Here is a 266,008-nt window from a genome sequence, read left to right on the forward strand (position 1 = left end):
AATCTTTTCTTTGTAAGTAGAAGCTAGATGTTTAACATCCTTGAGAAAATCCTTTTCAGTTTCTTACTGCAGATTCTTACTGCAGAGATTTTCCGAAGAAAACACATATTAAAAGAATGAGTTGCCAAAACATCGGCGTCTTGTGCTCATTTGGATCCTTAAGGATGTCCTGTTTAGCCTGTATGTGAATAAGGATCTTCTACAGGTACTGACACCCCCAAGTGACTGTTTTACAGCACCCTAGACAGCACTATGCCTTTTTTTAGTCAAGTGAGGCTGCTCACTGAATCTGTGTTTGACTTGCTGGGTTATAGCTTCTGCAAGCAGTGGTCAAAGAAGGCAATCCACCAGAGAGTCCAGTAACTCTTGCACAGCACTGGCAGCCAGGTCATACTAGCTATGTTTGGAAAAGCCAAGGTATTTAGGAAGAACCACAAATAGACCATGAATGGTGAAAAACATAGGTAAACTCAAGAATGTGACCATGAATACTGAATGCTGCCTCTTAAATTTGAGTGTAGGGAAAAAAACCCGCATTATTTATGAAAACAACAAGTAGCGTCAAAAGTAAAGGCCTCTGACCTCTGCTTTCATTTCTTCTTCTTGACTTTTTCTGGAAAGCACACTAATCAATCCTACTATACAGTTCTCCAACTTCATGGAGGTATCCCTCTCATAGTGCTTCATAAACATAACCACTGCCCATCAAAATCCTGCAGCTCACTGTTTCTGAAGTGGGACCCAGTCTCTGGAAAGAAAATACTAAGAGGCTAAAATGGATCCTGTGGATCCAAAAGAAGGATCCATGACTAACACTCAGCAAACACAAAAATTGCATGTCTTTAATTTGAGAAAAAAATCCTACTTGCTTCCAATTTTATACTACTTTTGACATGCTAGCAAGTACTTGAATAAATGTAGCATTTTACATTTCAAAATTGCAACACAAAGGGAGGCAGCAATAATTTAGCACACAAAAACCATAGGGCTATTTCTCATTGAATTGCCAGAGAAGCCTTCCCATATCCTCAGAAGAAATGAAAACAGATGAAGTCCTGCATAGTCCATTCTCTAGTAGGAAGCAGATAATATTTCTCCCATCTGTTACCAGCATGGCTGATCTGCTCTGCTCCTATCAGAGGGATGGTCAGGATCAATAATTTGAGATTTTGCCTTTTGAGGAGTTCTACTTCTCACCTTGTTATATTCTTTGTTAATTTTACAGCACTTTGATGCTATGAAGGAGCTCCTACTATTCTGTCAATAGTACAAGGTCACTCTACCAGTGTAAGATAATACATCCCCAGCTTGTGTGCTTCAGGCATTTGAGTAGATTCATTTTGTTCTAGTAAAATGCAGTGATGCATCTTTCCTTCCTTCTTTTCTGTGGACAGTAAGTCCAATGCTAATGTCAAAAGTAACTTCATGTTGTGGTAATATATTACATTTAAAAACCTCAGATAATGTAAAGATCAGAATGTAAAATGTAATATTACTTCTGGGAAAGTATTTTTTCCTCCTTTTAAGAACTATACAAATGTTGGATGATGGAAACCACTTAAACATTTTATCTACTTGCCAGCTTGCCAATATGCAGCAAGAGAGAGTGTACAAACAGGTTGACAGGCATTCATGCTTGGAAGCCATGGAGAAAAAACCTCGGGGATAAAATTGAAAGACTATAGATCACCTAAAGTTTTCTAAATTATTTTAGACTCTAGAAAATGCAGCCTGAAACACTTCTGAAAAAGTCTTTCTCAAATTCAAAGAGCTAGCCATTTATGGTGAAAGCTTTGGATGCATTAAGTATTTATAGTCTCACATATTTTAGAGATGGAAATTGCCAGAGTAAGTCTTATGTTCTTGTGAATCTCATACACTAATAAAATCTCATTTTTTTGCTCCTACTTTTTGGAAAGGTTTATAGGGCAGAATAATATTTAATCATAGATAGGTAGCAATTACAGAAAACCTTTTCAGGCTTTTATAATGAAGTAGCCAATAGTGAAATCTATTAGTTTATAGAAATTCAGAAAAGAATGAGCTTACATAAAATACATACAGGGAAACTGGGAGGTAACTAAAGACTAGATACAACCATACTTTTTGCTTGTATTTTACATGGATGAAGACTGAGAGAATTACCAGCAGGGCAAGCTCAGAATGTTGATCATCAGCCATCATTTAAATAAATGCTGAAATATTTATGATGCACATCTAAGAGAAGAATATACAGGGATAAAGATTCACAGGTGGCTTTGCCCTGATGATTTTACATTCACCTGAGAAATTGCAAATGATAAGATGGATCAAACACACAGGAGTTTAAAGGGAAAAAATCTGCCACTTTCTGCTCTGTATAAAACTTGCTAAATATTTCAGAGTGAACTGTCAGAAAGGGACTAAATTGGCCATGGAGTATCTCAGGGACCAAAGATTGGAAAGCACGGGTCTGGTGGATCACTTGAAAAAAACAATCTCTGAGAATGGCAGAAGCATCTATTCCTACTCAAATATGTGTCACAAAAATTCATGCCATTAAATGATACACATAGAGGCAGCAATCTGGACAGTTGGTAAGAAAATTACTCCTTGTATGTGAAAGCTACACAGGCAAAAAAGAAAGTGGGAGCAACTGCCACTGCACAATGAGTTTCATTTAATTTATTAGGTAATACACACAACTAATTTCTCCTTTTATTGGAAAAAAGAGTGTGTGTCCATGTCAAGGTAAAGAATTATATGGACTTTTGGTTTTGAATCAGAACATCATGTAAGGGTTAAAATGCTTTTTTCTTCCAAGTGATTAAAAAAACTTCAGAATCTGAATTTGAGTTTTAACTTTTGGATGTCAAATGCATTTTTAATTAGGATGTTCTTTCTACTATGACTAGTATTCTTAGCAGATGCTTTTGCTCAAAAATCAAGACCATTGGAAGCCAATATGTTTCTTAAACTAGCTATGTTTTTTCTCAGTTCTCTCAGAGAATTTTGATCTAATTGGCATGTGTAACAAAGGGATTTCCTGTTCTAAATATACTGATTTCCTCAACTGTTGTGACTATGTGTAACATATGTCTCCAAACCGAATATCCTCAATTACCAGCGCTCCAGAGTTTAACTTGTGAAAGCTCAAAGATCTTATACAGTTTCAACAGTTTCAAAGTTTAATATTAAAGCTCTGAGTTCAGTGGGATTTCAGGGTATTTATGACCTTTCATGACATGCTCAATATGTTGCAGGATCAGGCCCTTAAATAATGCCACAAGGAAGTATTCAGAATATGAATTTCTGGATTTTGTCATTTGGTATGTCATAGAATTGGCTCAACAATCACAAAAACATTCAGAACATCTGGAAGACATCACATTTCATACTGATGGTACCTACTAGATTTAGGCAGAAAAGACCAGCGTAACTTTTTTTTTTTAATGCTAGCCCTTTTTGAAAGAAGTTGATACACACATAGCTAAGTTCTTAAAAATGCAGAAAATCTCACCAGATCTGAATAAAGGTTCAACAGGAGGATTTAGAACAGACTATTATGACAGCCTTGAGCATGTCATAAACTGGCCAGATTTGATAAAGCAGAACAGATAGAAGGCGAAAGAACCAAGATTTGCAGAAGAACTGGAGTTTTAACAAGAAGTATGGAGTGGAATATGAAATATTACATCCATATGCTAGAAAAACCACATGTCGAACAGAAGGAATGGTAGGCTATCAAAGCAGTGACTTAAAATTTGTTGAGTTTGGCAAAACAAGTCATAATCAGTACAATAAACAGAACACTCAAATACTTAAATAACCTTGAAGAAAAGTTTTAACTGCAAACAATATTTCCCTCTTGATTATAAAAAAAAAGGCAGCACCAATTCTGTTAGGCAGTGTTATACTTTAGGTTCTTCAAAATTTGAGGGTATGCAGCATTACTACATTTTGTTTTTACAGTAAGTACAACTCTCTTGTGAAAACACCACCACTTGTTTAATATTGCATGAAAAATATCTACACCTTCATGGGCAGTAAGGAAAAACAAGTACAGTATATGCAGCAGCAAACTGCAGGTGACTGGAAGGATCATGGGTTCTACATTACAGTATTATTTCATGAAAAATCTCACATGTTATTTATGGATTTGCCTCATTCAGTGCAACACTGGAAGCTTTATCCATTCTTTTAGAACTCCTGAGGACACTGCATCATATCCAAAACTCTGTTTTCTTTCAGCTATTACAATATGTCACACTAACCAAGATGCTACCTGCAGTGAGCAGTTTAAATTGATCCTCTTCTTTTTGCTGTAATGTGAACTAAAGCTAACATAGTTCATAGATTTCAACAGATGTTACAAAACAACAGAGCTTACTTTAAAAGTCTCTACAATGTGTGATGATTTACACTAGCTGCATATGACTCTAGGAATTATTACTAGTACTTACAAGCAGGTATTACCTGAGCCATAGGATGGTAGTCCTGCAAGCTGCAGCATACAGGATGTATCTTTCATCTCAGAAGCTAACAACTTACTAATAATATTTCTTTTTTCCTTTTGAGGAGTCTAATGCTCAGGTTAACAGCAATTTATGTTTGCTGAATTTTATGTTTGTTTCAGCTACCTTTCTATGTGCTAAAATAAAAAATCACACAAATCAGTCACACACCTGTAAACACAAAATGTCGAAAACCAGGTTTTCAGTAATCTTTCCAAGTAAACTACAGTGATAGTCTGAAAAAAAAAAGGAAATGTTGGTGGGATTGTAAGATTTCTTCCACTTTTACAGAGAAAAAAAGCACTGGGTCTTAACTCCAAAGATCCAAAATACCTCTGTTCTACCTTGTCAGACAACAGGGTGTACCAAACAAGAAAGTGCTGATTGTGATCCAGCCATTGTTTCTAGATAGAATCTACACAAACACAATTATGAATTATTTTATTTGGAATGTCCAGAATACATGGATTTCCTCGTTCACATTGAAGAGGTATGGCCCTCAGGGAAAGGGCATGTGATCTCTGCTGTAGGATCCTCACAAGAATCCTGATTCGTGTCTGAACATTGGGGTTCATGGTAGACTGAAGGTGAAGTGCCTGAAACACATTTGATGTGATTTATAAGAAACTTGGGCATTAAAAAATATAATTTCTGTTTGGCAGACACAGTTTCAAGGCATTTTATTCTGAAGTAGTCCCATCACACACAGCAGCCTTCTGCAGCATGGGAGAACTCCTATGCACTTGTGTGCTTGTTCTTATGGGCAGGTTATCAGTGAGTGAAGCAGCAGAGTTATCCCTGAGTTTACACCATATTTGAAAGGAGAAGGGGCAGGATTCTCAAGACAAGAGAAGTGCAAGAACAGGGCTCCATAGAAGTGTTAGTCACTCAGTTGTGATCTGCAGGACCAGCTGTACTTACAGGGAGAGTGGGTATGTCAGAGGTTGCTTGCAGCTCCCTCTTGAGCTGAGCAGCCCATAACTCTAACACCTTTTGTGATGGCTGCCCTGGTCACATTGAATTAAAGGGTGTAATTAAAGGGTGACATTATTCAGCAATTTTCTACTACAGTAGTCATGCAATCCTTTCAGCAAATCTAGGTATTTTACTCTTCTATTTTCCCATGGAATTACAGAAGGAAACTGCAGTGGCATCCTGTGCTAGGCTTTCATCTCTATTTCCAATTCCCATGGGTGCATCAGCAAAAGCTCTGCCCTGCCCATTACTCAGAGGGCATCCCTCCTGAGTAAAAGGCTGAGAAAGAGGACATGGCTCCATTTAAATAAAGAAATTAGGAAGGAAGTCAAGAGGTAGAAGAAAGAGTTTAATCTCTAAGGCTAGAGCATTTCAAATGAGATTAAAGTTTCAGTTCAGTAACTGGAGCACAGATTTTTCTTTTTAAATTAAAATTGACAAGTGTGTAATTAATGCATTGTAAATATTAAAAGTATTAAGTTTTGCTTATATCTTACATTCAAGATTTTTTTGATCCCAGTCTGGGGATATTTAAAAGTGATGCCTGTTTACTAGAGGTGATTTTCAATGGATGCAAAGCACCCATCAATGTCTGTAAAGCAATTTTCTCAGCCTCTTTGGGTAATTTTTTTTCCTTTTTACAACAGTATAATAATCTTGGCTTACTTCAGCTATCATTAACGATAGTACCATTGCTAGCAGAGGGCAATTAAGAATTCCTTAAAGGAAAAAAGCAACTTCTTCAATCCTATTGCTTACTATAATTTACATTACCAGAAAGTTTAAGCCTGTAAATCTAGTTTAAAACATATCAAATTGGTTTAGTGGGGGTTATACATCCCAAAAGCTAGATAATTTTTTATCCATTCTGCCCTGAAAATCTCCTGTGTTTCTTGATCCCTTGACCACAGGCCAAATCACGGCACAACTTGGAGCAGGCAGTGAAGGCAGAAGCTCATTTCTGCCTCCTGCTTCATTGTGGAATGGCCCATTTTTAGGACCCAAAGGAGCTAATGGCACTGATGGCATAACAAATACATTTTATGGTATTCAGTATCTTTTCCACTGATGTGCTGGGAAATTTTCAGCTCTCCATCACCTTTCCACTTTTTATCAGTTCAAGGAACACTGACTCAAAAGCCAAAAATCATTCCATCAAAATTGAAATGTCTGATCAATTTTTGCTGGGTTGTAAAGACCCACAAAATAGGTCTGGTTATTCATCTGCAAGTCTGAGCCAGGCAACAAAGCCAAAGACTAAAGGAACATTAAGCATAGTGAACTGCTAAGGAAAGCTCTTCCTCAGTTTATCCATTCTGGGGTCACTTATGCTTTCTGTAGGGCTTTAAATGCTAAGTCTGTTGCTGGCTTTCAGCCAGGCCCATTGCTGGCGCCAGAGAGACTCATCATTTTATCAGTCTTGCCTCTGTTTCACGAACATTTAATTGTTTGTGGGATATTCTTAGAACACAGAAATGATAGATCTTTCTGGCATTCAAATCAATTCATTAATTTGATTTATTTGTTTTCCCTAATAGCACAAGACGTTTCAGCTGAGTATTTATTTGGAAGGACTTGGTACATAGAGAAATGTGAGGAAAAACAAATGTTTTTGTTCCATTCAGATTAGCTGGCTGTAATGCACATGGAGAATACAGGCCATGTAGATGCAAAAGAAAAGCCAGTATAAATGTTTACTTTACAGTATTCAATAAGAACTGCTAGAGGCGTAACTTGTTCCTGGGGAAAACTGCTTGAGCTCTGTCTTCAGTCACACATCTTTCTGTGTTTCTGGCTGGGCGTCTTCCTTTGACAATAATCTCTAAGAACAGGGTACCACTCCAGCACATGCAGAATATAGACAGAGCAAATGTACTCATGCATGTCCACTCTTAAGAAAGGATAGGAGTATTATTTCCACCTTTTTTGAGAGAATGAAGGCTTAGCAGGGTGTATGTAGATGGTCCCCATGCCTGACTTACCACATACCTTACCTTACATGGATTTTGCATTAAAGAGAAAACTGTAACTCAAACTTTCCACTCTCCAGGGCATCACATTTGGATCCTTGTGCAAGTGGGGAGTGGGAGATGAGAGAGGTAACACAGCAAGGCAAGACAATCTAGGCCGTTATAACTCCTCTAGTTCAGTCCTTCTAATTAGATGTAGATGTTTCTCTCCATTGGCTCCATAGGCAAGCACTGACTCACAGTGTTGATGAGAAGTTTCACAAATTTGCTGCTGTTCTGAAAGAAGTCATCCCAGGAGCTTTGAAAACTAAAGGACGACTCATTAAGGTGGCTGACTGTTGCAGAGGCAGTGTGGAAAATTGCCCAGTATCATGTAGTTGAGCCAGTGACCTGACAGAAAACTGCACTGTGATCTCCTAAATCTGGCTGCATAGTTCTCCCAACAAGAACCAGCACAGACCTGAATGACAGGTTCTGCACAGCCTGTGGTCATATCCTATGATGTGGTAGACAGTGCCTATCAATAGTGTAAACGATGGCAATGGGAAGGGAAAGAGGACAATTTATTGCTCTTCTCCATTTCATATCTACACCCAACCCCATGGCAATTGTTCTTTCAGAGCAATATTGAAGTGCAGTAATGGAGCGTTATAAGAAGGTTCAGAAATGCTGTGGATCTCACTGATATGGAAAATTCTTCTGATTTACACAGACTGTTATCATGAAAGTGAAAATGTCAGTTTTACTTTTAAAAATCAATTTCAAAATCTCATGCACATAGATAGGAAAATATTTACCCATATGGCTTGCTCCTGGAAAATATATCATCATCATCATCATTATTATTATCATAATGCATTAATGATTATTGCACAGAGAAAATAATTTCCACTTTCCTACTTTAATAAATTTGAAAAGTTCATCTGGAATTCAAATTATTTAAGTATTTCAACATTTTCAGAATGAAATATTCCTATGTTTTCATACCTACTTTTATTTTTCTTTAGATATTATATTCCCAAACACTTTTTAATAATTTAATGGTTTTGTGTTTAATGGGGTTTTTTTGTGTGTTGAGGATAGAAATTCCATTTATGAATAGCTCTAGTTGTTGAGGAAAGATGGAAAAAAAAGATCATGTCAGGCTCAAAAACCAGAAGACCAATAAAAAGAAACAAAAAATGTAGTATTTCTTAATATTTGGATTTTATACCAATGTCATGAATGTTGGTGGTCTGACACTGTGGTTTGGCAGTCCTACATTCATTCAAATGCTAAATATTTTTCAGCTCAGTTGTGCTCTCAGACATTTGTGCATATGAACAATTTGCTTACGAACAAGGCATCTGTGCAGAGATGAGCCCATTTGTTCTTAGCCATAGTTATTCACATCTGATTATTTATTATTCAGTCACATATGAATAGCAACACGTTCTGGAAATGGTATTGTTCCAGAAATGCTATATAAACAGGACTTCACCAGTCCCCAAACTAAACCTCAAATATTTGTTGTGATAAAAACTATAACTCAGGTCTTGAAGACTATCACAGTGAAAAGACATGATAGTTACAAAAAAAGGGAACTGAGGCACAGAGCAGTGAAATGACTTCTGAAGCACTGAAATAGGTCAGTGAGAGAGTCCTTTATGCATTCAGTCAGACATCTCAACCTTGGCTTCTCAGGATACTCTGTTCTTGTGGTAGTGTTAAAGCACTGAAATGATTCAATGGACATTTTCTTGGACAAATTGTTCTGTGTGTACTTGTCCAAAGTGGGTAACTCTTGACTTATATTGCTGCACTCATATGTGATAGATTAATTTTTAAGCTGCAATTTTTCACAACCAAAATGTTCTTTGAGTAATAGAGGAGTAGATATAACTGTTAATACAGTTATAACAGCACATATAATTAGAGGAATATTTTAATTTATCTAAGACTTTCTTGCAATACATCCAGAACTCTTTTTATTCTGCCCTACATACTGTAATATACTATAGTTTTCCCATTTTGATTCCTGTATTTTTCTATTTTTTGTATGTTGTCCTGGTTGATACCACAAGTATTGTGCTATGCCAAGATTTCATTTAATTCAAAATTTGAGATTATCTCTCAATGGACCAATGACAATCAAAATAGTTACTATTTATAATCTAGAATTATGCATATGTGGGATTCAGGGTAAAAAGGATATGTCCCATCACTGATTTTGAATGTTATATATATATATATACAGTTAGTTTCTAAGACAGCACAGTCAAGACATCTCTTATTAAATAATGTGGAAGGAACTATTATTGTAACAGGTTTTCTTACATATTTATTTCAAAAGTTCTTATGTAAATTTCTAGGCAAGTTTTGGAATAAAGCAATGTGAAATTAAGACTAATTTTTGCTGATCTTTAACTAAATAGAAAGTGAAATTGTCTCTTCACATCAGGCCGGCTACACCAATGCACTTTTGATGAAACAACAGCTGAAAGAGGTTTCAGAAGGGTTCTGCATGCTGTCACTTACACATTAGGGATAATCTTTTCAGACTATTGGCAATATGAGTTGGCCACAATCAGGTTGAGGTTTAAAATTTACATAATTCATTATGCAGTTGTCTTCTGGTTTGGATTTGGCTTTGAAGAGCAAGTAGCCACCATTTAAAAAAATATTCATACCTTTTGGGCTGCCAGGGGACCCTTACGATCAAAATTTGGCTTTCCAAGTGATACAATTCATATGAAATCTGGTGAGGGTGTACAATTTTCACATTAGTAACAGTCAGTTTGTTTCCATCAGAGAGATTAGAAGCTGTCATTTTAGGTTTTTTTCTGCCTGTTGGTATGTTACAGCATTCACACCTGCCAGAAAATGTCAGAATGTTTATTCCAAGAATAAAAATGTGGGCACACATCCGCCTCCCAAAATAAATAGCACAGCAGATATATTCTGTAGCACCTCCAATACTCACAGGTCGGAGTTAGTCATTCTTCCTGTGAGAGGGTGGCCATCAATCACTGTCAAAGGAAGCCTTCAGTCTGGAGTCAAGAGCAGGGGTACTTAGATCAATGGATGAGGAGCACAAGGAGCCTGTAGGGAGAGAATATGCCTTTTCATATTTGTGAGACAGCACTGTAAAGTCTTAAAAGCATCTGGGCTTGAAGAAGGAAAAATTACAGTATGGAGAGTCTGCTCATTTGCCAAGAAAATCATCTTTCAGTCACAACCTTCTCCTCCCAAAAAACCAAAGTATGAATAATTTTATAAAAAAATGGAAATGCCAACGGAACGTATTCAGCAATCATCTGCATTGATTCACTGGGAAAAAGGGAAATCTTTGTTCTATTGTGAAGTAGTACCACGATTTTAAAATGGTAAATGCATAAGAAACACCAAAACTGATATTCAGAAACTAATTTATTCTGTCAAACTTATTCTTTTCAGATGAGTTCTAATAAATGAGTCTACTCTCAAAATCTTCCATTTAAGTGACATAAAAATAGAACAGATCAAGAAAGCTTTACAGGGAAAGGTAAGATTGGTTCATATTAAAAGTGCTGAAATAGACCTTGCATTGCCTAAATATCTGTCTCAGTCACAGACTCCTTGGGTGACCCTGGATGAGTTATTAAATCTTACTTTGCTTCAATACATACAGAGAAGAACTGAACTTGTTGTCTTACAAGTATTGAGGGGCAGCTAATGTGATGTAGGTTCTCATTTGACAGAGAATCCAAGTGAGGAAAGTGGTTGTTTCAACTCTCTCTATAGTAACAGCAGGAGAATAAGAGGCTCCTTTGACATTTAATGTAGTTCAGCTATGGCCAGAAGTGTTGTTTAGCAGTACCTGTTTTCATGCATTCATAGCAGAGGAAACTTAGGACGACCAAACTCTGTATATACCATTTGACTTGCCTGGTTGGCCAACTATTATCTCTCTTCCCCCTCGCCCCCCATGCTGATATGACCTCCTCCAGAAGAGCTGGTAACTTCTTTCTTTGTATTTCATGGGTCAAACTCCATAGCTAGACTGTTTTCCAAGAAATACTGTAGGAAAAAACACCTCTTATGCATGACATCATCTGAATACAAGAAGACCACAAAGCCTTAAAGGCCCTGTATCTACAGTTCTCACAAATTCAGTGCTCTCCATATTTTTTCTAAAATGTTTTTTATGAGATGTCTGAAGCAATATTTTTGTCAAGGTTCTGCCAGTAACAACCTCTCAAGTTTCTGAACCGGACCTTAGATGACTAGCTGAAAACAAGCAGGAACTCTTTGGCTGCTAAACAGCTACTTATTCACACAGCAACTAAGTCCTCAGCTTTTCTTTAAAAAAAAGGTTTGAAACAGCAAGGTCTACAAATGTCTGACTAAAGGCAGTCTAAGAACAGACAGGAAACTCTGGTAAGGAACATAATTGCAATACTCACACCATTTATATATTTTATTATGTTGAACTGCAAAGAATTTTAAAAAAACCCATCAAATATTCTGTTTGCAGATGAGGGCCTAGAGAGGTGCACTCATGAAAAGTGCAGTATTTTTACAGAAAGAACCTAAAAGAGAGGAAAGATATCCTTGGTCAGGGCACTGTCTGGAGAAATTGAAGAATTTGGACCAAATCCCTGATGGGAATGAAACCAATGGGATTTAGATCATGACCTTCACATCTCGACTGACATTTCAAGACCACCCTGCTTTCTGTCTTACTTCCTTTTCTCCAGATTCTCTGTTCCAGTCCTATGAACTCTGGCAAATCCTGACACAATTTTACATTTCTATCAATTTCCTGCACTCTCCAGCCCCCTGAATATGAGAAAGTTTCCAGCACTCTAAGAATAAATAAGAGTAGGATAATAAAGAAAGACCATCCATTTCCTTTAAATGTGAGCCACAGTCAGAAACTATATTGTCTTCCACCTTTCCTTATGCCTATTTATTGAGTGCCTTCCAGTTCATTAGATGTAGTTTTATATGAATGCAGTGATATCAGAGCAGGGAAACCAGAAATGGCTTACTTGGAAAAAAACCCCCAGAATTTATTTGATTTTTAGCCTTCTTAAATGCAGGCAAGGATAAATACCTCCATCACAGACCACAGAGTTATAAGTCTCTGGCAAATGCTTGGGCGCCTTCAAAACCTCTGAATTTGGCATTTATTTCTCAGCAATGAAGGGTAACCAAGGAGACATACAATCCTAGACTGAATATCTTTAAGTAGCATAGGCTCCCAGACATGGATAAGAAGAGTAGAGAATTGTTTGTTTTGTAGCCTATCAATTAATGCTACTGTGAATATGTGATCTTAGAAACCAGCATCTTGCAGACAAAACCTAGAGGTGGTTGGTGAAGGCACCCACAAATGCAAATCTGACAGCTACCAGTTTATTTAAAGATGGCTGTATTAGCTTCATCCTAAGGAATTTCAATGAAATCTCTGAATTTTTTTGAGAAATTCCACATGACAAGAATTTCAATTCATGTAAGACTCTTGATGCTATGGGTTGAAAGGCTTTGATTTCTGTCCTTTTCCTAGCTGCTTCTATGGAAGTAAAGAATCAATCTCCCATAGTACTTGACACTTTGTAGTGCAAAAGACCATCCATGAAATGTTCTGATAGGATGTCAAGACTGACACGAATTTTGTGGATAAAATGAGAGCAGATGACAAGCTGAGGTAAGTAATAATGACTCCAGAATTTAGTTGATATATACACTTCACAGTCACATACAAGTTTGAAGAGGTTTTTTGTTTGGGTTTTTGTTTTTTACTTTTGTCATCTAACAAGGAAACAGTTTGATCTTTGGAAACTGAATTAGACAAGCTGTTAATGAAGACTAATTGCTTTGCATAATTCAAAATATGTAGAGAGAGGTCCCTTGATCTGCACAAGCTGTACTTGGTTAGTGCTGGTGCTTAAAAAAGGAAGATAACTCCAAGCCATTTGCAATCTTCCCAGTTTGTAAGCAAAGTGGGAGCCAAGATGGCCCTGAGGAAGCCGTAGCGACTCAGAAAAATGCATCACTGCTCTTTTACTCTTCCCTGCCATACAGCTTAGTTGTGCTTTAATGTTTTGCTCACAAGGGAATATGATTGTCCGTTCCACCCTCTCCCACCCTCTCTCCATTGACAGAAACCCTTCCCACACTGTGCTGAAAAAAGACTTGTTACCTCATTAGAGCCAGGAGCCAGAATCTGCGCCGGAAGCTTTACTTTTCAGGAGGTGTGTTTGGGACAAGGACTGCAAGGAGAGGAGTCTGCAAGGCCAGGTTGGATGGGGCTTTAAGCAACCCAAAGGCAAGGTCAAGGGCAAGGTATCCCTGCCCACGGCAGGGGGGCTGGACCTGGATGATCTTTAAGGTCCCTGTCTATGTGAACTATTCCATGATTCTGTGAGGGAGAGTGGAGCTCCCATTGCCTGGCACAGACCGATTCAGGCATCTCCTTAAGGGGGAGGGACCCCAGCAGCGTGAGCAAACCCAAGCCACAATGACTTGGGTCTTCTTCTGTCATCCTGGTGGCACATCATCAGGTTACCCCTTCACTAGCAATGTGGTCAAACATCACATCTCTTCAGGGAGCTTATTCAAGGTAGAAAACTACTCTGATTTTTTCTTCTGGATTGATTTCTTTAGAGAGCCAAATCACCACCTACCAGACACGAGGGAGAAAGAGCAGGAATGTACAGCTGGAGGTGGAGGTGGGATTTGCCACACCACTGATTTAGATCAGCTTAAAATGCTGTTGAACTGCACTCTTGAGGACGATTCACAGCCTAGTTTCTCTATATAAAAAATAAAGGAGTCACTAGAGAGCAGTAGGCTCTGCATGAGGCAGTTGGAGCACCTAAGCTAACTGCTTCAAGTCAGCAGCCTGGCCCCCCACGTTGAAACATGCTGTTATGCAGTAATGATGTTCTGGACACACTTGGGTGACTCGTGGGTTGGGCTTTTTTTTTCTGAAATGTTTATTGATTTAGCAAATGTGAAAAAAGGAGTGCCAAATCTGGCAATTATTAGTTACTCCATGTTGCAGCCTGATTGCATACAGTGTTCTGAAATATTTTCCAAAGACCCTAGCTTAACACAGAGTGATTCACCACATTATCCTCTTCACAGATTATTACCTCTCTAGTAACTCATCTGTCTCTTCTTCCTACCTGTTTTCTTGCTCATGGCATAATTTCTAATTTAAAATACACAGATATAACACACTCTAGTATATCTGGGGGCACTCACACTGGCAAATTTTAATCATGTAACTTTATGTCCTCAGGTAAAGAAAACCAGCTTCCTCTGAGCTGCAGATGTACTCACAGGAAAAAGAAAAGGGCCTTTCAGAAAGATGTGAATTGTGCTTCCTTTCTGAACCACAGCAGGTGACACAGCTACTCTCTAATCATCATATAAGCAGCCTAAGAAAATTAACTTAAAATTTAGACATAGGAAATTGAGAGCCCAGAATTAAGTACTTGGAGAAAAGTGTCATCAAAAATATTTTCCTTACCTTCAGAATGAATAAATGTTAAGAACACAAGCAGCCAGGCAGTGTAAAAGGCTGCATTGTTAATTTTGAGATCACTCCATTTCTAAAGTCATAAAGTACGGTTAGGTATTATAAAGACTGAAAAATGTCAGGATCCCTCTATTCAAATGTAAGAGAAGTTGTTCTCTGTTTACTCTGAGATTGGTGAGTGGAAAATCAGACAGTGCAAGTGAAGTAAGGACTTTGGAGAACCTTTTGCTGTACCATGGAAGTTTTTTAGATGAGTTCGGTTTCTGAAAATATGAATTGCTGCGCATGGCTAAAGACCCAGCACACTCGCAGGCAGAAAAAAAGTGCTCACACGTTTATTTCTGGAGAACAGTGACACCTAGCGAGCATCCTGACTGAAACTGAGCATTCCCTGGGGTCTTTAAGACTGAGCCTTCTACTTGGATTTATCTTCTTTTTCTACTATTAGAACTTCACAGTTCCTGGAGTCAGAACTGCATGTGCTGTTCATCTCTGGCAAGGTCTAATGAACATGAAGAGCAAACTAGCTGTGACACAGTATGGTGAGGGAGTGGGGTGACTTTGAAGAGCATGGCAAGGAATGCGTATGTGGCCTGGGACAGATTTGCTGCGGCAGAGGAATTATGGTGGTAGCAGAGTTGCCTATGCAACAAGTATCAAGCTGTCAGTCAAAGGTCAGGAGCTGTATCAGCCAGAAACCACAAAGTGCAAGTGGTTCGTTAGTTCAGCACTTTCCTGGTAGGTTTTCTGTTTCTGGACTCCTGGAAAACTCCCAGCAGAGTTCATAGCTGCCTTCTTATCCTGGAGATCCCAGGGCAAATAGCCGTATTCACTTCCACTTGTAGCCAGATGGACTTCCCCAGACACTAGTCTGAATTTCTCCATGATTTAAAGCCTGTACTCCTATCCTGGGGTTCAGCCCAGGACTATGATAGTGTGTGGACACATCCACAAAGGAGCAAAGATTTTAGAGCTTTGAAGTAAAATTCTTTTGGAACTGAAAGTTCCATTCCTGTTACACTGTAGCACTATGAATAAGTGAGGAGCAGGATGATACTCCGGGGACCTGTGGACAGAGGAAAGGGAGTCAAAAGGAACTAGAAATGTCACTATGAAGAAAAAAATCTCAAAGATTGCAGTAAATCACACCATGAACTTGGGGTTTACAAATTGTTTTGAGGTGCGCATACACCAAACTCGAAGTTTTCAGCGCTTCATTAGCATCAAGAGAGGTGACCTTTCACCTGTGTGATAAATGATCATTATACCAAATCCTACCTGCCCAGTCTGTAAAAATCCATTTTATTACATAAATTACATATATTTTATTAGTATTATGAAGAATACTGGGTCAGATTCTGCAGTTTTTCTTAAAGCAATCTAAGAAGCAGGTTTTCTGTAACTATGCTACTTTAAAAAGGCACAACCCTTTCACACCTAAATTATTATATCCCATATATATGCCAACATTTGAAGAAACTCAGAAATTATGATAAGGCCTAGACTAGTGGAAAACTAAAGGTAATTAAATCTTTACCTTATGTGCTATGTAGTTTCTAAAGCTGGAGGATGAGAAGTTTATTTTACACAAATGTCTTATTATATGCTACTTGAATAGAATAAATTCCCACTGCAACGTGATTTTTTGACCATTTTCTGTGTCATGGCATTTACAGTACTGTTTTTTTTTCTTTTCTTTTTTCTTTTTTTCCCTCACTGCAAATGCTGAAAGTGTGCACACATCTGAGGAAAACTTGTGCAAATATCTCAAATGTCAAGAAAGGAATCTGAACACTACTCCATTGTGTTACAGCTCTTCTTGTTTTATCTCAAAGAAAAGCACAGTATCTGGACATCTCAAGGAATCTGCATCTTATTGGATAGGCACAACTGGACTTAGAAGAGGACTGCTGACTGTCATAACCACACTGTCACCAACACAGACACTGGCTCTCAAGTTTTGCCTGGCTCCTCTTGGAACAAGGGCTTTCTGCAGAGATCTGAAGAAGTTTGCTATAAGGAGGGAATGAACTGTTACACATCACTGGAAACATGACACAGGAGTCAGACTGTGTGGCAGCCAGGAAATGGGGGCCAACTGTGTGGCAGCCAGGAAATGGGGGGCCAACCAGTCAGTTTTTGGAGGACAGAGCAAGCAAAATTGATTTTTTAACATAAGATCCATTTGCTACAATCCTGCTGCCATGGACAGGGACACCTTCGACTAGACCAGGTTGCTCAGAGCCTCATCCAAACTGGCCTAGAACATCTCCAGGGATGGAACCACCACAGATTCTCTGGGCAACCTATTCCAGTGCCTCACTATACAGACAGCAAACAATTTCTTCATGTCTAACCTAAACCTATTTTTTTTCAGTCTGAAGCCATTGCCCCTTGCTCTATCACCCCTTGCCCTAGTTAAAAGTCTCTCTTTGGCTCTGTTAGGTCCTCTTAGCCCTAAAGGGTACTAAAAGGCTGCTCTAAAGTCTCCTTCGACCCTTCTGTTCTTGAGGGTGAGCAACCTCAGGTCTCTCAACATGTGCTCACAGAAGTGCTCCAGGGCCGTGATCATCTTTGTAGCCGTCCTCTGGACTTGCTCCTACTGATCCATATTCTCCTGAGCAGGATACAGTACTCCAGCTGGGGGTCTCACAATATGGAGTCTCACCAGAGCAGAGTAGAGGGGAAGAATCACCTCCCCCTACCTGATGACCACACTTCTTTTGATGCAGCCCAGGATATGGCTGGCTTCCTGGGCTGCACTGGGCTTCTTGTCAACAGCACCTTCAAGTCATTTGCCTCAGGGTCACTGTCAATCCATCTTCTACCCAGTCCATATTTATGCTTGGAATTGCCCTGATCGAGGTGCAGTGCTTTGCACTTGGCCTTGTTGAACTTCACAAGGTTTGCACAGTCCCACAGGCTCTCAAGCCTGGCAAGATCCCTCTGGGTGGCATCCCATCCCTCCAGCATGGTGACCACATCACGCAGCTCAGTGTTGCCAGCAACCTTGCTGAAGGTGCACTCAATCCCACTGTCCATGTCACCACTGATGATGTTAAACAGCACTAAGTCCGATTCCAAACCACCAGGAATGCCACTGGTCACTGATCTCCATTTGGACATTGAACCATTGACACAGCTCCTTGAGTTGACAATCCAGACAATTTCTTATCCACTGATATACCTATTTTAAATTACCTACCAGGATATTGATTTACTATTTAAATTTCAATAGTAAGAGTAACTGAGAACATTAGAGAGACTAATTTTTTTATATTCATAGGACTAGTGAGATATATCTATGTGATTATTATTTGTGACAAGGTCATGTTTTAGGAATGGCACTCTCCAATTTCATACTCCCACTAAAAATAAAACCACAAGCCGGTCCCCTCCCCTCCCTCCAGTGGGAGACAAAAGGCAGAGATTATGTGTTGAGATAAGACAATTTAATGGAAACAGCCATGAGATAGGAAAACAAACAGCAACAATACTAACAACAAAAGTGTACAAATAAAGGGTGATTTCCATGCACATATGCTCACCAGGCCCAGAACAATGAAACACAATGGCAGACAGAGCCTCCATACACCACACTTTTCCCCAACTGCAAGCCACACTCACTTCTCAGAAGCTGGAGTCCGTAATTTCTGCTCGCCAGCAATGACATGAGGTGGTATAGAATAACTGCCTAGACATGCCCACACAGCTCCAGGTTTGCTTCTTCAGAGCAACTGTGGACAAATTAACTCTGGCTGAAACCAAGACAGACAACTACCCAAGTAACTTGTTTTTACAGAACCACTTTTCAGATTTTGCAAGACTTAAAGTTTCTATCCATTGATCATCTATAACCCTACAGGTTAGGTTGTCTATGATACATTAAACAAATCTGATCAATCCTTAGCTGGAATTGCTGATCCATAAGCTATGAACTATCTTTGTTACTTATGTTAAGAAAAGAGTTGTTCCCACTCGGAAGAAGTAGATATTCTCCATATGGTTAGACCACACACATTGATGCAGTCTTCACTAAATCCCTTCCAAAAAATTATAAATAAAAACAATTAAAATGAAATAGCCATTCCTTTTGTTTTTCCCCTTTTAAAAATTTGTCTTTTCCTCTTTTTATCAATTAAAAAATCATGGTTAATAAGCACAATTATTTTCGTTGCCTTTAATCATTGTGTCCCCTAGGTGCTGGTGAGGGAGCCCACATGACTGGGAGATTAGGACTGGAGTCCCAGAAGTAGCATTAAAAGAAATCTTTACTAAATGTTGGTCTCTCATTTTTATTTCTCCAGATTATAAATTGCAGAGGGGAGTTTCATTTACTTCTTGGTTTGAATTAAATTATTTGCTGCTCAGCAAATTGGAACAGGTTTCTTTCAACCCACAAAGTATTTGGCATTCTTTTCCAAACGAGAATGTTTACTTTACTGTCCACAGACCCTCATTCTTCTATTGCCATCTCCTCCTGTTTCCCTGACCACTTTTTGTCTAGTCTCATGTTCTCCTCCTTTGACTGCTGTACTTCAGTTGGTTTTTTTTGCAGTCAGACTGAATCAGGGTATTAATGCCTGTTCTGTCTCATGTTACTAATATTTTCCTTTTCACTCATACCTGTTTCAGTATTTCCTTTTGAGCTTCCCTTTTAAACAGGGAAGAGGAAGTTCCCTGTATTCCACCCTGACACATTATGAGTCCCTGCTTCTAAGAATAGAAGTTCTAAGGAAGCCCTCCTACTTTTGCAATAAATCATACACTTTTGATCTGATGGAATGGCCCATGAGCATTCCTGCCAGAAACTAGAATGGAAGAGTATTCAGGGCAGATTAAATTTTGAGAGAATTTTGCTTCCAACTCTAAACAAACCGCAGTCACTGCCTCCAGAAACCCTCAAGATCACACAGCCAAAATTTCAGTTCTTACAACTTTGTCAAATTTGGATCAACATTTTACAGTAACAACAATAGATACATGGTGACATCCAAATGGTTCTTACATTCCATTGAAAACTTGGATATATTAGAGACAGTATCAGTTCAGTGGGTAACACTTGGCATTACTAGGTAGAGTCAAGTGTGTCACAATAAAATTAGACAAACTCTTTAAAAGAAACATGGGAAATTTAATATAAAATTTAAAAAAAATATAGGCTTTAGGAGAAGCTGAAGAAGAAAAGCACTCTCTAGTGGAGGATGCCAGGAAATCTTAGACACTTAGAAATTGCAGATGTTCTGAAATTTTTATTTATGCTCTCTTACTTAAAGAAGAAATTGTGTTTTATTTCTGAATCATAACACTTCCAACTCTCAACAAAACTATGTGCACTTGGGTATCTAGGGTTGCTATGAAATTGTCATATAGTCCTCATAATTCATAAAAATACTTCCAAAACCGTAGATTAAAACTTGAATTATGTTTTGCTATAAATAATATTTTTTTTAAAATGCGCACAGTAGACTTTTATCTCTTTGATGATTCCTTTATTGCTCTCTTTAAAAGCACATTTAGCTGTAAACATTATTTAAATATTATATTATACATATTTTATATGTATTATCGAAGTGAGATATTGATTTACTACAGCCTGCTGCTTTCCAGTTTATACTTCTAAAAAAATGAGGTAAACCCCTCCCTGAACACCCAAATCCCCAAGAACCTAAACCAGCAAACCACTACCCAAGAAAGAGTATTTTTAATAAGAAAATATGTGACTTCATTAAAGATTAAGGAGTATGCTGCAGGTTCATAAACCTGCAGCATACTGTTCAGCTTATACCAATTCACTGACATGAGACTGGTCTTTCTTCCAGAATCATATTAAGCAACCTAGCTAGCATCTTCCTGATATTATTCATTTACCCATCTTCTGTCCCAGAGGGAAATTCTTTAAATGAGATTTTAGAACAAATATTATGTGCATTATTCTGTGGGCTCATCCTGGATAAAGGAAGGTTGAAAAAATATGCCTTAGACTTGGAATGAAAGTAAATTAGCTTTTGCTCTAAAATGGCTCTTAATCCCTGTGGAATTTCATTCCATGATTTTGACTGACCAATGAAAAAGATTGTTTTTAGGGCACCCATGAACTTCAGGGTGTTGTCTGTGTATAAGGAACTGTGTGAGTTGAAAGGTGAAGATCTGATACTTCAAAACAACTATAAACCTTTTAAAAAAAATCCAGAGATGGACAGAATTTATCCAGAGATTTAATCAGGCCCAACTTGAGATGTCTTGGGGTTATCATGTACCTTCTCCCTTAGCAAAGGCATGTATAACTTCACTGGACATGAACAGATAACAGAGTCCTCCCAATTATCTCAACTTTTCAGCTAGAGCAATTACTTTCATCTTACAATTATGGTATGTCATGTGCCTAATAAAAAATTAATCAAATGATACCCTAAAGAAAAATAATTAATGAAAAAATTCTTCTACCCACTGAATCTCTGAACAGTGTTAGGCTGAATATTAATTATACAAGATGTTTACTTGTTATTTGCTGAGGACAACTGCTATGACTCCTGTCCCTTAATGTTACGTGAATGTCAATTAGATACTGACAGATGACAGTCTCCTGTTCATGTTCTTGTCTTCCAGCTGGAGGTGCTGCAGTTTCTGATGCACTGAAACTTCTTCTCCTGTTGCAAAAATATTCTAGCAACATTTTGTGAAAAGCCAACTGGCAACCAAGTCAGGTTAATAAAAAAACAATAAAAACTTTATAATTTAACTGAATGTTAAATCAGTCTGAGAGAGATGACTAGCAGTTTGGTCTTGAGCTAGGATGAGAAAGACAACTTTGCACAAAATTGCATATTCAATTAATAAGATTTTGACTGATTTCTTTTTTATTACCTATTTCAAGGAAAGCTACTCTTCTTGAAATAGAACATCAAAGTAAACCATCTGAGGCTAATATTGAAAACAGTCAAATGCCCAGATTCCCTCATCTTATCTAAAGATGACTTTAACCTAAACCTGACATCCATGGGTTTGATCAGAGTTGCCCAAATTTTGATTCATTTATCTTTACACGTATTTAGTTACTTCTGTGTTGAGAAGTTTACATTTAGCATATAAATAGTCCTGTGCAATTTACTTTAGTTACTGCATCATTTAGAGACGTACTGCACAGTTATTAGTAACCAAGGGTGACTTGCCTTCCATATTTAAATGTGTATTAGTGCACACATAGGCACATATGTGGGTATTTTACCAGTATTTAATGAGAAAGCCATATCATTTCAAATGACTTTGACATTAAATAACTGACTATACAAATAAGTATATTTCAAGAGTATATTTGACTAAAGGTCTTTTAAGGATAGTGCGAAACTTCTTTTTATCTTTTTTTGGCTGTGTTGTAATTTAAAGCACCTGACTTTATAAATCCTAATGCCCCTTGTAGAATATTGGAGGATGATAATTTCACTACCCTGTGGTAGGAAAAGCATAAAAGAGAGAAAAACTTGAAATCTGAGAAAATGATGACCTGTTACCTGGCCTGTTCCACATACTTGCTTTGAATGGACCTGGACATTGAGCGATGGCTAAATCCATTTGCAAGTACTCATGTATTTGTTAGATACTCAGTACTGGTTAGGACTATACCAGCCCCTTAATGGTCTCATTTAGTACTTAGCTGCTCATGCTGCAGATTAAGAGTTGTCTGCCTTGTGTCTTTAACAGGCAGATTTTAGTCAGGTATGGCTGAATCCATTTGATTCTTTCCCAACAGCCCCACCAAACAGGACTGAATTGTTTCCATCTGAGCTATAGTCAACATCTTAAGTAAAAATTTTTAAGAATTTATATAAAAATTATTATATGGTCTTGCAAAATTCTGAATAGTGGTCTTGAAGTTTCAGTTCTACACACATAGTCACAAACTAGTGGCTCAGAGACTAAAATATCCTTGCATCCTCTCTTTCCCCCTCCTCCTTGCTATCCAAGTTTTTCTACTCGCAGCTGAGACAGTGTCAATTTTGCATGTCTATATTAGAGATTATGCCAAAAATACACTGGAGGGTCTCAGACCACTTTAGAAGGCTGTAATCCTATATTGTCAGTACTCATTAGGGAATATGATACATTTGCATCAGTGCAATTAGGACTTTGCCCACTGGCAATCTCCCAGGACACATGCTATTCCCTGACACATTTCCTGTAGCAGTTACCTTCTTGCACTGTGTAAAAGAAGCCTTCTTTCCATCCTGGCAACATCATTTAGTGTGAGACCTAATTGTACACGCCATGAGCTTTCCTCTGCTGAGACTGCTGTATATTCACACATGCACTCACCAAAAAGTACTTATTTTTCTGATTTGAATTAATATCTCAAAAGAATGCTTTGATCTACATATATAACCTCCTCTTCACCCCTCCTCCTCCTTCTACAACCTGTTTTCATTTATTAAAAAACACTGCTTCAGTTTTTTTGCTGGAGCTTGTCAAGGGACAAGAGATATGAGGATCCTTATTATTCACGTCAGACAAATTATTCTTTCTCCTTCAGATATATTCCCTGCTTGATAATCTGTGTATTGCTGCTTCTTAAACTAAAGATCAGTTTTGAATTTGGCTTTCACTGTTTCAGCTTCCTCTTAAAGCAATTTGTCAATGAAAACCTAGTGCAAAATGACTCCCGGACAAGGAAGATGGTCTAGTCAATGTGACAGGAGGAAATCAGCAAGAATTCTAACACTTAGACCAGTCTCTTTTAATTGTAACCAACACCAAGTGTGACTTCTCAGCAGCATGTTCAACGTGTCATATCAGAGATGAAGGTACTATGGAAAAAATATTGGAAAGAATTGGCCATATCCCACAGCATTTATCTCATTTAGAATTATTGGTAATATTCAGCTGAACATTTAATTCAGCTCTACACTTAATACACTTTAACTAAGCCATTCACTAATGATCTCCACTCTGTTAATATAGTGTTCTACATGTGGAAATAAATTTAAAAACCAGTGAAGCTAGAGAATTCAAACTGATGCAACATGTTTTAGTTTGCTTTCTGTGTAACAACTTCCCACTCCATAGCAATGCTTCCATTTTGCATTGACAAGACTGTCTTTTAAAAAGGATGCATTGATACAAAATTCAGAAAATTATTTAGTCTAATCTTAGCTTCCCACTGAATTCAGCTTATGCATGGGTTGGATGTTTTATGTTTATGGAGTTTAAATGTTTTCTTGGATGTGGGCTCAAAACAGTATCTTAAGACATTTCCCCAGTGGAAAATAATTTCCTTAACAGGGTAGTGGTGAGTCATCTGGTCTTTGTGCCTTAGGGCTCTGCAAGTGAGGTGAGTAGATATTGCTACAGCACTCAATCACATGAAACCACAGCTGCCTCATCTGTAACCACATGGGGACAAATCAATACCATTAGCTTCAGTGAAGTTATCCTCTTGACATATTTGACCCTAAATCCTTACCTGGAACACACAAGGGTGAGGAGTTGTGGACAAAAAAAATCAAAACATCAGAGGGCTGAAAGTAAATTTTTCTTTAATCTCTTCCTGGGAGTTGGCTAAATTGTATTTGGTATTGTACAAGGTGTAACTCTGAGGCTGGGGCATGTAGGAACTGGAGTTGTAGGGGCACAAGTGTGATGCACCATACAGACAAGACTTACTTCTTTCACTTCTTTTAGCTTTCACTTCAACTAGTCAGGACTAAAAGGATTAAAGTGGAACAGGATGTGCCGTAATTTGTATATACCCACAGCAAATTATCATCACAGCAGAGGAAGCAGCAGAAATCTCATGGCTTAGCAGGACATCTGAGGCACAACACTTACAAAAGATATGACTGAAATGACAGGGCTAAAATACCACTCCTTGTTCAAAAATCCCCTTGATCATATTAATTCCCCGTTTCTGGCTCATGGCTGAGTGCTGTCTTCCAACCCAAGCCTTTTCTCACTTACATTGCTGTCAAGCCAACGACCTGACTGCCTATACGTTCGTGAACAGCCGTGCGGGGGTTGGCAAAGGAAGCTCGTTTGCATATGTACAGTCACACTTGCAATTCCATCTAGATATCAGGGCCTGCACAGCTCTTCCCATCTCTGTATGAAGAAAATTTCTGCAGAAAGGCTCATTCAAAGCCAGTTAGAGCCAAGCAAGCTCTGTCAATTTCCTTTGCTATTTTTCACTCGGGGCACATCACTTCAGTTGCAGACCTGACCATGCCTGTACATTGCCTGCCATGCCCAGTAACAGGCTCCTGGAGATGGATCACTTTGCTGGGTGACACATCTGCCACTAGCTCTCATGGTTGCTCTCTAGAAAATCTTTTTGACCAATTAACTCAACTTTAGAAAATTACCTTGTTACAGGACTGCTTCATATTTGGCCTCTTTGCATTGTGCTCTGATACCCGTGTAATCAAATTCACTAAGTGCCTCTTGAGGAGGTGTTGCATCAGCCTGGTCTGAACCACTGCCTGGAGTTCAGTGGTTCTTCCTTTATTTATGTATCAGCCGTGATTTTTCACAATGCAGTTTTTGCAAACTGCTTATTTTACAACACGTGTTTCACAACACACTGAAGAGGAGGATTACCTGTACCTCAAGCATAAACCTACACATCGTCGAAGTCCTCCCAGACATGCCCAAATTCCTGAGATCGCCTCCTCGGCGCTGCAAGATTGGGGAGATGCAATCTCCACCGTGCCGCCGCAGCAGGAGCCCCGAATGCTGCTCCAGCTGGAAATCCAAGAGGAAACCACCCCCCACCCCCCATTCTCGCCTCCTCCCCGAACATGCCACTGGAACGGAGATCTCTCTTTTTGCCTTTCCTATTGCGGTTCCCCGCGGCTACTGCGCGCCCCGATCTCCCGCTGTCAGCCGCCGCCGGGGCTGCCCCCCGCCTCACCCCGCAGCAAGAGGGGAGGCAGGTGAGGGCGGCCGCCCGCCCGCGCGCCCGCGCGGCGTTGCGCATGCGCAGCGCGCTCCCAGGCATGCTCACTGCCGGGGGCGGGGGGAGCGGGACGCGGTGTGGCGGCGCTGCCCGGCTGCCCTCGGCTCCCCTCGGCTCCCCGCGGCTCCCCGCGGCTCCACCCGCTCGGCTGCCCTCGGCTCGCACCATGCCGCGGCGGGCGGCAGCCTGCCTCCGGGCGCTCTGCCTCCTGCTCCACCTCCGCGCCGCAGGTGAGCGGGGGCGGCCGCGGCCGGACGGCGGGGCGGGCGGGACGGCGGTGGGGACCCGCTTGCGCCCGGCGGCGCACCTGTTGGGCGGGAGGCGGGAGGCGGGAGGCGGTGGCTGCCCGGGTCCGGCGGCGGCCGCTCGGGTCCGGAGCCCGCCAGCCCCGGAGGCGGCGGGAGCGCCCGTCAGCACCACGGACAGCGGCGGCCCCGGGCGGGCGGGCGAGCGCCGCGCTGCGCGCCCCGCGGAGTGGCCGCGCTTCGGCCCCGGATCGCGACGACCTGGCCGGGGGCTACGGCAGCGAGGGAAAATCGGGACTCCCTGTATTCCGCCTTCTTATTTTATTTATTTATTTATTTTTAGATACTGGTGAGGAGGCGTCGCTACTTGTATGTGCTCGTGGCAGCAGTGGTTTTAGAAAGGGAAATTTCAGCTGCGACAGCAGCAGGCGTTTCGGCTGTTAGCGATGCTAATAAATCCTCTCTCTGCTTTGCTGGCAAAACGTGTGTCTCATTCAGAAATGCAGTGAGCGATGAGCGCCCTAGTATGTACGTGAAGTTCCACTGCCAGTTTCGTTCCAGTAGTCAGAGCTTATATTTCTGGCGTAAATCTCAGGCTTCCTTTAAGCTGTGAAAAACTGCTCATCATTCAGAGCCTCCGTTTATACTGTGCAGACTTCAGCATGTATTGTATTATCTAAGGAAGGAAATAAAATCTGGGGTAACTGTATAATTGAATTAAGTTCTCAATTAGTAAAGTTGAAGAGTTTCTTTGTTTTGTCATTTATGACAAGCTTAGCCACTTCTGAAGTAGTAAATACTTGCAAGTTCCATTAAGTTTAATTAGGAACTACAGTTAAACGTGCAGGTGCTGATTCTTTCGGTCCTGGGAATGTTGTTTTTATGTTGTTTTTAGGAAAGATTTTTAAGCTGCAACAAATTTGTGTTGTCTTACTGCAGAATCATTGAAAGGAACAATTGAACTTCGTGTCTCTTAATATAGAAGAGCTGTATGAACATCCCAAATAAGATCTATTATGAAAATAACTGCTTTACTGCTTTTTTTTTTACAGTTGTCAGGAGAAATAATTTTATCTCAGTTATTGGTATTTTATTACCCTGTAATATTAGGCTACACTTCATAAAATTTATGGAGCCTCTTTCCTGTAAATCTATAGTTAGGATGCTCATGCTGTTTTGGCTTATATTCATATGTGCAAGAGATTATTGACTGAAAGATGGGAGCATTTCATGAGCTGTTTTAATAAAAGCCTTAAGCTGCTTTTAAATTGTTCTTTTACTACATGTATTAAATTTACCATCTGTACAAAATTAGAGTACAGCCTCTATTTGACATAACATGCCATCTAATCTCAGTATATCCTCTACTAACAGTGGAATTTACATTAGTTTTGTTGTGCTTCATTTTTCTATCCTGCTAATGGAAACTGGGTATATATTCTGCCAGTAAGCTGTTCACTTTCCTTACTAAGTTCTGCTTGTTCTATTAAGTTACTGGGAATTCTTGCAAAGAGATCTTGTCTTTATTATGCAAACGTCTCTAATCATAAAAAAAAGAGAGGAAAATAGATGTTTATATGGTGCTACTGTTTTGCCTGAATAATCATGGAAAACAATCATTTCAGAGAAGACAAGGGGGAGAATGTACAGGAGCTGAATTCAACCTTTGCGTGGTTGGGCATGGTTCGCGCTGAGCACAAGAGCCGTGCTTCCTCTGAGGCAGGGCTGCATACAACTTGCTCTTGTTGGAAGTCATTGAAGATGTCACAACAGTAAAATAACAAAGGAAGCTTAACATCCTAAGATATCTCTGTTTCATCTGATACAAGTAGAAAATTTGGTCTTACACAGGCTACTACTATGGACATCTTTTATGTATAGCCTAGACCTTTGAATTATTTACGGTGATTTTGAAGCTTTGGTTCATGTGAAATCACAAGATGCATTCTGCTTGCTATGTCACAAATTATATCCCAAATGTCAATTTTTCTGTAATGTGTTGGAAACTGCTTGGCTTTTTGTTCTGAAGCTGAATTTCTATGAGACATATTTCTGCAGAATGCTTAAGACACCATCAGTAGGTATTAGGAAAATCTCTCTTGATATCAGTTGGTGGTAATAGATTTTAGAGAAAACATAAGTCTACATTTATTTCAGCTAATATACAGCAAAAAGAGTTAATGTCTTTAAGTAGAGCTCATATAGCGAATCCAGTTTCCTTTTGTAGAAAGTAGAAACTACAATTCTACTACTGTTGTAGTAAAATTTTCTACAATAAAATGGAATGTTCTTGTCAAAAATGTGATCAGAGATTTTCATGTGCTCAGTAAGGTACCATTTTACTGCGCTGACTTAGATACTGATTCCAATATAGCATGACAGTCATGTTATCAGAAAATGAAATATGATTGTGTTGTTGGTATATGCATACATTGCTACCTAAAAGAACACACTTGTGTGTGCATCTCTGAAAACAGAATTAGGCCCTTCTGCTGAGTGCAGCAGGTGAAGTAATCAACCTATATAGAGCTTGCTGTTGCAGGAAGACCTAAATTTGTAGTGAGTGATTACAGGTCAGCATGAACTTTCCACTTACATTATGCATTGCATGAAAGAATGCACAGCAGCGTAGGTTATACTCTCTTTTAGTATGTATGATCTAATACACATGTTCTTGCAATAAAAACCTAGTGTATCCCCAGGTGACTAGGAGGCACTGTCTCCTTGTTAAAGAATGGCAGATAGTAGGAAAAACACAAAGTGATGCATTAGACTAACTTGTAATTAGAGAGCCATTTGAGTCATGCACATTACTTAATTAATTACCTCTTTCACCTAATTTTCTTTTTTAGCAAATTTTAAAAATGAAATTAAAATATATGTATTCAGTTACTGGAGATTTGTGATTCTGTGAAATAGAGTAGGAAAACCAACCTGACTGGTTGGTACTCCAAAACTTAACAATCATGGTCTCAACGCATCGCCTGCCTTGCATTAAAAACTTCTCTTGAAGAAAGCATTTTTGCAGAATTTTTACTTTTAGGATAAACAAATCCTGGTGCCGCAAAAGCAAAACGTTAACAACTGATTATTTGCTCAGGTCATCTATGTCATGGTTTTTTGAGAAAGGCCTTACACTGTCTTGCTAAGAGCTTCTATTACCTCATTTTATTATTCTCTCCATCCGTGAAGACATGCATTGACAGCCTTTAATCAATATGAACCAATACTTTCCTGCTGGCCTTGTTAGACAGGAAGTGTGTAGATCCTTGTCTCCACCTCTTGATGGATCCGTTCTTCCAGCCCCTCAGAGGAATCACAGTTTATCTTTTTGGGGCAATGCTGTAGTAACAGGAAGATTGCTTATATCAAAACTGAAGTTTTTGATCACAAACTAACGCTCCTTTGGGTAGAATTTGCTAGGTAGAAATGTATGTTATAAATATGCTAGACTGGTTCTCACACAGCTCACAGGGTGTCCTTACTTAAGTTTTGCTGAGTTCAGCTTTCCTGGTCGAACATGCACTGTATGATATTGTCATGGTTGGAAATTGATTGAGTGCACTGCAGTTTCTACTTAGGTGTTGGGCAAGCCTATTTTCTATAAAATGCACAAGCTCTGAACAAAAGTAAAAGAATCTGGAGACTGTACTTTTAGGGTTGAGGTGAGATCTGCGCAAAATGCATTTGCCATCAGATCCATTTCAGTAATCTCATACTAATGAATGAATAATTCTAGGTTCCAAATACATTTACAGTGAAAGTGAAGGAGCTATTGATTTAAAAAATGAATAAGGGTGCTGCTTCATTACACTAACATAATCTAAATTAAGCTGGTTCTTATAATTGCCTTCTTTAAAAACACATTGCTGGCCATGAGTGGGTGTTTTTACTAGAAGAGTCTTTTCTGTCTTTTATTAGTAGGACTCATGGATAATCAGAGGGTAGTCATCTGTCTCTTCAAAGATTCTGTTGGGGGAAAAACAGTTTTATAATTCATTATCCGACTTCATATTTTTGAGGAAGTATTTAGTTGGAAAAGAGGCTCATCATATTTTTACATGTGGAAATTCTTGCTATTCATAATTTTAAAAGGCATCATCTTCCATGAGAGATTTATGTTCAGTACATCCATTAGGAAATTATCGAAGTTTGTGGTCTTGGAATCTGACTAATTCCATTTGTTGTATTATAAAGACTAAAACATCTTAGACAGTGAAGGCTGGTTTGAGCTTCTCTGGAGAGCAAAGTAGGAGAGTTGCTGAAAGTCCATGAATTAGGCTCTTGGGGGACTGTCTCTCTAGAAGGAGGCTAATGATGTAACTTTGTGGCTCTATTTGGTGGCAGGCCCCCCATTGTAATACCCACAGGGGTATTACAATGATTGCTGTGGGGAATTATGGAATGGAAGCATACGGCTCTTACTCCATAAAGCACTGTCATTGTGCTGTAGGATTTTCAGCATGGCTTCAGAATAAATACTTGGAGAAGTTAATAAGATCTGCTCAGAAACCCTCAGTGGGATTTTTTAGAACAATACTGCTATAAAAGAAAGCCAAAACTTTAAGACTGGAGTTGACTTTTCTTCACAACAGCTATAGATTTCCATGGAAATACAATTTATTTTCTTGAAATACTATGTATTTACATCCATCTTATGCAGAGCACAATTTATCTGCAACCTTCATTGGAAAAATGACAGAAATCACAAAATTAGAAAATTATTGCATCAGTTTCTTGCACCTTCTGGAAAAAAAGAATCTGACAAGAGCCTATGTGGTACATTAGTGCCAAGGCATAAGTATGGTAGAATACTTAAGTGCCTTTGGGACCACTAGCTCATCTCTTAATTCACATGAGTAGACCTAGTGAAATCAATGCTCTATGGTATCTAGTTTCAGTATTAATGTATCAGGCAACAGGCCCATGAAATGAGATGCAAAGTGTCTTTTTGAAAAAAGATACCGCTCATATGCTTAATCCTGATTCACTGGAGCTGTGGATATTTTTGGCCAGGGCATTTTTTTTCCTACAGAAAAGAACAAATTTAGCAAAAATAAATTTCCAGTTGTTTCTATTTTCAGCAGATTGCTTATTAGAAAGGGAAAAAAATCCTTGCAATCATCTCTCTCCCTCCCTCCCTCTCTTTCTTGCGTGTACTCCCACCCTCATCACACATGCATGTGTGAGTGCCCTTCCTTGCTCTCACAGCTACAAACAAACACATAATAATTTATATTTCTCCTCACATGGATTCATGCATTTTGTACTACTTGATTTTGTCTGAAATTTTTGGTCAAAAGTTCTGAACATTGTTTTTACGGGCAAACCAAAGTATTTTTCGGAATGTTTACAATTGTCCTATCCTGTTCTTGCTTAGCTCTGGTGTACTTTATTTGCTCTGAATTTTGACTTATCATGGGTACTGTTCCTCTGCTGGAAAAGGCCTGGCCTTTGGTTACTGGACCTAGCTAGGAAAGCACAGAGCCCTTCCTATGTAGGCATGTGACCTAGTAGTTCTGTAATGGGATGTAGCCATTGCTAGTAGCAAATCTGTAAGTTTTGTCCTGATTTTGCAAGGCCTCATGATTAGGATTTGATATATTTAATATTAAATCTGACTTTTGCTCATACCTTTGCTGGTGATTTTTTGATCAATCTCAAGCATGCTCGTTTGGGACACCTGCCTGTCCAACTTTCCTTGACCTGCCTGTTTTGCTTGGGTTAGCTCTGGCAGCAGGTTTTCTACTTAAGCAAGCATTTATATCTGTTCTAATCTATTTTTTTTGTGTGTGTGGTACAATTATATTATACACAGGAGCAGTAACAAAGGCTTGGTAGAACAGCAGAAGCTTGAAGAGTGGAGGCACAGGTTGTTTCATTAGAGGAGTGTGGGTCTGGGATGATAAGAGATGGGGCACAATCTTGGCACTGAAGACTCCATGCTAGAAAAAGCTCAGTAAAAGGTAAAAATGCAGACCTGGAGCTTGAGAAACTGTTTTTAGGCATTAATGAAGAGAACAAAGAGATTGTATCTAACATACATATGTGGCGCCGTTTATAGTAAGTTCAAATATAACCTGGAGCTGCAGACCAACTGAAGACGAACTGAAGAAAGAGGAAGCATAAATGCATATCAGAAAACACAGGTATATGTAGCTTCCTAAGAGGAAGGAAGAAGAGAGAAGGAAGAAAAATCCATCAGCATTAACATCATATCACTCCTGATGAAGGACTCCAGGTGCTGACAACTCCTCATAACAGTGCCCATCACTAACGCCGGTGGGAAACAATTGATCTGAGGACCCAGAGAAGCATGGAGTTAGAGTAATACCAGGGAAAGGGATAGACAATTTAATTATAGTGTTCCTGTAATTATAACTTTTTCTCTATTCCTTATTTTTCTATAAAAGTTAGATCTAGACTAACAACGGTTCTTGAATTAGTTTGTTAAGATTTTCACTTTGCTAACTATAAACTCTTGGCTTCACTTACGTTTATAAGGTGTGCTTCATCTTTGTTTATGAACAAGACTTTGAAAGTAATGGAGGAATTAATCTACCCAAAGGAGGCTGTGAGAAGCCAAACAGCAGCATGCCTGATCATTAGGTCTAGCAGCCTACTTTAACTAAAGAATAGCTTCATTTGTATTGCACTAACAGGTTTTGGCTAAAGACAAAGCAGTGGTGTGAAGGCTTGTGTTTTGGCATGAGTCTCTGAATGATGGCAACAGTCACAGCCTGCAAGTCCTTCTGTTATTTATGGAAAGTACTTTCCTAAGAGAATTCTTTTGTCAATTCAAAACTTCATGTATTACCAAAGCAGCAAGTGGATTTGTATTTTTCCCTTTTCAGGTTTCCCTGGTGTACCTCACAAAAGCGCTTATGAAAGTATGTTCTGTTGCCCAGCTAATGTACAAGTAGTATTTCAGCTACTGTTTTTAACTGCATTTTATTGGCAATAATTTTTGGTGCACCATGCTAAAGCTCAACAGCATGAGCTTTATGTTTGGCTAAAAGTGCATGACTTTATCCAGATGAGATTTAGATTTGATTGATGTGCTATTTTGCTGACAGTAAGATATATTGTTAGCTAGACAGTACAGATGCAAAGCATATTGCCTCCAGACAGCTTTTGTTTTCATTTTTGCTTTCAACATCATTTAAAACCTTTATGTTTTCCTCCAGATATGTTGACTCCTTTTAGTATGTTTGTTGGTTTGTTTGCATTTTTCCTTTTCTCTTGGTGATGTAGATGAAACAGGGATAAAGCAATAGATTTTGTGTCTTTTGAAGGCAAAGCCAAAGGAAGGTCCTGTTGCACGCACCAGAAGAGGCAACTTTCACAGTCCAGAGCAGACAGAAGTCTTCTAGACCTGCAGAAGTGTTTGTGCTATGTCTAGAATTACCAAATTACCAAAAGTTGGCATTTCCCTTAGGATCATTGCTGTTGTAACTCCTGAGGGTTAGAGCCATGCTCATAAATGGTCAGCATGTTAATAAGCATTTTGGCATTTAAGCATTTTTTTCTCCTTTCTGTGGGACAAGACCTCCTTGGCCCTTGTATAGACAAGAGAGAACTGCAAACTCTGCTCTGAATGGAAGTCCATTTCCATTTTGATGTTCTAAAAAGAGGCAGGGAATGAATCTCCCTGCTGTGAGAACTTTGGTGTTATTGGAGAGGATTGCTCATTGGTCTGCATAAGTACATTAACCTGCATCTCACAGTGACTAGGATAGCTGCTCAACAGGTAATAAACCATGGTGCAAGAGATGATAAAGCCAAGCCTGTCCAGTCTGGGGCCAATTAATAGGTTTGAAGGAAGTTTGTATGGGACAAAGAGCTTCTTTCACAGTGGTGAGCCAAACAGAAAGGAAAAAAGCATGGGGAGCTCAGGGTACAAAATTTAATTACCAAAATTTGGTAAGTATTTTTGTTACTGAAAATGAGAAATTACTTGGCAACAGCCTTAAGTACTGTAACTCAAATTGCATTTGAATTAAATTTATCTTCGAAAGCAATCCATCAAGTTTCAGCATGTTGTTCCCTTATGAAATGAGTCTGCATTTTATGCTTTTTTCTATTCAATTTCCAGCTTTTAGCATAGAAACCTCAAGCTGTGTAATATACCAAGTTTTTTTTACTATAAAAAGACTTCAGTGTTATTATAGTGCTAGTGTGTTAAGTGTGAGTATTAGGTACTATTGTGCATTTAAAATATATGCACTAGGTATGTATATACATTTGTGCATTTTATTTACTAGTCAGATACAGCACAGCACTTTTGTCAGTGGGTTTGGGGTAGCTGCACTGCTTACAAGTAGCAAATATAGAGTATGTATCTCATTATAGAAAAATGTGTTTTTTCAGGAGCATAACTTAACCAAATTTGTTCGGATTAAGATAAATAACAAGATTTAAGAAATTACCTTGAGTTGTTTTTCCAGACACACATCATTACTTTAGACACCATTATTGTGGCCCTATCAGGTTTATGTTATGTCCCACTGGGACTTTTGCAGTCAAATAAATTTCTGATTTCTGGCTGTAGTGGATGTTAAGGGGGAGGCACCCAGCTTGAGTGGCTTTTGTGTTGTTGTATCAAGGTAAAATTATTTAAAGGACCCAGAGGTCTGAGACTCTGCTATGGGAAACCTGGGGCTGAGCTGGCAAGGAAAACTTGTCTGACTGAGAGTGGGGTGAGTAGGGAGTCAAGTCATCATTTCCTTAACAAGGATGTGAGATAAAATATCTGTAAAGCTCTGATATTTTTTTTATTTTAAGAAGATAAAAACCATGCTGCTGTGTTACTGGCTGATTAATGGATCTTGACTATCTTGAAGTTTTTTATCTATCTATTCTAGCAAAAGTGAAGATATTTGGGAATTGGGAGTCTAATAATTTTCTGACAGCTTGCTTTGAGATAAAATGTCAATTGTCTTAAACTATTTAGAGAGTCAAGACAGTCTAAAGAAATCTTAGGTTTTCCTCTATCAGGCAGAGGCCAACTGGAACAGTCAAAAGTGTCCACAGCATTCAGCAGATCAGATTTACTATTTATTATAGGCTTTCCTTTCTGCATATATAATGCAACTTTGTAGAGTGAGACAGGCTCATAAGCATGTGCTATCTAGCATTCCTGTGATTTACCCATCTGTTTTCATGAGGAAATTTTGTGCTGTCCATATACTGTAATGATGTATATATTTGATATGGAATTCTACTGTTCCATTCTCCATCAGTCTTCTGTGGATTAGATTTATTTTTCTCTTTTTAGTTTATGACAGAAATAGTTTTATCTTGTATTTTTCTGCAGACAACTAAAGAGATCAAGTGAACACATATTTTGAACTATTAAGCAGAGCAGCTGGATTCTGCAGAGCAGGGAATTTCATAGGGATCTGTCCAATTCAGGAGGATGGCAAATGGTGGCAATGATAGAAATACTGGAACTAGTACAAGTAGTGAAGATGTTCAGATTTAGAAAGTATGCATTCTACATCACCCTGGAGCTTCTTGTTGCACTTTAATAGATGTACTGTTATACTTGGTAGAGGTTCTAGAAGCACAGCTCCAGGGACTGGAAGTGCAACTAAATCTGAGAATATCTGGAAAGAGAATACTGTTGTACAAGAGCAGCTAAATTAAAGAAGGGACTTACAGTGGATAAACATGGAAGCAAGATCAAGACAGGCTTTCTTGTTAAAAAAAAATCTAGAGGGAAAGCAACGGCATTGAGGAGCTGCAAGGAAGGAAAAGTTAACCTATAGGTAAAGAGCAGAGAAAGAAATAGCAATATTCATCAGGAGCTGAAATCTAGTAAAGAGTGGTGACCAGTCACTACATTGTACAGACAGAAGAACTGGAGGGTGGAGTGAGCAGTTCAGATCACTAGAGAATCACAGTGCAGCTTCTGTTACTAAAGGAAGCTGGAATGGTTATTGCTTGACGTGATCTGCATGAAGAAAGGACTGGTTGTTTTCTAGGAGCAAAACAGACCTGCTGCTCAGAGAAGTTCTGATGTGGGTTTGAAATTAACCATTGATTATTTTTCACTTTGGAAGAAATAGAATTTCCTTTGACATGAAGATAGCTACATTTAGCTGAGAGATAGGTGAACACTCAGCATTTTTTTGGATAGAAGAAATAGCATGGAATCACAATCTAACATCTAGTCTGTTCTCAGTGCTGAGGCAGAATAAACCATAATTCTTTGTAAAAACACTTGAGGGGAGACAATTTTAGGAGAAGGAATAAAATTATTATAGTTAATAGATAATAGCAGCACTATATTTCAAGTGAGTCATAAATAACTCTACATCCTGAAGTAGAGTTCAAACAGGGTAGTGTGAAGAGAATATCAGAACATAATTGTGGATAAAGTTTGCTGAGCTTATTGAAGAGAAAGCTCTAGGAATTATATTTTTTGAACCTTTTCCTAAACCATATTTACTGAATTTTTGTGTGTGTTGGAATATCTGAAGCTTAAAAGGCACGAAAATCAGTTCTTCATAGTTTCCGACAGTTTCCCTGGTGGCTGCAGAGAAGCATATTCTTTTTTTGTAGAAGTGCATAGTTTGATATAGGAATCCCAGTCTTCTCTCCCTCGAGGGTTGGAGGGTGGAAATATTTGAAGGTGTTATGTAGCAGAAGTACTGGTATTTCTAGCTACTTAATTCTCCAAGTGTCTGGTTGGTGCCTAATTGTTTGTGTTTGGAGCTGAAGTCTGGAGGGTTGAGAAGGAATATATTATCACTTCATCAAATTGAGAGGAAGTTTAGGGGTTTAGGTTCCCCTGTGGTATCAAGGGTGGCCATTTCTGAGGGTCACCTGAGGCATCCATGGCAATCTGGGAGCCAAAGTCTGGTAGTAGTTAGGGCCTTATATGCAGTCATCTAAGTTCAGTGAAGATTTTCACATGGGGCACTGTGGATGCTTGTAACCTACCTAAGATACTGGGGCTATGTGGACTTCTCAGATAAACAAATTCAGTGTGGTAATTTTTTTGGAACATATTTGAACATCTGAATGCTTAGCTGATGAAAAAAATATTGTGTGGGTATAAAGTGTACTGTTATGTAATTAGACTTTAATTTTTCATTACTACAGGTTAAAAAATGTATTTTATTGTCCATCTTGAAAATCTACTACAATGGACTTTGTTTGGCACCAGGGACTGGTGCTACTGATGTGGTATTTAGCATTCGAATGGAAGCAAGTCTGGGATTTAGAAGCAAATGGTGATTCTGCTGTTAAAAAGTATTGAGATTCAAGGACAAATGTGCTTTTTCAGTAGTTCCTTTAACTATTTTTTCAGTCAAAAATATTCAGGGGAGAATTTAAGCTGGTAGTTAATTGTATTTTTTTCTGCTTCATTCAGTGTAAATAATGAAATAAGAGGGAAAGTTGGAATGCTGAAGTGGGTAGAAAATGCCATACGAAGAATTCAAGGAGAATCACAGTTGGTTTGATACCCTCAGAAACAAAACAGCAGGACTGAAGGAATCAAAGAAGACTCACCAAATGTGTTGGTGGTTACATTCTTTTGTCTTATCTATGATCAGTTTTGAAATACTGATTTTCTGTGAAGGAGACATGAAAATAAATACCGCAAAGAGATGACTGTGAGAAGTAGGTGACAATAAGAAGTGCTGATGCTTCCTTTTTTTTCCTTTTTATTTTGTCACTGACACAACTCTCTGAATTGCTAGTTAAGACCAGCCCTTAGGATTTTATCAATGAAGCCAACACCCACAAAGCTTAATGAGAACCCAGCAAGTTTAACAAGTTTTGAAGCTCAGCTGTCTTTAAGACTATACTCTGCAGCTTCTCTTTTTTTTGTCCTGCTTTCAGATGTCTTCGTAATCAAAACCTGACAAGAGCTGAAAACATGTGACCTCAGTGGTTATCTAGGAGATTGTGTTTGTTTCAGCCATTTGAAAGAGTAGACTTAGATTTAGCATTTTACTTTATAATGGAGGATCTGTGTTCTGCCTTTTTACTATTGATTTTCTGTTCATGTATAGTATAAATTGCTTCACTGCCTACTGACAGGCACCCACTTATTCCAGCGAATGCATTTCTCAATGATGCAAAGCAATACTATAGCACAGATAAGGTATTGTCCTTGATTTCCCTGACTGAAATTTCATGAGGAAATTAGGTCAACAGAATGTAATTACCTACACTGAAACCTCCTAAGGGCACTGGGTAGAGCTGTGCAAATGACTGGTTATTTTGATTTGCTTACAGGAGCAAAAAAAATCAGAGGAAAAAATCAGTTTGAATAGAACAAATTGATTTCTTATTCACCCTGAATTGAAATGTTGTTGGTGCTAAGCTGGTCTTCATAGCTCATTATGAGAATTTAAATAAGATTGATTTTATATTTTTTTAACTAAAAATCAGCTTTCAAATTTAACATTGCCATTAAGTCCAGCAGCATCTGAAGAAGAAATTCCAGGCTGATCAGAGTGAGCTCTCTGGGTGCACTTCTCTCAGAACACAAAGTCCCTTTTCTACCACGCTGGGTTTCTTAGAGTTTTTTTTCTGGAGGTGACTAATGCAGCTTCAGTTACTTTTTATCTGTGAGGCGGCTGAACCTTGCCTGTTTTTCTGGTCAGAGAGACTGCCTTCCAGACTGGGAGCTCAACTGTAGCTTTTCTGTTCCGCATAAAGGCACTGAAGATTCACTATTTTTCATCCATGAAAAAGGAAAACAAAAGAGAAAACCAAATAAAAATTTAGTCTTAGTTCCTCTTATAAAGGCATCATCAGGAAGTATTTTGTCCTTCAAAAGATAGCTTTTTTTTACTAACACATAATTAGTTAAACCCATGTAATGACAGAATCACAGAATGGATATGGTTGGAAGGGACCAGTGGGATCATATGGTCCAGCCTCCCTGCTCAGGCAGGGTTGTCTGAGAGCACTTTGCACAGGATTTCATCCAGACTGTTCTTGAGTATCTCCAGTGAGGGACACTTCACGACCTCTCTGGGCAATCTCTTCCAGTGCTCAGTCACTCACACAGTAAAGTTCTTCCTCATATTCAGGTGGAACTTCCTGTCCTTCAGTTTCTACCCATTGCCTCTTCTCCTATTGCTGGGCACCACTGAGAAGAGTCTGGAAACCTCCTCTTGACACCCTGCCTTCAGATACTGATAGACATTGATGAGGTCTCCTCTCAGCCATCTCTTCTTAAGGCTGAACAGGCCCAACTCTCTCTAACTCCTCGTTAGCAATGCTTAAGTCCCCTGTCTCCAGTTCCCTAATCTAAGAGAGTTCTTTGTGCCCAGCACCAAGGTATGCAAGGTATGGCCACGCACCAGTATCTCCTCTGCAGACAGCCAGATGCTCCATTGGCTGGCCAGGCAATCCTTGAGTGAAGTTTGGGTCATAACAAGAGTTGGCATAAGGGGCTAAAAGGTCTCCTGATAAAAGCAGATGAGCAAGGAATGTAGAATTGGGATTATGGACTCATCCAAATTTTAAATCTGATTTTTTGATCAGGTTCTTTAGCTTTTCTCCTCAAGTTCCCATTTATAACAGATGATCACTGCTATTCTCATCTTTGATATTACTGTGGGATAAAATGCATCAGTAGGTTGACTGCATAAGTTTTGTGATTGAAGTTGGTATCAATACAGAAGTTGAACTTGGCTCAGCATGTGTTCTGCTATGTATATAATTTTTTAAACTGTACCCATGGCTGGAAATATAAATAACATTTTTAAAGCCCTGTGAGAATGAGCTTAAGAATGTGGTTCACTTCACATACTTAATAGACTCTGTAGTCCTGTTAATCTATTGCTATAGAAAACACACTGTAAGATGTTAAGTGAATTCTTGTATTCCAAAAATATTTTTCCAAATTTTTCAGAACGCAAAGATCTCATTGAATTTCCAGTGTCATGTACAGAATAGCCAAGAGAGACATTCTAAACTTACTCTTCTCTTTCCACAGGCTGCTTTTCCGGAGACAATGATCATTTTTTGGCAATTCATCAGCGAAAGAGTGGAAAACCTGTGTTTATTTATCACCATGTGGAGAGTGTGGAGAAAAGTTTGGATACAGACAGCTATAAGGATTCCAAACAAAATTTCCGTTCTGCTTCCCACACTAAAATAAGCAAGTTGCACCCTGCAATAATTGTTAAATCAGCCTTCCCCAGGTCTGTTTATGACCCGTCCCTCAATCTCTTAGCAATGACTGGTCAAGATTTGGAGGTGGAGAATCTTCCCATTCCTACAACGAATGTGATTATTGTGGTAAGTGACTTTTTATGGGTTTTGGAGGGGTTTTTTAGAATAAATATGCCTGTATTTAAGTAAAGACAGATTGCAGCTTTGGGTAGCCTGACTGATCATCTAAATCTAAATAATGACCTCTTGTCTTGAATTTCTTCACTTTGGTGGAATTTGCGTTCGTATAATCGCACTCTGATTAACAAACAATCTGGTGGACCAGTGCAGAATATAGCCTCTCTGTAGGTAAAGACCTTACCTTTGCCTCAAATGCTGTTGATCCTCTTGTCTTGACTGATGTTTGCACTGTTTTATCCAGTTTTTACTGGATAGGCTTTAAACTTACTCTGCATAGGTCACAAGAAAATGTACTTCAGGGAACAATTCTACAGAAGCACTGAGGTTTTAAAAGGGCGACATAAAGTTTTCATTCACTTCTGTTCCTCAAAAAAAAATCCTGTTTCTCGCAAAGAGTAAGAACTTTGTTTCTGTTGGTGTATGCACTTCTTCTGGCACATATGGATTGGGGACCCTCCAGTGTCAGTTAACTCTGTGTGTGACCTTTCCCATTCTCAAGATGGTGATGGCAGTGCTCTCTCCTGCAGTGAAGGGCATGTCAGTTTAACCATATCCTGGTGCTGCCCTGCTGCATCCTCACCCTTCGGGCCAGTGGAGCAGCCTGCTGTCAGGAGAGCTGTCCTTAGTGGGGTGCACGGTACAGTCTGTATGTGTTCTGCACAGACACTGCTTTCCTCAACCCCTGCGTGGGCAGCTCTCCTTGATTCCTGGAGGGAAGAGGAGTCACTTATAATGGCTTGTGCACTCATTAGAATGAACTAAAAAAGATTAAAGTGAAATCTGTAAATTGCTCGTTTCAGAGGGGGATTAGAGATTAAAAGAAAATGGACTTTACAAACAAGGAAAAAAGAGCACAGAACACACGAGCATGTTAGCACAGCAAGTGTTTCAGAATCCCATGTGAGTTCCCTGTATAATACTCTGGAGATCTGCCCTCATGAATGCTCCAAGTGCAATAGAGTAGTGACAATGAAAAGAATAATCAGGGTAAAAGAAAAAGATGGTAGTAGTTTTATTTGCCCATTATTAGTTGTAGCAGATAAAAAGTACTGTCAGGGAACTAGGCTCAAAAAGCTGTGCTCTGGACTTGTTGCATTCCACACAAAGAAGACCTCCTCATCTGAGTTTATATGGCTAGCACTGTTAGTGGACTAGCTGTGTGGAAGTATCCATATCAGAGCAAAATAAGGGACTGTCAGTCTTGCTTTACTGGGGACAGGCCAACTGCAGAGTCCCAATACTGAATGGTATTGATCAAGGGAAGGAGATGCCAAGCAACTGGATATATCTATCCTCAAAGCTAGCCTAAGCCAGCAGGTCCGACTCTGTAGTGAAGGTACCTGCTCCCTTCTTTCCAGTGCAAGCATTATTTCACTTCTACTCAAGGTGAAATCTTTCTATTAGATGCAAGGAACTCAGAATAGGCACGGCCCTGCTTTTTTTTTTTTCATTAGATGACACTGTTACCTATGAATTGTTGTTTTACTAGTGTTTTGCACAGTTTTGGAGACCCATGGTCCTCAAGTAGTAATGGAAGTATCCTGCAAAATATTCTAGGGCTACCCTGATTTTAGCTGACTGGCTCTGTGCCTGCATTAAAAGCTAAATGAGGCAGATTTTCTATTGGCAGATAAATTCACATTAAAAAAAGGTCCATTAAGTCTGTATTAAGTTCTCATTAAGTGACTTTGGTCTGAGGCTTTGCTACGGCATTTCTAGGATGGAACTGCTGCTCTGAAGCCTTCTGTTCTGGCTGAGAACCATATGTGCTTTAAGGGGAGGTATAACAGCATGAGCTAATCATGACATGAAAGCTGTTTATTGCTTGGGTTCTTCAGCTGTCTCTGGATGTGCTGAAGGACAGTGGTTTTGGTTTGTTTCTAATGTCATCCTTTCAGAAAAAGCCTTTGGGGAAGCATATGTTTGAAGCCAAAGTGCTGTGAGTCAGACAGTGCATTGGACTAATCCCACCGTCAGAATTTTGAAGGTGCCTTCTTTAAAAGGGCAGCTGTCCCACAGCAGAGTGGTTGCCATCATCCAAGCACAGCCCTGCTCATTCCAGATTTCTGTATTTCAACATTCTGTTTCTCCCTCTTGAATGTCACCTGAAGTGGACTGTAATGTTAATGTAATTACCAAGGGAAGCTGGTTTGTTTTGAATTGCATGTGTATCGCTCCCTCTTTGTTTTGAATTAGCACTTACTGCCTGTTGCTACTTTCTGGTTTTTAATATATAGGGCAAGTGTCAGTGTTTGTTATTTTGCCCTGGCTGACCCTTTTTGTTCCAGCCTTTAGCAATGTTGCTGGCTGCTCAACTTGAAAGAGCAGTTGCTACTGTTAGTGCTTCCTGTAATCCAGTTACATGATTGGTGCTCATTGTGATTTAGTATGAAAGCCAGCAACGTTTTTTTTTTAATAAATCTATGCTCTGTTAGCTCTACAGAGGAGAGGAAACTGAATTCAAGCTAATTTCAGTGACTTAAAGTCCATTTTCTTCATGATTAAGGTGGAAAGGTAGGGTGAATGGATGCGTAATGCAGAACTATTACAAGGTTGCATTTTGTGCTAAGGATTAAACCATCTGACAAGGAAAATGTTGCCAATGCCCAGCAGAGTGCTATGAAGCCAAGAATTCTGCAGGTATTTTGTCAAAAAGTGATGTTTTGTGACTCTAACAATAAAGAACATGTTAAGTAATTTTACTGAAACTGGGGATAGTGAAGTGCTTGTTTGCCTAAGTGAGAAAGATGAGGTATTTATTTTCTGGGAGGGAGTTTTATATAATTAAAGGCAATCACATTACCTGATATTAAGTTCCTTTGTTTGTGTGTGTGTTTATGTTGGTGTTCAGTTCACCTTGTTTATTGAAGGAAGTGAGGACAATTCAGAGCTCTTAGAGGCATTTTGACTGTTCTATAAATGCTTTAGTGCTTACCCATATGTTCTGTTTAGCTGTCTCTCTAGATGATGTGAGACTAAGTCATCTGAAAATTGCCTGGATAACATACAGAGTTACATAATTTTTTGTAATACTTGAGTTTTCTATTTGTAAGCTTTTATTTTGCAGTTCAGAAACCATATACTCATTGAAGGTATTAGAGAATTATTAGTGCAGTGAACAAGTTCTCATAATGTTTATCTGTGTTTATTCCAAGTCTTTCCAATTCTGAATATGAGAACCACGAAGGTCAAGACAGTACATGAAAAGTTGGAACAGAATGTGGATAATCACTTATGATAGAAAATATCATCTAACATACTTATTAAAAAAAAACCCAAATACATACAAACATATGTAGAGTTAGATCTGAACTTGAGAGGAAAGCAGAAGGACTTGCAGTAAAGGTTACAGCTCAGACTAGGTCTAAATTATCACCTCATGGATAGGCTAAATAATCATCCCTTGTAACCTGATGTAGTTTGATCTGTCCAAAGCCTCTCTCAGGCACACAAGTGTATTGCACCAAGATTGGACCAAGCTACTCAGATGCTTTTTTCACTTGCATCCTGTGACGTGTTTCAGAAATGTAAAGGTAATACACTTGCCCAGTATATCAGAATTTTCCCTTTCACACCTCATTCTTACTATACACCTTCTTATATAAACATGAAATCTGTTTCTTTTTCTGTTGCTTAGAAATTCCACAGTGCTGTACTGTAGCTAAAATTCAGCTCATCTCTTAATTTTCATTTGATTTACATGAGTGTTACTGAACTGAATTGATTTAATTAGTTTCTTTCAGTTAATGTCAATGGGACACATGATTCACAGACAGCCACATAAAGCTTTTCTTTGCCTTTTCCACGGCATTTTGTGTAGGGCTGTATACCTCAGAGCTATAGCTTTCCCATATCGTCACATCTATTTTGTCTTCAATATTTGAACTATTTACTTTCAAGCATGCTGAAAAGCACTGGTAAGAACTTCAGGTGCTACTACTTTGAGAGAGGATTCAGTGGAAGAATAAAGCACAACATATGTATTTATAATAGATATTCATGTGGAAACCTGGTATTTGGGCTGGTATCTATTAAGATATCTAGCATGTTTCTAAACACTTTCTGGATTACTAGGGAGTTAATATAGGTTGGAGACCATATCCAGTAGGCAGACTAGAGGTGATCATTCTGATCTGGAGATTAGTACCAGATGCATTTAATCTCCTAGTATAATACAGCCTTGATATCTGCTTCAGGGTGAGTTCCCTAATTCCAAATGGCTGTAGTGACAAGATTCATATTGATGATAATGGGTGCTTAGGCACCAGCTGCACACTGACTACCTGTTTATATATACTCATACACACACGCAGACATTTAGTGACATCTTAATCTGGAATTGATCCCAGCTTAAACAACACATTTTATGTTGAAATAATGTGGAAATCCTTTCCAAATCTGGGCACAGTTCAAGTAGGTGGGCTTCTTCTGGGTGGTTTGGGTATCTGAAAACCATGTTGCTGTGAAACCAGCAGAACTGCTTTTACACTTATGTCACATCCATCCCACAAGCACTGCTGTATTTCTCTTATATAACTTTCTTCATACTACATACTCAGAAAAGATGCATCTTTTGCTCACTTGATGACTTGGCCTTAGATGTATAAGTTTATTTCTCCTTTAATTCCCCATATCCTGATGTGTCAGGTTTAATTTCCAGTGTCAAAGCCCAAAATTTGTCTATATTATTTGTTACTAAATTTTATTTCATCTTCCCACACCTCTTTTCTGCTGGGAATGTCTATTTTTCTAATTCTTTGTACTCTTTATGTATGGCTTCCATGTGAAATGTCATCTCTAAGTTCCTCTAGGAGCACACAAGACATCCACTTGCTTCTTCCTTGAAAAGACCAGTGAAACAATGGGAGCCACACTACTGTAGACCCTTTCTGCTGAGCATTGCAATTCTCTGCACTGACTGGTTTTGTTTGGGGGCCATAAGAAGAACTCTATGAAAAGATTCGGATAAAAAGGTGGGGGCATCCAATGCTTGCAATTAATTTCAGTTCAAAAAATGTTTTCCCTAGAACTGCCTCTTTTGTGAAGACATTTAATGTAGATTTCTTTTCATGAACAAAGAGCACTATGGAATTTCCATAATTTTGTGGAATTTATTTTTTACTTTTCTTTAAATGAAAAATGGATGTTTCTTCTCACTGGCAGTTTGGTAATACAAGACGCGTTCTTTTTCAAGGCTATGTCACTGAGTCTTACTGAATGAGAGGAGTAGGATAAAGAGAGCCCTCTGCATCAGAGCACTAAGTTGCCTGTGATCTTTCTGCATGCCAGGAGCTAAATGACCTTCTGAGAATCCCTTGCAAGACAATAAGATGCTCTGATAATGTTTTTTCACTTATAGCCTTTTTCACTTTTTCCCCAGCTGTCCACTTTACTGACTGTTTTTCCAGAATCTCTTTTTTATTCTTTTTCCTGAATACCATGCCTTGACATAAGATGAAGTCTCTTCCCTTCTTCAGTTCTCTTTGTTAGGAACTCTTCCATCTCTCAAACCCTTGTGTCAGCCTCTGCTGGCTCAGCATCCACCCAGTTAAGTGGCCCAGTAAGGCCATGCTGAACAATCAGTAAAAATGTCACAGTCTTAGTCTGATAAATATGCATAGAAGTCTGTGAGAAGTGTTGATAGCTAAGCATGATCCATTAGACAGAAATTTAGGATTACTTTTAGGAGACCACAGAATAAAAGTCATTTTCTTTGGGACCTAGAGAAGGGAAGAGGATTGGGGGTGTTCTTAAAAAAGAAGAGGCACAGTTTCTGAACCAAATGATTTGATGTTTTGCATCATGTGTTGCACGATATGTTATACTGCAGTCAATTTGAAAGTTATTCAAAATGGCAGGTTTATCATCCCATCACACCCTGTACAGTAATGCCCTTATTTTCACTGGGATAGATGTAAACATATGTATATGTAGTTCTATGCATTTCTAGATGTAATTATGCTATATTGCAATAATAGAAGTTACTAAGGAGCTGCTTTTTTGAATACTGTGCCTGACCCTGGGGTCTCAGCCTCGAGTCTGTCAAATTCTGACTCAAAATAACCCATTTACCTGTGTGTGTGGACAGATTATGCAGAGTTTGGTGTTGCAACTCAGAGGGCTCTCTGCATCCTACTCCTCCTGGCTGGTGAGAGTACCCAAAGCTCACTCCCTCTGTAGACCTTGTGAAGAGATGGTGAAAATACTTTTGAAAGTACATTAAGCTAAAACAATGGATTGAAAATAAGGCAAAAAATATGAGTGAGGAGAACAAGTAGTCCATAAGTGACAGGTCAATCAAACAGTGCTGGGGCAAACAGTCAAGCTAACTATCTAAGAAATATAACGAAAAGTCAAATGTCGTGTTTTGTCACTGAACATCTGTTATTGCTGGCCTAAGAAAGGGGCACTAGCCCAGGCCAAGGAGGCATAAATAGAAAATCATGTCTCTGCAGTAACTTCTCAAAGGAGCTTTCTGAGGTGTAAGGTCTTAGAATCTAGTGGAGTATCAACTGTATCCATCTCCATTTCCAGGTCATGTATTTGTGCAATGCTTGGAATAGCAGAGGACAAGTGCCATGCTGTTAGTGAAATTTTAAGATCTTATTATATTTACAGTGCTGAATTGTTAACAAGATCTAATTGTTAGTCACACATTTCAAGAGTGGGCAGTATCAGTCAATACACTTAGTGTTATTGTTCTAATCACTGTTGTGTCTTTTTACATTTTACATTGTGACCCCAAATATCAGGTCTTCACAGTATTTGGCTTCTAGACTCAAGTCCACCTTCTTGTAAGAGATTGATGCTCACCATTACTCCTTAAGTTATTATACTCGACATAACATATCTGCAGCAAGCCCCGCAAATAGACCTAGTAGCCTGCAGCTCTGTCATTCTGGATTTTGTTTGCACAAAGAAATCTAGAGAGTCTGCATTAGTTGGCCTCATTTGCTTTCTGCTTCCCTCTGTGCACTTCAGCAGGGATAATTGCATACTGAACCATTAGCATGGTATTGTGTTTGCTGTCAGTCTTTGTGGAAAACAGGAATGATTGCATTAGGTTGGTTGTAACATGCACTAAAACCTCCTTAAGGCACTTTTTTCATCTGATTTGCAAAATGTTAAAAGAATGTTAGTAGGATATTCAGCAACCTAGTGCTTTGATTGATTATCTTACTGAAGGCAACTTTGGGGGTGCTTTTGTAACATTCGGTGGGATGTTACACTTGCACAAAAGCTGGTCATATCTTTCACAAATTGCCCATATCCTCTTTAGTCACATTGTTCATTTTCCTGCATTTTTAGTGAAGGGAAGATGTTTCTTGAAGTAATTTAATTTTTTTTCAAAAGCTGCACTGTTTAAATCACAACAGGATTTCAGGAGCAGGCATGTTATATGTTTTTAAGCTAAAGCCTAAAGTGTCATTGACAGTTAGCCTTGGGCAGTTTCTCTAAAGGAAGTGTCAGCTGTTCCATATTTCTTTCAACTGTGTATTCATGTTACTGGCCAATCCCAGCTATAAATTTAATACCTGTGTGTAGCAGAACAGAATCTGCTTGTGTTATCCCATTCTTCAAATATGTGAATTTTGTCCTCTAGGAAAAAATCTTTATTAATTGATAATTTTAAATGTTTTAAAGCATTTCTATGAAATTAAATTCAGATACAGTTGCAGCCAAAGCAAAGATTTTCAGTGTTACTTAAGCTGTTTACCCAGGTGTAGGAGAGCTGCCTTGAAGACTTGCTCTAAAGGAGGTAGGGGAGAAAACTGAATTTGAGCTTTTTCTCATTTCACATGATCTAGTTGCTGCGTTAAGGGGTAGAGAGCATCCCTTTTCTCATACTCTCAGATGAAATTATTTGTTTATCCAAATCACATTGTTTCAAGTAACTGAAAATTCAGGAAATGTTGTTCTTGGGCTGATTCAGTACAAATATCTCATAAGTGTTTTGATTTGGTCTCCAAAAGAGGCAACCCCCCAAACAAACAAAGCCCCCCAAGATTCCCCCCCAGCCTTGTTTCTTACATGATCCCATTTATTCCTCTGATTGAAAAAGGCTTCTAAACTGTTTCTGTGCCATGCTGTACTGGATTCCAGAAGAAGACACAGAGATTTAGACAATAAGACAATAATGGAAAGTCTTTGGCTTTTTTATGACAGTGTCCAAACTGCACTTTGGTTGTTTTGGCATTTGAGTTCAGAGGACTCCTCAGTGGTTGGAATTGCACTGACTTCATTACCTAGAACTGTACAGACAGGCTTGTACTTCAGAAGTTCAGGAGGTTGCCCTACCTCTATCAATGTTCTCTTTTCCTCTTACAAGTGAGTGGAAACCTATTACTGCCTAAATTGGACTAAGGAAAGGGAAAGTTTCCTGGTGTGCAGAGTTACAGGTGCCATCACTAGAATCACACATGCTTTATGTTCAAAATCATAAATAAGCTAGATGGCCCTATTGGGATCATGAGACCCACCAATAGAAAATTGGTGACTACTACCCACAATAAATCTATGCATCGTGTTGATAATGTTCAGGAATTAAGAATCCAGAAGCATTTAAAAATTCTTTTAGCATCCTCAGAGAACTATTTTTGTGAAAACTCAAGTACCCTACAGAAACATTTAAAAGGCAGATAAAGGGCACTCAGATAAAAGACAGCAAGACAGCATGTGTTTCCTTATCAGTCAATGTTTTGTTGGATCTGGCAGTTCAGCCTCTGGAATAATCCTTCTGGTTCTTCACTTCTGACTTTGTTGTTAGGAAAAGTGACAGCTTCTATAAAGTTCCTTAATAGATGGTTCATAATGTGCTCCTATGTGTAACTCATTAAATATCAAGCCTTCTAAAAACTGCTTTTGAAAAACAATTTAAAAACACATTATTTTTCTATTATCATGACATTAATATGTGATATTTTAAAACACAGTTTTAAAATTTTGAATGAGCCAAAAAATACCAAACAATATTTTGGAGCAGAAGATGATCATCTGAATTTACTTTTTAAAATGCTTCCTACGTCTAGCATTTCTGCACTTTGGCATCTCTTCTGGAAAGAATAAATATTGGATTCTGAAATTAAATGCACAGGCTCAGATGATACTAGGGTTTAAATGTGATAGCATATGATGTTTTTTCAGTCACCTCAATATCAAACTGGTACATGGAAAGGGGAATAGCCCAGGGAAGTAAGCAGAGAGGTACAAATTCTTCTTCTGTCTTTTGTCTTGTTGCTGAAAGCATTAAAGTGGTGTTCACTGTCCTTCCTTTGAAGGTCAGCCATGACAGAGGATTTGTAATGGAGCTAATTCTTACTTGTCTCTGCACCACAATAAACTGGTGGACAATACTTTTAGTGATTACGGTTCTTTAAATTGAGTATAGGATAGATGCATCATGAAGAGTATTGGGATATATATCAAGATTGCTAAAATAATAATGTTTCATAGTGTAGAAAGGTGGTTGGCTGCATATGTTATGTCAATGCTTATTTAAACATGAATTGTAACAGATTTACAGTTAAACATTTTTTAGCTGTTGGAGAATAATAGTGGAACATCTGCTTTGTACAAATTTGGCTGGGATCACATGTTCTCCTTGAGAATAGTAATTGTTAATAAACAATGCATAGAAATCAATGACAATGTAAATGAATTTTTTTCATTTACAATATGCTAAACTAAATTTATACAATGTCACTGATGGAATTGAATTTCATTTTTTTTCCCATTTTTCAGCTGGTACTTTCAAAAGTACCTTGAGCATGCCCAGAGGAGGGCAACAAGGCTGGTGAGGGGCTTGGAACACAAGCCCTGAGAGAAACAACTGAGGGACCTGGGGGTGTTTAGCCTGGAGAAAAGGAGACTCAGGAGTGACCGTATCACTCTCTGCAACTTCCTGAAAGGTGGGTGTAGTCAGAGAGGTTGGTCTCTTTCTCCAGGCAGCAACTGACAGAAACAGAGGATGCAGTCTTAGGCTGCACCAAGGAAAATATAGGTTGGATATTAGGAAAAAGTTTTTTACAGAAAGAGTGAACTGTCTGCCTGAGGAGATGGTGGAGTCACCATCCCTGGGTGTGTTTAAAAAAAGACTAGATGTGGCACTCAGTGCCATGATCCAGTTGAGGTGTTAGGGCTGGGTTGGACTTGAGGATCTTGAAGTTCTCTTCCAGCCTAGTCATTCTGTGTGTGAATAAAGGTTATCTTTTTGCTGGTACTACTTGTACCAGTAATCTTGTTTTCTTTTCAAAAACACACTCAGGGAAGTAAGGATCACTTCTTGTATGGTCCTGTGGTGTTCTGGCAATGCTTACAGCTTTCTGCTTTGTTTAGCCAAATTGTTGCTGATATGCATTGTGCAACACATGGTATGTTGTCTAATTAAGAACACAGGTCTGGAGGATACTCTTTACAAATGTGTGTGATATTTCAATTTCATGTTTTAACAGTTTACTTTCAGGTGCTGTAACACATAGTCAAAGTGGTTTTCTGAGCTGTCAGTCCTTTAAAACATAAATGTTTTGAGTGAGTGGAAGAATGACCTTAAATACTGCACTCTTAGAGCCTTTCTGTTCTTTAGGCAAAGTAAAGCTGCAGCAGTGTAGAAATTATAGTCATTGTTTTAGGCTGAAGATGAAAAACAAGCAGACATTGTCCCTAAAACCTTTCTCACAGACTTTCTCTGAAATGGGGTTACAGGGTACTGTGGCTCTGAATTAGCTACAGTAAAAGTGTGTACATGCAATAGAAATTAACTTGAAAATTTAAAGTACTCCCCTTCCCCCAGCTCCTTTCTGTTTAAACTGTAGCTCCATTAATTAAAGACCTCTCCCCTTTCTCCCTTGGCTACTCTGATATTATGCTTAATTTTAAGGGTGTCTGGACTAACCCTGGTAGAATCCCTGTTAAAGGAAGGCTGTGGTGGGAGAAGGGATGGTGGTTAATAGCTGTAGGAACATCCCTCTGGCATGCTGTATACATTTGTGGTTGGGCACAAATGGCTGGAGTTGGGCAAAAAGGGAAAGATAAACTGCATCTGTAGAAGACCACACAAATAATGATATAGCAAGAAATCTCTAGAATGCTGATCAATATATTAATTGAAAAAAAAACCCCAAAACAGCAACTGACTCTTCTAGAAACAGGTGATAGGGCAATAATTGAATAGATAGATATATGATTTGAAATCCATAGACTAAATAAAACATCTGATTTAAATATACTTTGTAAGAATCTGCCTGAAAATGGATATACACTTTAATGAAATAACTGTAATGTGAGGCTTTTGGTAATGAATGAGTTAGAAAACCATATGGATGCGTTAAGTAGAATAATTAATGTACCATACACAAAAGTAGGACATCCATAAATCATTTATGATGTCCTCTTCATCAGTTCTTGTCTCTTTGAGTCTTAATTGAAATCCAGGGTAGCTGGATATTAGAAAAACTGGATTTGCCAGTCAGATAACAGACAACTTTCATTAAAGCATTAATTAATTTTAGAAGGCTGAGGGCCTGATCCATTAAAAATACTTGCAGAACAGTGGTACTTTAGTAATGTTTGGGGGTTTTATTCTATTTTAATTACTCTCCTCCTCTGGTCAATGCAAGTTGTGTTCTACTTTAACTTGTTCAGCAAGCTTGATGGAATACTACTGTGTTTATGGAATTAACTATTGAATTTCCCAGACAATTCCAGATGCTTCTACTGGCTATATGGTACAGTTACAAAAGTAAGGTATTCTCTTATTTACAGTGACTGTCAATGAGCCTGCTCTTTCAAAGGCAGAGATTCTGAGGACCTTTTTTAGGCAGTTCATTCTATGCCCACTCCTTCATGTCAGTAGGAACAAGGGAACACTGAAGAAAATACCTCTTTGTGGGTTTTTTTTCACTTTTCTTGTATTTAAACATAAAAATTTAAACTCTCATAATCTTTAATAGTGATCTAATTTCATTACTAAAATGGCCAAAATAAATATTTGCATTACAAAATGAGAGCATTTTATAAATGCTGAAATTAAAGTGAGACTTGAGCTAAGAGCCTATTCTGCCAAAGATGTATGCCTACAGCAAAGTGATCAGGGTTGTTTTAATAAAATACTTAAGGAAAAATTTTAACCAGGAAATGGATTTACACTATTGGTTCTAAAAATATAAAAGATTCACTCTGACAATAATATTATATAGTTAGAATAGTACATCTTTGTTGTGGTGATAAGTGTGCTAAGAAAAAGTAGAGATAGGCAGTTTATTTTCAAGTGCCGTATTTATTTCTGTTCAGATGCTATGAGTAGGCTGTTTTTATATTCAATTTTTCTTTATTCAAAGTAAGGGACTAAAGAATGTTGTAGATAATGAAAAAAACTCTTATAATGTCATGTAAAACTATGATAGAATATATTAAGACTATCACAGAATCACAGAATTACCTAGGTTGGAAAAGAGCTCTGAGATCATCGAGTCCAACCTATGATATAACACCATCTTGTCAACCAGGCTATGGCACTGAGTGCCACATCCAATCTTTTCTTAAATACCTCTAGGGACAGTGAGTCCACCAACCTCCCTGGACAGCACATTCCAGTGCCCAGTCACTCTTTCTGTGAAGAACTTTTTCCTAATGTCCAGCCTAACCTTTCCCTGGTACAGCTTAAGACTGTGTCCTCTTGTCCTGTTTCTTGTTGCCTGGAAGAAGAGACCGACCCCCAGCTGCTACAGCCTCCTTTCAGGTGGGTGTAGAGAGTGAGGAACTTGAAGTAGATGCCCTGGGCACAGAGTTAGGTCACATCTTTCAGGGCTTGCTATCTAAGGCGTAGCACAAATGCACAGAGCTGGCCGTCTCTAACAAAAAAATCCCTTGAAGTTCCAGTGCTGGGGAAAGTATTGCAGAGCGTGAGGAGCATCAATATCAATACTGAGTTATGGTATCCCTCTCACTATGAGCTACTAATGCCTAAGGCAACTTTGGTATCTCCATATTCATGTGCTATTAAACTGATGACCAAGGACCACTTGAACAAATGAGCAAGGACAGCTTGAACACTGACTGTATTTCCAAGCCAGACTTGAATGTTCCCAACTGTCAATGCCGCAGTCAAGCCCTTTCTCTTGTTCTCATGTAATTGATCTTTCTTCTTCTGCAATGCCACCAGTTTATTTGGCTGACCAGCCAAGTTTGTTCAATGTCTCTCAAGGCTTTCTCTTGGCCAACATCAAATTCACTTTTGCTTTCTATCATTATCTTTCAGGGAGTTGTAAAGTAGGCTTAGCATAAAGCTGCAGGATGTTCCAGGGGCTAGTCAGAATTTCCTTGCATGCCCTGTTTGACTCATGGGGTGCTACTTGTCCAGTCCTCTGTTATGAGCACAGCCCTATAAATTAATTTCATTAAAAGTAAGAGACTAAACAAAAAATCCAGTGCTTTTGGTATGCTGCATATTCATATTTTCTGATCAATCACTGAAGAAATTAAATGCTTCAGAAAGACATATCTGGTGGTTAAAAGGAAGGTTCAATCAATATGGCCTCATTAATGTCCCATATGTTGCCAGTCCCAGTGATCCTAGCCTTTGTCAAGCAAAGTTTGGCAAATGCTGCTAGCTTTTCTTTGCCATAATGTTGTTATAACCCTTGCCATCCAATGGTCTTCTGCTATTGATCTTTCCTCTTTTGGCCATGTTCCTACAATTGTAGTTTCTTGAATTGTAATAGAAAGGAATTTGCTATAATCTTTGGCTCCAATAAATAGCAATTTATTTTTTTGGCATGTCTACAATGTTAAGTCTCTAACATAGACACTGCATCTTTGCTTTCCTGAATGTTATTCTGCCTGGAGGCTGGCTCTGGAGGCTGGCTGACTCTTTCTTTTTCTTGCCCTTTTCTTTAATTGTGAATTTCTTTCAAAATTACTTTGATGGTGATGCAATGCAAAAATACCTTCACTTTCATATCACATCAACTGTGAAAGAGCTCTCTAACAGCTCATTAGTAATAGAGTGGATCACACATTCCTTGTAGCAATTGAGCTGTATGAGCTGCTGATCAAGAACCACTGAAATGAATGAAGTCTTCTGAGTCAAAAAACTCAAGGCAGAAGTGAAAATTAATTCCCTTTTTAGAGAATTTTGAGAAAAAAACAACCTCACTGGGATAAAATGAAACTATTTGAATCCTTTAACTGGGAGGTAAGGAGGGAATGAAAGTCATATATCACAAAAATCCCAAAGATCAAGGCTACAATGAGTGCTCAGGTTCCAGCACCTCTTTTGTCACATCCTGGTAGGAGCTGAGAGTCACAGGGGAAATTGGTTAAATCATCCCAGTCAGGTTATTTGGTGTCTTTTATTTACATTGTAGAATGGAGGTGAGATAGGCTGATGGAGATGGAATTTTCAGTGCATTTGAGATTGGTCTTGCCTTCAATATGTGGGGGCTGCAAGGCCAAGTCTCTTTTAGATGCTGAAATGTTTTGCTCTTCTTTCCAGATTGGATTTTATTTAATTAGTTCAGCTGAGTGGAATCTGTAGTGTTGTTGGAAAAAGGTTTGTCTGGAAGTCTAGTCATTCAATTTATCATGTGGCGTATGAGGACAAAGCAATAACTCTTCATCCTGAAGCATATACAGATCAGGGACCTGAGCTGGGGCCTCCCACATGCAATATAAAGCTCTACCACATATCTGTTGTTTATTCTGAAATAAATCAATCTTCTTAAGATCTTCAGAATATTGTCCCTTAGTGAGATTATCAGCAATATATTATTTTTCAGCAGTATAAAACTAAAAACCTGTCAAGAAATTCTGGGGACAGGAACAGGAGAAAGAAGCTATTCTTAGCTGTTCTTTTGCTAACAGTCTGTACAAAATCAGGAGGCAGTGTATCAGCATGAGTCTCAACACAGATTATCCTGATAAGTTTATACTGAGTTGCTCATGCAAGATATCGATAGTAAGGAGTTTCTGCACCCTTGCTAGAGAAAAAAAAACCCCAAAATTAAGGAAACAGTATAAAGTAACCATTCTTGACACGTGTTTTTGTACAGGGAGGCAAGACCACATGCAGCCCATCTGCTTTCTCTGGTGAAATGGAAAGGCAGAAGTTGTTTTTCAGAGGCAATACCAGATAAATTACATAAACAGAAAGGAATGAATAAAACTTTACTGTTTGAATTTTGTACACTCTGTTATTTTCTATCTTTTAAAAATTGAATGTATATTCAGAAGTAATTTAGTTAAAATAATTGTCAACTAGACTATCATTTCAGCCAAACTTGCATTACATTACTTCTGCATTGTTCATTCTTTCCTGAATGATATTTTCTACTGGGACTTACAACTTAATACTGCTGATGTGAATTGATGTGAAACTTATGAAAATAAGAGTCCTAACTGCTTGAAACTGCTTTGTGTTGCCCAGCATAAAACTTGTATTTTTCTCCAGTTAATCAAGCATGTAATGTATTCAAAAGCAATGGTTCAGAACATTGCTGCATTTTTCATACATCCTTTTTTATTTTGTTCTTTTCTGTTTTAGCCAACCGTTTGGTGCTTCCCATGGAGTATTCTCTACCCTTTTTTACCCTTCTCTTTCATTCCTGTGATAAGTTTGCTGGAGTTCTTGTCCCCAAACTATCTAGTCTGTAGTGCCTACTCAAAACATTTGTCTCACCATCCATTCACCTAGTCCCCAGTGATTCTGTTCCTTCATCTACTCTCTCTCTCACTGCTGTGTGCAAGTCATATCCTTTCCTCAGCCAACACTTCTATTGTCTTTTTTTTTTTTTAACAGGTGTTTGGGTTTCAGGCTATGATAAGGGAAATATCTAATCTTATCCAAAATCTTTCATAATAGATTCAAACTTGGAAAAATGCCTTAAATAGCACATTTCCTTGGTCATGCCCCCATATAACCATTTGAATTTTAGCTCTTCTTTCCTCCTTGGAATGCCTTATAGGTCTTCTGCACACTTCTGCCTGTGAACTCATCCCTTTTTCTCACACATTCTCATTCTTCTCATGCTCTACTCTTTTAACTTCTGTAAGTGTGGTCCCTTTCCTCAGGCTGTTACCAGGGTCTTGGCTTGCCTTTGCTTCTTAATCACCCTCTACTTCTGTCTTTCTTTTCACCTTTGTCTTTTCGTCCTTCCTTTAGTCTTGTAGTCTCAAACCACTTTACTGTTTTCCTCTCAATTTTCACATATTTTGTAGCCTACACTTCTCTCTCTTCTCCCAGTAATACATGTCAAAAAACTATTTTAAAAAGCTATTTAAATTATTTCTCTTAAAACCTACTCTTTGTTTAAAAAAACACCCTTTCAACACAGTTCCTCCTAAATTTATCCTAAACCAATACAGTTCCCTTGGTAGTCTTCCCCTTTACTGGGAATGCTCCTTTTTGCCCAGAGCTGTTCTGTTACTGGATCTTTGACAATGCTGTGGATATTGGAAATTTTCTTGAACTGTAATGTCCGTTTTCTCACCCTATACTAAGGCAATATGGCAGGTGTTCTCAACTCTGATATGAATTAGGTTTTTTTTGGTCTGGTGGGGTTTTGGTTTTCTTGTTGGTTTGTTTGTTTGTGGTTTTGAAGTTGCGATTTTTTGGTTTTTTTTATTTGTCTTGTTTATGGCAAATAACTGCTTTGGTTCATTGTGAGTGTACCTGTTTTCTTATTTGTTTGTGTTAAGCTGGAATAAACAACTACAGAATATTCCTGCTTTTGGTATAGGGTTGCTTTGCTTTTGCAGTGTTGCATGGACTTCTGGATTCCAGTTGTTGAAGGGATTATTGCAAAGCACTTATACCCATGTACTTACAGAAGTGGAATTAAATTATGGTATAACTAATTTCTGAAAAATCCAATTTAAACTCATGACCAAAATATACTTTGAAGTCCAAGATAAAATTTTGCTGGTCTTGACAAATTTTTATGGAAAAAAATATATTTTCACTTTGAAAAGGATAATGTTTGCCACATGAATTGTGACTAACCAAAGCTAGCTTGATGCTTGCTCAAAGACAATAAAAAAGTTATCTCAGCTAAACGAAATATTAGTTTAAGATTAATTTGTTGTAAGGTGTACATGTCAAAGGTTACTTAGCAACATAAAAGTATGCAGTATTTCTTAAGTCTAGGCATTGAATGGGTTGAATTTGTACTCAGTAGAGTTTTGGAGGAAAAATGTCTAGTGAAAATACATCAAGTAGCAATATTGTCCACCAGATGTCCCTATACTCATAGGTGGTAATGGACAATATTCATTCAACTGGCTAATTGCTTTTATTAAAGGCAATTTACGCATAGTGTATGCATTTCCCAAGTCTCTGTTAACCTTGTATAATAAGACCGTGAATAACTGGCAATTTTATTAGCAGTAATTGAGAACTGTAGTTATGAAAATAAATTACAGGAATTCACTGTGAAGTTTCTACTTGCCACTCAATTTTGTGTGCTTTTTCTTCTCTTGGAAAACAGTCTACCTTTATCATGAGTTGCATGATAAAAATAATAACTATTGATCTCTTATATTTGTCATTTATATAAATTTATACATTTAAATACATTAGTCATATAATTATTGCCAAGCAATATGTTTTCATCTATCTGCCTATCAATAAAAGACTTTAAGTAACTAGAACTGAAGAACTAATGAGTTGAAGTGTTGTGGCTGTTGTGGAGATTTCTTTTAACTTTGGTAGCTATTGGAGCAGACTTTGGTCATGGCACCTGTATTCATGCAGTGTGTTTCATTTCTGTCAGCTGCTCTCTTGGCTTGCTGTGCAGTGTGTTCCAGCCAAATGCTTGGCTACCAGCTGTCCATGCATGTTTAGTGGCTATAGCAGGACTGTGAGGTATCCCTTCACTAGTGGGGTCTTAGGCTGCTGCCCTCAAATTTGTAAATAACCATGTATACCTGACCATACCCACGGTGGGACCTGGGTGGGTCTGCCAATGCCTGTGTGCTTTAAGCATCGTGGCCGATTTGAAGACACAGCTTGAATTTTTAGTGAAACCACAGCACAGAAAGGTCACCTTGTCCTCTTTCTCCCTGGCATAACTAAGCTGCCAGAAGGGCATCTGAATCCATGCTGGGAGCAGGGACCTGGCATGACTGAGAGATCCCATCCCAGACATTCACTCTGTCAGGTCTACATGGGGAGACATCCTCGGACAGAGAGGCATCAAACACTGGTGGCAGAACCTATGTCCAAGTCTTCCTTTTGTTTTCTCTGTTTTAAGTTAAATTATAGAGATTAATTTTTACAAAATTATTATTTTATAGTTGTAATTGTGACCCACCAGATGTTTCTGTGTTTGGCAATGTATTACTTAATTAGAATGTTTAATTGTAATGATGGTCCTATAACCAATCTTCTGCCTTTCAGTTGTAGTTAGAAAGTTTTGCAAGATGCGGAGCCTTTAAGATTTCTGTTGAATGTGCATAAATGTGTTTATGGGTATTTCTGTTTGCTTCTTTTAAAAAAATGGTACCTAAAAATTCCTTATAAACTGGGTGAATTTGTATTGCCTCTTAATAGTGCCTTCTGATAATGATTATAGAGTAAATGATACAGTTTCTGTGTTTTTCAATGTGTTTGTGGTTCCTTCTTTTATTATATGCATGTAACTTTCCTGATCAGTGAGCAGTTATGTGAGTTGTCATACAAGATACATAGATTGATGTTATGGTCCTTAAAATTATGACAGATGGCTCTGCTCAAATTAAGGTATAAATGAGACCATATGCCAAGTAAGGGTTTTATTTAACAGTAAATGTGAGAGAGACAGAGAGAGAGAGAGAGATAGAATGAAAGAGAAATGAGGTGGGGGGGGCACAAAGAGAGTGATAAAGACAGATAAAAGAAAATATCACCACTCCGTGGATCCCACCAGCATCCTGATGATCCTCTCTGTCTGGTCTTCTTGGGGATGAGGGTCTTCTTGAAAAACATAGAATCCAATGGATTAATGTATGTCCAGGCCAGGTGGGAATGCCCAGGTACCTCTCTCAGGTGGATCTTTGATGGATTCTGACCCCCCCAGCTGCCTCTCACGTGAATGTTCTGTGGATGTGGCCTTCCCAGGGTTGGGGGTTTCACTGCTGGGTGGGTCTGTGTAAGGGAGGATGGGTGTTCACTGCCTCTGACCAGAGGTTACACCACACACCCCAAACTCTCCTTCTCCCTGCTTTGGTGGGGCTTGGGGGGAAGTCTGTGCAAACCTGGCCTCTGTGGGCTATGGCCTCCCCACCCCAAACCCAGCCAGGGACAATTTTCTGCTGGGTTTGTCTTTCTTGTTTAGTTCTCCCTAGACCTGAGATGATTGAACAATAGTGTCTCCTTTATCTTATCTAGGCAGCTCAACTCACAGTCCAAAGGCATCTTCAGGGAGGGGTGGGTTATAGTTTTTTGCTATTATGAGCAAAACTCCTTCATAGCAATCTTTAAAGCATCAACCATGTCAGTCTCTGACAATTGATTAATCACTAGGAATTCTGTCTTAAGAGTTCTGCTGTCTGGTGCCTAAGCACTGTAAACTTTACAAAGTAAAAGCAAAATCAGTAGGAGCCAAGGAGGCAGGAAGGGAGTGTCACAGAACAAAATTCTAACAAATTTGGAGAAAACAAGACACTTCTGAAAGAAGCATGCATCCTTATCTTGGTGGATGTGCCAAGAGTTTGCCTTTCCTGTATGAAGACATCAACTAACACTTCATATTTATTACTTGAAAATATATCTTATATTTATGTATATTTGTGTGTATGTATGTCAAAATGGTGTATTGCAAGGAAATTAAAGTATTTTCTTTTGACTTCCTGGTTGCAAAGTTTTCTGTTTCTGTGAGGCATTATTGTCTCTGATGAACTGCTATCAAACAAAAGAAGTGTATACTGCAATAGCCTGGTAAACAAGTCCTGAAAGATTATCTCAAGTCTGAGTAATAGAAAATACTACTCTGATTCCCAAGTCCATAGACCGATTGAAATGTAATTTATTTTTAAAATCCATTTTTTCCATTCTAGATATATTTATTTTTTTTAACATAATTTCAGTTTGTGATATACTATGATAATAATGTAAAGAAGCTTTCAGAAATAAGGTTTAGTGAAAGTAAAAGCTTTTACATGCATTTCAGCCCAATAGAGTGAGCTAAATTCTCTTCCACTGGGCTAACTATAACTTAATCTTGTTGAGGGTTTTTTTGGCAGTTTTCTGGATTACCTCTAGCTCTTTAATCTCATGAAATATTGTACTTACTAAACTGCTTGCATGTGTTCAGGAAAACATTGGCTGAAAAAGAAATAAAGATGATTTCTTGCACAACTTTATGAATTTGAACGTAGGAATGTATACCCCCTACTGTAAAGGCAGTAATGAAGTCTGATTATTTAAGTACTTGTAATTGTTAAATAGATTTTGTGCTTGAAACCAGAATGAATGGTATAAAATAGGCAAAGGCATAATAACCAAGTTGTGGCTTAGCTCTATTTTAGAAATATGTTGTTAATGCTGCAATAGAATGACTCTTGACTGCTCATTACATCTTGATCTTTTGATCACCTAAACTGCAGTTTACAGACAATATAGTGCTGATTATTTCTACAGTGATAGTCAAGAAATATTACAATACTTGTGCTGAACTTCTATAAAGTTATTTCATACAAATATGAATAAGTTTTGTTCAGCAATGGCCATTTTAAATAAAATTTCTTCCTTAACAATCTTTTTAGAGAAGTCAAAATCCTCCTAGTGTGATGTCTATGAATTGTGTTTACTGACAGTAACACCTGTATATATATATATATGTGTGTGTGTATGTATGTGTATATATGTACATATATATGCATTGGCTCAACGCTATTTTATATATTATTTTAATGTCAAACCATGGCTAGAAGAAATGTGAAAATTTCAGCAGCTCTGAAGTGTTATCTGTAAGATATTTGTAAAATGGAAGAAAGATCTTAGATAATATTTAAACTATTACTTATTTTTTTCATGCTTAGTGTACTTCCATGACTGTATGTTTTTCTATTTCTTTGGTGTGGATGATATTTTTCTATTTCCTTAGTGTGGGGTGATGTTTCCTTGGCAGGTGTGTGAAAAATACCTGTGTGTTCTTTGGGCTTGTAGTGTTTCTGTTCTAGGTTGTACCCAGACCTGCTCTGTGTCTGTGGGGATCTGTTGAAATGTTTGGCATCTATTTGCCTGTCTCACTGAAAGAAGGGAACCAAAGATCCCTATGGACAAAGGAACCTATGGTCACTTGCTCAAACTGAACAGACCTTAGATAAATTGCTTTACAGGGTATGGCACTGTCTTCATTTCTACTTTGGTGGGAAATGGGTCAAGTTTAGTGTAAATTTCTGCCTGGAGAGGATGGAGATGTCAGGATGTAGGAAAATGACAGCTCCCATCCAGTTGTGTACTATTGCAGCACAGCAAATGCATGAGGAATGTAGAAGGGACTGAATGAGTCCTGTCTGCTTATACCTTGTCATCTTGAGTCTTATTGATATGACCATGAGTATGTCATCTTGAAGCTTTCAGATATCAGTGAGCATGGACAGCTACATTTTTGTTTTGAATAGCTGTCGAGTTTACATCTGTGGTTCCAGAATACTTTTCTGATAGTTACAGTACTTGCTGTTAGGCAGCGTGACACTGAGCTCTGCCTGAGACCTCCCTGACTGAGATTTCAGACCACTAGAGCTGCCCAGAATGCAACTATGCTTTGTTTCACGTCCTGTCCTTTGTTTCTTCCCATGAGGGCTTATAGCACTCATGATATACTTTTTTTTTTTTTTTTAAGGACAAACCTAACTCCTGAGTGATTTTCAGAGAACTAATCTGTTTACATTTGGCTTGGCTTCATCAATGACAAACAGTGTTAGGTCTATTAAATTGTACTTTGGTATTTTAGAGCATTTGTACACAAGTTCTACAAAACAGTGCTTGAAGGTTGTTTATACAATGAAAAAGGCAATTCTCCTAACTTAGCATAGTAGTTATTTCTCTAAGCATTTGGATTGCAGTCCAGGATAGATGTAATATATTCACAAAGGCAAAGATCCAGGAAAAAGCTTTCCTTCAGCAGAGTAGCATAAATGAACAAAATGTTCCTGATTCTTTAATTGCTTTTCTTTCTATGACTCGCCATATCACATAATAACGTTAAATACAACAAAAGTGCATCTGTCTGATCTTGTAACACTCATTCAAGCTTAACTCCCACGTACTTCAGTTTTAACCTTTTCTTTTTGATTGTGCTTCTCTTGCTAGAATAGTAGAGGAATACCTGTGACAGAGGTGATACCAGAGAGGGTAGCGTGTAAGAGAGGAAGAACAGTAGTTTACCTGGATAAACATGGCCATGTCAAACTGCTTGTTTGATTCAGCCTGGGGAGTAGGCTGGGAGAAGAATGATCTTTGGAGAGGGTCAAAGCTCTGTGCTGGAATCTTCTGCCTTTGGAGCAAGGCAGCTTCCCAACACACATTTTTTTCTGACTACAACCACAAATATGCCAAGGTGCACTCATCTTTAAGAAACTATCACACTCTTAGACATTTCCATGTTTTCAGCCTCTATAAAGAGCATTCTCATGAGCATCTGATTTCTGTCTTGATCACATAGCCCTCTTGAAAACCAGAGATGCAAATAAGGACATATCTATGGTACATATCATGAAGAACTGGCTGTAAATGAACCAGATCAGATATTGGAAACAGTGTGCCATCATCACATACTAGCCATAACTGTGGTCAGTTTGTAAGCTTCAGGAAGCTCTTTGGGTTTCTCTACACTGCACCTCAGAATGCCATGACTTAGGAGGCGGCATCTGTAGACATTTGATGAACAGGAAGGGACCACGTGGCCATAAAACTCTTTTCTTCTGGCTCCTTAGACCAAGTGTGAATGGTGCCCACCAAATGACCTCTGAAATGCAAGATCATAAAATAGTTGACAAAATAAGGCCTCTATCAAAACAGTATGTCAAATTTGGTGCATTATATATATGCTAAGTGATATATGTTTATTAATAATCATGAACAAAAGTAAAATTAATTCTTAATTCCCTGAAATTAAAAGATGGAATGAAATTCTTTTTTAGGAGCTTCAGCATAAAATGAGATTAGGTACTCAGTGGGAGATTATTTTTTGCTTTTAAATGAATGTGAGTAGTTTTTTAATCTGTTTGGTTATAATTTTCTAAAAGAATTACTAATTGTTGGTAGCTAAGTAAAAAATACCAAATACTGGTATGATTAAATATTTGCTAGATTAAAATCAGGGAAAAGAGGATAGGACTTGCCTCCTCCTGTGCCTAAAGCAGTCACTAAATTGCAGAGTCACAGTCACTTTTGTTCTTTATCTCTTCCCTTAAAAGTCTGAGCTTCTCTACACTTAACTGGCTTCAATAGGGTAGATGGAGAATGCTGGAATACCTAGAATAACCTCAGGCTTGCTAACAACACTCATTCCTGGGAAATCTTGTTTGAAGTCTCCTTTTAAAATGGAGAATATTTGACCCACATCTTTTTTACTTTGAATGACCTCCCTAATCTCCAAATTACTGGAAGGGGGGAGTAAGGGTGTGATAAGTCTTGTATTGTCTTGGTATGGAAGTGGGCTAACTGTAAGTAAACAGAGCTCTGCCCCAGACCTCTGGACTAGGAGTAAGACCAGTCAGTGCCCACAGTGATCTTGGTTTAGTCATCAGCTCCAATATGGGTTTTGTGCATGTCTGTGCTTTGGTTTCCCCTCCTTTTAGGTAGGGTATGATTTGATTTTGACACATACTGAGAAGGCTGCAAATATACATGCATTATACACAGGATATCTCCTTAAAGCTGTAACATTGTAAACACAAAAAATCAAAATACAGGCTTGTTGGTATTATGTCATAGGTAACACATTCACTAGTTTTGATCTGGCTTTATCTACTAAACATGGATCATTTCTTACTAATTTCTTACTAATCCATCTCTTACAAAAACTCCCATGGCATTTATATAATCGTAAAGAATCTGACACAATGTGATAGGGGGATATGTATCTAGTAGAAACAAATCTACGTTTACTTCTATGACAATGCAAATAAATTGTTTTAGTGAAACTATCAGTGAAACTGTGAATCAGTCTATAAATATGTTGGGGTTTTTTTTGAGTGAAAGGCTTAATTTGCAGATGAGGTGCTGCATGCAGATGTGGCAGGTAAGGTAAAAGCAGTGCAAGAAATTACAGGTTTCCATCTGTTTCAACAAATTTTTTAGTTCTGAAAATCAAAACTTAAAAGTCAGGATTAATGTGTGGTGCTCAGTGTGAACTGTCAAATGACAAACTGTTCAGCACTGAATTCTACTTCAGCAAACAAGGCAGATCAGGTAGGTCAAAGTTTATTTTTTGTAGCCCTACACAGGCAGGGAAATCCTTCTCCTCATTCTTAGTACCTTGATTTCAGAAAGCTTGCATCATCTCCAGTATGTTTTCTTTGGAAAGAGAAGGCTGTGAGGAAGGGATGATTGGTAAGACTCTATTTGTGTTATTACATGTCTTTCAGTATTTTGCAGAGGTTGGTGGTTAACACTGCAGGTAATCATCCTAAACTGGAGAAACTCTGTAAGCCATAGTGGTAGTAAATTGTGACAATTCTCTTGCAAATCATATTAGTTCTAAAGGTAATGGGGCATGCCTTTAAATTTCTGTACCTATTTCCATTTTTCTTTTTAAATTTTTTTCCTATTTAAAGGAAAAAAAGAGGAAATTTCTTCCTTGTGTTATTCTCCAACACCGCATATTCTATAGAAAATAATATAAATTCAGTAGATCAAAATTAATTTTTCTTGGTTTTCAAGACTCCTTCCAGTTTTACATATCTTCTTGTTTTGTCTTTTGCTGTTTTATTTTTCATTAAGTTAATTGTACCTTTGCTTTTTTTCATGGTTGTTCTTTATTCATCTATTTTTCATTTTGCATTCTGTAATTTTTAAAAACTTGATGTGATTTGGGTAAGATAAATAAGCAGTGACAAAAAAATAGCACACACACACACGAAATAGGAAAACTGGAAAGGAAATGAAAGTAAATAGCAAAGCTGGAAATAGTTTATTCTATTCCAGTAGATGGCAAAAACTTGGATCAGGGATGAAAACTTAGAGGGGAAAAAAGGTGTATCATACTTTTTGTTTTCCAAAATGGAATTGGTGTGGGAATTCCAAGGGGAATAATGTCAAATTTGCCAATGTGTTTGTTGGGTGGTGTTACTTATAAATTTAAGAACATTGCAGTGTTGCTTTCTTTGATAAAAAATAAGACAATGTTATTTTCCAGTGGGTAAACTTTCAGACAGAATATGTCATTCAGTCCTTCTGGGGCTGATAGCTCTTTTGCTCCTGTGGATTACAATCATGATTTGGAAAAGTTTAGGAGCTGTTCTCTTTGCAGTGATCTCAGAAGCATCCCCAAACTGCCAAGGATCAAGTTGCAGTTCTGAGAGGTTACAAATGCCAATGCCAACAGTCTATTGATCATCTGCTGAATCAGCTGGGCAAAAGGAATTTCTGGGTTTCATTTCACCAGAGGACACAGACTTAAGATGCACCAAGGGAAATGTAGGTTGGATATTAGTTTTTTATGGAAAGAGTGATAAAGTACTGGAATGGTCTGCCCAAGGAGCTGGTGGAGTCACCATCCCTGGATGTGTTTAAAAAAAGACTGGATGTGGCACTCGGTGCCATGGTTATTTAAGGTGTTAGGGCATGGGTTAGGTTTGATGATCTTGAAGGTCTCTTCCAGCATTGTGATGCTGTGAATTCTGTATGTGATTTACATTGCTGTGCATTTCCCCCTGATTGTATGTAGATGATGCATTGTTCAGGACTAAAAATTAAATCTCTGTTAGTAAGAAAATATTCTCATCTATATCAAACTTTGAAATATTAGACTTTGCATGCTGTCTTATATGAAAGAAAGAAGCATCCTACAAGAAAACACACTTTAAAGTGTAGCTTATCTTGCTGAGTCTGTTGTGGAGAAACCAGTGAAGTTTTAAGTCTCCCAGCAGCTCTTTCTACCTTTCCCAAGAACTATTAATTGTATCTACCATGTTGTCAACCCTACATCCTTGCAGTAGCAATATGATGGTGAAGAAGGGCGGTGCTAGGGTGAGGCTTTACAAGTGAAAGGGCCCTGTGAAGTTACAGACTGGCGCATGGCCACTGAGGAATGTGCACTGTCAGATTGTGTACTTGGGGTATTGCTCTGCAGGTTGTCTTCACATGAATGATTCAGGTCAATATCCTTGAGCAAAAAGTTTGTAGTGAAAAGGCAGTTCTGATTTTTTTTTTTATATGCGCATATTTATGTTTTAGAGTAGCAGACGTTCTCATTGATATTTTTGATTTTGTTGTTGTTGTTAATAGCCTTGTTATCCTATTTCTAATTCTCTAACAGAATGGTAAGAAATTAAAAGTGGATTAAATTAAATGTACATCTTTCAGAGAAAAGAATTCTCTCAGAAACAGAGGAAGTCACATTATCTTGTTTAACCCCTGACCTTGCCTTCGTAACTGGATGAAAGAATTTGAATCAAAGCTAGTCTCCCCACAGGGTATTTTCTACTTTAGAGTTTCTCTATCTTATAAATTATACCAAATGTATTTAATACTTTCAAAGCATGCAGTTGCTTTCTAGTTTTACCTGTGCATGTGTGTGTATCTGATTTACAACGTAGTCACGTCAAGCTGGAAGAGCATAATTAGAAAAGGTCAGTGTGCCTGAAAAACAGGCATGCTGGAATAATAAAAGTACAGTTTCCAGTGTTCTAGGAGAAAGAGTTCATCATTCAAAGCAATTCAGACAATATTTAATATGTTCTGTCTCTAGTATGCATACATACATGCACATGGTATCATTCAGTGGTATCACCCATTTTGAAACCATTCTCCAAAGTTTCCAATATGTATGGTTTGACAGTTTGTTTTCTTCAAAGTAGCACAAAGTCTCCATGCAGAAAATAGCACCTAATTGTCCTGCCCCATGTAGCTCCCCAGATACACATGTATGTATATATAGCTATGCACATTATATATATATATATATATATATATATGTGTGTGTATATATGTGTAAAATCTCATATGTAGATGTTTTTATACAGTCAATAATATATATCATAGCTAGGTATGGTTGCTGTGGTAGAAATCTCTGAAATAATAAATAATAAATGATTAATAAACTTAATTTTCATAAAACAAGTCTGTCAAATCAGATTTCAAACTGCCTAATTATTTAGGGGTAGAGAATTTTACAGCCATAATTCTCAATGAGTAGTGATCGTTTTAAAAACCTATTGCTGTGTATGTGCTTCAAATATACACTGCAGAATTGCACTGAAGTAAAAACTGAGTTATTTCTAGGTTACTCCTTGTTTATCATATTAAAAACCATGGTGTATTCTTCCCTGGGTGCACACATGTAGCTCCCATTACCATTACAGCAAGTATCACACAAGCACCAAGGAGATAGGAGAGTTCCCCAAGGCCTTTATGTTATCCTTCATGCATTAAATCATGTGGAGTGAAACAGAATAATCTGAAAATATGAATGCTTTTGATCTAGGGCTATTGAATTGTGTTATCCATGCTGCAGTAATTTCAGAGGACGGCGGCAGCAGCAGCAGAGCTGATCTAGACAAAGCCCCCCTCTCAAAAGCATACAGATATTTTTCTAGCCTTCTTGAGGGCAGTGAGGGACAATAGAATGCTCTGCTCTTGTAGATATAATTGGTAAGTTGCAGAAAAACTGGAAACAAGGCCTTTTATCTATGCATAGATAAAAGGTATTGATAAGTGAGGTCTCCAAATAGGTCATGAAAAATAAAATTATTAGGCTTCTTCAACCTTAAAGCTGGTGGAAGCATGAATAAAGAATTATGTCTCTATAATATTAAGAGTTTTAAGTAATTGTGGTTGTGGGAAAGGGGGGAATCTACTAAAGCAATGTATTTTACAGAAATAGCCTTTTATAATAGTGACTTATTGTGTCAGAGAATTTTGACAAAAATTTTAGGTTGCTTTTTGACCAAAACTAGGACAAAAATGTAGCAAAATCTTTTGGCCAGCAGCTAAACTAGCTCTAAATCTTCTACTGTTGGCATGCAGTTTCTATCCTCCAAGATGAGTCAAACTATTCTTCCACAAGTTCTTTGCAGAAAATGTAAAGAAAACTAAAAATTCTAGTGAAAATCTTTCTGAGGAGACCTAATTTCTTTGAATTTTTAAAAAACATTTGTATATGTATTGCAAATATCTTTATGGAAGACATGCTTAGAACTTTCCTAGCCTATTCTGAATGAAATTAACAGCCTCGTGGGTAATTTAGTTCTATTAATATATAATCTCCATTGCCATGCCTTTATGTGTTTAAAGTTCACGTCTTCATGGTTGTGATCGTGAACTCTTATGTAGTTACCATAAGAGTCTCAGCAAATATTTGTTCACTTGTTGCTGGTTGTTTTTTACCTGTAATAAAGCTAAATAAACAGCTACAGGCAGTATATGCTTATCTCATTGGTAGGTTGATGAATCAGAGTGAATAATTATTTGGAAAACAGACTGCTTCAGAACAAAGAAAACCACCCAGCTTGTGTCATCATAGAAACTTTAAATATATTACAAGAATATCGGCTAGGAAGGCCAGACTGATCCAAATTAGTAGGATGTTAACATTTATTTGTAATGTAAAGAGACATAGTAAAAGGTCATGGAAAAATTTCATTACTGTAAGTCTGCCAAAGATTTAGCTTCTCCCTGATATGGGACAAACTGTTCTGTAAAAAGTGCATTTACAAATCTTATTTTTATAGGCTTTGTTTCATTACTCTCTGAATTCAGTGGGAAATGTCCTGATGGCATTAGTGGCATACAATTACTGTCCTGCAAGGTGTGCTTATCTCTTGCACCTTTGGGATTTTATTTAGCAATTCACCACTCCACTGATGTTTGAGGAGGTCATACCCACATTAGTTTAGTTGGTTTTGTGTTACTCATTGTTGATTAAAGATCACTTCTTTCTAGTCCTTTTCTATCATCTCCTTCCCATGTCGCATTTCATCTTATGAGGTTTTTTGCCGCCTCATTTCATTCATCTTTTCTACTCATTTCATAGGGCATGGAGGAGGGGAAAAGGAATAGTGGCTATTTCTATTAGTATTTCTCCTTGACTTTAGATTTATTCATGTGACTCATTTATTCTGCTTCCCTAATGATTAATACTAAATTTCTACATCTTTCACTTTACCACAGAGATTAACAGCTGAGAGCAAATGAGTGGAGGTAGTCAGTCATCCTCCTTTTCCAAAAGTCATTAATTGTGTCCCTTCTTTCTTCTGTCCAGAAGACCTTTTCTGAGGAAACTTACTTCTTCCTTTGCTGGCATCACAGGAGGACATATTTGGGAAATCTAGTCTTCAGTCTTCCCTATTTGCCCCTGTGAAAAAAGCTTCCATTATCATTCCAAATTGTGTCATGATTGGACTGTCTGTTTTTTCCATCAAATATTGTGTGTCATACTATTGAAAAGTGTAGTCCTGCACTCACCACTGTGTTCTCTTCATACTTTTTTTGTAAAAATTTCGTAAGAACTTGTCAGATGAATTACTTTAGTGCTTCCATGTATGTATATATCTTAAAGGTATGTGAAGGCAGACAGTCAAGGAGATCACATGAAGAATCATCTTCAAACAGGGTTTTTCTCTACTCTTCTTCCTACTCAGGTCTCCAATGAGCTGGGGAAAATATTTCTTCAAAATGGTTTAATTTTTTATGAAGCTTTAGAAAGATGCAATAGCTATATTAACTGCTAGGAGAAGAAAGCCCAACTGGGCATGTAACACTATTATTTGAACCTATTTTAGCAGGAAAAAATTGTCTTTAAAATTTGTCTTTAAAAGTTGTCTTAGTCTCCCAGCTCAGGCTGAGCTGTTCTCACTTGTTACTGGATTTAGCATGACTGCACAGAAGTGGAAATGAAAAGAGTAAATAAACCTTGCATCTTCTCTTCCACTAATAGTTAATTGTTAACTGAATAGTGTCTTACTTAGAAGACATTACATATAGAGGACAGATAATCTTTATTGCATGTGCTGGATACTATTGGAGAAAAAGGAAAAAATCCTGGCGGAAAATGTGCCAATAATTGTGGTCCTCTGTGAAATAAAACCTTCTGAATTTTTTCTTCTTACTGTAAAACAATAAAGATGGCCATAAGACTCTGACAAAGGGTACATCTAGGAAATTAAATCAATTATAATGTTTCTTTAAAAGAAAAAAGGAGCTCAGATGCTTTTAATGAGTTTTTGGTTGTGTATTGGTTGTGTTAAGGAAGTTCATTCTCTATAGATGATATAATGCCACATGCAAATGCTTCCTGCATTAGTGAATGAATTCTCTTTTCTCTTGTGGCAGAGCAATTCTCTGGTGAGAAACCAAATTCACTATGAGATATAGGTCAGTATCTCCCATCTGACTGGTGCAATCCTCCCACCAGCCTTCAGACAGTGTGGGTGGTAATAAGAAGGGCACAGGTATTATCAGAGAACTAAGTAAATGAAATGAGCTCTACTTGTTAGCAAATTATCAGTTATTCTAGTGTTGCAAACCTGATAAATAAATAATAGGAACATCTCTGATGATACTGTATAAAATGGAAAGTGAAGAAGTCGTCAGCTTTTCTGCTTTGGCACATAGTTCATGCTGTGCCTGAGAGTGCTTTTCAACAGAAAGAAAGAAAAAATCCTTTAAGGGCAGATGCCCATTTCCTGACTTGCTTGTGGCCTTCTGGCTCTTGCAGAGCTGACAGCTTCAAAAATCAGAGGATTATACAAATGAACTAATCTGAACTTGTCTGGAAGTTGCTGGTTAGGCTGCTGTCAGTAGTGGAAAAGGTGATCCCATGCAGAAGAAAACATCAGGCACTCAGCTGTAATTATATCGTGTTTGAGATGATTATGATGAGCAAAAAAGACATGTTGATGAGAAACAGAGATTCTGATTACCCTTCACAACATCTTCCAGCTTTGAGGCAGTAGCCTTGAACTGCCTGTCCTTCAACAGCTTATTTGATTTATACTATAACCATTTCTAAACCTGGTTTCTTCTGAGATTATAAGGGATTTAAGCCTTTCCAAGAACTTTCCAAATTTGCAGAAGTCAAGAGTTGTAAGGAAACATTTTTAAGACAAGGAACTGCTATCAGTGATCCTTTCCTAGCGGTGGAAAGATTATTTCTATGTGAATACTTTATTTTCTAGGGTTCTTTATTAAAATAAATAATATGGACAAACATTCTAACACACATTTCCATTTCTAGCAAAAAATAGTTATTTCACCAAACTATGAAGAGCTGTGATGAGATGCTGCATAGGGATACTATTAGATTATTAGAGTGCCTCTCTGCCTATTCAGTAAGGATTGATCTGTTACCTCATACTCTTCTGAGTGTTGACATTACTGGCTGCAACCCAACTGTCAGAGTGTATTTCAATTAGCCTTGATTCCCTTACCAAAAAAGGCCTGCAAAACTAATTGGCACAGAGGCGCTTTTGTCTCCCTGTTTCGAGGAAAAAATACAATTAAGCAGCAGATGGGAGAGGGAATGCACAGGGCAAAGATGTCATTAAAATATTGGATAAATCTGGAAGAGTAGGGATCATCATAGCTGGAGATAAGGAGAGGAAATAGTTAAATTTCTCTCTGACAGGAATGGGGTTTTATGGTTCATAAGACAACCTCAAAAATTTAAAACACCCTGATTTATGCAGAAAATCAGTGCTATGATACACTCTGGTTTATTGGAACCTTTTTTTGCCAGTCAGTAGCTGGCAATTGTATGCTTATTTAATTGTCATGTTAGAAGAATTTTTATATTATCCTTCTTAAATACAAAAATTTTAAAAGATACATGAAGGATGCATGGAAAGCTTTTTTTTTTCTGACACATTTCAATAGTTAATTAGTTGGGATACTTTACTGCTTTATTCTAGAAAGGGCTTAAAAAATCTACTGTTCTATTATTTGCCAGTGGTAAGTAAGAGCTAGATGACTGTCCCTGCTCATTTGCCAGTCTTGTGTTTTCCTATTGAGGACAATAGGTAGAACCATTTCTTATGAACTGCCACTACCATCTAGTGTCACGACAAATGCTAAACAGGATTTTTAGTGTGTGTACTGAATTAATATTCCTGGCTACTTCAGCATAACTGCTGCAGCAGTAGACATAGCCTTTCAGTGGAGTATTTATTGTTACAGATTTCTGATTTTGTGACAGGAAATAAGAAAATAACCAAAAATAGTTTCAGGGCAGATCTTCTGGTTTGCAACTACACCATATGCCCACCACGCACAATATGTCTGATCATTCCAAAAAATGAAGTGTAGATGGTAAAATATGATGAATGAATTACGTGTCTGTATAGCACCATTGACTGCAGAGACGTTGCAGTAGCAACAAAACAAACCCAGTGGCCTAACAGGTACATCTATTTTCAGACACCTATTTGTACTTGTTTATCATTTCAGTATGGTTCACTGTTATATCAGTGCTGTTGAGGAGTTCTTTTCTGCTCCTAGACAGCTTCCAACTGATTCTGAAACTAATTGAAATATCACTCCCCTGTTTTTTTCCTCTCAGTTTATGAAGAAGTTGAGCTCAGCTGGTATATAACTCTTTCATAATAGCATCCTCTGTGGGATTTTAATTTAATCTAGCAAAATGTTCTGAGTTTCTGCTTGCTGTCTTTTAAGTAAAACTGTCCTTTTATTCTCAGGGACACTGCTTTTATTAAGTCACTGTTAAGGGTATTAGAGAAAAGCCTCTGCTCATTCCTCTAAAATCTATATTTAGATACTATTTTTACATTATATGTATCACCCCTGCACAGATTCTGCCCCATCAGGCTACATGAGGACATGGAGCATAACATCATCCACCAGCAGCCTTATTCCAACTTATTCCTTAGCTCATGAACCAATACACTTCAGGAGGCCTACGCAAAAGTGATTTAAATTCTAAATTAGTAGTGCTGTCACCAAACAACCCCACACATTGCCCACATAACAGCCCACAGAAGTGGCAGCTTGAGACAGGCACTTGCAGCTGAAAAAGAAGGGATATCTAAAGTTATGGGGTAAGACCAGAGAGGAAATGCACAGTGAAGAACGTTGAAATAAATAAATCAGTTACTCAGGGACCCATGTTTGAGCTTACCATACTTGACAAATCTTTCACATTTTCCCTTAGAACACTCTCTGATCTTCATTCTAATACCTTTTATTAAATTAACACTGATAGATTTAATTATGAAGCTGTCTAGAATGAAGGAAGAAAGTGCTTTGCACACTGACCTAGAACTAGCTTTTGGAGTCTAGATGAGGCAGAGAAGCCATGTGGGGCACTGAGATGGTCTGTGCTTTAGCATGACTGAAAAAAAGATAATTTCCCAGTGTAAATCATCAAGCTCTGATCAATGGTTCCATGTCCATTTTCATTATCCAACGATCAGGCCAAATGATCTGAGCAGATTTAATAAGTCATGGAGGAAAGGATGGTTTGGTTCTTTTTTTCAATCTCATCTTTCAAGCTCAGTGTAGCCAAAGTGGCAGATAATGTGTAGAAAGCCAGTGGCAAGGCCAGATTCTGCATCACATTATGAAAGCAAGCAGACAGCTCTGGAACTGTACCCTCAGATTTTTTAAGATTCATTTTTCTTCAGTAAGGGTAAAATGATCATCACTACATCATCTCTGTTGTTTTCATTTGAGATTTCTTTCTGTTTAAGTCATTCTCATTTTTTATACGGAGAAGTTTAAGAATGTTGTGTAGACTTGTCTCAGAGTTTATGGAACAGCTAGAGATAAGAGTGGGTTTTGGCATCTAAAATACATGCAGGAACATGGGCATGTTGATTTCAATGTATTAGCAAGAAAGTAAAATTTTAGCAGTACTTAATGATATTGATAAATGACTATTCAGTTCTAGAAAAGATAAATATAGCAGTTAATGTTTCCCAAAGAAATAGTAGTATTTGCAAGACTCAGGAATACAACTCTGAAAGATTTGAAGTTCATTCATGTTTGAGGGGGATTATTTTTCACCTTGTAAGTCCAAAAAGTATATTTTTAAAAACAAAGTCAAAAGGGATGAAATAATTGCAGGAAGTGCTTTTAATGAACTGACAGCTAAGGAAACCTTGTTTTTTTTAGCACGCGTACTGTTTTAAGAGACTTTTCTTCAATATCACCAGAATTTCCCAGGCTAATAATTTAAATGAGCCAGGCAATTAAAGAAAATAGATAAAAGTAGCATGCAAATGTAAAGGGACATTTCTTGCTGAGATAATAATGTAGGAGCTAAGTAACAACAGAGAAGTCAATATATTCTATATTAAGATTTTATTCAGAGACCTTTTATAATTCACCTGAAGGGAGTATTTAAGTTAGCAGCACCCTCTTGAAATGAAATAAAAGTTTTGTAGCAAAAGCTAGTTTTTTAAATGCAGATCTTTCCTTTTTTTTTCTTTCATGCAAGTTCAATCCTTCTAATATGAAACTGATTTGTGTTCTAGAATTGAATATTTAAGTTAGTGCCTGTTTTTCTGGGTTTCTGCATTGGATGTTTTCATTGCCTTACCTTGACAATTTTTTCCCCAATCTGAGCTAATAGGCAATTTGCTAGAATAGCATCTGCAGCATTCAGGCATGGGTAGTGTTCTAACCACCGGGCTAGACTGCATTTCTCTACCATTTACTGGCTGAATGTGCTTTATATAAAATGGAAGTGTTTCTGAAAATCAGGATTTCCTTTGCTAAGAGTGCCAGCTGACCCTGTGGGGGTCCCTTCCTCCTGCAGGCCTGGAGATGACAATTAGTTCCCCCAGCCACCAGGGTGGCAGAGTGGCAGACCTTACGTCCTGTAATTCCCATGGAGACTTCTGACTGCCGTGCTCTTTCTGCAGAGGTGGAAACATTGACCAAATCTACTCTTTTCATTGTCTTTGTTTTTTTTCTGTATGTGCCCAAATGTGAAATGCCAAGTGAAAAATGTCAGTTAGTAGCAATTGATTTGTTGTTTTTTGGGTGTTTTTTGGATCTTCATTTCATTTCAATGGGAAGTCAAAATTTCTAGCTTGGCTTCATTGATGCAGTTTGTCAGAGAGATGAAAACACTGAGTATTTCTGCAGCCCTACAGTCAGTAAGGGCTGGAAAAGAAATACTGACCTCCAAAATGTACATCTCTTCCAGCTGAGCAGGAAGGATAACTGCTGTCATGATACCAATAACAGCAGACATCCATTATTTGGTGGCAGAAAGCAAACTGGGTGGATGTGGCAAACAGTTTGTCATTTTTACTTGTAACGTGTCAGAAAAGAGGGCAGCTCGTATGCCTGCTGAGCTCTGTTTTGCAGAACTTAAACATCCTGCCTTTATTACAGGTCATTATTCACCATGACCATTAGAAAAAGAGAAAGGTTCACTGGAAAACCTAGAGGGTGGGTTTGTGACAACGGAGGTGAGAGAACATGTACTTTGAATTTCCTGCCTTCATTACTTGTTCTGTTTCTCCCCCTGATAACTGAATTTCTGTGTAAAATGGCAGAATTTTGTATAATTAATGCTGTGTATAGTTTGTGAATCAGTTTGTAATGTACTTAAACATCCTTTTAGATGAAAGGTACTCACCATTATCTCTGTGAATCACAGGCTTCTGTCACAGTGAGGCAGAAACTTTTTGCCATAAATCACTTTCCTCCCATGCCTTGCAGTTTTAGAAAAACAAGGTATCTCAGGAGTTCTATTTAATTTTTATATCATTAAATCAAAACTTTGTATCATTAAACCTCTCACTATTTTAATAATTTTCCTTGTCTTTCTTTTCCTCACCCTGCATCTGTCATGTTAATTTAAATGGTGGAAGGTCTGTACCACTGCTAAAAAAAGAATGTCTGAGCTCTTCTCCCTGTTCATATTTTATGATTTGATCAACTAATTTCTGAAGATTGTCTCCCTCAAACCTTGTGGTTTTCCCACCAAGATACTGACAGAAGGAAAAAAAACCCCATTTGTTATGGAGACTAATTTGTTGGTATGTATTCCATATACCTCATACAGAGAGACAGCTGAGCAGTAGGAGTTAAGTGATAATAAGTCCATAACAAAGGTACATGCTAATGATGGAGTGCTGTTATCAAACACCATCAAACCAAAAAAATTTTTGTCATTACTTCAGCTTATGTAGAGGAGGATAATACACATCTTATCCAGTCCATGTTATGATTTTTACAAAGATATTGCTATAGTTGTGAATATGTTTCTATGCATTTAAAGCACAAGTGATTTCCCACAGCAAACAGCATTACCCTAATAAATTCCTGTTGCAAAGGCTCTATGTACCATGCCAAGCAAATTACTCTGCAGCCCTCAGCCTGAGTGAATGAAGTAATTTAATGGTCTTATATTTTATTTTATGTCATTTAAAGTTTATTTTATTCAGTACTGAATGGCTGACAAAACTTTTATCAGGCCCTGATGCTGCAAAGACACTGTGATGTAGTGGACATAATGTAGTTGTCGCCTTTATTTCTCTGAAATAGCTTGCAGTTACGTGAAAATATGGATGACTAAATTGTACATAAAATTATTGTATCCTTTTCTAAGGACTTTGAACATGCAAAGTTAGTGCATGAGTAATTTTTAAATTATTCTAAAGATACAGAAACATTCTTTTGAAATATGTCTCTTATGTCATTAGAGGCTGTGAAGGATATGGAGGGTGAGGATAGACAACATCAGACACTACAGCTCTGTTATCATCTCCCAGCCAAGATTTTCCACTCCATTGTGCCATTTGTCAATCTCTGCAATGGCTGCTAATTAAATTCTAACAATGTGGTATTGGACTTATCAGTTGAATGACTAAAGTGACTGGTTTTTTGGATGTCATGTTGTCATATGTTTGAATTACTCTATTCTTAACATGATTTAGGGTTGGAGATATTTTTGATTTTCTATGTGTGAAATGGTTTGGATGCGTTTCACATACAGAAAAATAACAGCTGGTGAGGGGGCAAGGAAGAGTAAGATGAAGCTACCAAAATAAAGGGATAGCTTGTATCATATATGGAGAATTCTTGTCTTCAAACCACATCCTGTATGACTCTTCATCCTTTGTCTAAAAGTTCTGTGTGCCTAAATCTGTCCTTTCCAGAAGGAAAAAATACATTTGTGTTCTGCCTTGCAATGATAGTAACTTTGCCGCAACAAAGCAGACTTAGTGTAATGATTGAATTAGAACAAGCATCAGCATAGGCAATTGTCTTTAGCATCCTGGGTCTAGGTTCAATTTCATATTTCATGAACTATAAAGGGACTTGGTCAGAAAGAATGAAGCAGGAAAACTCTGAAAACATGTACTTGCATGGCACCTTTATGGCCCTGCCATAAAGAAACACTAGGCAGGTGAGAAGACACCCAGAAACACTGGGTAAAGTTTAAATTATATTTAGACTCAGAAACTTATCCAAATCTGACAGCTTCTGCAAGAGTGCTTTGATCTCTCACAAGTTCTATGAGGTGAAAAAAGGGATTTTCTTTAATATCTAAGGAGGTAGCCTTCCTGCATCTTCATGTGCTCTCTTGCTATTCCTAATGAATGAAGCAAGATTTAGGGTTGAACCCTGTACTACAGAAGCTGCTGGGGACGCTGCTATTGAGGTCAGCATCTGCAAACTCACATAATTTGCATATTGCCTCCCTGTCCTGTCACTGGGCAGCACTGAGAGGAGCCTGGAGCTGTCTTTCTTCTCTGCTCCCTCCCATCAGATATTTATGCACCTGTACCTTCTCTTCTCCAGTCTAAGCAATCCCACATCAGGTTCCAGTAACTGCTTCGGAGCCATTGTCTCCACGGTGGTGATGTTTTGGTGCTTGTATGAGCAGCAGTGGGTCCCTGATCAGAGGTCTCCATCTCTTTTAAGTTCATTGGGAATGCCAATCCCTTTCACTCACCATCACAGTCTTCTCAGTTCAGCAGGAGCCTTGAGCTTTTGCCCAAATCAAACCTCTGCCACTTCCAAAGGCATCTGCGCTTCTTCCCCTGGTCTGGCTTATTTCAGGCTCAACAGAAACGCAGAGCAGTTGCTGATTTACAGTGTCTAGCCTCTAGGGTGTAAGGGCAAGAGCTAACCTGAGAAACCTAGTTCATCTTGGTGACACAGAAGGCAGTATAGTCCTGTAGGCATAGACCTGGTTCCCAGGCTTCCCATGTTATATAACCATAGGATTGAAAGTAGAGCTTTTCCTGGCACAGATACTCACTTCAGTATTCAGGGTATGCACGGATGGACTATGCCTAACAGCTCTGGATCAAGAACTATGACGTGCTCATTAGCTGCAGGTGGGTGAAACAGGATCCAAAGTAAAACAGACATTGAAACTCTGAGTAGCCACTGTGCACTTCAGCCTCTTCAGTGTACATCTATGTACAGCAGCAAAAGGTACCTGGTACTCCAGGGCTGAACTCACTTCTTAGCACACTCTGCATCTTTACATTGTTCTCTAGGAAAACACGTTCTGAGACTTCTGCAGAGCAGAACAATTTTTATATCATTGTATCCTGGGTCCACTGATACTAGACAGAAGTAGGAATAATCATGTAATATGAGGAACTATTAAGCTTATCTAGCAGAGACACAGCATAAAAAATGTTTTGGTTACATTATATTTTGAAATCATTCATCCTTGGCATGTAATTTAGAAAATAGGGTTTAATGGCTGTTGGTAATTGCCTGTATGTTCTGAGATCAGTATGTGTGGTGTTCAAAATTGATGTTACTAATTAAATAACAGAAACAGGAACCAAGAGTTAATTGCAGTCTGTGCAGGTTGCCTCTCAGGTGTTTTGTGTCACTGGGTAAGTCTCAGCTCATTAGTAGAAACAAAGTCAATAAGTGTTTACAGAACTGGAAGCAGCTGGAGAATTACAAAATCATTACATCCCATAGAAGCTGTGTGCTGTGAATGTGTGCAGTCATGGTCATGATCCTGCTCCTGATCATCACCATGAGCAAGACACTAATGAATTGAAAAGTGGTAGAAAATGACAGCATGCATGTAACTCTTTCTGTTGATTACCAAGATAAAAGATACAATAAATGAATTTTACCACCTCCCTGATGTGGCTGTACATCATTCAATCAGTTCAGAGGTTAAATAGGGATTGTATTCACATAACCTCTACATGTTTTCCTGGAAGTATCTGTTTGTTTGTTTATTGGATATGAACCCTGACTCACTTCATGAATCACTCCTTTTAAAAATACATGTCTTTGAAGGTTAACTACATATGTTGTCCCAAAATTTTTATTATCATGAGCTTAGTCATATTAAGTACATGCTATTCAGGTGAACTTCAGCTGAATTACCCTGTGTGTCTGACCTACCCAATTACCCCCTGATCCCTGATTCTGAGTTATCTCCAAGCTTCTGCAATATCATCACATTTCTGTATGACTTTGTGTGACTCAATGGACCTCTAATAAGCATGTTGACTGGCACAAAGTTGCTACAAACAGTTTTCTGAAAGAGATCATCTGTTCCAGCATATTTGCAGGTTTACCCTTCTATTTGATCTTCCAACATCCAGTATGATTACTTCTGGAATAGAATACATACATCAAATTACTATCACCCATAATTTCTTATCCCTCAAATGATACCTAGAATCTCCTTCTTTCTTTTCTCTATAAGTATGAAAATTTTGCAATCTCGATGTGTATCCCTGTTTGATATTTATACAAAAATACCTTACATATACTTAAGTCTGCTGGCCCTAGATACTCATTGATAGTTTTTCTTCCTTTAGGCATTGCCAGCCATTCATGTTGCTTTATTTTTTTATATGGACTTTACAGGACATCATGTATTTATACAGTATTTACATGGTTATCTAAAGTAATAAGAATTATCCTTCTTCGCAGCAGCATAATTTCTATTATTCTGTTTCTAGTCTTTTCACAAACTTCACAGTTTTCTGCACGAGCAAGCGCTTTGGGTTTTCATGAATGGGGAATGTCTAGATGTCAGCACTCTCTGGATTTGAAAGGAGGGCAACAGGCTTCCTGGAGGGCCAGACTGTATTTGTAGCTCACAAAGTATTTCTCTGTTTCTCCTAAAGGTTTTTTTTTCTTTCATTTGTGGCCATACTCAGCAGAACCTCTTACAAGGTGGAGCTGTCATGGGCAGACTGCCTTTTCCAGATCTGCAGAATATGTAAGACAAGAGCCTTAGGCTGGGGTAGCACTGCCACTGCCATGGTCACTGTTGTTGGAGTTCCAAGCAGCCTGCAAATGGGTTTGCACTGCAGAGAGATGTGCAGCCCTAGTTTAGGGTCATATTCATCATAAGGCTCTTTAGGAAACACTGATTTACAACCTTTTTATGCAAGTAAACTCATGTCCAAAAAACCCCAAATTAAAGGCACTACAGAAGTGCAATATCACTGTGAAATTATGCCTTTCATCAAGTTTACCTAATGGAATTTGAATGTTTGAGTGTAAAATTCCCATGGGGGATGCAAACTGATTGATAACATTAAGTCTGTATTCCCAATTCTCTTTCTGCTTTTCCAAGTTTCTAAGGCTGTCTGTTACTGCTTGTTAGTAACAGCTCTCATCACATATCTTTGTTTCATCTTTGGACCAAGAATGGCACTGCAGCTTCTCTTTACTACCAGATGTAATACTTCTTCAGTCTAAACAGCTACATCCCCTACTAACAATTAAAGCTCTACTTGTGTTCAATTGTACTTGAAGTTTGAATACACAGGTGTGCATAAATATCTTAAGGATATGACCTTAAAAGTCTCGTATATACAAAGATTCGTCTTCCTTAAGCATAAGCTGTCAGCTAGCAGCTTCTTCCTTGCATGAAAGATTTGTGAAAAAGGTCTTTAAATAACAAAAATTGTCGGTTTTTCCATGTAGCTGTCTATTCTACTTTCTTTTACTAAACCATCTTAAAAATATTAAAATTAAAAGGTTTGAGTCACTGAATGAAGATTTGGCATTTTTACTTACATAAATGGTAGAATGGCTGTTCAAGTTAAAGGTTAAATGTATTTGGACTCCGACAAAATGGGAAGATATTATTTATTCATTGACTTTGGAAAAATATTTTTGAAATTTTTTTTTTCTCATTTGTGAGCTGGTCTATGATCTATATAATCTCTATATGAATTGCTAGTGCAGAAGACAGAGAAAAAACAGAATACAGAATTTAAATAAAATTTAAGAACTTCACAGTTAGATGCAAAGTTAGAGCTTAGAATCTCTAATTACAGTCTAATTTTAAAAGACTCATGAATCATAAATATGTTTTCATTATGTTCAGTTAAAAGAAACACCATTCAACTGACACGATGAAGCTACCGTCTCATTCAGGTTATGCAAATAATTTAAATGCTTGTCTTGTGTTTTGTATATTAGCTATATAATATATTATTATGTCAATTAACTGTAAAAGTAGTTCTTGATAAAACAGAAGAATCTTTATACAATACATGCTGCAGACAGAGAGTAACACACATGGCTAATTACAAAGTAACAGCTTTGGAGTTCCCAACACAGGAAGGACACCAATCTGTTGAAGTGAGTCTAGCATAGAGAGTCACCAAATTGATCAGAGGGATGGAGCACCTCTCCTGTGAGGGAAGGCTGGGAGAATTGGGATTGTTCAGGCTGAAAAAGAGAAGATTTCAGGGTGAGGTGACCTTTCAGTACCTGAAGGGAGCCCACAAAAAGGATGGAGAGAAACTTTTTTTACAAGGCCATGTAGTAAAAGGATAAGGGGGAATGGCTCCAAGCTGAAAGAGAGGAGGTCTAATTAGATACCAAAATAAAAACTCTTTTCTGTGTGGCACAGGAACAGGTTGCTCAGAGAAATTGTGGATACCCCCTCCTTGGAAATGTTCAGGGAAAGGTTGGATGAGACTCTGAGCAACCTAGGGGGAAGTGTCCCTGCCTATGGCAGGGGGTTGATTCTGTATTAATTGATTCTGTGATCCCTTCCAACTCAAGCTATTCTATGACTCCATGAACTCAGGAGGTATTACATAAAAATATCTTAGATAACCCAAACTTTGTGAGGGTTAGAACACTAAGATTTTCTGACTTAAAATATAAAGAATATCTCCAAAAATCCAGAAAAAGAGATAGTGAGGCATGTTGGCCAGAATTGTGTGTTGGGTGCCCAAATCTACTTACAGCATTGACATTACATACTTTTTTATGTTTCTAAGATAGGCAGCACTTGGCCTTGGTGTACTTTTGGTTATTAGTTAGACCTAATGGACCTAATATATAGGTCCTATATATTGTACACCTAATAACTATAGGTTATTCATTAGACCTAATAAATATTTGTAGTCCTCTGTTAGTAGAACCATGAAAATAACTACATGTCCACATGAAAAGAACTACAAATGTAAACTGAGAATTACTGTTTTTGCTAAAGTTTTCCTTCTTCATGCATTCTTGCTCTCTCTGTCACCCAGCATGACATAAACCTGCAGAGTGTTGTTGAAATTATTTAGAAAAAATAGAAGCAGCTCTGCCCTTAACAGATGAGACAGCAGCATCCTGGACCGTGTTGTACTTGCATGACATAGAAGACTCAACAAAAGAAATAACATCACCATATGGATGACCAAGAGATGATTCTACAAATAACAACAATTCTGTCTTTTAGAAACCCCTGTTACTGGTTATGTCAGTATAGCAGCTGTCCAAAATACCTCTGAAGAAATACATTCTAAGGAATTCAGCAGGAGCTTCATCAGTCCTTGTGAGGCTAAGTGAGCTCTTGCTGAACACAGAATCTTTCCCCTTCACACATTTAATTAGGCAATTTCTGGAAGTTTTTCTGGGAATTTTATATTTAATGGGGGAAAGATTGTAGAAATGAGAAGCTGAATAGCCATTTAGTTAATCTTTGGTTTCTTTGTTCATCCCAATGAATGAACAAAGTGGAGTTATGGAGTTAATTCCTTTGATGGTCCATTATTTTTGTTCAGTATTGTTTTGGGTAGTGAAATGAACATTCCTCCACTACTACAGACACAATATAATGATGAGGCTGGTAAGGCAGGTTTGTTTGTTTTAGTTCTAACTCAAAGAAAAGGTGAAAGAGGGATTAGTTGGCAGGCTGAGGATGAGCCCTGCCAACCCTAATGACGTTGGCAATCAGGTACTCCATTTGCAGTAACCTACCCCATTTTTCATTGAGGTAACATGATACCCTGCTGCTTTGTAGTGTAATGGTGGTTTCTGGATATAGGGCAATTTGCTGTATGCAAAGCCAGGATAGTAAAATTATGGCAGAGATAGGGCTGAGCCCATTGCTGTATGTACACTTCTGGTACTCTGTCTTGCCATCCTGTTGGGTGGTGAAGTGGGACTGCACCCTCATATTGAGTTGTATGAGAAGGGCTCTGCTATGCAGGGCTGACAAGAGAGGGGATGAATGGATATAATATACACATTTAGACTGCTGCACAACACTGTGATATCTCTGTCTTTTGGAGGAGTAAAGATGGGACACGTAAACTGTACAAAATACATGATTTGCCAGCATGGTGTGAGGAGAAGATAAAACACAGCAGGGAAGTGGGAAGTGAGGATAATGCAGGAAATAAAGCTCTTTAAAGCTCTCCAGGAAATTCACATCTACATCTTTGAAAATACAGTGCATGTTTAATCCAACATGGATTGGATCCATTGAGTTTGTGCCTGTGCACTGACCAGAAGGCTGTGCAGACCTGGCACATCTGTGTTCTGCTGTGTGCAGCCAGTGTCTCTCTGGAAGTCATGAGTTTCAGTGAGATAATGTCAGTGGATTTTCTTCCCAGAAACTTTTGCTGATTAGGGACCATTTGCAAAATAAATTTCTGCCTTATCATAGCAAATGGGAACAAGATCTTTAAAGGATAAATCATTGAGATATTTTTTCAAAACAAGCTAAAGATCAGTTAGATATTATGTATAAAACATAGACAAAATAATCATAGTCTCCAATGAAATTCCTGTCTTTGTCTGCCTGATACAGTGAAAAAAAGGGTAGCATGAATATACAAATTTAAGTAATGCTCTTCCACGTTTCCTGAAGCTTTGTAGCTTTTGGTTTCATTTTATTTTTCCAGTTAATTTCTGGACTTGTTGAGGTAACACAACTCCCTGATAGGTTAGGCTATAAATTTTATCTGTATACCAACAGAGATAGAAGCCATACAGCCTTTTATTAACAAGCATAGATGCTATTGTTGTCTCCTTCCTTGGATATACGGTAGATGTCCTGTTTGTTGGGTTTTTTAATGAAGTATAGAAGTCCTCTTGCCATCATTTGCAGGACTTTTGTTTTGAGATGACAGGTAGAAAACAGATATTGCTCTGGATCAGATCCATGCACTCAGTATCTGAGAGGTTGAGTGTTTGTTCACAGGCATCTCTTTCTGCCCACATGGAACAGCAGCCACAAAACCACTGGGAATCTCCTGGGTTTCCAGAGTGCAGGAAAGAGGCAGGAAGTGCGCACAAAGGTACACTTGTGGCATTCATAGAGGGGAGCAGAACCTCTCAAACACAAATGGCATTGGTTGTGGTCACTTGGGGGAATCTGGGAGATTGCTTCTAGTATGTTTAAAGAATATTAGAAAGAAAGAATGTAGAAAAGGAAAAGGAAAAGGAAAAGGAAAAGGAAAAGGAAAAGGAAAAGGAAAAGGAAAAGGAAAAGGAAAAGGAAAAGGAAAGGAAAGAAAAGAAAAGAAAAGAAAAGAAAAGAAAAGAAAAGAAAAGAAAAGAAAAGAAAAGAAAAGAAAAGAAAAGAAAAGAAAAGAAAAGAGAAAAGCTCCAAATCTGTAACTGCTATTTCTCACTGAAAGAATTACAAATTGTTTTGCTTTTGTTTGTGTGAGAATGAGAGGACTATATGCAAATACTTTTCAATATTCTCTTTTAAGGGTGATCAATTCTTGGAATAAAAGGAAAAAGCACATTTTTCTCATTCTAAACATCTGAGCTTGGCTTTGACAGATGTGTTGCCTGTTAAAAAAAATGAACACGGAATGGTCTTCTGATCTGAATATAAAGGAGAGAGATTAAAGAACCATGAATTAGGCCCTGTCTCCTGTTCATTTTAGAGACATAAAATCCAATAGCACAGAGCAGCACAGCTTCTTCATATTTGACCTAATTTCTTCATTTTGACCTCACAAGTGGAGTCCCCTCTAAAGAAAAGTCCCCCAAATTAGCCTTAAAGCCATTTTAGAAAACTTTTTCTCTAATAGGTGAGTCAGAAATCTTGTCCTGTATTAGGATATTTGGGTCACAGTGTGTGCATAGTATTATCAAAGCCAGAAACCTGCTAGTCAAAAATGCAATATTGTTATTAACAGTAATAGGAATTGTTGAGGTAAAACTTTCCTTAAATCTTTGAAAATTTGGTGTTAATGCTTTCCCTTCACCTGTGCCTCCTCTCTTTAGTACTAGACAGAAGAAGAAAATCCAGTCTGCTCAGCTGATCATGGGAAAGCAAATTTTTGCCTAAAAGCTTCTGAAATACATTCAGTATTAGCATCTTCAGAAGGTCAAAGTTCCTGAGATAGTTGCCAAAATTGTGAGACTGTCTTTTCATCAGCTTTCTTGTTTCTGAACTTAAAATGATAGTTTTGCTAAAACTTGGGACAAAGGGACGTGTTCAGTCCTCTGATTCCATCAGTCATGTGATTCCATGACAGAATAAAACCCAAAGTAATTCAGGTTTTATCTAAGAAAAAATAGCAGGCCTCCAAGGATTTTGCTTCATTTTGCTTAACTTCTTTAAAGTGCAAAATGGTAAAAGGAACATAAGTCCAGAATTACACGGTTGTCTTGTATTGTCTGTCCTTGGTTCGTGTTGGTTTGGAGTGCTAAAGTAGGAAGGGTAAAATCAATAATACAAGCTTCATTTCAACAATTTGTGATTATGGTGATGATAATGTCTATAGACAGACTTCTTTGGGCTAAAAGGCTGAAAGCTGATAAGCATCCAAAACATACCAATGAATTGCATCATGCTAAACAGCCCTTGTTATCCCTTGTTATTGGACATTTTTTTCCTGAAAATGGGGTTCTGATCTCTCGAGAGTTGAAGGCTAAGGAATCACTTCTTTCTTTCAAAGTCTTGGCTGTGCTGGACTATTAATCCAGACTGCCCTGGGACATGAGCCTTATTCAGGAATCTCACAAGAACAGCCATTATGTAAATACCTCAATTCCAGTTGAGTCAAATGAATTTTGAGACTATTTTGTTTTTTTTTCTTCCAGATGTATTTCAAATTTTCCTCTTCCCGTGCCCAGGAGCTGCAGAGAGATAATTATGAGAAAAAAAGGGAAAGCATTTGCCTCTTTTTATAATATTCCCATTGTGTCTTTCAGGTAGATTTTGTTCATCTGAAACTAGCAATAAAAATTGTCTCTGAAAATAAATGCATGAGAAAGCTAGGATGTCAGCAGTACTGAAATCTTACTTTGATTTTTGAAGCAGAGAGAAAGATTATGAACAAGAGAGGTCAGTGGGAGTCTTTTGGCCACATCAGTTCCTGAAAGATGTGAAAGTTGCTGTTTATGTTTCTACTTTTGTTCTTCATTAGTTTGTAAGCTTATATATATGTTTATATCCATGCCTGCTACAAATGAAATTTAAAATCTGAAGATAAAAAAGAAAAGGATGGTTCTGGGGTGGAGTTAATGTCTGCCATTTTTTTAGAAGGCATTTTGATTGTCTTTTGTGTTAAGGATCATTATACAAAGTTGTAATGGGAATTCAAACTTCAGTAACTGAAAATCATTTAGAAAAAAAACCTGAAACGATGGTTTTACAAAAAGAGCAAGAAGAAACAATACTGGCTTTCTGGCATTTAGAACTTTACACTGGCTCTACCTAGAGATTTAATAATTGGACAGAATTAATATCTGAAATGAGGGTTTTACAAAAAGAGCAAGAAGAAACAATACTGGGTTTCTGGCATTTAGAACTTTACACTGGCTTTACCTAGAAGTTTAATAATTGGCAGAAAAACCAAACATATTCTGAAGTGCTGTGCTGAACAGACTCAAAAGATTTGTTTGCTCTGAAGATTACAGCTGGCTTTGGGATGATGAAATAGAATGTGACTGGTACAGTCATGCTGTGCATAAAAGTTGTACTGGACATAATAGCATCATGAATTTCTTTTGCAATGCAGGGAATAAATTTTTTGCCAATATTGAATAAGAACAGAAAGGACAATTTTATGGAGCTCATTATACATGCCTCTCAAAGAACAAAAAGGTTGAAATAGTGCTCAGCTGAGCTCTCCCAGCTCTCTTTATGTTTCCAAATCTCTGCATTGTCTTGTGCTTTTCCATCATCTTGTCCTTTGCAAATGTCTGCCATAAGGGAGGAGGGCAGGGAGAGGTGGAAGGATGCATGAAAAAGCCTAGAAAACTATCAGAGCTTTGAAATGAACTTCAGCTGTTATTTTAAGAAAATTCCAGTCCTTGAAGGTACGCAGATCCTAATTAAAAAAAGACAGGAAGTAACTTTTGGGAGTAACATTAAAATTGTCTGTGAAAGAAGCTGAAAAGTTGTATTCTACATATCTGACCTTTATCTTTTTCAAATATAAAAAATCCTGAGAAGACTCAAATTCTCTTATTCCCATTTATAGGCATAGAACTGAAGCAGTACAACTGAGGCAGACTTGCTAAGGCCAGAGGCATAGCAACATTTCAGCCTCTCATCCATACTAGTAATCAATTGGCAGTAACTGCAAGCACTCCCAGTTTAATATTTTTAAAAATAGTTGTCAAACTTTTAAAAATAGCCATGAAGAACAAGAGAACTACTGCAGCCTCCTTCTCCTCTCCCTTTCCCTTCCCAAGGGCTCCCACAGTACAGAGACCTGCTGGTATTGGTATTATTTAATGGTGAGGCTGCATCGAACTGGTGTCCCATGGACAGCAGATGACTTTTCCTTCTCCTCTCCTACAGCCCCTCAACAATGACAAACATGCATCCCCTGGGCATTTAGGATATGGGATTCTGCAACATTCTTACTCAGGACAGGTTCTATTAACTTTACTGGGCTTTGAATAAGGTTATTCCTCTGCTGAGTTGTAGGGGCTATGGAACAGTAGTTTCTCAAAATCTGCAGTGCATTCAGTGTTTGGAACCTGTACATGCTTTTTGACTTCCAAATATGTGGTTAATGATTGATGCATTAATGACACCATAGGAAAGGTATATGAGCATTGTGAGGACAGTGTAACACATGGTTTCAGACTCTCCCCACTAACTACCTCATGTTGTGGTACAGGAATGACCCACACAACTCAGAAGCCAGGAGAATGAAATAATAAACCTTTTGAGGTTTCCTTTGGACTAAAGAAAACTATTCTGTGTCTTCTCATTAGATGAGATCAGTCAATCCACATTACCTTGTGGCACCACACTGGAAGAGCTGGCTCTTATCTTTTCTTAGAGACTGCAAGCCGAGAGGTTAATGCAAAACAGGACTGATAAAAATCAAAGTGCACCTCTTGAAGACACTAGCCTTATCCTTAGTGGGCTGAATTTCATTCTTGTACACTTCAATCATCAGTGAAGGTCATAAAGTCTTCCTATAGCTGCCTGACTCACTGCCCAAGTGCAAGTAAGCTCAGTAAGGGAATTGAGGGAATTGTGGCCAAGAGCCAGACCTCACAGATGCAACATTTCTCACTCTTATGTTGATGCTTCCTACAGAATTGATCAAATCAGCCCCAAATCAGCTGATTTCATTTGAGAAATTAGTTCTTCTCCCTGGAAAAAGAAATGTAAATCTGTCACACAGCTGAGGCAAACTAGTTTGGTCATATCATGCACCCACCTCCAGGAAAGTTTTGCCAGTCTGAGCAGCAGATGCTAGTGGAGTGCCCGAGCATCACAACAGCTGGTATGGTGTCTTCAACCTCTGTGATGCAGCAGTCTCTAGGATTGTCTTCAGCTGGTACCTGCCTGTGCAAACTAGAATGGACTAGAATGGAACCCAGTTTCTAGCCCAGGATGGTGGGCAGCACTCAAACCTCACAACAGCAGACTGAGAACTTCTTCTGTTGTAGCACTAGTATTCATCTTAGTTTCTGACAGTCAGAGTATGATAGCCAACTGCATGACAGGGCTTGTAGTATGCCTTCTGTACAGTTTCCAGGGACATTTGTGACTTTCAATGTCCATGTAGGCATTCAGACCTATTGCTACCTCATATTCAGTCTTTGGCCTCTGCAACTTCCTGTGGTGGAGTCTGTGGATTAATTGCAGTGTGGAAAAGACTGCTTTGATCCATGCATTTTCACTTTCTCATATTTTAATTAACATTCACTTGCAAATCACTTTGAGGGGAGACCATACAGCTATCTGGACTAATTGGATTAACCCTATATTTCTCATCAGTGTTACTTCTGTCTTATTCCATAGAGCTCATAACATGCATAAATATTTAAATGTATATGCTTTCATGAAAAATTGATCAAGAGCCAAAATTGCTATTTAATACTATATGAGAAATGCATAATTCCAGGAAATAGTATGCTTACTTCAAACAAAGATTTTTCATAACAGATGTGGGTTGGGTTTTTTTCCTAGCAAAAATATGAGTGAAATTTTACATTGTCACATCTTGAAAAGAAACAAACCAATATACTAAACTTCCCTGAACTAATCAGGACTTGAAGCAATCAAAGTAACCTGTTCCTATCATTTTTTCCCTAATACTTATACAGAACCAACTTAGAGCTCTATTTTCTTATCACCCAAATACTACTTGGACAAGCACATATATGTTTGCAGTCTACATATGATATTTGGGATTGGTTGGCAGATTTCCATATTCTGCAGCCTCAGTGTCTCCTCAGTAGAAAATGGATGACTTAAACAGAAGCATGTTCCTGGTCGAGAATGTTTCTCATTGCTTTTCACTGATTCTTATAAACTCAAGTGTATGCCTGTAATTTTTCTACTATTCTTGGTGATTTTCACTACACTTTATTCAATAATTGTTCTCTGACATTGGAAGTATTTAAATGTCCCAAGACTGATTTTTCTAGTCATATTGTGTTTTAGAAGAAATATATTATGTGTGAAAGTTTGAGTAGGTCACTGCAGACAACTGCTGATACACAGAAATATGAAACTACTTTAATTAACCACTAAGAATAATTGATTTTATACTCATGAGAATTTTATCTTAGTTTACAGACATAATTCAAAGTTTAATGTAGACCTCATAAAAGGGCAGGTCTTTCCTCTTGCAGAAGATTATATGGCAGTGGGAGAGGTAAATGGGAGAGGAGTGAATACACCTCAGATAGCAGTTTGGCTTAGGGCAAAGTTCCTTTGGAGTGGCACTTGGCAGAATGCATTGTTGTAGTTTCATAATTCTGTCTGGGGATGTACTGCCTTCCAGGTGGTTCATGGACTACCTGAGACACTAAAGTTGCTGTGACACATGACTCTCATAAGTTTAGAAAGCCAAAATCTTCTGTGAGTGTGTATCAGGCACCTGAGCCAGCCAAAGGGACTCACCTGATGCCCAGTGCAGCTGCAATCTCAAATATTGAACAGTGACAGGAAGGAAAATCTAATGTGTTTAGGGGGAGAAAAAGACAGAAAATACAGGTATTTTCACAATTTTTTATATATTTGTTGTAGTCCTGCACCAAAGCTGTACAAATAAATCTGCAACACTTTCAGGTTCCCTCCTGATATATACATCCTTATTTTGGTTGTACAGCTGAGGCTGTCTGATTAGGGTGACAGGATGAAACACTGTGGCACTGATGAACTGTGCAGGCAGCAGGTTGGGGTGCTCAGATAGAGGGACCCACAGCTTGGCCATAGTGCAATATTTGCTTTAGTGCAGAAAACCCTCCCATTTTATAGCATTTTTGTTGAATTTTTAAAACGATGTATAAATAACTGGAGAACAGTCAGGTAAGAAAACTCTTCTCTGAGCTCTCTCACTTGTTTGGCTTAACTAAAGAAGTGTGTTTATTTTTATTTTTGTTTTAGCACAAAATAGAACTCATTACCCAGTTGCCCTTAAGTATGTAAAATTCCTAGCATGTATAATTTGTTGATTTAGTTTTCATCTTTTTTCATAAAAGTGTTGTTAAGATGTATACTTTCACCTTTAATCTTCTTTATCTTTGATTAGTTTTGGTCTGTATAATCAATTTAGCTGGAGGTTTGAGAAAACATCTGTGGTGCTAGGACCAGAAGAAGTTTTGGGAGGAGCAACAATGCATAGAAATGGAATTGTATATTTGTAGCTCATTGCAGAAAGGATATAATTGATGATAAGGAAAATGTAAGAAGGAGGTTCTTCTCTGATTTTTTCTTAAGAAGCCGAACATGACCTGGCAAATTAAGGTTTATTGTAATATCCTAAAAGTATTATTTCAGACTCTGTGTCACATGTTCTCTTTCATGTTAGAGATTTTCTTTGTCCCTTTAACATGAGGATCTTTATTAAAAAGCCACTGTAGGATGTCAGTTCTGAATGATCTTTGTTGGGCTTCTGTGCTGAGTTTCCCTTTCTGGAACTCTGTCTTCCCAAGTTTTCCACTACAAGCAGAAAACTCCTTCAGTTCAAACTGCCTTTTTTCCTTGGATCAGAGGAACCTAGAAACCATCGCCACAGTTGCAATATCCAGGTGGGTAATTGCTCAGGAAAATGAGCCATCCAGGGGGTTCGCCTCTGGGCTCAACAAGTCGCTATTGCCAATAGAGGCAGCTGATTCAAAATCATAACCTCCTTGGGGAGATGGTTGCAGTCCATGATAAACACTGCAGATGAGCAAAGGTAAAGGATTTGTGCTGTCTTACTGGGATGTTTCAGCCCTTTCTTTTCCAAAGCAAAAGGAGCAGCTAGAGGAAGACAGTAAGACATAACTTGTGTATCTATGTTAATGCTTTGTTTTATTTATTTAGATGGATTACTTTACAGAGGTTAATTTCACTTTTTTTTGCAGGTGGTATTAGCACTCATGGATTTAATTTTTGTAATTATAACCTGTAAATGGCTTGTCAGGTTTCCATTGTACGAGTGATTCTCTTAATAATGACATGTCCACGTCATATTGTTTGTCTGAGTACAGGTATTATTGCATTTGTACTTCATCCATTAGCAGTTTCCTATCCTCATCTCTTACCTTTGTGGACTATAGTCAAAATGGTATCCAGGCATGCCATCAGAATGGCACAATAATATTAAAATATTTAAATATTAATAACATTTTGAAAATTTTCTGATAGTAGCATTTAACTCTTTTTCCTTTTCTCTCTTCTATATTCTTTCTTTTCTTTTTTTTTTTTTCTCTTACTAACTTTTCTCAACAAAAAGTTGTTATACTTAAGAATTTGCAGAAAGGCAATTTTACACCAGACCCTCAGGTCAGACTTAAATTTCAGTCACCTTCAGGAGGCACCTGCCAGAGCCAAGAATATAATGCCCCCAAGTGTTGCCTTCATCCCAGACCAGTCTGATGACGTTGTTGTTATTGAGGAGACCTGATGTCTGTGCTGAATAGACATAAATTAGCTGTGATCTTGTCAGAAGGAACTTGGGAAAAGACTTTAATCTTGCCCTGTTCCTGTCATTTACTGTAAGCACCCAGAGTTCGCCACAGTGTAATGAATTGATACATCTCCGATCTAGTCCACTGCTGCTTTATGGTTTTATGAATACAATACCAAAAAAGGGATAGTAGAGAGCACAGCGCACATTTGTGATCTTCTCCTCACTCTAAAGTAGGTGCTCTTGGGATTCCGTCAAGCATTTATGTAAATTGCCTTTCCCTGACTGAGTTAGAAATTCCATTCCTAAAGTGACAGATTCTGGATTGCTTACTTTCCTTTTGACAGGAAGAGTCAAATGCACTCCCTTGTGCTGTCTGAAGTAGGAAAAGGTGACCTGTAATTCTCTTACTTAATTTTTGCTATAATTGCAAAGGAGCTAAGATTCACACTGATAGCAGAAAAGCAGAAGCAGATGCTTCAGTGAACAGCAAAGCAAGGTTCTTATAATCAGTGTGAGATGCTTCTTCCTTAGATATTTTTGGACTTCTTTGGGATGAAAAGTCAAAAAAAAAAGAAAAGAAGAAAATATTTATAGCTGCAGAAGATGCATCCTGAGATAAGGCATAAGGGCAAATTTCTGAGGAAGTTTTCTAAAAGGGTGCTGTAATCTCTATGTGCAAGGCCAGGTGAGATTTTTAAGCAGGCTGATGCCAGGCTGACAGAGACTGGGGTATTCAGGCTTCCCCCAGGACCACAAAGGACAATGTAGCTGTTACAGACACACACACACTGCAGCCATGGATGAATATTTGTTAAAGGACACAGTGGACTGAATTCAGCCCTGGTAGGCAGAAATGTGACTCTCCTGAAGATAATGGACTTTCACCACATTTTACTGTGCCTGGATATGATGAACCACAATCCCAGCATACTAAGTCTATGAGAATTTATTACCTTTTTATAGACTCTTTAAGGTCTTCTATTTCTTCTGAAGCTAGATATTTTTTTCTGGCTGTTTCATTTCTGTGTCTTTATCAGTGAGATTTTAACATACTATTTAATAATATCTCTATAATGTGTTATGATACCAGGATCAAGTATGTTTAAATGAATGTATTTTGATTTTATGCCTGCTAATTTTGCTCAGTAAAACAGTTATTATTAACCCCATAACTCAGGGTCACCAGATTGGACACTCTTTATGCCATCCTCATGTATCTCCAGGGACCCTCATGACAGTCTTTCTATTTCAGGAGCAACTCCCTTTCTCATTTACTCAAGACCTCCAGACCAGGCTGTCTCAGTGTAGTCACAGCTTCAAAGCTCCAAACCAATTCTTGTCAGGTGGTCCATGAGTCAGCCTGAGGTACAGAAGAAAAGGTGCTCACATCTGTTGGACCTCCACATGTCCCCTCTCAAGACATCTATTTCAGTGATAAAGTTGGAGCTGTTTTGTAACCATTGAGGATGCCTGTCAAATTCAAGAAGAAGCTAAGAGAAGAAGATTTAGTATTTTGAAAATGCCAGGGTAGAAACGGTATTTTAAGTGGAAGAATCTTGTAATACTTACGATGGAATTAAAGCTCAGTTGTGTGGTAAGATCAGATCTCATGCATCAAGACCTGACAATCCCAGTAGTGTAAAACAATGAGAAAAAGGGAGGAAAAGAAAGAAAACCACTCACTACTGACAGAAAAATCAAATCGATGGTGGAAAAGGAAAGCAAATATTTTATGGTTTTATGTTGCAGCTTATAAACACTGATAAAGAACAACAGTCAAAATGTGTGATGTTGCTGTTCTTTGAGATAAATGTTTCCTTTCTTTCTGAACCATAACCATATTCCCAGTGATATCTGACCCACGGATATTTAATTCTCTTTATGTAGCTCTGGTTAGGAAGGAAGAATACCTGCTTGGTTCCCCAGAGCAGGAAGCTGGCCCATGGCTCTAAATAGGAAATTAAAAAAAAAAATCTTTTTTATCTTGAGTCAACTGGCTCAGGCAGAACTTAGTAACTTCCTAAGTCAGAAGTTGCCAGAAGCATTGGAATCCTGTGGCCGTCTGACATAGTCATCTTTCCTCTCTTCTTCACTACATATTGTCTGCAAAAGGGATATGAAAACAAAGAAGCAGACTCTAAAGTACTACAGGGAAGTACTGTCTATCAGGCATCATGTGAAGACCCAATATCTGGCGCTTCTTGGACACAGAAGATTTGAGCCTAAATTATTTCTTGGGTAAAATTCCACTGACTTCACAAAAAAGATCTGAACTTGAGGAAACTTCTAAATTTCACTATAATTCTAACACAGGGAAAGAAAATGTTTCAATGGTATAGTTTGTCTCATCCTGTGACATGGATGAGGAAGCTTTAGGAAATTCAAACATGGGGAATGTATCCAGAATGTTTCATTTCTGATCTCAGAAACTGCTAATCAAAATTAAAATTGTATGATTTCACTATGTGTGACTCATTCTTCACCTTCAGGGAGATATGCTAAGACAATATTTCAAAGGAATCTTCATTGTGCAAACTCAACATCTCATTCTTTAAGGATGCAATTGATGTTTAATGCTTAACTTTCATTTCTAAAGTAGTAATTGTGTTATCTTTAACACTGTGACTTGTCCAAGGAATTAAGCCAAAACCATCTGGAACCCATTCTGAGTGTACTTGGGCAAAGGTGGTACTTTGCTAATGAATAGCATTTAAGGTACTGAAATGTACCTTTAGACCTATTATAGATTGTGTTGTACGTAGATTACACAGATTATTGTTACAGGGAAAAAACACAACAACAATTAGTGAAAAGCCCCAGAGATCAGTCATCTTGAGAATTAAATGTCTTGGACAAAGAGTTCATTTGAACTGATTTCTGTTTTTCAGACACTGCAAATGGATGTAAACAAGCTGAATACCACATTGCTTCGGATATTTCGCCAAGGAGTGGCAGCAGCACTGGGACTCTTACCTCAACAAGTTCATATCAACAGACTCATTGTAAGTACCAAAAGTCTGTGTGTATTAAAGTGTACCTGTTTTTCTAAATTCTCTTGTATTGATTTTCCTGCCACTATGGAAGAGTACAATTAAATAGGACAGAAAAATACTTATTATTCCATTTCTTCAACTGCACTACAGCAAAATAGATCCTGATTACAAAATTATTTAAATTCTCCTTTGAAAATACACCATTCTCAGCTAAGCCAGATAAATCTCTTTTTTGTCCTATTCATAAGCAGATTGCTTATCCCTTAGTTTTCATTCCAATGCAGTTCTTTTTCATGTTCACACCTTATCCATGTTTTGTTTCTCAAAGGTTGAATATTGCTCAAAAAATACATGTGATTCATCCTTTCAAAGGCATCTTCACAATTTATCCTCAGACTTTCCATTAGTAAATTAAATGTCATGTACAATATTAATATTCATGCTTTGTTATTCTGCTATCATAATCTGTCCTCAGAAATGATCTTGTAGACTATGGTATCCTACTGGTAAAAGATGGCGATAAATTTGCTTCCAGTAAAAAAGACTTTTTTAAAACAACTGTCATTGTGTGTTTTTTTGTGTATGCATACTTAATAACACTGTTGTCTTTTTATAACAATTTTACCGTGAAGGAAGAAAATCCAACATCATGTGTGTACTGCTAGCCTTCAATTCACTTTGCAGAGGGAAGAAGAGGTTTTTAATTCTACGTGCAGGTTGAATATTAGGGAAGAAAACTGACAGGTTAATCATAAAAGTATTTTCTGCCTTGAAAGCTTGATAGGATTGTATACATCAAAAAGGATTATAAAACTCCTTCAAGAAATGTCTCTGTGAGAGAAGATCTCACAAAAAGTACAGCAAGAAAAATCAATAGGAATGCACTGCAGCCCTTTCTATGTTCTTCAGGAATATCACTCATTCGTGACAAGCGATGCTAAATTTCATTGTCCTCCGCATTGACCAGAATGAAACGTTTAAAGATATATTCAGAGAAAAGTACAATTAAATGAGAAATATTTTGGAGTCTGAGATGTGTATTTCAATATACTGAATCACCTAGTAGTTTTCTTACTATGCTCCTTAGAAATTATGTAAATAAACAGAAGAAATATGCTGATTATTTTTCTACTGGCTTCATTGCTTTTTGCTTTCTCCTCTCATTTATGATTTAAGGGAAGAGATAATGTAATTTTTTACCTGCATATAGACCAGAGTACACTAAGCAGTATTATTTAATTAGTCTTTTCAACACCTGTAAAAGTTCTTCTATGAGTCAATATTTCAGCTATATAAGAAAGCAAGCAAACTTTTCCTCTATTTGCTCTAAAAATCACACACAGTCAAAATCCACAAGGAAGATGAATGCATCTTAGGAGACATTATTCCCACTTTTCATCCTTTTAGCATGAGACAGTTCCTCTCACACAGAGTGCTGGCAAGCAAGCAGAGCACATCAAAATTCATCTTGCCTTGTTTCAGTGTGTTGTTTCTAAACTACTAATCTAGGCTCCCTGTAAAAGCAGTAGAGGATGGTAACTGCAGGAGAAGAGGCACTGAGATCCATCCTGATTATATTAGGATGGATTAAGAGATGCCAGTCCCTCTCTGCTGGCTTTCAAAGGTAGGTGACTGACGTGAGGTGAGGTGACTCAGTCCCAGGTGAGCAGCTCAGAAGTGATCAGGAGTCTGGAAGCCAGGATGTGGATGGGCACAGAGGGAGCAGACAGCCTGCTAACCTCTTACATGTTACACAGATGCCAGGAAATATTAACTCACTATTTCCAGTGTCTCCTTAGCCTTTCCAGTACATCCTCCTCCCATAAAGTTACTTTAATGGGATAGAGAAACTCATAGACAGAGGAGGCACAAAACACTGGGAATGCTGCATACCCACCAAGCCTTGCCTGGTGCCTGTGACCTGCACACAGCAGCGGTCCCCTTCCCATGTCAGAGACTGAGTACAACCCCAGGTTCAAATCAGTTTCTTCAGGTCCCACTGGTAGCCAGTGTCCTTACCATTGTTATTGAGCAGATGGACCAGCAGCACATGTGAGAGCACAGAGGACAGATTTAGGGCAAACATGTTTGAAAGAGTCCCTTTCTGTGCAGCTCTGTTTTGAATGCAAGGAGTATTTTATGCAAAGAGAATTTCATGGAAAAGTATTTTAAGAATAGCAAAAGTTGTCTTTTTCTTCACTTCAGCAGAGATAATATACACATTCAAGGTGATGGGAAAGAGGCAGGGGAAATGAGGATTATCCCTGTTTGAACTGATCTCTCCCATCCCATCATGATCAATAGCAAATAACCAGATTGGTGAGGTTCTTGCCTGCCCACGCAGCAATGCAGGGAGCAGCTCCATGCCTACCTCATGTGTGTGGGATCCCTCAGATCTGGAATCTGCTCCACACTGTCAGCTACACTGGCCATAGCCCTGGGGAGACCGGGTTCCCACATCCTGTTTGGACATCAGAGCTGTCTCGCATGCTTTTCAAGTCTATCACAACATAGAAAATCTCTTTCCTCTTGCTACCTTGGAACAGAGTGGGCATCACTGACCTTTCTAACACAGAACCTCTTAGGCTGTGAGGACTGCATCAAAGACACCAGGGTAAGAATTAATAGATAAGGGAGCAGACATTCTCAGGTCACTCATTTAGTGCTAAAAAAATGTCCTTGGTCCTTTAATTTTGTTGGACGATATTAAATTGCACTGCAGTCAACTAATAGGACTTTATTGTGGTATGTGTCTGCCATATGTTGAGAAGGGACCAGAAAATAATGTCAAAATATCACAGCATTATGCTAAGCATTCCTATTTCAGCTCAGCTCAGCTCAGATGAACTATCTGCTAAAATCCCTGCTGGCACATTGCCATTGACCCCATCCCATGGCTCCTCCTATCACTATGTTACATTGATTGTTTAATGATACTAGACTCAGGAAAAGTCTACCTTGTCAATATTGATTGAGACAAAGCACTCATGCCCACATATAGGATTTGCATTTTCTTCCACAATCTGCTGGGATTTACAGAGACAGGCAAAAGGTATGCTCTGCTCACAGAGCAGGTTGCAACCTTTATACTCCATGCTTTGGAATTATAGTTGCAATCTACAGAGAGTAGAGATTAATGCGAGACCCCTCCTATGATTTTGCTTCTTTTTGTTTTTTGTTTTTTTTTTTTTTCCCTAGGGGAAGAAGAACTGTGTGGAACTGTTTGTGTCCCCACTGAACACGAAGCCAGGAATTTCTGAGGCGCTCCCATCTGAAGAAGTACTACGTTCCCTTAATATCAACATTTTGCATCAGAGTTTATCCCAGTTTGGAATAACAGAGGTCTCCCCTGAGGTTGGTTATCAATCTTCTAACCTGTATTATTTTGATATAGATTAGGCACTTACATCCTTGGTAGTATTCCAGCTGAGGTTCTCAGGCATGAGGCAAAAAATGTATGGGCTTAGAGAGCATCACTAGTGTAAGGCAATTATCATAGAATCCTCAAATAGTCTGGCTTGGAAAGGATTTTAAAGATCACCTAGTTCCAACCCCTCTGCCATGGACTGTTGTACCTTTCACTAGACCAGATTGCTCAGAGCCCCATCCAACTATCTCTGTTAAATTACTTTTGTAGTGCTTTATTAGGCTATTTACTCTTTAACATCCACGTCCTCCTCGCACAGATGAGCTACCATTGAAATCAGAGTCTAGATCCTAAGCATGCACTAATTGCCTTAAAGGAAATGGACATAAGGAATTCCAATCTATTAATGGGGGGTAGGAAGATATAACAATTTCAATAGAGAGATAAATGGAATGCAGATATTGGGTGTCACCATTACTACCCATGTAACTTTTGTCTGACATGATTTTGAAAAACTGAATCTGTACATTTCACCTGTGCTTCTTGCTATTTTTAGCATTGGCAAGAGATTTATTTTATTTATGTGCTCCAAAAAGAGGGTAAAAATAAATCTTGTAGCTATTATTTGTATGACTTCATCCATTTTTTTGGAAGAAAAAAAATCCATTTCCAAGTAGAGATAACATTGTCATCTCCACAGCTTATCTGAGACATTATCAGTGAGATGGACATCTAATTCTGGGTCAACCATTTAAAATGTGCCCAGAAAATGAAAGAAAGTAAAAGCCTTAAGGGTAAAAAGCCAGTGAGCTCATGGACATGACTGCATTTTATTTAGGGTCTTACCTGAAGCCCTTATATCATGCTGCATTTTATTTAGGGTCTTACCTGAAGCCCTTATATCCATATAAAGACCCTCAGAATACAGTTTGGGGCCAAACCCCTTCAATCATATTGTCAAGAATCAATATTTTCAGTGGAAACTCCCAATTTGGCAGAGGAAGTGTCGGTGTCCAAAAAAAACAGGAAAAAAATTTAAATCCTCTGATAAGCTGTGTTTCCCTCTATGGGTAAAAAGTTCCTGAGGTTTTTTATACCTAAAGCTGTGTTTGAGACACTGCTGTTTGAGCCATTGCGATGTTATGCCTATCTGTATTTCTACTGATTAGAAATTGTTTTGTTCACTTTAAGTATTCTCAGAATCTAGATGTCTTTGTTACCAAAAAAATGAAATAGAAAACAAGGCCAGTTCATGTTCTACTACAGCAACCTGCCACTATCAAAATTCAGATTCTCAAGTTTAACTGTTCTAATACAAAGCATAGCAAAGCAGTGGTTTCCAAATAAATCAAGTCTTTATATCACCCATCAGCAAACTGAGTGAAGCTTCCTTTAGGTCAAAATTTCCTTTGTATCTGAAGCACATGAGTCTTGACAGCTGGGATAGAGGCAATTATCTATTCCTAGTACTACAAATAGCACTTCAGGTAGACATGGTGCAAGAACGTATATGAATAATATATGAACGGAGAAATGTCATCAAGCTATGAAGAGATGCTGGAAGAAAACCAAGCCTTGAACTCAAGAGCTCATCTTGAGTTAGATACATTTCAATAATCTGGAGTGTTCAGATATTTGTATTTTCCTTCTGGAAAAAAATGTAGGTAATCATTTAGAACAGGATTATTAGAATGAAAGCTGTGCAGTCTCTAGCTCCTAATACTGTTGGAGACACAAGAGATTATTTTAATATTTCAATTCATAGCAGATTATACAGCTAAGGCATTGATCCTGAAAAATAATGCAGCTTTGCACTAATATGCAATACACTAATTACATATTCCTTGTGGATCTCAATAAATAGTTTACATGTATAAGACTACAGAGAAAAGAACATCAAAAAAACAACATACAATCTTTACTTGGTCAGCTGCCAACCACTTATATGCCCTCAACTTGCTCTAAGAACAAATTACTCCAAAATAACAGCAAACCGAAATAAAACAGGCAAACCTTTGAAGGAAGGTATAATTATACAAAGTCTTACATAGCTGTGATACATGATTTTACCCATTGTAGAATGTTTTGTGTGTGTGTACTACTGAGCTATCAATCCTGATTAAAGCATGAGCTAAAATTGTACGCTCTTCTACCGAAAGTATGAATGCTTCACAAGCAGTATTGTATGTGCGTTATCAGTGTATCTGTGCGCAAAGGAAACATTACTCTCATCTTTCTAGGTGGGTGGCAGACACAGAGGTGTTAGGGCTGGAATTTGTCTCCTTTTTCAGCTGTATTTCAGTAAGAGAGCTGCCTAAGGCTTGAAAGTCTTCTGGCTCTCTCTCTGTGGCAGACAAAAAGAGATGTGTTTGACAGGCAGTTCATCCCATCTGTGAGACACCTCTCCTGAGATTGCTTGGTTGACCCTTTTTAACAAGGTTTAGTGTAAACTAGACCCCCAGAGGGTTAATGCTGTGGGAGATTTGCCTGTCCAAAGAAATTTTGCCAAGATTATGTAGGAAAACCCACCTGGAAAACTGCTTTGTTCAAAGTTTCAGCCCATACTGTACCATAAACAGCAAAAATCCCAGTGGATGTCAGTACCTGGAACTACATTTCCATTCATTACAGAAATAATTTGCTTGTTCACATCTGCTGATGCATTGATCACTGCTTGATCTATTTTTGAGTAAATTGCCTGTCTCAAAATTATATCCCAGTTTCTTATTCTGCAGTTGCTGAAAGAGCAGTTTCCCTATATGTCTTTGCTGTAGGAGCCACGAGAGTACTTGACTGCCTGGTGTAAAATGAGATATGTACCAGTGGAAATGTGTAAATTTAAAGGTGTCCTTGCCATTTCAGGGGTCCAGGACAACACCTATGCCTTTCCTTGATTTTCCAATGGCTCATTGTAGTTGTAGCATTTGTTCTTTTATTGTGGTCTAAAGTTTGTGTCTGAAGTGGGATTTCAGACTGAGTTCTTCTCCATGGGATGTACCACATCCCATGGAGCAGAATTCTCCAGAACAAAGTACCAAATTGTGCTTGATGGTAGGACTATATTCAATGACTTAGGCAGCCTGTTATTATGGTGTGGGAATCCTGGCTTCCTAAAGTCTTCAAATTGCTTGGATTTCAGAATTTACTAGATTTCAGAATTTACTAGAAGAGAACTTGAAATGGTTTTGAATGACAAAAATAACTGAAGTTACAGTACATAAGATAAGGGTTACTATGTTTTGAGAGCTAAGCTAACTGCCAGCTGGAAATGTGTCACTGAAGAAGAAATTTCCAGAGTTCATACCAATATTATGCAATCCCAGAATGAAGCATTACAGCCTCCTTGCACAAAGAGGTTGCCTTTGAAGTATGTGATATTAACATATTAGAGAAGAAATCAAAGGAAGCAATCATGCACCTAAAGTATACAGAAACTGTGAGTCGCTGTAAGGACAAGTGATCAAAACCAATTATCTTAGAAATTACAACAGCCTGGACTGATAGAGGCACCTGGGAACAAAGCAGAGCACAAGGACATGCTCCTGTGATCAGGCAAGGCAGCTGTAGTGTGAAACCTGCACGGTGCACCCAGAGCACCCAACAGAAACAGGAGCCCTGCAGGCTGCCAGTGTGGATGTGGAATCACAGCACTTCATCACGCATGTACCTGAAGTAGAGCTTTTGGGGTGACTTTGTCATGGGAGACGTGCTTAAGTGGTTATTATCCAATGTCCTGTGAGCCTGAGAGGTCACACACATTCCTACATGTTTTCACTGGGGGTGGAAATGATTTTTGGCAGCCTTTCCTAATGTTCCTCAGCTAACATAGTTACAATAGCAAAAAAAAAAAGCTATTCAGTGTGAACTTCCATGAACCCTTTTTGATCTTGAGCTCTACCCCCAGCTCCCTGTAAGCTTTCCTCTGAGCTCAGAACTACAGCTTGCTATGCTCTCATTAGGTTCCAGCCCAAGGGACTAATTGGGGTTAACTGACCCAATTTGCAAATTCACCTGTTTTCCACTGAAAGTTTACCTTTTCTGGCAGGTCCTGATACTGCAGCAGAATCCTTCCATAACAGATTTTACACTGACTACTTCAGGTTAATGTCTATTTTGTTATTATCAAAAGCTGGCTGCTCATTTTACTTGCTTGTAGAAATACTCCACTATTTTTCCCATAATAAGACCATAAAAGCCAGAATGGATTTTTAGTATCTTAAAAAAAAAAAGTTTAAAAAATTATTTAGAAAAAACACATTTGTTCCATTCAGCAGATACCCTTGTGTGCAGGCACTCTTCAGTAAGGTTAGTGATTGAATGGCATTGTAAGACTACGTTTGGTTCTTCCACACATTGAATTATGCTGAATTCAAATAGCTTAAATTAACCTGGCTCATTCTGCCTGAAAAACTCACCTTATTGGAGACTCATTAGGGAATGGAAATACTAGGAAATTATTCCTTCCTCCCTGTTTGCTCTAGGATCTGGTGCTCCCGGAGCTAGTGAAATTCCCTTGCCACTCCATCTGCTCTGATATTCCCCCCTTATATTAGCTGCGGATCTTTGCAAATTATTCTGAGTATATCCTCAAGCCTATTCCTCAGAAACTATCTGAAGGACAAGAATCCTCTCGTTTCTGCCTTGCATTTGGACATCCTATTAGCTTTTTTCCTGGATGTCAGCAATTTGTAGTGGAGCGTAGCAGTGGCAGTTGCTACCCTCTTATCAGTTTTCCCAGACAAAGGAACAAAGTTCTGAATGATCTGCATTGACGTTTCAAAAAGCAATTCCTTATCATGGGTGTGAGATTACTCAGTTACTGGAAGTCACAGCTTCTTCTGTCATTAGGAGCAGCTTAAGCAATGATTTTGCTCTCCATCAACTAGATCTGGGAGAGAGATTTGTCTGAGTAGGTGAAGGTACTACTAAAGTGTTTCAAAATGGGGTGTCAAGTAAGTTTAAATTGTGGTATACTTTTTTACCCTTTTTACAGCATTTGTTAATATTCTTTGAACATTATTGTTAGAAAGACAAGTCAGGCAAAGACATGTCCTGAACACACATAGCACTAGACAGACATCATAGAGATTCATTCTCTTAAAATCTTCTTTTATTCTCTTCAGTCTGTTATATGTATGAAGTCTATTATAAAATATTTTAAGAGTTTTGTAACATCATTGAATTAAAGTTTATATAAGTCTCTCATCCACTGTGACTAAAAATCCCATTAACTTTTTCATTTACTTTCAGTAAAGAGGTATTAAACCATCCCATTTACTCACTTACAAAAGGTCAGCTCAGCCAATTCCCCTTTGGCTCCTGCTTTTTATCTAAATTTCCTCCTGAGAGATATGAAACACCGGAAAGCCATCAGGTAACCCACTCAGGGTCAAACATTGAGTTCATAGCTAACAGGCCGCAGCTGCAGCTGAAGCTGTCACCATGGGATTCCCATGGAGCTCAACAGGAGCAGTCTTGGATATGGAGCAGCTGCAGGTTTGGGCTCTGAGCCAGTATTGGGACCCAAGTCCTGTGCCATGAGCACAGCAGAATGACCTTGCTGTGCTGAGGTAGCAGATTGCACAGAGAGCTGTACCCCGCTACAGTAGCCACAGTGTTTAAATATGTCTAGGAACAATTTTTGCAGAAATATTTGGTAAGGTTTCCAGCTTCTCTTTGAAAGCCCTGAGTTTTAAGTTGCTCATTAGACATCAGACTGACACTTTATAAGCCTTTTTAAACTGTCAATACATGCAACATTTTAAAGCTGAGACCATGATGCATGATTACACTTACACACAAATATACTAATTTTACAAGATTGGTTTCTATAGTTGTGCTGAAGGATTTCCATTCTGGCTCCCAGGACTATTACTTCCAAAGAAAACTCTTCTTTATTACACTTTCAGTTCTAAAGCTGTCAACTCCCAGTTAAACACAAGCATTTCTTCAAGCAAGCAAGTCTCTGTAAATTAGCCATGCTACCCAATTTCTCTCAAAATGTTTGCATTTTGTGGCAATTATGTCTGTGAATTGTCTTGCATTGTCCTATTTTCAAAACAAGCAGTGCCTAATTCTGTGCTGAAAGGAGGACCATGAAAACTACATCAGGATCCAGCATCCAGCATTCTTTGTCAGCTTGTTCTCTTCCTCAGGCCATGAGCTCCCACTCCTCAGGAAGCTTTCCCACATGAATTCATCATCATCCAGACTTTCTGTGTGTGGGAGGCTAAAGAGGCTTGGTTTTGGGAGGCTTTGCCTTTCTGGAAGACAAAGTTGTCTTGATACGTTAGCTGTGCAAAAGAGCAGGCTAATGGGTGGCTAAACAAAAATGTTGGAGCATCCCTGCAGTTCTACAGGCCCATTGAGCAGCCACTCATCTTTGTATGGAGGAACTCTTTCCCCTATGATACACTCTGTGATAAACACAACATCCTCAGAGAGGAGAAAAGGCCACATTGGGATGGGAAGACAGCTCAGTATTTAAACTAAAGGTTTATTTTAAGCCATTAGAGAATTTCAGTGAGAGGGAAACACAAAGACCGTGACCGTTTACAATGGAAACCAGAATTTTAGAAAGTTGGTTTTACTCAGTCTGAGAACTTTACTGAAAAGACACAATTAAGAAAATAAAAGCAAGTAGCTGAAAATGGGAAGGGCAATGTCTACTGAACTGTGGTCCCAGAAACATCAGACAACATACTTTATTCTAAATAATATATTGCAGTTAGACCAAGGGTGCATGTACTTTGTTTCTGCTACAAAATCTATATTTGAAAACATAGTGAAATTCTGGTAATTTAATAGTCCAACCAAGTCCCACTGCTGCAATAAAGACAAAAATAAATGCTTTTACAATCATTATTATTTCATAATTCCCAGGAGTTCCCTAGGAGTTCTGGAAATTTTAGTGTGCACAGCTGTTACAGAAATGTTCTATCAGCAGGAAGCCAAAGATAATGAGATTAAGCATAATCAGAATTATAGATAAACAGATAATGAGATTATTTTCAGCAAAATCAATATTTTTTACGTATTTGTGTGTGTTATCCAGAGGTGACAGTGTGAGGGCTTCCTGGCTCATGAAGGCAAACAGGCAAGTCACCTGCTCTGCTCCGTGTCAGGTGTAAACACTGGGAAGGCCGGTGTGTGCGTGCTGGGGCTGGAGATAAGCCCCGGGAAGAAAGGCAGGGCAAGAACTTCCCAAAGGCCATGTGGGAGCACAGCCCTCTGACCTGAGCAGCCAGGTGGCTTCCAAGAATGGTGCTGGGCCTTGTTTGCTTTACCTTCAGGCAGCCTGTGCTGGCTGGTGAGAGTTCCCTGGGCCGCAGATCCTGGCGTGGTGCTGGGAGCACGGGGTGGCCCTGCTCCATGGACTGGGCGTGGGCAGGGGTGCCAATAACAGCGCTCCAAGTCAAGCCATGTGCTGTGCAATTTCAGCGCTGACAAAGCTGAGGAGAGTGATTAATGCCCAATGAGAGCTATTTAATCTGCACATGCCACTCTATAACTTTTTTTCTCTTTCTGTTTCTGTTTCATTGCTTAAAAAAGAAAAATGTTTTGCAAGGCCAGCACGAAGCAGACAAAATCTGGAGCAAGGAAGGATTTTATGCAGTTGTCATATTTCTCAGCATCTTTGTCATTCTAGTGACTTGTTTAATGGTAAGTTTCCCTTTTACCTTTACTTTGTTTTTTATTTCATGCTTTTCTTAATCTGAAGGATAGGGTCACGCATTCTTTATATGGTGGGTGTTTTCTCAAGGCTAATAGAAACTTAACTCCAAGGTAAGAATTGGTCACTCTCATAATGCTGGGAAACCAAAGTTTGAAGAATCACTTTTCTTGATGTATTTTGAGTTGAATGAGGAATGTAACTAGAAGGAAGCTGAAGAAATAAATAAAAGGTTTATAGATCTACAGGATAACTCTGTAGGGACATGAGTGATGATTTCTCAACCTTCTTAAGTCCCAGGATCCCTGAAGTCCTCTTACCTGCCTTTATTTCAGTGTTACTAGATAGTAAAAGCAACACCATATTGATAGAATGTTGTCAGTGCACAGTTGTTAGAGTGTGTGTTGGTATTTGTGTATCAAATGGATAAATATTAAACTGAAATAACTAATAAGTACATGAAGGAATAATCATTTTTGAGCAACTTTGCCATTCACATTGTGTGAGCTCAGTGGCTAGGTTTCTGAGCATTAGGCACAATTCTAATATAATGAATATGAGATGTGCATTGCTCACACAGAAGATGAAGAACCTAGCTATAGTAGCTATACTGCTACTGACTTTTGTAGGGTAATTTTTGCAATGTTGTATCTTATACATTTTCCTTCTTTAAATTGTGTGATTCTTCTGCAGTGCACACATACAAGTGTTAACTGAATTCTCTGACAATTGTCAGCATTTATGAACACACAGTATCTTGGGGTCTTTTGAGATATTTTGCTCTCAAGCACATTTAATTTTCTTTAACCACTTACAACCTTAAGATGGAAAGCATGTTTAATCTGAAGTTATTAAAAATGGTCACAGTTATACAAATGTTCAGAAAAATTTATGATAAAATGTTATTTAATCTTTTAAGGTCTCCCTAAGATTTGAAAAGCACTTGTTTTATCACAGGAAGTTGTTGCTTTATTTAATTTCTACTTTCTTGTTGTCTCCATCTCTCCATGCCATTTCACTCAAAAAGAGGAGGATAACTCTAGAAATCTCATCTTCTCTACTCTCTATTTTGGAGAAGAGATATTTTGGTCATTACTGACTCTTTAACTGGAAGAGTATAGAAAATGCTGGCTGTCCTTGTCCTGGTACCACACAATATTTTCATTAATGACCTGGAATGCATCAACAATATTGGAAATTGAAACCATTCTGTATGACAGTATCAGAACTTCAAATATTCTTAGGGTGCCAGAGAAAAGATGGGAAAGAACAACAATGCTGCTTGGCAGGGACAAGAGCTGTAATCATGTGCATCAATACAATGTAGGAAATATGTGGTAAAACAACAGCTCTGTAGGAAAGGTTCCAGCAGTATCACAGAACAGTATCAGAGAAATAGATAAGGAGATAAGCAACATCAATGTTGCAAAAATACACTTCTTATCCTGGGATATATAAATGAGGATATGATCTCTAAGATCTGAATTCACCTCTACTATGGTAATTTGGTTGTCATGTCTTACTCATTTTCTATTGTCTCCCTCCACCACATTTGTGAAAAATTTCAGGCAATTATAGGAGGAAGGAGATGCAAGAGTGATCAGAGACACAGAGGACGTGAAATAATTTGGTTTATTTATGACAGGGAAAAGGAGCAAGCAGAAACATGATAGTTCTCAAACATGGAAAGATTTCAAAGGCTGTTGTAAGGAAGAAGATAATACTTTCTCCATTGGGGACTGGAAAAGAAGAAAAATTTTTACAAGGTGATTTGGCTGACTTATTAGAAAGATCTTTGCTATCACATGTGTTACCAGACCCTGAATTGCTTTGCCTGGGGAAGCTTGGGAGTTTTCCCTCATTAAGATTTTAGTCAAACATCTGATTTTAGGCAAACATCAGAAATAGTTTGGGTGTAGCTGATCTGAAGTTAGGGCAGAGGTCAATACCAGTAGACTCCTTGAATTCCTTCCAGATGGAATTGCTGCTATGCTGTGGTCTTTTCCGCAGTGATTCCCCTTTCTGTTCCTCCCAGGTCCAACCTGTATCTTTACATGTGCTACTGTTTAAACTGCAAATGGACACTGTCTCAGATTTTGCCAGGATCTGATAATATATAGGTATGTGCAACCTGAAAAGCTAACAGACAGCTCATGTTGGTTTTTATCCCATTTAATGTGTGTCAGAGTGGCAGATTGGGTTGGTCACTATATTTTTGGCCATTTCTGGTTTTTTTTACTTTACCTTCATTAAAACTTTTATAGCCTTGTAACACTTTCTGAGGAAAAGCATTAGTGTTTAGATCAAAAGTCGTTGGTTAGATTTTTTTTTCAGTTTCTGCTAGGGTCAAGCTATCTTTTTTTCCTAGGGTCTTAATAATAGATTATTAAGTAGTATATTAAATAATACTTCTCCACATTTTGGAAGTAAAAACCATAATTCCTTGGGTCCTCAAGAAGTGAAACTATGTCAAAACATATTAGTGACAAGAAGGTATGGTGAGCATTGTCATGGCCATGAGTCTGTGAGCTGCTTATCTGCTGGTTATTAGAAACAAATTAGCTGAAAGCACTCACTAGAGAAAAAGACAGTAAAAATATTTCAAGTCCCCCTTTACTGGTACCAGTGCCCTTGCGTCACAGGTACCCCTGAGAGGACTTTTTTTTCTGCAAAATTATGGGAAAGAAATCTTATCCTAGTAATTCTAAACCCTTCAGAATGAACAGATGGTTTACCTATCCAAGTCTTGTTTAACATGTGTATTGCTAATGACATTAGGTCAGTTCCCAGCTAAACCTCTAATAATAATCCTTGAACAAACAAACCCATCAGATATATCTTGCCATCACTGGAAAGCTAGGGAGTGTTAGATCTTTATGTGGTGCTAGCAGGGGCAACAGCTGTCAAAGAATTAACTTGCAGAGAAAAAAAGGTTCTGGTCTAGGTTTTCTCTTACTCAAGCATCCAAATCGAATGCTTTACAGGAACAGATAAAGCAAAGTGGAAAGTACAAGGGCATCTGCAGACACCTTCAAAAAACTGTGTAAGTGCCTTCCATCTCCACACGCAATTTTACAATTCTTATAAATTTCATAGCTGGTAAGGCATGTTTTGAAAATGGAACAGCTATGGCTCAGAAATTGTTTTTTGCATTGCCCTCCAAAGAAATAAGATGTGTTAAACAGGTGTAACATGGGTACCTCTGGAGTGACATTACTGAGCACAAGCTACCTGCCTGCCCTCACCAAGCCAGGGTTCAGCAACATCAGTGTAGAGTTTGATGGAAGAAGATCAGTACAACTTCTGCTTTTGTTGCACATACCAGATGTTCACATTCATAAGCAATATGTGGACAGATAATCCTGGTATTACAGTGTATTCAGAAATCAATTTCTTGGTGATTGTAAAGCACACTTTTCTGAACAGATGGTTAAATAACTTCATAGGCCACTCATCGCTTCAGCTTTATTTCAGAATAGTTAATGTTTCTCTCAGGATATTGGAGCCTATCCCTGCCTGGAGGAGTATTTCAGAGCAATAGCAGTCTACTGTTACCAAAGTGACCTAGTAAAGTTACCCTGTTCAACCATCAGCTCCATGCCAGATCAGTGAGGACTACTAAAACAAATTGAGGCTGCTCTAAAAAAAATTTAGGCTGCTGTAATTAGAGACTTGTATCTGGCTAAGTCATAAACATCTATTTTATTTTGTGTCATTGTCTCTCTTGTGTTAAAATGCTTAAAATTTCTTCTACAGTTACTCTATTTATCAGTATTTCCATCTTCATAATGTCCTCTGTAACTAATTTCCATTCTGTGTTATTTGCTCTTTAAATAATACTACTGCAGGTATTACAAATAAGTACTGAACTCACAGTGAGAACTGTTAAAATCCCTACTGTCAATGTGTACACTCTGCAGTTTATGTAATGGAAACGCTTATCTTGTTGTGGGAAATACTGTGTAACATAACTTGTGACTTGCCTTCTAGGAATGAAAGTCACCTATGGCAATCTTCTCCAGCATTTGTGGTACCTTCCTTGCCTTGTTTACCAGGCAATTGAGATTGAGCTGTCCTTTTTATTTTTGTAGGTTCTGTACAGATTAAAGGAGAAGATCCAGTTGTCACTAAGGCAAGAGAAGGAAAAGAAGCAGGAGATCCACCTCTCACCCCTTCCCCTGCAGACATCTCAGACTGAGTACAAGACCACCAACAGCATGGTCCAGCCTCAACAGGCTCCAAAGGTTATCAATGTTGTAGTGGATCCTCAAGGCCAATGTGTTCCTGAGCTCAAACCTCCCCTGTGTGCCAGTCCATCTCCTTTCAGAATGAAACCTGTGGGACTCCAGGAAAGGTAGGATGGTGCCTGGTGTACTCGGGATTAATTCTGCTTTTTTATACTTATCCTTCATGATTTCATATGTTCCTCTTCTGTCGATGAATGGGAGACTTTGCCATATGGACATCTGAGAGGTGTTAACATCTGTGTTAACATCTATCTCACAGATATTATCTCCTTTCCTTTTCTTTACATATGACCAAAGATTCAGGTCATATGAAAATGTTCAGGTTTAGGCTGAGATTGACTGCATTAGTGGCATTCTTTTTGCTGATTATATTTTTCCCATACTCCAAAGAAATATTTTTTTCATTTTTCATTGGTTTTTGCCTGTTTTGATCCTGGAGATCCTGGAAGAGAGTTCAAGGGCTGGTTACGTATTGTCAGCAAAGGACATTCACATTCTCAGGGAGTCCCTAGCACCTGGAAAACTTAGAAGGAAAAGTATTTACACCAACTGAGTGCATTTAGCCATCTCATAGAGTGTTTCCATTATCACCTTTAGATAAATTTTTTCCTTAAATGCAGCTTTCTGTGATGGTCAGGATACAGTGAAAAGTCTACAGGCTTTACAAAAGGAAGAAGTGATGAGTAATGAAACAACTCTTGTGTCCAGGTCCTCAGAAATACTTGGGCACCAAACCCTGCCACTCACTGTACCTTTCAAAAACTGGGCCAGTGCTCTTTTTATAAAACTAGTTATTCTTCCCATAAGAGAATGCACACTGACATCTGTCTCTCCTCTGTTAGAAACCTGTATAATTTCTTGTCTGATGGCTGCAGGCTGCTTTCATAAAGCATCAGTGCTCTGAATAGCTCACATAGCATGCAGCTGTGCAACTGAACTCTGCTGCCCCGGCACAGATGATAAATGAAAGAACAGATGCGATGCAGAGACCAAGCAGAGCCTCATCTGTGAGGGCTCTCAGCTGAGCTGTAACCCTGATTCAGCTTCAGCCATGGGTATTTCAATGGCAGAGATTTTATCAATGGATTTATGACAGACAGAGCTCAGGGAGGTGGATTTATTCCTCTGTGAGTAAAAGAGGCCTAAAGGCAAAGCTGTCATGAAATATGCTGTGATATCGCTGCAAAAAAAAAAGGAAAGGAGGAAGCAAGTAAATACATTTTGATAGTTTCTCTCATTCCACAAGAGCCTAAAAATAAACACAAAAGCATAAGAATCACATAGCTAATTTATAATACTTAATATATAACATAGCATATGCAATAGTTGAGAGGGATTGAGAGAAAGCAATTTGTAGAGGGATTTCTTACCTAAGGACAAGAAGCTTTTTGTACATAAGGAGAAGAAACTTTTCCATTTCTCAAACAAAGAAAGTAAAAACAATTGATTTAGGATATTAATTTCCACTATAGATAGGAATTTTACATTTAATTCTCCTAAACCTAATTGCATCCTTTGGAAGGACAAAGTTCTGAGTCAGATATGACAAAATGAACAGCTGAGATACAAAGAGAAAACTAAACCTGATGTTTGACCAAATAAACCAGACATTTAGGTTATTACTAAGGAAAAAGAAGTTGAAGGAATTGAGCACTTCAGTTTCTACTGTAAAAGAGCACTAACAGACTGTTGTGAAAAAGCAAAATCCATTGTGATAATATCCCATTGTGCAGCTCTTTTTTGCCATGTTTAACACAGACTCTATCAGCCCAAGTCCACTCCTAAGAAATGGTTGCTTATTTCAAGCTCAGTGTACAAAGGTCTGGGCATATGAGGGAGAGAACTTTAGGGAATAGTTTATCTTCTGTTCCTCTGACATAAGCAGCTATTATTATGTCTATTTCTTATTTATTTACTATAACCTTTACTACGAACAAATTTGTATGCATTCTAACACTCAGCAGTGTTGGAAGCAAAAAGTAATAATGCACTGACACATTCTGCCTCATTTTATCTAGTGACTTGGTGACTGGTCAGTTGAAAACTCCTCTCCACCTTTCTGCTCCAAAAAACCCTTGCACTAGGGAGCCTCGGACCATCCTCATTACCTTTGGGAGGAGTGGACCTTACAGTATGGATCTGCCCACTGCAAGGAGCAGCAAACCATGTTCAAAACAGTCTGCTAACTGCCCTTCTTCTGTTAGTATGGAGTGAATCAAGCCTGGCGGTCCCATCCTGCTCATGGCACAGCTTTAGGGCACCCTTTCAATAATTTTTGCTATTCTGATTTTGGTTTCTGCCAAGGGAAGAAGCTCTTGGCAGGCTAGAGTGGATATGGGGGCTCCTTGACAAACTTAGCATGGAGATTCCTTTGGTCACATGGTTTGACAGTGGTTCCTGAGCTGTATTTTCTAACCATCCAGACTACTCCCTGGCTTGATTCCCTAAGAGCAATCCGTAGTCCTGAAATGTCTTGTGTGATCCAGACCAAACTGCCCCTGGTTTGGGCCATGGTTCATTGATTTCTCTTTGAGCACATAGTGAGCTGTGCATAGCCATCTAGGTGGGAAGTTTGTGACAATCTCTCTGAAGGATGGGACAGAAAAGTCGGATAATGCAACATGATCTAATTGAAGATGTCTCTACTCATTGCAGGGAGGTTTGATTAGATGACCTTTAAAGATCCCTTCTAGACCAAACTATTCCATGAATCTGTGCCTGCCTCTCAAGTTCTCTTTGCTTTGCACACTAGGTGCTGCTTTGAGGAACATACCCTTGACAGGACAAGGGGTGATGATTTTAAACTAAAGGAGGGTAGATTTAGATTAGATATAAGGAAGATTTTTTTGCAATGAGCATGAAACACTGTCACCGTGCGCCCAGGGAGGTAGCTGATGCCCCATCCCTGGAAACATTCATGGTCAGATTGGACAGGGCTCTGAGCAACATGATATAATTGAAGCTGTCTCTGCCCATGGCAGGGGAATGGGACTATGTGACCTTTAAAGGTCCCTTCCGTCCCAAACTATTCTATGATTCTATGATCTAAATGCAAAAATATAGTGGAACTGATTTTTCACAAAGCACCGCATCAGCCTCTGGCTCTCTGAACTTTTCCATTTTTATTTGTAACAGCATTGGCCAGTACAGAGGCAAAAAAAATGTTAATGGACTACTGTGCATGGATAAAAATATTTGTGGGAGTTTGTCCAGCTTCTTAAAACATGTTGGGCTTCTGAATACTAGAGCTAAGTCCATGAACATATTTTTCTGTGTATCTGGAAATGCTCTTACTCAGCTATTTCTATAAGACACAGCTCCCCGGCAGATTATTTGCACTATCAAATGTGTGGGATGCTGCAGTTTTTCTGCCACCTACGCGGGGCCGGTGCCTTGCAGGATGTGGCTGTGGCAGAGCGCGGGGACAGTGACACCTAGAGCCGGCAGGCAGCGCGGTCATCCCGCAGCTGAGCTCCTGCAGCAGGGCAGGCGCTCACACAGCCGGGATGAACCGGCCCAGTGGCCGCAGGAGGCGATGCTGCTCCCCTGCTCCTGTCTCATGGGACTCCACCCGGAGTGCTGCATCCAGCCCCAGTGCCCCCAGCATGAGAAGAATGCTGACTTGTTGGAGCAAAGAAGGCCAGGAAATGATCAGATGGCTGCAGCACCTCTCCCATGAGGACAGGATGAGGGAGTTGGGGCTGTTCAGGTTGGAGAAGAGAAGGCTCCAGGGAGACCTTATTGCAGCCTCTTGATACTTGAAGAGGGCCTATAAAAAAGATGGGGGCCAACTTTCTGTTAGGGTGTGTTGCAATAGGATAAGGGCTAATGGCTTCAAAGTGAAGGAGGCTAGGTTTAGACTAGATACAAGGAAGTAGTTTTTGAATATTTGAGGTCAGGTTGAACAGGACTCTAAACAACCTATTCTAACTGAAGTTTTCCTTACCCATGGAAAGTGGACTAGATAACTTTCAAGGGTCTTTTCGACTCAAACTATTCTCTTATTCTATGATTTTCCTAGATGCTGCTCATGGATGTGTGCTCACATGTAGTTTGGGAAGGGGGGGAACAGTGGTGGCCAAGAGTAGAGAGTGGACTCAAGGTGTGGAGGTGACAGGGCTGTCACAACAGAGGCACTGTCCCCTTTCTATTACAATTACTGAGGCAGGCCAGTGAAGGACTATTTCTTCACAGCCTCTGTGCATCCCCTGGATCATTCAGTGCAAAATGCTTTGGAGTTGTTCTCTTTTTGTGTTCTCTTTTTTGTCTGAACTGCTGCTCCTTTGCAGCAAAGACCTTCTCCCCTGGCAGCCCACATTGTTCTGTTGCAGACCAAAAGAGCAGGAGAGCTGCTGTTCTCCTGTGGGCGTCTTTGATGATGAGCTGTCACAATATCACAGTGTCGATGCCTGACTTTTGGATGCAAATAATTGTTTTCTCTTCTGTGAGCACATCTATGAATACTGCATCAGTGTTTACTTTTCTACTTAGGCTTTTATAGGCTTATATGAATAATACATACTCTTCCTTCAGCAGAATAATGTTTCCTTTTATTCTGTTTCTTGGGCCAAAATTCATGTTGATATGAATGGTCCCAGTCAAAAGCAGAATCTGGTGAAGTCGAATGTGGTATTTTAGATTTCATTCTGACATATCAAGCATTGAAAATTCTTAGTACAAGCAGTGAGTTGTTAAATCACAATCGTGGTAGATAAAAATACAAATGTTACCACACCAGCATAGTATTACAACAGGGTTTACATTTTTTGTGGCCACTGCAGCTGTGAGTTTTAGTTCCAGTGTTGTTTGTGACTAAGACAACTGCATTTCAACTAACTAGTGGACAATATGATGTTTTGTTCAAATTAGTTAGTGGGCAAAGATACATGGAAGAAAAGAAAATGTGGAAAATGTCTTCTCTACTGTGTGTTGAAAACAAACAGTGCTTTGGAAAAATTTCTCAAGCATTTGTATTTCATTCTAACCACAAAATCCTAAAACTGGCTATTATATTTTAGTAATCAGAGGGAAAAATCACAGCTCTGTGTTTTCTCAGTTTTTTACATATTCATCAGAAACTTATTCTGTCTAAAAGGAAGAGCTCCTCATGATCACTATCAGGATGCCAGGGGTTTGCAGGGCTCTTATTCAGAACAGGTAGTATTTTACATGTGCCTTGTACTGATTTTTTTTTCTCTGCAAATATACACAAGAGAGTGAAGATGATGATAGAAAACAGTTTGGCAAATAAAGCAAAAAGCCGGCAGATAAGTGAAATAATAAACCATTTTAAAATGTGAAATAAAATAATTATGCAATGGTATGGAGGAACAGCTGTGACACAGGAAAATAGAAGATACTCTGTGAAAGGGCAGAGCCAGCAGGAGCAAAACTTGGAGGGGAGAGGGCTGCTTACAGGCATCATTCAGCAGAATGTGCCACCAATTCTGCAACCTCTATGGAAAATCAGTAGGCATCAGCATAGAGAACAGTATGGAGACAATCACCTGAATCAATCAATTATTGCTCTCTACAAACATAACAGATGAGTGAAATTTGTCTTGAACTCTGACTGTGAGAACTCTGTGTGATGTTACTTTTCCCCACAAAGCAGAGCAATACTATGCCACAGTTGATAGACTCTCCCCAGTGAGATTTCTCTCACTGTCCTGAAGATCCCTGTAAACTGGCAGCAGAATTCTTTCACCAGTTCTAAGTGTTCAGTAGACATGCAGTGAGTACAGCTCCCTGTAAGTATAAGGAAACAAAAGTTAATATAACATGCATTACAATGCTAAGTGCTCATCTGTCCACTTCCTTGTAACATGAGAAAGAGAGATATTCTAGTGGGAAAGAAAGGCAATATATTTCTTTATAATATGAAAAAAAAAGGATTCGGATAACCCATAGGAGTCTGTGGAACTCAGTGCCAAAAGGTAAATTTTTTAACAGGAAGGTATTAGCAAAAGGTGCACGTACAAATAATGAGAGCAATTATTATTCTTTTTCTGTCTTCAGCATCCTTCCTCAGAAACATCTTGTATTTTACATCTTTACAAAGAAAATATTGTATAATTTAGGCTTCAGGTTTGGAGGTGGAAAAAATTGCTTTTAATATTGAAAAGTATTCTCTTTTATTAGTCATTCTGCATAGACACACAAATTATTAAACTATAGCTTCAGCCTCTTAGGCAATTTCTGTACACTGTAAATTGCCATCTGGATGACAAATACCACGGATGACAAATACCACAAAAACTAACTCTAATACCTGTTTTCCTTATTTTAGAAAGGCAGCATTCATTAAAATGAATCATTATCTTAACAATACAATATACTGAATAAAACCTCATAAGAAACATTGGAGCCAGGGTAAAGAACCTGATGTGCTCTTTTCTTTTTTAATATAACCTCAGCTGCACCTCAGGATATCACTGTTCAACCACAGTTCTGCTCTAATAAATGAGAAAAATTTCCAACAATTCTCTCTGTCTCTGTTCTGATTTTTAGATCACAGAGCACAGTTGCTGCAAATACAGTTATGGTGTTGCTGATCCATTATGATTTTACAAAACTATCCATTGTGAGTAATAATTTCAAGTAATGCTCAGAGGGTTGCACCTTGCTCTTGTACTACTGTAAACCTGCCAGATTTTCTAGTTTATCGCACAAACATGGGATCTTAATATATTTACAGGAAGGGGCCTTGGATTTCCTGACTAAAATAAAGTAGCTTTGCATAGATTTGGAGGATAAATTTTCCCTATTGTGTGGCACTGAATATGCTTTCTGCATTCTTCATTTAAGTAATAGGGATTGTTTTAGGAAAATGTCAGTGTAATTGTTTGAAGCAAAGCTATGTGCCAACATGAAAGTACAAGCTGCAGAATGGTTTCATGGTGATATCCTATCAGAAGGAATTTGCAAAGAACCAGGCACCAGTAAAATGAGTTTGAGGTGGGAGGCAGGAATTTCTGTGCTCTGATCTGTCTCTTCTACCAACTGCTTAGAGCACTTTGGGCATGGCACATAAATCTCCAGACATATTCCTAACCACTGGATTGAGGATGGCTGGATATTGTGTCCATCTGAAGAGATGTAACAAAGACAAGAACCTTAACCTGAGGTGTAGTAAAAGCCCTACTTGCTACTATTTGTTCGCATCATTTAAGAAGAGTGAGAGAATACAATTACAACCCCCTCATACACACACTTTCTGAAAGACCTAAAAATACATTTCTCTCATTTGGCACCTATAATTCCATTCTGGTTTGTAAGATCATAGAATCATAAAATGGCTTGTGTTGGAAGGGACTTTGAAAGAGATCTAGTTCCAGCTCCACTGCCAAGAGCAGGGTCACCTTCCACTTGGTCAGGTTGCTCAAAACACCATCCAACCTGACCATGAACACCTCCAGGAGTGGGGCATCCACATATAAATTCGATGTACCCAGATACACTTAGAGCACTAAGGCTGTGTAGTAGAGATTGGTTTGTGTCCATACTGCTAAGCTCTTTTGCCTCCAGAGAAGCAGGGCCTAGATGCAGACTTCCTCCTGGGAATGGTTTGTGCATGTGCTCATTCCCAAACCGTAAATTGCTTTGGAGTGCTCTTGTTGTCAAGGTTTAAAAACAAACCAGGGCTGCAATGACTGATATGTAGCACTGTCATTCAGTGCCTGGTATTGTTTTCCTGGCACTGTGATTTATTTTTTTCAAGATGTAGCGTGCACATGTAGTGTGCAGTGGGTGTGCAAGGGGACCAATCCTGACTGAAGCAGTTGCTTATTGCCTTTTAGGTTATTGTCTTTTCAGTGCAGGGTCTCCCTGAAGCCCTGCATTGTGGCTTCCCTCCTTCTCAGGCCCTCTCAACTAGCTGAAAGCCATGCTGATTTCTGGCATCTGAAGTCTGGGTGAAGAGTAAAAGCAAGGACCTTGGGCTACCTGGGCTACTGAGGTGGGAGAAACTGCTCTAAGTAATGGGGAGTGTGAGATGGGATCCAGCTTCCAGGGTCTCCTGCTGCATGCCCAAGAGGTCTGTGCTGGCACATGGATTCATCACTAGAGAGAGAATAAAGCTGTGCCCCCAGCCTGCATTTGTGAAACATTTCTGTGAGTGCACAGAAACTCTAAAAACTTTCTGCAAGTGCCAGATCTTTGAGCTGCATGAATGTCTGTTCTGTCCAACCCATTACAGACATCTCTGCTTATCTGCAGTGTAGGAAGAGGGCAGGAATGTGAATTGTCCCCTTTCTCTGGAGAGGAAGTGAACTCAGTCACCAGCCTAACAAAGACCCTCTAAAACCTGTATTTTAACTATTTGACTCCTGGCTGGTTGAGAAGCTGTTTTGGTTGTGTTTAGAGCTCTTTGAAGCAAAACTCTGTGGGAGTTGTAATCTCAATAAATAAACACAGATAACTCTGTACCATTGCCCAAACTTACACCCACAGTTCATTTCCTCGTGTCTGTGGCACATCTTAAAATTACTTTAGATTAGTGTGGGTGGATGGTAGGTTTCCACTCCTATTTCCATCTCTGTTTTCCATTGTCCCACATCCCTTTTTTCTTCCCTTGTGAAAAATAAGCTTTCCAAGGCACATGACTCTCACTTTTGGGAGTGGTTAATTTAGGCAAATTAGCTTACCCTTGTTTAGAGAAATTCTTGTGATGCAGCTTCATGGCCCTCTGCTCTCATGTACAGGGGAATGCTCCATTTAGCATATGCAGTCTGTGCTTACCCTTGGTTTTGCCTTTACTATCCTCTGGGGTTTAGTCAAGAATTTTATAATAATTTTATTGTATTCCCAGGTCTCTCATCTGGCGTTTATTCTTGTTACTCCAGTTGCTACTGGTTTTAGCTTGTACACAGGAAACCACAGTGCCAATCAGTGTCGTTCCCAAGGTGACAGGAAACCCTATTTGGTCGGATGTTGATTGTGCTTGTCTTCACGGCTCCACCCATCACATTTTCTTCCTTTTTGGCTTAAGTTAAGACAAATTAATCAGTGGCTGCCATCTGGTAGACAGTTTTGGTGGGTTTGCAGGGATTTGTCCAGCTGATCTTTTCAAAAGTCACACAAGGGAAAATATCTATGTTAATATTTAAGTGCTTCTTGAGCCTGGAATTTACAGGGACTGCTGTTGCCCTGAGCACATGAGTAATTTGAGTTGTGTGAGTGATCCCCTTTTCTTTTTCAGCAGCAGTTTTGGGTCTTTAAGTGCTGTTTGGAAATCAGACAGTTAAACTCTGATGCAGCTTTCCAGTGACTGATTTCCTCAGCTCCTCTCTGCCTCTAATTTGTTTCTGTGCTTGACCATCCAGGCATGGTTTCTGTGACTGCTTCACCAGCTGTCCTAATGTGCAAGCAGAGTGGGACATCTGGGAAAGTGAGGAGATGCACATTAGCTGGACTTGAATGCTCTGAGCACCTCGTCTCAGCCCTTAGCAGGATGTGTCCATCTGTGACATTTGCAACCTAATATATCACCTTTTCACAATGGTAGGTTGGAAGTGCTGTGCTAAGGGACAAAGGCACCAGCTTCTTTATGAGATTGGTTTGTAAGCAGGAAGTATCTCCTGAGCCCCTGACTAGTACCCACAAGTACTGGTTTCAGCCAAACAACGTAGAAGGAAGCATTTATATCAGATATACAGAATTCTGATATTTAGAAGGAAGGTTGATTTTTCACATTTGGGGTTTGTATAAAAAAGTTTCCTTGAGTGTCCCCATTAATGTCGGAAAAAGACTAATGCTTTAAGTTAAAACAAAAATATTCCCCTCTCCTCTTGTTTTGGAATGCATTTATCTTTGTTCATGGTATTTCTTTTACAGGGCAGCCTAAAGCTGGAAAAAATTCATTAATTTTAAATGTTGGAAACAGACAGAGAAAACACTTAAAGAAAGAAAAGAAAAAAATCAAAGTGCCTCCAAAACTGCAGTGTAAGATATCCAAGTATTTATTTGAATTGCAAGAATCCATGTGCTGGGCAGTGCTTACATCCAGCTTATCTTGTAGCCATCAGTTAACAGTCAAGGCCATGAATCTCTTCTGTGAGTGCAATCATAATTAATTTTACTTCTATGCTGTGCTAGGAGAACTCTTCATAATTATGAGAGTTGACTAATTATACTACTTCTTTTTTGAAAAATCTAGTTCTGGATATTCAGCAGAGATGTCTTGCATAGTCAGAGCTACTCTGTACAGAAAGCTTAACATTGGTAGCTAGCAGAAATGTCTGCTGTCTGCACATACACCTTTGCTCAAGGAATACAGCATTTAAATCTCTGGGCTGGGGTATTTCTCAGCTCTTGCTGGAAATTCTCTTTAGCATTCTCTCTGAGAGCCTTGGTCACAGATCAGGATCCCTCTGTGCAAGACTCCATATGTACACAAAATTGCAATGTTCCTCTATCCAAGAGACTTACATTCTAGACATCAGACAAAGTAGTAAATGCATACAGGCAATCAGATGTGCCGCAGCAAACAGAGAAGCAACAGCATCATGGCAGAGATGAGGATGCCCAAAGTATACCATGAGAATGGCTCAGCCTAAGAAATACTGCCCAGATTCCATGCAACACTGACATTTCAGCCAGACTCTTGCTGGAGTTGTCTGCTTTGATACCATCACATCCAAGCTGATGCACCTATTTGGTTAGGCTTTGAACCTTAGCTGAGTTTCCAAGACATTTCAGGAACTCTTTTTGTGATTTTCCTACTAAGACAAGTGGGACATTTATTGGTTAAGTGATGCATTATGGTGTTGCAAATCAGTGCCTATCTTCATGAAATACCTTACCTTTGAACTCTCCATTAATTTCTCTAACCAGGGGAGTCTGTAAGAAGCTACAAAAGTGATATTTCTTTCTGGGACTTTTCCTTATGTTCTCTATCAAAGAATATACTTTGATGCTTAACAAACAGAGAGTTTTGTAGTTAATTTATGGTATCTATAATTATCCTTTTTGTGTTAATATTGTGATTTGATAACAGGAGCAAAACAGAACACAGCAACTTCAAATGTCCGCTCAAATATGCGATAGGCATCAGAAAGGGAAGTAGTGTATATAATTCCCACACAGAAAAATGTCATTAAGTACAATGTTTCTCTAGGGAATTCAGTCCCAGTGCTTCAGGATGACCAATGGCAGCCTCCTGGAAAACTGCTGCCAGAAAGAGATGGGGCTGGTGCTGGCCAGGAGGCAGCTGAGTTTTCCCCTCTGCCAGGGCTGAGAGACTCTTCTGCTTCCCACCATCCCCTGACAGCAGCATCTCCTGTTTTTGAGATGTCTCAAATCCTTCCTGAGTCATAAAAAATTCCCCTGGGAGACTGCTGCATAGTCCAGAGGCTTTCAGTTCCTTTCCCTGGATTTGGTAGTGGATATTAAAGCATGGTCTTACAAGAAGAGAAGGAAAACAATCAGAATGGCAGAAAAGTACACAACAGTTAAAAAATGCAATTTGCATGGGCTTGTTTCACTCCAGACTCTGTTTAGCTTATTTGGTCTCAGTGGATTTATAGACGTATCTGGGAAGAGAGTTTGGCCCACCGAACACAATACTGAATGGGTTTGCAAAAGAAGGCAGCATTGTGAAAAGCAGAAAGCTGGTATTGTAATTAATGCTCAAGTTAATCCTGTAGCTACAAAGAATGCATTTGCAATTTACTGATAAGATTATAATGAAATATTTTTTTTTCCTTCATCACAAGGATTTTCACAAAGGTAGATGGTTTAAATAACCCTCTAGTCCCCATGTATAATGCTTACTATTGCCTGGCTCCCAGCTACAGAGCTCATCATCCAGGGTCAGTGCAGAGGTCATAAGGTGGGCTAAGGATACTGTCTGAAGGAAAAACTACAGAAAGGAAACACTAGGCACAAAGATGGAAAAGCACCCTTTGGTTCTGAACATTCTAAAGTACAGATTGGCAGAAGACAGAGAGCATACTGAAAATAATTAACAGTATTAATGAAGTAATCAATAATTCCTGCTTGCTTTGTTCTTGCATTCTTTCCCCAAACCTCCTCTTTCTATTGAAAACAGGATACTGGTCTACCTTTAGCTTTACAGAGTACACCAAATTTATGTTTCTACATGACTTCAATGTAAGTTAGCCTGACCTATATTACATCATCAGCCATATGAAGCCCTGTGTGTTGGAAGTGTTTGTGCTGAGATAGATAAAGAGGAGGTCAGGTTGGCAGTGATTTCAGTTTATCTTTCAGATATGACTTCTTTCTCTTTATTTCGTAAGGCAGTGTACATTTAGAGGAATACTACTTTTGTCAGGATCCTCACTTTTCCCTCCTTTATTCAAATTCATAGAAGTAAATTTAAATCAAGCTGTTTAAGTTTCTAAATGCTATGAATCCTTTGCTAATAGAGGACTGACTGTGAATCTGAAGCAATTGTTATAAGTCACTCCAAAGTTTTTAGTCTGCTCGGACTCATTGATGGCGCATATGAGAAAGAGCAGATCAGAAAGCCTTTGCTCTGGCCTTCATCTCTGGGCACAGGTACAGATGCATTTCCCTGTTCTAGAGTCCTGCCTCTGCAGCCCCCTATAGGAATGTCTCTGATGAAGGCAGGCGGTCCAAGGCCATGGACTTCAAGGGATCTGCTGAGCTCTGTAGAAAAGAGCTCCAGATCACTTACCTGTCAGTTTCTCATCAGCTTTTCAGCCCTAAATGGGACTGCACAGCTTGGCAATATCTCTTTTAAAGGTCTACCTAACCTCTGAAGTGCCAGATAACGTACACCTTGGCATGCAGACATTTGCAGCTCTCTTAAAAGCATTTAAATGTTGCTCTGTTTCAAATCGCAAGCCTAAGTGGATTTGCTTAACTTTATTTTCAAAGGGAATGCAGGCACTTTTCACATTAATACGCTTGTTTGAGCAAGCCTTCCCATAGAAATCAAGGCCAGAAAGCCAGACTAGGCCAGTGGATCAAGAAAAAAAAAAGCTGGAAAGAGGAAGGTTTATATATAAAGCGTAGGTGTCAGGTCTGGCGACTTCAGAAGCAGCTAAAGAAAGGGCAGATCTAAGAGCACATGTATGGGTCCTGTCTCTAGGAGCTTGAATCCCATCAGTTCATTGTGCAGCTTAGGTTCATTAGTCACCCTGGGAATGGAGCTGTGTTCCAAAGTGGATGTGCTCCAAGGATTTGGGCTCTGTACAGGCAGGCTCAGGTGCGTTGTCCGCTGTGTGACCCAGCGGAGCCGTTCTGCCGGCTCCCTTTGGAAACGCCCGTAGGTGGCGCAGCTCCGCTGAGCAACGTTGCGGGTCTGGAGGCTTTGCATTCCTCAGAAACTGCCGCTGTTCAGTAATTTCTTCAAAGTGCACTAACAATTCATTTGTCTGCTTAGAAATCTTCCGTGTGACACTTGCAATAGTTTAAAGATAATGAGGACCAAGTCAAATAAACAAGGAATGTGCTTTTTTATTATCTTAAGGTTGACAGGGTGTAGTAAACGCCTCTTTTCCCAGATGTTCCTTCCTGTCTTTCCCAAATGGCGAACTCACCAGGAAAGAACTCATTGTACTGATTAGCCTTCAAGTCACAATAAAAAATAATTTTCTCCTACTGATACTGTCTGAAGATACTGCCCATTTACATGTAGAATATTCCTGCCTATGTCTTTTTCCAGGTCAGCTGGTTTTGGTTGAAGTCTCAAAAGAGTATTGAAGGACATCAATATGCAAATTTATTATGTATTTGCCTGTTTGGATTTAAGGGTTGTAGATTATATTCCTTAAATGAGCAGCAGTTGCAGGATGGAAGTAGAATTTGTGCTTAAGAGATTAATTATTATGGAATACATGAAGCTAAATTGACTTACCTAAGGCTCCTCCTATGAAAAAAAACAAACCAACTTTTTTTAAAATCTAAAATATGAAAAATCTAAGCTCCATTTTTCATTTATTTAATTATAGACTAACTGAATAACAGAAAATGTCAGTTAAGTAGTCTTAAAAAAACACTTCCTTGAAGCTATTTGCTGTAGTGTTGCACCTTTCCATCCTCACTGATTAGTTCAGTTTTCCTAGATAGGCTGTTCTCTGTATAATGCAGACAAGCACCCTCTGGGCATCATGTAGTGCTCAGGAAGAAGTGAGCCTTGCATGTTCTGGGAAAAGTAATCTGGCTTTGCACCTGGATAAGAGATCCAAATTGGCAATGGTGGTACATAGCTACAGCTTCTCCAAGGTCTCCCAGAGGTACTTATGAACTGGAAGCATAGAGGGGAAACTTATACAAGTATGACAAAAATATTTTGCAAATTACTTTTTTTCTTTATTTTCAAACGAAACATACAACAGACAAAATATGTGGGGTTTTTTTAACAGTCCTTGCTGGCTTACCCTAAATAAATGCATTATCTCAGCTCCTTAAGTTGTGCATTTATTTAATATCTGCAGAACCTAGCAGTCAATTTTTATTACTCCCTGTTCTCTTTTCATTTTTCCTATTGTTTTAACTCCTTTTGCCTATATTCATTGTAGCTTGGTTTAAATTAGCATGTGCATTAATCAGAGAGAGAACAGGTCATCCAGTAAGTTTGTGCAATGAGGCCTCCCGTACGAAACAGAGCAATGCTGCAATGCAAGCGGATAAGGATAGTAATAAACAATACTGCATTCAATTAAAGATCTAACATGTAAAGATAATTAACCACTAATTGATAAACATTTGTTCAGCTCTTGGAATAAACAGCTCAAATAAGCACAACAAATTAGCATCTTCATTTATTTTTGCTTCTGAACATTGAACACAATTTTCACTCATGCTGCAGACACATATATGTGACTATGAAGCAGAAACAGAGCTTTATGTTGCTATTCAAATTTTATTGAAGATGTAAGTTTGCGTGACAAAATGCAATTTGACTGTAGAAATAATCTACAGGAAAAGATGGGAGGCTGTTTAAGCTTTGCATTTTTGAACAGTCAGTTCCCGTGGCTGAGCAGCATTGCCTTATCGAGGGCAGAACAGGAGTGAATTGGCAGAACATTAGAAAGTCTGATTAAAAGAGGGAAAGTTGAAACTACACTCATGTCAGCTGTTTTCCTCTACAGGATATTGAGCCATTCCTGTCCTAACCAGATACTGATTGCTTAAAACTTAATCCAGAAGTACTTGTCAAAACCGTTTCCTCAGCTCATTTTGACCTGCTGAGCTGTGAGTAGATCCTGAGAATTGTTTGCAATTTTAGTGCTAGATGTATTGGTCTCCTCTCACTCATGGCTGTGGGAACAAGATCAGACCCTCTGGAGAGAACATGAACTGCCTCCAGGTCTCGAAAAAACTATTTAAACTTCATAGCTGAGGCTCTAGATCTGTTTCTGTGGAGTCAGAGATGGAATATGCTGCCAGGAGATTTCTTCTAGGTGGGAGGCCACAGAGGGTTGGAAGTCTTGCCTCACAGCAGCCATATATCCCTCGTCTTCTTCCAGTAGGTACACAGCTTACTGTCATCATTTCCAGACCCCTTCTTCAGAATCAGAAAACATCAGGGTTATGAGTGACAAACAGAGAAAAATAAAAATACAGCACTGGAGTACTCTGAGGATAGCTGTGTGACAGAGCAAACACGAACAGAAATAGCAGACATTCTTCTCAAGAAGATGCATACTTCATATTATTGCCTTTCTTAGAGACCTGAGCTTAAATATATTCCATCTCTGGCTTTCAGGTGGTAGGTATTAACTTCAGTGTTATATCCAATTAGCCTCTGTAAATTAGGTCCTTGGTTTCGTGAGATGGGGCTGCTCACACCAATGGCTACAGGATTTTTCTCAGGTACAGGTATCTGCAAGGCAGAGTAGAAATAATATAAATATCAATGATATTAACAATTTAATTGTTAAGTATTTTTGTGGAAAACTGGGCTAATACCTGTCTGTCCAGGATCTCCTCTTGGGCAGGAAAAATCAGAGCCAGAGGAATGTTTATCTGTAAGAGGAATAAGAGTTTTGGAAATGAGGCCAGGAACCCCTAGAAAAAGAGAGGTTTACTATTCCCATGCATGGTAAGAAGTCAATAGGTAATTTCTGGTGGTTTAAGTAGCACTGCTATGTCAGAGGATAGCAGGAGAGTAGGGAAGGTCAAGTTTAGACCTACTGTACACCCAAGTGCTGAAGGTGGAATTAAGGTCCTGAACTATTTATTTTTGTGCATAATAAAGTAACTGTAAAATAACCAGACATGAGCTGAGCAGAATAGATCCTTCAAGGTATCAGATTCTATAAATTTAGTCTAATTGGTCATAATGCAAAGTAAATTTTTGTTTGGTCTCGTTAGTTGGTTGATCTCAACTTCTGATTTTTGAGTACTTCAGTTTGGGGTGTTATACAGGTTTGGTTTGTTGAAAATGTCAATAACCTCAGGTCAGAGTGGTTCCTAAAAGTCGCAGCTCTTGTTCAAGTAAAACCCAGAATTGTTAGCAGGTAAAGCAGAGAGCATTTGGGAAGCTGAGTTTTCGTTGTTGGTCTGCCAAGCACCTGTATATCAGTGCTTCATAGGGCACCTGGGAGTGTAAAAATTAAAAGTACAGTATGGGCAATAAATACTAAGTGCAAATATTTATGTGTTAGGATGACATTCACATACTTACCTAAATATTTTAGTTCATTATTTTCTCAAACGAATACTCATGATATTGATTAACCTTTGTGAAAAGGAAAAGTAAATAGGAGGATAATTACATTAATGGGTATTGTATATTATCAGAACTCATGGGGTTTTGTATTAGAATATTCTTTAATATGTGCTGCAGCACAACAAAAAATTGAAAGTTATGAGCTCTACATTTCAAGGAAAGAATGTAGATGTAAGAAAAATGAATGTTCATATTTCAAATTGGGATGTTCAAGAATGGAATTTTATTGTATTCTTAGAAGACTTGTTTGAGGTAGATTGCTGATGCTCAGAAGAAAATCAAGAGATTATCATACCCATTAATGTAACCATACTCTCATTCACTCCTGCTTTCCCAAGATATCCAGTAATATCAGCAGCACATGGTGGATATATATTTCAGGCTAGCAAGTACAGAGCAAGAATCATATATATGGATTTTGGAAAAATATAGAAATTGTTCTTATGCATTAGAAGCAACTACTTAATAGTACTGTGAATGTTACTTTAAAACTTATCAAATTACTGCATAAAATGAGAGTCATCTCTTAACCTTCTCAGGACTGTCTGTAATGGATATTATAAATCTTCATTTGTGAAGAAACATCTCAGTTGTTTATTAGATTATCCATATTACTACTTGCCCAAGGCAGGAAGAAAACAGCAATAACTTCAATCATTTTAAAAAATTATTTTAACCTCTTTGTACTTCTGCTTTTCTACTTTTCCTTTTTTCAATGCTGATTTTTCTTGATGAAGTCAGAGTTTCCTATTTTTATTTATTTTGTATTGGTATAGAGGATTAATAACAATCCTTTTCTAATTTACTGTACTTTTCACACTTCACTGGCATTTTACATATCACATTAGTTCATCTACATGACCGTGTTTCCTTTTAGCTATTTTGCTAAAAGCAGAAAGAAATCCGAGAACTGTATTTTTTCCATTGTTCTTTTTTCCAAATAAACTTTTTTTTCCCTTTGAATTGCTCTGCTGAAACATGAAACTAGGTATGCATGTGGAGCCTGGCAGCAGTAAGTGCTGGAAAGGCTGTACCTAGTTAGCTGTGCTCCCCCAGTGCAATTCCAGCAGAGCAAACCCCACCTGCAGGCAGTGCGTTTGCTGATGAGATGGACTGACAGACTCAGCATCTATGTCTAGGCCTAATCCCTGAGCACCAGTAGAGAAACAAAAGGCACGGGGGAAATGTGTTGCTTTTCCCTTCAGTAAAACCCAGGGAGAGCAGCCCTGTGGATCCCTGGTACAAGCGGGATCTGAGGACCCAGAGCAAACTCTCCCCAGCAGCTGCATCCAGCTGTGCTCCCCATGCTAATTGATGGCTTTATTCACCCACCCGGTGACCCAGCTCCTTCTGGGCTGCAGGGCAGCTCGGCCGGGGGTGGCACAGGAGGAGGCACCTCCCGTGTGTGTCCCTAGGGCTGGGTCAGAGGGCAATGACTCCTAGAGGGCAGCAGCCATCGCCGCTGCTTCCAGAACCGCTAGGGACACAATGGGAGGCCGAGGGTCAGGAATCTGGGTGTTGCATTTTTCACGAGTGCTGAATAAACATGTGTATTTAAAGAAATTATTCAGCTCAAATAAACAACTGGGAAAACGTGTAGGGCAATTGGATTTCTGTAATCAAATCTATGGCTTAATTTTAGGGTCAGGGAAGACTGGAAATTACCTCACTGATGTTTAATAGGGCTTTAGTAACCTGGTGTCCCTCCAAAGAGGACAGGTGGAGCTTCCTTTCAAGAATTTTCAAACAAACAATTGCTTTTTAAAATTTTTATTTTATCATACCTTGTAATAAAATCTGCTTCTACAAATGTATTCTTTAAAATACTCTGGTGAATTCTCATCAGTGAACTTGTTCCTATTATGCAAGTGAAAAGAGATCTGTGGGTATGTAGTAAGACTCCCCTCTGGGATTCCAGACAATACACAGACACAAGTGGTTTCCTGATTGCACTTATTCACGTACCCAGTGATGAGGTGGCTGTCCCAGCTGGTGGAACTTCAGAAGAATTAGTCTCCTGACAATTTTAATATAATGTTGTCACAAATGTTTACAATTCCTCAGATTCCTCACATGGTACTCTTCTCCATTAATACACAACCTCGAGAGGATGCTGGGGTAGGTGTATCATAACAAAACCTCTTATTTGGCCTAGACTATTCACATGGGGAACATAAAGAATATAAAGTTATTTAAAAGGGAAAAAAAAGCTTGGCCCAGAGAAATAAGGGAAAACCGACGTGTATGGGTCCCTTATTCTAATTTGAAGTGGAAAATACCAGTCAGGAGATACATATACATACATATATGTATATATAATGTATCTATGTATGTGTGTATCTCCAAGTAAAATGACCTGTCTGATTTGAAGTGTCACTGGTCAGATTGTGATTTCCTTATTCAAAACTTAATGTAGGCAAGCGCTAATTACCAAAAATGGGCTTTGTTTTAGGTGGTACCTCCTTGTTGCTGACCTTGTGCAGTCCCTCCTAGTGAGGTGGAAAAAGGGGAGCTCAATAGGTAACCTCCTTCCATCCAGGTAGTAAAAGCGAAGAGAATTCTTTCTTTCTATTCTTTAACAAGGAGTGAGGAATTTAACTATTAGAGGAACATTGAGAATCCAAAGAGTCTAGAGGAGGACTGAGACTATAAGCATCTTCTATTAGAACATGAAAACACATGATGGTTCAGACCCTCCCCCATCTTTCAAGACAATGGAAAAGGTTCTGTTTTCAGCCCAGTTTCTCAGCATAAAGAATGCAATAAAGAAGTCTGTGTGATCAATCTAATATTAGTTATAACATTTCTAATGTATGTAAACATTATTTAAAGAATTTTATTAATTGAAGAATAATTCTTCAAAAAGGTTCTTTGAGATACCCATATCTATGGAAGCATTACCTCTAGAATTGTGATCTATTGTTTGTCTTCTTATGAACTACTAAGATTGCTTTGTATTCAGTTTTTAGTCAATGTGTACCTTTTAATGCATTAAATACACACCTAAAAACTGGTTCTTCTTTCCAGATTAAGTAAGATCCTCAGGACCAGTGTTCACCAATAATCCCCATAAATGGTAAAAGCTGTAAAGGCATAGTTATAATTAGATCAGGTATATTTTTTGTTGTTGTTTAAAAGGAAATAGCCCTGTTGCCAAGACTGTCAGTTATAACAATGTAAAAGCCAAAGAAAATATTAACATTTTCACTGTACTTTGTTACTGGACAATGGGAATACTTTTCCTCTATATTAGGAAATCCCAGTAGGCTCTCCCAGAAGTATGTCTGAATCTAAATTGCTACCTGTTTCTCAAGCAAAGGTACCCTAAACAGATTTGGAGGGATTAATTGTACAGGTCTTCTGTGGATTACTGGATGGTTTTCAAAAGATTGGGTTTGCAATATATGCACTCAGAGCCACCTGTTTTAGGGACTGCCTTTTTCCGTGGAATAAATTGCTAGTCGTGGTCAGAAGAGGTGCTTGTGTGGAGGGGTTTTGTGACAGGTCTAACAGGATGTTTTCCTTGAGAAGTGGTGTGGAGCTGGGAACTGATTTTCTCCCACAGTCTGGCGCAGGCCCTAGGGAAATTGGGATAGGCATATGAGCCAGAACCCTCCTGCAGGGTCAAGCTGAGAGCAGCCACGATGGTGTGCCCACTTCCCAGACTATCACAGCTCTGGATTTGGGTGTGAGTGCTGGTATTGCTGACTGGGACCCCAGAACCATGCAGGCTGTGCCACGAGGCACAGAGCACTACTGGTAGTCTGTGCATGTACCACTTACCCATCAGTTTTTGCTTAGGATGCTACTTCACTTCTGCCTACCTTCTAGCACAACTAGCAGAATCACACCACACCCACTTCCCTGTGCCAACAGAAATTGTCCCCATCTACCTCTGGAGGAGGCCAGACACCCACTGCTGACTCACTGTTACCATCTGCAGGTCTGGGCAGCAAAGCTCTTGCTGCCACCCACCCATCACCTAAGCTGAAATAGGCTTGTGAACAAATGACACAATGTGAGATTCCACTGGGTGGTCTTGTCTCTTGGACATTATTTCTTTATGCTTTGCTAAGTGACAGGGGAGTGACTGGAGTAATTTCTATTCATGTAAACTGACATGATTGAAATCACTTAATTTAAAATAAAATTACTGAAGCATCTGCTGACGTGTATGAGGTTCAACAAGGTGAAATGCCAGGTCCTGCCCTTGGGTCACAAAACCCTCTTGCAGCTCCACAGGCTGGGGCAAAGTGGCTAGGAATCTGCCCAGTGGAAAAGGATGTGGAGGTGTTGGTCAATGGGAGCTGCGCATGGCCCAGCTGGCCAAGAAGGCCAATGGCATGCTGCTCTGTGTCAGGAATAATGTGGTCAGCAGGATCAGGGCAGTGACTGTCCCCCTTCACTCAGCACTGGTGAGGCCACACCTCAAGTCCTGTGTCCAGTTCTAGGTCCCTCACTACAAAAAGGACATTGAGGTGCTGGAGCGTGTCCAGAGAAGGGAAACTGGGGAAGGAGCTCAAGTCCTTTGAAAGGGTGATGAGGAAGCTGGGGATCTACAGCCTGGAGGAAAGGAGACCTTATTGCTTTCTGCAATAACCTGAGAGGCGGTCAACCTCTTCTCCCAAGCCATAAGGAACAGACAAGGGAAAATGGCTTCAAGCTGCACCAGGGGAGATTCAGGGTGGAAGTTAGGGAGAATTGTTTCACTGAAAAGGTTGTCAAGAATGGAATGGGCTTTCCAGGGACATGGTGGAGTCACCATCCCTATAAGTGTTCAAGAAACAATTGGACATGGCACTTAATGCTCTGGTTTACTTGGCATGGTGGTGCTCAAGCAAAGGTTGGACTCACCAGTCTTGGAGGTATTTTCCAACCTTAATGATTCTGTGATTCTATAGAGGAAAGCATTCCCCCTACATTAGTAGCATTTGCCTCACAGATACTATCAGATGATATCTGTATTATAATAATATGTGGTATTACTGTAAAAGGGACAGTTGTATCTTAACATCCAGTGTTCAGAGAGGTGTGTAGTCACACTCTCTCAACAGTTCTGCAGATGAGAAATGCACACAACCAAACAGAGTTTCAGCAGAAAAACTGGAATCACTAGATAATAGATTATCCAGTAAATAGTAAATCATTGGCATATGGGCTTTTACAAATGGGCAAGGTGTAGAGTTGCATACTGATCTGGCAGGATCAGTATGGATCTGGCTGTTAGGAGAGACTTGAGACAATCTTATGTTATGTTTGTGTATATCCAAGCATGATAAAGTAACGAAGAATTCAAAGAACTTCCTTGTAAGCACACCTTAATGGAGAGCCAATAATGTGCAGAGGTAGGAGTCAAACTGGTGTTCTCATATCTCTATACGTGCATAGCTGGGCATCTGTAGTCCAGCTCAACCAGCTGAATCTGTCAGTCTAATAGGACTGATTGCTGCTTAGTAAACACAAAAGCTTTGATAAATGCCTATAAATTTGTGTTTAGTCATCACAGTTTGCAGACCATGGATCTTTTGCAATCAATATGCCTAAAGTTAAGGGTCAAGTAGATAATATCTGATGGATGGGTTGAAAATACAAAAAAAGCCAGATGTCTTAAGTATTGTTTTAAGAAAGCCCCAAAAGAATAGGGCTCATACCAAGCCCCATACAAGTGTGGTCTATTTTTATTTTCATGGCTCTAAGTTGTAATTGAATCCAACTTTGTTTTCCTGTAGAAATGGAAATGTTATGAATTTTATTGTCCTGCAAGAGATGTATGGCATTTCCAAATAGCCCCTTTTAAGTCCATGACCATTCCTTCTCCTCAGACACAGATAATTTATTGTGATTTACTGCCTCTCCCTTCCCTTCTACCTAGCATGAGACATTGTCTTCTGTCTTTATACTGCCTTTCACTTATTTCTGCTGTTTTTATAAAATTTTCCTGCTCCATTATGTATATTTATAGGTATCTTTAATTTCAGTAAATTCTTAAACACGCACCTGATATAACTCTGCATTTATTTCACACGGTTATGTGCATCAGTTAGAAATATATGCCCTGTACTTTCTTCTGTGAAATATTTCTTCCTTACCAAGACACCACTTTCACGTTTGACATTCGTACCAATAAAGTAGCATACAGGGAGTTGTTTCTGCTTCTAAGAATAATTCAAATAGTTGCCCCCATCACACATTTTTGCAGCATAGGTTGTTAGATTGAAGAAGTAGGATGTCTTTGGTTTTCCATCTGCTCAGTGGTACTAGTGAAACTAGTCTTGCAGTCTTTGCATGCCCAAATCCATCAGTGTCTATAGAGAAAGTCAGGGTGCATGAATAATTCAGGATCAGCCTCATGAGTATGGGATTTATAGTAACACAGATCTAGTATAACCATTGAATTATTTTCTAATGCAGACGAGGATCCAATGTCTCACTGACTTTGGATATGAGCAGCTTGGGAAGTGTTGAACCTTTCATCGCTGTGCCAACCCCACGAGAAAAAGTAGCAATGGAATACCTGCAGTCAGCTGGGCGCGTCCTGACACGGCAGCAGCTTCGAGAGGCAGTGGCATGTTCTCATTTGCTTCAGACAGAATTCATGGTGAGTTTAACAACATGCTTGAAATGAGGATTTTTGACATAAATGGCACAACAGGTGCTGTGAGGAAAACACCTTAATGTCAAGGTACAAATCGTTTCCAAAGGGCAGATTAGATAGTTTCAAGGTGGTGTTTTATGTTTGTGCACTAAAGACAGAGAAGTCAGTCGGTTATATCCATGGACAATACAGATTCGTCTTGGTCTGAAGTCCCATCATAGATGGGCTAAATATTATAATAGAGCTACAGTGCAAACAGAACTGTAACACTCATGTGACAGTTTCAAAGAGATCATAAAGACTATGATGAAAACACAGTCATAGTTGAAGGTTTTGTTTATTCCCATGTAAACACCATGTATGTTTGCTATTTGAGCACTAAATTTTTAGTCACCGTAAATTATTTTTTGGAGCAGATAGGACACCCACAGTCCTTGTCCAAAAGGGACTTTTTTCCCAAGGTTCAAAATACCTTTAACAAGCATGCCATACAGCAGCCTAATATACTCAAGACAAAAAGCCCTGAAGTGTTTCACAATTGTATTTATTAGTAAAAAGGGTAAGAATCTAAAACTAAGAAAGTGGCCAGGTGGAAAAAAGTCAGAGCAGAAAAATTCAGTCAGGGAAAACACATTACAATACATTACTTAAAGAAGACCTGAAAAAGTCTGGTATTGCCAAGCACTCAGATGAAAGAAGTTGTCAGAAAAAAAGGAGACCTTTTTTACAAGGGAAATAGAAAAGAGCTTTAACTGAAGCCACTTGAATGTGAAAGTTGAGTAAGACAGGACAAAAAAGGTTTTGAATTTAAAAAAAGTCATAACTTCATGTTTAAACAGATCAAAGCATGAAGCTTACTAAAGAATACAAAGATCAATTGATGATCAAAATGGTATAAAAGTGATTTGGGGAAGCTGAACCAGTAGGTGAGGTGTGACTCCATTATTTGTATCTGCATTGACCTGAGAAGAACTTAGGAAATTTCCTGCATCTGTGACAGGGATAGGTTCAAGCAGATCACTAGAAGTTCTGTCTGATATTGAAGCATTAGTGGAAGGGATTCTACAACAAGTCAACAAAATTAATAAAAGTAAGTTAATAGTCACCCAGGAATCCTAAAGGAGTCCATATATGCACTTACTTATGTAATAACTGGAGAGGTGTTATGTAGCAGTTGTGCTTCAGCAGCTGAGGAATCAGAGGGCCAAAGGTTGCAGTTTTTCAGAAGGGTTCCAGAATTGATCCAGAGAACTGTATGTCTAGAAATCTGATGTGTAAATCAGAGAAACAGGAAAAAATTAAACATGCCGCCGCATGTGACCCCTTAGGTTTCATTTTGTTTCAAATTTGTGCATGTGAATCAACAGATGAGTGCCATTTTACTCTAAAAATAGCCTTTCTTTATGAATAATTGCATACTATGGACAGCCCTTTCAATTACCTTTAAAATCTGAGGTTTTTATTAGAAGTCATTTGCTTAAGAAAAGTAAATCCCTCAGTTCTTCTACCAAAACATGGACAGACAGTGTACACAGAAAAATTACAATCATCCAACATACTTTTATCACCAGTTTCCATAGGTTTTCTGCCATTCTGTTGCTTAGGCAGGAAAGACAGAAGAAATAACTTCATCATGCCTAAGCCCCCCATGTTAGGAGACAGTTTGTACAGACAAATTGGCACTTTATAGAATCCTGTTTACCCAAATTGGCCCACACAGCAGTTGTGTACAGCTTTGGGGAGACAGAGTCACATTTTATTTGTCCCTCAAGGGGGCACAACATGGCTTTGGCCATTCAGTGTTTCCACAGAATTTTATTTAAGAGGTCATGACTCGTCTATTCTGTTTCTAAACCTTTTTTTTAAAATGTGTTTTAAGATGAAGCTGTTGAACAGTGTCTGTTTACTATGTTCCTTGCTACAGATAATAGCTCAGTACGAACTTGAGGCATGCAAAGAACGCAGTATATAACCCTCAGCCATTCTGCTCACACAGCTCATTTTAACTAGCTAAAGAAATACAGTAAGGCAGTCTTCTGGAGACTAGAATTATTGAAGAACTTCCAAATGTGAAAGAAGTGGAGAACTGTTTTGAAGTTTTCAGTGGAAAATTAAAACATGAGCAGTTTCAGGTTATTTTTTAGTTCTTCAATTTTTTTTCATTAACAATTAAGGGGGCATTACTTAATTAAAGGGTATATTTGGTTGGGAGAATATACCTGTTTTGCAAGGAGAAAGAAACATAATTTGCCCAGCATATATGTTTTCTTTAGTAGCCTGGGTTGCTACTCTTCAAAGGATAGAATATCTGAAGTTGGTAACAGAAGATAAAATTTATTTCTAAAACACCCAAATGTCAAAAAATACAGTCCTGCATGGGAAAGTGCTGGATCATTAAATCTAAAAAATTACATCCTCAAAAATAAGAGGGATGAGTATAATGACTACCTGCCTGAATTTTCCTAAATTTTGCCAAATTTTCTTGAATGCTTTCAGAGATCCAAATCATACCTCTTCAAGTGTATGAATAGCATATGAAACTTATTGTGAGCCAGAATAGCTGCTATTGGAAGGCATCACTCAGAGAGGGAAACCAGCCCATGAACAATATGCATATGCATCTATAATTGCATGCAAGTGGCTGAGCATGTGTATCTGTGCAGTTTATGCATTATCTACAATTTTTAAATTAAATATATATGTTTAATAAAATAATTTTATATATATATATATATATATATATATATATATATATATATATATATATATATATATATATAGCCTATACAGCTACTGAGTTTGTATAGTAGTTTGCACATGTTCCTGCTATTTGCAGTCTGATGGGCTTATTTGCTCCCTTGTTAGCAGGAATGTTATCACCATATTATCCTGATCTTTTTTTTTTCTGGAATAATCTCTTTTTTCTCACAGCCAGTTTCAGAATAAGTGACTTGTCTGTGGCTGTGATCCACGGTGTATTGTCAGATTTCTGTCTGTGCCCTTGGACTCACAAGTACTTACTACTGGGAGGAGACCACTGATTAGAAAGTGTTTACAGGATGTAAGTGATTAATGTTATTAATGGTCCCGGTTGGCCCAAAGAAATGTGTTTCTGTTTTCAACTTGGTGGCATTTTTGCATCTGTCAGTAACTCGCCAAATGATGAGCTATTAAAAAGTTTCAGCAGGCATAGTAAGGGAGACAGCCACACATCTGGAAGACTCTCACCGACCACCATCACTGGGACAGGCAGAGGACTCTTCCTCACGCATTTTTTCCAGTCTCTGTCGATGACAGACAGAGATCCCATTAAGCACAAGCTCAGTGTCTTGCTCTCTCTCACTTGGTGCATAGTTTAGCACGGAAACCTTTCAGAGGCCATGTACTGGTGGTGTTTGTACTAAGCCAGAACTGAGCTAGGGAAGCTCCAGGTCAGCCAGTTGGAACAAGACCCAAGGGCCAAGGGTAAGTCTTAGACAGAGGTCACCATTGGGAAGCAGTAGAAGTCAGAGGTGAATATGAGGAGGGTATGGGAGCTCATTTTGTAGTTTTGTGGTTAAGGAAGCAGCATTAGACACAGGACAGAGGCGAGATGGTCTGACCTGAGCAGTGGGGATGACGTTTATGCAAGAATGAAGTCTTAGAAGTGAGAAGATCCTGAACTTAGGATCGCCATCATATGGATGGCAGTACAGCGATCTGAAAAAGGATTGGGTGAAGTGCCTGCAAGGAAGGTGTGTCTTAGCAGTAACACTTTGGCTGGCCTGGCACACCAAGTCATTCTTTTGAGGAGCCAGCTAAAGACCAAGAAGAGATCAAGGAAGAAAGTGAATGAGGGAAAGGGGAAGAGTAAAGAAGGTCCATGAAATGCCTGGGCATAAAGCAGAGAAGGTAGAAAAATAAAAATCGACACAGATGCAACCTCACATAGGAAGATGTTCAGAAGCCAAGTTGGGAAGTGGAGATGAATCACAGCATTTCAATATGAACCATCTAAATTTTACTTAACTTTGCCATCTCTTCAAGCAGTAAAGTGAGAGTGTAGCTTCCCCTGCTTGGTGAACCCATGTAAAAGTCTGCTGTTGGGTGCCTGTTTAACAAGCTGTTAGAGGCCTCATCCTTGTTCCTTTAAAAAAAATCCCTGCAGAGGTCCTCTCATGCTGGGCAGGACCAGAGCTTGTGTTGAAGGACAGGGACCAGGAATGTCTGCTGTACCCAAGTACTGGTAGGCCTGCACCTTTGAAGTAGAAACAAACTCATTTTGGAGGAAAATTCTTAAGTAAATTTTCCAGTGATGCAAGCCAACAGATCCTACTCAGGTTCCTATGTGTCTCTAAGAGGCAATTACATAATATGCCACTGTCTCTTAGCCTAAATGTCCCAGGCCAGCATGATGTTTCCAGGTCTCTAGTTATGATTGTTATTTTAAGTAGAAGTATGAATTTACTGAAGATCAAATTCCAGCTTACTCTAAGACAATTTAAATAATGGTGGTCCAAAAAAAATCAGCATAAAAATGAAGATTTTAGTTAACTGAAGCATTTTTAATGTGATTTTGCCAGACTATTTTAGTTGGTAAAACATCCCCCACAATCATGAAATAAAAAAAAACCCTGAATGTTTCATCCTGCCATTTTAAAGGGTTGGTTTTATTCAACTGTAGAAACATTGTGTCAGGACCTCAAAATCAAAATTGTTCTTACTCTCCCTTTAAGCAAGTTAATCATTTTGTTCAATGCAAATTTTGATTTTTACTTCTCATGCTGACAAACAGTTTGAAAAACAGGAATTTTAAGTTTATGAGGAGTTTATAATTTGTGTATTTTTGAAACTTAAAGGAAACTGTCACATTAGTTACCTACACATCTGCAATGTAAGTCAGTCACTAAAAGATGAAAATGAGAAGGAAAAGAAATAGCTTCAGATTTTTATTATTTTTGAGTCTGAATGCAAAAGACTAAGGCACCTCATTCTAGTAGTTTAAATAAAAGGCAAGTGAGGTCTTTGAATTTCATTGATAAGGGCTTAGCACAAAATTTTTTAAACATTTGCCATATATTAATATTTAATTATTTATGAAGTTCCTGCCCTTATTATGTAAAGTATTGCTCTTTTTTTGACACAGCACTATACTTTTGAACTCCAATTTTCTAGAACTATAGTGCATTTTAACCTTGGTCTTAATCCCATAAAAACTTTTTTTTTTAATAATTCATCAGAAGTGTTCCTTGGGAGTCACCCCTTCAATATGCAACTCCCTGTGTTTATTAAAGGAAGGGTGTTGACAGGCTTGAGGTGGGAACCACTTTTTTTCTTAATAACTTTGATGTTAAGAGACAGTTGTGTAACAGCAGATGGCCTTCTGGTGATAATTTCCTGCATGGCTCCTTTGGAAAAATCAGTCTGATTTAATTTATTTTTTATAGGAAATACCAATGAATTTTGTGGATCCCAAAGAAATTGACATCCCGAGTCATGGAACCAAAAACCGCTATAAAACAATTTTGCCAAGTAAGTGAGCTAGCCTGTGGTTTCCTACTATGACATTTAGTCCTGCTTTGAGAATGTTTTGCTGTGAAAATCTAACTGTCTTTATACTTGCTTGTTGTGTACGCATTCATACTTGTATTTATAATCCATGTAGAAAGATAACAGAAGCCCAGTGCTGTAGGACTGGCAAATGCAGAACTCTCACTGGATGCCTTAGTAGATACACAGGTCAGCAGCATCCCAGCCACGTGCTGAAGGACAAGCCTGGCTTATGCTGGTTTTCTCTGAAAGGCAGCTCAGGCAGATGGGACAGTGAGGTCTGCCATGCTTTGCAGTAGCTCCTCATCATAGCCCAAACCATCCTGATGCAGTCGCTGAGTTCTTTCTGGCTGGGTCAAGATACTTGGGACTGAAAAAACCCAGACTACAAAAAGCAAGTGCAACCTATCTTGTCTTTTAGTGGGCTTCCATCTTTAAATGTCCTCTGGTAATTGCTTTTTTCCTTCTCTATGTACTAAACTCCTTTGCAGAAATCTGTTTACATTCCTGATGCAGTGCTGCCTCTTCATTTCTCTTAACTTGTTACTGCCTAGCTATACTGCTTCTGTATTTTCATTGTATATATTTTCATATACAATTGCTTTGTTATAATTGGAGGTGATTGAAAACTTTTCAGTGGAATAGTTTTCCTTCAGAATACATGTTTCTCTGAAATGCAGCTATTTTCATAACATTTGTTGGTGGATAATGAGATATTCCATTTCACTTTTATTAAACATTTTGTTTTGTGTTCTGTTTCAAAATAGGTTGCAGAAGTTTTAGCATAACACTAAATATAGACATGAATAGTTGAGTTTTTATTTTTGGCATCACCAAAGTGAAGAAGTTCAGCAAGTGAAAATATTACAGAACATTCCCACATAAAAATGTAAATCCCTTGCTTAGGTTTGGAATGAAGAATATTTTTAAAATGATAAATTTCAGCATATCCTATCAACTAGAAATTTGCTTTTTAAACCTCTCTAGAATATCCTTGCAGGCCTATGTTATATGTTAGTCATTCAAATTCACACATCTTCAATTATGAGGTTTCTGTCACCAAAACTGAAAACATTGTAATTTGTTCATATCACACCAAGGCCTTGCAGTCAGACTAATGAAAATTGATGGCCTTCAGCCTCTAGATTAATCTCAGAAATGTGATATGTAGCTGGGAAAGAAGCTTGTATGGAGTCCTTGCTTCTCTTCAGTTTGCAGTAATATTTTCACTGTGCTCAAGGTTAGTTTATCTATTTCAACCAAAAGCTGTGTGTATTCTAGTTCAGTCTAGAAATATTGAAGGCAATTAAAGTCAGAAGGTAACAATGCAAGTTAGATACCAACAATCAGACAATTCAGCATCCCTTAGAGTCTGGCCCAGTGTCAACAGGATGTACGCAGAGGGTGAAATTCTGACCCCTTTGATGACAGCAGGACTTTTGCCATCAGCTGCAGCAGAGGCAAGTTATCACCAGCCCCCCTCTGCCTGATTGGCAGATTTTTGGAAGGAGTTCTCCCTTCCCATAGCATCTCATGTCCAGGCTGCCCCAGCCACCATCAGGTTCCACCTCCAGCAATGCCTTGCAAGTGCAATGAGTCCAATTTCACTGTAGAATGTGTTTTGAAGTGCTCCATGCTGATGAGCTTTGAGAACCAGCATGCCTGTGTGTCCCCACCTCCACTTAGCTGGGATGTGCCACTAGTTCCATGGCACGTTTTCAATCCAAGCACACTGCTGGTGTGCACCACAGCTGCCCATGGACATGCACTTTGTAACCATCCTTGACAGAAATCAGGTTTGTTGTGTGTTAGCACCAAGTTTTTTCAAAGATGTTGCAGACATCTTTTCATTAAAATCTTGTTTAGGATTTTTTCTTCCTGAGAAGCTGAGATAATTCAGGACCAAAATGTAAACAATGGTTATCTGCTGCTGTGGAATGCATCAGATGGATTTTTGATTGGCCCATCTTGGATGTCTATAATTAATGGCCAATCAAGGCTGAGCTATCTCGGACAGAGTCCGAGACAGCTCCTTTTGTTATCATTCTTTTCTATTCTATTCTTAGCTTAGCTAGCCTTCTGAGATGAAACTTTTCCTTCTACTCTTTCTAGTATAGTTATAATGTAATATATATAATAAAATAATAAATCAAGCCTTCTGAACATGGAGTCGACATTTTCGTCTCTTGCCTCACCTGAGAACCCCTGTGAACACCGTCACACAAAGATATTTTGAGGATTGAGGCACATGCTCATAATAAATATTCGTGCACCCCACACCCAGTCTGAGAGGGTTTGGAAATTATTTGAGTGATTAAATAGAGCAGCTTTCCTGGTTTCCTGCTCAGATGATATCAACCCGCTGCTTTGTACACCCGCATCAGCTTTTCCATTCCCAGCACTGGGTGCGTCTCCTGAATTGGGGCACCTGTGATGACAAGTGACGTCCTAAAAAGGCCCAGCCCTGCCAGCTCCACCCTCTATGCTGCAGTGGATATTCTCATTTTCTAAGAGATAATTCTGTGACAGGGTGCATGAGGGCAGTTTTTTGTTAGCAGATACCACCCAGCCAGACATACTCATGTGAAATACAACTAATGCCTATTGAAAATTATTCTATATAGAAAACTGCAAAGTACAGGAGATGTTACATTTCTATGACAGATGTTTCAGTTGCAGTGTAACATAGCCAGCACTCTTATGCAAACACCAGGCTGCCGCTTTAAGTTCTCTAATGTTAATTGCATTACAATAATATTCTAATTCAACTACTGAGGGGCCAGTGTGGGATCAGAGTCGAGAGGCTAAGCAGTTCCCTAAGATCAGTATTTCTCCATCCTTCCTCCTGACTGTGACCCCACCCATAGCTTCCGTTAAACCCTGCCCTGTATCTTTAGCTGCATTCCCTCTGCCACCAATCTACAGTATTTCTCACACCCTTTGAGCAGGTTTCCAGTCCTGCACACAGATTTCCCAGTCTCTCACCACCGCCACATTCCTGTGGCAGAATAGCAGCCCTGCTGCTCATTCCTTATCCTCTTACTCCACATCTTCATCTTTGCCTACTTGTTGCCTGCAGTCCGCACTACATGTCCCTGCAGCAGGACCTCAGCTTCCTACTATCTTCTCCTATATCTTCTTCCTATGGCTTCTTCAACCCTACATATTTCCTACTTCCTGGCTCACTTGTCCATCTCAAACCAGAAGCAGAATTCCTGTGGTATTTGAGAGTATGCATGGACTTTTGCTTACAAAGGAGCGAGTGGTTTAACACTATTCTGTGGGTATCTTTGTATGTGCAACACATCCATTAGTTTACCCTACCCTGTCCCTCTCTGAAGATTAACCTTAAGTCAAAAGCGTGTATGAAGACACCCTGGGCAGAACAGCAGATTCACACTAACATGAAGATAGAAACCACTTAGGGGGTCAGACCCAGAAGTCCACAATCTGTGGCTTGTGCTAACACTCACTCTGACATTCCACTAACGACAAGGAGAAGGTTAAATCATATGGTCAAAGCACTTTAATGTGAAAGCATATAAACAGATGCTGGAAAACTATTCTCTTGATGCTGAAAATTGTGAGCTCCCTTTCACTCCCCAGTCCTGACTACAAACAGTCATATTTGCTCCAGTTCTGCTCCCTAATGAAAGCACCAATGGAGTTCACGGAGTGAATGATCCTCCAGTATCCATGGCATGGCAGGATATATGGCACTGCTGCCATATAACCCTGCTTGTTCCCTGCACCAGGCACTCTCATGGAGGCAAGTTACATTCCCTTTAACACCCTCCTATTCCTCCAACATTATAAATTCAGGACAACATTAGTTAGTTAAAGGTGGAGTTAGAAGAAGCACCTTCCAGTCTACTGAGAGAACTGTTGCAGACTTCCTAGATACATGGGGAAAAAACAGCAGTAATTTTGCCTCAGTTAAAACTATAGAAGACATATTTTATTAGTAATTATAAGTGTTTAGTGACACCAGTGTATTTTCAGATACTTTATAGACATTGATGAATTCAACCTTGCAGTCAACATCTGTCTTTCTGCTGTAGCTTCAGACTCCAAGACTTTGCCATCCTTAAGGTTAAGATTATTATGTCCAAAGTATTTGTCATTCAGGAGGAAGCTAATGACTTCAGTTTGTGTCTGATGATTGCCTAGGGGTCTGGATCTTTAGCATTGCTCAGGCTTTCCTCTTCTCAGAGCTCAGTTTACGGCACTTGCCTATTTCATAACTGATCATGACTGTTAATTTATAAAAGATTCCTGTTCGGAAGCAGTGTTTGTTTCATTGATTGGAGTTGGAAGGAGGTCTCAGAAATTGTGAAGCTGATTTAGCTGCCCCCTAGTAACAGAGGGATTTATCTCAAGACATGGCAATTAAACTGGATGTTGGGTCTGCTTGGAAGAGGTTTTTTAAGGTAGGGGTCAAGCAACACCAGAATCAGAGGCATTGTGTGAGCTAGAGGAAGTGGGTGTTTTTTCAAGGCCACGTAGCCTGAGGCATTTGTGGAAATGGCTAATAACCACTCTGTGCTGAAAAGAAATGAGAGGTTTCCTGTCCTCATATTGTTAAAGGAAAAAAAAAGCTCTAAGTGAAAAAAGTTAGGACAACTAGTGCAAAGATATTTTAACACAAGTTAATTAGGGTTCACATAGTGCTGTTAACCACAGAAGATAAGACTTCCATATGCAGATTTTGAAGCCATGCAGTCATTTGCATATTTTAAGAAACATACTTTCAAAACATTATCCTGGTTCTACAAAGCCTCCACTCCTGTCCAAGGTACACCCATGACCTCCAGTGGAAAAAGGACATAAAGTATGTTTGGGATCATCCCTCCTCTTCCTTTGATTTGCAAAGGTTTTATCGTGTTCTTAGGAAGAGGATGAAAAGTCACAAAAGAAATCCAGAAGCAACTCTGAAAATACTAGGTTTTCCTGCAGCATATGTGTATATATCAGTTCTATATTTTTTGTGTAAACAGCAGGCCACACACTAAACAGTGTTTTTCATCTCTTTCCAGCTCAGTGCCCACAAATGTATCTTTAAATGCATTGCCTAGATTGCACTCAGCAGAGGAGCTATCCAGAGGCTATTTCCAAACTGTTGTGTCTGTATACTGTCAAAAAACCGTGCTGATTATAACTAAGTATTTAAGCAAATTGCCAGAAGAAAAGATTTTTTTTAGCATGGAAATATTTCTGTATAATTTTTTTAGTGGTAGAATATTTTTTTCAGAAAAAGTGTGAAGAAAGTCAAGTGTGTCCCTAGAAAGCCCCAACATAGGCATCTTGCTCTCTGCCAGCTTCCCCCTTTCTGTTACATTGTATACTTGAGAATATGCTGCTTTAATTCCAAAATAGTGTTGCATTGGGTGGGGTCACATCATCAAGAAGCGAAACCTTCCTTTCCAGGAGGGATTTAATAACCCCCAGCTCTTTACTCAATAGAACCATTCTAGAGTATCCAAGACTGAAGGAAAGAAGAGTGTGACGAAAAATGTTCCTCTATTTTGGCATTGTGTCTCGAGTCCAGTACACATGAATGGTCACAAATTGTATCAGATGAGGACACAGGACTGAAGGGAAAAATATGGATTACCTAGTCAAGCTCCTTACAGTCGACTTAAAGTGGTATAAAAGACGTATATCTTATTTCATCCCAGGCAGAAGAATCTTTTCTTAATTTAAATCCAACTGTCCAGTGCAGTCACTGAACACTACAGCTTCCGACCGAAGTACCAAAGTCAAGTTCAAAGGGCTTGGTGTAATTATGAGCCGCTGTCCAATGATAGGACACAGGTTTCAGAGACAGTCTGGGCAGGTCAGCTCAAGGGCAGCACGGGCAGACCCAACCTCAACAAGCATTTACTGGGCCTGACAGTGCCCACAGCTCACTGAGATGGTTCTGCACAGCCCAGCACTGTGCAGTACAGGGCTGCCTTAGTTACATGGGATGATCCTTTGCAGAGGGAAATATTTGGTGTGTAATTCTTTACTGGTTGACAGCCCCAAATAACAGCAGGTTTTTCCTTCAGAAAGTCTTTAAATATCTTTAGAAATCTTCTAACTATGGGTTTTTTAATTAATTTCCATCTTCCTTGTGCTCTTAGATCCTCTAAGCAGAGTGTATTTGAAACCAAAAAATCCATCTGACTCCTTGAGTACCTACATAAATGCTAACTACATTAGGGTAAGTAAATGTACACTCTTCATGTACTTTTGAGAAAATATTTTATTTGCTGTGTGAATAGCTGGGTTTGCCAAGGTGCCACTTATTTTATTCTTTCCATCTTCATTGATAATTCCAGATCTTTTTGTCTGCATATGTGTGATAGAAGTAGTTTCATAAGCCATTTCTAACAAAGAGTACAAAGTCATGAATGTACAGAAATGGTTTTAATAAAAAAAAAAACCAAATAGTTTATAAAAAACATTAAGAAACACATGCATTACTGTTTACTTTTGTATTTACTGTTTCATATTGACCTACTGCCTTATAGTAAAGAGGGCTACCTTTTAACGGTGACAGATACCAGTACTTTCAAGATACCGACTGATAGTCCTGACATCAACAGTTAAGTAATTAAATAAATACTGTAACAAGTTTGTGAAAAGGAACATAAACAGACATGTTAAATATTCATATGTGCCCACAACACAGCCATTCACATTTTATTCCCTGTGCTGGTCACATGACACAATGACATAACCAGCATGCACCCTGATGGAAAGCAGTAGTTCTAGGTGTCAGGTGTGCTAGAGTCCTTGATAACACACACAGACACACACATCTGCACACAGGGCTTTCTTGAACTCATGACAGAATATATGCTAAATAGACTACAAAGAAACTAATTCAGTCATATTTTAGGAGTGTAGTCCTCTACCTGCAAAATTAAATGTTTTCTTTAGAGTTATTATCCAGACCCTCAGCTGGAATAAGGGTAATACTGCAATGAAAATTTGGCCACAGAGCTCTATAGTGATGTTGTTTCTTTAATTAACAGTACATAATATGTAGGTACACAGCACCATGCCCCTTACCCTGCCTCACTTTGCATCCTGTACTTCCAGCATTTCTTATGAAGACATCATCATGTAAGTAAGCAGAGTGGTTCTATTTGGACAGCAGTGACATCATATCCAAGAGCCAGGCTATATATTGAGTCCTCTGAGGTCTCCCTTTTCCTTGTGCCACCACCCTTGTGCCATCACTCTCACATATGGTGATTCCTCCTGCTACTAACACCAGTTGAACTGTCAGCAACTGTGAAAAAAAATGCAACCCAGCAATGAAATAAAATTTCACATCTATGTATACAAAATCATTGAGCTTGCTGGGATCCTGACAGATCTGGCTTGGACAAAGTATGTCAGGCAGATTGGTGAGTGGCTAGAGGACAGTTTGTGCCAGCTCAGGATTATCCCACTGGTTCATGCAATGAGTAGCAGCTGTCATGAAGAAAGGCTCCCAAAAGGAAGACCCAAGGCTAGAGGCTCCCACACCACCTCATGCTGTTTTCCATTCACTCATTCACTTCAGACATTGCCACGCTCTCTCCTGCATTACTGCTGGGCACCCTGTCACTGCACAAAACCATAACTTCCTCTTTTCACACAAAAAATAAGAAGATATGTCTTGTTTTTCCCTTTTCTTCTTGTCTTTCCCTCTCTTCTGCTTCCTCATTGTTTGTCTGACCTTTCTTTGACTTCCTGAATGCTCATGTGTGTCTTGGAACTCCCTATACTCCCTATATATGTTGTCCTTCCTATAAAGTTTCATAAAGGCTCTTATTCCTTAGAAAACATGTATAGCAGAGTCTTTGTAGATATGAGTTTTATAGTTCTTCTTTTCTTTCCTGTGGCTTATTGACTATAAACTAGCTTGAAAACACTGCTGCAATTTAAATTATAGATTAAAGTACCACTGGATGAGGAAAGTCCCAATAACTTGAAGAAGGGAGTAATCTAAAAGAAGCCAAATAAGCAGGGAAATTTGAGAGGAATTGTTGTATTCTCAGGAGTTCATCAGATTGGTTTTCAGAGAAAAAACTGTTCTACTGAAAAATTTCTGATCTGCTCTACTTTTAGTTGTAACTTCTTTTGGTTAATTTTTTTTTTTTCAGGTTAATTTTTCTGCCCCTTCTGCTCTTTTATTCGCCTGCAATATTGATTATCACATGAACTTCAAGTAAATGCTTTTGTGTCTGTTTCTAAACTAGGGATATGGAGGTAAAGAGAAGGCTTTCATTGCAACTCAGGGACCCATGATTAATACCGTGAATGATTTCTGGCAGATGGTTTGGCAAGAAGACAGCCCTGTCATTGTTATGATCACAAAGCTGAAAGAAAAAAATGAGGTATGACAACTGGCAAAACTGAGAAATTGTTCCTGTGGCTGCATACTATAGAAGGGACTTCAGAAGATACAGAGGGAAGCTAGGAGATAACTGGTTCTTAAATAATCTGTTAATAAGATACGTGAAAAATAATGAGGGTAGCCAAGTACATCAAGTGTAATAGCATAGCCATTGCAAGACATTATGTATTACAAAAAAGAATTCCATTTTCTAGGTCTGTGCTGTCGGGTTCCTAACTTTTTAAGAAACACCTCATTTATCTGTTGGTCACCTCTGTACTTTGTTTTTACTTTCTGGTACATAAAGACTAGATGGTTAATGTTATGATTAGATGTAATGTTATGTTAGCAGGCTTTTTTGACATGGCTGAAGTTTCCACTTTGCTATAGTGTCAGGCATTTAATCCATTCCCAATGTTACAAATCTTCTGGACTATCCCAGAAATACATTTTAGGCTCCCAGATGCCAACACCACAGAGGAACTTACACAGAATTGAAATAATACTCTTTACCTTGACAATTGTATTTTAGTGGCTAATGGCCAACTAACTGCCTGTTATGCCTTCCATGACTTTTGCATCAATTCAAAACTATATCTTCAATATCTTTATTTAGTAATCATGTAGATTTTTGTCAGGCTTTCTTTGATAGTGCCAGCGTCCATATTTCTGACTAGCAAAAATTACAAACAAAAATCACTCTCCCATGCAGAAGGCCAATAAAAAGCCTGTTCTGGAAGACTGATGCTAAAGAGGTGGTTTACAGGGCTTGTGGACAAGAGAGAGTCAGAAAAAAAGGAGATGGACTTTTTCTTGAGTCCAGACTTAGTAATGATTCCCAGCTCCAGGTGAGTGCCTCGATCACTTCTCAGTACACAGCCACCTAAGCACCACGGCTGTATATCCCCTGCTACACTCACACCCCTACTATTCAAACTCAGGTGCATGATGGCAGAGCAACAGAGTTTATTCAGGCAAAGTTTCTAGTTTGACTGATCAAGGACCAAGAGTCTGAGTGCATTCCCAGGGCTCAAACTCACTGCTCCATTTAAATGTGCACTCAGGAGACATACTCTTCTTTCTTCTGCCCTTGATTGTTGCTTCCTTTTTTCTCAGCATGAGTTTGGACTTCTAACATGACCTTAAAATCCAGTGGATTTTAAGAAACTGTACATGAAAAGTAGGTGGGTCCTGTAAAATGTCCCAAGACCTATTCCCAAACCAGGTGCCATTTTGCACTAGACTGTTCAGAGGTGTTCAGAATCCCACATTTAGGATTAATCATGAAAGCATAGCAATCGACCAAGCTAATAGACCACAAGAGTAAGTATTTCTCTGAGGAAATGCTGACTGTTTAAACACTCACATCTGACACTGTGTAAGAAGAATGACTTGAAAGAAGTGCCCAGTGGTTTTCATCATGTCAGGAAGCTCTGTGTTTACCTGAGTTACGCAGGCTCTAGGCACTGGTGTTTATAGGCATTGTTGTGCCTGGCAGTGGTAATTTCCTCCACATAGAAAGGGTGAGGAATCTCAAGTTGTTCCCAGGCTATATAGAGAGGCTGTGTTTGTGCAAGCTGTCCTGTCTAGAAATCTTAGGAGCTCTCCCACTGTCAGCAGGTTCCTCTTGATACCTTGCTTGCCATTGAAAAGAAAGCAAACTCTTACTGGCCATGCTCAGCATATCATCTTCACTGCTAAAATACTTACCCTCTATAAAGAAGGCAAAAGCAGATCTTATTTACCATAGTAACACTTGGTATTTTTTCCTTTCTGGGGTCTGCTTTATTTCCATCATTTTCAGGAAGGTACATCTGCAGTATACAGACATATAAGTACCTTCATATCTGCAAGCATATTTATCCACTCATCCACATTCACCCCTGAGCAAATAAGCCTCCATACCTGACTCTTGTGTATAGGCTGTATTCCTCAGTTGGTGTAACACCACTCAGCCTTTATTTGAACTATGATGTACTGTAATGTATGAAGTAATGTATAATGAAGGAGCTTTCAAATGAGAGACACGTGAAAAACCTTAATCTCAACAATAAGTTAATTTATTTTGCATAAAAAAATTATTTGGGACATTAGTGCTCCTAGTTCAAGATACTGATGTAACAAATTTGCATTAGCAATAGGAATTGTGCGAAATTATGATGTTTAAAGGTTACTATAGGGTTACTTCCATGTATCAGATGAAAAAATGGTTTAGACTTGCTGTGGTAAGTATGAGTTTTTGCAAGATTGATTAAGAGATGAGTGTAGAGTGCTGAGAAAAATATTTCAGCTCTACAAAGGAAACATGCAGAATTTGTAAAACCTGCCCTCAAAACTGCAGAATGTCTGAACAAATTGAAAAGCTACCTGTGCAAGGAGAGTCCAGAGCGAAGGAGCTTCTGCCTGAATAACTGGTGAGAAACTTGGAAACTAGGCCATGATTTTGGAGTTAGTGTGAGGAAAAACACATCTCATCTAGTGACTGAGGTACCCTGTGTGGTCACTGAAGACCAGTAGTCACCTCCAGAGGGTGATCAATCCCATTTTGAGAGAATGAGATAAATCACTAAGTGAAGGTGACCATCTCTAATACTGTACTAATATTCTAGGACAAAATCCTCCAAAGCTTTACACACAAGGCAAATACAATTTTCATATATTACTGAGTTTAGTCAGAACAACTGAGCAGTGGAATTTAGATAAATACATGGGATGTAAGAATGTCACAGACAAATATATATATATATGTATATATATATATAAAAAATTTCATAGAGAAATTTATAGACTTCTGTTGTATCAGCTGAGTTTTGTCATTGACCTATGTACTACATCAATAATAAGCATTTATTCTGCCTTCAAAACTTACTAGCAACATTACCTGTTAAACAGGAAACATATTTTGGAAAGTGTAGGTAAAGAATCTTGTACAGCATTCTGCAAGAATTGAGAACTAATACTGCCTGATGCATCAGATTACTCTGATAATGCAAATCTTGTTAGTAATTAGATAATCTAGTAATTATCTAGGACAATCTTGTTAACTCACTGTTTAAAGCTCATGCCATATTTCATGTAACATTTTTTCCCGGTTGGTCTATATGTGGTCTACCGTTATATACGTACAGCCAAGTAGATTTTGGAATTCAGAAATTCTACCTTTTACAGACTTCGCATAAACCTCTTTGAAGATTACTTATTAGTTAAGTTGGGTTTTGGAAGAACTTAGGAAGATTTGGTGCTAACTGTGAGGATTTCAGTATATGAAGGCAAATCCTGCAAGCCGTGTTCAAGTGTATCTCTCATGCTTGAGTTAGTAGTGACAGTAAGTAGAGGGCAGGAGTAAAAAGGGATTCTGGAATTGAAGCTTTGCTGTTATTATTCTTTAATGTTGTGTTATTGGTACCTTTAATGTATAAATTTATAGGCATAGCTATATGGAGAAATACCCCAGAAGCAGAGTTGAAGTTAAGCAACTGCACAAATATTTGAGAATTTTTTAACTAATTTTGTTCAGGGTCCAAATGCAGAGAATGTAAAGGCAGAGTCACCTGGGGCAGCCTCCCTCCATTTGGCAGAGCTGGGGACCAGGCTGCAGTAGGCACAGTTCTGGCAAGTTGAAAACATTGACTGTGATAAATCACAGGTGCCAGCCCCAGACCATGGCAGGGCCAGATCCCACTCAGAGATCCACCTCAGGAGCAGTCCCATGAAGCTTGGCACCGAGTGGGCATGGAATAGGGCATGCCAGGAGACAGGAGAGGGAATGGAAGGAAGCCCAAGCCTGCTGCCTTGTCGCAGGGGGGAAGGGCAAAGGCTGAAATCAATTAAAAGTCATGTGAGAGAGTGTTTCTTGTATAAACTTCCTGTTTGTCAGGGAATGTTTAGTTGGGGGTGGGGAGGGGCCATGTTTGGTTATTTCTGATAAATTCTGTGTGCAGTGAGTTTTTACTGCTTGCACACATGGGGCTGGACACCAGACTCTTCATCCACTATATCAGATATTTGAACATGTTTAAAATGTACCTACCAGAGAAGAATTTTCTTTTATGTACAAGTAACAGCTTTTTTATTACGGTCCTGAGATTTTGTATATTCTTTTCTATGTATCTGATAATTTATCACTCCTACCACCATCTTTTTCCCCTTTTTTCAGTTAGCTTTCAAAAACATGTTCATTCCCCACTTCTTAGAAGTGCTTGCATCAGCTTATCCCACCTGTATTTTCAAGGCTATTTTTAAAGCAGCAACAAGCAGTATTTTTAAAGGATGCACAGCAACAGTGTTAAAAATAATCCATTGTATCTGACTAAATGTAGACAGACTGTTAAATGAAAGTTATTTTAATGAACAGCCACATTTCATTGTCCACCCAGCACAGGTTGCCAATTCCAGTTCTGGGAAAGAGTCAAGAAAAACACTCCTCTGGAGTGCCTGAAGGTTTTGTAGTGAGCATTGCATGCTCACATTTATCAAGAAGTCTCAGGAGTTTACTCAACTATTGTTGATTGTCAGGGCACAATTGTGTATTTAGACTTTTCTTTTTCCCATATTAGCACTGAAAACTACACTCCCAGGGAGGGGCATGAGCTGCAGATCTGGCAGATGATAGTAACTCTATGTGTCACATGGGTAGACTGTGGAACTTGTGAACACTCTTTTTCATACAAATTTCTGAGTATTTTATTGCCATTCTTGATCTCTTCGGGGAGACAGCAAATTTAGGATGTTCGAGTAGTTCTGCAAAAGACAGGATTTGAATGAAGCCAGTCAGAATGGCCAGCATTATTTCAGGAAATGTGGCTTTCACACACCTTACACTATTAAGGTAATGAGCATCTATTTTTAGAAAAGCATTTATACAACTGAGGTGATTCAGTTCAATCCACTATTGGGTTATCAAGTAGTAACTTAAATATCACACCTGGTGGTAAAGCCTTGCATTCCACTGATTGTTTTTCTGGATAATTTTTAGCAATATTTACTGAAAGTTATGCTTTATGGCAATTAATTATATTAAAGGCATTGTTTCGTTTTGCTGCATAATGTAGGCTACTATCTATCTACATGTATACCAGTTGCTTCAGCAAGAGGTTATGAGGAAATACAAACGAGGTCTTTCTGGTATTCCTATTATTGCAGAACTGTTCTCTTGGGGTTTGGGGGTTTTTTTTTTGTTTATTTGTTTGCTTGCTTATGTGGTTGATTGGTTGGGTTTTTATACCTGTGTATTGGATATTAAAATAGAAGGTTTCCTTTAAATGTTGGGGAGTCTTTTTATTTAATGAATGAGTTGGACTGGGCAGCATTATTTCAGAAAATGTGAAATATTTTCTTAAGGGAATAAGCATCCTTTTCCAGAGAAGTATTTATACAACAGAGATATTTGCTTTCATATAGCCTGTGGAGATACTCTAATTTAAATGAATAGTGAAGAATATAAGCAAACTATTGCAAGGAGAAAGTAAAATTATTTGCCTTGTAAATACTATTTCTTCATCTCCTTTTTAGTAGAAGTTTGTCAGATAAATTGCTGAAATAGTGTAAAACTATTGATTCATTGAGAATTCTGCATAAAATTTTGTGTAGCTCTAGCAAGACTGAAGAATTTTTTTAACACTAATTTCCAGAAAGTTATATAGTAAAACAACTCAAGTTCTTCAAAATACTTTAACATGCACATTAAGTCAAATTGAATTTAGTAAGATCTAAAGACACATTTACATGCTTTCTTGTATCAGGGCCCAGGAGAGTAAATAGGATAAAAAGTCTTGTGAGCAGAGGACAAATTCTAAATCTCTTGCTCAGAAGGAAATCCCATTTGGAAAGACAAAACTTCAAAAGTTGAATTTTAGAGTTTTCCAGGAAAAAAAAAAAAACTCTTTAATTTTGAATGTGGAAAACAATTCCTATAACTGAACTTCACTGAGCTTTTGAGAATAAAAACAGCTGTGCAAATTGTTCTGTGGAAGAGATCTATGCTGTAAAACTCAGATCCTGAAAACCAGGCCTAAGTCATTCAGTAAAAACTCTGCAAAATCTTATCTAGGAATACTCTTGACATGAATAACACTTCAGTTGAATTCATCTGAATTTTGCAGAAAAATACATTCTGTGTAAAACTTAGATATGAATATGGCTCCAGGATTCAGTTTGTTGATGACACTGATGCTTGCTTTCCAGAAATGTGTGCTTTATTGGCCAGAAAAAAGAGGAATCTATGGGAAGGTTGAAGTCCTTGTTAACAGTGTGCAAGAATGCAAAAACTACACTGTCCGTCAGCTTACAATAAAGGTAATAATCTGCAGCTCAGAAGCCTCATTCACAATGCTCTCTTTTCTTTATTATTAAATGAAGTTAAAGTGTTGGCTTTTTTAAAGGGTGTAAATTTTTGCTGGAGGAGCTATGAAGCTGCAAGGTAGGGTTGAGGCCAAAGTACTGGAATACTTATAGTATTGCCACTTTGTATGACTCTGGCAATAAAAAAGGCTTCAAAAAAGAGTGCAAGAGTGCATTTTCTTGAATTGCATTTGTTTTGAGGCCCTTCTAGCATTGCCAAGGCAAAGTAAAGGGATTTTACTTAATGACAGAACTAGCATAACATTATTCTAAAAAAGAGATATGCCGCTCATGTTGTGTGCTGAGTGCAACTACAACCTATCTGAGAAGCTAAAAAGTATATAAAGAAATCTTCTTGCTTTCCTGGTTCTCACTAAACATTAATTGTGCAAAATAAAACAGATGCTCCTCTTCTGAGTTAACTCCCCTATTACACTCTCATGCTATCAGATTGACCCACTGCTCCTGATAGAGCATTACAATAAATAATGTATTGGGAAAATTTATTTAGTGTTTCAGCTCCAGCATTGAGAAGTGAGCAGAAATTATATCATCCAATACAAACTACCCTAGCCCATACTTAGCCCCATGTTGAAGTAACTGGTAGCAGACTCTCTTGGAAAGAATAACTGAACAAACTGGGATATCTTGTTAATCTAGAAGGGCAGTTCTTCTGCATGTTTAATATCAATACCCTTGTAATTTTAGTATCAGAACCTTATAATGACCTTAAAAGGTAGAAATACATGATAATTTAGAAATTCAGAAGCCCACATCAAGCTATTCTCTCTAAATGTTGTTGCTGATATAACACAGACGTCTGACAATTCTTAATTGACAATACAGTCATGAAGTCAGTAGCCAGATGAACAGAACACACAGCTGGAAAAGTCAGTAGTCATGAAACAGAATTTACACAGCTGGAAAAACAGCCAAGTTTTCAGGTGCACAAACCCTTCTTATAATTGTGTGTCTGGAAGCACATCAGTTCTATCCACAGTTACATCCTCCAAGTCTAATATAAAAAATTGTTTAATCTCTCTTAACATTTTTACTGTCTTTTTACCGTAACAGTAAGAAATAAAAAGAGTATAATTGTTCATATAAAGTCTTGATGTTCTTTCCAGCAAGGGAGTCAGTCCCGCAGCGTGAAGCACTACTGGTACACGTCCTGGCCAGACCACAAAACCCCTGACAGCGCCCAGCCTCTGCTGCAGCTCATGCTGGACGTGGAACAGGACAGGCTGGAATCACTGGGCAGAGGGCCTGTCGTTGTGCACTGCAGGTAATTAGCCAGCCCTTCTCTTAAGTGACTGCCTAAAGCAAGGCTGCAGCAAATTGCATCAAATAGCCCTCCTAAAGAATGTGTTTGGGGAAAAGCAAACATCTCCAGTTCCTCTTCATGTTAATTGACTTTTTTAGTGACCAGTAGGCAAAGCATATTGCAAAGCAAGTCACTTTTGAGGAGCAAGAATCGGGTACAAATTTGGAGACCAAAACACATCAGTACTGCAATTGGTGAATATTTTCACAAAAGCAGTTGGTTGGATATTCAAGAGCAAAGTGTTATTCAGTACTCAAGAATAGAGCTTTACTCACACAAATTATAATGCACCAGAGGATGACCTTCTAATAATTCTAGTTTAATTCTATTTTATTGCTTTATATTGATTCATTACCCCATATTGCAATTTAAGTAATAGGAAGTAGCACTGGATTTGTTATATTGGTGGAAAGAAGTAGATGAAGCAAAACAGAAAGTAAAAAAAAAATCAGTGTTTTCTTACTTGGTTTGTCTCATAACAGTGATGACACATCTCTTACAGTCAGGATAATACTTCTTTTTTTGCCTGGAAGTACATTAAATCAGAACTTTTCATCTTCAACAACTTTCCAGTTCCATATTTAGGAGATTTAGAGAAATGGAAGACAGATTTGAACCACCCATAATTTTTGAAAACTAGAATGTGATGAATAAGCAACTTTCCCAAATTTTATGCAGCTGTATTTAGCAGGGATTGTAGTTTCCCTAACAATGCAAAAATCTGTGGATAGCTATTGAGATTGCCCTTTTCATAGTACAGATCTTCAGTAATGAAGGTCTTTAGAAGAAAGAGATGTCTGTCTGAGATGAGTGATATGACAGTAAGGTCTGTAAGCATGGGCAGCAATTTTTTAATGATTAAAGAGAGATATCTCAATTGTGATTAAGATATCATCCCAGTTGTGATTAAAATTCATGGTTCTTCAGTCACAATTCAGCTATCTATACGTTCACTATGGTCTACAAATCTCACACTCCATTTTCCAGTCAGACAGTTTCTTCCCTTTTTGTCTGGGTGAAGACCTGGACCCCAAATTAATTTTTTAACATGTTCCGCCAATTTTCCTGCCATTCAGCATGAAAGCCATGAGGTGCACTGCATTCTACATTACTTAAGCAAGAAACAGAGTGGGGCAGAGATTCTCAAAATTGTTGAGGCCTCAGAGATAAAAAAAATGCCAAAATGGCTGTTTCCCAGCAGGCATCAAGAAAACCTGGGGAGCTATGGCACCAAGTCCTTCGCCATCCTGAAGAATCACAGGAGAGAGAGTTAACTTCATTAGCATGGGTCTAGGTCCTTTTTGCCTTCATGGTTAGAGGTATGGTTAGCAGAACCTCTGTATACTTTGAGGACTTTAAACATAAAGCCCTACTGAATTTTGGATTTAGGTTGGTTTCTCCTCCTTTTCAGTACATATCTCCATCATTTGCTTGGACTGGGCCTGAGAATACTCAGATTTTGTGGTGCTAATGAAACTTGGTTTTCTTACCATACACTTGTGTGCAATATGAAAAAATGTGAGCCTCACAATACCCACAGCTGGACTGCTGGAACAGTGCACACTTTCATTTCTCTGTATGAAAGTGAGCAGAGAAGCCATCCTTGCTGGACGTGCACCCAGGAACTGTGGGTTGTAGCAATTCCACGTTTCTTTTTTTTTTTTTCTATTTTCATAGCTATTTAGTGTTTTCCATGTAGTTCCTGGATCTGTGAACTTCATTCTTCTTTTAAATTTTGCCTTTTTTTCAGTGCTGGTATAGGAAGAACTGGATGTTTTATTGCCACAGCCATTGGTTGTCAGCAGTTAAAGGAAGAGGGAGTTGTAGATGCATTGAGCATTGTCTGCCAGCTACGAATGGATCGGTGAGTTCCAGAAGAACCACAAATCAGTCAATGATTCTGAAATAATTACCAAAATGATTTGGTAATGATCAGTAATGATTCAATAATGATTCTGAAAACATTTTCACAGTTGAATGTTACTGGCTGCCCTTGCTTTTCCTGACTTTTTTGACCACATTAACTGAATAATCAAGGTAACATATTTAGGTCCTGAATAAGGAATCATATTGTTTTCTGGGTGAAACTTTCATTGAATGAAATCACAACCCTGTAGTTGCCAGGCACTTGCCACTTCTCTTTTCCCCCACTAAAATTTTCCGCTTGCTGTCTGCATCATCCCATTGGGACACAAGAGAGGTGAGGCAATCTGGAGACAAGGGATTTTCTTTGAGCCTGGGTTGACAAAGAAATCCAGGCTCACTGAATGTGTAGCTTCTTTGAGCACTGGAGAAAGACGAATCTGGTCCTGTTGCTATTTCCTCAGCTGTGCTGGGGGTCCTTTTGTATTGAGTTGGCAAATTTACCCAGCCTAAGAAAATACCAAGGCATTTGTTCCAGACTTTTCTGAAGTCAGATCAATTCCCTGACTGAATTCACAGCCTGGGAGCAGGAACGGTGTAAGCCAGCATTGTTGCAGAGTGCTTTGTTTTGTGAAACCATGGCTGAAGAGGGATTTGTGTTTTGAAGGAGGATGTGGGTATTGTGCACAGTGGAAACTGTTGGTTTGCTTGTACTTTTCTTTCTTATTCTGCTTGGAGAAACAGGACTTTGTATAAAGTAAATAAACAGGATTGCACCAAGAATAGAGGAGTCTCCTCTTCTGCTGTAGGTACAGTTCATATAATCTCCTTGCAAGGATTTCAACTGCTTCTGACATGCGTGTCTTCTTTAAATGAAAAAAATACATAGGGTGCAAATGCTAAAAAATAGTTTAGGTCAAAGGGTTAATACAGAATTTTTCATGTTGTGAAGAGCTCTGAAAGGTACTGGAACCATGAAGTGCAGAAGGACCAGAATCCATAGAGTTGACTGTATTTATGGATTATCTCCTCTGCCTTCCCCTCCCGTACAGCTTCATCATACTAGACATTTAATATGAGCTTTACAGGGTGACATGAACTGCTCGGAGTGCAAAATTCTCCAAGGGGAGTTACTGACCTAAAAATCTCAGCGACAAAATAAGAAGGAATAGCTGAGAGAAAAATGCTTACTCTGTTTTAAATTGCCAACTGCAAATTTCCAAACCTCTTTTTCTGAATATCTGTCTTATTGAGAAAGGTTTGAAGAGTTATTCCCCATTTTAGTATTTCTATTATGAAAAAATCTTTTTCTCATTGCTTTTACAATCCCGGATAGAGAAGTGAAAGCAAACTCTGGTCTCAGCTGCCTCTTTTAATATCCTATTTCAGACATTAAAAAAACCCCCAGATTTTCTGCATTATTAACTGACAACACAATTATATTGAGTGGATCTGCCTAATGAACTTTCTTTTACATATTAGTATCCTAGATAAACTTGGAAATAGAATGGAAATCTGACCCAAATATAACATTCATAACAGCAATTTCCATGACACAAAGCTTGTTATAAGAATTCTTAAATATTGTGATTTGTACATTTCTGTATTTTTTCAAGTTTCAGGTTGTATAAACTATAGAGATCTTGCTTCATATTCGCAGGCATTGCCTGAGTCAAAGAGTATGTCTCTGTTTTAATTTTTAAACACATTTTTCTGGATAAAACTCAGTAACCAAAACCTGTCTTTTATTTTCTTGTATTTTTTTTTCCAATTGGGCATATTGCAGAATGAATCTCACTGACCAGACAGTCAGTTTATAGTCATGATTATTGAGGCAAAGCTTAGCAGGCCCTAGGACTACAGTAGCCGCTGCCAGCCCTATCAGATCATGGGTCCATAAAGTGGCCAAGAGCCACTGTTACATGGACATAGCTCAATGACACAGGCCTCCCCTGCTGTCACAGTCCTGAAATAGTGGTCATTGGCAGGTGATGTGTGAGAGAGGGTCATTACACATGTCATGAAGCTGACAAAATGAACTTAAAGCCCATTAGACCTGGCTGCAAGAGCTGGCTGTGGTTGTCGTGGTGTTGCACTGCAGTTACCAGCAAGGTCAGCGTTAGCAGTGGGGTACAGTCATGAGCAGAGCAGGATCAGTGCTGAGGCTGTCTTCCTCATTTATGGCGGCCAGCAGTTTTTTCTTCTTGCATCACATTGCACTCAAAATAAAAAAAAAAAGAAAAAACAAACAAACAAACAAAAAAAGCACCAAAACAAAAAAAAAAAAACAAACAAGGAGAGTAGGATGGTTTTATCTGACCACCAGGGATCCAGGAACTTGGCTAGGATGTACACTGAGTATTTTATCCCTGGTATCCTATCTCCACTAGGTTCCTGGCCACTCAGAGCTGCATCTTCCAAACACAAGTAGTTACTACTGGAATGAACACACTCAGGGATGTGGAGTTTTTATCACATGGGTCCATGACCACATTTCTACCAAAGTGAATCAAGCAATAGGAAAAAGAAAAGAGCTGACTTAAAGGACTCACAAGTAGTGTTGTAGTGACTTACCAAAGTAGTCCTATTGCCCAGCATGTTCAATGAAAACCAAACAAGCATCCAGACAAATTGCATATGGTGGCAAAAAGTTATGCTGGAAAATAGTTCAATTAATGGGCCATGTAACTCTGCCTGGAAACAGAGTTTTAAATAAGTACTCCAGCAGGGATTGAGACAGGACAGAGCTGTTCCTACGTAGGGTATGTCAAGGTACCACTTCCTTCTTAGCTGTTTAGTGTAAGTTAAGGGGTGAAAAGGTCTGAAAGTAATATGAGAAAATGGACAATCCACTCAAAATATTGGCCCAGGATGTAAATACAACCATGGTCTGTGTGAATTTGTAAAAAGACAGACCCACTGGTCTGCTCAGCTTGCTTTTTTTTCCCAGTTCATTTTTTATATTTTGCAAGAGAAACAGGAAATGTTTGATGTGAGGCATCTTCAAGACTTACTGTGACATCGAGAAACTTTGCACATTCTTAACCTTAAAGGCACATTCTTGGAATGACATCCGATAACTTTGCTCTTGGCTCCTCAGACAGGATGAAAAGAGTTTCCAGTGTGCGTCAATTCATTGTTTAAGTGTTTTGACTAATGGCCTCAGGTTAAAAAAAAAAAATCCCAAACCCTGCATCACATTAATTCTGGAGCAGACTGCATGCAGCTGCACTAGCAGCAAGCCAGAGGGCAGGGTAAAGGTCCTTTTATGCACTCATTGCTACCCGAGCAAAGATGGTCACAGTCCCTGAGCCCTCAGGATACCAGGGTCTGTTTCTTCCAAGCAACAACCAGAAAAGTCTCAAAGAAGCAGAGAGCCCAGCAGCTCACAGAGTAGCTGGCAGTGCAAGCTAGCAAACAGACAAAGGCTGCACACCCACAGGTGCTGTAGCTGTGGCTACATCCCTTCTGGGCGCTAGGGACACAGGAGAGGAAACCTCCCTCCTTGAGCAAATTTCCTCCTGAAATGCTCTTCCACACAGACATTTCCACAAACCAGTGTCTTGGGATCACAGATAATTCCCTGCTATTAAATGTGAGCCATGCATAAGAATGAAGGTGAGAAGGACATGGGATATTGATAGATGAAAAATTGGACAAAAGCTGGCAGTGTGCACTTAGAGCCCAGAAAAGCAAGTGTATCTTGGGCTGCATCTAAAGCAGTGTGGCCAGCAGGTCCAGGGACGGAGTTCTGCCCCTCTGCTCTGTTCTGCTCTGGTGAGACCCCAGCTGGAGTACTGCATCCAGCTCTGGGCTCCCCAGGACAAAAAAGGCATGGGCCTACTACAGTGGATCCAGAGAAGGGACATGAAAATGATCAGAGGGACAGAACACCTCTCCTATGAAGAAAGTCTGAGAGAGGTGGGGCTGTTTATCCTGAAGGAGGATCTGGGGACATGTTTTTGCTGCATTTCAAAATGAAAGGGGGCTTATAAGAAAGACAGAGAAAGCTTTTCTACCAGGGTCTGTAATGACAGAACAAGAGATAATTACTTTAAACTTAGAGAGAGAGTAAATTCAGATTAGATATTAGGAAGAAATTCTTTACCTTTCAATCCCTAGAAGTGTTTAAAGCCAGGTTGGATGGGGCTCTGAGCAGCCTCATCTTAGGGGCAGGTATCCCTGCCCATGGCAGGGAGTTTGGAACTAGGTACTCTTTAAGGTCCCTACCAATCCAAACCATTTTGTGGTACTGTGGCTCAATAAATCCCATGTATAGTGGCACTGACAAGGCTAAGTAGTCTAAACTTCTGAGTAAGACTCATATGCCCTTAAGCTGACAGAGATATGGACTGTTTGCCCATACAAGGTTCAGAAGCATCATAACCTCCAAATTGTGCTTGCTAACACAGGGCAGACACCATGGTGCTGGGCTCAGCCCCCACAGTCTTACACACACTTTCCTGGGGTTTTTAGCACTGAAGAGGAAGGAGCGAGGATCACCACCACAAACAGCCTAGTGCAGCCAAAATTGTTTAACCTGCCCTTTCTGCTAAGTCCTTCTCCCTGGATGTGTTCCCTTCCCCCACCCCTTCTACATGGCAGATCTAACCTGGGAAGTGCACTCCCTTAGAGAACATCTTGAGGGAACATTGATGAGGAAGGCAGGGAGGGAAGCTGTTTGGGAAGGGGCTGCATGGGCAGAGCAGGATGCAGCAGCAAGGAGGAAGGAAGGAGACTAGGCAGCACAGAGGATCAGAGCAAAGCCCTCCCATCACCTTTAGTATCTCGCTGCATCTCCAGGCAGGGACAAGCACAGAGGAAAGCAGCTGAAGGCAAAAGGCAGCCAAGAGTTATGAATTTGTGGATGTCTTTGTTGGCAAAACTACTAGTGCTTCATTTTGGGCTGGATGGGACCATTTAAGGGCCTGTGATTTTCTTCCTAGGAATAGCATATCGTAATAGCCATGTGGCTCACTAAAAGGTGTTCTACATTTGCCTGAGCTCATTGGAGGAACACAGACCGCTGGTCACTTGCTTACAGAAGTACATACTATTTTAATTATGATTTTCCTGCCATAGCCATTTAGCCATCCAGAAGCACTGAAGAAAATAAAAGGACCTTTTGGTTGTAGATAACCTTCTCTAATACTGAAGGACAATACTTGCTGAGGAAGTTTTACCATTTTTCAAATAGCTTGGTATATCAGTACTACATTTGTTGTTAGGGATCTCATGAGATTTTCAGACCTGTTCCTGCAAGATATCTGGTTCCAACAGTGCTCTGGATCCAAATACCTCACAAATTTAAATGTTTCAATGAACTGAAGCCAGATGTGACAAGTATCTTAATGTCTTCATTCTCACTAAGGCCATTTGGTCTTTCATCATCCCAAAGGTAACTAGCTGCTCCAGGGTACACTGAGGATGAACCAAGGGCTTGTTCTAGAAGCAGAGTAGATAGCTTTGAATATCCTGGCAGATGAGATAACAGAAGTGGTATAAAGTAAACCTGAGGCCTTGCTCCATGAGAAGGGAGACCTTGAGAACCTCAGTATTGACAGAAAGAGGCTCAGTTTAATTTCAGAGCTAAATGGTAACACTCCTATCACGGCTACCTCCTGTAGGACATCCCCTTTCTATCATACTGTAACCAGTACTGGAGATGTGGGACTTGATCCTCATAGTTTGACCTGAAGAATTAATTGTTACCTGGTGAATGTATAAGAAGTAGGCATTTAATCCAAGCTGGCTGCAACTAGTTCTTTTTATGGTTAAGTTCAACTCTTTTGCATTGTTGGTGGTGAAATGATTCACCGCTGTAAAATTTTGTAGGTGGTGGCTGTTCAGACAGGATGCATTGTAGGCGTTAGAAAGAGGACAGGAAGAGCTGTTCTCTGCACAGGCCATCTGCAGGTTACAGAAGGTTACATTTTTAGTGAAGGACAAAAATGAAAGGCCAGATTCTGTATACTTCCTTGCTCCATCAGTGGTAATGCTGCATCCATGTATGTGGCCTCCCTTGCCCAAGTGATTGAGCAAAATTCTCTTTGAATATACTGAATTTGAAATGTAGGTTTTAACACTGTAGGTTCCACATGTTTTCTTCTCTAATTTTTACTCTGATGGAACCAGGCAGGAATTCTTCATGTTGGCCATGTGCTGGATGCCATAAGCTGTGAAGAAAGTAATTCTGCTCTGACAAATATCTCCCACTTAAGAAAATTGTAAATAAAAAACTGAGAAAAGGGCTTGTGTCATTGGGTGGTCATGGGGCTGATAGGAGCTGGAGGGTGTTGCAGTCTTAAGAAATAAGATTTCAGTGCAATTTGTTTCCTTTCCAGGGGTGGAATGGTTCAGACCAGCGAGCAGTATGAATTTGTGCACCATGCACTGAGTCTGTATGAAAGCAGACTTTCTGCAGAAGCTGTCCAGTGAAGCCAAGGAGGGTAAAACCAAATGTCAGTCTCTTGAGGTAATTTGTTTCATTACCTACCAGCAGCTTCTTCAAGGAGTTTACTGCAGTGGGAAAGACGGCTTTGAGGCCAACTTCTGATAGGATTATGGACGGTTTGGCAAAAGCACAGAGATTGCTGGACCCTTACTATGTATGAATGTATTGCAAGCTTCCCAAAAATGATTTATAAAGAAGGTACTGTACTGAAATTACACATGGATTCTGTGTATGTATCTAAAGGTGGGTTTAATTCTGTAATGCTGATATCTGCCATATGGAATGTATGTATGTGTTACTGCTGCAGTCAGATGGACATTGGGACTTCTACAGAAGAAATGTTTAACAAGTGTATAAAAGCTTTGACGTTTGCAAACTGTCTTGTGAATGGACTGTCAACTGTACTGTAAAGTGCTATTACTGATTATGTGGTGAGCTTGTTTCTTGGCCACATAATATTCTTGCTGCTAAAATTGCAAGTGTTCAACTATGGATTAAAAAAAGGAGATAATAAAAAAATTTTAAAATCTTGTTTTTGAAAATATTCAAAAGCAGTTAATATTTTATATGGAAATATATGTTCTTCATCCTATAAACTATTAAATGTGTACTTACTGTAGGTCTTACAGAGCAGTTGCAGAGCACAATGTCTGTTATTCAGTGTGTATGTATTTACCCTAAACTGTTGATTGTCTTAGAACATGCTTCTGCTACAGACCTGAATCCAGTGTATTTGTAAATTGTGTAAGTCATTCTACTTTTAAAAGAAACTTTGTAGCATATATTAAATGGTAAGGATTTTAAATATTTGTCTGTCTTTTATTAACACAGAAATTTTTGCATATGTTGTTTATCTGCTCTATTTCTTTCAGTAAGAGATAGATGCCTTTAGTGATACGGACTCTTCCATGACAGGTTATACAAGAAAGAAAATGCTGCTATGACTGTTTCCTTTATTGCTCAGTAAAAGTTTGTTTTAAGAGATATGCGAAGTTGGCATTATGGCTTACAGCACTGGGAGGTCTGTTTACAGGGTGTAATGAGTTTTTAATGCAGTGATGTTGACTTTGCTTCATACTGCTAATAAATTACCCTTAATATAAAATATTAACTGAAGTCTCTGTTCTTGCTTAGAGTAGATTTGTAATAGTTCACATGCAACAAATTACACAAAAGTATGATTCCCTTTCTTTTAGTCTAAAGAGATTCAATAAAATCTCTTTTAATTTCCCAGGTGCTTGAAAATGTCTCTTTTGCTTGTATTTTTCCAAAATAAACCAACTAGTAAACTGAAGAATCATATTAAAAGGACAAAGTACTGTAAAACCCCCCAAAACAATTGAATAGAAGGAAGTGCTCGTCACTGACTTTTTCCCCCGTGAAGGCACATTTCCTTCCTAGCCTTCGCTTCACTTATCTGAGGTGGGTTTTTTTAAGAGAAGCATGGGGAGTTGCTAGAGCGAAAATGGATTCTTTATTTCACGTCCTGGTTTCTACCTGTCTTGCGTTGACATTCTCAGGTAAGTGTCTCTCCCCACTTCCCCTCTGCTGAATTGCTCTTTCTGCCACTGAGCAGAGCCCTCCGGCACAGCCGGTGACTTAAAAAACTGAGTCACCTCTTCTCTGGGCTTCATACCAGAGGAATGAGGGCAGGGCCAACATAGCCCATTCTGTTTAGATTCCTTTCCAAAGGAAAATAAACTGCCTTCTTCTTTGCTGGAAATACATCTTTTTTTTAAGAAGATCTCCTGATAGACAATCCAGGAGCTGAGTTTTTGGGACAAATGCTTCAGACAGGAGATGCCTGTCTTTTATTCATACTTTATGAAACTTCAGAGACAAGAACTTTCTGTAATCCTTAGTTAGAAAATTCCCAGGTCTGTAAAAACAGGGGAATGACAACATCAATTGAGGGAAATAAATACACATTTGGTTTAGCACTTGGTAACTAATGGGGCTGGAAATGTTTGAATAACTGAGATTAAAAACAAAGAACAACCTAAACACGATATGGCAGGGACGCTGCATTTGAAATAACCAGCTCTGTGTTCTGTAACAAGTATATGTTTTGCATTTGTAGCTTTTGGGGTTTTGATTAATGCACTGTAATTTTCTTCATTTGAGTAGCTGATGTTGATCTTTAAATGTGGCGACACAGAGAGCTAATCTTACGTGAATTGGAATGGTCACAAAGCTAACAGCTAGAGACTTTGGAATAAATCCAGTAAAACAGATGTGCTTCCTACCAGTAAAGAACCTCCATTCCTGTAACACAGGCATTGAGAGACACACCAATTTGTGAATATCCTCCTACATGTTTCCCTCAGAAACATTATGAATTTTACTAAAACAACTTTTAGGCAGTAAATTATATTTTTAAAAGTCTCTGTTGTAAAACTGAAACAGAGACTGAGAATTCATGCAGATCTGTTTGCTTTCCAGCAGGGGAAATGAGGGACTGGTATTTGAATTTAATAGTTCTTGGATTTATTTTTTATCCAGTTCAATTTATAATGAAGGTCAAGATAACCCTGCCACAATAGCTTGGGGTTTTGCATTTTCATTATTTATGTTACCAGCACATGCATCACGTGGGTGTTGTGTTTGGAGGGGTTTTTTTAAATAAGTTAAACTTATGGGAAGTTTCATTAAAAGTTCAACACACAGAAAGTGAGAAGAGAGATTTATTTGCTGATGTATTTTAAATAATTGATAATTTGCTTTTTGTCAAGTAAATGTGTAATCAATCGTATTTTTCTGGAATTTTCCTTTTCCAGAAGGGTTTCTGATTATCCATGTCCAGAAACAGCAGTGTCTTTCAGAAAAGAGAGGAGTCATTATGGAAAAGTGCAATATGACTGACCTGAACCAGAAGTGGCAGTGGATGGCAGATGACAGGCTCCTCCATGTGAAGTCTGCCCAGTGCCTGAGCATCTCCACACGCTCTGCTCTGTCGTCTCGCAGCATCACCGTTGATTGTCCCCAGGCAGTCAGGTGGAATTGCCACGAGGATGGGCTCCTGAAGGTGGCCAACAGCTCCCTTTTCCTCACAAAACAAGGTCAGAAGGTCATGGCCAAGTGGAGTAAAAAATACCTTCATACATGGATGCAGCTAAAAGCCAGCGAGACAGGAAAACCTGTTTATGTAAATCTGTGCTCAAAGCAAGGTGAGTTATTCATTCAAGAAAAAATCCTGGGAGTTTTGGTAACAAAAATGTCTCTGTTATGCTAACTCAAGTATGAAAAATTATGATATTTTATTCATACAGAAGAATGTTTTTCACAGTTAAAAAGCATTTTGAGAACTATTAAAGAACAGCTGGGATGAGTGCTGTCTTTCTCACAACTGGTGGAGTTTTTAATCCACTTCATATTTTCAGGATGTCTCTCCTTTTGTCTATTCCCAATCTTTGGATCAATAAGCATATGTAACCTCAGCTCACTATTATTGTGTCATTTCCTTTTTCCATTTCTAAACTATGGGTACTGATTCCTAGTACTCTTCAAAAATGTGAATGCAAAGAAGTTCTCCTCCCCATTCATTTTATCATACAAATACAGATTCAATCTGTCAAGAGCAAGAAAATATCTGAAAATCAAACACATGCACAATTATTTCTCTGATTAACCTAAATGTATTATTAGAACAGTCATGGCTTACACATTTTTGTGCTTACTCAGTGTAATTTTGCTCTTAGATGCCATATACGTGACAGCACTCAAAATCCTGAGAATAATGAACTGAATCAAAAGTCTCAGAAATTCTTGGAATGGTTCCTTGAAATGCAAAGGTCTGTGCACATACCTACAGACATGTAGCAGTATATCTGTGTAGTTGTGGGTTTCCATATCCATGACAAAATGGAAGGTACAGTGATTGGAATACTGCTTGATAAAGCTTTATTCAATGTCCCTTTTGTCAATCCTTCCTGGCAAATATGTTGATATTGTTCTTGTGCAGTATTAAGCAATTCTTCACAGTAGATAAGAACAAACTACAGACATCTTTTTACTGTTAATTCTTGTCTTTACAGGGTTAAAAAAAAAGTTTTATAACTCAAAACTGTTGCATATGTCCAAGTTTTCAGAATGTTTAAACCAAATCCTCATTCTTTCTAAACTCCTAGTTGTTGTAAGGCAGGGTACCATTTTTTTCAGGAAAATTTTCACTTGCAGAACTGGTCATAGGACCAGGACTACTCACCTGAGTGGAGGCATGAAAGGATAGCTTGCAGAACCAGAGAATAGAAAAGTAGCCATGATGCCACCCCAGCCCTCCCATATATGTTAGAGATTGAAAAGACAAAATCATTTGAAGTCCTGTGGGGTGCATATGGCTTGCACCATATGCAAAGACACTATGAATAGTTCAGATGAGGCGCAGAGGTAGTGTTATTTCCTTTGGATGGAGTGTGGCCTAACAAAGTTAAAGTAACCTTACATGCTTTTCTTAATCATCCCCAGAGGAGAAGCAATTTAAGACCAATAAGTACTAAGACAATTGTCATGAGATGTTAAAGCACCTTCTCATTTGTTTACTGTGTTCAGTCCTTAAATGAATTTACCTTGATTTTCCTGAAATTCTCTCCATGGACAGGCCTGTAAATCCTTTCTAAGGGTATTACATACCTTATTTTTGACAGCTCTGGAAAGCTCTGCTGAAAAACCAACAAAATATTGTAATCCTCAATACCTAACTAAGAATTTTAGGAATATAAAAGCTCATAAAGTGGAAGTACTGTTAAGAGATTAATTTTCCAAGTAGTAGTAAGTACTGTGATAACAATATCTAATGCCCCCAATTCTGGTCATGGCATCCATATGCATGTGAAGATCTTCAATGCTAAGTGTGCAAAATTAGTCTTCCGAGAACATCTATCTGCTTTCAGTACAAGCAGAAGTGGATCCGCCTAAAATAACATATTTGGTCTATATTTAGCTAAGGTAGTAAAAATTGAGCAAAATCTTTGGAGCTGAAATGGCTGTAAGTTTGTCTCCTCCTGACTAAGAATACATTTTGCTATAATTTACCCTCTATTTTCACAGTACTCATAAAAAGAGTTCTATTTTGGCATAGGACTAGTTCACTGAATTGCATCCCAAACATGACCCCAGATAGAGTACAAGCTCCAAACCTAATAACTGCAACTACCTTTTATTCTGGACCTTACTCAAATATCAAACATTTTTCTAAGCCCAGGGAAAGTCTGAGCTTGGATTTGGATTTCCAATCTAAGATGTGTTTGGATTTACAGGTTTTGTAGCAGTCCTGACCTAAATGACTGTTTGTGGAAACCAGGATCAATTTGGGAATGTAATCTCTGCTCACTCAGAGGTAATTCCAAATCTAGCAGCAAACAGTCTTTCTTGCACTAACTCTTGTTTGGATCTCGCCTCCAGCTGAAACAGCTACCATAAAGAATGGTCATAAGGCATCAGTATCCCTTGAGAAAGTGAGACTTCATTTCCCATCAAATTCATGAGGACATTCTGGGCAGAGAGAGAAAAAATCTCTGTAATGCTAAAGCCTTCTTTTCACCACCCCACTGTTGGGTTCAGAGCTTCTCTAAGCTCAGAAACCAGGAGAAGGAGCAGGAATGGAAACAGGCAAGAGGAAAAGATGGGGCAGTTGAAGAGGTAGAAGACAGGATGACTGAAAAAGAACAAAGAATGTTGCATGTAAATAACACTTGTGGAACAAATGTCCACCATTAATGCTGACAGAGTCACACTGATGTCACTCCTGAGCTGCATAAGCAATTCTTCCAAGCTTCTTTTGTTTTGGGTAGGTTAATTTCAATAAAATATCCAATTAAGAACAGATGCAATGCTATGTGGCACCTTGACTATTACCAGCAAACCTCAAACCACTACTGACCAAAAATTATTCACTAAGTAGGGAAATACTTCAAATGAGTAGACACAAGGCCAAGCTGTATGCTGCAGTTATGCACTGAGCTCTAGAGACTGTCACACAGGCTGTAGAGCAGTCTGGATACAGAAGGTGGCATGAACTGTTTTGTGATATGATGCTCTTCATTGTATTTCTCTTCTGTCACATCATACATGGTAGGGACAGCCCTAGAGCTGTGGATATCAAGACATTCAAAAAGAGTAGCTGATTTTGTGGAGGGTTTACTTACAGCTGTGTGCCAAGCACTGAAGAACCATAGTGGGATCTACAAAGATATAAAACATGCTGGATAAGGAATTCAAATAACAACTAGATCATCTTTCTATCTCTTGTTTGTTTCCAGCCTGAAATAGACAAAATACCAGATAGCAGGTATGAGCTGAAGTCTGATGTGCCATCTGACATTCATGCTGTTCCTTGCCCCTTTTCTAGCCTTGGTTCTTGTCTGGGATCATTTCTTTCACATAACCTTTTCTCTTCCCCTTATCCCCCTTTCAGTTTAGCTGCTTCATAATCAGAACTTCAGCTAATTAAGTTCACATCCCACTGCTGATGCTTCAGTGGCTGAGATGTAGTGCAGAAGGGACCAGAGAATGCACACTCCAAGCGCGCTCTGAACCATTGGAGCAGCAGTAGCAACTGCTGAACATGGGAAGGGAAGACAGGCATCTTCTTGGGACTCTTAGGAAGGTGGAAAAGCACCAAAGAAAGGTGGCAGAAGCACAGAAAAGGCAGAAACTCTTACCTATTTTTGAAACAATGTAAATTAAATATCTTTAGACTTTAAGCTTTGCACACTTTCAGTGTTTGTAGATACTGCAATAATCCATACATAAATTCACTACCAGTTGTAATTTTTTGTGTGTGGAACTTCTACAAATTTCTTCAGGATAGATTAGAACAGTGATAAACAATATTTTCATTCTGCCTTTAAGTTGACCCAAAATATTTTTTCCTAAAATACATTCACTGAAATTCATTTTAATCTCTCCAAGTTATTTTACAGGGTTTTCTAAGTATAAGACTTTGTTAACATCTATGTGAACCCATGAAAAATCAAAAATTACTTGAATCTTCTTTCTTGGGTCAAAGAAACACATGGCTGACCACTTCTGCTCAGCTTCACCTAGTTAAGGAGAGGCATCAATGTCAGATCCTTGGACATAATTACAAGACTTTGTACAAAATCCAATAGCATACCCATAGAAGCTCAGAGATAAATGTGGGTTTAGATTTTCTAAAAAGAAAGGGAGAAATCTGCAGTGCAGCCTAGGTCCTTGGGTTTTGTAAATTTTCAAAGCCTCAATGAGCCACAGCACAAAGAATATTGAACAAAACCAGCTCAGCTACTTTCATAGGGAAAAAAAAATGGAACAGTTGGCACAGCTTCCCAGAGCAATCAGGCATGTCCTGCTTTATGATTTCATTTTCTGCTAGTGCTAACAACTTTACTGGTATTTTTCATTATTACATTCTCTTTCTTTATTTTGTGTGGAACTTCATGTAGAAGCTGGAGTGAGCTTGAACTTTCAGGTGTCTAAATGTAGTTGTCTGAAAGAAGGGATTTACCTCAACAAGGTGCTTTTTGTCATTTGAGATGCTCCACAATATTCCACCTGATCTCTGGCTGCCAGCCCAGAAAGACACAGATCTCCCATAAGTGTTATGAGAGCCTGGGCAGACGCCTCAGATGCCCTAGGGCAGTTCAGATTCCACTAGGTTTAGGCAACTGAACCAAGACCTAGGTGTCTATATAATTCCTGCATATCTGAGCTCTCTTCAGTAGAGGTGTAATCCATGGAGTTAGTGGAATCTAGATGCCCCTTCCAGTGACCAAAAATCCACTTCAGGGTGAGTTGGAACTACCCATAGCGTCAGAAATAAGGCTGGTGCAGCAATGGTGTTATCATCATAGTTATATGGATGTTCTGCTACCACTGATGCTGAAAGAACCTTTCAGTGGCTACTTCAGCATTTCAAAAACAAGCAAGTACAACAGCAGCTCAGGATTAGACTGGAGTTTGGAGATATTCAACCTCTCTGATAAGATACAACCGATACTAACTTGTACAACATCCAAATAAAGGAAGAAAAAATTTTAAGCAGCACAGATTTTGCAGGTTTTAAAAGTCACGTTGAATGGGAAAGAAAGGACATTCAGAGGATTTTGTTTTTCTTTCATACCCCAACATACAACAGAAATCTGAATTATGCTTTTTTTATTTACAAGTAGTTAGGTAAAAAGATAATTCATTTTGTCCCACACATAAAGAGATCTTAAAGCAGCCCCTTCTTGTTTCAAGTCTTGCAGAGAGTTAGATGCAGTTTTATGGAGTATTTGATATCTCATGCACTAAATATCTGATTCAATTATGTTTCACTAGCAGTTCAGCCTTAGTTTTCTGAAACTGTGCTCTAATAGAGTAGGCAGATCAGTACAATGTGAGCTGTTTCAGAAAGCTGCACTGTGCCAGCTCAGGTAAGGCTGAAAGCACCACTGTAGGGTTCCCAGCTCTTGACAACTAACCAGCACTTTTGCTGTTCATACATGGAAATGTATGGCACTCCCTTCCTTGTCAGCAGCCTGTGCTGTGTGGGTGGATGGGGTTTGCAGTACACCCTGTGGATGAAATATGCACTTAGAACATCATCATTTCTCCTGGGTGTGCTACTGATTATTACAATATTATGTTCACACACTGTATATCATGCAGCCACTAGTGATCAACATCATTGTCAGTGCTGCTGTCCTGTTCCCAAGAACAGTTTTATGACTGATTTCCAAAGAGGCTGCTGGAACAATGCTAAACACATCTGAAAAATACCACTGTTGAGATTTCTGTGTACTTCACAAATATCTAGAGAGGAGGTGAGTTTTTTCTGGTTAAAAAATTTGGAACTCAAGTTATGTAGAAATCTGCTACATGGGCCTTATAATATGCAGTTTTCTTTTTTAAGCGCCTGCTGCTGAAGAAGGGCTGAGAGGGTCCTTATGTTAGGATCACAATAGTAGCTTTACTTAGAATATAAATGTGGATTCTTACTTTCTCAAAGTGGGTAACAGATATGAATCCCATTAGTCAGTCCACTGTAGGATATATGGAAAACACTGGTACATATATCTGAAGTTCCAGTATGGCATAGTTCTGTACACAAGTCACTTCTATCCACAGGTTACAGGCAACAGACTGTAACCAGTATTTTATGGGAAAGATCCTTTAGCTGGAAACCCAGAATAACCTGAAGCTTATTAACATGAAAAATTGGGTCATGCAGTGACCAAATTCCTGTTCATGGGATCTCTGTGGGATGGTGGAACTTTTCTGAGGACCAAGTGTTTTGCTTCCAGGACTGTTGAGCTCTCCCCTCAGCTCCTGCACCAAGAATGCCAGTTATTCCCTGGCTGCTGAGTCCCATAAATGTCACTGGCAGCACCAGCTTCCTTTTATGGAGGAGCAGCTTTCCTAAACCACAACTGCACTGGAATGCAAACGCCTTCCTGCTGGAATCACTGCTATTTTTCTGTAAATTAAGCTAAGATTTTTTTTTTAGTGTGTTTTCATGTTGGGTGTGTAAATATATATTTAGAAACCCAAATGTGTGGCGTTTTTTTCTAAGAGATTGCTGACTGCAGATATACCCTCTTTTTGCTGTCTTTCTATCAGTAAGTTCTACTTCCTGCTGAAGTAGGAGAGAGATATCTCGGAGACATCTGACAGGCATAGAGCTCTTTCCAAGTCCTCGGGGCTAGGATTTCTAGTTGCCTAATGTAGACTTTCAGAGACCCACAACAAATAGGATATCTCCAGGAACAATGACTGTCATGGAATCTAGACTAAGTCTGGACTTTTGTCAGCTAATGGGTTTGTTGCAGCCCCTAATGTCAGCTTGAGCACAAGGTTCCGGTCCTTTTGGTGGGAACCATGAAAGTATGTGACATGGGACCACAGCAGACTCTGCACCTCAGGCTGTCTACAGGGGGTTATGCAAAGGTACCAGCATGAAGATGATCATGCAGAGTTGGATGAGACCTGAGGTTTCAATGAAACCCTTACCCTCTCTTACAAGTGTCAGAGAGAAGAATTAGATCTGTAGTATTGTTTTCACTGCCTTGATTTGGAAAAATTATTTCATCAACATTTTTTGTAATTTAATGGAGACTTGGATTTTTAATTTTTTTTAATTTATTTATTTCCAGAGAAGCACAATTAGATAAAAGCAAAGGAAATATCTACTCTGGATACCAACCCATTCCAGTCAACTCCTACTTTTCAAAAAGTTCCAGAACCATGTACCACATGAACACATTGTGCTGTCAAGCACAGCAAACACTTGCATGGAAATGTCTCCTACTAGGGTTTACAGTCTCACTTTTCTAAGCAAATCAGAGTGCTGCAAATTTCTTTACATAAACATGTTAACATATATATTTACACATATACAAAAAAACTTGATAATGTTGATTTTGTGGAAGCTCCTTTGGGTAAGAGGTAATTACACCTTGCCCAGCTAAGACATCATAATTGCACACCAAGTAATTGCATTTGAAAGCTTCTACTGCAATTTAACCCACTCACTACTTTGTTTTTAAAGGATTTGTGAGCTAAAATTGTTATAAATGGCAACAAGCCCAGTGGCTCAGCAGCAAAACAAGGTTCTGTGATGCTGGAGACCCCAGTTCAAGGACAGACAAAGTGTCTTGGGCATTAAGCCAATACACACTAGCTGCGTTACAGCAATGGCTGGGCAGCTTTTTGTGAGAAGGGGCCAGTGAGTAATTCCAATAGTTTAGCTGAAATGTGATGCTACCAGATGTAGAGGCCACCACAGCTTGAACCCTGCCCTCACTGCCACAAAGAAAGGATATTAAATACATACCAATGGGGAGGAAGAGCCATGAAAATGTGGAGGAAAAATGTGTAGTAAAATCTTTCCTGAGCTCTAATTGCAACTTTGGCTTTCTCTGAAGGATACGTGACTAAAAAAGCGAACCCACTGCCATATTTACAGATACTTCAGTTAAGTGATAGATCATTAGCTGAGCCTTGGGAAGGCAGCAGTCAGGGACTAGCATGGGGTCAGCATAGGACTGATTTTAGAAAGCAAGAGAAATGTTCATGTGGGCACAAGGAACTTGAACACATACGTTGAGAAAAAAAAATTACCTTGAAAAAATCATCTTGAAAAATTATACTGAACAAAGCTATGTTTTAAACTTACACCAATAAAAGGCAGATGTGAATCTGGCCCATGCACTTAGAAAGGAGGGGAGAAGGTTGACAATCTAAAGCTGGTACTGTGTGCCATTTGATAGATACAAGTAAGTGGAAAAGTTGCAAATGAAAAAATTGTGCCGTTAATGGCAAAGTACATCCTTTCTCTTCCCTTCAGAATCACTGACAGACTATATTTAAAATGAATGGTATGAGTGTTCAGGGACATTATTTTTTTCTGGTTGTGTTTTTCAGGCTTTGGTATTGATGCAAAAACATGTTTGCACTGAAAACAAAAAACCGGTAGAACTAACAGGTGTACTTGAACTACTTGGAAGTTGTATCAGCCACATTTATTGAATCTAATTAATTGTTTATAAAAATTTTGAGGTGATTTTAATAATTTTCCTTTGTTTGTTTTAGATCTCCAAGATGCAGACACTTCTGTGTGGAGTACTAGAACCACATCCTCCTCTTCAAGTGCTGCTACTTCTAGGCCTGAAAATGTGTTAAAGAGTAGCACAGAGATGCTCATCAGAAATGTGACTGAACACTTCAGTAAAAATCCCATTGAAAACCTCTACTTTGACTTGAAATCTGCAGTAACAGAGAAAGCCTGGATTCCAACAACCACACTTCAATACTCTAGCACTACAGAAGAGGTAAGACAGAAGAATTACTGATTTTTATAAAGCCTGCTCCACTCTGTGGAGCCTGATAGCAATTACAAGTGGGCTTAAAAAAAACAACAAACCAAAACCTGAAACTAACTAACTAAAGGACTAAGCTTTGTTCTTTTTCTGGTGGGATGCTTTGTTTTGATGTTTATGCTGACAGTGTCCTTTGCTAGAAGCATAGCTGCAGAAAAATTCTGCCTCTTCTGTACAGCCCAGTCCTGGTGCAAATGTTGCACTGGGAGAAGTACAAGGGAAATTATCAGGATATGTGAGAAGCAGTGGAAAACTCCTGGATGTGGCAGGACCCACAGGAGCTTGGGTATCTGCTCTCAGTGACTCAGGCTCTGGTATTGTTTGTTGCATGATGTGAGGGTCTAGCTCTAATTGCATGCTAAGAATTACAGCATATAATGCCCATATTTACACATAATTACATACATTGTTTACAGATCAAAGCAAGAGAAATCCAAATACTTTAACTGGCCTCAAAAAGAACCCTGGCCTTGGCCATGGTCAGCTTATCTACTGGCTGATAGGCAGAGTGGAAACACACAGACACTTCTTGGTCTCTGCTCTGCCCAGCCACAAACTGCCCTAGCAGAGAAGGTGAATGGGGCTGCCAGCCCAGCTGTAGAAGGAGCACATGGTAGGCCATTGGCTCCAAATCCTTTTCCAGTCTTCCTTTTCTGCAAGACTCAGTTCAGTAATGTGAGAACAAATCTGGAATCATCACTGACAAAATGTGTACAGGCAGTTAGAACTAAAGCATGCAGGACATTATTGATCCCTGTATCACTATTATCACATAGTGGTTTAGAACTGAAAATCCCTTAATTCCCTGTGGTTTATCTTCCAGAGGACCACTCTACACTCAATGTATTGGGGCAGGCAAACATGCTTCAGTTACTATTGTGTGTTGAAGTGGATAAGACTAAGAAATGTGTTTTGTGTTTGGGAAGGCTGTGGACAGAGTGTCAGGGTCCACAAACTTAATGGTTTATGGACCCCAACACTGCTGTTCTGATGCTGACGAGGGGAAGGGACTGAGCCAAGGATGGGCGCACTGCACCCCATTCCACAGCTGATGCAGTTCTTTCTGAATATCATCTTTCTGGCTTAGTGCATGCAGGCTGAGCTTGTTTCCTCATGCCCTGTGTTCATTTGCATACCTCCTGCACAGAATACTTGTTCCTTCCAAATGGAAATGTCCTATAAAAACAAGTATTACCCAAATTGCCTCCAACACTACTGCCAAATAATAATCCAGCCAAAGCAAGAGAAATGGCACCATTTTAACAGAAACTATTGCCTCTTGTGTTTCTACCCCACTCCACCTCCTGAATCACATCATTTGCACTGAACAAGCTGCTTAGGTCAAAACTTTCTAACCAATTTCTGATAAGCTGTCTAAGCATATTTATGAAAAAAAATCAGCAGTAGCTTTCTCTTGTAGCCTCCAACTGGCTCTGGACATTTGAATCTAGATATACCAATTTAGACACACAAAATCTTTGGCCTCCACCTCTGTTTCCCAGTCTTTAGAGTGGAGTTAAAAACATTTTTTGTCAAACTTCAGGGATGTTTAAAGGATTAACTGGATTTAACACAATACTTTGAAAACACATAGACTAAGTGCTGAGTATTGTTGTGAGGAAGACAATACCTTCTATGAACTGCATTTGCCCAGGCTGGGGCCTCTTGTTTGCAGAAGTAAAGCCATGTTGTTATTTGGCTGTGCACATACCCGTTTTGGGGGGGACAATAGTGACATTTCAATTGAACAAGATGTTTGGTTTAGAGCTGCCTTGGATTTCAAGTAAAACTGCAGCTTGCACTTTGAATCCATGACAAAAGCTATGCAAAGCCCATTTCCTCTTGATTAGAAAGACAGAGAGGTTGGTGTTAAAAAAAAAAGAGTCAGGAAACCTTGGGAAAGTGTCTGAAAGGGACTTTGGAGCCTGCTATTAGAGACACGTCCGGCAACTCCCAAAACTCACTTCCAGTTCTTTTTTCAGTTTAATTAGTTTCTTGGCTTGCCACACAGGTCAGTAAGTGTTAAAGGCTGTGTGACTGCTGATTTACTAAAAGCCCTGCTGATTTACTGAAGTACTAGTCTGGAAATAATTACTTGCATTATGTTGGCTATCCTATATAAATATATTGCCACCAGTGAATGATGGACCCCTCATGTTTTATTCCAGTGCTGGCATAGACATCTGTGTCAGACCTTACCCATGTAGCAACTTTTGCTGGATAACATACAGAAGGAGTAAAAACCTATCATAAACCAATACTTTCTATTTAGTGCAATACAACACTTTCCTACTAATACAGAAAAGTAAATATTTTATGATAGCAAGAATAAGAGTAATAAAGTAGGAACTTCTGAATTATGAGCACTTCTGAGAAACAGTAATATAATTTTTTTCTTCCACAATTTATCTTATGCTAGCTAGAAGAGACAAGCAGGTATTTATGTCCAAAATCTTTACATTTTACTTGTGGTAGGTTCCACTTTTTTTCCTGAATTTTATGTTCACAGTGTTGATTATGCTTCATTTTCCTTTTACTTATTACATCTACTTAAAACAACTTATATCTAAATATCCAAATTATATCTTCCCTGGAAGTTCAGGTCATGGATGTCTTCAAAAATCCCTAGAATAACGTGATCTTTCAAGAAAAGGCAGGTTACTCTGAATGTTTTAATTTTCAGAGAGGGTTTTGAAGTAATCCAAACATCCCAATAAGCCTTCAGATTTGCATTTCTCCAGTGCTGGAAAAGTATTGGTGTGGTTTATGCTGTAAAGCCCAAAAATCACAATCACCTAAAGAAGAAATCACACTGTAAAACTCTCACCTTAAATGATTACAAAACATCTATGTCATTTTAGTCCTAGTTTAGGTCTAAGAAACACATCTTATGTTTCCTATCAATGGTATGATTATCCCTGTGCTAGCTCATTGGGGTTTGGTTCCTCCTTCTGTCTGAAGTATGTAAAACATCTCTTCCAAAGGAGATCGTCTTCTGTGGCATAACAACCAACACAGATTTATGTTGTCACTTAAGGCAATGATCATAAAGTTATTAACTACCCTCAGAAAGTTATTAACTACCCTCAGCTTTGCAAAGTTATTAACTACCCTCAGCACTACACTTCCAGTACCAGGACCAGCACTACACTTCCAGTACACTTCCACTTCCCCAGGACCAGGCACAGAGCTCCACTGGGACAGATGAAGTTTTCTGTAGGTGCAGGTAACACCCTTGAGTCCTCAGACCTTTGATTTCAAAACAGAAGGACAGATAAGGTTTTTCAGATATTTGTATCTTGTTTGACAGGCTAGTGCCCAGAAAAATCCTAGAGCAGCAGCTGCCCTAAAAGGCAGACTAATGTTTGTAGAACCTAGAACCTCTCTCAAAGAGGGCAAAAGTGATTCAGAGATGGTGTTGAATTTGCTTGAGGTACTGCTTTTAAAAGTTAAAATCCCGCACACATAATGCAATACAGAAAGATACAGAAAAATACTATTCCCATTGAAGAAAGTAAATGTCCATTTCCTTCTCTTTTGTGCACCCCCAAATTCACCCCATGGCTGCTATTGTGTATTTGAATATCTGAAGGTGCAAAAATGCCTCTGTCTACACTTCTTCTCTGGCTGCCCGTGTACACACTGACATGCGAGTTCTCAGAGGCTGAAATGTAAGCAAGAAGGAAACGGGTATGCATGACAGAAATGGAAAGTTTTCATTTTGGCAGTAGCCAACTCAGAGTTGCACACAGCTTTATTGGTGCAGTCTGAAAACAGGGAGACTTTTTTGCTTTCCATGGTGCGTGTAATTTTAGCTTGGGAGTTATTCGGGGGATGTGGGAAGGAATTGTTTCGAGGACAAGTTGAAACAGAAAACGGAGATGACTTGGCCGCTCCCACAGACTCTGCAGCTGCAGGCAGGAGCTCAGCTGGGCTCTGCTGGGCTCTCCTGGATGCAAGGCCTCTGGCTGCAATGCCACATGGCCAGCAAGAGAATGGAGCCCTTGGTGCTGCTCTAAGGTTAACCCTTAAAAACATCCGAGTTTGGGACACGGGAGCTGGAGTGGTGGGTTACTGATAGCTGAGGCCAAGAGGAGGGTGGGCCAGGAGGAGGGATGGCTGTGAAGGGTGGCAGGTAAGAGGAGAACAGGCATGCAGGGTGAGGTGGCCATGGAATGAAGCAAGTGTGAGGCGAGGTGGCCAAGAGGAGTGGCAGGCAGGAGAAGGCAGAGCCACAGGAGGCAAGGTGGCCTTGAGGTAAGGCAGGCAAGAGGCAAGGGGGGGATGAGGCAAGGTCAGCATGAGACAAGGCAGCTGCGAGGTGGGGCAGAGGCATTGTGAGGCGATGCTGCCATGAGACAAGGCAAGGCAGCGCCGGGTGAGGCGCAGCCAGCGTGCGACGGGAGTGCCGCTCCCAACAACGGCACCGCTGAAGGGCCCCGTGCGCCGGGGGAACGCTTGGGAAGACAAGACACAGGGGGAAACCGACATGAGGAGGAAGCAGCGAGGAAGGAAGAGAGGTGCGGTGGGAGAGGAGCCGGGAGGAAGGTGGGACCCTTAAGGAGAGAGGGGCGGCACCCCGGGGCCGGTCGCCTGCCCGGTGGGCGGCAGGTCCCGAGTTGCCGAGCTTCGCCCCCCGCAGCGAGACGCAAGGAAATCGCCTCTTGATTGCGGAAGTCGGCGGGAAGGGCTCCGGGACAGTCAGCCCGGGTCAGAATGGCAGCGTGGGAAGCGGCGGCCGCCTCCCCCGCCTCCTCCGCTCCTCCTCAGCCGCGGGCGGGCAGCCCCCCCACCCCACGCCGGTGTCAGGGAGGCGGCTCGGCGGCCGGGGCAGCCCCGAGCGCATGCAGCAAGCGGGCGGCCCGGCACAGGGCTCGGAGCCCGGCGGGGAGCGGGGGCCCCCGGGGCCCGCCGCCGCCACTTCGCTTCTTCCGATACCCCCACCCCAACCCCGCCGTCCCTTCCCCTTTTCCCCTCCCCGCGAGGGTTTTTGGCGTTAAAAACTGTCGGCGATGCTGAGCTATGGAGCAGGATTTACCCTGTGGACGGCGCTGGCCCTGACCAAGGTGAGCGGCCGGGAGGAGGGGGGCGGTGTAGGGCCGTCCCCTCGCAGGTCGCAGGCGAGCCTGGGGGACACGGGCAGGTTCGCCCCGCAGCAGCACAGCGCGGGGACGGGGCTGGGGGCTGAGCGCGGGGGTACTGGCGGGTCTCTCAGAGCTCTCCCCGCTCTCCGCAGGCCGCGCCGGAGCAGGCGGCGGGATGCAGCGCCAACCTGACGGAGCGGAGCGTCACCGGGCAGAGCGTTCGGCTGCGCTGGGGCACCGCGGGCCGCGCCTGCAACTTCAGCCTGAGCGGGCACTCCGAGGATGGGGAGGCAGCCGGCTGCCAGCCCGCCCCCGCGGGCAACGGCACCTACGGCTGCACCCTGCGGGGCCTGGAGGCCGGGACCTGGTACCACCTGCGCATCGAGCCGCTCGCCGGCGGCGAGGCTCTCAACATCTCCCTGCAGACAGGTAGGGGCGCGGGCGCGGCAGGTGCACGGGGAGGGACGCCGGGCTTTTCCTTTTCCTCCCCTTGCTTCGGCCGGCTCCAAGAGGAGGAGGAGAGCGATGCATTTACAGCTACTGCAAATGGACAGTGTTTGCTGAACATAGCAGCCCTGTGCTTGAGTTCTCTTTAGCCCACTGCCAGAAGTGTCTCCTGCCGACAGTTAACCCAGCAGGCTTGAAAGAAGGTACTGTGAGGATATTAAGTTTAAAAAAATTGTTTTTGTCGTAGTAGCCCATAACATCCTTCGTGCTCATGCAAATACATTGTTGTCATAGTTCCTCAGCTGACAGTTTATTTACTGTGTTTAAAATACAATCTATTTCATAGCAGGTAAGTCTTCTTTAAGGGTACTGAAACGTACTGTTTCAGTCCATTTCCATACTTTGGTCCTGTCTAACCAGAGACTAAAAGTCAGAAAGTAAGGCTGAAACTTCCTTCTTGTATGTTTTCCTTGGATATCACCAGTGAGGAGGTGTTATGATATGCAGTTGTGTACAGAGCACTTCCAGTGACACATCCATGACTGGCTGTAAAAATGGTCCAGCAGCCTGACAGAGGGGTGGCAAGGAAAGCCCTCCTTCTGCATTCTTGTTTGTGTGGGCATGTGAACAATTCAGCTGTGAAGCAGTGGACAACCTTGAATGACAACAGCTGCAGTGGCACAACTGGCCTCTTTCTACCTGTATTTGTGCTTTGTGAAGATGATAAAATATAATACTGTTCGACCTCTTAAAGGTAGTAGTTCAAGACCAAAACAAAGATGTGTTAAATAAAGTCTATCATTAAACACCTCTCTGATTTGCTCCTAAGGTTAGTTTTAGAGAGGTACTTAATATTAGTATTGAAGGTTACAGCAGCCAAGTACTTCACAATTACCTGTTCAGAGGTGTTGCTTTCTGTGAGGACCTTTTTCCTGCATTAACCATACAAATGCACTAAATATTCTCCGTTAATTTGCTGTGGTAACTCAAGTTTCAAAAAAAACATTTACAAGTCTGATGGTGTCATAGCTGTACACTAAGCACAAGTCATGTCAGTTGGTAAAAATGAATAATAGTTTCTATGCAGACAGTGGTTTAAATTTGTTGTGCATCATGCTGATTGTTTTTAATATAAATATTGATGAGTTGTAATGTGAAAATTGAAATATAGATCAACCATTATCAGAGAGGCAGGTATAAATCACCATCATTTCTGTATAGTAAAGTTCTATTATTGAACACTTGCATAGAAGGTGAGAAGATACCACTTTAGAGCACATTTTGATTGATGCATAACCATTAACACAGAAGTTTGTATATGCCATTTATGACTTTTTTATCACTAAATAGATTTTTCAAGGCTGTATGATGAAAGTGATTGGAAACAGCTGATCATTAGAGTCATATTATGTAGCTGACATCACAGTGAAAAGTCTGATTAAAGTTTAAATTGAAATACTGATAATTGGTATACCATAGTTGAAGTGAGGTTTACATTTGGATTTTGGATAGCAGAGATCAGTCAAAAGCATGAAATAAGAATCAAGAAGCCATGAATGTTTCCTGCGGAGAGCTGCTGAGATTGCTCTGTGGTTCCTTGCTTTCCTTGAGTCGAATTCCTTGATGGTGTTCAAAATACGCAATTAGCCCCAAAATTTATTTTTCCAAAAGAATTTTTCTAAATTATGCCTGTGAACAACCCATGTTGTATTGTCCATACTGAGCTTTCCAATGCAGAATGAGGAGGGATTATTCCTCTTATGCTTCCACTGGGGGCAGCATTTTAAGCCCAATTTCATGGAAGCTCTTTTTCACCTGTTCTTTGTAACTTGATGACAGTAGTTTTAGTTTACTATCTACTGAGCCTGAATGTCCACAGGCGTGCATTCCTGGAAATTGTCCTGTGAATATGGAAGTATAAACAGTCTTTCCAGCCATATTGTAAACAAAATTTCCACCAATTTCACTAGCAGTGGAACTGAGTTATCATGGGCCATCTAAAACCACAATGTCTGACCTTGGACAGTGAGGTTCCCTTCCTGAGCTTTTTTTCTAAAGAAGATGGGCTAAGCTGTCCATTGAAGGTGCTTTCTCCACTGCCTATCAGAGGAGGCTAGGTTAAACCAGAAAGCTGAAGTGTAGTTCGTTGAAAGGAAAGGAATCCCATCTCATGTGTTTTATTTTTGCAAAGTGATGTTTGAACATCTGTATTGTCTTGATACAATAAATACACCTGAGAAAGTGTGAGAAAGTTACAGGTTTGTTTGTATACCTAGTTCGGAAACTACCTTTTTGCTCATATTCAATCCTGTAAAAATCTTTGTGTGCCAGTTCTGAATTTAGTTTTCAAGTTTTCTTATACAAAGTTTCTTATACAAAGTACTTGAGTAGCTAAGCACATAAAATCCAAAACATTTGGTTAAATTTTGAGTGTGATCTTTTCTGACTGGGAACTCATGGTGAAAGCAATGAATAATGCATGCCACAGTTGCAGTGGTAATGTAGAAGGTTGGAGAGGACCATATTGGCCTTTTGAATATATAATGTCACAAATCATGGTCTATGTTGTTTGCAAGTTTCATATTCTGATAGAATAATTGTGCAGCTTGAGAAGATTCCATAAACTCTCGAGTAACACCAGATTTGCCCTTATGAATCTTTTCTTGGAGAAGCAGCTTCTATTTCACTTGTGGATACATGGATCTTAAGTCTAATGATGTATGAAATAGTGGTACAAGAATCCACACTAATCCTCTAAAGTGCCTCTCTTTACTCAAGACATTTTGGTCTGTGGATTGTAAATTTAAAACAGCAAGTATTTAATCCTGTAGAGCAGAACTAAAATATGTCATCCAAAATGATGGAAAATACAGTCACATATGCACTTCATAAGCCATGTATACATAGGCGTGGAAACACACACAGTGGTAACATTTGTGCTATATTGGTAGAATAGGAAAGAAAGAAAAAGCTGATAACACAATTATCAGCTCTGAAAATCAGATAAATTTTCCACTGCAAAACTGAGACCATAGATGTTAGCAGGCACAAGTACACATATTTGCTTCATATTAATATTTACAATTTGTATATATACACACATTAAACAGCACATAAAACCATACAACTAGTCAGCATGCTGCTGACATTGTAAAGCTGGGATATGCACCTGTCAGTCTTTTCATGTTATAGTCTTCGTTTTCTCAGTAAAACTATTTCTGTGATTAAGAACTGATGTATGGAAAAAGATGGTAGGATTTTGTCTTTCCAAATTATAAGTAAGATACATTTTAAGTTCTCAAATCTCCAAATGTCTGTGCACCAGTATAACTATATTTCAGTGAATGATTAGGTCTAGATAAAAATAGTAGTATATGAATAGATCCTAAATTACAGTTAAATTTATAAATTTCAATTCAGAATTGAAATGCAGATTTGAGATACTGGTCTAGAGAGCTATGGAAAACAATTTGCAATTACCCCACTTTCAACTATGTCTTCTAAAATGGACTTATAAATGCCATTTTCAGAATCTTTGTGTACAAAAATATTGCAGTGCTGTATTATGTTACTATCCAATTCAAGCCTCCTGTACTGAGAGAACTATAAATAATTTTTTGTTAGAAAATCCATTAAATATTTGAATGAAAAGAAGATAGAATTTTATCTTCCAAGACACAGCTGTTAGAGTGGTTTTTCATTGTAATATGTAACTTTCTAAATGCCAGAAGCATACCCAGGCCATGTGTTCACTCCTGTAAATTTCAAGTTATCTGGGACAAATTTGACTTATTAGCCGTCTGTAGGAACAACATGTGGCATGGCTCTGACTATAGGCTGTATAATCCTATCATGTGTAATCATGTAATGGTTATGATCATCATTTCAAAGACAGAGTACAAGAACAAAATAAATAACTATATTTTAAAGATTCTCTAAGTTGCGTATAATCCCGAAGAAATGGATATTTGTGCTTAGTGAAGACAATGAAATCAACCCTCTTTACTTAATCTTCAGAAAAGTCCTTATGAAGTAGGTTACTGTTTTATGAAGAGGGAAAGGTAGGAAAAAATATGGTAGGAAGATAACTGAGACTGGCAAGAATTCCTCCTTACTAAGTCCTGGGCTCATTCCTCCCAGCTGTTTTTGTTTTCTCCTCAATAAGGCAGGTGTGTTACTGTGCTTACAGGCTGTATCTGGGAGTCATGTCACTGGAGTTTGACATAGCCATATCTATAAATTGGATCCGCAGCAGCTGTGCAGAGAAAGCATATCCTCTTCCCCAGAAGTGAAAATGGAGTTGCAATATAAGTCAAAGACCATTAAGTCTCTGGAAGATGCCTTTGTAGACCAGGGGACGTTAATTTGTATAGTGTCAAATAGTATAAAAATATCTTGATGAAAATATTTTATTTCTGTGATTTATCGGCGTTGTATCGTTGCCAACAGAGACTTGTCTAACAATGTAAATGGTTTTTTAAGTGTTTGTTTCCATCCAGGGCTCTTTCAGCCCAGGCACTTCCCAGTCTCATTGTTCCTTTGTTCTAGCGGATGTACAAAGCACTGAGTGTTTTGTTTTCTGGACCAGATAGATTAGATAAAGTCTGAATTTCTGAACTTCACTTTCTAGGCACGCAACTTTCTTCTTTGCTCATGCACCTTAGAAGGCAGATTACCCAGGACAGTAAAAGTGCTTCTGAAAATGCAGATATCTTTTTTGTCAAATTTGGCAATTAATACAGATGACAATGGTGGTTACTTTTGCAGGACTAAAGAACAGTCGACCTTGTCCTAACTTAGTCGGAAAGAGGGTTAAACTTCTTGATAGTTATCATGACTGTTCTCTCAATGTTGGTCAAATTAAAACTTTTTCAGCTGGCTGTGCGTCAGACCATATATAGTGCTGGAATTTATTTCTGACTTCCAAAGTCTGACCTTTCGGATTAGAACAATTGCCTTCAAGGAACGAGATTATACCCCCACTATTCACTTTTGCCAACATAATAGTCTTTAGTGGCTTAGTATATATTGTAGGTGGAGCTGGTAGTCAAGCCTATTGTTAAGATTTCCTGACACTTTTCATTAAAACCTCATGTTTCAGTTGCTGTAACTGGGTGAAGTTTTAACTGTTTGGCCTGAAGTTTGATGTGCTTGGTCTTTAATATTACTTTCTTCTTTTTCAGATTTAGGCAGACTTAGTTTGGCCTTTAAGAAAGCGGTCAAGAAAAGATAGTTAATTTTATTGATTGATTTTGGAAATCAATTTGTTTAATTTTCATCTCTTTTTCAGAAGAGCACTAACATCTCTGTGGTCCAAAGGATGAATTTGAATTTAAGCAGAGACATAGGTTCAAAGGGACACAGTACTTTCAGAGCCACAGAAAGGTTGAGGTTGGAGGGGACCTCTGGAGGTCATGTGGTCCAAGCACCCGGCTCAAGCAGGGCCACCTGGATCTGGTTGCCCAAGACCATGTCCAGTCAGTTTTTGAACATTTCCAAGAAAGGAGATGCTTCCTTGACATTCCTAATGTATTTGATCGACAAAGTATACCACCAAAACTTGGCACTGCTCTGTTCTCAGCAGAGCTTTGTAGGAAGTGATTAAACCTTCCACATCATCCAGAATTTGAAGAAAAAGCAGCTTAAAGGCTGCTAAGGCCCTCCTACTTATGTATTTGTAGGTGGGAGGTAGGTTCAGCTTCATCCTTGCAGCCTTTACATTGCATTTTTAACTTATGTGATTGAGATTTTTTTGTCTTCTTTGTTCAGGGAACCAAGCAGCAATGACTGTATTGGAAAAATAGTCTTGTTCTTCTGTGTTTGAGGTGCTGTTCATACAGAGACCACAGTTCTCATCCTGGAGGCACCTTACACTCCTGGTCTGATGCTAGGAAAGAGTATACTCTTGTGGTAGGCAAATTATTCCTAAATTGTTGGGAAACTTTACCCTCCCAACTTATGAAGGTTTGATTTCACTGCTTTGGGTTGTTTCATGATATCTTCTTAAAAAGCATTTGCTTAACCTTACTGGAAGACATAAACGTCAATACCTTAGTACATCAACATGTAATACATTTTGTGTGGTTTGCAGTCTTGTGAGTGATGAAGTGCACCTGGAGGATAAAATCAACCAGATTCTTTAGGCTTGGTCAGTTTATCTTTGCTTTAGAGTGTATCTTATTTCACAGATGATTTTACTGGAGAGCTTCTTAATAAACAACATAATGAATGTTGAGAGTTTCAGAGAAGTAATCCCAATATTAGTTCCTTAAGGTATATCCCATGTACTGTTTGGGCTTTTTTAAATTTTTATGAGCTGAACTAAAACAGAGCAGAAGCATGTTCTATCAGAATCTGTTTGAAATTATTGAAGCTAATACTAAAAACAAAATATCATTGCCCTTAAAATTGTATAAATGCTCATACCCTTAACTGATAAAGTGTTTAGGGTGAGTGCTAGGGAATGAAAGCTGTTGCTGCCATCTATAAAGCTACATTACACTGGGGTTTACATGTTTGCTGTTTCTTACTAAGGTTGTTACAGCTTTACTATCAGCAGATTTCCAAGCTTGCAATATACTTCCGCAGTGGAAGTGTTTTGCTATGTGCATGTCTGTGTGAGTGAGTGTGTACAGATACATAAAAGTAATATTTCTGAATTCTTCAAGATTCTCTTGTACACTGGCTTCAATGCATTGTGTTTATAAATAGAAGGAAGAAACTTTTCGAAAAGTATTGGCAGCATGATGACGATAAAGGGAGAGTTTTATAAGATTTCTTGTGCTGCTGTATAAAATTTCAGACAATCCCAAAGCAAGAAATGGTTTATGTTTTGTGATTTTTTTTCCTAACTGCAGATCCCTTGCCACCATCTCATTTGGAAATTAATAAGGAAAAAACTACACTCACAAGCTTGCAGGTTCAATGGGATCCTTCCTCAGGAAAGGTGGACATGTATAACCTAGTATTACTTGATCGTGATTATAAAAAGATACAAGAAGTCTCCATACCAGGAAGAATATCAAAAACAGAAAATACATTTTCCAGTCTCATTCCTGGGAATAAATACAACATTGTCCTCAGTGCTGTTGCTGGAAATAAGACTACCCCAGAACTTCACATTAGTGGATCCACTGGTAGGACTTCTTTTCCTGTAGTTCATCTAAGTAAAACTACTTACAATATTCTGTACTTCTGCATTTTGAAATTAGCAAATTGGTATAATTCTTCTACATGGCTATATATATATGTGTATACTTATAAAGTATCTATTATTTCTACTTATTTATAAGTAGAAATAAAATATGAATCTCTGTCTGGCATAAAGAATTGTTTGCTAAGAATAGAGTCTCATTTTTATTGTATATTTGGGGTTGGGTTTTCAGTAACCCTGAAGAAACCCAACATATTCCAAGATTAAATCTGTTTAAAATTGCTGAAATGATGGAGATAACCATTAGGCCTTAAGCATGTGTCCTTTTTATACCAACAGTGCCATCTCCTGTGAAAAATATTCAGGCCAGTGTCAAGACAGACACTATCCACGTTTCGTGGTCTTCTGGCTCTGGACGTGTGGATCGTTACAGGCTGCTGTTGCTGGATAATCATGTACCAGTTCATGAGATTCACCAGGAAGGTTCCCTGACCTCCTACACCTTTTCAGGACTTACAGCAGGCCACCTGTATAACCTCTCTATCATAACCCAGGCTGCAGGATTGGAGAGCAGCAGTTTTCAAACAATCAGGACAGGTAAGATTTCAGAGTTCATCACAACAAAACAAGAAGCTAAGGCCATAACCTAATAGCATTATAGGACATATTTCAGAATAATATATGATTCATGTTCCAAGTTACAGACACCATAAGCTTATTTAATTCCCTAAGTTACCACTGCAACAAACTTAGAGGCTAAAATGAAAGTAGAAAAAGGGTGAAAGGGAAGTGGAAAAAATGTCAAGTAGGTTAAGAATGGTAAAATTAAATGGTGGTTTAGGGTTTTTGTTTGCCTAGTTGGTTGGTTTCATTTGGGTTTTTCAGGATTGTCAGGATTTTTTTATTTTCACAAAGAAATACTGATTCAAAGAACTAGAGTTACAGAAATTTTTTTTTTTCAGGAACATTTTTCAGGCTGGAGTTTTGTGGTCATAGAGATAATGATAAGATGACATCCTGCTATGGTCCAATGGTTAAAACACTTATGTAGGGGAAAAAAGTGTCATGCCTTCACTCTCCTTAAATTCTGGGAAGAGTAAGATGCAATTTCTTCTACAGAAATCTTATCAAATGTGGTGGTTTTGCATGGGAGGCATTTAGGGAAGTGATTTTGGAAAGTGATTTCAGAAAGTGATCTGCACTGTGACCAGACTTCACTGTTCAGCAAAACCACTCATACGCCATCTCATATAACTATTCAAAATCAAAACTTAACTATGGGAGTTTGGGAGGCAGCAGGTCTTACATGTTTTGTGGTGGATGTATTTTATTCTTTTTCTTATTTTCTTTTTTTAGCCCCAGCTGAAGTCTTAGATTTGATGGTGACTAACGATGGCAGTTTAGATGCTTTAAAAGTTAAGTGGAGAAGACCTTCAGGAAACCTCAATTTCTATAATATCACTCTGTCTCATCTTGGATCAGTTAAAGAAGTCAAAAGTGTGCAGCCGCCAGTCACAGAGACACAGTTTGACAAGCTAACTCCAGGACGTCTGTATCAGGTTGCTGCCCGCACAATCAGTGGTGAGCTGTTCACCGATCGGACGGCAACTGGCAGGACATGTAAGTCTTCTGCTTCAGTGAGAACATTGTAACTGATTTTTGCCTACACTGGCCTTGTAGCAAATCATTGTAAGAGCCAAAATTATTTGGATTCCAGGCAAAACGAGATAAAGAGCACAATACTGTTTCAGGAATACCCCCTGCTGACTCTTTGGCAACAGTTAATCTGACGGCCAAAAGCAGCTCCAGCATATCTTGGGAGCGGGCAACAGTCGTGAATTTTTGTTGGACCTTATAGTTGAGTGAGCCTGTTACAAAACTGTTGCATACTACTGCACTTCTGACCAACTTTGTTGTCTTGAATTCAGCTCAGCATACTACATAAACTGATTTACATTATGGGGAAGTGTGCATGTAGTCAAATTATTAACAGTCTTTAGAGTAGTTTTGCAAGTTCTAGTCTTATTCCTTCTTCCAGACAAATCTAGAAACCAGAAAAGATTACATCTCAGATTTCTTTACTATAAACAGCATGGATTAACAAAGGCATGTGGCAGCTGAGATACGGCCGAGTTATGAGTTTTTTATCTTCTTTCAGAAGTAATAATTTTCTTTCAGGTATCTTTTGTATGAGTTCTGAACCTGAAAAATCCTTCATCATTCTCCCACAGTATTATTGGCCCTAGAGGTGTGTCATCTCTTCCACACCAGCCTAGCTTGAGCAAAAGTTAAATGGTAAAAAACAGTCGAAATCAGTGAAGAATGCATACAAAATTTCTAGTAGACTCAGAGCCCAAAGGGAGAAAATGTGTGTGTGTGAGAGCAGAGTATTTGTTTTAGTAAATATCTACTGTCTACAATTAAACATCTCATGTGAAAGTCACATCCTTGACATACCTGGCTGATACCCCATTCTCAGTGCAGGCTGGAAGAGCCCTGGAAGTCTTTCATGTCTAGAAAGTACAAAGCTGGACTGGTTTATATGCATGTCTGTTTTGTTTGTTTAGCTTACCATTAAAGTCCTTTAAGATTACCATTTCAATCTAAAGAGAGACCTTCAGGCCCTCATTTAACAGCACTGATCCCCAGCTTTGTGATCTAGACCCCATGCTTTCAAAGTTTGGGATTACAAATCCTATTTCCAAGGATGCTGATCATAAGCAATTCCTTCCTTTACCACAGACATCAAGAGCTTTGAAAACAGTCACTCCAACAGAAGCTGGAGTGGAGTAAAGATAAATTCTTAAGTCCAGACTGTCAGGTCGACAGATGCTGAAAAGATTAGACTCTTAGGGTCCCTCTGTAATTCACAGAGAGAGCCAGGTGCCCATAATACACATTGCTGTGTACTCAGAGGGTGCACCAGAACCAGCCAAGAAATGTTGTAGTAAGAAATACAGACATCTCAGAGACTGAAACTTTGTGCCATTAGGGTATAATGATGTCCAGTCAGCCTGACAAGGCTTTATCTGTTATGATGTAAGTTCATCTGTGCTTCCTAACAATACGCTGTGTGCTTTTATCCACTCACTCAGAAATTGAAACACATTTCCCATATTCACTGGCATGTGGGAGTTCTAGGTCTGATAGCCAGCTATGCCCATGGGAAGTGAAACCGGTGAGTATTTTGTGATGCTGGTAAAGAGGTTTCAATCCTCTGCTACTAATTGATCCTACTGATCAATTAAATATTAACTAAGCTAGATAAAACATAAGAACAAGATGCTAGCCTTGTAGTTATGTAGCTAATACTTGTGGATAGTCTCAGGGCTCCAGTGCTGATCTCTGAGTATCTTAATATGAAGCTTATAGGTATCATGTCCTAAGGATCTGCATCTGTCTTCTAATCTCTGCTTGGTCTGGCTAATATTTAATTATTCCATGAAAATCAGAAAAGTCTCAGTGGTCCAGTGTGACCTGCAGGAGCATATGGTTAGGCAGGAGAAGGTTATGCTTGTAAATTCAGGATCCTTGAAGTACAGGACAGGATGGAGTGGATGCTTTAATAGACCACTGTCTTAACCTCAGTGCCTTTTACAGTTGGGAGGAATTAGGGCATACAAGGTGGAAGAAGCTGTTTCTGTGAAAGAAGCCATTAGGCTTTGCATTTCTGCTGCTGGTACCAGAATTGGGCTGATAGAGATTGAAGTTTGAGCGTTAGCAGTGAAAAATGGATAGTTTCTAACTGAGCTTAAGTGCAGGAAACAACAGGGAACCTGACTGAAAACTGCAAGGGGCATCCAAGAAGTGTACAGGGGTGCCCTAAGACGGGTTGCCCATTTCTGATGTCAGAAACCAGCAGGAAAATAAGTGAGTGGTTTTTGTGGGGAAGAGTAAAAATTGTCTTTAAAATGAAAGCCAACCTTTGCAACAAGATAGCTCACATTGCTCTAGCTAGTCCACGCACTCGTACAATAGCTGTGCTGTGAGACAGGTTTTGCCAATATATGTACATCTCACCAGAAATACTCCACTTCAGAATTGCTTTTTCGCTTTCTCTTTCTCCAGTTCCCCAGAAAGTTTTGGAGCTGCAGGCCGGTGCTAGTGGCTGGCCGCGGTCTCTGCGAGTGACCTGGGTGCCCCCTGCGGGAGACTGGGAGAGGTACCACCTGCTCCTGTGGAATCGCTCAGCCCTGGTGCTCAACACCACCCTCGGCAAGGACAGCACCGAGTACCTCATCCGTGATGCAGGGCTCATCCCAGGCAGGGAGTATGGCGTGGAAGTCATTGTGGAGAGCGGCGATTTGCAGAGCAAGACGAGTTGCACGGGAAGAACAGGTCAGCGTGCTTCTCCAGGCACTGTGAGAATGCAAAGTGTTCAGCTCTGTGAGCAATTGAAGAGTACTTGGGAATCCACAAATTAATTTCATTATTAATACAGTAAAAAGGAGCTCCCTTTGTAAACTACAGAGATCATTTTAGCAGTTCTGTGAAAACTTTCAGGATTACTTTTGTAGTAAATGTTTTGTTAGTGAAAGCTATGGGAACTATATCACAATTCTGTCATGATTCAGGTGTTACATTACATGTTCATTTCAGTGCTATATTTTGTAGCTGATTGTAGGGCACCCTATAAAGGTTTTAAAGAAAGCACTCTAGGCCTTCCTGTATTGTTCATCAGTATATTTCCTTGACAGTCTGTGTAAAGAATATTAGCCATATGGTGAAAGTGTATCTTAGTATGGCTGTCCTTTAACATCCCAGTTCTTGTTTTTGTGCTCCATAAAGAAAATGTGTAAGTCTGTTCAAGCCTTTGTTTCCAAAGGAAACTGATATACCCTGTAGGGACATGAGTGGAATTCTTTTGCAGTGTGTTAGTCAAAGCCGCATCTGATTTGCTTCAAACTTAAAAGATAATTCTTATATAATTGTTAGAATTTCTGCTCAGTGAATGCAGAATAAGTGCAATTCAGAGGAAAGAAAGACTTGGAGTAGGAATAACAGGCAAGGCTCAAGGCTAACTTGACAGAAAAATGTCAGATAGGAGGGTGCCATTCTACTTTATCCTCACCCTTCCTGGAGCCTGCCTTTTCTACTATACCCTTACCTGTCATTCCCCGAGAACTTAATTTTGTTAATTTTGCACAACAGAAAGACCTGTAGAAGCTACAGAACTGAAGCTTTCTCTGACTTGTAGCAAACTTGATCAAAGAAAGATACCGTCTCATCTTCTTGACATATGTTGCAACTAATTTAACTTTATGGTGTTACTTTTAATTGACTCAGCTAAGTGATTAATAGTTGGACCCAATGATTTTAGAGGTCTTTTCCAACCTAAGTGATTCTATGATTCTGTGATTAAAACATGGTCCATTTAATAATATCCAGCAGTGGGTGTATCATGACTGTGTTTGACCTACAGTGAGGTGCATAATGTGTCTGTTATGAAGTACAGGTATTAGGCCCTGTTGTGACTTAGTTTTCTCTTACATTAACCCACAGACTTGGAAAGTGAGTTGTATTTCAATGTGACAGGGACAAAATCAGATCAGGGACTATATTGGGCAAGACATGCTTGCTGGGTATGCAGGCACAGACACACATGAGCACACAGAGAAATTCACTGATCGGATTCTTTCTTTAATGCCCCTCTAGGTTTGAAGTGTCTCTCAGCTTGACTTAGGTATAAATCAATGAAAAATCAATGTCACTCTGACCCTATAATTTACATCTTTGTTTGTTAGAAGTACATTGTTGTAGGTCTGATTTATAGTACAAATATCTTATATCCCTGTTCAGCACCTAGAGTTCAAGAGGAATTTCGCTGACTTCCCTGCACTTCCATTTGCACTAAAATATATATCCTGGTGTAAGTTTAAACCTAAGCATTACAGTGTAGTGTGTTGCTGAAGTCTGCTGCTAACTGTCCTTCACTGGAAGAGAGGCACAAATACTAGATTTATAACAATGGCTTCCTAGAAAAAGGTCAAGAATCTCCTCTTGATTGCAGATACTCTGTTGCTGTCACATTTCTGTCTTACAGAACACATTTCCTACAACAGCTTGAGATAAGGCATGTGTGCTCACCACATAGTTCTGTTCTTGTTGTCCTATCTTTTCCAGCTCCAGAGCCTGTTCTCCAGCTCCGTGTGAAGCATGCTAATGAAACTTCGCTTAGTGTCATGTGGATGACCCCTGTTGCAGAATGGGACAGCTATGTGGTTTCCCTGGAAGTCAGTGAGCTCCCTATTGTAAAAAAAGGACTTGCAAAAGAAGCTAAGGAATTCACTTTCACTGACTTGATACCTGGAAGGAAGTATACAGCAATCATCACTACCATTAGTGGGACTTTAAGCAACTGGACTTCAGTAGAAGGAAGAACAGGTATCATCTTGTCAAACTGTTTTAATCTTTACTTCTGTCAACCACTAACAATTTTTTTTTTGCTTTGCAGTGAACTTAATTAACTCGGTGTCTAAATCTCAAAAGTCTTGATCTCATGTTTGTTTCCTCAGTAAAAAAGTTACATGTCTGAGTCTCTAATTTCTGACTGTCACTTATCTTGCTATATTTATTTAAGATTTTTGGAAAATAGATGTGTAATTCCTGGCAAAACAGTTTCCTGAAATATTATGTCATATCTAGTCAATCTACATTAGCACAAGATTCCATATAAGAAGAACCATTTCCATTGTGTATTTTCAGGAGGGTCACTTCCTTCATGCAAAGCATCCATCATCTGGGAAAAAGAGAAACATCACCACACAGGAAAATGTTACTTTAGGGGGAACATTCCAAGGTTGACAGACACAAGGTCACATATGTGAACTTGAAGATGTGTTTCTAATCTTTTTGCTCTTCTGATTTCAGAATATGTGTTTGTTACTGAGGATGATGACTGTGTCACAAGGAAGGTCCCATTCTCCCCATGCAGGGTGCTGATTTTGTGCACATGTGCAAGTTTTAAACCATACAGGTTGCTTTACTCTGCTTAAGCACTGACTTAAATATTCTCCAGTGCAAGCAAAGTTTTAAAATGTAGCTCTGGCCCTGCACAGCACAGGGAAAAATAAGCTGCTTGTGTTTGAATCAAAGCATTCCTAGGGTTGATGGTGGTCCTTACTTAAATTTTATAACTCCTTCCAAGGCCTGAGATGTTTAGCTTATACTTTGATTTCTCTGTTATGTTATTAGATAGCTGGAATTTCACTTCCATCTGACTTATACCCCTTTAGGGGACCTATTCAGCCATAAAGGTCCCACTTCACTAGTATGAGTCAATGCTTGAAAACACATCAGGGCACTGATTGTGTGTCAATATTACATTCAAATTTAGTTATAAAGAACAAACATTATTTAGCTAGAACACAGGTTTTAATAAGCGTTCCAAACCTCTGAATCTTCCTTGCAGCAGGGCAACTCACTAGGCTTAAAAATATTGCTGTAAACATGACAGAAGTAGGTCTTACTTGCAAAGAGCGCTGAAATGAGCATTTAGCACAGAAATATGGCATTTTAGTGTCTTGTTGAAGCTAATTATACTATGAGAACACTATAAAACTGGAAGGATTTTTGATCAAGTTTTTGGTCAACTTTGCTTTTTCTTCAACTTTGTGCCTAACTTTCTAGCTTTTGTTAATGATTACTAAACCAGTACTGTGTGTGCAAAAAGGCTGATAAAAAACAAGAGCGGAAGAGTGCATTCACATTTTATAAAGTTAGAGTCTTCTTTATTTCAGTTGTGCTTGGTCATGTAAAAAGAAATCTTTAGAAGTAATTGTATTTCCTTGCTTTGACCAAATATTGTCAAACCAAATTAAAAAAGGGGATTTGGGGTAAAATTTGTGCTACATATTACATTCCTTTGTTATTTCTTCATCCTTTTTGGTCTTGCTAAGTTCATGAGCTTATGCTTAGATAAATGTTATGTTTGTTTAACAATTCATCTTTTGATGCTATAAAAGTTACTATCCTGCAGATCTTCTTACATAAAAAGTTAAACCATAACCATGCATTTCCGTTATCCTCAAAATTAAAGGGTCTGACACAGCATAGATGACTGTGCCTGAGGTATTCTTCAAACAAGTTTGCCATTTATTAGAAATTAAAGATTGGGAATGGGAGAGGAAAGGGAAAATTAAAGGCACAGACTATATTTGAAGTAGTCATCAAAAACCCTGAATGATTTCCTAAATGGATGGCTTTTATTTAATGATATTTATAAAATGTCATCTCTTTCAGTTCCCTGATCTTGAATCATTTTCATCTGTCTGAGAAAAGTTGTGCTAAAGGCTGAAAGACCTTTCTGTGTCTTAGTTAGTTCCCATAGACCACATTCCAGACAGGAAGCAGTCCCCAGTTAAAGTATTTTTAGTCCTGTTGAGTCTGGCTGCAAATTGGAATGTTCTTTTGATGCACTTCCTCAGTGTGACTGAACTTGTGTTCTTTGGGGGATTCTGTTTTATTTTGTTTCTCCTCAGTAACAGTATGACATTTCCTTTTCAGTGCCAGCCCAAGTGACAGGTCTGACTGTGTCAAGTCAGGGATCAACCAACAGCTTGTTCACCAACTGGACAAGAGCGCTGGGAGATGTAGATTCATACCAAGTGCTACTGATTCATGAGAATGTTGTCATTAAAAATGAAACTGTTCCCAGTGAAACTAACAGATATCATTTCTATGCCCTGAAACCTGGAGGACTCTATTCAGTTGTTGTCACCACTGTCAGTGGAGGGATATCTTCAAGGCAAACAATTGCAGAGGAAAGAACAGGTAAAAAGGAAAACACTCCAGCATGCTTTTTGATAGTTGAATTTATCTAAGAGAATGGTCTTATGTTTAAGCCACTACACTGAGAATTCAGAAAAACAGGAGTTTCATCCATGCAGCTCCATATGTGCACGCTGTCTGTGCAGATTTGTGTAAATATAACTTTAGAGAGCTAACTGCTCTCACTACATTGGGAACTCTACAGCAGGATCACTCTGTAACAAAGACAAAAATATGCCCTGAGAGTAATGAACAACTGGGCAAATCACTCCTTGGAAGGGACTTTCTTGTTCCATTGGCTATGTGGTGGTGGTGTAGTATGATTGCTCCTTACTTATGTGTGCCAAGAACCTGCCTAAAGATGGTAGGGTGAATTTGTGTCTGAGTTTCTCACGACTCATTCTTTTTCTTTAATCCAGCATCAAAGAATGTCCACCAGGGCTAATTAGTTATTATGAGGTCCTTCTGTACTTCACAGAAGAAGATTTATTGTTGCATCAAATTTTTTAGGTTTAAAGAGTCATGAAATGTAATACTAGTTCTGTGGATATTTAGAGAAAAAATTTGGCAACACAGTGCAATTTTACCCGTGATGTGAATTTGGCAAAGGCCAGGCATTCTGCAGTTTTCTGCAATGTTCTCCTTGAAAACCACTATTTTCAGGTGAAAAGTCAAAACAAGCCTGAAAAAAAAATGGAGAAGAATAATACTAAAAGGCTTAAAGTAGAGTAGTGTATTTTGTAAAACCATGGTAGGGAGGGAGGTTGACTCTGACAGCTGTTGGCCAGCCCCTCTGCTGAGATAAGTAAGTTCAGTCCAGCAGAGTCCAGTTAAAATTTGGAAGTTCATTATGTCTAAGTTCTGTGCCTGCAAAAACTGAGTTTTATGCCTGAGTGATGATAGTTCTGGCAATGCGGAGCCTTTGAGCTCGCCTTGCTGGCTTGAAAAACAAGTGGTATTCATGTTTTGTCCACTAGGCGTCAGAGAACCCACTGGAAATGAAACATTCAGCTGTGGGCCTCGGCCTCTTACCAGCCTCACCAGTTATTGTCGTTACTGAGGAATGGCAATTTGAGAGGATAACTCAGCTTCTAGGATTTTAGAAGTGCTGGGATCAGGCCACCAAGGACAATTTTAACTGTATTTAAAAAAGGAGATGAATGTTGCTGAGAGGCAGTCAGTGCAGAACTTCTCAGGAGTCCCAGACTGCTTATTTTGCAGGGGATGGCATTACAGGGATACTCACAACAATAAGAATTGGCTAGTAAATGATTTTTTTGTTTGTTTTTTCCTCTTTATTGCACAGTTCCTTCCAGTGTGACTGGAGTAACAGTAAATAACTCGGGTCGGAGTGACTACCTCAGTGTTTCGTGGCTGCCAGCTTCTGGAGATGTAGACAGTTATTTGGTAACACTCTCTCATGATGACAAGATTGTTCAGACTCTCACCATTTCCAGATCATTCAGTGAATGCTCCTTCAGCAGCCTTACTCCTGGGACGCTTTATGATGTGATGATAACCACCAAGAGTGGAAAGTATGAAAACTATTCCCTCAGCCAGGAACGAACAGGTAAAGAGAGGCTCTGGGCAAGTACAGTCACTGTAACCATTGTTATATTGGTAATGGCTAATGTTGGTAATGGCCATTACCAATGATTTTTCAGTATCTGACCAAACTGGGATGCGTGACTAGGGATTGGAGGGTCAAGCCATAAAATTGCAGCTTTATAGACTTAGTTTTATTCTTATGCTGCTGCTGCTGCTTTGTTTCATGCAAAAATACTTTAGCATGAATGAAAGAAATGTCAGTCCTTATGAGTCAACAGAAATAATGTGTCAGTTTTGGTTCAAATGTGTTGTCCTGCCCTTAATGCCTCTACGTGGCCCTTCAAGTATATCCTGCAGAGCATCTCCTCAGAAAGTTACTCAGGCACTGAAAAAACAGAAAAGGATAGGCTAATTAGTAAAATATTAGTGAGGTGTCACTCATCATGAGTAAGACCCATGTCAATTGGTTTTGGTAATGTAACACGTCTGTGGTTTTGGTCATGCAATTTTCAAGGATAGTATAACAGGAATAGAAAAATTTCAGAAAAAGATGGCAATAATGATGGAGTACCTTTTAAAACTTTCTCAAAAATGGAAAAGAATTAGTCTTTACACTTGGTAAACCAGTAAAACAATAGAAAGATTGTAAAGGGTATTAAAATAACAAAGAGTATCAAGTTAGTGCAATTTTAGTCTTCTCATGATCTAAGTGAAAATCCAAGGAACAGCCACAAAAGGATGAGAACCAAATTTTGGATCAGTGTTTGTCTGTGGAACTCACTAGTCTTAAAAAAACGGAGCAAGTTCCATAAGACCAAAAATTAGAAAGGCAAACCATTTTATTGTCATAAGATGTAAAGCAGCCTGAAAAGTGCAGATACTACTTTATTACTTAAATCCACATTGTTGTTTTTTTGCAACTTCCTCACAAAAGTCTGGTGACTACCACAAATACAGCTCTCTGCCACAACTCCGGTAACTTCAGGAAGTTTCTGCTTTTTTTTTTTTTTCTTTCAGTCCCTTCAAGTGTCCAGGGACTTACTGTCAGCAATTCAGCCAGAAGTGACTACTTGAAGGTGTCCTGGTTACATGCATCTGGATATTTTGATAATTATGAAGTGACCATCAGGAACAACAATGATTTCATTCAAACAAAAAGTGTCCCAAAGGATGAAAATGAATGTGTGTTCACCAGTCTGGTCCCAGGGAGGCAGTACAGTGTCACAGTCAGCACAAGGAGTGGGAAATATGAAACGAGTGAAAGAGTCTATGGCAGAACAAGTAAGTAAGCACCCTGGAAGCATTCTGAGACAACCCAGAGTATTTTTTTTTAATTTACCATACCCATGAACAAAAATCTCATATGATTTTTAACATAGAATGTTGACTCTGACTCTTTGAATGTGTATTGTTTCAAATAATACAGGAAAGCAGTATTTAGTTTATTACCAGTGTTTAAGTTACAGACAAGCAAAAAGTGAGAGACCTGTGCTGTTGAATTGGAAAGCAAATCTTGAAACATTAAATGCCAAAAAAACCCCAGTTGTACAGTTTTCCACATGAGCTTAGTATGTATCATTAAATTATGCCAGAATGTACTAAACAGTTTTTTCTGGTCATGGAAATATATAGGACAGAAATAGACTAGACCTCAGTCTATTCAAACTACCCCAAGCACTGGAATTGGAGAGCATGGGGCAAGAGTGGTAAGGTGGCTAGCTGGGAGCCAGCAGGGATCTGGGTGCAGTTTTCACCTAGCACCGTATGTGAGTTAAGAAGCCATGCTGAGAAATTCAATTTATTAACAAAGATGTAGCATGGGGGAAAAATAACCCACCTGTGTCTGGCACAAGTTGGAAACTGGATTGTGGTGCTGCATCACACAGATGATTACCTTGACTTGGCACTAGCTCAGGCCTCCTTTCTCTGTCTTTGTTGTACGTGCAGATCTTACTCAGTTTTTGTTGTCTAGGTGAACTCCCTGCAGGCTCCATTATTATTTATTTGTTATTTTTATGCTGATAAATTGTGGACATCTGTTCTGAAATGGGACCTTCCAGTGTTAGATGGGGTGTAAACTACCCAAATAAGTGCAATCTACTGCTTTTCGAGGGAACTGCATGAAGAATTGTAGCTCAGAAACATGACTTCAGAGCTGCTGGCTTTTTGCTGTGATCTGTTAGTAAGTACTGAGAAGTTTCCCATCTTTCTTCTCACTTCTTCAGTGCCAGAGTCAGTGAAGGAACTGACTCTTAGTAACAGAAGCACAGAAGATCTGCAGGTAACTTGGTCAAAGGCAGAAGGGGATGTTGATAAGTATGAGATTCAGCTCCTCTTCAATGATATGAAGATTTTCCCACCCATTTTCCTTGGGAACACCATTGAGGAGTATTGGTTCACAGCTCTGACTCCAGGACGTCTATACAAAATTCTTGTTTTGACCATCAGTGGAGATGCACAGCGGGCTACTTTCATAGAAGGCCTGACAAGTAAGAAATAATGTGGTATTTAAAATGTGTTTAGGCTTTTCTAGAATGAACCACACAAAATCAAGGGTGAGCCATGATTATATTTAAGCTTATGTAACACTGGCTCAGAGACAGCAGATCTCATTGAAAATCACACTAGTACTTAGCCAACACCCATGCTTAATAAAAAAGTGTCGCATTTACTAACACTTGATTGTTGGCAGACAATCTGATTTGTATTGAGATGTCAACATTTAGGTTTCTGCTATTCCCATGCATGCCAGTTGTTTGCTTAGTGTCTCTAGTTAAATCACTTACTTATTTTACACCTCTGTTTACCTACCTGAAGTGGATGATTGAGATAATGTTGGAGAAATTAGTAACTAACTGAGGGTACCTAAAGAGCCTTCATTTTTTGAGGTGATTTTAAGGCATCATATGGACTAGAGGGAGATTACACATAGAACTGTGTTTCTAATAGTCCCACACAAATGTTTACAACTTTACTTGTGTTTACCCATGAATGGCATTATTTGTACCTGTAAATGATCTTTCTCTTTTGAATCACTTTTTTGTGGCCGTAAAATAGGTAGAAATTAGGAAGCCTGAGTCAAACAGGAAATTTGTGAGCAGGTGCCTTTTTGTTCCCTGTTTTTTTCCAGTTCCAAGCAAGGTCCGAAACATTCATGTGTCACCTAATGGCATGACAAACAGTCTGAAAGTGAGCTGGACCCCTGGAGGTGGAGATGTTGATTCCTACACAGTGACTATATTTCAACAAAACCATCAACTTGATTCTCAGAGTGTCTCCAAACACATCTCTGAGCACATGTTTCACAAGTTGGAAGCTGGGGAGCAGTACCGGGTGGTGGTGCAATCTAACAGTGGCACCTTGCACAACACCTTAGCAGCTTTTGGGAGAACAAGTATGTTTTTCTTGAGACAATGAGAAAGTTGCATTATATCTTCTCAGAGACTGACCCTTGTTTGATAATGTTTAATAATGTTTATGAATGTACCATAGGGCATGGGGACATTCACACTCATGGGAAGTTTTTATCTGAAAGCATGAGTGATGGTGTTGGCATGGGGTCTGTTAATACCAGTGAGATGTGTCATTTCAGTAGCTTTACCTGGGTGAATGTGCATGGAATTCTAGTCCAGCCCAGTGTCTACCTTCATAGGATGAATGCAGTTCCATCCCTCTCATTTCCTATGCCTGTACCCATCTGACACATACATCTACTCCATGTAGGCAAGTATTGTGTACTAGCAGAGCCTATTGCATGGTCAAGGCTTGTTAGACAACATATTGCCCCAGTGTCCAGGGTGTCAGAACATACAAAACAATGCAATACCTTGTTTTTAATGTATCCTCTCTCTTTATTTATACAGCACCTGTATTTGTTATCTATGGCCTTGACTTTTGTGCAGCAGCTGCTGGCTAACATTTTCTATTCTGGGCTACGATTTTGCACCAATTTACCACTCCTTTATTTTTCATATTCCTTTCTTAACTGTTTCAGTCAGTTCATTTCACTCTTCTTCTCCGTCTTTTCATGATAGTCTGTATATATCTGTTGCTTCTCCATTCCCGGTTCAGATATCCATGATGCTCTGTAACTTCATCTGTTTGTATTTATGTCTAGGATTTCGTTGTTTGCATAAACATATGCACAGACATTTCTTTTCCCACAAGTGAACCTGAAAATATATAGAGTTATGTTCTGTTAATTACTTTATTCAGATTTGTGTATTGAATGGTCTGTATTTCACCTGGTAATATCCTGCCTTTAATTGTTGCTTCCAGTTCCAGCCTCTGTCCAGGAATTATTAGCCCATCATGCATACAGCAGTCATTCCTTGTTAGTAACCTGGCAGAAAGCTCCTGGTGTAGCTGAAAGATATGACATTCTGCTCTTGAATGAGCAAGGAATCCTCCTGAGTAACAAATCAGAGCCAGCTACTGCCAAACAACACAAATTTGAAGATTTACTAGCTGGCAAGAAGTATAAAATACAAGTTTTGACAGTTAGTGGTGGACTCTTCAGTAAGCGTGCAGAAACTGTTGGTCGAACAGGTAATTAGAACATCTTGGTTTACTTATACTTCCCTCAGTCAGATATCATTAAATACATGAACCATCTGTATATTTTGATTCTACAAAGATTCTGGTAAGGTATAGACTCTGGATGTTTATGCATAATTTTTCCTAATACATGCTTTTTATGTGAATCTGAATTTTATTATCATAATAATGTGACCATGGTTCATAATAAGGATATTAAACCAAAATGCTGAATGCTTCCCTCTGTCTTTTGTGGATATACCTGAATGCTTTATTGTCATCAAGTTTTTAATTCACAGTCTCAAGGTTCTTAGTGTGGGATTTGATGTGAATACACACTTCTAAACTCAAGGCCAAGTCTTGCTTGCAGTCTTTACTGATTTATAGCTTCTTGTAGAAGCTAATGGACAGTTCTCTGTAAGCATGGTCTAGAGAATCGGGCCTTCTGGGAAATAAAAATACTGTATTGGAGAGACTCAATGGCATTTCATAAATGCTTTCCTCTTGTTTCTGACAGTTGCTGTTGATATTACTTAGCTACTTGTGGCTTAATTGAAATGTGTTACAGCCATGAGTTTATTAAAGGTTCAGCTTAGTGCCTAGACTCTGATATTTACTCTTACCCTCTTTTCAGTTCCAGCAGCTGTTACAAATCTGAAAGTCACAGAGAACACCACTGACCGACTGTCCTTCAGCTGGACCACCTCTCAAGGGGAGCTTGATTCGTATGACATCTTTCTGTACAATCCAGACAAGTCCCTTCATGACAGGATTTCAGGAGAGCAGCAGCTCCAGCAGTGTTCGTTCCAGAACCTGCGTCAAGGCAGGATGTATCGAATGGTGATTGTTACACACAGTGGAGACCTCACTAATGAGTCATCTGTCTATGGAAGAACAGGCAAGGACATCTAAGAAAATTATCTGTCTCATGTGTGGTGCTCATGGGGGACACCAGTGAGCTGGTCTGAGTCTGATGCTCATACTAGATTAGAGCAACTATTAGAAGTATCCAAATTGGCTCTAATATGTAAAGAGCATTATATATATATATAAATATTTATATTATACATAAAAAGATAAATTCTGAATGTTGTAGTTACAGCTGGAAAAATGAAGCAAAGAGCCCTACAACAGTTCCCAGGAGCTCATGTCAGAAGAAAGACATGCCAGTGTATGCTCCCTAAGCAGGAAAATGGCTGTCTCCCATCCTAAAAGCAATATTGGCCTGAGTGGAAAAAGCAAAAAGACAAAGCAAGTAGGGTTAATAGGATAGCCAGTCTACCAGTGAAATAAAACTTGTTTCCCATGGGAAGCTCTGGTTGCAGCTCTGTGTTTGTTCAACCACATGTGGGAAGCAGAGTTTTCTAAGCAGCTCTAGCAGCTGTGGCATTCTGTGAAACCTTTCTTTATTCCTCTGCGGCACCATATAGGAACCCGTCTGTGGGACTACGTCTGTAAGTAGGTGTGATTTTTCAGCTACCTCGGAAATGGGTGTTTCCAAATACTGACTAGGAAAAAGCTGCTTCATATTTGCAAAACTATCCATTATAAACATTGCAACCTCTTTTGGTAACAGTGGCAGTTCAAAATAGTAAAGGAAGCTACTGAGATATGTTTTATGCCTTTCAGCCAGCTGTGTTGGCTGTCTAGTTTATAAAATGACTATCATTACGGGACAAATATAATGTCTGCTTGACCTTTTTGCTTCTTCTTACCCAAAGGATGTTCTACATAAAGTAATATTCATTCCTTCTTCTTTTCAGTACCAGCCCCAGTTGTTGGTCTCAAGGCATCCAACCAAAACATGACGGACAGTCTGTGGTTCACTTGGGGTCCAGCAGCAGGAGATGTTGACTTCTATGAGCTGAATCTTTACAACCCAAATGGAACACAGAAAGAAACTGAGCAGATGAAAGACCTGGAAGAGTGGCATTTCCAGGGGCTCGTTCCTGGCAGAAAGTATACTTTGGTTGTGGTGACTCACAGTGGTGAGCTGACCAACACAGCAAATGCTGAAGGAAGAACAGGTATGGGATTTTTTTTTTAGTCCCATCTGTTTGAACTCATTAGTTCACAACTATGCAACAGACTTGTTCTAAGGGAGGATTTATTATAAGAGTTATTGAAGGTATAAAGATGAAGGATAACCTTAAGAGCATTAAGAGCATTAAAACAATGGAATGTGAAAGAAAAGCAGTCAGCACTGTTTTTCTTTCAAAGGCTTAGGAATATGTCACAACTGTGAAAGTCACCATCATCAGCACAGGTGCAGTAACTGGCTGTGTATACGAGATAATGCAAACTACTTTGTGGTGCATGAAGAAAATAATCCATGTTTCATTTCATTTGTCTTGTGTAAAAATTTGTTAAGAATATCTTTTTCTTCTCTTCTTTTTTCCCCCCTTTCTGCATAGCACCCAGCCCTCCTAACTCTGTGTCATTTACTGATGTTGCAAACACTTCTTTATCAATCACTTGGCTGGGTCCTCCAGACTGGACAGACTATGATGATTTTGAGGTGCAGTGGCTTCCAAAGGATCCCCTCACAGTATTCAATCCCTACAGCAGCAGCAAATCTAAAGTACGCATCATCTATGGCCTGCGACCAGGGAGGCTCTATGAGTTCAGTGTCAGAACTGTCAGTGGCAACAGCTGGAAGACATACAGCCAGTCACAGTCTGCAACTGTGAGAACAAGTAAGTAAAAATTTCCCTTGCACCCTAACACTCAGCTGAAGAAGAGGCAAAACTGTAAAATATTACCAATTCTTTCTGCAATCAGTAATTTCCATTAATAAATTCATGAATGACAGTGATGAATTCAGCTAGATTCTAAGCTCTTGCTGTGTGCAAGGTCAGCTGTTTAAAGACTGATAATGGATATACATTTATAATCTTCACATCCAGAGTCAAGCTGTTTGGTTGCAGAGACTGAATCAGTCAGTTTCAGGGGTAAAATAAGGCTGAATATCAAACTTCTCTGATGGTAGTGTATTGAAATAGTAATGTTTCTGCACGATAAGACAGGAAGGATGAAAGAAACTGTGTTGTACTAGATTTGAAACTGGAATCAGTGTTTCACTGCTCTGCATTTCTGCCCATGTCTGTAAATCTGTTTCATCTCTAGCTGTCTCTAGCAACTTCAGTAAAATGCTGATTTGAAAAAGTGACATGAAATTGTAAAAATAACTGAGTAGTGGCAAATCCTCATGTTATTTGGGATGGGATTCAGCTCTAAATTGACATCTATGTTTAGTAAGCTATATACTCCTTAATACAGCATAATAATTAAAATTTCAGCTGTACTTAATCACTTAAATGTAGATACCTGCCATCTGAGACTGAAATCCTGTCTTTGTTACAGGTTACATTATATAAATGGTGCTCCCATATCACATGGATGAAGCATATTTCTATGTTATGTTTTAGTAATATGGACACATCACATGCTGCCCAGGAAACCAGATCAGTCATGAGATGACAGTATCAGTATTTACTGATATAAGTGACCACATGAAGCCTCCAAATAAGTTGTAACAACTTTCTAGAAATCCATTTATTTGTGGTGTTGCTGTTCATGTTAAGACTTCATCAAGTAGGATTGAAGTATTTTCCTTGTTTTCGCAATTAATTACTGGAGCTTCACAATGCTAATGGGGCGGATGTCCCTAGATCTGATTTCAGATGGCTAAAATGATTATATAATAATCAGGCAACACACATTTGCAAGATAACTGGGAATTCTGACTCCGAGCCTCCTGTTCTGATCTGATGGTTGATGTAGAATCTAGGAGCTGTAGTGTGAGCAGAGAGTGTATGACACCTGTCCCTTTTCCCACTGAGTTTTGACTTCTCAACGTTTCTCTAGAGCCAGACAAGATACAAAGCCTCCACTGTCGGCCCCAAACCTCTACTGCCATCGCATGTTCCTGGACTCCTCCCGATTCTGACTTCGATGGCTATAGCGTTGAGTGCAAGAAGATGGACACCCGTGAAGTGGAATTTTCTAAAAGGATAGAAAAAGACAAGTCTCTACTTAATATTATGACCCTTGTTCCCCACAAGCGATACCTGGTGTCCGTCAAGGTGCATTCTGCAGACATGACGAGTGAAGTGGTTGAAGACAGCACCATCACAATGATTGATCGTAAGTGCAATTCAGAGTTGCCCTGAAGACAGGCACTGAGCAGCAATAAACAATTGCTCGTGTTACTTGGACAGTAAAAGGTTTTTTTACACACAATTGCCAGTGTGTGGAGTGGTGGCCAAAGTAAACTGAACCCATTCTTTGGTCTCTGTTGTGACAGACCATGCAGGATTTTGATTATATTGCCTCTCCTTACATTGCCAAACCCAATTATTTGGCTCATTCATTAAATATAGCCTGAGAAACATAAATACTTTGTCCTCATCATCACGTGCCTTGTTTTCATCAGTTGTCTTCATGCTCGCTGCTTGACTTTCTGTATCTGGCCATCTGTACCCCTTATTGATGGTCGCCATCCTCAGCACAAATATCCATCAATAAGGACATTGGATTGTAGTCCCACATTCTCTTTTGGCATCTATAGACTCTTCTGATGTGCTACCTGGCCAAATCACCTGCAGGACTTTTACCTGAGGGAGGATCCAGATGTCTATAGCATGTGCTTTGAAATAGATTCTTCAGTTTCTCTACCCATAGACTGCTGAGTGGAATGTATCAGTAGCATCTGCTGGTACCTCTGTACTGCCAGGCATCACTGCAGTCAACAGCCTGCCACTGCTGACCCTAGAGATGCCCCAGATTTTGCACTACATCAGGATTCAGTGGCGCAGCACAATGCAGAGGCCTGCACTGTTCCAGGGCTAAACTCAAAAATGAGAGGAGAGACAGGTGTCCTATATTCAGGGACGCCTCTGTAGCTGCTTTTTAAAAGCCACGTTTGTGTGAAATGCTAGATCATAAAAATTATGTTTGCTTTGGGAGCTATTGAGCTAAGTTAGAGTTCAGTCACCAAACTGCCTTCTCCTTTGCCCCTCAGTTGCCTTTTAATCTCCTTCCTCTATCACAAGGGATACTACAAATCCAAATGTAAGACCTAGTTATTCATGTCACAAGAGGTGAGACTGAATCCTGTTTGAAGGTTTGCTGATCATGTTTATTCTTATTTGGTTTATGTTCATGTTTGTTTATTGTCACTTGTTTTGAACACTGCTGCTGTCCCAGACCCTGGTTAACACTGGAGGCCCTACCTCAAGGGAACAAAAAAAAAATTGCAGCTAGACTTCATAGATGTAAGAGGTCTAGCTAAAAACATATAATTGTGTGAATTTTTGGTTCTTTTTGCATTCTAAAAGCTTTTGAAATTTAGTCTTCTGGTTATAGTTTTTATATGTTTCCCATATGTGCAATACAGTTTCAGTTCTACAGATTTTTAAAAGAATCAGCAATGTAGATCCTTAAAATCCCCACCTTTGCTGCACTTTCTTCCCTGTGAACTTCACTTTCCGATTTACTTCTACTGTGTCAATGTTTAAAGTATAGTTTTGTATCATACAAAGAGCACTTCCTATGGAGATTCTGCAGTCAGTCTAGAATATGGTACTCTGTAGATGAGTGTTCTTTCTGGCTAACCCTGGCTGTTCCTCTGGAAAAGAAAGCAGAAATATAGATGCTTGAAATAGGTAATGTCTGTAGTATGTTAAGTGGCCTCCAAATGCTTGGCTTAAACCTGTGTTGTTTTCAGCAGCTACAATTTTTGTTTTCATAGGCTTGATATGACTTTAATGCATTTCCATGTGTGCTTCTGCAGGAATTCATACTGAGGAGGTGTCACTCTTATTATGGTGAACACACTGCTGGCTTGTTTCATCTTCTGGCAGTTTCACTGTGGGAGGTGAAGACTCTTGATTGCAATGAGAGTAGAATCAGAGACTAGGTCCAGGCAACCAAGATTTATTACAAATTGCATTTTCCTTATTAGGTATAGCTCACAGCAAGTACATAGGTAATGCTTTTTCTCTATTTTGTATTTATTTTCTATTTATTTAATTACTCAGGTCCTCCTCAGCCACCTCCAGATGTACGAGTGAACAAAAAAGAGGTGCTGATTACCAAATCCTCCATCAACTTTACTTTTAACTGCAGCTGGTTTAGTGATACTAATGGAGCTGTGAAGTACTTTACTGTGGTTGTGAGGGAGGCTGATGGTAAGTGTCATGATTTAATGCTATTCTCTCCATAGCCAATAAAATATACATGGGGAAGTACATCCTTATCACTGCACAGCAACAGGGTTTCTCCTCATCTAATGGCTGAGTGTCATACAGGTTTTGGATCTATACTTCCTCCCTAGCCTGAGGATGTAGAGAGTCCTATTCTCAGAGAGTCTCTAGCAACTACAGAGTTCAGACAGAAGCAGTACTCTAGATTACACTGTCATGTATGTTCAGACAATTTTTGTAGTCAAAGGCTTGTGTTAGTTGCCATTGCCAATGAACACAGATCTGTGCCTTGCTGTGCACAGATTTTGAAAGGTAGTTTAAATGTTAGGTGTGAACATTAAAAGGCAAGCTCTTTGGAGAATCTCAGTAAATCATGCTGAGAAACTACAGGTCTGCCAGGTGATGTTTGCTTACTGAAGGAAATGAATTTGCATGCAGCATAAAGCAGAACAGAAATGATCCTTGTGACATGCATGTAAACCTCCCTTTCTACAGCTGACCTATTGTTGAGATGTGTGACTGGCACATCAGATACACGTCTTAACAATTTATACCTTGTTTTGAGAAGTGGCTTCATTTACTGGCATACCAGGACATATTTTGTGACCTTTATGAAAGTTTCTTAATCTCTCTGTCCATCAGCCCTTAGGAAAAAAAACCAGATGATATTTCCACTGTCTGCGTTGTCATGTTTGAGCAAACTGTAAAGCTCTTTGAGAAGGACTACTCATTGCCATAGCTTTGCCTATCTGAGTCTCTTCCAGTATTGTGAATTTACATTCAGGGGGCCCCTGCAATTTCCTACTGTAGTTTTTCTCTATATTCAGTAGAGTTGTCAGTTTATGGGGTTTTTTACTTCTTTTTGAAATAGCTAGTAGTAGGATTCAGGAATCTGGATCACAAAAACTCCCAACCAACAGCACAGGAAAAAAGTCATAGCGTTTGACCTGTCATGCCTATTGCAGCAAAAGTTGCACTGAGGGCTTGTGAGGAAATCTGCCTAAAAATAGCAGAAATGTTGGTACTAGAAACAGGGTACCCTAACCATTGTAGCTTTGTATTCTTGAGGTAGCCTCCAAGAAATAGAAAATTGGATAAGTACGTGTCTGTCAAAAGCTTGAGCCTATAAACCTCATCACATTAATGGCTGTGGCATCTAAACCTTCTGTCTTTCTCTGCACATGGCGTAGGCAGTGAAGGACCAAAGCCCGATGAGCAGCACCCGTTACCCTCCTACCTGGAGTACAAACACAATGATTCTATACGCATCTACCAGACAAATTATTTTGCCAGTAGCTGTGCTGAAAACCCTGACAGTGACTATAAAAGCTTTGACATTAAGCTTGGAGGAGAAATGGAAAATCTGGGAGGAAAGTGTGATCCAGATCACCAGAAATTCTGCGATGGACCTCTAAAGCCTCGAACTGCGTACAGGTTGGACTTATATTGGTAGTTGTGCTCTGTCACATTATTAGGCTTGGTGTCATCTGGGTGCCTGATCCACTTGAGCTTCAGAAGATTAGTGACTGCGTTGTACAATGTTCTTAGTGTTTCACTGCAAATTGATGAAAGCTTTATCCATGGCCCTGTTCCATAGGTAAGAACCAGTCATCCGCTAGCATGGGAATGATATGATTAATTATGCACAAAACTCTGTGCAGTGAATAGGTTTATTTATTTACATCAACTTGATGGGAAGCTCTTCTATTGCTGCTCAACATTTCTTTGGAAAGACTGGAGACGATTGGCTAAGTTAAGTCAAGAAAAAGGCAAGCATGCTTCACTCAGTCTGGCAGAACTACCCCACTTGTTCTTTTGGAACAAGCTAGAAAAACCTGGAGACCATTCTATCCTGTGGCACCATTCTCAGGCTCCAGAGCTAGGTCCAGGTTAGCTGTAGGGTGTAGAAGAGGATGACTGCCAAGACCAGCCTCAGCAATTACACTGGCTGTGAGACCAAACATGAGCTCCAGTGTGGCTCAGTGACACCAGGCAAATTTGCCCTCCCATAGGCGAATACTGTCCCAAGAGACCTGCAAGCTGCTCCCTTAAAAGCCACATGGATAGAAGGCACATGCCAAGGAGTGAGGAGTGCCCATTATGCCTCTCAGCTTCTTCATCATCATTAAAACATTGCTAGCCTACTATAGGCATCTCTCATTAGGGCACATTTCCCAAAACTTCAGTCTGGGAAATACCCACATTACCATGAGAAGTAAGAGGACTATGACATTTATCCATTAGCACAGTCATGCCCAATCAAGTGAAAGTGTGTCCCCCCTGAGAAGCATTTCTGAGTCCTCTCTCCTCTGCAGCTTCTGCTAGTCCTGCCTTTAGACATGGTCAGGCTGTGTGTGCCTGCAGCCAGAGCCCGAGCTGTTACCTCTGCCAGGGTACCTCAGGGCCCTCCACCTGTACTGGCTGGGCTCCCCCATATTTAACTCAGGGATCAGTATTATTAATTAGGTAGAAGACTGATTAACTCAGGTGTCTATATTAAGAATTATCTGTGGTCAGTGGAAAGGTTTTCGTTGTCTCAAAGGGGCAAATGAGTTTTTACTTTTCTGCTGTTGGTTCTGAACATGTGATGAGCCATGTTTTTTTACTGTATTTTTTAGAATCAGCATACGAGCTTTTACTCAGCTCTTCAGTGAAGACCCAAAGGAACTTCCTAAACCGCTCTTTGCAGACACCTTCTTCTCTTTACCGATCACTACAGAGGCAGGTTAGTTTCAGGTGTTATCAGTGACTGTGCCATGTGATTATATATTGTGCCCAAGAGTACTCTGGCATCTAGAGCTATTTGTAAGGAGTGGAACAAAGCTTGTTGTGCATGTCCTGAGGGCTACTCTGAGAGGAAGCTGACTTGGCTTGTCTACCTTTACTGGAAAATTCAGAGGACTGCTTGGCAGAACTGCTGAAAGTAGAGAAAAGGAAAAATGGTCAGTGAGGCTATCACCAAGAAAGCTTCTAACTGCAAGAGAACCACTCCATATAATGGAGTTTTTGCTTTCTTTTACTGTGGTTGGGAGTGAAAAATTTTGTTTAATGGTTTGAAAAAATGAGGACAGAAAATCAAGGCCAGGTTTTAGCTAAGTGTTTAAATACCTTACATTTCCTTGTATTTACCCATTTTCTTCAGCTGATAATAACAGATCCCCTGAAAGTTATTGATTCTCTGATTCTTTTTATCCTTTCCTCAAGATATATAAATACACTGTTTTGTTTCTAGAGCCTCTTTTTGGAGTTATTGAAGGTGTGAGTGCTGGCTTGTTTCTGATTGTGATGTTGGTGGCTGTTACTGCTTTATTTGTCTGCAGACAAAAAGTTGGGTAAGCTGACTCCCTTTGTCAGTCTCCGTTATTGAAGTTGTGTCAAATTATATTCATTTAAGTAATACAATTTATTAGGCTTAGCTAAAAATTGGATGGATGCACTGAACTGTTCAACAGATAAAATTTATGTCCCCCAAATTCTGTACACACTAAGTATACAACTAATGACTTGCATATTAAGAAATCTATATATACTTAATTCAAATGGTGTCAGAATTATGTCATAGAGGATCCTTGTGACTTTTAGTTTGCAGTAGCAGTCTGAATAGTTCTGAATAAAAAACGGTTTATCATTCAAACTTTTATCTTCTGGGAAAAAAATGTCTTTTGTCAAAAAATGAAGTGTTTCAGATTAATTGCATCTGCATTGTAGATGGGAAGCTTTTGAAACTGTTCATTTAGACTTTATCATTTCAATTCAAAAATACTGAAATGTGGCATTACCTCAGTGTCCAAAAGATTAGCTCAAACTTTGCTTCCCATTTTTTGTCAGTTATAGTTGTATGTTTCACATTACAGATGAATCTTAAATAGCGAACTTACATATTTTTAAAAAATTAAATACTGTATGTCGCCTGAAAAAATATTTATCCATTTAAACTATTTTGCATGACTGAGAAATGTGAAATTCTTTTAGTTTCTGAAATTAGAAAAAAACCTCAACATTTCCAGTGCATGGGAAACACTGCAAGTCTGAAATTCAGTTCTTTTCCTGATACAAAATTAAGTTGATATGTTTTGAATTTGCCAGAATTTCAGATTGAAACAAAATCTATTTTCTGACTAGTCATAACTTTTAGCCAAAATGGATAAACTTCATTATAGAATGTGGTTTCTTGTTGTAAGTTATATACCCAGCAGGATGGCAGTAATACTGGTATGGTTTTCCCACATCAGACATAAAGAGAAAGTGTTCTCTAAGGGAGGTGTCTTGAAGGAGGAGATGGCTGCAAAAAGATGAAAGGCAACACTAGCTGTGGGGAGTAAGTACCACTTCTGTGGCTTTCCCAGAGGCAGCTGTGGTTATGCCACTTACTCCTGCCGTGAATGTGGATATCTGCTACAGGCTTGGTCTGCAGAGTGGATGTGCTGGAAGCTGTAGACCTTTTACAGCTCTGAAAATCTACCTCTGTGTTTCTTTACATGTAGAAAATCAACTGATTTAGGGTCCATCTTAGCACAGGGCGCCCTCCTTAATGATGGACTGGGCTGTGAGTGTTTCAGAACAAGAAAAATGTCTTACTACCTGTGCCATGCATACATTCCACATCACTATTGCCAAGCTAAAATACAAGAAAACTCTGAGCCTGAGCTAAGAGCAATGTCACAGGATCAGAGCCAAAAACCAAAACACACTGGAAAACGGTAAACTGGAAAAAAAGAAATTTAAGAAAGTATCACTTATGTCAGTGCCAACTCTTACCAGTTTCAAAACTTAATGATATAACAGAATACTTTCCTTTTTGTTCCAGCAATGGCCATGAGAGACCTACAGCGAGACTGAACATTCGCAGAGACAGGCCACTGTCAGTCCATTTGAACTTGGGGCAAAAAGGGTAATGTAAAAAGTTTGATTTTTTGACATAGCATTGTGGTTGAACAGAGCCATCTGATCACTTACTGATGAAGTGTTTCTTTTTCTTTTGAAATAATTTCCAGGTACCGGAAAACTTCCAGGTAAAAAGAAAAAATTAATACCTAAAACCTTCTTGGTAGCCAACTAGATAACTTATGACTGTGATTCATCCTGTGATTTTCTTCCTCCTGTTGAATATTTCAGTCCGATCAAAGTCAGTCACTTTGAAGCACACTTCACCAAACTTCAAGCAGACTCCAACTACCTTCTGTCCAAGGAGTATGAGGTGGGATCCTAACCTAGGCAAAGGACTTGCTTTGTGAAGGGGCAGGCTGACTGAATCAACTGGTTAATGTAATAGAAAGGCCTGCATTTGTTTGTAATATTCACACAAATCCAAAAAAGATGGAGCATTTCATTTGAACTCCACTTGTCCATGTGCAGAAACCAACTCTTCATTTGGCATATTCTGGTTGGCAGCCTCTGCCTGATACTTGTCTGGCTGAGATTAAGAGCATTTGTTTTTATGGCACATCTGTGTGATAAAGTATGGAAGGTACCTGCCAGCCATGCACTTGCTTTAAAACAGTATGATTACCTATGTAATTTCAGTTGGTTTTTATATAAAAAAGCACCTGTTTCCTGTCCATGCCCTTTGAGAGCTGATGGACATTATTCCCTTTGTGTTGTCCTTGTCCTTTAATTATTTTCACCTCACATTTTATTCCTATTCCTTTTTTGCAGGACTTGAAAGATGTGGGTCGAAACCAGACATGTGACATAGCACTTCTGCCAGAGAACAGAGGGAAAAATCGATACAATAATATATTGCCCTGTGAGTTTTAGCTTTGGTTGTGTAATATTGCATCACACCAGCTATTTTTCACTTTTTTTTCAGCAAGCCTAGTGGAAAAGAGTGCAGCCAATCCCTTCCCTCCTTTCTGTCCAAGATGAAATATCTGTGCCAGCTCAGGTTTTTGTGCTAGGAGGCAGATGATGCACGGCCCTGAATGGCTTCACACAGACCAGTAATTTAATTTCACACTAGAGGTGTAATGACTAGCATTCAGTCCAGGGAGAAAAAGCTCCAGCTATTAGGGGCATTCAGTCACTGCTGATAACAAGGATAGTAGAAATAACAGTAGGGTTTTTTACATATGGGGTATCATCCATTCAGTGCTCTTTGACAGCCTTGCCAAATCTTTGTTCTTCAGTGTACACTAAACCTACTATACAATATAGAGCTAGTGTGATTCTGCATGGTAAGATGTGTAAGTTAACCCTGTTCCTCTCAGGCAAGACCTGTCTGTTGTTGTGAGTTTCCCCCTTTAATCTCCTACCTGTCATTTTGGAGGTAGAACATTGAGGAGGAACACCACATAACTCAACTGCTCCACATCCCCACTAATGGATGTGGCATGTGCTGGCAGCACAGCCTCTCCTGTGTCCTGCCTGCTCATGCCAGCAATGACACCTGACTGAGATCCAACATGGCATTATCTCATGAATCAGTGTCTTGGCAGCTCAGGCACTATATGTTTCTGTACAGAGGGCCCTTCACCTACAGAAGATGTTTGGCCTGCTCAGCATTAGCTCAGAATACCACTGAAGTGCAACTGTTCTTTCAAGGGCAGAGCTGGGCACTACTTCCCAGTACAGCATACTCCTGTTAGGATCAAAGGAGGATGCTATTTTGGCCCTTTTGTTGTCATAACAAATCCTATGCAGCTCAGCAGAGGAAGGCAGTATATTTACTGCATCCTTCTTACCCATCTATCTCCTAGTATCTGGAACACTCCACAGCACTCACAGATTAAAGAGGCAGTAAAACCAGCAGTTATTCCTTATAAATTAGCTCTTCATATAAAATCTTGTAATAGTGCTGGCAGTCCTCTCACAAATGCATTTCTGTAAGTGCTGAGAGGGATTGAAAATCAAGACCTAGCCCTAAGCCTCTTGTAATCAATTTCTTGCTAGATGATACATCAAGAGTGAAGCTTTCCAATGTGGATGATGACCCTTGCTCAGACTACATTAATGCAAGCTACATACCAGTAAGTGACTCAAGGGTGGTGTTTTACAGTCCTCCTTCCAGTGGTAATTTTTCTGTCATCTAAAACTGAATATAAAGCTGGATGGTTAAGGCTCCCCTCCCCCTTCCTTGATTCACTTGAGCTACAAAAATAAGAACTCATTTTGTGGGTGTGCTGAAAGACTGTGGCTGACTACCATTAGTTGACTGTGAGTGATTTACCCAGCACTTAAGGACACTTTCTAGCATTGCTATACTTATGTAAGATAGCAAGTCTAATTGGCCAAGGACATATTTTTAAAGGTCGCTGATTTTATACAGTGTCCACAACAACTGTAGCTATCACTGCAGGTGGCATCCTCACTGTAGAGCTGTAGCTCATCCTGACAGCATTGGCACCTTGCAGGGTGACAAAACTGGCTGAAATTAAATTAATGCCCTTTGCCAAAGAGTTATGATTGATAATAGCAGTGGCTTTAGCAATCCAGATTTCAAGCCAGAACTCAGCTACTTCTTTAAAAATGATAAATAAAACAAAAACCCCTAGCAGTTTTAAAATTGCTTGAGACTGGCCGAACACAAAAGAACAATGGAAAGCTTTGACTGTCACAAAAGGGACAGTATTTAGATAAACTGCCACCTTCTCTTCCTTCTCTGTGTTCCAATCAGTCATTTGCTTTCAGGTCCAAGGCAACAATTTAGCTTTCAAAACTATTGTCCCAGGAAGGGTTGTTACAGAGCCCTGTCTGCAATCCCAAGGCTTGTTCAGTTGTTAGAAGATTTTTTTTCTGCCCTTTTGGAAACTAATGGACTTCTCTTTATTTGCAGGGCAATAATTCCCGCAGGGAATACATAGCAACCCAGGGTCCTTTGCCTGGAACCAAAGATGAGTTCTGGAAGATGGCATGGGAGCAAAATGTTCACAATATTGTCATGGTAACCCAGTGTGTTGAGAAGGGCCGGGTAAGCAGTGACTCTTCTTTGTTATTAATGTCTGTTTTAACATCTGTTAAAAGTTTTTGCTTCTTATTTTCATCATGCTAAAGCCAAAAAGAGCCCAGTCAAGGAGATACACAGCATGAAAGAAGAGGTGTAATATAAAGACTGGAGACAGATGAAGGCTGTGAAATGAGGATACACAGACTGTCTTAAGATCATGCAGCATGTCAAGGCTAGAATTAGGAACAGAACTCAGTGCTTCTGGTCTCTAATCCAGGACTTTGTTCGCTAGACAATTCTCTTCAGCATGTAGAAGGACAACCACCAACAAAAAGTGCCTGTTTGTCACATCAACTTTGATCAACTTCTACTTTAAATATAGCTCTGGAGAGAAAATGTTCATCAGTAAATACATCAAATTATCTCTGATATATATAAGCCCTGATGTAGTTAGCAAAGAGACCACTCATGCACTTAACACTCTTCCTGAGTGCAGGTGTAGCATACCTCCCCAGGTATGACCATGTCCTGTCCCTTTGTAAGACAGCAACTAGATCTGTAGGAAGGTTAAACAAACTTGAAGTAGTGATCCTCTAGTAGCACATATAGGGTCAGTTCCTCTCGGCTTACCATTTTTTCCTGAGGAGAGGGTGAAAGCCAACACAGAATAGGATGTGTATCCTTCTGCATCTCACTGGTTCCAAGTGGGACCCTACTGCCATGTCTTAGCAAGGGGCACTGGAGACATAGCTCTCATCCAAGCAGAGATTTGAGAAGTGTTGGCACAGAAAATATGCCCTGTAAGAAGGCATCAGTGAAGTGCTTCTCATTCCCTCCATCACAAATGAATTATGAAAACTTCCACTTCCCATCCCATGCCAAACCCATTCCCATGCCAAACCCTGTTTATTGACATGGCAGAGAGTGGCATCTCTCCCTGAATTCAGCTGCTGCCTTTCTTCCTTCATCCTCAGGCACAAGAGGTCTGAAGTCTGCTTCTGCCAGTGCAGGATGGTGGCATTGTTTGTAGCTATTTTGAGCACTAAATCTGTCTTTTCTTGTGTCCCTGCAGGTAAAGTGTGATCAATACTGGCCCCATGACCAGGATTCCTTGTACTATGGAGACCTGATTGTTGAGATGCTGTCTGAATCAGTGCTCCCAGAGTGGACCATACGAGAGTTTAAAATCTGCAGTGTATGTTTGCATTTTTTTCTTTCCTGATTAATTGGCTTAAAACACTTGCAAGACTAAATTAGGAAGGTTTATTCTGCTGTACCATAGTTTCATCATGCCTGACTCCCCTCTGGTGGAAGCTGTAGCCTTTTCTCTGAGGGTGCCTGTTCTATATGTCCCTTCCTCTCTTGTCCTGATGACCCACGCTTTTGAATCCCAACAGGAAGAGCAGCTTGACTCAACGAGGCTCATTCGTCACTTCCACTACACTGTATGGCCAGATCATGGTGTGCCAGAGACCACCCAATCCCTGATCCAGTTTGTCAGAACTGTAAGAGATTATATCAACAGGACCCCAGACACAGGACCAAGTATTGTACACTGCAGGTATGTGCAGCAGCAAGACGTCAGTGGCACAGGGCCCTTGTGCCTACCCTTGGGAAGATCCCAAATCTTCATCTCTGTTAGACTATGGACAGCCGCAGAATCTGAGAGATAGCTGATGGTCTTAAGTTTCCAGACACATCAGAGCAGTATTCCAGGGCACATGCATTCCCCCACAACCTCACCCTGGAGATTGCTCAAAAATTATTCTTAGGGAACCACTGTGTGTCTGTGGTACCACTGCAGAGCATGAAAGTGTCAGCAGCTGCCACTGCTCATCAGCTTTTGCATTCTTAAATTGCCCACGTGCTGCTGTTGTGGCACATTATTGGAATCACAAAGGGGTATTTAAAAGGTAAGATATACCAGGGGTAAATCTGACTGTGTGTGGATGTTGAGACTAGCTGACAGATCTGTCCTTCCCCCATTCTGAGACTCCCTTTTCTTACTGCCTTTTCATACTCTTCTGCTTTTTCCGTCCCTGGCAGTCACAGGGCTGCAGTTTTCTCTCAGTTCTGTGGTCCACCACTACACTTGCATAAAAAATTGCAAAATTAAACTGCCTGATCTGTTATCCACTGGCCAGTTGCAGCAGAGTATAGGGCTACAGAGGGAGAAAGAGTGTGGTTGGTGCTGTACCTTCTGATAAAGCCATATGTTCACTGGTAGTACCTGATTGTAGTATCTGAGCCCTCCACCATTATATGAGCTGAGGCTTGTGTCTTACATGACCCTGCCTGTGTCTGCCTGGACAGCATGTGCTGCAGCATGTCAGATGTCTGATGTGTCCCACAGCTGCATCTCTGGAGAGAAGAGGTTTCAAAGTTGGAGTCAGGTGCAACCTTTCAGTGTATCTCAATGACTGGGTTAATCCAAAGCAGAAAGCAGTGCAGGCAGTAGCAGAGATACCTCTACCATTACTATCCTTTCCTCCTTCCTAAATAAATTCCGTTATAGAGTGGTTTAAAGGCCCAAAGGTGCCATTTGAACAACTTGCTTCTCAACCTGGAGATCTGAACTTTACAAAAGTATCACATGAAGATAGTGCATGCTTTGATCCATCTGCTTTTAAATCTCTTGGATTGTTTTCTTTTCCAGTGCTGGTGTTGGCAGGACTGGCACATTCATTGCACTGGACCGAATTCTGCAGCAGCTGGATTCGAAGGACACTGTTGACATTTATGCAGCAGTCCATGATCTAAGGCTTCACCGTGTTCACATGGTTCAGACAGAGGTAAGGTTTGGATAGCCTGATATGCCTACAGTATGTAATAATCAGTCTCATCTTAAAGGCTTTCAAAGCACTTTGCACTTACTCCACTGTGAAATAATGTATTTTAGCTCTGTGAGAATTTCCAGTTCAGGTTTTTTTCCATTGGCTCTCTTAGAGAGGGTCCAAACTGTAACAAGTTGCAGTTTACTTCTTGTAGATTTCTCCCCTTTCTTTCCCCAGCCCCATAATTATGCATCAGGCACTTAACAGCTCACAGTTGCTTCACTGTGGAGTCCAGTAAATGAGCTTTAAGTGGAGATACGTCCTTCAGGGATGGGTTTGGAAGACAAGCCTAAACCAGACAGATAGGTTGGCATAATGGGAAAGAGGAATGCAGGACAGAGAAAATTAGATGTACACAATTTTAAAACTCTGGCCACTGTGACCTTGTGCCTTTGCAGTTTATGTTTTATTGAGCTGCTCTGTCATTTTCATTACAATGATTTTGGAAAGTTGATTGGCATTCTCCTAATATACTATGCAAAAGCAAGGACATTTGTTCTCAAAGTTCAGAAAAAGTAAATGTTTTGTATTTTTTTCTGTGCTTTTAAAATGGCAAGAAAATCATGTTATACTGATAGGAGCTAAACATTTAGGAGCTGATTTAATAAAGGTGTTTTGTGGAGTTACTCTGTACATTTTCCCTGTGAACCATTAATAGAAGAAGGAGAACAAGTTTGTTGCATCTGCCTGTAGCTGGATACTAATGGAGCTCTTTGCTGCAATTTGTAAACCAATATGTCAGTAACAGTGTTTTCTGATAGATGTAAAATTCTCATATGGGTATAAAGAGAGGCCTGGCTGGGAGCACAAAACAAAGGGGCTCCTGGAAATATCTTAATCACAAATACCTTCTTTTGGAGGGGAGACAGGTTCCCAGCCTAGTCTCTGCATCTTCAGAGACAGATCCTCCTACATTCCCATCATCTGTAGTCTGCAAAGGCAGACAGACATCTCAGGAGGATGGCTCTTTTTCCCTAGCTGGAAAAAAGAGGCAACTACCTCAAGAGCCTAAATTTTACTTATAAACACCTAAAGTTGTGCGATACAAAACCTGCCTTTGGCATGAGCTTGGCATGACATCTGGGTCAAAAGGCAACCAGATTCACACAAAAGTCAGAGGCCACAGTACCATCATACTTGGCAATATTCAGTCACAGAAAAACAGCAGCAACAAAACAATGCCTCTGCTTCAGACTTGGCTCAACATTGTTTAAGACAAGGGACTGGAGGTGGAGACAGGCAAGGGAAAACTCTATGCATCATCTCAAAAAGCAGCATGCTACAGCAGCTGTAACCATTCCAGTTGAAAAATGGTCTTTGCCAAAGGAAGTCTCCATGCTTGGCCAACTTTCCATCATGTTGGTGGGTGGGATGTAGGGTTCTGTTCTGCAGAGAGAGCAGCTGCATGTGCATAAAGGCAGATATCCTCACTTTCCCAGAGCCAGAGCACAGAGAGAAAGACACAGAACAATGGCTGAAGATGTGAGGGGAGAAAATACATATACTTATTGGAGAAACTATATTTTTGAGATAATGTTAAAAAGGTACACCTTGATATATAAACATGCTCAGCCTGACTTTTGAGTACCATGTTACACTAATCGAAAGACTATTATGACCTATGTCATAAACCACAAAGACTAGCAAAGCATGAAAGTTTAATAATCTATTCTGTCAAGATAGTTTGGTGAGTAATCAACAGTCAGTAACATGCTGACCCTCCTTACTTTGGTTGTGAATATCATCTTAACTCCATTCTATGAAAGGCACTCCTCAGAAAAAACTGTTATTTGCTGTATAGTCCGAAACAATCTTAGAACTTATGCTGAATCTGAAAAAAGTAGTATTTTCAGAGATGTTTCTAATTTTTTTCAGAGATTAAGGTTTCTCACCGTTGTCTGAAATATTTATATGTTATTGTAAAAGTCTGTGGAAAATACTTCTTTTCAGAACAAAAAGAAAAATCAAAAATTTTTTGTCTTTCCTGCACGCTTCCCTGTGCATATTAATTCTTCTACATATACTTTATACCAAAGCATTCAGAAGTAGTAGCTATCCAACACAGCACCATGTGAAATTGCACTTTACAGTTGCTAAAGCTTTCACTAATAGCACGATCTGTCAAAACATACTGTGTTCATTTATGTTTTACTGGTATTATTCCTAAAGAGAGGTGATCACAAAAGTTGACTATATTAGTAGTGTTAAAAGGAGATTAATTTTAGAATTATATTTTAATTTTTAACACCACCCTTGACTTTTTGAGGGAGTTAGCTTGTAATGATTTTTCACAGTACAGAAAATTAAATTACAAAATTCCTCAGTGTCTAAAAAACAAATCTTTTGCAGTGTCAATATGTGTATCTACATCAATGTGTGAGAGATGTGTTAAGAGCCAGAAAACTTCGCAGTGAACAAGAAAATCCCTTATTTCCAATATATGAAAATGTGAATCCAGAGTATCACAGAGGTAACTGCAAGTTTATCAAATTGTAAAATGTTTCAAATGTAGTAGCTCACTGACAGTGTAATTTTGGAGGAACTGTGCTATACTTAACCGTTGATATTTCTTTATTTCCTGGACCTTCATTTGTTCTCTCTGCTCTTTTCGTTCTTGCAGTTGTGTCTTTATTTTCTCCATTAGTAGTCATTATAACATCACTTCCTGCTCCCACTTTACCTTTATGCTCTCACTATCCTTAATCAACTGAGAACACTGACAGCACTCACTGAGCTCTTCTGCCATTCATGGAGTTCAACTTCTGTCTGCATCACCCTCATCTGCTGTTGACAGTATAGGCAGGGTTGGGAGACTTCCCATCTGCTTTGACTGGAAAATACAGGTGCCCTAGGCTGTGCTCTGTCTTGCTCCCCAGACTCCCCATCCTTGTAGGCTCCTTTTCCTAGCCTGTATCCAGTCCCTTGCTGATAAGAGTGGCAGGAGTAGCAAACCTGGCACTAGTACTGCCCTTCACCTCCTGGACCCATAGCCAGAGGACCATTGTGGAGAAGCTGTAAGCAGTGGTGACCTTGTGCCTTGGTAGGGCTGATTCCTTTAGGATCAAGACAGAAGGATCTCAGTGGTTCCACAAATGTGGACATTAGGAATTAGGATTGTATCATAAGAAATCCAAATAATTTTCTTGATCTAGCCTGTAGAAATCAGAGTTGTCATAGACAGATAGAACAGGCTTGGAGGAGACCAAAGTTTCACACATTGAGACCAAGCAGAGGTGGCATCTGAACTTCAGCTGTAACATCCATCACCAGCCAGTGCTGCTCCCACACAGCCACCTCTCAGAGCACTGCCGAATCTGTGTTGGTTTACTTTTTCTAATCTCATTTTTCCTTGCTTTCAGATGCTGTTTATTCAAGGCACTAAGAGATATCTGCTTTCATGAACACATTTGTTAACTAGGGGTTTTGTTTTTTTTTTTTATGTATGTATTTCATGCACCAGAAAGGTGCCAGACCTTTTGGATGAGACTGTGTATAATTTATTGGTCTGGTGATTTTTTAAAAGATATATAATTTAAATGTAATAGATATTAATGTATATAATTGTATTTTGGCATTGTGTAAATATGTATTTTTTTCTATATTGTTTATATTAATATTATGCTTCAGATAATACTATTTTTTCTTATCAGTTTTTATAAACTGTTCTACATAAACTATTTTAAATTGTATGACTAACAGGACTGCTGCGTTTGGGGCACTATTGGCTTGACATGGAAAAAGTCCTATACAGAAAACCTCATTTTTAAAAAATATTTCAGTGTTTGTGAGATGAAATAAGCTACTATTAAGCAAGGGAACAGTAGTCCTGTTTAGCAATTACAATGCTACTCTACACTTTAAATTTACTGCTTTTCACCTGACAAAAATGGGAGTAACCCCTATCACAGTGGCATACCTTTTACAGAACTCTTTAACAACTGACCCAAACAGGGTTCATCTCACTAGAAGCAACTGTTTCAGTCTAGTGTGACATAGTAGAAAAATATCAAACAACATACGCTGCAGTGAAGTCTAGCAGACCTTTCTCTGACCACATACTTTGGGAGGAGACAGGTCACATACTGGTTTCTTTACACTGGTTTAAGAGAGCAGAATCAGACCACAACTTGTGTCTGTGCACTTTCACGTGTGTAAAATTTTTATTAAGAAAGGTGTTCAAAGACACTCCTCAGACATTTGTGTTGACAAAACTGTGAGGATGTGAAGTCTGGCAACTTCCATAGCTCATCAGAAACAATGCTGTACCATGACAGCCAAAAAAGTAGAGAGATGGCAAACATTGAAACAAAGACATATAAAGGTATATATCCCACAGTTTACTCAACTGGAGTAAAGCTGCACTTTGCCCTAAGTGTTGGTATCTTTCAAATGCCACTTGCTTTCACAGTGGGACAGTTTGGCCCCAGCATGTCTCCATAGAAAGAATTCTCCACTGGAATGTTACATGATGTCACCACCACAGGGGCAGTTGGAAAGGAAAATGGTTCATCAGGGAATGTAGGCTGGCAGGGCTGTCCTAATCATAGAATCATCATGTTTTGGGTTAGAAGAGACATTAAAGGTCATCTAGTTGCAACCTCCATGCCCTTAGGCAGGTGCTCATTACCGAAAACATGTTTAAAATTCAAAACATATCAACTTAATTTTGTATAAATAAAAGAACTGAATGATAGCAAGAAGTACAGTCAAAGAACACTTACCAAGTATCCTGCCCTGCCAAGTGGATTATGCACAGCCCCTCTCTCCTCTGCAAAGAGGCATCTCATTCAAGGGTCTAAACACTCTGTTCAGCTATTACTTATCTTTATAAAATGCTCCTCAAACAAATAGTGAAGAGACAGTACGCAGTACGTCTCCACCATGAAAAGAAGGAAGGGATTCATAGTTCTTCTTTCATATATCTACCCATACTTTTCGTAGAGAAAACTTAGCTTGTTGCTGAAGACAAGTGCCTAAATTCCACTTTTGTTTTGGAGAAAAATAAATATTTCTGAAGGCCTTCTGAGAATCAGTAAGTAGCTAACTGAGTGCCTAACTGAGGAACTCCTGTGCCACAGCAGGACTGTGTATATCCATGTTACTCCACTCTTCCTACTTCATTGGGAATCTCATCCTTTCATCTTGACCAAATACCCTCACATGCCTCAGAAGCCACCCTTCAAATCAGCTTTCACAGCTGCTCAGAGCATGTAAACTTGGTCATTCTTTTTAGGGGTTTCTGAATGAAAATACTGCTCATCTCTGCTGCGTATCCTCTTTGGTACCACACAAACGTCAAAATTCACCAACCTTAAGGGAAACCGAAGAAGAAGGCAGCTAGCATTAGAGTGGAAGACGCTTTCACAGAGGAAAGTCTAAGCAAAACTATAAAGAAATGAGCACATTTTCTGCAGATACCTTCTTTTCTCTATTTCCTTTGCTATATGGCTAGGTTAGCAAGCAGGGACAAACAAGCATCTCAGCTTTAGATCAATTGTTGATCAGGCTAATAGCTTCTACACTTAAATTACCTCACATTCTATATCACCACGTCATTTTTTAATGCTGAGGGAAGTGGAGCTCACTCAATACTATATGATCTGAGGGCAAAAGTCTGATTGTATGCTCTGTATGTGTGTTGTTCATCATTTTCAGAAAGACACACATCATTCTGCAGTTTATTTTATCATTCTCAGCTCCCTTGTCTGTAGCTACAGAGTTTGTACATGTGCACCCAGAATTATGTCATAGCAGACAGCTAGTTTCATCTTTTCTCCCAGCTAATAATGGACACTGTTCATAAGCCTCTTCCTCCTCATCACTTCATAATATGACAGATGACCTTAAACACTCTGGCACGATGCTCTTGAGCAGCTTTACATTTCTGCCCAAGTAGGTCACACATGAGACTGTATACACACATTATTGCTCTGGTTCTGCTCTCTAGCCAATTCTGCTCATATGAAACCAGTGAGAAAAAGTAAAAAAGTATCTATGTAGCATTTTTTTACTATACAATACCTACTTATCAGTATAAGTAGTTATATTTATTGTGCCTCTAAGCTGAATAACAGGACTGATGGGAAATTGTTAATGTAACAGAATAGATTTGAGGGAGCTTGTGTGCTGAACGAAGGCATCTCTTAAGGAAAAAGACATCTTTTGAATGTCCTTGATAATGTTCAGAATTCCCTTCTTGATATTTCCCAATAATAAGGTTAGAAAGCAAGGCTAGTTTTGTTGATGATCCATAAGCTAAGATTTGCACACTTGGAGCCCATCCTTTGAATCTCTGCATGGTCCACAAAGCTACCTGAGTACTGTCATGAAAGTCAACTGGAATGCTTGCCTGAAGAAAATACTGTTCCACTTCTGAAGCACTTGCAGGGTTGGGCTTTTAGGTTAATTCAAATTTTTGTATTGAAAGTTATTTAATAATGAAAAAATTGTAATAAGTGTTTTTTTTAATCTGTGCAATAAAATTACATGATCCACTAGCAATTGTAGGGGGAAAATAGATTTTACATAGCTGGAGTTGATAAATGATATTTTTTGTTACTAATGGAACACAAAAGTGGGTGAGAGAAATAGGCATACTGTGAAGATGTCAAAAAGTGCAACTTTATACATTTTTCTCTGCTGCTATAGTTATTTAGCAATAAATAATGCCTAAAATGCCAGAAATATTATTTTGTGCCATAATATGCAATGAATTTCCTTCCAATTGTAGAACAGAGAAAAGAAAATGTGTGAGCTTTAAGTTTATATAATGTATTGTATATGGTTATTTACACTTTGACTTTGAAAGCACAAAGTTAAACACTAGAGAGATAGGAGTACCAGAGCACTCAGCTGTGCTCCTCAGCCTGGGATTTAATATATGGGCTGGAGGGATGAGAACAATAGCCATCAAATCACTCTATCAGCATCTCTCTCCAAGGCCACAGAACAGAGAAATGCATCTGACACTCAGAGATACAGCCTACCACAGACACAGCTTCATGTCCAAGGAGTGCCTTGGCAGGTGCTTAACATTTATTCAGATTTCTTTCAATACTTCTGACATACAGTTTGCGTAAATAAAATGCAATATAGAATGACCGCCACTCCCTTCGCGGCCCTGTCACAGATGTCTGGGCTCTGGAGCTGTGAGCTCTGGGCCTGTAATCCCAGGATGCTGTAACTTTGAATTGAAATGAGTGCTCACCCCAGTATTTGAGCAACTTACTGTAGACCCCGTGCCCTCAATTGTCTCCCTCACACTGACAAAATCAAACTCCTGACATGTTGGGAGCACCTCTGTGGCCAAAGCAAACTGGTTTGTTATCAGTGATCTCACAGATCAACAGCTGGTTCAAACTGGGACTTTTTGTTTTAAGGCTTGCAGGAAATGCTGGAGACTAGGGACCAGCTAATTGAGTAAAAACTGTGGAACTGGAACACACACAGTGTCAGCAAAGCAGGTAGTCTAATATCCATGACAGTTTAGTTGTTTCTTGGTTTATTTGAAAGCTACAGAAATACTGTAAGCAACATTAGGAAGCTAAATATATATTGCTCTAGAGCAGGGCAGTACACTATAGTGAAAACCCCACAGTTTTAAAATTTGGCTAGCCATAAATTCTTTGCCAGTGCTTGGAGTAAAGTGTCTGAAAAACATCTTCAGTATTTATTCCATGCTCATATGCAATATAATTACTTATAATTGTGTTCCTAACAAACACTGGGTGAACACAGGACTGTGCTACTATTGTCAATTTAATTTATGCATTTAGGTATATTTTTATATTTTTAGCTACAGCCAACAAATCAAATATATTTGAGTGTATTTTACACATTTTTAGAAATACTTCGTGAATAAAACATTCATTTAAAAAAATCACATTCTTGTCTTCTGTTTGACTGCCTTTTCATTAGGGATTTTATTGTCCTGCTGCTCAGAGGAAAGGTCATAAGTGAGTTTGATTTCAATCGAGACAGTGGCAGTCTTCAGAGAACATTAAATTCATCAGAAGCCTCAGCCTGTTGGGGGAAAAGAGGCTCTGCTGTTGCCCGCTGGCCAGATTAGTGCCCATGTGGAAAGATAACATTGTTCTCTTCTCCTCCCTGGGTTTGTGCCCTCCTTTAATAAGCCAGATACTGTCTGGGTTATGCAGTGGATATTTGAAACCACAGTGGGTCTTGAACTTGAGTGCCTGTTATTTTAGAGACATTTTGCCAGGCAGCTGCACCAATTAGCACCACACTGCAGCTCCATTGCTGCCTGCCCCTCGAGGATCTGAGCCATGCTTTTTAACAAATGTATTTCTCCTCCTCCTGCTCTCCAAAGGTCTTAAAAACCAATAGCATAACTGTCCTTGTGGGGTCAGGGTGCTTGGCAGTAGCGTGTTTACTGCTAATGCTCTCAGCTACTCCTTATTGGTCATCAGAAGCGTTTAAGACAAGTTTACTTTAAAGAAAGGATGATTTATTGACTTGTACTGTGAACTATTTGCTGAGGGGATGTGTAGCAAAGGTGGAGGGAGTTGTGAGATTTTTTTCTTAGTGATATAAAAGTTTATCTCTGAGTTCTGCTCTGTCCTGAAACCAATGTAGACACAAAAAAGTGAAAGAGATAAAATAATGTACAGTTAATATCTCCACACAAGAAAAACAAGGGCAACATTGCAGACAAGGATAGATAAGAATGTTTTAACAAGATACAGCAAGGAAACTGAAGAGTCTTTTCTAGTTCAACAAGAACACAGTGGTTGATTCCTGTTAAAATATTCCCAGAATCTAGTTTTTGATATTTTTACATGCACTTGATTTTTACCTGGGCTTCATACCTACGAGCTGGTGGTTTTGTCTGATAAAGTCATCTCCTGTACTCTAATCTCAGTTTTCTGTTGTGCCCGTCTTCACTATCAGTTGCTTTATTATGCCCTAGAAATAGCTGCTTAGACATCTTATGGCAGGCAGGACATAGCAATGCTGGTATATCAGCAAGTACCACCAGTGAAAATTTCAGGTGCTACTAGCCAAGGCTTTGCACATCACTCTGCTACAATACCACTACCAACCTATGAAAAAAAAAAAACAACAACAACATGAACAACAACAAAAACACTACAGGAGAAAAAGAGGAGGAAAAAAGCAGTTCAGTTAATTTGTGGAGATGTTCTGAAAGCAAGAAGCCCTTCTCCTGTTCCCAGGGTCAGTGCTCTCTGGGGCTGGGGGATGCTCTGCAGTGGCTGCACAGGCCATGGGCAGGCTGGGAGGGAGCTGTGGTGTGGCTGGGCTGGATTGGTCACTGAGCCACCCATGGGCTCCCCCCAGAACTGACCTGCTGTTGGTTCTCCTCAGGCCACAGCTGCAGCTTCTTGGGGTCTGGCTCCTGCAGGTGCCTGGCCTCCTCTTTATACCCCAGCTGGGTGCTTCCTGCATTGTGCAGAACCTCGCTCCAATGAGCAGCTTTCCTTGGGATGAGAGGTGGTCCCAGCTCCCAGAGATCTGGAGTAGCACGGAGCAGGCACAAAGGCACCTTGGTCCAAGAGGGCAAAGCATTTTGTGGACCTAAAAGCCTTTAAGTCTCCAGGGAAAACATCACCTCAGCACCCACAGCTTTGCTGTTGAGAGGTCCAGGGGCCCCCAAAAGAGGCTAAAATTCCCCTGAGGGCTCTCACTGACCAGGCAGAGTCCCCACTGTCGGCACAGGGAGGGTATGCTCCAAGCCTAATTGCAGGCTGCCCTCCCCACCCCTTCTGACTCAAATTCCCAGTCAGAAAGGGTGGCAGAAGCATGTCCTAGCCAACAGAGTGCTCCAGGTGGTGCACACAGCTTCAAGGAGGGAGGGGACTGTGAGGTAGCCCAGCTGGGATTCATCACTGGTGTGAGTGGTGTGTGGCCCCGCCGTGCTGAGGCCTTCAGTCACTGAGCTCTGGGGCTGCAGCACGTGGTGGGGGCTGCAGAGATGCGTGATGGGGAACACCAGCTCTACCAGGGCCCCATCCCAAGGCTCACAGGGATCTGTACATTCCAGAGGCCCAGAGCATGAGCCAAGATCAGTGCCAAGAGCCAAGACAAGAGGGCAACAGTCCATGGCCTTGTGCAGCAGCCGAATGCCAGGCTCCAAGCACCACTGGCAAGTCCTGTGGCTGCTTGGCCAGACATCATTGTACACAGCTTTTTGCACACTCATGCCATAATCCCTGCCAAATTACACAGTGTCCTTTCTTGCCTTTGGTGGTTGCTTGCTGATGTGCCAAACCAGACCAGTAGCAGGTGGAGCAGCTGCTTCTTACCAAGGATAAAGACAGAGATTTCTCATCTTCCTGATATCCATGAGGCCGCACAACCTTGTTCCTCAAGGACACCTGAGACCTGCAATTTTAGTCCTCTCAGGACAAGAAGGGGCCCAAACCTGGATATTTCTGCCCCTGCAAATCTTAACCCATTTTTCAAAAAGAGGAGCGGTTCTTTCCAAAGGACAGGGCAGGTATAAAGGGGTGAGATGAGTGAACCCCTCCTGGGGAACCATGTCTCCCAGCAGCCCTTTTTCAAAGGTTGGATCTCATGGATGTTTTCTATGTATCTGTTTAGGCTGGGCTGGTTTGCACAAATCATTAAAATTATCCATGTTTTACTAGGCAATGCCCAAGTGCATCCTCATTCATAGGTCCGAAACTTGGGCAGAAAAAAGCTGAATATGTGACTACTATAACACCATCACAAAACTCTTTGGTGGGTTATCAGGAGCATTAATTTGACCTTGATCTCTTACTTCTTTCTTTCTTTCGAAATCCTTGTTTCCAATTCTAGCTCAGAAAATTTTATTTTGGAAACTTAGTAATAGTTTTGAAAATTAACTCTTTCCACTATAATCACAAAATCTCTCCCAGTCCTGTTGGATACATGGGATAAATGTATCTGGTTTTTGCCCAGATCGAGCTCGAGGCTGTAGTGTGGCCAGCACAGGAAGAAAGCCCTCCAATTCTGTTTTCTATACCACAGAGAGTGAAGAATCTTGAAGTTAAAGAAGAGAGTAGGGCCATTCCGCATTCCGGATAAGAACACCCAAACGTCCTGGAAAATCAAATAGAGACCATATAGCCTGTAGTAAAGCTACCCAAATAGCTTTGGTATGAATGAAGCTACACTGTAAAAACACAGAATAAAAATAATTGGATGCAGAAAGCAAAGTGAAGATGTTCAGAATGCTCCACACATCTAAGCTGGGGAAAAAATGTTGTACAAATAAAAAACAGCTACAGAAAGGTCCATGTGTTAATTGGGGGCATTTCTCCTGCCTGTCAATGACTAGTTGCAGTAATGAAACCACAAGGAGAAAAAGATGGATAGTTGCAAAGGCAATAAAGAGATATATAATGTCCGAAGTATCAAACATCAGATAATATATGCTCAAGACACCAGACATGATAAATACCAGCATCCTGTTGTCTTATCATTGGATCTAAAAGACACCTGGAGCCAAATTATTTGTGAGAATCCAACTTCGAAAGAATGAACTGTCAGACAACTGGAATTAATTAACGCCCAACTGTTCTGTGCTAGAAAGGTTGGAGAGTACTAAAAATATCCAAGGAGCTTGTTTCTTTACACATCATGCCAATTAGAGGTGGTCAGGCTGTGACAAATTTTCTGTAAACATTCTGGTGAACAAGAAAGTCCCCCAGCATTCTCCAGCAGTTCCCAGGGTGAAATCTGGCCTCTAAAATGCCAGAGCTTTCAATTACAAAAGTGGAGAAGGGAAAAACCACAAAGAAGTGTTAGTGTCAAGTATGTTTTTCAGATCCTTGCCCTGGCAATATTCTTCACCACAGATTTGTGTTTACTTTCCTGGGATTAGATCTAAACATCTTATTGCACTGAGTCCATGAGAGAAAAAGAAGACAGAAAAGATGTTGAGTGAATTTTTTCTGGTCTTGTCTAGGGAAGATTCATCCATTTCAGTGGGGAAAAACACCAAAGACCTCCAACAGTATTGTGGTGACATCTTTTATTTATTTCCCCTTCTCTGAAAAAAAAGCCTATGAAGGACCATATGGTGTGATCACAGGGGACAGTCTCTGTTGTGCTCTGAGCAGGGGGCTGAGCTGACGAGCTCACACAGTGCAGGAGCACTCTCACCTCTCCCATGAGGTCCTTGCGCCAAGGGGGGGCTCACCTCTCCTTCCTCACTCAGCCTCGCCAGGGAAAGCCACCCTGGAATTCACTGTGTGGGATGCTGCTGTCCCCAAGGAAGTGGCTCTCTCCCACCTCCTCCTTTCCACCCCCTGTGCTGCCCACTTGTTCCCACATTTCTCTGCATGTTGCCACTCAGTGCAGCAGACTGGGGAAGTGACCTGTGTTAAAATTACCTTGTCATCAACAAAAACAAATAGCTATTTTTAATCTCTCCAGTTTGTTCCAGGGGAGAGAGTCAGAGGTTTTTGTGCAGCCATAGGCTCACAGACATGAGTTGTCAGTCATCACTCTCTTTGTTTCTCAGACTTTTCCCACTCCCTTAGTCCAGCTGCTCTGGCCAAACAAGATCCGCCACTCACAAGGCCCTCCCAGCTGTGCCCAGAAAATGAGACTCCCACCCACCTCAGCCCCCAGACTACCACCTATGTAGGAACATGAGGAACAGGAATGATGGGTTTGCAAAAAGGCTATTCCCATAAGTACAAGTATGACCAATGGCTGGGTACCAGCCTGGAAGAGAAAGTGAAGGAAAAGCTCTGGATAGCAGGAGGAGGATGGATACTGGTTCATGCCCCGTGTTACGCCAAGCACACAAAAACCCAGCGTGGTGAGACTTTGTTCCCTGCATCAACCTTCTCCAGGGAGATGGGGAACCTGAGAGCCTTGTTAGTGTGACCAAGTCCCCTTTGCTCCTGAAGTGCCACTTTACATCTTCTAGTACCCACACACCGAAAGGGAGAATTGAATGCAGAGTCTTCACAAACAAATTTCTCATTTTTCTCCATATCCTCCCCCCTGTAGTTCTTCTCTTCAGTAATTAAATTATGCAGCTGAGGAAAGTGATTTGGAAAACAGATGGCATGCAAGATGCTAGAGAAAAGAGTGGTGCATTTTAAACCTTACAGCAGAGACACAGACAGATTTGGGTGGTATATGGGCCTTGAAGTAATTGAACTTCAAAGGCTGCTTGTGCGATGACCTTTAAGCAAAAGGAATGAATGGCCCTGCAGCCTTTAGCTTGATACTCACAATTAAGTATCCAAATCAAGCTTTTCCACAACCATTGTGGCTGGTCTAATCTGCCACAGAATGTGGTGTGATCTAACCAGGTCTTTGGTAACTGACAATGGTAGGAAATATGGGATCTGGTCAAGATGGAGCCCTGAAGCAAGCATTTCAGCCTGGCATAAGTCTGAAATGTAAGGGGGAAAGGCACCAAAAAGAAGAGATCATTAATCTGTGTGAGGCTCTAAGCCCCTTCTCCCCCTGTCTTCCTTACATTTAAGACCACAGTGGGCAAGGCTGGGTGAGGACCAGCTGCCACAGCTGCTGGCAGCACAAATGCCAGGTCCCCAGACATGCTGGATGTCCCCAGACATGCTGGAGGAGCACTATGTGGTGGGAGCCCACTGCAGCATGTCCAGCAGGACAGAATTGGAGCTCCTTTGCCACCACAACAGAGGAAAGGGGCTCAGCAATGACATTTGCCTCTGGATCTGCATTAAAAGCATCTTCACTCAACACATAGGTGGTAAAAGAGATTTCTCCAGCTTGGGTTGGATGGAGCTATGGCCTCTGTCCAGGAAACTGGCACAGTCATCAAATCCCACCCTCAGAATGGTGGAGGTCGCCTTGTAATGGAATCCGTCACAGGAGGAGCTGGGGAGACCTGCAGCTGTTTCCACTGCTGAACATATTTCCACACAAAGCTGGAGGTAATTCTCAGAGAGATTAATAAATCGAACATAAAGAGTTTAAACCACCCAGATAAATAATGGCAGATGTTTAGGGATGGAATAACAGACACAAGTATGAGTTATGCAGTGCCTGTAGTTCAAAGAAAATGAGTTCAAACTGCGAGGGCATTGTTCAGAGGAGCAGTAAGGGATAAAGCAATGGGGGAGGGAGGAAAAGGGAGGAAAATCTGTCTCACTTCCTTCAGATGTGTGAGTACCAACCCCTGCCAACACAGAGAGCCACATCTTCATTGCCAAGCTAGTATCCAGTGGAAGTAGCAGCAAGCGCTGGCTCTCACAGCCTCACACCCTGGCCTGCACAGCCAGTTTCCCCAGAGCCCTCTAGGCACTTAACTGGGCTGCTGATGTGCAGAAACACTGAGTTGCCCCACAAAACCTGCATCTCCCACAGATGTCTCCAGCAAGGGATGGGAACTGGCGTAGTCTCTGAGGCAGGGGTTGAGGAACCAGGACCCCTGCAGTTCATACCTGTCTCTGTTTCACTGTCCAGCCCTTCATATAAAAACTAACCTCTGCATGTAGCCGTTCACCTTCCTGTAAAAAATTCTGGCTTCCTGGGCTTGAGAGGAGACTGAGCTCCAACTGATAACTCTACTGCCAGCCCTCTTCCTCATCCAAGGACAGAGTACATTTTAACATGATACATTTACCAGAAATTTACTCTTGTGAAAGAGGAAGCAAATGCTTCATTGTCAACAAGACTGCAGCTCTTATGTGTTTGTTTTTGGTTTGTTTTTTTGTTTTTTTTTTTTTCTCAAAAGATAGTGTTTAAACATAGAGGGACAAATTATCAGAACACTTTTGAACTACATAATGAGTATTGCTAATAGCCACTCATTGCCACTGACTTGGCAGCACAGTATTCAAGGTTATTTAGCAAAGCACAGAATGTACATCAAGCAAAATAAAAAGTTCATTTTAATATGTCTTTGCAAAATAAATTTTAAAGTAATCAATTTGGCTTTTCATTTTTTAATTTTGTCTTTTTTTTGGCTATCAATAAAAACAACCTTGAAAATGTAACATAAGAAGAGTTAGAGAGGAGTAATGGAGGAACAATAAAACAAGGAGGAATGCTAGTCGGTACAGAATGTCTTTGATCATTACAAAGCTAATTATTGAGAAAGACAGCTCGGTGTGCATGAATGCAGAATAACGATGAGTTGGGTAAACACTTACTGCACAATACATATGTATTTGTGTGCCTGGAGAGAGAGTGCCTAACAAGGAAGCAACAGAGGGAAATCAAACATGTGTGCATCACTGCAATAGCAGGATGCAGGGAAGGAAGAACTTCCAATCCATCTGACTTTGAGGCACAGTTAACACTGCAATGAGCTTCCACTATGCAGTAGCTGTTCCATTCCTACGAAGGGGACTGTAAATCTGTATAGGTGCTATAAGCAAAAACAACTAATTCCCACAAGGTTCCAATATAGGCCAAAGCATAATTTAAAAACTGACTAGAAACATGGAGTATTGCCTAAACCATTTTCATTTTTGCTTGGCTTGGCATAGCAAGAATTCTGTGGGCACACACGCATGTCTTGTCAGGAAGACAGGTTACTGTCCAGTAGATTGTGTGCAGGAATAAATGGCTTATGCCCAAAATAAGTCTGGAGGAAAACCTCCCCTAGCCCCAAACCTGTTGACATTGACACCATGGAACACTGAGATGTTCACCCTCAGCAAGGTCCTGCTTGCTGCATCCAGCTGTGCAAACTTCCTTCCCCTGGTATGAGTTTAGGCAGGGGTTCTCTGGTCATGCATGGGTTTGCAGCAGAACTGTGCTGCTTTTTGGAAACAAAGATCAGCATGATGGTTCTGATGCTGCACTGGCAGAGCTTGAAGCTGGCAGTAGAAGCTGCTACTCTGCTTTACCTAGACCTGGACAGGATGGGGCTATTTCCATTGAGTTCTGCCTGCTTCACACCCTTCCTCAGGCACCAAAACCCATCCAAATTGCTGTAAACAATCCCATGCAACACAGCTCTCAACTTTCCAGAAATTTCAACACAAAAAAGAATGGGAAATATATTTCTCTGAGCAAAACAGATGAAAAAAATAGGTTGAAACGGGTTAAAAAAAACATGGTACCACCACATGTCCCCAGAATGTCACCTAGTGACAGCTACTGGAAAAAAGGCCACAGTTTCAGCCCCAAAACATCAGCTGCATTCCATCAAAACCCAGGGTTAGCTAGCACCAATGTGTTTTTAGCAGCCTATCTGAAGGCTTTACAGTCACATTTTTTCTTGCTGAATGTTTCCTCCCACCAAAACATTTGGTCTGTACCTTTTGTCTTTATTTATTACCTTATATTTTCCAAGAATAGACAAGACATTTCATTATTCTGCTAGTATTCTTACTTCCTAATATTTGTTATTGAATCACCTACCCATCAAACTGAACCTCATAAATCTCCTGACCTGGCATATTTTTAAAAATGCAATTAATTTGCCCTTTATCTTGCCATTTAATATCATGGAAAAAAAAAGTTACTGAGACACCTCATCCCACACCTGTGCTTGGAAGCTCACTCTTCATTATTGCTTCATGTTGACAATTCTGCAGCCCATTCTCAGTCTCCTCTCTGTTGTTGCCAGCCTGAACTAAATTAACTTTATCAATAAGATCTTGAGATAATATTTTAAATGCTCCTCATGATGTATTGCTTCTTGCACATGTCTCCATTAGCAAAAAAGCAGGGAAGTTCACAGGACACTATTTATGTTTAATACAGCAGAATCATTTATTGCCTGTGATTCACTTGCCCAGATACTTGCAGATTCATAACATATGGTCTGTATTTTTATAAGGACTTAAAATTATTCCATCAAAAGCAAGAAAACCTAGCTAACTCCCCTAATTTCTATATACTTTTTCCTTTTGTATCAGAACCATTTTTCATGATTTTTCAGAAAAAAAATAATAAGGATTTAGGTTACCTGCTGTTTAGGTGTGCTGTTATATATTTGGTCCTTCCAAACTACTCTCGCCCTGCCTGAGAACAGATTTCCCAAAAATTTCACAGTAATTTTTCAATTGTCTCAAACATTATTCTTCAGAGGAATAGTGCAGAGAAATATAGTTCAGCCCTTTGGATTCCATGGAAGATTCCATTCTTTGCCAAACCCATGCTCCTTCTGATGTTTCACATTTGCCTTAGGTGGGAGCTGTCTCCCTGATGCCCCTGGGTGATGCTCCCTCCCCACAGCCCCACACCCTGGCTGTGCTCCCGATCTCCAGGCCCCTGGCAAACCCCAGGTATGACATCCTAGAGATGTTTTGGATGCACTCAGCAGGGCAGACAGGCCCTGCTCCCTCTCCTGTGGGTACCACAAGACAAACCAGCCTACTGCAAGAGGGGAAAGGAATTGATTCTGCTGTGTGGGGCCCAAATAGTTGAAGTATTTTGTCCAGAAACCCTCAGCTGCTGAACAAGCAATTATGTGAAAGAGCTTACGGGTTGATTTTTTTCCAGCTGCTTTTAGTGAATGGCAATTGGCATGCAAATAAAAACACGGATAAAACTTCTGCTAGCTGAAACATTATGAACAAGTTATATCATTAAAAGTAAAGCTTGAGCTCCATTAGCTCATTAAATTAAATTACAGTGTTTGCTTTTCTTTAATGCAGTGTCAGAATCAGTACTGAATTTCTGGGAGGATTATTTTCGATTGATCGCTGCATGTGCTGTTTGGAGACTGTGTAGTCTAGGTGTGTATGCAATTTTACAGCCATGCCAACACATTTTATAATATAATTTGACATGCAAATTACAGCTATGTAGTGTAATAAGCTATCCTTTTTTCTTTTTACAGCATCTCCAGCCATGCACCCAATGCACACTGAGCGATTTTTTGGCTTACCAGACTTCAAACCATTAGACCACCAAGGAGCTGTGAGTTGAGCCCAGTGCAGGCAATGGCAGCATTTGGGCTCACCATCAAACCAGAAGGGGAATTGCACAGCCCCTCAAACAGCAAACTGTGGGGCTGATTCATTCAGTGGGTCTGTGACCTGACAAGGCAGCATGATTAATTGCACACAAATTCCCTCGGAGGTTTTCCTGCTCATGCTTTCTGCAGCAAAGATTGTTAGCTTGACAGATCAGCATAGCAGCCTCTCAAGATGCCAGAAAGGGAAGAGGTTGGTTTCTGATTGAAAGTTAATGGAGGAACAGCAGCTGTTCCACGCTGAGGGGGAAAAAAAGCCCCAAACCAAACAGGCTTTGATTCTCAGAGAAAACCACACATGGGAATAAGCTGATTTTTTGATAACTCTGGCTATGGGATTTCTCTCAGGGATTGAAAGACCATATTTGCATGATATAATAGGCATCATAATTAGAAATTCAGCTGTGCTTTCTCTTGTCTGATTATTGAAATACAAGCCATGGCATGAGTGTTTTTCTTTTTGATTAAACCCTGGTTTAGGTGTCTCCCCTTCCACGTGTTTGTTCTTGATTCTTTGGCCATTTAGGCTAAAGTTTGCAGAAGCCCTGATTTGGTGGGCAGCTCCTGTGTTTGCAGCACTGAGCAAAGATGCTTGCACAGCACCTCCCTTCTGCTCACAGGCAATCCACACTGCCCCACCGTCGGACCAGCCCCACTGCCAATTTTCAAGTTTTCATTTTCCAAGTAAGCCTTAGCAAATTGCATCAGAGGCTTCCTCAGGAATACTGAAGCCCTACCACTTTATCTATGAAAAGGTTTTAAACATTGACCAATGTTTCCCCTTCTGCATTTCCCAGCTGGACTCGGATGGGATAACACATGCTTGATGGATGTTTTTGTGTTGTGTGCGAAGTGAGCTGAGCGTGTGGCAGCCCTCTGTAGACATCCCTGCTCCTGTGGGCACGACACCACAGCCTGGCTCAGCCAGGAGGGCTCCCAAGAAGCAAACTGCAGTCAGGGACAGCCCAGATGGCAGCACCAGGGCTGGGGTGGGCACAGCAGGCTGTGCCACGCAGCAGATGCATGGAGAGATCTGTGCTCTCACACCTCGCAGATGTCTTTGTTCTGTTCTAGGACAAATCCCTCAAAACACACTTGGAAGTACAAGTCTGGAAGCTGAGACCTGTGCTGCCTCCCCACTGCACTTCCCAACCTGCATCCTGCAGCACCTGCTGAAGAGCTGAGCTGAAAACAGTCCTTCAAATCCAGCACTCCGTGCTGGACCCCTGTCATAGGGCTACGTTTATAGCAGAGATTAATGGGTAAAGATCTTCCAAAATGCCCCTGGATTCTCCCATGACATCCCTCATCTGTCTGAGTTTGAATTAAGCTGTTCATTCAACAGCTATATTTTCTAACTTTGTGAAATCTTGTCTGTTACTGGCAACACAGAAACGCAGAAGCAGGGAAAAAAGCAACAAACATGCTTATACTACTACAACTTTTAAAATGAGGGTAAGAAACTAACAGAGATACTGTATAAGCAAATTCATTTAATTGCACTACATGAAAGAGAAGGCAGGTCTTACTGAAGTGGAGCAGTAGACAGAATGCCAGAACAAAATTCCTCAAAGCAATGGCATATAAATATTGAATAAAATGCAAAAGCCAACTCTGCAGATGGCTTTGGGAAAAGCAGCCGCTCTGGCTGCAAGTATGTTTCAGAGAACACACTACAAAACTTGGAAATCTGCAAAGCCAAGGAGTGAATAATCCACTAGAGGGAGATCCCCAGTTTCCACAATCAAGCACTGGGATTACAAAGACATTTCTCAACCAGTGAGGGATGGGATGAAACAGAAGACTGAATGTTAGGATTTTGAGTTTTCCCCTTAGCATCCCATACTGCCATGCCAGGCATATACCTACTGGTATATGGATACCAATTTAGATATTTAACTTGGGGCGTTAATCTCTCAGCAAAACAACTTAATATCATCTCTGTAGCCATTACTTTCTTACAGAGGCCTTTGCAAAAGGCATCTCCAACAGATTTAAATATGTGATTGCCAATCAAGTGAGCTGCATCCACTCAATTTGCTTCTTGCCTTTTGCTCAGAGAACCAGCTGTAGGATTCCCTCACAAAAGCTTCTGGAGCAAAGAAAGGGAGGATTTTGTTAATCTGGATTTGTGAGCCACAAGATACTGGTTTAAAATTTCATGATGAATCTGTGTCACCTGTATTTCCTTCTCCCTTGGGAAAACAAAGGACGAATGGATGTAGAAAATCAGGCTTATTCCTCTTAACTGTAAGAAGCTACCAAAGAAATAAATGAAGAGAATTTGGCATCGCCTCACTCAGATAACCAAACCACCCCACACCTGCAGCTTTATGTGATTTGCAGAGTGGCAAGCAAGTAATATATATATTTATATATTTATATATATAGCAACCAAACCAGCAAATCAGGCACACAATGCAGTGTTTCTGTGGGTTGCTGAGGCAAGAGATTTGCAGTGGATGAAAGCAAGGCCACAGGAATGAGACAAGAGTGAAAGAAAACACACTGTCCTCTGCAGGACAGCTCTTTCAGAAGCTTGCAGGCTTTCCTCCGAGAGGCTGAGAGCTCACAACCTCCCTGCACCCTGTATATCCAGCACTATTCTTTTCAGTAGGCTGAGAGAGAAGGTACCAGTGTGAGCTGGACAGCAGGCACCTTCAAAGTGGTGATGTTTAACACAAAGAATTGGAAATGTTTCTGACAAGAGGTATTTTTCATCTACAGGACTGGAGGTGCTTGAACATGTGCAACCAATGCCAACTGGATCTTTCATACAGAGTAATGTGCCAAGAAGCATCAAGTTCCTACCCCTACAAACACAGTTCCTTAACTTGCTTTGAGGGAACAGCTATCCCAGTGTGGACTGGGACCAGAGGACACTCCAAAAGTCACACAGCAAGTAAGAAGGGAAGCAGCAAATGACCTCCAGTCACTCTGCTGCCCTTGCCATGCATCAGCCTGGTCACTGGGCACCACAGTGTGTACAGGAGGTCTTATGGAAATCAGTTCTAAAATACACGAGACAATTAATCTGAAAAGGACACTGAGCGATACCAGCAGGTTTGTCATCGTGCCTTGTGCCAACTAAGCTTTCAGGCTTTCAAATCTAGCACTTTTCTCATCCTCAGGAAATATTTCTGCTATGTGTTAAAATCACAACGAACCCCAAGGTATTTACACATAATACTAAGAGTATCAGAGATTAGTATAATGCACAGTATGTTTAGAATTGCAGAATTGTTAATGTAGATTAAAGTGCTTTGCCAGTAATCACTCACTTTCCTGACCCAGCCACATGGCTTTTCCATTTGCTGCACTCCAGCACTGCCAAGCTGCACAGCTGGTCCCGGGGGGAGCAGCCCTGTGGGGGCAATGACAAGTGCCATGAGACTGCTCTGGCCCCAGCCCCTGACTACAGCAGGGTAAATGTGCCCTGGGAGACTGCCAGAAACATGGAACTCTCTGTGCTGAGCAAGTGGACTAGAGCTGGTTCTCCCATCACACACAGCAAGGAAGCAGACAAAGCAGACCCAGCGAGACTCCATGCCCGCAGTGCCGTGTGTTTTCCGGAGCATCCCCTTCATGGAGATGATGTGACTGGGATGGGCAGCTCAGCAGCAAACACCCACAGCCCTACAAGGAGCTGATGTCCCTCTCTGGTGGTGTGAGTCACACCAATGACACACAGGCTCTCCTCAGCAAGCACTCAGGCATTCCACTGTTTGGGTAAGGTGCTGGCAAAACATACTCCTGTAAAACCACCACTGTAAAATCCCTGCTCCTTACAGCATGGAGCACTCGTGAAGAGGGTATCGGAGAGGGGACAAGAAAAACTGTAGGACTGAATACCACTGAGGCAATAAAGTTAGATCCAGTATTTAATCATCTTTTCCAATAACTGCTTCATTTTTTTAGAAGTATTTCTGAGAGATTTCTGCAGTTCATCACAGTGAATGGGTGATGATGAAAGATTTTGTCTAGACAGAAGGTAAGGTTTGAACTTCAAAATCAAGTTCTACACAGTGGGAAAGAAACCTAACCAGCACAATGTTACGTTTGCCTTAAAGCAGTAAAAAAAAAAGAAAAAGAAAAAAAAAGAAAAAAAAAGAAAGCCCCCAAAAGTTAAAACCCCCAAAACAATAATTTTTTTTTTGTAAATATGTTCTATCTAAAGTAAATATTTTAAATATTTAATATTAAACATTAGTAAAGATCGCCTTGTGTAGATGAAAGCAACATCATCAGGGAGTTTCATAAACTGTCTCAGTTTCTGGGTAGCTGCTCTTCAGCACTAACAGCACACAGCATATTTGGTGCAGCCTAGATTTCTCTTTTGTTTTTTGGTAGAATATACTTATTTAGTGCCATAGCAGAAGAAGCAATTAGCAGGCATTTCACGGGGCAATCTCCCAAGAACAGTCCTGAGACAAGAGCCACTCCACCACACAGATCAGACCCTGGAAGGAGATGCAGCTGGGTGCCCCGCAGACCTGCAGGTGTGTCGGGCTGCCCCACCTCAGACCTTCTTGCAGGTTTCTCTTTTCCACAAGCAGCCTTGCCACTCACAAATGCTTCTTCTTTTTTATTGCCTCTGCCCTGATAGCCAAGCTCTTGGCACAGATGGTCAGGACCACGATGAGGACTCCGACCAGGAAAGTCACCACGGGCCAGAGGAAGCAGTGCAAGAGAACAGTCTCATCGTGGGTGCGCTTCAGCATCACATCATCCGGCCTGGGAAACGGGGAACAGAAGATGGAGAAAATATAAATCAACAAGGTGATTTATTTGCCAAAGTGTCAGAAAATTATTAAGTGGATTATTTAATTCACTTCTTCTATTTGCCTTTTTATCACTAGCACTCATGGCAGACTGTGAGAGCTTTCCACTTGCAGTCCTTACAGGCTAACAAGTTCATTTGGAAAAAAAAAAAAAAAAAAAAAAAAAACCCAGAAAAAAAGTGTTGGTTCTCTAGATCTTCCAGCAAATGTGGTCATCACAAACAGCCAGAGAGATACAGTATCACACTGACTGTGGATTGCAAAACCACCCCAGCAAAAACATAATACCAGGCAGCATTTATACATATCTACCTCAGATGTTATCAAGGCCTGTGAAAGGATTTAAACAGTAATTAAAACTTCGCTTTTAGCTTTGAGCACTGATGTGTCCATGGGGATACATGGAGGCTCCTGATGAAGCAAGCCCTGGCTGTGGTTTGGCTCTGGGCAGGGAGCTGGTCCCTGTCCTCAGCACTGGCCTGCTGGCGGCCCAGGTTAGCCCAGCTGCAGTGGCAGGCAGCAGGCTGCAAGAAATCCATCCCCACCAGGACTACAGCCTGCCCTGGGCGGCCAAGGCTCCCAAGTCAGCTCCTTCCCTGCAGTGGTGTTTCAGCAATAGGCTGGGATTTGGGGCTGCACACAGCAGGGCCTCAGTAGTCTTGAGTAGGCTCCTACAGGGACAATTTGGCAAGGCTCCTACAAAGCTCTGAACCTCCTTGCCTCCAGCAGCAGCATCTAATACACACTCATGGTGGGGTCTGTGACAGGTTTATGCACTTACAAACGGAAAGGGAGGAAGGAGGAGAATTGAGGAGGAAGCATCTTCAGACATTTGGAAATTTAGCTGTGCCACATGTCTGAAAGATCTGCTGTCTATCTGCCTCTTCCAAGTCTGGGAGGTTGTTGGCAAAATGTGATGGCAGATTTTTCTCAGCTCTGGCTCTTTCTGCTCTCCCTTGCAGTTTAATAGTTATTAAATCGATCTCATGGCGTTTGCACTTTGCTCTTGCTTTCCCATCTACAGCCAGAGATGAGCAGTCTGCTGGAAAACTATCGGCAAAGGAGAGAAAGAGAACTTTCTCCAGCTAGAAAAATATCAATAGTCTTGACTCATGTTGGTCCTCACTCACACCAAACACTCCCATCGCCTGTCGCTTCACCAATGCCACCTGACACTTCTTGGAACAACAAACCTCACAGCCTAAAAGCCTGGCAAACCAGGCCCATCCAGCAGTGTCCTGGGAACCAAGGTCTCCTAACATGGTGGTACATGGGAGCAGATCCCTGCTCAATGGCTGTGCTGTCTCTCCCATGATAGCTTTGTCCTGATCAGAAAGGAGCCCTAAGAAAGAATTCCCTGTTGAGGAGAAAGAAGGAACTCTTCTTCCTTCACTGAGAAATTGAATGGAGATGTCTGCAAGTCTGCAGAGTTTTATCCATCCTTAAAGACCTACTGGAGCCAGACTGCCAAGCTACACCTGATGCCAGATTTAACTACACCTGCATTTGCATTTGGGGGTCTCTCACCCAAAATTGCTGTGTGGAGAATCCTCTGCACTGTGCCAGCCTGAAAGTCCCCAAGGCCAGCACCATATGTCTCTGTTTCTGTAGTAAGGAGCATAATAAAACTCTGATTGTGAGCAGCTCAGCTATATAGAATTTGAAATTCAGCAGCATAAAAAGATAGCAAAAGAATCCCAGGTGTATTCAGTAGTGGAATGTATGAATTCTGCACAACCAAAATCCTCCAGAAATATAAGCAGGCACAGGTGGAGACTATAAATTGAATAAAGCAGTATTAACTTCATGGGTGCAAACTCACCAACCTGTGCACCTGAACAAAGAAATCCTCTCACAAGAGGCATAAGCCTGCTCCCCACAATTACTGTGTCATCACCTATAACAACAGACTGCTGATTGGCAAGGAGGCCAGAAGTAGGCAACACTCAATCTTCACAGCTCTGAACTTATTAGTGACATTGAATTTCAAGTATTTTTTTAAGCAGATGTTAGTTCAAAAATAAGGGACAAGCAAAAACCTAGAAAATTGGATTCAATTAAAGGAAAGAAAGTGTGATTGGGGAAAGTAAGATATCTTTTAGACTGAATCTTAAATGTTTTGAAAAACATGGGTACCAAAGGTAACAGTGATGGATGTCAAACCCTCCTTATAGATATGACAATGACTTAGTAATTTAAAAGAGTTTCTCTTTTAGAAAAGAGTCAAAGACAAAGCCTTTAAGTAAGTTTTGAGCTGAGGTTTGGGTTTAGATGGGTATTACTGCTATTTTTAAGTACAGTAAGAGTCCCTGCGCACTGGAGTGGCCTCACCTTGATTCCTGTGTGCAGTTTTGGGTGCCACAATATAAGAAAGATGTTAAGTTGTTGGAGAGCATCCAAAGGAGGAACATGAGGATGATGAAGGGCCTTGAGGGGAAGCCATATGAGTAGTGGCTGGGGTCACTTTGTTCAGTGTGGAGTAGAGGGGAGACCTCATTGCAGTTACTTCCTCGCATGGAGGAAGAGCAGGGGCAGACGCTGATCCCTTCTCTGTGGTGCCAGTGACAGAACCCAAGGGAATGACATGAAGCTTTGTCAGGGGAGGTTCAGGTTGGGTATTGGAAAAATGTTCTTCATTCACAGGGTGGCTGGACACTGGAACAGGCTCCCCAGGGCAGTGGTCAGAGCACCAAACCTGTCTGAGTTCAAGAAGCATTTGGACAATGCTCTTGGGCACATGGAGTGACTCTGGGAATGGTGCTGTGCAGGGCCAGTGGCTGGATTGGATCATCCTTGTGCGTGCCTTCCAATCCAGAGTATTCTGTGATTCTGTGGCATTTGAAGCACAGTAATGTAACTGCTTTGGGTCTGCTTGGCAAAGCTAGCAGTTTTGACTTTTCATGCTGCTTTTTTAAAGGTGACCTCCTGCTCCCACAGTCTGAAGGCTTGTTGTTTTGCTTGGAAACAGGAAAGGAAAGGCTCTGTCCCCAGGGGAAGACTTCTCATGGTAAAAACCTATCTTTGCTGGAAAGCCCAAGAGCACCACTCCCCTGGTGATGAGGCAGTGATGTTGAACCCAAAGGAGGTACATCATGCCTAAAAACATGTTTCTTTTCCCTACAAAAATCAGCTGATATAATTAAATTTGTGTCTTGCTCCTGTAAATACAGTGTCTTCAGTAAACCCATCTTTGCTCTGTGACTTTCTTCAGTACTTCAGTTCAAGGATGTTGGCAGAGGGGTTGTGCATATTCACCCTAAGCTTGATTACTGGCAGCCTCTTCCTTCTAGCAATGCTGCCATTCAGGTTTCCAGTAAATGTAAAGCCTCTTGAGGAGATGCACCCAAAATCCTATCACCAGTTATCCATGCATAAAACAGTGGCAGAGGCAAGAAAGAAACCTAGTGGGACGAAAGGGGGAAACCCTGCAGTGATTGCAAGCCATGCTCAGGCATTCAGAGCTGGCTCTTGCTGTCAGCAGTGATGGCCACTGTGCAGCACCACCACTGCCCAGCAGCAGTCCCAGGGTGAAACAACAAATAAACTGAAAAAAACATCCCTGAAGAAGCCTTTGCCTTAACCCTGGAAAGACAGCTTTCCCTTTCAGACAAGGAGGAAGGAAATTTGTTTTCATTGCTAAAAGGTGAGACCAGGACTTATTTTTAGCAGGACTTTGAGCTCAGGGCTAGACCTTTGTGGAGCTTTGAGCAGGGCTAACTGGATTAGTTGCATTATACAACACATCCCTGTTAGGTTCTGCCAGGTAGCTCAGACACCAAATAGCACAGGCCTCCATCAGAGCCTGCAGAGCAATTACTGAACATCATGGGGAGAATTGCAGTGCAGGGATTACCAAAATGTCACGCAGGACCAAAAGGTTACAGGCACATAAACATTTCAGTCATCACTTATGAACCAAACTGTGAACCTAATGTCACACAATAGCTGACAGAGGTGGAGGTGCTGGATAGGAAACCTTACAAATATCTTTGTATTCAAACAATCTGGATTTAAAGATGTTTGCAATACACTGACTTTTTCCCCACAGATACCCACATCCCTTTGCTCTGACAAGCAGTCATTTTTTCCCTTATTGCTGCAAGAGGCAGGGCTGCTCAGCTGGATGGCTGCATGCAGAGGCAGCACAGCGTCTTATTGACAGCAAAGCCCTTTCCCCCTCAGGCCCAAGCACTGCTCCACAGGTGGGGGAATTAATTTAGAAAACTGTGAAGTAACAGAGCAAACCAAGATTTATGTTCCAACACTTCGTGGATGAGCAGCCTTACTACCTGAGCCCCCTTGGCTTGCACACATAATTATTCTGAGGTAAGTGGGAACCCTGCAGGGCACCCCAACAACATACAGGTTGTCACTAATCACTTGACAGGGTTTGCTCTTCAAATATCTGATGAATATGTGTACAGCATCCTGCAGCAAACACAGAGGAGGTTAAAGCATGGCTGGCTCATCTGCTGTGCCACAGCAAAGGAAGCACAGAGTGTTCTCATGTATGGGACAAACCCAAGAAACTACTTGACACAGGTTGCTCTGCCTGTCTCTGCATGGCATGAGACAGTGAGGTCTCAGCTCATGGCAATCTTAGTTTCTCTCTTTTTTGTTCTTGTCATGGATGTCAGTGACACCTGGAACATGAAGAAATAAAGTGACAGGATCTTCCCCATCCTGCCTGTTCCCACAGGCCTCCCACTTTAGGGCATGCAACTGTGGCCCTTGTTTGCATGAGGTCATGAGTGCAGACTGCTGGGACACTGGGTGTGAGACCCAGAACACCAAAGCCCTAGAGCTCAGTGCCTTCTCAAACCTTCAGCAACAGCCTGAGAACTTCATCTGGATTTGTTCTTTATTTTAGAGTCTGAAACCAACTGAAGGTTGGTTTCTGCTGGGCTTCCTTCAGACTGGGGTATCATCATGCCAACAGACAGGCACCTTCACCAGAGATCAGAAAAGCAACTTGAACATGCAGCTTGAACCCCCTGTCCCAAAGCTTGCCAGAGAAGAATAGAACACTGAAGTTAAGTGCCTGCAGTGGCAAAGCAAAACCTCACTCTTCAGTAAAGCACTGAGCTCCAAGATAAGCTGTGCTTTGGTTCCCTAAGACAAATGTCAGGCAGCTAATTTTGCTGGACAGTTTGATTTACAGTAACTAAGAATGGTTGAAATTGCTAAGTCTGCTTCTCATCCCTTTCACATAAGTTTGAACTGTAAGAATGGCACCCCTTTTTCTCATCTTTCCAAAGTAACCTGTTGAACCCACCAAACTGAAAGGGAGAAGTTACCCAACAGTACACTCTGCATGCAGCAACAGTTCTGACAATGAAAATTGAGCAAACTCGGTGAAGAGATGTTCGTTCATTGCCTGCATATTCACCTAGAATTTTATTCTGCTTTTTCAAAAGAGGGAGTATTAATGTTACAAACACTACATTCTCTAACGAACTATTTACTATACATTTTATACAGACTGACAGAGAACAGTCAGCTTATCCACACAGTGAAAAAATACTGTCAGAAAACATGCACAATTCTATTTTGAAGGGAACAGATTTCTCCCTCTTTGTTATGGTTTCTTTTCACTGCTTTGCAGGCTGCTTAGTCATCATTGCTCTAAAAGTATACCCAAGCAAGCACATTCCCAGTCAGCAGAACTTATCTCCCAAAGCTCATTGCTATCTCCAGAAGAAAATGGATGGTGTACACATTTCAGCTTATACTATCTTCTAGGATCTCTGGCAGCGAGCCTCTCTTATCCTGTGTATGAATTGTTGCATGATCAGCAAAAGGCAGTGTTTCAAGGCAGCCATTGTGGTGGCAAGAACTTTTAGCAGTACAGGATTCAGCATCTTTAGGGGAAAAAACCCTTCCTGAGTGCTGCGCAATTTCTCAGTGCCAGCTTACATAAATGTCAGATGCTAGGCAGAAAGAAAAGCTTTGTCTTTGCTCCACCAAAATGTAATGTGAGAACCAGCTCCGATAGCTCTGGACACCTACCACCCTACACTCCTCTACAGGAGAGAAATAAACATCTCTGGGCATCTGACCTGTATCAGGCATTTACTTTGGGTAAGATAAAAGGCTCCTGTTTCTCTCCACTGACTAAAAAATTCACACAGTTACTTTTTACATCATCCTCTCCACACCAGTTTAGATGTACCCTAGCTATGAGTTCTCCTGCAGACAATCCCATGCTTCTGACTCTGCTGCTCACTTGGGCAGTGGGTGCTGCAAGTCCCAGTTCTCAGGAGTACGAGGAACAGGCAACACCTGCCTGCCCAGAAAAACCAGAATCATCACTTGGCTCCTGGTCGCCAGATCCAAGCTTTGGCACCTTGTGGACCAGAGGACTGCCAAGAAGGTCCCTGATAGGTCTGATGTCATCACTCAGAGTGCCCTAACTTTTAACCCCTGAATGTTTCTTTCCCTTCTAAAAGAAAAAGTTTTGTACAAAATTTTGGTGGTGTCCCTCTGGAAAGAATTAACCAGGGACAACAAACTCATCCTGGGCATGCTGACTGGGTCTCCAGTCTCTTCAGGAAGACAACTATTCTAGCCAGCCTAGGGCAAAGCTGAAGCCCCCAAGGCACTGAGCAGGACACTCACAGCGAGTCAGGCATTTCTCCACCTGCCATCCATTTTCCTCCTGATTGTCTTTCTGAACTTAAATATCTGGTGCCAACAATCCCAGACTGAGTCCTGAATTGCACCTGCAAGTCATGAGCTATTCCCTCATCTATTTAATTTTCAGGTGTTTGTGCGACAGGACTAACCTCCTCCTGCAGCCACATTACCTTTTATTTCCTGGCATATCACCATCAGAAAGAGACAGGAAAAAGCACTCCCTCCCCTTTCTGTTTACTGGAGGAAGGAAACCACACAGCATACACATGGAAGTCACATCAACACTGGCAGCAAAAGTAAGAACTGAAACAGGAGGGGAGATTCTTTTTTTTCTACTCTGCAAGCATGTATGAAACCTGGCAGTTCTGTTGCTGTCTATTACCCACATCTGATCCCTCCTTAACCTTCTATGAACACAATTGCTGAGTTAGTTTGTCGTATTTACTGATCTCCCCTCTTCTTCCATGAGTACAGTAGGGTTTCTTTCCTGTGGAGGAATGTTAATATCCACACCGGAAATTTGCATTTCATAACATCTATGTGTTAAAAGGCAAGACATTTTTTGCTATAAAAATTGCATGCTTTAAGGAAAAACTTTTCTCAGAGTTTTATATTTTCACTTCAAGCGGTAAAAATACTCCTTTCCTTTCTGTATAGCTTTTCATCAGTGGAGCTGTCTTGCAAAGTTCTGCACTGAGCTCTGTGTGATAAACCACATTGCCCTGGAGGGGGTCTCTGTGTGTATGCACATGTGCATGCATTTATTGTATGTTCCAACAGAACCAATGGGCAGCTGTTAGGCAGATGCATAAGCGCTCCTGCCCAGCCAAAAGGAGATTACTCACCTCAAGTGCTGGTTAAAGTAGCATGTAAATGGTTGAGATCCCACTTTCTCTTTCCAGTATTTCTGCTTGTACGTGACGTTCTCAGAGTTCTCCTGATCGTCTCTTGCACAGGGAGGGATGTACGAGCACTGCCAAGACACATTGCAAAACAGAGTTACTGCTGCCCTCAGGAACTCAGGGCATCACTTCTCTGCCTTTTCCTCATGATACCAGCGTGACTGAAATGGACTCAGAATAATAAACAAAAGGTCCAAAGAAACAGAAAAGAAATATCAGCTGAACTTCAATTGCTAATTATTCTGTGTGGGTACTGGAAAAGAATATAGTAGCATTCAGAAAGAAAAGAAAGGCTTTGCCATGTTTGTTCCACTCTTAAACAAAACCCCTTCATAACATCTTCGGGTTTGGTGTGATGAATGTGAAAATGATAATTTCATTTTAATGTATTCCTAGGCAGCTGCGTGGATTGGATTTGAATAACTTCCTATTTTCAGTGAGGCATGTAATCACAAGTTTAGTTAAGTATCATGCTAATAAATAACCCAAAGAGTCCAGCAAGCTTTCCCAGATGATGGGATATCTGGCTGATGTCCACTGATATAAGAAGGTATTCTCCCACTGCATACAACACATGGGAAGAAGAAAAAGGGCTCACAGCCCTGCTTCAGCAGAAAGGTTCAGCATCTGCTTCTGCTGTACAGAAGCCAAAGAGAGTTGAGCATGCAGCTGAGCTACCTGCAGATCTCACCCTCAGACATCTGCTTCAAAGCCCAGAGATCAAGGGAGATTCCTCCCCTGGCTTGGTGCCCTTGGGACTGGGCTTTCACAGGCTCCCCTTTGGGTCACACACATCCGCACACACTCCTTGCTTCCAAGTCATTGCCACACCACCCTTAAGTCCCAGCCACAGGCAGTTAAACAACAGAAAACAAACAGTGCACTGAATCAAGTGTCAGCACTATCAGAGTTTGGTGTCCAAGCACAATCCCTCTAATTTTTACCAGGCATCCACACAGGAGATCATGACAGGAGCTGTTGAACCACACTGAGTGACAGAGCTTGGCTGATCCTCTCATAACAGAGAGGCTTTTCACCCTGCAGGACATATGGACACCAAGTGAACTGAACACACTGAGTTTTAATTCCTTTAAAACTGGGAGCTGCAAACAGAAAAAAGTGTGACTGGGAAGGTAGCTAAAAGGCCTCCTACTTAGGAAGCAGGAGGTGAAGGGTGTGGGAAGCCCCTAAAGGGGGGCCCACAATTGATCACAACATTAATTTCTCCAGTGTCCTGAAGGCAGGAACAGCAAGGAGAGCAACACCCTCTCTGACATGAGCATAAAGATCACCATGGCCCACTGGCCCTGCTTCCTCTCCTGCTGAGGTTTCACAGGAGCTTACCTTGCCCCCAGCTGCACACTATACCTGAGATGTACAGACCTACAAGACCATGTTCACCATACAACAGCTTGAAGATTTGCCATTCCAGGGGCAAGGGAGAAATCTCAGGATTTTATTCCCCTGATCATGTAAAATCTGACCATTTCTGTTAGCTCCTGCAATTGCTGCCAGTGTTTTGCATGCTTCAGAATGAAAGACTGCAAGGTCTTCCTTGCTGCTTCCAGACTGAAACCTACCCTTCCACATGCAAGGATCTCCATTTTCACATGGACTCCTGGCTGGTGTTGCCACGGCACAGAGCTCCCTTTAGTTCCCTGTTCACAGGACCCTGAACAAGGGTTGTCCCACTGCTGATGATGGAGGACAGAAATTAGGGCAACACCCCTCTGCTTCAGAAACCAGAGTGCAGGATTTATCACATACTGTTATTGCCATCTTAGGTAACATTCCTAGGTCAGCAGAATTTTTGGTTGGGTTGTCCACTTTGGAGGCAGCAAACCCTCCCCTTTTTCCTCCACACTCCCAGTGCACAAACACATTTGTGCAGCAGCTGGGCAGAGTCAGCAAATTTGGCACAAAGACACCTGAGAGCACTGCTGGCTCTGCTCTGACCCCTGCCAGCATCAATGTGCTGCACCTTCCCAGCTGGTCCCCTCCTCCCTGCTTGGCCCGGGCTCCAGCACTTCCAACATCCTCCACTCTGATGTTTTCCTGTAGGAGCATTTCCTGCTTTTCCTGTATGGAAATGGCACCAAATCCCACGAGCTGGGCACTCACTGCCTCCATCTGACAGTAATCATCACTCCCAGCCCCAGCTTGTAGGTAGCCTCCAGATTTTAGGGGTTCTAGAAAGAGCTCCCAAACCAGACACTGTTTGGCCAGCACACAAAATGAATAGCTAGACAAAGCAGCCAAGCACCAATAGACATTATTTTGCCTAAACACACCCAGCTATCTCAAAGCTACTTTTCCTGTGTTCCTGGCTCCAGCACACATATTTCCTCTATCCTCTGAAATGTTTCCTCTTCCTGGCTGAGCCTGCTGCTGTCCTCTGCTATGAGAGTGCAACCAGTGCCCCACCAGTCCTGGCTAAACTTTCTCTGGATCCTGCAGAGACCTTCCACCCCACAAAATATTGCTTGAGTCCTTCACAAAGTTCATAACCTGGTGAACTGTTGGTTAGCCCCATGCTGAGTTTCAGGCTTAGGAACAACCAGAGAGGTCTCTTTTCCCAAGAGACGTCCATCTGAACAGACAAGTATCAAGCTTGAGCAGTCTCCCAGGACATTTCATCACAGAGAGCTTCACATTTTTTTCCCATCAGTCCCCATGCTCAATATGAAGATATTAAAAATTGAGTTTCTCAGGGCAGGGATTTTTCTTGGTTTGGAAGATGTAAAGGGGCCCACAGAGTTTCTTTGAGCGGCACTTCTGTGTTTTCCAGTACCAAAGCAGGACAGTGTATATGAGTATTGTCAGTAGCTACAGGAGGGACCCCTGGAAGCTGGGCACAACAGTGAACGCTTTCCATAACTCGAACTTCAGATCATTTTTTGCACACATAATCCCAGCAGACAGAAAGCATCTAGATACATTTCTACCTCTTCCTCTTTATCTCCATGTGGAAAACACAAAGGAGATGCCTGGAGTCTTGCCATAAATTGATGTGGCCTCTCTGCTTCTGCCTGTTGAGGATTAACAGTCCTGAGGAGAGGAATGGTGCCTGTCCAAATATGAATCCCAGGGGCCACCCTGAAACATCAACTCAATGTGACAAAGGCCTTGAGCCACAGAAAACACCCAAGATGCAATCCCAGAGTGAGCATTATCAGCTGCTGCACAAACCCTGGAGCTTGTTTGCCTTGTTTGCCAGCACTGTCCCCACCAACCCAAGGTGATTTTGTCCCTTTCTGACCCACACAGGGGCTGGATCTCTCTTCACTCAGCCTCCCAAGCACACTTCTAGCTCTATCACCTTCCAAAGCAGATTCAGCAGGCAGATAAAAGGGAATTGTATCCTCACAAATTTTGCTGCTGTGACTTGATGGATGAATGTGAAATAATTTCCACTTTGGCAATAGGCAGCTTCTGAAACATTGAATCTGTAGTTCTCCCTTACAAGACATGGCATGAAATACTGACATCAAAACATAAACAAACTGAAAGCAAGCTAGGACACCAGTAAAAATATCAGTTAATAGCCAATACATCTTTACACCAAGATTTTGTGGGAATTGTATCTGTGTTTGCTGCTGGATGCTCCCACTTCAGTCTCTGCAGGTGCTTGGAAAGATTCCTGGTACATCTGAACACTTCATGAGGGCAGATATTCTTCCATATCACAGAGAAAGAATAGATGCATGAACTCTTGACTATGGTTTAAGTTCCAGGCTGAATTTCATGCTTTTCAAAGATCAATTCTTGCCTAATTCAGTCACGTTTTTAATTTAAAAACCCAGACTTGGTAAACTACAAGTCCAAGAAAGTTTCAAATGCAAAGAGACATCCTGGCCCAAAGTAGAAGCAATTCAGCCCAACAGAAGACAAACCAAAGTAATTCAGGAGCAAGATTTCAAACTCAGTTTCCAAGTGATCTGTGGAGGAGCACCCTGCTGGCTCCTGGTGAGCTATGGGACAGAGCATGTGCCATCTGTTTGCTGTGGCACAGCCCTACCCCACCTGCTGGAGTGGAGATCCACCTGCAGCCCATGGTACGACCCCACACCACAGCAAAGGGATGCCCAAAGGAGGCTGGGGCTTTGAGGGAAGCCCACATGGGAGCAGGGTCCTGGCAGGACCTGTGCTCCTGTGGAGAGAGGAGCCCGTGCTGGAGCACTTCATACAGAACTACAGCCTGTGGGAAGGACCCACGTTGGAGAAGGTGATGCAGGACTGTCTCCTGTGGGAGAGACCCCACACTGGAGCAGGGAAAGAGTGTGAAGAGGAAGGAACGCAAATGTGTGATGAACTGACCACAGCCCACATTCCTCGTCCCTCTGTGCTGGTGGGAAGGAGGAGGTGAAGAAAATCAGGAGTGAAGTTCAGCTCAGGAAGGAAAGATGGGTAGGGGAAAGGCATTTTTAGATTTGATTTTATTTATGCAGTGCCCTTCTCTGATTTAATTGGCAATAAAGCTGATTAATTTCCCTGAGTCAAGTCCATTTTTCCCATGATGATAAAGGATGAGTGATCTCTCCCTGTCCTTATCTCAACCCATAAACCTTTCGTTATATTTTCTCTCCCTTGTCCACCTAAGGAGTGATACAGCAGCTTGGGGGGGACCTGAAGTTCAGCCAGGGTCAAGCCACCACACCAAGCAATAGATGAGCTTCTCCTAACTCTGTGTGTGTCTCCATGCACTAGTGGGTTACCTTCATGGCATGGAGGGGAGGAAGGGCTGCCACAACCATCCCACTGGGCAGGGCATGAGCAGGTGGGCTCGCTCCATTAGTACTAAAATGGCCCCCTCCCAGCTGAGTGTCCTGAGGGAGCTGGAGCTGAGCACCATGCCTGGCTTTCACCTGCATCTGTCACTGCAAATGATCATCAGCAGCACAGCCCACCAGGAGTGATCACACCCATGACCCCTCACAGAGGCTCGAGGCAGGGAGTGGTGCCCAGGTGAGACAGGTGGGTTATGGGGTTTATCCATGGTCCCTGGGGCTGCTTCCAGAGGAATTGCTAGGCAGCATCTGCAGAGTTTGCCTGTCACAGGTACCAGCCCAAACACAGACCTGAATGTTCACCAGACAGAGCCACCAGACTCTCACAAAATTATTGTCAAGTTATATTTTGTTATGAAACCTCCTCTGCCATGGGCTGTATTTAAGAGAGTCCAAAAATTAAGCCCAACTCTATTTACAAGTGTACAGAAGAGATGACTGCACATCATCTTGTCATGTGGAGCCTTTACACAGAGAAGCACGACAGGAGCACAGGCAGGTGTGGAGAGCAGACAAGGGGCAGCAGCTGTTTGCTCCTTGCCTGGGGACAAGGGTGGGGAGAGCCAGGTCTGGCTGCACAGCTGCTAACATCTGTCTTAACAGTCACTCCCTAAAAGCTTCTTTGGCAAAACAGGGGGCAACTTCTTCCAACACTACCCTTAACTGCAGATGTAGAAAGGGAAATGCCTAAAAAGCCAGAAAGCAGACACTTTCAGCAGCTGCCATACTCCCCTGGGCCCAGTCCCTGTGCTGGCTGTGTGCACCACCAATGCACCCCGTGGCCAGAGAGGAACAACGACAAATTGACTTGGGAATTAATCCTGCTCAAACCTTATCTCAGAGATTACTATTGCTATCAAGGCAGCTGAAGAAAGGCTATAGTCACTCTAATGAATTTCTTCCTCTGAGACAGCAATCAAAAAAAAAAAAAGGAAATCCACAGATCACTCAGACGGAACACAAATGTAATCGTGTTGGGTGCTTTATATATACATTCCTGGATTATCTCTGACCCAGCTATATAATCTTTTAAGAGCTAAAATGAATCCTGGGCTGTACAATGATGTGATTATCTTAGAAAGAAAAAGAAAAAAAAATTCTTTTTCCTGCATCTAGAAAAATATTTTTCCTCACTGGAACAGACATTCATATCTGTGATATGTTTATATATCAGCCTGCTCTACTATAGAAAGTAGAAGATTTTTAATCAAATACACTGGGAATTTTTGGGTGGAGTGAAGCTGCCAACTGATTTTTTATTGTTGTGTGTTGTAAGGAGCCTGAACTATGCCCTTTCTATACTATTGATTTACAGGGAAAAATTACTACCCTACAAAGAGAAGCACCTAAGCAGAAAGTAAAATTTAAAAAATGTTCAAAACAAAATTGGTCTTCTTTTTCCCTTCTAGCTAGCTGGAACTGATTAACATGTTGTATGCACGTCTAAATGCATGAACACAAGGGGGCATAGTGCAAAATGTGATGGGAACAGGAAGGGTTAAAAAGCTCTCTAAGTGTTTGTTCATCAATACGTATGGGATCCCGGGCATTAAAATCCAGCAGATTCCTACTCTGTGGCTCTAGTTAATGTGTTTCAGCATAAAATCCTGAAAGCTTTCAAAGAGAGCGAGATTTTAAATCAAAAATTAAAGGAGGGTGTAAGTGTTTGGCTCCACAGGCATTGAAGTAGGGAAAAAAGGGGAAACCAAAGAAACAGATGCAGACTTCAATCCCTTACAAAGGTATTTTTTCCTGAAGAGACCTAACCAACTTTTCTTCTTATTTTGTTTTTGTTTTACATAAGCTTCTCAAAGCAGGAAAAATAATTAGAGTACTTTTTTTTTTCTACACAGTTTTCCACTGAGATAAATTCAATTACTACCAAAGAATACAGTTACATCAAAAAATGCATCCTTTCTGCTTGGTCACATCTGGTAAATCAGATTTAATCCTCAGCAATCAATATCCCAGGGTAAACAGCCCACATCTAGAGATGCAAGGTGGAAGGTAAAGAAAACAGATTATATTTGTAAAAGCAGGAAAGTACCACACACTGCCAACAGCCCTGCTTTCTTATGTAAAATTAACATGAAATTAATTGTTAAATAAAACTAGTTTTTCTGAGTGACATTTACAGGCGTTACTTCTGAAGCTTGGAGTGCCTCCCTGCAATTGCAATTCAGCCCCTGGGCAGGTGCAATCCTTCTCTTCCCACCACACTTCCAGAAAGGCAGAAGAAAATAAGATCAAGAAGTAAAAACAGAACAAAACCCTTGGACAACTCAGAAAGGCAGTGTGGTCACGGTTCAGTTTGAAAGCTGCTGCTGAACCTGCGGGTTCTGCCAGAGCTGCTGAGCCCAGGCAATCAGCACTCACCTCCCACCTCCCACTTTCCAGCTCCCATTCTTGCTGGAGATGGCCACAGCAGAGCCACAGGGCTGTGCTCGGGGTCAGCCACACTGCACCCTCTGCAGAGCCACATCATCTTTACCCCCTGTCAAAGGGGGACTTTTCTCCTGCATTTTGCCAACTCCCCCCTGCCCACCTGAAAATGGAGAGGTGCTTAGAGGAGTGCTGCAGCTCAGCCAGCTAGGGCACTCCTGGCACACCTCTGCCCCCACAGCCCCCTGCACAGGGAGCCTGGCAGCAGCACTCCCAGAAAAAGGTCTGCAAAGCTCCCTCACAGGCCAGTATTTCATCTGCTTTGTGATCAGGCTCCATCCAGCACTGCAGCTTCAATCACTCATCACTTCTGAGTGGTGCCAGCAATTTAATCCAAATCCTGCCAGATTTACCATCCTGCTACTTACTCTGCTGATTTTTACCCCCACCACCCTTCCAAGCTGCTCAGGGGGAAAAAGCAAGCCTCAAACCCTGAGTGGGGAAATTAACCTGCCTTCCAAGGGGCAGAGCACACCACCACAAGTATGACTGAAGAGATGTGAGGCTGCACATCCCAGCTGGACACCCAAGCATGCTTCCCAGCCCTGCAAACAGACTCTGCATTGTGCTGAGCATGGCCCTCAGCACTTTGTTGCATTCACGCCTCAGTCAAGGAGCTGAAATTTCCTTTTCCAGTACACTCCCAATTTCAAGTTCTTTCAGGAGTAGGAGGATTCCGACATGTTATTTTTCGTCTTCAAACTACTTGTTAAGATCTCCTCCACTCAGGTGTGTGTTTTCAAAGCTATCTCTACCCAGCATAAAAAGAAAAAGGAGAAGGCAGAATAACTGCCTTTAAAGAAAGAGAAAGCGCAAGTCACACCTTGCCTTCAGACTTCCCCAGTTTGCTGGAAGATGCAACTTTCACGAATTCTCCATTTGGTCCCTTTTCGTGTGGGTGATGGAGGAGTTTAAGAATCAAAACAGCACGGGTGAAACTTTTGTTTCAGCGCAGCCCCTTGCCCAGCGCCCGGCCAGCAGCGGCTCCATTACCATTTCTCCGTGCGCTTTGGGGAGCGGCGCTGCGAGGTCCCCGCGCTCCGGGACGCGCCGCGCAGCGGCCCCGGGCACTGCCCGGACAGACAGACAGCCCCGCCGGCAGCAGGAGCTGCTCCTCCTCTCCTGCCGGCAGCAGGAGCTTCTCCTCCTCTCCCACCGGCGTCCCGGGCTCCGGCGGGGAGGGTCGGGAGCCGCACAGGAGCCTCCGCTGCTGTCCCTGCGCTGCCGTCCGGGGGCTGCGCTCCGGACGCGGGCGGGACGGACGGAATGGGGATGAGAGCGAAGTGTGAGAGTGGGTGAGAGTCTGTCTGTCCGTGTGTGTGTGTGTGCGTGCATGTATCATACTTAGTATATAGTACAGTGCAATACACTATATAGTATATTATACGTTATACAGAGCATGTTATACTATGCTGTATAGAATCACAAAATATCCCGAATTTAAAGGCACCCACCAGGATAATCAAGACCATCTTCTGGCCCTGCACAGGACAGCTCCGAGAGTCACACCATGTGTTTAACAGGGAATGCTTCTTGAACTCTGTCAGCTTTGGTGCCGTGACCACTGCCCTGGGCACCCTGTTCCAGTGCCCAACCACCCTCTGGGTGAAGAACCTTTTCCTAGTATCAAGCCTAAACCTCCCCTGAGATGATATAGATATAAACGCAAGATATAAATATAGATGTACAGGGTATAGCGTGTTTATAGATATACACTATAGAGATACACTACTTTTCGCTGAGCAACAAGCAGAGCGGCATTTCGGACGGATGCTCCCCCACTTCACTTACCACCCCTCACTTCTAGAAGAGAAATCCGCGCACCGAACAGAGGGCGGCCGCAGGAGCGGTGAAAGGGACCACGGCGGGACCACCGCCCGCATTGTGGGAGAGGAGGGAGCCCGCGGGTCTCACCTTGGGGTTGGTGCGCAGCTGCCGCTCGTCCTCATGGAGCAGGGCGGGTGCGGAGGAGCGGGAGGTGCGGACCAGCACCTGCAGGCAGGGGTAGCGGGCGGTGCCGCGGCAGGCGGCCCCGCAGGAGAAGGTGCAGGCGAAGCGCTCCCCCAGCTGCCGCACCGCCAGCACCGTGCAGTTGGTGGAGCCGCCGCCGCCCCGCTCCTGCAGCGCCGGGCGAAGCCAGCAACAACCCAAACCCAAGAGGGAGAGCAAGCCGGCGGCGATGAGGAGGAAACCCAGCCGCATGCTCTTGTCCTCCGCCTCCGTGTACTCGTAAGCCGCCCGGCTCCTCGCCATCGCCCGGCTGCCGCTGGCATCCGCCGCCGGGCATCAGCCACTGCCATCGGCTAAAGCTACCGCCGCTCCCCGCCTCCCTCCCCGCCTCCTCCGAGGCTGACTGTGCGTGTAACCAGCACGAAAAAAAAAGAGATAAATAAATAAAATGCAAATTTAATCCCGTCTGACCTAATTCAGGGCCCTCCGGGGGTGGAAAGAGACAGATTGCAACGGGATTATCTGACCCTGGAGATTTGCTGTGCGGAGGGCTAGTCCGGATTAATACTGGGTACCCTCATGCAATGTACAATATCTAGAAGAGGGTGGGTGGGGTCCTTTGGGTGCATTGTGGCTCCCTCACAAGGCAACATCTCACCACTGGCTTGGTTAAATCCTAGAGATCTTGTGTGAAGTCCCGTTTAGTACCCCCAAGGCATCAAAGTCTGCAAGGTCTCTATGAGTAGAGGAGGAAACTCATCCAAAATTAAAGAAATTAAATATCTGTAAAGCTACTGAAATAGTCAGTAAATATTCAGTAGCTTTACTGAAGAGTTCAGTAAAAATACTGAAATATTCAGTAAAGCTACTGAAACTAATTAAGTGAGAAGGCAGCTTCTATTTTTACCTTATTAATTAAGAAGGGACATAATGGGAATTGGCCAAATGTTAACAATTTTGGGGTGCAGGGTAAAGTATTCTGGCCAGCCCCATAACCAGCATCTGCACAGCAGTGACAGAGAAAACAGACAAGCAAGATGACAGCTATCACACACAGGAATTGCTTTGAACAGGAAGGTATTGACCTTTGAAGGCTCACCCTAAGAAGTCCTCTCTTGCAAGAAGGATTGCAAGAAAAGCTGCTGATTCAAGAAAATATATTTATTTGGCAAATAAAGTTTGGTTATTACCCAGCATTTCCCACTGTGGCAACACAAGTTCTTCGGTGCCAAAGTACCATATCAATTCTTATAGTTCTATTCTGTCATCTTTATCACAGGCAATTAGGTAGAACAAGATGTGAGCCCAGAGCTGATAGCTGAACTTGATGACACAGCAGACAAGGCACAGAAACACAGAAAAAGTTCAGGAAATAACACTTCCCTTTTTCAATCTCTTTCCCAGTGCAGAGCGCAACGTCAAACTTTTATAAATGAAGCTGATCCATAGATTCTCTAAATGGACTATTAAGCAAGGTTTGGCAGGAAGGCTATTAAGAGTCCATGCTGTGCCATGAATATAGATGGATGTAAATATTGCCCTTGCTTGCACAAGTGCACTACCACACTCCTCTCAAGTCAGCTGCTTTGCAGTAGCCTGCCCTGATCATCAAAGGGTTTCTGGAAAAGTATACCAGCCCTGAGCCAGAATTAAGGGTTTTTTACTTAAAATTCCTATAGGTGTTTATACTAGAAACTCAACTTCTCTTGCTTAGTCCTTAGCTCTGTTCATTCATTCCCATCATCAGGTTTTGCTGCAAGCACTTGTGGTGACAGCAGTCTCTAATAGTAGAGGTTTGTTGCATAAAGTTTTCATAATATAAAAAATAACATAATCAGGTTGATTGGTCACTTACCGCCTGAATGAGAAGCCCCAGCTCTGCTTTCTCAGTGTAAATGAGCTGCAGCTTCTTTGTCTTACCTCCTGAACAGCTGGCCTTCCACACTTGCTCCAACTCCCTGCAGTCCCTTGTACATAAAGCGCTGTCAGGCGGAAATTAAGGCAACAGCTCACTGGGTGACAGAGCAACCTTGACTTCGTCCTCCTGTGTGCATCCAGTCCCTACATCATCCACAGATGGGGAGAGACTGAAGCTGTAATTTAACTGGGAATGGCCTGAGCATTCACCAGGTGATCTCATAGATTTTGAACTTTTCTGAACAAATGACTCAGTCAAGCCTCAAAATCTATTCGGATCAATTGGAAGTGAAAAATGATCATCAATGCCTGCTCATTGTAGCAGAGTGAAGGGGGCCTGTTGTGAAGATTTTACCTCTGCTGTCACCTGCTGAGGGCAGGAGTGGGGATGCTGGCTCCAGGACCCTGGCTGCACAAGGAGCCACCAGGGATGAGAAAGCTGGCATACAAAGTCCAATGTCTGTATGAAAATCTCAACAGCAGGAGAACAGGTCCTGCTCTTTTGGGCCCTTCCTTGCCCCACAGCCAAGGGACAGCCTCACCTATGGCCAGCTGCAGCTGACCCACCTGCAGTGGGTACGGGCAGTGCTGAGAACACCTGTGCCTTGGAGGCTGGGCAGGCACAAGGCAGCTCTGCCACCACACCCACCAGGCTGCTCATGGGGACTGGGCTCACAGTGCCCTGTTCCTGTTTCCCTGCACAAGCTCAGTGCTGCTCCGTGGGATGCTGACTCTTCCAGGAAGTGAACTGCCTTTTCCAAAAGCAAGTGTCTATATAAAACAACAGAGTGCCTTTATAAAAACAATACTCTGATGCCCACCAGAAAGTAAACTGGCCTTCCAAGGGAAGAGAGATCTCTGGAACCACCAAAGCCAGCCTTTAGTCAAGAATGAGTTTCGAGAACACTGAAAGGTTTCCACAGAGGTTCATCAGTGCCTGCACCAGAGCAGCTCTGGGACACCTGCCTTCCTTTGGCTCCTCATCAGGACTGTTCACAGCTGATGCAGGATGGCCCAATCATGACTACTGGCTACTTCACTGGATTGTTTGCTAAACCATAGGGAGTTCAAAAGGTGATTTTACAGAAAATTATTTTGGTAGTTTCATCAGGAAAAAACCTGACATATACCCACATATATTAGCTCATTAGTACCAAGAAGGCAATATGAAATGCAAAGGAGAAACTGAAGCCTAGAAAAAAATACACAAAATTGGTTCACGACTGCTAATCCAGAAGTGAGCTGAATAAATAACAGTTACGACTATCGTTCAATGTGCTTTAACATTATTTTCAAAAATATAGTTTACTTCTAACACTAAAGTGATTTTAAGTAGTAAAGCTACTGAAACTATTAAAGCCAAAATTTCAAAGTAGGTTATCCAGCTGCATTTCCTCAGGTCTTTTTAATGTACTGGAAGCCTTCAGATTTATGGAAACAAGAGCATGCATGCTTATCACAGAGAAACAAAAACTTAATTCACATACTATATATGAAAATAAAAGCATCAGCAGTCAATCCAGACTAAATTCTTAGTCCAATTTGCATTGTCAGAATTCAACTTCTTACTAGCATTAATTTTGGGCAGCAGCAAATTTTGAGGGACACAATGAAAAGGTACTTGAAAACTAAGCACACTCTGAAATTTGGCTTGAATAGCAATTGCTGTATCTAGGACCTTAAACCAAAAGCACTGTCTAGCTATCTCATGCTTAGGATGGCAGCTGTGCATTTAGAGGCTTTTCTTGGGTGTGACAGATAGCAACCAGTTTTTCCTTTTTGTTTCATTCAATGTCCAGCCATGGAAGGATTTTCAATTGGAAGTTACCAGGAATTGGGATGTGGGATGGGGGAAGTTTCTTTTAAGTCACTAGTAACATTAAACAGTATTATTTAGAAGATGGACAGCCTTCTTCCATATCCATGGCCACCTAGGAGCCTCTCAGGACCAAGATGATGGCCTCACAGACCTCTCTTTCCCTGCACTGCCTAGGTCATGCCAAAGACTGTTTCTGGTCTCTTCATGGTCAACAGAAAGAGTCCCTCAAGACTGCAAAAATCTTGCATCTGACTACAACACTCAAATTCTTATTTGGATGCATCCTCCCTTTTTTTATGGAAACTGTAAAACAGAACCAGATCAGTACAAGTACTGGCTGGCGGTCAGAGAGGATTTCAGACCTGCCATGCAGCCAAGTGATACAATCATACATCTCTGCACTGCAGAAATGCTACACAGCCATGAGGGAGTGGTGTGGTCAGTTGTGAATCCTGACACAGGTGCAGCTGACACTTCACTGAAGGTCACAGTCACTTGAACAATATTTTTACCCATGTGAGTATCTGCAGGCTTCCCTGGATTACTTGGGTCTTCAATTAGATTAATCAAGCCCATGAAGGTTCTCATGCGCTTATGTATTTGCGGCACCAGACCACTAAGGTGGAGGAGATTGAGTGCAGGGTGGTTTTTGTTTGTTCCTTTCTACACACCCCAGTGGAGCATGCTTATCCCTTTCCTTCATGATGTTCTGGTACCCTTGATTTTTCCACAAGCAGGGTGATTTGAGTAACAATTGCTGAAATATGAAGTATCTTCTGCAGTAGCAGGTGTAATCAAATCAGTGAAACTGATGTTAAACCCTGGAAAAGCTGAAGGTAGTGGATTTGCAGAAAACTGGAGCTAACTATTCAATGAAGATTTGTAAACAATATGCAACGAGGACTATGACAGCATGTTGGACAGGCTAGAAACAGGAATACTTCTTCCAAGAACACTGGGTTTTCCACCCAGAACTTACCTTGCACATTGTTGTACAAAACTAGTTATGGGGAAAAACACCCACCTCAAATTTAAAAACAGCATTCTAGTATATCCCTATTTATAGTGTTAGTGTAATGTAAAAACACATTAAATAAGCCTCAGACATTAATTGTCAGTGTGAAAATCTGCAGGGCAATTCAGTCACCCATTTGCCATGTGAGTATGTACATGAGGGCTGAGGTTTTCTTCCTTTCAGTAAAAAAAGCAGTATGTTCTTTTCAATTGTTAAAATTAATATGGTATCAGTTAAGAAACTGCTTCAATCTTACACTTTGTTTTCTGTTTATATCTGTTTCTCTTGCTTCAACCCACAGTGTAATAAGAAATTAAGTCACAGATTTTAAAGTCTCCATACATACTTATTTAACTGATAAACGAGAGCCAGACTGTTCTCCTACCTGGAAGGAGCAAAGCACCAGTTCTGTGCTCACCGGTGAGAAGTTTCCCAAAATCAGGCATTTCAGCTTTCTGAAACACTGGGCAGCTGAAAGCAACTGTATCATCAAGTATTTTTTGGGAGAACTTAGGTTCCCAATTTCAGCTTAATTGTTTTTAGAAGTGTCATAGGTATTTAGCATTTTAATGTAGTTGATCTTACTCCCTCTATCATATGTTGTTAATTTCCATAAACATGAGAAATAATGACATTCGATTTGAAGAAGGAAATATCACTTCAGGAATCCTTACAAAAGAAAAAATCCCAAAAAGGCCAACCAAAAAAACCAAACCAAAAGCAACCCAAAAGCTCAGGTCATAATGAACCTGACAGTAAAAAATTGTAACATTAATTGTAGCGGGAACAACATGCTTTTGGAAAATTGTCATTCTGAAAATTTATACATTTATATTTGGATAATCAAATATGTTTGAGAACATATATTTGATTATCCAAATATAAATTTGCTCTGGTTTGAGAAACAGAACAAGCCACGATCTTTTTCAGCTGTGTTGATTATATGGATTATAACCATTCTCTTCTTTCAAGCTGGGAAAACT

General features: G+C 40.0%; 3 protein-coding genes across 5 annotated transcripts; 2 read left to right on the forward strand and 1 right to left on the reverse strand.

Annotated features, from left to right (window-relative positions):
* The first annotated feature begins 25,972 nt into the window (after positions 1 to 25,972).
* Positions 25,973 to 165,685, forward strand: PTPRR (protein tyrosine phosphatase receptor type R). The gene is made up of 14 exons (XM_030959928.1): positions 25,973 to 26,123; positions 40,105 to 40,409; positions 96,044 to 96,157; positions 99,347 to 99,502; positions 107,067 to 107,177; positions 111,279 to 111,541; positions 134,512 to 134,698; positions 140,122 to 140,206; positions 146,350 to 146,429; positions 148,462 to 148,599; positions 154,782 to 154,892; positions 156,065 to 156,222; positions 158,012 to 158,125; positions 164,469 to 165,685. The coding sequence occupies exons 1-14, from the start codon at positions 26,060 to 26,062 to the stop codon at positions 164,560 to 164,562; spliced, it is 1,980 nt and encodes a 659-aa protein (XP_030815788.1). The 5' UTR covers positions 25,973 to 26,059; the 3' UTR covers positions 164,563 to 165,685.
* Positions 165,686 to 166,008: 323 nt separating this feature from the next.
* PTPRB (protein tyrosine phosphatase receptor type B) lies at positions 166,009 to 228,744 on the forward strand. Of its 3 annotated transcripts, XM_030959965.1 has the most exons (34): positions 166,009 to 166,098; positions 167,356 to 167,745; positions 176,129 to 176,367; positions 181,652 to 181,928; positions 188,804 to 189,082; positions 189,439 to 189,696; positions 190,456 to 190,719; positions 193,168 to 193,437; positions 195,223 to 195,483; positions 197,605 to 197,871; positions 199,175 to 199,438; positions 200,434 to 200,697; positions 201,642 to 201,905; positions 202,547 to 202,810; positions 203,695 to 203,964; positions 204,587 to 204,850; positions 205,716 to 205,979; positions 206,367 to 206,648; positions 207,820 to 208,098; positions 209,994 to 210,143; positions 211,349 to 211,592; positions 212,777 to 212,883; positions 213,391 to 213,490; positions 214,966 to 215,049; positions 215,153 to 215,170; positions 215,274 to 215,355; positions 215,814 to 215,904; positions 217,047 to 217,123; positions 217,930 to 218,064; positions 219,113 to 219,235; positions 219,438 to 219,601; positions 220,697 to 220,832; positions 223,224 to 223,344; positions 224,234 to 228,744. In XM_030959965.1, the coding sequence occupies exons 1-34, from the start codon at positions 166,044 to 166,046 to the stop codon at positions 224,254 to 224,256; spliced, it is 6,630 nt and encodes a 2,209-aa protein (XP_030815825.1). In that variant the 5' UTR covers positions 166,009 to 166,043; the 3' UTR covers positions 224,257 to 228,744. The 3 variants fall into 3 exon arrangements, with proteins under 3 accessions (XP_030815825.1, XP_030815824.1, XP_030815827.1); XM_030959964.1 differs by lacking the exon at positions 224,234 to 228,744 and having other exon boundaries at positions 223,224 to 223,749; XM_030959967.1 differs by lacking the exons at positions 166,009 to 166,098; positions 167,356 to 167,745; positions 176,129 to 176,367; positions 224,234 to 228,744 and adding an exon at positions 181,345 to 181,481 and having other exon boundaries at positions 223,224 to 223,749.
* A 14,155-nt stretch (positions 228,745 to 242,899) lies between these two features.
* KCNMB4 (potassium calcium-activated channel subfamily M regulatory beta subunit 4) lies at positions 242,900 to 260,603 on the reverse strand. The gene is made up of 3 exons (XM_030960535.1): positions 260,239 to 260,603; positions 251,039 to 251,166; positions 242,900 to 243,510 (listed from the first exon to the last, which is right to left on the reverse strand). Exons 1-3 carry the CDS (start codon positions 260,575 to 260,577, stop codon positions 243,342 to 243,344), a joined length of 636 nt encoding a protein of 211 aa, XP_030816395.1. The 5' UTR covers positions 260,578 to 260,603; the 3' UTR covers positions 242,900 to 243,341.
* Between the last annotated feature and the right edge of the window lie 5,405 nt (positions 260,604 to 266,008).

Source organism: Camarhynchus parvulus, chromosome 1A (genome assembly GCF_901933205.1).
Source record: "Camarhynchus parvulus chromosome 1A, STF_HiC, whole genome shotgun sequence".
NCBI classification, from domain to species: domain Eukaryota; kingdom Metazoa; phylum Chordata; class Aves; order Passeriformes; family Thraupidae; genus Camarhynchus; species Camarhynchus parvulus.

What these genes read in the sequence shown, in the direction of transcription:
- PTPRR (XM_030959928.1), top strand. Translation starts at nt 26,060, where the DNA reads ATGCCGCGGCGGGCGGCAGCCTGCCTCCGGGCGCTCTGCCTCCTGCTC. An exon ending in TAAATGCTAACTACATTAGG is followed by an intron (nt 146,430 to 148,461) that starts GTAAGTAAATGT and finishes TTTCTAAACTAG; the next exon opens with GGATATGGAGGTAAAGAGAA. An exon ending in TGCCAGCTACGAATGGATCG is followed by an intron (nt 158,126 to 164,468) that starts GTGAGTTCCAGA and finishes TTTCCTTTCCAG; the next exon opens with GGGTGGAATGGTTCAGACCA.
- PTPRB (XM_030959964.1), top strand. Translation starts at nt 166,044, where the DNA reads ATGGATTCTTTATTTCACGTCCTGGTTTCTACCTGTCTTGCGTTGACA. An exon ending in AGAAACTGTTGGTCGAACAG is followed by an intron (nt 203,965 to 204,586) that starts GTAATTAGAACA and finishes CCCTCTTTTCAG; the next exon opens with TTCCAGCAGCTGTTACAAAT. An exon ending in ACCGATCACTACAGAGGCAG is followed by an intron (nt 212,884 to 213,390) that starts GTTAGTTTCAGG and finishes TTTTGTTTCTAG; the next exon opens with AGCCTCTTTTTGGAGTTATT.
- KCNMB4 (XM_030960535.1), bottom strand. Translation starts at nt 260,577, where the DNA reads ATGGCGAGGAGCCGGGCGGCTTACGAGTACACGGAGGCGGAGGACAAG. An exon ending in AGCTGCGCACCAACCCCAAG is followed by an intron (nt 251,167 to 260,238) that starts GTGAGACCCGCG and finishes GTGTCTTGGCAG; the next exon opens with TGCTCGTACATCCCTCCCTG. An exon ending in TACTTTAACCAGCACTTGAG is followed by an intron (nt 243,511 to 251,038) that starts GTGAGTAATCTC and finishes CCCGTTTCCCAG; the next exon opens with GCCGGATGATGTGATGCTGA.